This window comes from Odocoileus virginianus, chromosome 13 (genome assembly GCF_023699985.2).
Source record: "Odocoileus virginianus isolate 20LAN1187 ecotype Illinois chromosome 13, Ovbor_1.2, whole genome shotgun sequence".
NCBI classification, from domain to species: Eukaryota; Metazoa; Chordata; class Mammalia; order Artiodactyla; family Cervidae; genus Odocoileus; species Odocoileus virginianus.
This window is the reverse complement of record NC_069686.1, coordinates 27679622-27967979: the sequence shown is the minus strand read 5'-3', so window position 1 is coordinate 27967979 and position 288358 is coordinate 27679622. Positions and strand designations below refer to the sequence as shown.

General features: G+C 40.2%; 2 protein-coding genes and 1 non-coding gene across 4 annotated transcripts; all 3 read right to left on the bottom strand.

Annotated features, from left to right (window-relative positions):
* Nucleotides 1–2698: 2698 nt before the first annotated feature.
* PLA2R1 (phospholipase A2 receptor 1) lies at nucleotides 2699–126292 on the bottom strand. The gene is given in 31 exon segments (XM_020903727.2): nucleotides 2699–6849; nucleotides 6851–7056; nucleotides 7178–7210; nucleotides 9478–9654; nucleotides 10940–11056; nucleotides 11965–12105; nucleotides 13928–14096; nucleotides 16239–16477; nucleotides 19707–19851; nucleotides 20188–20318; nucleotides 20989–21106; nucleotides 29722–29861; nucleotides 31522–31628; nucleotides 31894–31958; nucleotides 39877–40034; nucleotides 40681–40716; nucleotides 41278–41410; nucleotides 43787–43871; nucleotides 48589–48734; nucleotides 50786–50988; nucleotides 62663–62832; nucleotides 71645–71757; nucleotides 75791–75889; nucleotides 78841–78998; nucleotides 80125–80319; nucleotides 84333–84476; nucleotides 84963–85076; nucleotides 89246–89419; nucleotides 104597–104770; nucleotides 109243–109626; nucleotides 125832–126292. Coding segments are annotated over 31 exon segments (4449 nt in total). The 5' UTR covers nucleotides 125920–126292; the 3' UTR covers nucleotides 2699–6762.
* LOC139038108 (small nucleolar RNA SNORA21) lies at nucleotides 11698–11833 on the bottom strand. The gene has a single exon (XR_011491055.1). It is a non-coding gene; the product is annotated as a small nucleolar RNA SNORA21 (small nucleolar RNA).
* A 25017-nt stretch (nucleotides 126293–151309) lies between the features above and the next one.
* Nucleotides 151310–287515, bottom strand: ITGB6 (integrin subunit beta 6). 2 transcript variants are annotated; one of them, XM_020903729.2, is made up of 18 exons: nucleotides 287261–287515; nucleotides 231948–231999; nucleotides 231532–231761; nucleotides 231348–231423; nucleotides 230519–230598; nucleotides 227778–227982; nucleotides 226777–227023; nucleotides 217217–217382; nucleotides 215402–215563; nucleotides 211055–211150; nucleotides 188279–188368; nucleotides 181678–181812; nucleotides 181058–181475; nucleotides 173999–174221; nucleotides 170890–170987; nucleotides 163931–164050; nucleotides 158613–158779; nucleotides 151310–152121 (listed from the first exon to the last, which is right to left on the bottom strand). In XM_020903729.2, exons 3-18 carry the CDS (start codon nucleotides 231574–231576, stop codon nucleotides 152023–152025), a joined length of 2427 nt encoding a protein of 808 aa, XP_020759388.2. In that variant the 5' UTR covers nucleotides 231577–231761; nucleotides 231948–231999; nucleotides 287261–287515; the 3' UTR covers nucleotides 151310–152022. The 2 variants fall into 2 exon arrangements, with proteins under 2 accessions (XP_020759388.2, XP_020759390.2); XM_020903731.2 differs by having other exon boundaries at nucleotides 231604–231761.
* Between the last annotated feature and the right edge of the window lie 843 nt (nucleotides 287516–288358).

Below are 288358 nucleotides of genomic sequence, written 5' to 3'. Positions count from 1 at the left end.
AAAAGAATTTTGGAAAAAAAATCCCTCCCTACATTTCTAATTTGACATTTAAAGTTTTTTATAATTAGGATGCAATTTTCATCATATTATAATGACATTTAAAAGTAAAAACATAATGTCATCCTTTCAACACATCCAGTGGAATATAATATCATAGCCTATTTTTAACTTTTTATTTTGAAATAACTTTAGATTTATAGAAAATTTCCAGCATAGTGTAGTACCAGCATAGTACAGAGAATTTCTATACACCATTCACTCAACTTCTAATGGTACTTATCATATAACCATAGTACAATCACTAAAACTAAGAAATTACTATTGATATAATACTGCTAACTACAAATTTTATTCTAATTTCACGTTTTCCCACAATATCCATTTTCTGTTTCAGGATCCAATTCAGGATTTTACCTTGCATTTAGTTGTCATGGCTCCTTATTCTCCTCCAATCTGTGACATTTCCTCGATCTTTCCTTATCTTTCATGACCAGGACACTTTTGAAGTCATCAATTATTTTGTGTAATGCTCATCAATTTGAATTTGTCTGATGTTTTTTATTGTTAAATTGGGATTATGCATTATTTGAGTAGATACCAAAAAAGTCAAGTGCCCTTCTTAGGGTGTGATACTAGAGGATACCTGATGCTGATGTGGCTTATTACTGCTTATCTTAACCCTGAGGTTTCTCTTATAAAGTTAGTACTTTCCAGTTATAATTAATGACTATTTTGGAGGCAGTATTTTCAGGCTATGAAAATTTCCCATTTCTTCTTAAATGTTCACCCACGAATTTTAGAACCCACTAGTGGATCTTGCTGTAACAATTATTACTGTTGTGTTTTCCTAATGGTGATTTTTGTCTCTCTCATTCCTTCTACATTTTTAATTGGAATTCTTCTGTAGAAAAGAACTGCTGCTTCTCCTTGATTTACTTACTTGTTTATTTATTTATTTACATTAATATGGACTCATAGATAATCTATGCTTAAAATCCAATACTATTATTATTTTGTTACTCAAAGCATTCCAATTTTGACCATTGGGAACTCCTTCAGTGTGGTCCTGTGCCCTTTGGACATGATCTCATCTTTTTTGTGAGCATTTCCTTACTTTCTGGTATCACAAGATATTCTAGTTTCATCTTGTATTTTTCCTGCCCCAGACCTGAAACCAATCACTTCACCAAGAAGCCCTAATTCGTTTGATTGGTAATACCATGACAGTTTGAATTCTATCATAGTCTATTTAAAAATAGAAATACAAACAAACTTTTAGCAGTCAAAGATTCTTGTGTTTAGTCTTGTATTTCCATTTCAATCCCCCTATGAATTTTATCCTAATGTAATATATTTTTATTCTTAAAACTATTTTACTCATTTCCTTGTCATATTTGCCTACAGTAAAAAGATAAGTTAAAATTATTTTTTAAAAATTTCCCTGTGAACATAGGCTGTGTTAAACATTTTCTTCTGTATTGAGTTGCCATTACAATTACTATTATTACAATTATTATCTGACTGATATGAATATATTACAATGGTTGATAAATAGCATATATAAAAATAAAATGTTATATTTCATCTCTTAATGAAATGGATATACCACAGATGAAATTAATTAATATTAATTAAAAATTGCTAGCTTGAATCAAGATTCAGCATGAATTCTATTCCCCCCAGCCCCTTTCTTTTGCAGCTATATGTGCTGAGAAAGCTGGTAGAGGTTGTTGGTGCTCACTATTGTCCATTATCCTCTCCTTCCTGAGCATACTGGGAGACCTCCCAGACTTCCCTGCAGTTAGATTGAACCCTGTGACTAATTCTGGCCAATGGTATATGAGAAGAAGTGCCATGTTGTGGTTCTAGACCCAGAAACTTCAGAGTTCTCTACTCCTTTTAAAAATGACCATCAATTATGCCTATTACTCTTTCACTTATGGACACCTTGTTTTGCCTGGCATACAAAGTAAGGTTGGGAAAAATAAAATATTGCTTATTTTATCATACTTTGGTCAATACTACTTTTCTATTAAAATGTCTTTATTTTATACATGCTTTAATCCAAACACTTGATTTGCACATATAGTCCATCCAATTTAATGAAAATTTTCATCATAAAACTTAATTGGTAAAGCCAATCATTATTGTCAAACAAATGAGCCAAATAAGACAATGTTCAAAAAAATTATGATTTCATTTTTCAGTTCAAATAAGCATGATAATACTCTTCCCCAAAGCTCAGTTAGAAATCTAAGATAAATAAAACACAGAGCCTTGCCATGAGCTTATAAAGTAACATTTTAGGGTCTTATCAACAGTTACACTGTCTTTACTTTGCTTTTCTGAGATATTCTCTGCAGATATAGTCTTTCATAATAGACAGGGGCTGGATGAGATAAAGTCTCAAAGGAAGGCAGTTATCACTCCTGCTGTTTATGTATATGTATATGAAATGCATATTAATTTAGACTGTCCCAACATGGGCAAAATAACACATTTCTAATTCATCACTTCATCCTTAACAGAAAAATGTATGAAAAGAGGGAGAGACATGAGAATATATGTGGGTTTAAGAATTCCCTTATTAAAGAAATTTCACTGACATCATTATTTTGAAATTTTTTTCTGTCTTTGGTCCATGGAAGACTTTACCAAGATAAGGCATCATCATCATATTTTGAGTAAAAGCCATGTCTTCTTCTTTTTTTTTTTTTTTGAGGTAGAGACAGACATTTCTGCTAAAAGAAATGGGAAAGAAGAACTAGCATGACACCTTGATCTCAGGCAAGTAACTTCTAAGAAAGAATATATATAAAGGTTAAAGAATCTGGAAACTGAACTCCCCAGCAATATCCCTGCCCCTGTATCCCTTGGAAGTCTTTATGTACCCACAGGGTACTTGTTCTCAATCTAAAGACTGTTAACGTGGAGAATGTATTTCAATAGCCCATGGAAACTACATAATTAGTCAAGGAGATCTTTAACTTCTGTCAGGCAGAGGTAAGAGACCACTGAGGCAACCAAGGTTTATGGAGATAGAGGCCCTACTATGAATATTTAGGAGGAGCCTGGACCCATGAATAACTGAATAGAGCAAAGTTGGTGTGGATGAGAAATAAACCTTTGTTGTGTTGAGTCAATGAGATTTGGGGGTTGTTTGCTACAGTATTAAGCCTCCCCTGACTAAGAGAGTAGCAGATGATGCTACTGCAGATGTGACGTGGCTTTATCGTCTAGGATTGTAATATCCAGGTAGGGAATTGAATAGGAGTTACAGACAATTCTCTAGGGAGAGGCAGTGCCAGGGAAAGCCAGGATGGGGCCAAACCAAGAGACTAGACTACACATTACACCAATTACAGACTTAACAGAGATGCCAGCAGGATTCCCAGTCAGTTATCACCTACTCCCCCTGTACCACAAGGACACAAGTGGAAGTGAAAGTGAATGTCACTCAGTCATGTCCAACTCTTTGTGACCCCTTGGACTATACAGTCCATGGAATTCTTCAGGCTAGAATACTGGAATATTCAGTATACTAGTATTCTAGTATACTATATACTATACTAGTATACAGTATTCAGTATCCAGTATACTCCAGGGGATCGTCCCAACCCAGGGATCGAACCTAGATCTCCCACATTGCAGGAAGATTCTTCACCACTGAGCCATAAGGAAAGTCCAAGAATACTGGAGTGGGTAGCCTATCCCTTCTCCAGAGGATCTTCCTGACCCAGGAATCGAACCGGGGTCTCCTGCATTGCAGGCAGATTCTTTACCAGCTGAGCTATCAGGGAAGCCCCTACCACAAGGACACCACAAGTTTCATATATCCAATCACCATTTTGAGGTGGGAATGTCAATTCCAGAAGACTGAATGTTCATCTAATGAGACCATGTAATGCACCCTTGATAGGAAGTGGAATTTTCAATAGAAGAAACATTTAAACTGAGACAGTTGAAATTGGAAGAGCCCAAGATATCCTTGGTTGGAAAGATCTAAAATTTTCCATCACTCAGAGCTATAGAGAATAATTGACTCTTTTTGGAGGGGGCATATTAATTATCCAGTCTCATCACTTCATGGCAAATAGATGGGGAAACAATGGAAATAGTCACAGACTTTATTTTTTTGGGCTCCAAAATCACTGCAGATGGTGATTGCAGCCATGAAATTAAAAGACACTTGCTCCTTGGAAGAAAAGCTATGACCAACCTAGACAGCATATTAAAAAGCAGAGACATTACTTAGCCAACAAAGGTCCATCTCATCAAAGCTATGGTTTTTCCAGTAGTCATATATGGATGCTAGAGTTGGACCATAAAGAAAGCTGAGTGCCGAAGAACTGATGCTTTTGAACTGTGGTGTTGGAGAAGACTCTTGAGAGCCCCTTGGACTGCACAGAGATCCAACCAGTCAATCCTAAAAGAAATCAGTCCTGAATATTCATTGGAAGGACTGATGCTGAAGCTGAAACTCCAATTCTTTGGCCACCTGATGCAAAGAACTGACTCATTGGAAAAGACCCTGATAGTGGGAAAGATTGAAGTCAGGAGGAGAAGGGGATGACAGAGGATGAGATGGTTGGATAGCATCACCAACTTGATGGATGTGAGTTTGAGTAAGCTCGGGGAGTTGGTGATGGACATGGAAGCCTGGCGTGCTGCAGTCCATGGGGTCACAAAGGTTTGGACATGACTGAGTGACTGAACTGAACTGAGTTTGCTACATTTTTTCTTTTCTTGTATAGCTATGAAGTCTAGCTCAGATTAAAAATAGTTGTGGAAGAAAGTTTTTTTTTTTTTTTTTTAAGTGCACGTATATGGATAAAGCAGAATATCTCAGTACTTCTTATTTCTGTACTTTCATTAATGGTAAGTAGTGTGTGACCTGTCCATGAGGATGTGGTTTAATACTAAATATCGAAGTACAGAGCACTGACACGCAATACAGTTTTTTCCTGCAAATTGTTTTACTAATGACATACTTTGTCAAATTTTTATGTATGACTGACTATTTGCTTCAATATACCTTGACTAGAAGGATAATTGATTAGCAGTTCTTAGCAAGACAACTGACAAGAACAGAAGTTTAATTTCACTTGACAGATTATTAAATTGAGCTAAACATCTGGTTAGTCCAAACCAGTTTTTCTTTTCAGTCATAAACACACAAACTGCCACATAATGTAATATCTTAAAAAATAAAGTCCCTGAACAAACAAAATTATGGAAGTAGATTGTCTCAGCGTGTAGCAAACAGCTGCTTTTGGACTCTATATTAACTATTTCAGGCCACAAAGACTTCATTCTTAGGACACATTCTTCAAATTGTGTTTCTAATGATGATAGTTTTCCACATAGAGGCTTATTCCTACTTTCTCTAAGCTTCCTCTTGTGACTGTTTGCCACCAGTTTTGAGGCAGCTGGTTGTAATAATGAAAATGCACACTCTAGGGAGACTCTCTCAGTTTCTGTTGTAGGCCCTTACTTAGTCTTCATACCCACCTGATATTTTATTCTTATATGTTTCTTGACTGCTTTACTGTTGGTTTTCCTTCATTAGAAACTAAGTGCTTACCCCAGTACCTCCAGTTTCTAAAATGGCTCTTGGTTCTTAACTTGATAAACATTTATGTAATGAGTAAAGTTTTGAACATTGATTATGAAGTCTTTTTTTGTTTATAAGAAATGAATGAAGGAAGACCAAGTCTGTGATTTTTAATTTATGGATTAGTATCATGCTTTTATTTTTTACTGACCACACTAACTAATCCAATGCAAATGGAGTTGGTTCCCCCAAACCATAATTTACTAAATAAATTCTATATAGCAAAGGTATCTAGATTGCTCTGGAGAGTAATTTTTTAGTACTTCTCATCACATCCTCTAGTCTCATTCTAATGAAACTGTAATTCAGATCTTTAACTTTCCCCTTTAAATTCAAGTTACATTTGATATCGTTTGGTTGTTAGGAGTGGTATACACTTTATATCTTTAGTCTTAAATAAAGCTCATAAATTGTAACAGTATTAAGATTTCAGTGTATTCCTTTGAGCTTATCTATAAGGTTTTTTTTTAAGACTAACTTTGTTATCAGTTAGTAATTGATGATTTAGGTCACATTGCATGATTGCTTGTGAAAGTGTGCTGCTAAAAGATCTTTACTATTTATTTATTTATTTATTTCCAGTAGATCTTTACTATTTAAAAAAAGGTTATTTTTCTTTTCCTTTAGTTTGAGAAGACAGAACTAATAAAAATGAATGTCACCCTAAATATTAGTATAGAGTCCAGAACCTGTGAGTATTAAGCTGAGATATTAGTGTTTTGCAAACCCTGCTGTTAACCTGATTGAATAAAAACCAAACAAGAATCCTCTCAGAAGCCTTTTCTTTTTCCTCTCTTATACTGGTGTAGGACTTTAAAATTTGTTTTGCTTCCCACCCCCACCTCTCTTTTAATGGAATGAGTATTGGTAAACATTTGAATAGATATCAGATTAGCTTAAAAATTCCCCAGAATTTTTGGTAAAAGCATATTAATGGAAAAACTATTATTCATGGTGGTTTGAGGGGTCTCATTTGGGAGTTTCTTTTAATAGTTTTTGTTTTCTGAATAATAAGCACTGTAAAATTTCCCCCTTTTAAGAATAGATCACAGTTTGAGGAAATAAATAAATGAACACCTATCTGATTTGGTTACAATTCAAAACCAGTAGTCATTTTCAGAATAACTAAGATGGTGACACGATTCACATTATAGTGGCATCTGGTCTGTAAAGGAAAATACTCTTCTTTGCTCATCCTCACCGCCGTGACGTTCTCTCACTTCATTATTATTGGTCATTCTTCTCAAGGTCAGAAATGAGAATATTTTCTTCTAAATGTATTGTACTAAAGTTGGCTGAAGGATAGTAAGGATTTCTAAACTGAGCAAGTCTTCTGAAGATAACGTTACTGTGCTTGTATATGCAGAAGGAAAGTGTGGAAATTGCCAGAATTACTATCAGTGTCAGTGCTACTGTAAGAGGTATAATGCTGTGACTCGGTCCTGCAAGGAGATGAGAAAAGAAAACTTCAGTGACAATGAAGTCAGATAGCTACTGTCACATAGTTACTTTCTATTTTACTTCTATGAAAAATCAAAATGTTCTCTACTGTCCCAAACCTACCTTTTCCTGGATGCTTCTTTACTGTGTGAATATCTAAAATCAAATACAAAAATACTGAGATGAAATTTTCCTTTTAATTCAGCAAAGTTATGGCATTACTTCAGAAGATGACAGCCCATGGATCAAATCTGAGCACATGTTTTTATAAATAATGTTTTATTAGAACTCAGCCATGTTTCTGTCATCTTTGGTTGCTTCTTTGCTATGGTTGAAGTGTGACAGAGACCATATGGCTCCTATATCCTGAAATATTTACTATTTAATCCTTTACAAGAAAAAGTTGCTGACCCCTGATTTATATAATCATCATTATTAGTGCTCACAAAGACATATACCACCTTTTTTTAAGCTGAAGAATCCTCATCCAGTCTCAGCACGGTGCTGCCAAAATATGAGTAAAATATAGTCCCTGCCTACAAGGATCTCAGTTTTGTCGGGATCTGATGTGGAGTTGGTCCAGTAATGATAACCTCCCTGGCTTTTTGCAGACTTAAAAAATGAGTACCTTCTCATGTCTCAAGAATCTTGGGAAATGAATAATATCTCTTCCGTTCAAAAAGTTTGAGGGTTCCTGTTTGAGGATCTTCTACTGAAAGAATATATCTTTTCCACGTAGACTCTATATCAGAATTTGAACTCTGGTATTTTTGATCTAGGCAAAGATCCAGAGAAATATACAGGGAATGACCCAGAGAAAGAGCAGTAAAGGACTTGTCCGTGGAGGACTACTTGATGCACTACTTAAGACCCATGAAGAAATGTCAACATTGTTACCAGTAACAAACACACACACACACATATATATAAAACCTTGATTTTGCAATTTAAAAATAATACTGTATGATTTTACATAATATTATTGAAAACATAGTATTGTGTATGGGTAAGGATACTTTTCAAAGAAAGACGGATGAATGGGTATTCATTCTCAGGATGGAGGCAGTAGGCAGGTGTAGAAGGGACACATCGAGTCAGAAAATTTGGAGTCTAGTCCTCCCTGTGGCCTCAGTGTGGACAAGTACTTTTCTCATCTGTAACATGGGAATGTTGTATCTGTTTCACTGCCTTGAAAACTTGTCCTGAAGGATGAAAAGAGGTGTCCTGTGTAGTACAGGAAACCTTAAAGATTTGAACAGACATGAGGTGTTTCTAATCTGCTCTTGATAGCTGAATGCTAGTGACTGCTTGGGCACTCAATTTATTAGGTTAGACATGTTTTCCATACAGAGCTGATACCCACACTTTTAGAACTTCAAACTTTGCTTCCTACACCTACCAGTTTTTGCTTTTTCATTGCCAGTATCTAATCAGTCACTAAAGACTGATGATTCTCTTTTCCCATTTCCTCCCTCCATTTTCATTCTAGATCTAGTGCTCAAATTACAACTGTCTCCCTTACATCCACTGTAGGTGTCTACAGAGCACTTAGAGGTTCCCTGTGTCCTTCACCACGAAGTTCAGCTCTTTAACCCAGCGCTCCCTGTGGATGGAGCCTACAGAAATATGCTTTTACCCCCATCACCACCTCATGTGGGCTAGTCTTAAGTTCATTCTCTATTTCTGTCTTTAGTCTTACTGAAACGTTTGTCCAGTATTCTTTCCCTCCTCTATTCTCTTTATCTTTTACTATTCCAAAGCCTCATCCCCTCTCTAAAGTCTTCTTCAGGACCCCAGGCCACGTCAATCCCCCCTTCTTTATAATACTGGCATCTAGAAACTGTTGTGATTATAATAAACATCTTCCACTGTTAATGATCCTTACTGTCTTAGAAATCTCTATCATTTGCAACTGACTAGAATTTTCTGGCTAATATTTCTAAATTTTTATCACCACAAACTGAGTATATAGCTCAAGATGAAGTTAAAATATGATTTATAATATACTATGCCTTGCAGTAGAAAAACACATCCACAGTAAGGATACCTAGACCTGAATTATATTTCCTGGGACCAAAAATGATACTTTAAAATTTTGAGTAGCAAATCCAAGAATGAGAGTTGCTTGTTTACATTTCCAGCTCTATTTGCTTTAGGTAAACATGCTTTTTTGCCCATTAATATAACAGCTAGATGACACAAGAAAGTCATAGTCTTTTAGTTGATTTATAATGATTTTTCTCTGTATATGAGAGAACGCTGGTATGTTCTGTAAATTATTTGATGTAAAACAAGACAATAATGTCTGAATCTATTTGAATACACTCTGAATATCTGAATTTTAAAAGTTTTAAGTGTAAAGAGGTGGGTCAGCTTTAGTCAGGGTGGAATCAAATGAGGATTTACCTTTGAACTTTACTCACCTGCTTCCATTTTACATATAAATCCTTTTTTGTCTTGACACGAGGATAACTGCCACACTCCTTCAGGAATGCTCAGGGCAACACACAGATGGGGTTTGAAGTGGTCCACCTCTGGCTTCCGAATACCCCAGTTTGATTGATCTGTGGGAGTTCCATCAAACCACTTTATGGTTTCATCTGTGGAAAAAAAACACTAACTTATTATGAATTATGTGCATGGTTATCAAACATACTAAGTGTTGAATAAACCATAGAAAGCAGCCCCTAAATTTAATGAGTCTCTCCTTATCTGATGCATTCATTTCAGTAGGTGCAATCATGAACTCATCATCAAGAGGTAGGTGTTAGTAAAGCTGCCTTATGAACAAATATCTTTATGGTAGATATGAGGTTCTAATTTAGTTCATTTGAGATATCATGTTTCTTAATATAACAGTTTGAATTTTAAAAGTTCTTTATAATTTATTGGTAAATTATAACCAATTTAAAGAAATCATTTGAAGTCCTAACATCTATATCATTACAAAAGAGCTCACTTTTTAAAAGAATTTTACAGTGAGCTTCTTTAAAAAAGCAAGCCAGTGGTGTACCAAAGGGTGAAGATGCTGGTAGAATCCATCTGTGTGTAAGTGATAAGGAGGTGCCTTGTATGAAAAGGATTTAAAACAAGCAGTAAAACTAAGCATACATCTGTCAGCTTATTTATTATCACCCTGTGCTAGAAGTTTTAAGCAGTATCTGTGACTGAAATACTTTTCCTTGTCAGTGTGGACCCATCCTCCACCTTGATATACCCCTGTGACAAGTTCTCCATTCCAGTGTAATTTTCTTTACAAGTACTTCCTTTGTTTAATTTATTTATTTTTAATTGGAGGATAATTGCTTTACAATGTTGTATTGGTTTCTGTCATATATCAACATGAATCAGCCACAGGTATACATACATCCCCTTTCTTCTGATACAACTACTTTCAATAACCATCAATAACATAAGGAAAAAAACATCATACTCTCATCTAATTACAAACTCTGGCTTTTATGAGTAGCAAATAACAATTCTATTAGCACTATTTATCACTGGGACGTTTCCATAACTCTATTGCACTCTTATATGACATTTGGGAACCCAGGATATTTTAAAGTAAATATGGCTTTGATGTCTTATGACTAAGTCTGTGAACACAAAGTTCCAGTCAAATATCTTCATAATGTGAGATTAAATATAAGATAAACTTTTTGTTTGTTTTCATTTTTGGTTTTCTGGGATTATTTCAAAGAACAAGAGGGTATAAAAAAGGGTTAGCAACGTTGTCTTTGGAAGAAATGGCTTTAGGATTTATGATATTTTTTCACAGCAAATGTACCCAAAGAGAGCCTTCTGGTTTGCAGATGTCATTTGCATCAACCTTGACCACTGTGTATTTATTTATGCCCTCTCCTCTTTTCTACCCAAATTACTTACTGTCACCATCAAACTGAGCATTCAGCCAAATCATCTGGACTGAAGAACGGAAAGCTGAAAGCTCTTCTAGGAGAAAAGAGTTTTCAGCTTCATCTTTGATTGTTAAAAGATTAGAGCCTATAAAAGAGACAAAGAGCAAATGAATAAGTATTTGTGTATATATATAAATATAATTAAAATAATAATTCATAAAGCTCAGGCTTTGACAAATATAAATCAATAAGTTAGAGCGCTCCCTCACACACCATACACAAAAGTAAACTCAAAATGTTTTAAAGACTTGCAGGTAAGACGTAACACCACTAAACTCCTAGAGGAGAGCATAGGCAAATTATTTTTTGACATAAATCATAGCAGTATTTTCTTAGGTCAGACTCCTAAAGCAAAAGAGATAAAAGCACTGTATACCATAAACTAACACATTGTTCTATACTATAATGTTAATAACACATTAACTATACTTCAATTTAAAAAAAGCTCAGGCTTTGAAAAGTGAAAATTTCTATGGTAAGCAAGTAATTTTTGATTAAAATTTTAAAGGTAATATGACACATTAAAAGATGCAAACTGGTACTTAAAGCATAGAATGTTTATTTGGGAGAACAGTTAAGATTCATATTCAAATACATTCAAAGGGAACACTTTCTTGGGAACTTGCAGTATCCTGAGACATCACCTTAGGTTTTTCATTGTATTCTGGACATTGAACATATTAGTTGTAAATTCAATAATATTTACTTTTTCAATTTTTTTCCCCACCTTGTCACACCACCAATTGAAGCAAAACAACACAACATGCTTCCACTTCACCCCAAAGCAGTGTTTTCATTCTGCCCTTTCTTGACAGCTCAGCGGGTCATTAGCAAAAGGCCCACTGAGTGCTTTTAAAAGAGGGTACTTTTTCAATTATTTTTGTTTTGCTCCTAAAGTCACTGAATTATCAGACAAATGAAGAAAACAACATTGTTTACTGAAATGTCAAGAAGGAACACATTGAAAGCATTTTACTACCACAAAAGAATTACCTTTCTTTTTGCAAAATTCATGAGCAGACTCAAAACTTGTGCTGTCTAGGACTGTAGAAAAACTGTAGCAATTACTTTTGAATTTTATCCAGGGAATTGATGTTTCTGAGCACAACTCTTGGTGTCCAGACAGTCTTGTTTCTATGAACAAAATCAGTTATGATTTCAGGGTGGTAACTGGGTTCATTTATTGAGATAAACATTGTATTACACTCTACGAAAGACCAAGATAAATATATGTAATGAGATTTTTATGATAATACTCTGAAAGAGTGGGTTTAATGCAAATGATCACAAAACTGAAATGGCTTATAGCATGTCTGGCAGAAATAATCTTTACCTATACATAACAGGGTATATTAATGCATAGCTTCATAGGCTTAGTTTGGGTGCTATCTTTCATATTTACAATTAGTATTGGAAAAAAGATTAGGAAAACCAGGGAATGAGATTCATAGAAATACTAGCAGCTGAATGAAGTTGACAAAAGGTACTTCAAACGAACAAAATGTGTTCCATTCAGTGGTGAAGATATAGTAAATCCTTACCTGCTAGTTAACTTATGAGAGAAAATAAATCATTCAGTAAAGTATCATAACATAGCACAGCATAACACATCACAATATAACATAACATCATAACAAAAATAACATGTCATATCATAACATATCATGATATAACATGACATAATATAACATCACATATAACTAAGTGGAATTTGGGATGGACTTTGCTTCAGAAGGCAAGCATGCGAGTCAGACACATCCACTCTGAGATCCTAGGTGTGTGGCTGTGGGTATGTTATTATCTTCCCCACACTCCCACACATAAAAGAGAATTGACAATAACATCTTTCTTACAACTTAAGAAGTTTAGGTGAGCTAGTGTCTAACAACTTAAGCACTCAATAAATGCAGTGTTATTGAGAAAAGAAGGATAATTTTATAGTGCTTTAGAAGGAGAATTGGCTTTCCCAATATATGACTATCATTTACATTTTTGTCCTGAATTGTTTTGATCTGAAGTTATGTAATATGTGTGCTATTTGACTTACCGTATTCAGAGTGTAAGTAAATACATGCACACTTACTAAATGAGAGATTTAAAAAGAAACCAGTTAGTGTTAAGGAACTTTCTTTTTATATACCAAAGTAATCAAAAGAAAAGGGTCCTGATTTAATGGGATAGATATGACCTCAGAGATCAAGGAAACTTGGCTTCTACTCCAAGAAGCAGTTGTTAGACATCTATGAGATCTTCAGGAAGCTATTTAATGCTCTGAGTTTAAGTTTAATTTTTAAAGTTCACCTGGTTGGACAAGGTGAGCTTTAAGTGTAATGAGATTTATTGTCATTATTACCATGTTTTATATATGCATATAAGTGTAAATATTATTACTATGATGATGGTGGTTCTAGCATCTTATTAGTCTTGGACTTAAACAGATCCTCAGTATTCAAGATCCTCCAGGTATTCAAGATCCTCCACACCTGCTCCTAATCTATGGTTCTAGCTTGATTTCCTACTTCTCTCACCATAAACCTGCCATGCAGGAAAATCCCAACACCAGCTTTCCTTATACACGTCCAATCCTTTCTTCCTTCCTTGTGTGCCCAAGTCTTTCTGCTAAGAGTGCCTCTCCATGTTCCAGAATTTCCTGATTCCACCCACTCATCAAGACCAATCTCCACAGTCATGTCCTTCAAGAAACCTTTTTACTTTTTCCCAAGTGGATCTGATTGTGTCCACTTTCTTGCTAACCCCTACAACGCTTGCTATGGTTCTTGTATCATTTGGTAGCCCTGCCTCCTCTAACGGTTATTTGTCTGTATATCACCTACCAGACCAAATCCTTCTTGAAGGCAGATAATTCTTTCTACTTTCCCTCAAAGCTCCTGCTTAGCACGGTGCCTTGCATAGTACGGGTTCACAGCACATCTTTCTTGAGTTGAATAGAACCTACCAGTGGGCACTTGACAAATGGCTCCTTGCAGATACGACTCGCAGGCTGTGCTCCTCCAGCGTCCACTGGTGTCAGCAAAAACACAGTCACCAAGGAAGGATGCTTCATCGTCTTTCCAAAAAGCGAAGGAGGATTTGGTGCCATCTGACCAGTCAAAACTAAGACCGTTCTGTGGAGAGAAATTGAACCATCATTTCCTTGCTGTGAATGCTGGTGGCATCGGCCCATGCTGTCTGAACAGCCCTCAGTTCACACATGGATTTTTATTTTCACTTCTAGACTTATATTTTAGGAAGCCTAGGACAGCTTGTGAGTATGGCCTGACAAAAAGGACTCTCTGACACAAGCAGTGTCTTTTTTAGTTTTTGGGAATCCTTGGTTCCTGTCTGTCAAATTTCCCAGTAAGCAATCAGAGTGAAGCTGCTCTATATCTTGTTCTTTATTGTTGTTGTTTAGTCGCTAAGTTGTGTCCAACTCTTTTGTGACCCCATGGACTGTAGCCCGCCAGGCTCCTCTGTCCGTAAGATTTCCCAGGCAAGAATACTGAAGTGGGTTGCCATTTCCTTCTTCAGGGGATCTTCCCAACCCAGGGATCAAATACACACCTCTTGAACTGGCAGGTGAATTCTTTAACACTGAGGCACCAGGGGAGCCCATCTCGTCTTTACACCAAAATAAATTTAAGATTGAGCCACAGGTTCAGTCCCTGGGTCAGGAAGATCCCCTGGAGAAGGAAATGACAACCCACTCCAGTATTCTTATATGGGAAATCCCATGGACAGAGGAACTTGGTGGGCCATAGTCCATTGGGTTGTGAAAGAGTCAGATATGACTTAGCAACTAAACAATAACAGCAACAAAGGTTCATACATGTAGTTGAAAACATAACAGTGCCAAAGAAAACTTGGCTAAATAGTTTATGCTCTTAACATGGGAAAAATCTTTCCATGTCTGATAAAAAATCCAGAGACCATAAAGCAAAATTGCCTACAGAAAGTTAAAACAGTCTGTAATACAAAAATACAATAAGGAAAACAACAACAACAATAAATACAACAAACAGCCATGAAATACCATCCTTTCACCTATCCTACTGGCAAGGATTAAAATTTTGACATACCCAGTGTTGACAAGGATGTGAAAAAACTAGATGTTGTCATATACTGTTGTTAGCATGTAAATGGTTGCAAACTTTTGGAGGGCAATTTGGCACCATTGCTTGTTAAAATTTAAAGTGTACTTAGCAACTTCACTTCTGGGGATTTATCCTACTTGTACAAGGATATTTGTTGTGCCTTGTTTGGAACTGTGAGAACTGGGAAGAACCCAAAAGTCCATTCACAGGAGAAGGGTTCAATACATTGTGGCATATCAGTATATGCTGTTGTCTCAAAGACTGTATTAGACTTATGAGCTGACACAGAAAGCTGTACAACTTATATTAATAAAAAGGCAAGGTTAAGGACAGTATATATATAGTATGAGCTCACTTATATTTAAAAAAGTATACCTTTTAATCCATTACATGTGTGTGTGTATATAAATATACACACATACACAGAAAATTTGTAAATGGCACACAAGAAACTGTTTACAGTGATTGACTTTGAGAAGTGGAACTAGAGGTCAGGATTGAATAGGTTTACTTTTCATTATTTGAGTAACCACTTTCATTAAAAAAATGTTATTTTCCAAATCATATCACTAGAGGCAAAAAATAACATACATGTTAAATTACAAGGAGTACTGAATTAATTAATGGCCAAGTTTCTAGGCAGGAGATATGATTAATTTTTCTTGGGGATTCTTTAAATGCAGCAAATTACCCGAATTCAGGTGTTTGAGTTCAGGATGTATTCTAGTGCACATATGAGGCAGTATCCTGAAATTTCTCAGACATCTTCAGAGAACCTTTGAAGGGTATTAATTTCCAGAAATTAGGCAAGTAGTTATTTACTCTAAAAAGGGACACCTTTATTTTGTAGTCATAAGGTTGGTCAATAGTTCTTGTATGCTCATAGAATTAGCAGCTCAGTCATGTCTGACACTTTGTGACCCCATGGACTGTAGCCCGCCAGGCTCCTCTATCCATGGAATTCTCCAGGCAAAAATAATGGAATGGGTTGCCATTTACTTCTCCATTGTTCATAGGGTTGGTCAATAGTTATTGTATAATCCAGTTACTTAAATGTTACATTTACTGTTATTTCGTGACTCTGTTTCTGTGGTAATGTCAGTGGCTATCTCACTAAGGAGGTAGTTGTGAAACTTAATTATGCAAGAATCGGACAAGGGATTTTAGGAAACCTACATCTTCAGTGAACAGTCCAATCCAGTGGGCATATCCTACGCGGTTAAGGATAACAGTGAGGAAAGACTGGTGGTACTGGTCTGTAATGCTGGCCAGTTCTGCTCCATGCATCAGGCAGGTTTTTAGTGCTGTATACCAAGTCATATTTGCATTAATTATTTTGTAAGTTCTGTTTCCATATTCTAAGGTATTAGGGATTGGATACATATCAGATGTATTTATACTGTGTCCAGAAGCATCTAGAACAAGAACAGAAACAAAAATTATTTATATAGCATCTGGATGAGAAAGGAGGAGGCGAAGCTTGGCACGGATCCCAGTACAATGATCCATACTATTGTTAACATCAGAGTTTTTCTTCCCAGAACCGACTATTTCAAAATGAAGACAGTATCTGTAAGTATAGGTGACAGTAAAGGACAAACACACTTAGAAAATTTAATGAGTTTTTAAACATATATAAACATATGCTGAATAATCTCTAGATTTCCTATTTTGATAATCCCTTGTCAAACTGACCACTTTTTGGTGAAACTGATGGTGACCTCGTTAGGCAGGTTTAATTCTAGTAGGTACACTCAGCCTTGTATTAAGTTCTGTTGCCAGCAGAACTTAATATTTACTAAGAGAATACTAACAAATATAACGTAGTCAAATATTCCTTTGCAGACATAATTTACAAATGCATATTCTCAAATATAACACTATTAAACTTTGGAGACTGATAGTTTCTATCCTATTTAATATTAATGTAATTTCTAAAGAGAAGTTAAAAATAAGTTAATAAATGCTTAGAAATACATTACAGTTCTTATAAACCATTATTATTAATACATCACCCCCTGTCAGAGTCAAGATTTATAAATGAAAAGACTAGGTTTTCCCACACATGATAATTGGTTCTTCGTGTTCATGAGTGGCTGTGATCAAGTGAAAACCAAGCTTGTGTGTTATACAAAGATGTTTCCTCTTTGATACACACATTTGCCATTTTGTTCTGTACTGTATTCAGGCTAAATTTAGGAATTCTAGAACACAAAGACAGGGTATTTCTGAACTGTCTGACCTAAAGTAGCTGGGATTTCTCTCTGTATACTGGTTTTATCACATTTGGGGTGAAAAGGAGCATGGGGAGATATAGACAGACCCAAAGACCTGGGACTCAATCGCAGACCTGACCCTCAATGGCGTAGAGACCTCGGCCAAATTAGTCAGTCTCTCTAAACTTCAAATTTCTGGTCTGCGAGAGGTTACTAAAGCCTTTGTTAGAGGTATGAGGGTAAAACTCAAGGAGATGTTTATGTAGAGCACTTACTACAGGATGTGAAATTCAGCAGGCAGCCAATAAAGGCTACTTCTTGCTTTCCTCTCCTGTTCTTGTCGTACTCTCCCAAATAAAAATGGCAGAGTGGGGATTTGACTTTTCCTGACACTGCTACCTCGATGTAGCAGTAACACATATTGTAAAACCATTGTAAAACCAAAGTGAAACGAATCTATTCACCAACTAAAATTTTATTTACCAACTAAATTTTGATGGACCACACTTTCATCATCAGTTTTTATTTGTAGAAGTCTGTTTACCAGCTGATATTACCAAGTCTAAACGTTATTTATACAAAACCAATATAACACTAAAGTAGCTATTTAATAAGTTATTAAAACTAAAGTAACTGAAATTCTTTGTATGTGTGACTTAAATGCCAATTTACTTGACTCCCCACTAAGTCATGCACCTGTATTTTCACATATATGAATTTCTCGCTGTGTTATTGATTTCATCATTTCAAAACATAAGTGATTTTGAACATTACAATTGGCCATCTGCTTCCCTGAGAAATATAGGTCCACTGGAAACCAAATTCAAAATTGGGGGTCATGATTTAGCCCTTGTCTCTCTTTTCATTTAGGTATCTTTATTCTTTTGGGCAAATTAAACTCCTTAGGTTCTAAACCCAAGGCAAACACATATTCATATGACAAATAAAGAAGAGGAGCCAGAATTTGGATAGCCAGAATTTGTAGACCACAAGAACTTAATGTAGTTGAGTAGTAATATAATAAAAACAGTAATAAGGAAAACAATAACTGTTTGTTAAACATGTGCTGGGAACTTGCTAAACATTGTATATATGTAAAGTCCATGAGATAATTATTATTCCATTTTACAGATGCAGAAATCAAGATTCAGAGAAGATGAGAAACTTTACTGACAGTTTATTTACAGAGATGGGGTAGGAACCCATACGGTATTTGAACTCCACCACCACTGCCTCCAAAAAATCATATATATTCTTAGTTCTAGAAATATCAAAGAGAGAAAGTGGTTCAGAGAGTACTGAAAAGATCAACATTATTGTTAAATACAATGATTCTATTCCTACAATAAATATAACAATTCTATTCTTAGAATAGAAGAGAATCAATGTATTTAACCAAGAGACCTTGAATATGTTCCTTATTTTTCCTAAGCCTCAAGGTCCTCATCTGTAAAATGGGGAGGCTTTTACCTACTTCATAGAATTGTTGAGAGGATTTTATGGCATAATACTTATAAAACGAAGGCACAGTTCCAGGTGCATCATAAGTGTGCAAGTAATGATATACTGATGTTATTTTTTTCCTACAAGGCTCTGCTCTTCTCATAATACTCTTCCTATAACTGATCTGATAGCTTCTTTCAGTTTCTAACCACTATTATACTTAGGTGATAACTGTGAACTAGGAAATAGGGTTTTCCTGAAACTGCTTTTATGAGGATGGTTGATACTTAGTAGCATCAAAGAGTTCCTGTGTATGTAACACTGAGAGGTATAATTCATATTCCAAGTAAGCATGTATATCCTCGGCTGCCTAGAATTCCACTCAGCTCTAGACACAGACAATGGCCTTCAGGGAAGCCTGGGACTGGGTAAAAGCATGAGCTCTTGTTAACTGTTATTTTTATTACTCAAGGTCACTTAGAGTGCATCTACACTGTTCTGTGTCCCCACTGGCTACTTATAGCACTATAGCTCTGGTATTTCATAGTCACTAGGGGTTCTGATAATCAGATCTAGAAAAGTGCTGTATGCCATGTTTAGCCACAGATACCATTTTAGGGCTCCTAAAAGGAATTAAGGATTGAATTGGCTTATTTCCTTGACTCTTTTCCAATAATTTTTCAATGCCTTTTTAATAATCTGAACAGACACATAATCCTACAGCAAGCAGCAAAACCTTTTAAAATGACCAGAATAAATACATAAACTTGGTCATCACTCAAGTGGTCTCTGGAGTCCTTAGAACCCCACTAGCGGGCACAACCCTGAGGTAGTAGAGATTAAGTGACCATATGTGTGTAAAGCTCAAAGAATAAGTGCTGGCACTATTAGCTATGAAACTATCATTTATATAGCATGTAAACAAATGTGGAAGAGAAGAATGGGCCATGGAAATGAAAGGAATAGAAAAGCAAATATTTCTTACCCTGCATTTTTTCACAAACAAACCCATAACCTTCTCTACAGTCTTCAAAATACCATTTTCCAGTGAAATGAAAATTAGGATTATTTGACAGCAAGCCACAGAGAGGAATGCGTTTTTGAACTTCAGTGGTGTTGTGATTTGGAATCTTCAAAAAAAATACATGTTTAAAAAAATGGTAACATATAACATTATTATAACATTAACATTTTTATTAAGAACATAATTTAAAAAATTCAAACACTGTTATTCCTTTATTTGCATTTAATAAACCTGTTCACAAATCACTTTATAACCCACAAAATAAATAAATAATTATTGTGATGAGTAATTACATCTATGGAATGCATGAAAATTATATGAAATTACATTATTAAAAATTAATACATTAACAACAAACTAATAAAAATAAAACTTCAGTAAACAAGTCTCAAATAGGATCTCTTGCTAAAATGACTGATAAAAAATAAATCTTAAAACTTACATTTACTGTATCAAATGGAGACCAATTAGAATATGACACAGGCCTTCCATTTAGCCATTTTTCATAATCATCATTTTGTAACCCTATCCACACATTAGTGGTATGGCCAAAAAGATTCATGGTAATGAAAGCTGAAAAATAAGAATACATTAGCAAATTTAATACATATAAACCATTTGGATAATCATCAGATTCTGTTTATAGCTATGATTTTATTTAAATGACAGCAAAACTTAATTACTAATCAATTGTAGGAATTCATTACTTTGTCCTTATTAAGGTAATACAGTCTCTTTCATTTTTGTTCAGCTTAAATTGACAGAAATTAGCTGGCTAAACCTGGAATTTCATCATATCATTAACAAAACAATTTTCAACGTTCATTCAATGTCTTCCTAAGCAAAGGAGGGTTAATCGCTTATGCTTAAACTAAAGTACACGATTATTGCCTAAATAGCAAATAAAAGTATGTAGGGATCTAAAAGGATCTAAAAAATTATACCATGCAATTATAATAGACTTTACCTCAGATTATTTTAGCTATTTTGAAATACTGATCATAAGTATGTCTTTATTCTTTCCATTACTCCTGGTGAGACAAAAGTCTCTGAAAAATCAGCAGTTTCTAAGCAGTGGAGTGTACTAACTTTTACAGATATCATGATATAAACCTTATAGGTCACACTGAAAAGTTAGTGTCACCAGCAACATAATACTTAAAATGTTGGCTTGGAAAGGTTAGTATTTCAGAGAAATATTTTAATAGACACTTCAGTAAATATTGAACATTGAGTACGCTACCTTGTTCCACCTCATTTTCAATGGCAACCAATGTCCCCCCTTCTTCAACACAAAACTCTTGAGCAGATGTCCAGTTCTTCCAGTCACTTGGGCCTTCAGGGATTTTCAGCAAAAGGCACTATAAAAATGTCCCCAAAAAACATTCATTTCCATATTTTTCTAAGTGAATTAAAAGTTTCCTAAACACACCAAGGATCAGCTTTGAAAATTTTTTATGATTTTCTTGGACAGAAGCGACTCTTTTTTTCTTTTTTCCAGCTACTCCAGAGGTGTGAAAGCAAAACCAGGGAGGACTAGCTTTCAGGGTGAGTCAGGCCTTTTGTGCGTTTGCATCAGGCAGCCTCAGAGGCAGCAATGTTTTGTCACGCAGGATGTCAGAACAACGTCTTCTGCTCAGTGAAAAAATAGCATTCCTTCTAAAAAGAAGCCAGCCTCACTGCAGAGTTTACAGGGGAGGATTTCATCTAAAAACATTTCTTTTGGTGGCAGTTAATATGTTCATTTGATTTTATTTACAAATACACTCTCTCACTTTTAAGTGAGAGAGGAATCCTGGGGACTCAGACCACGTCAGGTATTTAAAGTCCCTAAATACTTGGAGTCAGCCATGTGGTCCAATAGTCAGTGAGGAAGAGCGGGAAAAGAAAAGAATGAGCCAAAGGGAAGAGAAGCAAGAGCCGGACCAAGGAAGCCTAGGAAGGAGAAACACGGGCACAACAGTGTCAAGTGGAGCTCTAAAAGAAGGCTGTGGGGTTTGGCAGTGAGAGCTGACTGTTACTCAGGAGAGAATCGCATCTGGGGCATGGCAGGGGTTACTCATTATGGAACAAGAGGTATGGAATGCTAACTGCTGGGCAGAGTAGGCAAGATGAAGAAAGGCACCCCTCACTAAGCTCCGTGATGTTTAACCGTGTTAGTCAGGCTATCTGGAATCGGAGGAGAGGAGACAGAAAGATAGAAGAGAAAGCCTTAGGCAAAGTTCCAGAGAAGTCAGGAAAAGACTTTCTGCAAAAATATTCCGTGTGGATTATTCTCTCATCAACGAACATAGCCATCCCTGGTCAATGACGAGTCTGAGCATGAGATGTGCTACTGAGAAAATCCCAGCTACAAGATTATTCTAGGTTAATGTGGCACCCTGCACTTGAGAGAGCATTCCACCCCATCCTTCTTCTTTAACATCTAAATGTATCAGTCCCTCATCCTTTCCCTACCATCATAAACTCTTTAAAAGCAGAGACTAAATGTTGCTCCTCTTTGAAATCACAACTAAGAAGGTCTTCAATAAATATTTATGGAACAAGATAAAAGCCAATAGACCCTGAAATGATTGTGAAGTGACATTCTGAGGATTCTAGATTTAGTCCAGTGGTTCTCAAACAAGACCATTTTGTTCCTCAGATTATATTTTTATAATGTCTGGAAACATTCTGGTTTTCACGGTTCAGACAGGGTTGGGGTTGGGGGGCAGCGTTGCTATTGACATCTAGTATGGAGTAGAGACCAGGGATGCTGCAATACATTCCATAAAGCACTGGTCAGTGTCCTACATCAAGGAATTAATTATCCAGACCCTACTGTCAATACTGCTCGGGTAATTCTTTTCAGAACTCAGTTCTGAATGTGTCGCCCTTTAAACCCTTCAGGGATTTTCCACTGTTCTTAGGACAAAAACCAGAAACCCTGATCTAGCATGAAGTTGAGTTGCCAACCAAGACAGGAAGTACATTTTCACTTTTTCCGATCCTCTTTACCTGTTTGCTTCACAAAGAAATGGAACTGGCTTTAAAGGATTTTAATTTTATAACAACTATCCTTTTATCTGTTTCCTTTCATTCTGCCTCTTTCCTCTAATTATGAATTCCAAAGAGTGGCACATACTAATTATTAGGAAGTCTTATCATTTAATGCAAATTCACCTTGTGTTCAGATAGTCACACTAATGAACCGTTCATAAATACCAGTGAATCTCACTGGTTCATTTAGCTCAATAAATCTCTCCAGAAAACACACACACATAACCCTCCCTCTTCCCACCCAGCCTCACCAACTGCCCTGTTTGCCTCAGACAACTGAGGCTTGACTAGCTTGACTATGGGAGTGTAGCCTCCCATTACCACAGCTTCATTGTATCTAAAAATATAACATGTTTACTAACACACTTGAAATTGTGTCATTAATAATTAAAGCAAAGTACAAGATGAAGTACAACACCCTTAATTTTAAATTGTTTATTTACTTATTGCTTTGCAAAATGTGATCAAGTTTAATGAGTCTCTGATTATTGCTGTGAAGTAAGGATACCTTACTGTATTCTAAACAAGTTTTGCATATAAAACTCTTTTTTTTGGTCTCCAAGTCATTTCCAGTTCAAAATGTGGAAATGGAATTCATGATCTTTCTCCCCAATTTGGTCCTTTTTCAGTGTTCTTACTGATGTTGGATAGCATAGTCAGTTATGCGTTTACGGAAGTCTGAAACCTGAGATCTTCTGACTCTTCAGTAACCTCCATCACCCCTTCAGTGCTACCACCTGGACATCCCATTTCTGAGTCCTTCACCATCATCCCCAGTGCCCTACCGTGATCTTAGCTGCGGGGACTTACCTCTTGTCTGGACTATTGCAATATGCTCCTAGCGGCTCTTCCTTTCCTCACCCCTGCCTTTCTTGGGTCTAGTTTTGGTTCTGCAGCCTGAACGTGTGTGTGCTCAGTCACTCAGCCAGATGCTTTGGGCACTGCAGACTGAATGACTCTTTTCCCTGATCATGTCCCTCTTTGGTTAAAACGCTTTGGGGTCTCCCACTGCTCTTAGGATAAAACCAGGAACTCGAACACATTATCACCCTTGCCTACTTCTTCTGTCTCACTTTCTACATTCCAGTTCTCTATGCTTCTTTTATTTTCTTCAATATATTACATTCCTTCTCACCACAGGTCTTTAGCACATGTTTCCCTTACTTTTGATGCTTCCTATCCTTCTGACTGCCTCAGGTCTTCCTGTTATATACTTTTATGGAACTGTCTAAATCTCCATCACTTATGCCAAAGTTGTAAATTAGAGTTATTTTCCTGGTTGATTTACTAATGTTTTGTCCCCTCTATCCTATAAGCTGTAAAAGAGAAGGGACTGTATTTGTTTTCCCTCACCACTGAGTTGCATATATGCAACACAGTTAAATGGAATGAATGAAAAAAGTGCTAAGAATTTGAATAATTTAAAAGAGGAGAGCATTTTCTTTAAAGGAAGAACTATGCTATGCATGAAATGAAACACTGGCTAATCTAAAACTAGATGGTCTTGAATATTCACTGGAAGGACTGATGCTGAAACTGAAACTCCAATACTTTAAACCAACTCATTGGAAAAGACCTTGATGTTGTGAAAGATTGAAGGCAGGAGAAGAAGGGGATGACAGAGGATGAGATGGTTGGATGGCATCACCGACTCGATGGACATGAGTTTGAATTAGCTCTGGGAGTTGGTGATGGACAGGGAGGCCTGGCGTGCTGCAGTCCGTGGGGTCGCTGAGCTGGACACGACTGAGCGACTGAATTGAACTGAACTGAACTGAGATGGTACAAAGCAGCCATCACCACTAAATCCAGGTCCTTGAAGAAAACATATAAGTAGAAGCACAATAGTAATCTGATACACACATACACACAAAGAATGTCTTCCTCTTATACACAGATTTGCTGTGCCAAATTTCTTACATGACTCACTCTTCCTGGCATAATCCCTGGTCAAGCCTCTTTTACATCATCAAACATGAAGAAAACAATGTACAAGACATGAGAAAAGCCACAATTTCTACTATCTCAGTTTTGAAACTCTTAATAGTAAATAGTCAACCAGGTAGGATTTTTTTTTTTCCTTAGAAATAATCAGTAAGAATTAGTCCTAGGAACTGACAAGCAAGAAGCAAAGTTTAGTAAAACATATTGATGTTTATTTAGAATTCTGAAGTGAGTAATGTCTGTCATTGCTGTCTCCCAGTTTTCCTTCTGTAGCTTTTTTTGTTAGTCAGAACTATCCCCACTGAGCTTTCCACTCCTCTCAACCATTAATTCTCTTATTTCCAGCTTTTCTAATGATCTTATAAACTCACTTATTCTAAAGTAGAGGTGACAGATGAGGCAACTTCAGAAAGAGTTCCCATAAAAAACGTACAGGAAAGTGTTGAGGCAAAGAAATGAGACTCTAGCGGTGGGATTTTAGCCATTAACATGCAGGGGAGGGCACTGTGGGTGGGAAGGCACACTTGGGGCCCTGAAATCTCGTTCTGTAACGGGTCACTTCTCATGAAGCCTGCTGTGACCGTATCCTTAGTAATCAAATCCTCTGAATGGTTCCAAGACTCAATTGTACAACTGCTGCATTGCTGGGCAAGTTTGACTGCACATTAGAATAACCAAGGGAGCTTTTAAAAAATGGTAATGCCTGGATCCATGCAGATCAATTAAATCAGAATCTTTAGGATGTCACCTGCACCTTAATATTTTTAGAAAGCTTACCCGGTGATTCTAAGTATTTAAACAGAGCAAAACCACTAATCTAGCTATTAGTTATCAATAAAGATTAAAAACAGCCCCTGAACTGTGCAGGGGTGTGTTAATCCTGCTCCACAGTTAGCCTCAGAAAGCCCTTCTTCCCTCATGATTGCGTTCGTGCTTTACGCATGCACCTTCCTACTCTTTCAAAGGAAGCATTCAGCTCCTCTTTTTGCCCTAGGTCTGCGGCACCATTACTGTACCTTGCCTGTGTGTGTATATATTCCTCATGTTTACACTCAAGGAAACATGGAATAGAGCTAATCTGTGTAGATAAGAGAGTTTAGGAAAAGGACAATGGCCAAAAAACTACTATTGTAAGCTTCTAAGACTTATTTCTGTAATACCAAGTATATGACTTGTTATGATTTGCCTTAAAATATTCTTTATTTATACATGGGAGGAATTATGATTAGTAGCTAGAAGAGTTTTGCTCATGCTTTGGGACCGCCCACTCTCTGGATCAAAAATGTGATTTTGAGGCAAGGAAGGCATTCCTTTATGGTAGGTTCCCTTCAGAGCACTCTACGATGTACTTGTTTTAATAGTTGTAAAAAAGTTTCAGGTATAAGAATTAACTAAAAATGGACTAAAACCTAAATATAAAAGCTAAAACTATAAAGCTTTTAGAAGAAAACATAAGTTAAAACTTGTGACCTTAGATTTGGCAACATATCCTTAGATATGACACCAACAGTGTGAGCAACAGAAGAAAAATTAGATAACTTGGACTTCATTAAAATTAAAAACTTGTATACATCAAAGGACATTATCAATAAAGTAAAAAGACAACCTAAATAATGAGAGAAAATATCTATAAAACATATATTGATAAATGTTTTATATCTAGATTATATAAAGACCTCCTACAACTCAATAACAAAAAGACAACCCAAATAAAAAGTGGGCAAAGGAGTTGAACAGACATTTTTCAAAGACAATATACAAATGGTCAATAAGCACATGAGAAGATGCCCAATATCATTAGTCATGAGGGAAATGCAAATCAAAATGACAATGAGATAACACTAGACTAGTATTGGCAGTAATCAAAAACATGGGTAATAAGTATTTTCAAGGATGTGGAAATATTACTAGCATACACTGTTGGCAGGATTATAAAATGGTTCAACCATTGTGAAAAACAGTTTGCTGGTTCTTCAAAAAGTTAAACACAGAATTAGCATATGATATAGCAATTCCACTCCTAGGTATATACCTCAAAGAAGTGAAAACAGGGACTCCAGTAGATCCTTGTGTATGCCAATGTTCATAGCAGATTTATTTATAATAGTTAAAAAGTAGAAATAACTGAAGTCCATCAACAGATGAATAGATAAACAAAATGTGGCATGGAATATTAAAGTCATAAAAGGAATGAAGTTCTAATGCATGCTATAACATGGGTGAACCTTGAAAGCATTATGCTAAGTTATATAAGTCTGCCACAAAAAGTCTGCAAATGTTGTATGAGTTCATTTATCTGAATTATCTAGAATAGGCAAACTCATAGAGATGGAAAATAGATTAGACCTTCCCATGGGCTTCAGGGGACTTCCGTGGTGGCTTAGATGGTAAAGAATCTGCCTGCAATGTGAAAGACTCAGGTTTTATCCCTGGGTCAGGAAGATTGCCTGGAAAAGGGCATGGCAACCCACTCCAGTATTCTTGCCTGGAGAATTCCATAGACAGAGGAGCCTGGTGGGCTACAATCCATGGGGTCGCAAAGAGTTGGACACAACTGAGCGTCTAATGCTTTCTTTCACTTTATGGGCTGGAGGGGATAGGGAATTGGAAGGTATTGATTAGCCAGTTACAGAGTTTCTGTCTGGGAGGATGATAAGCTTTGGAAACAGAAGTAATGGCTGAACAACATTGTGGATGTAATTAATGCCATGAACTGTACACTTAAAATTGGCTTAAATAGCATATTTTATGTTATATATTATACCAAAATAAAGTAACCTAAAAACTAATTGTCAAAGATTGTAGTAAAAAACTTAGTAATACTCAAGTCCTATTGAATACTTGGTATTTTGTCATATTGAAATGTATATGTAATTTACAACTGGTAGAAATATTTTATAGTTTGAAAAATAAGAAGCAGACTTAAAGTTTCAATTATTTTTTAAAGATATTTATTTATTCATATATTTGGCTGCACTGGGTCTTAGTTGCGGCATGTGGGATCTAGTTCCCTGACCAGGGATCAAACCCAAGCCCTCTGCATTGGGAATGTGGAGTCAGCCACTGGACCATCAGGGAAGTCTCTCGACTATCAAAAGCAGTATATTTCAACATTTTAGAGAACGACTATGTTATTTTAGAAAATATTTCAGACTGCCACTGGACCGATTGTGTCACAGAACTAAGGTGATTTGGTACTTCTTAAGAACTTATATGAAGTGGCAGCTGTAGGAAGGAGACAATACTCAGCGTCAGAAGATCTGAGGTTGATTCTCAGCCCGAGACTTATTTGCTGTAAGTTTCAAAAAAAAACTACACAACGTTATAAGCCTCAGTCTTCTCATATGTAAGATGGTATCATTGTTCTGTGTATTTTAAAAATTCAATAAAACAAGATACACACACACACACACACACACATATGTATGTATATATGTAATTGCCAGCAGAAACAGCTACAAGGTGGGAGAAACTCAAATGTCCATTGATGGATAAGTGGAAAAACAAAATGTGTTCTGTACATATAATGGAATATTATTCAGTCTTCAAGAGGAAGGAAATTCTGACACTTGCTACAATATGGGTGAGCCTGGAGAACACTGTTCTAAGTGAAATAAGCCGGTTACAAAAGGACAAGTACTATATGATTCCATTCATGTGTGGTATTTGAAGCTGTCAAATTAATAAAGACAAAGTGAAGTAGTGGTTGCCAGGGGCTGTGAAGAGGGAGAATGACAGGCTGTTGTTTAGTGGGTTTAGAGTTTCAGTTTTACAAGAGCAAAAAAGGTCTGCAGAGTCACTGCCCAGCAGTGTGCGTATGGTGGTGGTTTAAGTAGCGAAGTCGTCTCTGACTCCTGCGACCCCATGGACTGTAGCCCACCAGGCTTCTCTGTCCATGGGATTTTCCAGGCAAGAGTACTGGAGTGGGTTGCCATTTCCTTCTCCAGGGGATCTTCCCGAACCCAGGAATCAAACCCAGGTCTTCTGCATTGCAGGCAGATTCTTTACCGACTGAGCTATGAGGGAAGCATGTACTTAACACTAAAAATGATTAAGATGGTAAATTCTATGTTATGTGAATTTGGCCACAATTAAAAATATCAGTCCCAAATATGTATGTGCTCAGTAAATATGTATTAAATACAAATGACCTCGTAACAATGAGAGGAAGATTGCAAGGGAGAGAATGCCCTGCTAATGTAACTAAACATATAGACTGAAAATTGCCCATGCTGGAGGAGCAATTTCATATTAGTATATGAATTATGACACAGTTTGAGCTTTTTAATTATCAAAGAGTTAAACATTTATAATTTGAGATGCATTTTAATTACTTCCACCTAAGGCCTATAAAGTTATTTTATTTTAAAACAAGGAGTAGAGGGGAAGTTTCAGCCCTAATTGGAGACAGTATCAGAAATAATAAATTTGGCTTACAGTAACCCCACTGGCCACTTAAAAAAATTAAAAAAAAAATTCGATTCTGCATGGAAACACCAGCTTTATGAGGCTCAAGACAAAGTTGACTGAGCTACATTATTAGTTGGTCAATTCACAAGGCGTGTAGAGCTCTATGTGAGCTCCAGGCAGAAAGACACAAAAGAAGAAAACAGTCTGGGCCTTCTGGAGTTGATAGCTCATTTGGGAACATGGCCTACACACACACACACACACACACACACACACACACGTGCATGCACGCACATCACACCTAAATGAAATAGTCATACAGCACAATGAATGACAATGTCAGTAGCAAAAACTGAGTATATAAATGAAGGGTGGTGTCAAAGCTGTTTTTGACAAAACCTTCTTGTTTCAAGAGATCTGTCCCTAAATAGAAAACTTCTCAAATCCCTTGAAAATTGTGACAAAAAATTCCAGGTCCAATGGACAACTCATGGTTTTTTAAAGTCAGGCCCACTTTCGATTACATTCCAAAATTAACATCTACAAAAGAAAAACAAAAGCAACTTTTTGAAAACAAGTTTACCTTATAGTCAAAATATAACCATCCTTTGGGACAGGTTCCATGTTGTTTTGGAATATCTTTCTTTTTTTCTATGACCCAAATCTTTTTTCGCTTACAGATGCTAGGCATAGAAATTGAACACTCTTCACTAGCCCAGAGACCTGGAGGAGAAAATGGTTAGAAGTGATAGGAAATAATGGTGACTCTGTAGGAATTCTGTAATGGTCAATTTTTTTTTATGACTGCTTTGGTCTACCATACTTTTTTAAATCTGGAAATTGAACTATATTTAACTACTAACTATAGAGTTCTCTGTGACAAGAGCTAACTGGGCAAAATGCCAACTCAGTAATTCTAATTTAAGAATGTAGAAATTTTGCAAATACAAGAAAAATGCAAACAAATATTGGAAATGAAATCACAGCACTGTTGAAAGTTTTAAGAACATTTGACTTGTTTAACAAAGGATATTTTTGTAGAGTAATATTTTTGTTTCACTAAGAGTGCAAGCTTTAATCAGTTGTTGTCATGTGAGACTGGGGGCCTGCTATTTCCAGATCTCCTAATTTTTAATAAAAGCCAGAAAATATGAATTTTTGAAAGATTAAGATAAATAAGTATTCTTTGTTTTAAAGTATTCCACTTCAAGGTAAAAAGAGGAAAAATATTCTAAAATAATAGATGATAGTTTCTACTCTAATTCTTAAAAATATAATAATTTTGAAAAAATTTTTAGAAAAAATAACTCAGGAACTTCCAAGGAAGAAGCACTTTTCAACACTGACCCTTGAACAAAACACACACTTTTAGAGACATGCCCTCAGGAAGATGTATCCCAAAGTCCTCAGCCTCTTAGAAAATAATTAGAAAATCTTTATTTTCAGAGTAAAGGTTATAGAATGTATTTCATTAGCATTCAAGTCATGTTCCAGAATAGGACAAGGATGCATGTAAACTGCAAGGGGAGATTCTGTTTTCTAGTGTGAGGGGTATGAGCCAAAAAGATATTGGCATTTTGAAGGAGGGGCTGGAATGCTATTTTCAATTCAGATTAGCTGCTATTCCTCCAGAATCACAAACAGCCTTTCTGTAGGCTGTTGTGACACCTGCTGGCAAAAGTGAGCTGATTAACAACATGGTTTTTCCTCTCCTTTCTCTGCAGTTGCCCTTAAGCCAGAGATCACTTTCCATATTTTTACTTCTCCTGATTTGGGAGGATCTGTTAGGAACATCATTACCTTTTACTGGATAGAAAGAGGAATGGATATGAGTGGACAATCAACCCCAATAACACTGCATTGATGCATAGAATTAAAAAACCCATCTTAGACATACATGTACCTCTAAATCCAACTGATAGAGTTGGTGTTCTAAGGCAAGCCGCAATTAATGCCAAATGTGTGAAAAAAAAAGACAAGGAATTCAAGGAAAATTTTTCTTAAATGGAAAAAAATGTCAGAGGTTAAAGTTCTGGCCAATTATACACTGGATACTACAAAGAGATTTTTTTTTAAATGGGCCCATATTGAAATTTCATAAAGAATAGTATTAGGCAAGTTTTTGACCCATTTCAGTGGGCACATTTTTGGTAGTTTTGGTTCAAGATGAAGGACTTATCTATATGTAAATTATTTTTAAGAACATGAATGCATGGAATAAGCTATACGAAACTTAAGACTGATGAAATTAAAGACATGTGGTTGAAAAGCAAAGTAACCAAACAGAACCTTTTCACTGAATTAATGCAATTAAAAGGAGACTTCAAGTCTTCTGAAAATTATGTTTGCATTATAAACCCCAAAATGGAGTAAATAAAATAACCTGTTATGGATGAAATGAAGCCACACCTCTGGCTCTCATTACGGCCCATAGATCTTTCTTTTCCTCTGTCCCAGTTCTGATATGTTACTGGTGATCCATCTCTCCAACTGCAAGAAAATTACGAAATGAAAGCTCTCTCATTCTGCGCATTCAGTCTCTAACACCATTTCTGGAGTTCTGGGGTATGGACTGGAGGCATAATTATTTTATTAAATTAAAAATAATACTCATGTCTTTAGTTGGGGAAATGAAAATTTATAAGTTAATGTTTGAAAGCCATTCAACAAATTAACCACTAAGATCTAGTCCAATCACTCTGCGAATAAAAAACTTGTCAAATAGGGTTAAATGCAAATTAATCTAGGTCCATACCGAAATTCATCATTGGCTCTTTCTTCCCGAAGTCCAATCCACCAATTTACACCATACTTTGATAGCTATTTAAAAAAGAGAGAGAGAATGTCAGCATTTATTCTACTTGTTTTCCCTTTACACTATTAAGATTAATGGGGTTGCTGTTAATAGCTTTCTATTCTTCAGTATTTTACCCAATTATTTAAAGAAGAGTACAGTAAGGCCTAGCATCTTGAGAAAACCTGAAACTTCATTATTCTAAACTATTCCATCCTCATTATAGAAGAAAATTGGAATCAAATATTTAAAATAATTTTAGTTTCATACATAACTTTGTTACAATGTTTCTTATATATGTGAAAATAAATTTTCTAACTCTCATAGTAGGGATTTATAATGTAATATTGTAAAGTGAAATAGAATGTGAATTCCTTTTTAAACTAAAAGTTTAGTGACTTATTCTCTCAATGATTTATAAAAATTTCCTGCAAAACCACACTACCTGAAAAACAATTCGAGGCATAAAGACCTCAATAGTAAAAAGAACTTGTATTTTAGGCATTAGTCTGGTTGTAAGTATTAGCACTCTCCCACATTCAAAAGGAAACTACAGTATAGGACAAAAGAATACTGCAGTATTTCCAGTGTTTGACAACTAGAAAATTATCCTTCCTATATTTTATTAATTTATGCCATTATTTATCACATAGATCTCAGAACAATAAAGAATAAACTTGAAACATCACAGACATGCATGTGCATATACACATTAGACCAGATGTAATACTGGACTTATGACCCAGGAAATTGAAATTCCCTCTTCAACTATAAAGGAAGAAGAGGCATTAAGGATTTCTCTAAGGCCTCTAAATCAATATTCTTTATTGTGTGTGTGCTGTGTGTGAAATGTAACTTAATTTTTTATGCTAAAAACCTGTTAATCTGAAGGCATTATACATGTAAATTTTCACTTTCATTTCTTCTGTAAAGACTTGGATATGCATTTAAAAATAGATATATATTTTTCCATGTGAATTTCAAGTCATCATACAACAGAACCTAATAGCTCTGTAACATTCTAATTTATACACGAGTATTTTTACTCCTTAACCAGTGTGGCTGTCTGCCACATCAGCAATTTGTGAATAATGCAAGATGGAGCGACTGTAATTTTGGCTCCCTGAGGTGTTGTTTCATGGACATGTTCTTACATGCTGAATTTAGGCTCCTATTGTCAGCCTTTGGAATGGGTCCATGGAGACTGGCTGTGAACTCAGTGGGAGAACCACAACCATTTCATTCAATCTAAAGAGGTCTTGTGTGCAACAATAGTGGAAATCATGGTCTGATTGTTCATTGCCCCAATTAAGGATCTCTAAAGAAAAATTACAACTACCACATCTTAAGTGGCATATTTATTACCACCTCAATTATAGCATGGTAATCCTCCACGTGGTACATCACAACCCGTTGTGACATGGGACAGAACTTCGTAGGTCAAGTTAGAAAATACTCAGAGTGGAAAAATCCAATGTGAAAAACAGATGTTGTGAATTTCAGTTTAGGTGTGAAACCACAACAATAAAAGATACTAGTATTCTTTTGTATAAACAATGGACTTCATAATATCAATTATGTTTTGTTACAAGCATTCATTATAGATAGCATCATATGAAAAGAACACTTACCATAAACAAATAACCCACAGTAATATCCAATATACTAATCTACAAAGCAATATAAGGGAGAACAACCTGTTATCTCTTAAAATGTTTCCATAAAAATAGCAAAACCAAATTATTTTAAGGATTTAAAACACCAGATTTGGGGGGATGACTAATAGATTTGATATATTTTTGTTAGAAATTTTTTGAAATAAAATTGAAAAAATAAGGGTAAATTGCAATTTTGAAATGCAAATTTTTATTGCACAACAGAGCATAACAATATTAGTTCATGTCGAACAACTCATAAAGTGCTCATTGTTTTTATTTTTTTGGCATCGATCAGACCAATAAGATGACTCAAAAAATTTGTTCTCAAAAATTCCCTCTGATCATGCCTTGTGGTCTTCTATTAGTCAAAGAGGAAATTATGCCTCATCACTTTTCCAAGATGGTAACATTCTATTAAAAAAATTCTGCTTCAGCCTTTTAAAAAACTGCATACAGTTTTCTTTCTCAATAATTAGTTCTTCTACTCCCCCAAAGAATGATATTTTTGTCTTTCATATTTCTGAGTTACTGTTCTTTGTAGAGAAGCTATACAATACATATGTAACTTTAAAAATATTTAATTACCTCTATTCTTCCTGCAATTATAGGATGGGTGTGCCACAAAAATGAGTGGTATGACCTCTACATGTTTAGTTCCTCATCCAGAACTTCTGGACTGACCTAAGAAATGTAGGTTACCACAAATACTACCACTGCCTTCAACAAAAATTGCCTAATAGCTACAAATTATGCAGGAGGAAGAACTGCTTTAGAATTATACAGCATTCTTTACTCCACTAAATTTATTATAAAACAATGGCTATTTTTCCCTGTGCTGTATAGTATATCCTTGAAGCTTATTTATTTTATACATAGTAGGTTATACTTCTTAATCCTCTACTGTTATCTTGCCCCTCCCCTTTTCTTCTCCCCAGTGATCATCACTAGTTCATTTTCTGTATCTATGAGTTTGTTTCTATTTTGTTATATTCATCATTTGTTTTATTTTTTAGATTCCACATATAAGTGATACCACACAGTATTTATCTTTCTCTGACTTACTTCCTGAAGCACCATACCCTCTTGGTCCATATATGTTGTTGCAAATGGCAAAGTTTCATTCTTTTTATGACTAATATTCCACTGTATATATATGACACATCTTTATTCACTTATCTGTTGATGGACACTTAGATTATTTTCCTATCTTGGCTATTGACAAAATGTGGTCCACTGGAGAAGGGACTGGCAAACCACTTCAGTATTCTTGCCTTGAGAACCCCATGAACATGCCTTTTTATAAAGGCAAAAAGATATGACACTGAAAGAAGAACTCCCCAGGTTGGTAGGTGCCCAATATGCTACTGGAGAAGGGCTCAGTAAAGAATGAAGAGGCTGAGCCAAAACAAAAACAACACCCAGTTGTGGATGTGATTGATGACAGAAGTAAAGTCTGATGCTGTAAAGAACAATATTGCATAGGAACCTGGAATGTTAGGTCCATGAGTTAAGGTTTAAAGTGGAAGTGGTCAAACAGGAGATGGCAAGAGTGAACATCAACGTTTTAGGAATCAGTGAACTAAAATGGACTGGAACAGGTAAATTTAATACAGATGGCCATTACATTTACTACTGTGGGCATGCATCCCTTGGAAGAATGTAGGAGGCCTCATAGTCAACAAAAGAGTCCAAAATGCAGTACTTGGGTGCAGTCTCAAAAATGACAGAATGATCTCTGTTTGAATCCAAGGCAAACCATTCAATATCACAGTAATCTAAGTCTATGCCCCAATCACTGATGCCAAAGAAGCTGAAGTTGAACGGTTCTATGAGGACCTACAAGACCTTCTAGAACCAACACACAAAAAAGATGTCCTTTTCATCACAGGGGACTGGAATGCAAAAGTACATAGTCAAGAGATACCTGGAATAACAAGCCAGTTTGGCCTTGCAGTACAAAATGAAGCAGGAAAAAGACGAACAGAATTTTGCCAAGAGAATGCACTGGTCATAGCAAATACCCTCTTCCAACAAAACAAGAGAAGACTTTACACATGGACATCACCAGACTGGTCAATACCGAAGTCAGATTGATTATCTGCTTTGCAGCCAAAGATGGAGAGGCTATATATAGTCAGCAAAAACAAGATAGGGAGCTGACTTTGGCTCAGACCATGAACTCCTTATTGCCAAATTCAGACTTAAATTGAAGAAAGTAGGGAAAACCACTAGACAATTCAGGTATGACCTAAATCAAATCCCTTATGTTTATACACTAAAAGTGACAAAGAGATTCAAGGGATTAGATCTGATAGACAGAGTGCCTGAAGAACTACGGATGGAGGTTCAAAACATTGTATAGAAGGCTGTGATCAAAACCACCCCCAAGAAAAAGAAATGCAAGAAGGCAAAATGGTTGTCTGATGAGGTCTTACAAATAGCTGAGAAAAGAAGAAAATTAAAGGGCCAAGGAGAAAAGGAGAGATATGCGCATTTGAATGCAGAGTTCCAAAGAATAGCAAGGAGAGGTAAGAAAGCTTTCCTTAGTGATCAGTGCAAAGAAATAGAGGAAAACAATAGAATGGGAAAGACTAGAGATCTCTTCAAGAAAATTAGAGATACCAGGGAAACATTTCATACAAAGATGGGCACAGTAAAAGACAGAAATTGTATGTACCTAACAGAAGCAGAAGATATTAAGAAGAGGTGGCAAGAATACACAGAAGAACTATACAAAAAAGATCTTAATGACCCAGATAACTATGATGCTGTGATCACTCACTTAGAGTCAGGTATTCTGGAGTGTGAGGTCAAGTGGGCCTTAGGAAGCATCACTATGAACAAAGCTAGTGGAGGTGATGGAATTCCAACTAAGCTATTTCAAATCCTAAAAGACAATGCTGTGAAAGTGCTGCACTCAACACGCCAACAAATTTGGAAAACTCAGCAGTGGCCACAGGACCGGAAAAGTCAGTTTTCATTCCAATCCCAAAGAAAGGCAATGCCAAAGAATGTTCAAGCTCCCGCTCAGTTGCACTCATCTCACACGCTAGCAAAGTAATGCTCAAAGTCCTCCAAGCCAGGCTTCAATAGTACATGAACTGAGAACTTCCAGATATTCAAGCTGGATTTAGAAAAGGCCGAGCAATCAGAAATCAAATTGCCAACATCCAATGGATCATACAAAAAGTAATAGAATTCCAGAAAAACATCTACTTCTGCTTCACTGACTACACTAAAGCTTTTGACTGTGTGAATCATGACAAACTAGAAAATTCTAAAAGAGATGGGAATACCAGACCACCTGACCTGCCTCCTGAGAAATCTGTATGCAGGTCAAGAAGCAACAGTTAGAACCGTACATAGAATAACGGACTGGTTCCACATTGGAAAAGGGTACATCAAGGTTCTATATTGTCACCCTGTTTATTTAACTTATATGCAGAGTACATCATGCAAAATGCCAGGTTGGATGAAGCCCAAGCTGGAATCAAGATTGCTAAGACAAATATCAATAACCTCAGATATGCAGATGACACCACCCTTGTGGTGGAGAGCAAAGAGGAACAAAAGAACTTCTTGATGAAAGTGAAAGAGAGTGAAAAGGCTGGCTTAAAATTCAACATTCACTAACTAGATCATGGCATCCAGTTGCATCACTTCATGGCAAATAGATGGGGAAATAGTGGAAGCAGTGACAGACTTTATTTTCTTAGGCTCCAAAATCACTGCAGATGGTGACTGCAGCCATGAAATTAAAAGACACTTGCTCCTTGGAAGAAAAGCTATGACCAACCTAGATAGCACATTAAAAAGCAGAGACACTTACTTGGCCCCCAAAGGTCCATCTAGTCAAAGCTATGGTTTTTCCAGTAGTCATGTATGGATGTGAGAGTTGGACCATAAAGAAAGCTGAGCACCGAAGAATTGATGCTTTTGAACTGTTTTGGAGAAGACTCTTGAGAGTCCCTTGGACTGCAAGGAGATCCAACCAGTCCATCCTAAAGGAAATCAGTCCTGAATATTCATTGGAAGGACTGATGCTGAAGTTGAAACGCCAATACTTTGGTCACGTGATGTGAAGAACGGTCTCATTTGAAAAGACCCTGATGCTGGGAAAGATTGAAGGCAGGAGGAGAAGGGGACGACAGAGGATGAGATGGTTGGATGGCATCAGTGACTCAATGGACATGAGTTTGAGCAAGCTCCGGGAGTTGGTGATGGACAGGAAAGCCTGGCATGCTGCAGGCCATGGGGTAGCAAAGAGTCGGACAGGACCGAGCAACTGAACTGAACTGACTGATGAACACTGGGGTGCATGTATCTTTCAAAATTAGTGTATTTAGTTTTTTCAGATATATACCTAGGAGTGGAATTGTTGGATTCTTTGAGGAAGCTTTGTGCTGTTTTCCATAGTGGCTGCACCAATTTACATTCCCACCAACAATATACAAGGGCTACCTTTCGGAGGATGGATTGTTTTAATACAAGGCACATGCTATTCTGCTGCCCACAGCGGTTTTTGAAAATGACCTTTTAAGTCAGATGACTTGGGTTCACTTCCAAATTCCAAATAGCTGCTGTGTAACAAAGTTGTTTCACCTCTTTAGAGTCTTAGCTTCCTCATCTGTAAAATCTGCTGATGACAGACTTTCCACAGGGAGTTCTTAGAAAGACTGAATGCCATTAAACATTAGTGCTTCGCAGTGCTTGACACTGTTACAGTAAGTATTGGCCAAATGATCACTTCCTTTTGGGATGTGCCCTTTACGTATTGATAGATTTGTTTTTAGCCATTCACCTGGTCTCTTATTACTGCCACTTGGGGCAAGGAGTCTGCCTCTGCCGTCTAGCTAAAGAAACAAATGTATTTTCTGAGGTCGTGATATATAACTCGTTGATACTTAATGTTCTGGTTTTGACTTGAGTGTTCCATATGTAGGAGATGAAGAGTAGTAATATAATGCATGAACCAATACTAGGGAATATCCTCTTCTCCTGGTTGGTCTGCTACTGTGTCTCTGTGGGGCAGTTCAGTCATCACCTAACCCCTTTGGTTCTTGGCTTTTCCATCAAAACTCAGTAGTGGACCCAACCTGCATCCTCCTCACTGTATGTGTATCAAAGAGAATTACAGAGACAGGAAAGCCCTATGAGATGGGAGGGAAGACATTTCTCTTACAAGTCAAGGATGCTTTAACATAGAACTTCTTTTTAACAGTTAACTTACAAACATATGAAAAGATGATAGATTAATAAAGGATTCCTGGAGACCATGAAATAATATTAAATTATGGAAAAAGAAAAAAGACTCTCACTTACCTTTAACAGTTTCCTAGGGAAAATTAGGAATGAGGTTGTTCCTCCCTGGTGCCCCCTTGGTAGTCTGTATAGACTGATCTTTTTTCTCTTACTACATCGTGTTATTTCCAGCTTTTTAAAGACACTGACTATATCTCATTTTTGTGTCCTTGGCAAATACCACAGTGCCTGAGACAAAGCTAATGCTCAATAAATGCTTGCTGAAGGAATACACTGAAAACCTGACACTATTCCTTGGTAGTCTATTTCATATTTAACAGATTTTTCATGTTCCTTTCTAATTAGCCTAGCTTCTCAAAGGATTAAGTCCAGTCTTTATCTGAAGTTGAAATGTAGAACCACTCCTTATCATTTTCTGTATAGAGTCTAAAAAATATTATACTCTTATGAGTAACATTTGGGATTTTAAAACAGCATGCACCTCCTAGTCTAAAAAATATTATACTCTTATAAGTAAAATTTGGAAATTTAAAACAGCATGCACCTTGTCCATCATCAGTGTTTTATCTTCCTGCATGCCTCTATCCACTTATCTTTTTCTAAAATGCTACGTAGTTCTATTTACTTGTATTGCTTGCAGTCTTCTTTCCTAGACTAGACTATAAGCTCCAGGTGGGTAGAAATTTGATCTGTTGTAAGCCCTGATAAAACGTCAGTCCCTAGAATTGTAGATTCAGAATAAATATGCATTGAATGATGGAATGAACCTCACAAAACAATAAAATGCTACTCACTCATCCTTGTTGCTAAAAAAGCATGAGAAGTGAAATAACTCACGAGCATAGTAAACCTGTGTTTCCATTATTTCCTCTAAATCTTTGTAACAGGAGGAAAAACAATTCTTAAAAATCTAAGACTTTCAATGAAACAAGTCAATGTCTGAAGTCTTTTGAAAACAAAACCCCTCAAGGACTAAAGAAGGAGTTAAACTCTGAGTTTCTTATAGTTAATCGAATTTAAGTACCGCTCTTATTTTGCTGTGGATGAATTCTTGTTCATGTGCAGAATGAATAGTGAGAATATCACTACGCAGCCAGCCACAGACAAACTCAAAGGAGGACCATTCTGAGGCAGAAATATGAAAAAGGTACTCTGCATCCTGATAAAAGAGCCAGGGTGCATCTGAAAGAGAAATAAGCAATGGAAGTGATACAACAGTTATTGAGCAATGTAATGCAAACTTAAACAGGGTGTGCTATGATTGACCTCACATGTGTAATTTAGTCACTCAACATTAAGAAAATGTGTGTGAATACACCGACTCCCACACATACATAAGTATACAGTTTACTTATTTTCACTGGTCTCTTTCATATATGAAACACATATATTCCAAAGTCTGGGCTAGATGCATATTTTAAAATCATGTGCCATAAAAATGGAGTTAAGCTATGATATTAGTCTTTAGTAATATTTAATGACATTTTGATTTAAAAAATATTTATTTATTTATTTGGCTGCACTGGGTCTTAGTTGTGGCACATGGGATCTTCTATCTTTGTTGTGGCATGCGGGATCATTAGTTAGTTGCGTCATGTGGAATCTAGCTCCCTGACCAGGGATGAAACCAGGGTCTCTTGTATTGGGAGTGTCGAGTCTTACTCACCGGACCACAAAAGAAGTCCCTAGTTTGATTACTTATGAATGGTTAATTTGAACAAATTAGTTCCTAATTGACACAAGAAAAGAGTAACTCCATTGGTGCTATGTAATAGCAGAATAATGGTATAAAGTAGCATAAAGTTAGAAATTCAGGAGTAGTTCTTACCATACTGATACCAGGGTGGAACCTTGGGTCTCACATCTGTAAAGTAAAAGCAAGCCAGTGTGAGTGACGTTTATTTTCAGATGTACTATCTCTGAATTACTTCAGGCCTAAACACAATATTTTGGACTTTGCTTTTTAAAAGATTATTGAGAACCAGATGTTGTTTGGAAAGTGATCAGTTCTCCTACTTGAAGAGGAGGCTCAAGAGAGAACTCTGGTTAAGGAAAAAAGGTTGTGAACACTTATTGTTTGTCACACACTGTGCTGGTGCTTTCACTTACTCATCTGGTAAGTCATTTTGTTTGTTTGTAATGTCACAGTGACATTTCTTCCAGGTTGTACTTGCAAAATACGATACTCCACAACATGGCAGTTATCTTCATTTCCCACTAGCTTAGCATACTGCACTGGTGTCATTTTTTCTCATTCCACCATGATATACATATTTTTCTAGAATGGTGCAATCTAGTCCATCATGAAGGTTGTTGGTACTGTGGTCCAGACTGCTTAAATTTTAGACCTCTGTAACTGTTGCCTTGGGAAAATGCTACAGATGATTAGAAAGCAAACAAATAGTAAAGATCTTAATATGTTTACCTCTTGGAATTTTGCATATCCATTCACGTTTGGAACCACAGTATGAGGGTAGCAACGTTTTATTTGCCTTATAAACAGCACAGTTTCTTGCATCTTCTCCAAAATAAGAATTGTCTAAAAATGAAGAGACAACCTGCAGCAGATGAAGTTCATTATTCCTTAATACTGATTCCCTGCAAAAGGTTTAAAATGATCAAAAAGGCAGCCCCACAGAAAATCACAATAGACTTCTGGAGTAAGCAAGTTATGATGCCAGTTAAAGGTGGTTCCACATTTGTGAAAAGCAAGCTAATGAAAACTGCAGCATTTTTTCTTGAAGATTCTTTTTCTGTTTTTTTGTTTGTTTGTTTTTTAAAAAGAGGCATGCTACTCTTTTCTCCAGAAGGAATAAGTCAGATGAACTTGCACTGTTTTCTCACTTAAGGTTAGGCTAGCTCTGGGATCCTGGGTAAACATTTTAGTGGCTCAAGGATCTTTCAGAATTGAATCTCATCTTTGATGTAAATTCTTTTGCTTTTAGTTTCTAATACTAACTTCTAAGTCAACCCTAGCTTTAATCAGTAAACTATCTATTTCTATGAATGACCATACAACAGGAGTATTGACTAGAGATTCAAACTTCTCAATGATTTAATGACTACTTGATAGAAATGTGGACAGACCATGAGTAAGACTCAGGTAAAAATCTGAAAAAAAGAGGGTTTTGAAATGATTTACGCTTCCCTGGTAGCTTAGGGGTAAAGAATCTGCCTGCAATGCAGGAGACACAGGTTCGATCCCTGGGTTGGGAAGATCCCCTGGAGAAGGAAATGGCAAGCTACTCCAGTATTCTTGCCTGGGAAATCCCATGGACAGAGGAGCCTGGCAGGCTATATCATCCATGAGGTCGCAACAGTTGGACACAATTTAGCAACTAAACCACTACCACATACTCGCCTTCAAATATGTACAAAGTCATGCAATAATTCATCTAACTTATATACATATATAAAGCTCAGATTCAGAGAATGGCATGAGTTTGATACTTATTCTATCCAGTGGTAAGTGGTGAGGGACTCAGCCCACTGCTTCATGGCTTTATCTCATTGATTCTGAACCAAATTGTCTATGCCTTTCCTATTGCTAATAAGTTTGTTTGTTTTACTAAAAGACATTGTCGACCTCTATGCACCACATTTTATTTTCCAAGTGCCATATTGATAGTAACCACCCAACTGTGCTATGTGGTGGCTGGTCAACCCTGCGTTATGCCCCTTCCACTCTCTGGGCCTTGGCTTCTTGATCAGCAGAATAGATAGATGAGGCTAGGTCATCTGCAAGATCTCTTCATGACCTCTGGTCCTGGCACCCTTTTCAAAGAAGCAGTACTGGCGTGGTATTGTGTGGAGTTTTTTTTTTCCAACTAGCACACTCATTATTTTTATTCCCACTTAAGCATATAGTTTTTCTGAAAACCATTTTCTAGGTACAGATTTGAACACCATCTATGTATCAGGTCTAAAGATCCCTTTTCCCTATTGATCTTTACTCTGTCAAAGTTTGGCTGCTACTATTTTGCCAATGAGGAGACTTTATGACATTGTGGCTTTGGAGGCAGACAACCTGTATACAAATGCTGTCTCTCTTATGTATTATTTTAGGCAAACTACTTAATCATTTTAATACCCACTATGTCGAATCACTGTAATGATGAAAAGAGATGATGCAGGGTTGCACTCAGCTCAGTGCTCAGAACTTAAACTGGGGCTCAATGAATAGGAGCTGTATTAAATGCTCACTGCAGGCTGCTGCTAACCCCAGTTCACTGGTGAAACTATACAATTTGATTTTTCGTGTGCCTTCAGATGGATCTCATTTTAATCTGGGTTACTGCTTCTGGTTTTTTTTTTCCCTATCATGAGCAAGATCTCAGAAATCCTCCTAGTGCCTGAAAAAAAATGTAATTGTGAGTTCCTTCTTTCCTACATGAGGTTTTTACACATAAGAGGCTGAGTAAGAAACAATTTTTTTTTCCTCCCAAATAATTTTCTTTGACTGAGAAGGAGGTGCAGCTTCTTAAACCTGGCATTTCTGTTCTTTTAAAGTGAGAGAAACTGAAGATATTTCTTTTCACTGTGACATAGACAGAGGTCTCTCCCTCATATGATCAGGAGCTATGCTGGAGAGGGAGGGTGGGGCAAAGGAAGCATGGTATTATTTTAAAGAACAGTTGCTTCTCTGCTGGAGATTCTTCACATGGGAGATGGTTTTCAGGGCTTTTTCAGAGATTTTTATTTCCTTTTAGGATGAGATTTTATAGCTAGCTGTGGAACTATCTGGCTAGCAAAGGTTTCTCAAGACCTTGCTGAAATAACTCTTTTAATGCCAAGGTCTGGGGCAGTTTTTGATTTAGTTCTGAGTCATAGGGGACATGGCTGTTCTTTTCAGGTTCTCTTGGTTGGTTTTCCAAGTTGTTCCAGGGCCACCTGCTTTAAATTCATCTCATTTTCTCCAGCTTGGAAAGACTTACAGGAGTTCCATCAGACCATTCCCAAGAACCAGCATTCAGTGGGTTTCTTTTATTAAATCCAATCCAGAACTGCCTTTCTTCTGTCCTGTGAAGAGAAAAACTAAAACTTGGCCCTTTGCAATGAATGCACAATATTATATAACAGGTTCAAAAATTCTTTGAAGTATTTAGTTATGCAGGAGACAGCTGACATGACTAGCAGAGCTGATCAAGTGAGCAAGCATTTATTGACCATTTCCCGTAAGCAAAACCAGAGCTATAAAATGAATTGAGCAAAGACTAATCTCACTTTCCACCTCTCTTGGTTTGTATGGCATGCTCATTGGGGATGGGCAGTTGGGAGAAAAGTCTGCCCATATTGAGAATATGGCTTTCTCATGGTCATTAGGAATGGCAACACCTTTCAATTAGGGCAAGAATACATGAAAGTGAGTTGGTAAGAAATTTGGGAACATCTTTTCCCTACTTTTCCTTATTTATTTACTACTTTACTGCATATTTATATTACTTTTCTATGTTTGTTGTTTGTCAGATGTTCATGTACTCTCTGAGCATTAATCACCACCACCACCATTTAATAAAAGGTTTACAGCAGGTTTGGTTCCTCCAACCATATCCCTGGGTAAATAATTCCACGATGAATCAGTCTGAGGCATGGTAGATTAACTTCAGCCATCACCACTGGTTAGACTTCATGAAAAGACCCACAGAGAACCATCTTCCCTCCTATTAGGTGGTGGAGCAATATGTTAAACCACAGACTATTCAATACATCAAGCAATAAAGGTTAATAGTACAATGAACCATCTCACTAAGATAATTTTCTGAGGATAATTTTGAAGAATTAAAGATTTAAAGGATTGAGAAGTCATGACAGATGCTTTATTTTCCTTAGTGCAGAGAAACAAGCCTATTGTGAAGTATCTCCTCAGATGTTTGAGCTCTTTTTGCTGAATGATACAAATGAAAGTAAAATGTGACTAGAAAATTCCAGCATCACTGAGACCCACTGGTCACTGCCATGATTATAGCTTACATTTAAGGTTGTGGGAAGGTGAGAATGCTGCCTTAAACTTAAGCTAGGCAGATTCATCTCAGTGACCAGGCTGAAGACCCACATCACTCTCCCTGTGTTGAGAAGTTTTTATTCTTTTTCTCACTGAATTCAGGGTTCTACATTTTTCCTGCCATATACTCACTCCTAGAATATGAACTGGTATTTATTTTCTCTCCAACAATTGCCTAAAGTTGTATAATTTTAACTAGTTAATATATGATAAAAATAAAAATAGAAAAGCAGTGCCATAGGAAGAAGAAGAAGCACTATGCTAATGATGAGCATTATTATTATTAATTTATTATTATTATACTAATTATTAATACTATTAATTGTTGTTAATAAATGATGGTTTATTTGGTATAATTAAGCATGAGATTTGGCTGAACTCCCTGGCAGTCTTGGACAAAGAGTAGAATATACATTATATAGCTTTTGTGATTAGGTGTGATTTTGTGAATATCAATAATTTGATAGATACTTGACACTGAATTCTGTGAGACATTCCAAGTGTGAGAATTTATATAAATAGAAGTGATATAATGAAACTTGATGTTACAGCAAACTTGGAGGCAGTTTGCATGTACTGTTTCATAGGGCAGACCTTACAATACACAAGTATGAAAGGATGCTTTACAAGGGGCTGAGGCTTTGACTGTATAGACCACAACAAACTCTGGAAAATTCTTAAAGAGATGGGAATACCAGACTAACTGACCTGCCTCTTGAGAAATCTGTATGCAGGTCAGGAAGCAACAGTTAGAACTGGACATGAAACAACAGACTGGTTCCAATTAGGGAAAGGGGTATGTCAAGGCTGTATATTGTCACCCTGCTTATTTAACTTATATGCAGAGTACATCATGAGAAACGCTGGGCTGGAAGAAGCACAAGCTGGAATCAAGATTGCCAAGACAAATATCAAATCAGATTTGCAGATGACCCCACCCTTGTGGCAGAGAACAAAGAGGAATTAAAGAGCCTCTTGATGAAAGTGAAAGAGGAGAGTGAAAAAAGTTGGCTTAATACTAAACATTCAGAAAACTAAGATCATGGCATCTGGTCCCATCACTTCATGACAAATAGATGGGGAAACAGTGGCAGACTTTATTTCTTGGGCTCCAAAATCACCGCAGATGGTGACTGCAGCCATGAAATTAAAAGACACTTGCTCCTTGGAAGAAAAGTTGTGACCAACCTAGACAGCATATTAAAAAGCAGAGACATTACTTTGCCAACAAAGGTCCATCTAGTCAAAGCTATGGTTTTTCCAGTAGTCATGTATGGATGTGAGAGTTGGACTATAAGGAAAGCTAAGTGCTGAAGAATTGATGCTTTTGAACTGTGGTGTTGGAGAAGACTCTTGAGAGTTCCTTGGACTGCAAGGAGATCCAACCAGTCCATCCTACAGGAGATCAATCCTGGGTGTTCATTGGAAGGACTGATGCTGAAGCTGAAACTCCAATACTTTGGCCACCTGATGTGAAGAACTGACTCATTTAAAAAGACCCTGATGCTGGGAAAGATTGAAAGCAGGAGGAGAAGGGGATGACAGAGGATGAGATGGTTGGATGGCATCACTGACTCAGTGGACATGAGTTTGAGTAAACCCCGGGAGTTGGTGATGGACAGGGAGGCCTGGCATGCTGCAGTCCATGGGGTCGCAAAAAGTCAGACATGACTGAGCGACTGAACTGAACTGACTGAACTGAGGTCATGAAGCCAAGTTACAACTTATAACAGTGGAGATGATCACATCTCCCTTGGATCTGAGGCCCCATACATGACTAGCAATCCAATAAACCAGGAAGCTTCTTGAACTTTTCCTCAGCCTCAGAGAATCTGTCTGACTCAGCAGCCCTGGCATGAGACTAGAGGGCGCCTTGTTATCAAGTTTCCCAAGTGAGTGTGAGAATCAGCCAAGTTTGGGAACCATGGTCTCAGGCCAGCTTTTCCTGCAGGGCCTAGCAGTTGTACGGCATTTTAGATAAGTGGTATCAAAAAAAAAAAAAAAAAAAAAAGGTTTGTGGTCAAAGAAAGAGCTTCCTTCTAGACGCCTTTACAATACTAATGTATACGGCAACTTTCCAAGATAGCACCTTATTTTGCAAACATATTTGACCACAAAATCCCCCTATTTCCCCTGTTGTACTCCATGAGACACACATTGGGAGATAGTACCACCTTTAAGGTCATTTTTATAGACGCTAGAGGTGAATAATTTGATGGTGTTACACATTAACCTTCTTAGGGGAGGGTTCTAAAGGAAACTTATGGGGTAGGCCAGGATTTTCCTCAAAAAGTAGTTCTGGATTTTCTCAGAGATTCAGATAAGTGTTTCATTGAGACTTCAGACTTCCAGAGCTTGGAACACAGTACTCAGTATTATATTTGTTTGTGTTAAAATAAATGTATGAAAGTGTGCACGCCTCCTCCTTTCAGACCACAACATCCTCAGGGGTAGGATTTTGTGTCACATCTGTTGCATTTTCCAGCCACCCATGCATCGCTGGTGGCTCAGATGGTAAAGAATCCACCTGCAGTGCAAGAGACCTGGGTTCGATCCCTGGGTTGGGAAGATTCCCCTGGAGGAGGGCATGGCAACCCACTCCAATATTCTTGCCTGCAGAATCCCATGGACAGAGGAGCCTGGCAGGCCACAGTCCATGGGGTCACAAAGAGTCAGACACGACTGAGCGGCTATCACTTTCACTTTCATGCATGTAGCAGTGTCCCTTTCACAGAAGACTTTCCCAAAATACATGCTAAGACAAGAACATTCTACAGTAAGAGGCCAAGGAATGAGAAGGCTCGCTAAAAGAGAACATGATGGCTGTTTTCAAATATTTGAAAATTGAGTAGACTTGATCTGTATTGCTCTGGCTTATTACTACAAAGTTGATCTTTGAAACTAGCCTCCAACAATGGAATGGATTATATCCCAAGTAAGGAGCACTCTGAAACTGAAAAGAATTATGTAGACAGTAGATGGCCATAGGCATTTGGTAGAAGAAATTCCCCTAGTGGACTGAGGTAGCACAAGACCTCTTATGTTTCTTCAAATTTAAGTTTGATTGATTTTCTAACTTCACAGAATTGAAGATTCTGTAAACTTGCAAGATGGATGCAAACAAGTGAATGCCTGTTTCCTCATATGTAACATTAGAAGGTTGGATTGAAATTTTTTAAAAAAATTAGTGAGACTTTCTTTTTTTTAAACAAAATCTCACATGGATCCCTTCTGCATACAGAACACCTGGAAGTGAAGTCGGTTGGACCTAGTCTGGTGACTCGAGTCAGTGAACAAGAAGCTGACTGCCCACGTGACCCCTCCTGCTCTGGGGGTTCAGGACGTTCCAGACCCTCAGATAACACTTCTGCTCTGGGGGTTCAGGACCCTTCAGACCTTCACATGACACTTGGAAAATCACTGGGACAGGTAATTTCTGAACTTGGCCGAAAAACTCTAAAATTCTGTTATGAGGCACACAGAAAAGATTTCAAGTATCAAAACAATCATTACTTTGTTCATTGTTTTATGGAATGAGAACTTAGTGCAATATAAATATAAAATTATAAGTATGTATTTTGCTCTCACAACTAGTTGCTTGTTGGTTTTAAACTTAAATACTTGAGGTTTTGAATATCCCAAACACTCCAAATATTTGGAATACTCAACTCTAAGAAGTCATCACTGGGAGACAAAATATTTGACTGTAATTTTTCAAAATTAACAAGTATTTACCGATTAAACTTTGAATATAAAAGCTCATTCACAAAATTCTCTTCCTCAATATGGGCAAAGCTTGCAAGATGAGCTCCAAACTCTTCACAAAATTCTTCAGCTTCTCTCCATGTTCTTTTCATCAGGACTTTTTCACTATGAAATACCTGTATAGAAAAAGGGGAAAAGGTTGACACAGTCATAAATAACATAAGGCTGTTTAATTCTGGACAAAAAGATTACAGTAATATAATTGTTGTCATTATTCTACATTAAAGGCTTGACCGAGAAAGGAGAAATAACATTTATTGAACTAAAATGTACCTACTTGTCTAAAAACTATTATCTCATTCTATTCTCAAAACAAAGATGTGAGGAGGATATGATGAGGACTCTTTTCCTCCATAAGAATTCTTTTTGCCCCACTCCTAAATATCCAATGACTGGTATATGCTTGTCCCTTAGTAAAATGTTTGTCAAGAGATGAGGAGAATCGGTCTAAGAGAAATTTACAATTTCAGGTCAACAAATTTCAGGTTACAAATTCAGGTTACAAATTTCAGGTCAACACAGCCACAGACTAGCAGAGCTAGGATTAGACCCAGTATTCCGTGGCTGAAGGAATCTGGCTGACTCAGGGGAAGAAATGAGAACTGAGACCTGAAACCTAAGGCAGGTATATTTCTAGGGCTTTGAGTCTTGTGTACTCTTTTTATGCTCAGTCGTGTCCAACTCTTTGTGACCCCATGGACCATAGCCCACCAGGCTCCTCTGTCCATGGGATTCTCCAGGCAAGAATACTGGAGTGGGTTGCCATGCTCTCTTTCAGGGTATCTTCCTGACCCAGGGGTCGAGCCTGCATCTCTCATGTCCCTTGCACTGGCAGGCAGGTTCTTTACCACTAGTGCCACCTATATTTCTAGGGCCTTTGGGTCTTAGCTGTACCTAAAGTGTTGTTTCTCAGCTGTCCTCAAAGTGGCATGAAGAAGTCGGTCAAATGGAAAGTATGCTTTTGACTTTATTTAAGGTCAAGTGTGAGGAACCAACGACCCAGGGCTTCAGATCCCAGACCTCTGTACCTTCCTCATTCTTAACTGCCTGATGCTGTGCTTGAGTCTCTGATGCCAGGCGGGCACCCTGCAGCCAGGCTTCCCCACGCTCTAATTTGCTGAGACCAGAATGAATGACCTTCCCAGTCCTATGGACCACAGCAAAGCCTTTCCGTCTTTTAAATTATATGTCAAAACTCACCTCCCCTGGGAACCTTTTTTCAAATCACTTTAAATTCATAAGTCCTACCGCTATGCCTATCAAACACACCATATATTTGTTGATGTATCAGGGTAATGTGTAGTAGAAAAAGCACTGGACAGGTAGTCCCAACACCAGGAATTTATTCTGTCAATAAATAATTGTGATCTTGGGTAAATCACCCCATCTCACTGCATGCTGCAGTATACTCATTTCCAAGGTTTAACTTATTGCTCTGTGAGGTTACTCCTGGGCCCATTATTCCATGAATTTAATGTAGGATTAGACATGTGTACATGTAAATTGAGTGCATTCACAAGCCATTTATGAGACTGCAATATTTCTAGAGACAGAGGCTGTCTCCATTCTGCTCTTCATGTGCCCATGTGCCAGAGAAGAACTTTGTCCCAGCATTTTGGAAATCTCTATTTATATGATGAACCAAAGATAAAGCCAGCAAACAAGAACATCATATTTCAAAAATATATTTCTGAGAAGATAATAGACATTGACTTAAATCTAGGATCTGAAGATGATTTGCAAAAAGACATTTCTTCACACAAAACATATAAACTTTTGATCATCAAAAGCTGCCAAAGCTATTCTTGGCAGCAGAATGGCATTATTCCATAATAAGAACTTTATTCACTGGCTTACAGACAATATGGAATTGTACCATTTCCATACCCAGTGAGTGTCTGCCTTGTCCATTTGTAGGCAATAAGAATAATATTGACTGGAACCTTAATATCAGTCCTCATGAGGAGGCCTCGGTGTCACCAGGATCTGTCAACACTTTCACTTAAAAATTATTTTGGAATATAACTGAAGGGATGGAGACAGCCAACAAATACTAACTGCCTGCTGTCTGCCAGGCACTGTTCTGGAATAAAGGAACTCAGGATACACAGACAAAGTTGAAATAATGTTGGTTCCATTGAGAATGCCCATGTAACTTTCACATTACCTTGAAGCAACTGGCCAGGCCAGGCTCTGACTCCCAATCCAAATAGCAGGGGTGAAAGGGCCATCCTTCTTCTTGCTTGGTTTTCTCCCGATTTTCCACGGGTTGCTTGCACAGGGACATCGCCTTAAAGTGTCTACAGTCCTTCACTTCCCAGCGACCAGGGTGACTCCTCCCTCGCATGACAACACAGCCACCACTGTAGCCTAAAAAGCAGAAAACAACACTGTGCTACCAGACCACTAGAACATTTTGTGCTTGGAATACAGCTCTTTAGAGTGTTGGGTAATTGACATCTTGTAATGAAGCACCCAGACAAGAACAATAAAGATGAAAAAGGATGCTTTAGCGGCATGATCATCTCATTTCTCTTCATCTCTGGAGAAAAGAATAGTAGACCGAAAAGTGAGAGAAGAGAGACTACGCAGTCTGAAATTTGGGCATTTTGAGCTCAGATGGCAAATGATGGGCAATCAGGTGCTGTTCCAATGTGGGACAGCAAATATCCCTCATATCTCATCAAATGCCAACATGCCTCTACTTTGAATTATTGAGCTTTTTAACTGTGCAAAGGAAATCTTAACTCACAATTTATTGAGCAGCTACCCTGTACACTGTGCTTTCAAACACTACTATGAAAAATTAGCAACGAAAAATGCATGGTGCTGATCCTCCGAGAAATTGATTCAACAGGAAAAAATACATCGATGATGGAGTCAGGCAGTGTGTGAGGTACTCAACAGAGAACCTCACCTCACTATGGGAGAATGAAGTATATTCCAAATGGGGTTAAATTCTGGGGGCAGCAGTGGGGGCAGACATCAGGGAAAAACCATCTTGTTATGGGCAGGCCCCATTTTATTCTTTTGTGTATGTTTGAACATACTGGAAAATGAAGTATATTTTCCCAGAAAAACAATTTCTAGGCTAAGATTCTCAAGTTTGTCATCAAATGTATACAACTCACATGGTAGCTGAAAAATAGAACAAAAATTGAGTAAAAATGAGGCTTTTTTTTTTTCTTGAATCTGGAGTGATCATTCAATGAACTAAATCAACATTCAGCAACAACAACAAAATTGTTTATCTACATCTACATACCAGTGGTGGTGGTTTAGTCACTAAGTCACTCTTGTGACCCCATGGACTATAGTCTGCCAGGCTCCTCTGTCCATGGGATTTCTCAGGCAAGAATACTGGAGTGGGTTGCCATTTCCTTCTCCAGAGATCTTCCCAATCCAGCAATTGAGCCCATGTCTCCTGCATCACAGGTGGATTCTTTACTGACTGAGCCACCTGAGAATACCAGACTAGGCTGTATATTATTAGCTGATTGAGATAAAGGGACAAAACAAAACCCAATTCTTATAGTTGAGTGTGAGACACAAATAAAGGATTAATTGTAGCAGAGATACTGTGTGAAGTGCTATAGTAACGGTGTGCATTAACATTTCTGTGGGGAGACCTCAGAAAGGGTGATGGAGTTTGCCTCAGGACATCGGTAAAGTATTTGCAGGTAGAGATTTGAGCTGCATTTTGGAGGATGTTAAAAGGAGAAAAGAGTTTTCAAGGGGTGCTTGTAAAAAAGTAAATGATTATAGATGAAGCATATGAAGACTTGTGATGATTCTTGAACTAAAGGCACTTTAAAAAGTATAGTTACTCGGTACTAGATATTTGTCTTGCTGAATTTCCCTTCAGAAGTAATGGCTTCAATTTCTGTAGATACGGGGTAATTGGCATTATCCTTGCCAGCCATGTTTGTGTTGATTTATGCTGATAGACGGGCTTCTCCAGTGGCTCAGCAATAACGAATCCACTTGCAGTGCCAGAGAAACAGGAGATAAAGGGTTTGATCTCTGGGTTGAGAAGATCCCCTACAGAATGGAATGGCAATCCACTCCAGTATTCTTGCTTGGGAAATCCCATGGACAGAGGAGCCTGATGGGCTATGTAGTCTATGGGGTTGCAGAGTCGGAGACGACTGAAGTGACTTAGCACACGCATGCACACTAATAAAAAGACTAAACAGAGGGATAATGAAAAGTGGAATGAGAAGGAAGAAGACAGAGGAAGATGTAAAAAGAGCCCCTCCTAGAGAAATGGAAAGGTGTTTGTGAAAGAGGAGAAAGAGCAAGGAAGCTAAAGCATGAGTGTTTATGTCTTCAGCCATACCTGGGTGCACACCCTGTGTCAGGCACCTGCAGGAAGCTCATAGTCTTATGTATGTACACACGGTGATGGTCACAGAAACCCACAGAGGTGAAAATGACCAGTCATAAATAAGTAAACATGATTGTATGACAAGTAGAAGAAACAAGTCAAGAGAGAGAGTTGGTCCATATAAAGGTCATCAGTTGACTCCACTGGCCAGAGGAACTAGTTAGGTTCAGGATGGAGGGTGGGGGGACCAGGCAGGGGACAGAGTATAGCATACTGCCCCTGCCATGAAGAGAGCATTGGAGGCCTGTTGAGTGTAATTTGGGAATGAAGCTCACAGTTTAGCTGAGTCATGAACAATAGTGGAGATGCTGCCTGCTCTGTGCAATGAAATTCTAATGAAATTGAACTGTGGAAATCCACGTGGAAGCCAAAAGCCTAATATGTCTATGGAGAGAATTGCTCTGGTTGAAAGAGCAAGAGAAACACACAACTCTCACCTGACTCCTCCATCCTTTCTTCTTAGCAGCCTTTGACTTGGGGCCTAAAGTGTGGGGTTCTAGTCCCAGCACAAATATTTAGTAACTCAAACCTCAAACTGGTTAATTAAACACAAAAGGCTGTGTCTAAAACACGAGGGCAATAATTCCTTTTCTTCTTATGGATTTTCATAAATAAAAATAAAATAATGTATTAAGAAGCCCTGTGAGAGATATAAAGGGCTAGAACCGTTTCTAAGATGTTGCTTCTATTTTTATTTTGACTGTTTTCATTATAAAAGCTGGGATTTTTGTGGCACAAGTTCTGCCTGTGTTCAAAGAATTTTTAAAAGCTCAAATCAGCAAGTTTAAAATGCAATATACTTTTTTGTTGGTCTTGCATTTTGTCTTACTTTCCCACATCAGACAGTGATTAAATAGCTTTGGTTTTAAACCCTAGATATTCAACTTTTCTTCATTAGTGAAGAAGGAGATGTTTGTGAACTGCTATGAAGATAAAAAGTACTGCTGGGGTTTTATTGGTATTCTAAAATGGTTAACTTAATGGAACATTTGACCTAAATTTTAGAGTCTCAGCCCCAAGGAGGCAGTGAAGTGGTATAATAAGGGGAGACTGGGCTAAGAAAGAGATAAACCAAATTTATAACCTCATGTTGTGAGGATGCTTGTAAAGCCAAATAACAAGGGTAGGGTGTGGGAAAGAGCACAGGTGTTTCTTCTCCCAGACTAATTGTTCTCAAATTTGGTAACTCATCTCCCATTGGGCAAGAGCAACATTCCTTCTGTCCCTTGGTGGTGAATCTGACATTTGAGCTGATTCTCCTTACTTGCCTTAGCCTCCCTCTACCTGCTTTTCCTCTCTCCATCAAACATGAATGGGAACACTTTCAGTCAACTGATAAATTCCAATTCACTATTCTAGTTCCTTCAATTTGGCAAGGTTATCTAGCCTTATAGCAAATTGAACCAACCTGGGAAAAGTTCCATCTTTCACCTCTCTGGCCAAATACCTGAAAACAAACAAACCGAATCTATGTGTGGCCTCAGGGCAGGAGGGAATCATAACTGGGCCTTTAGACAGTCATTTTACTTGTGCCTATCTGCTTATTTCCCCTTGCCTGCAGCAACCCTTTAACATCCTTAATCTCAAGTCTTCTGCTCAGGCTTCTTTCATCTCTCTCTTCTCCTTCTCCATGGAGAAAAGTGAAGCTTTTGGGTCAGGAAAGGTGAGCTTTCATGGAGTTCTGCTTATCTGCCTGAGACCACATTAGGCATTTTATATGGTCTTTTCCCTGTTTAACTTGAAAAACCTCTTTGAGGTGGATATTAGTGTCTATAGTTGGCTAATGGAAAAACCAAGGCTCAGAGGTGTAGAATCTTGTCGAGGGCCACATAATAGTTCAATAAGGTTGATCTGGAATTTGAAACCAGATTTAACTGAGTCTACCATGAGATAATGTCAAGGTGCAGAGGAGGTGGACATTCAATAAATAACTGTTGAATGAATAATTTAAACTTGCCCTCCAATTATGCTCCTCCGTTACCATGGAGTCTTCTCTTTCCCCTGGTCACACTTCTCTCCTTTGTGAACCCAAAGTATTTCCTTGAGATCTACTATCACATTTTAGTGTGTATGAGAGTTACTTATATACTTATAAAAAGATATGGAAATACCAAAAGGGTACTCAGAAATTAGGCTGTTCATTCTCATTTAGGTGTTGGTTCATTTCAGGATTCTGATGAGACTTAAAATGGATAATTATCTATCTGTTGGATGGAGAGGGTCCCCCTTGCCATGAATAGGGCACTTTCAAGAAAATAGATCTGACCTGCTCTACAGCAATCCTATTCTCCTTGTCACTGACAGCAGATTTCCATTGACTTGAGACAACTGGGGGCAATACTTTGGAGTTATCCTGTGAGTGAAGCACTTCTTTCTCACAGTGGTATCTAGATAAAGAAACAACTTGTTTCACAGAGCCTGAGTTATGGATGGATGCAAAATTGTGATTTCCGTTTTATTTTTTTCTATAAAACACCTGTGAAGCTCTAATAGTATTTGGAAAGGCTTTTTTGAATACCTTAAAGGATAGATTAACCTGCTTTATTTCATCATTTATAGCAACCTCCATATATATTGAATCCTTAATATAAATACAAGGTACATTTAGGTTCTTAATGCATTAGCTTTTCCCTAAATGAGAAAGGCCCAATTCATCATCTTTCTCTTTAATCAGTAGTACTAGTTAGTATGGATCAAAACTGTTTTTACCTGAATAGTTACTTCTCTTAATATACAGAATGCCATAGTCGCTTTGCTGTTGGTTTAGTAAAGACAGCAAGAAATTATTTCTTAACAGAAATATCCCAGCTATGAAGAAGCCCCTAATGAATCAATTGACTCATTAATGCATCAATCATTAATGGCTTCTAACTTGTGAATAGTGAGAAAATGAAATGGTCTTTCTAAAAAAATAAGAATCTATGATTTGGATCAGGTCTCTGACTCTAACTTTTTAAAAATAAAAATGTTAATTTTATGAGAAATACAAAGAATAGAGTAACACATTTTCAGTGTATTATGGGGATATAATAAAAAAAAGTCCAGACTGCAGGAAACTACAGGACAAACAACACATTTGCATCAACAAATAAAATTTTAAAAAATGACAGGGGCAAGGAAAAGGGAAACCTAGAGAGGAAAACACACTTTAGGAGATCCATCCACTAATTACAATGTATGCACCTTTTTTTAATCTTGATTCAAACAAGCCATAATATACATTATATAATGGTTATGAATCATTTAGAAATTCAAGCATTAACTGAAGATTTATGATACTATGAAATTATAGTTAATTACTTTTAGCTGTGATAATTGTATTATATTCATGTTTCTAAAAACGGAGTCTTTATCTTTTAGAGCTAATACTGAAATATTTATGGGTGAAATGATATGATATCTGGGATTTCTATGAAAAAATATGGGAAATGGGAGGAGTGGGTGAGAAGATAGATGAAACAAGATTGACCGTGGGTTGATAATTGATGACACTGGGTCATGGGTATAGATGGTGGTTCGTTATGCTATTTGGTGGGCATAATACAAGGTTGATAAAATGGCAGAACTATGATTCCACCATAGATCGAATATTTTGATGATATGACATAAGGACAGAGTCTTCATTGAGTTTATAAAAAGCTGCAGGCTTCCTGTTCATTGGTCAATTTATATAGTCAGTCTGGACTGGATTAAGATCTGACACGAGGACCAAGCTAATGGATTCTTTTGTGACAGGAGGAGAAAAAAATGTGATTTAGGATGGTGTTTCTGCAAATAGCAATTTAAAAGAAAGAAAGAAACAGGAGGCTTTTACATTGCTATTTTCCTCAAAAAAAAGATTTACATTTTCATCTTATTCAGAGACAATTTACTCAATGTCAATCAGCCTGAGCAGCCAAACTGAGCATCACGATATTATTTTTGCTTCAGGGAAAAGAAAAAGAGTAGTGCCACTCAAATAAATTACAGCAGAAACTTATGAATGACAAGGAGTTCTGCTTCAGTTCCAAATTTTAGACATCCAAATATGCCCCAAGGAAGATAACATTAAAAACTAAGAATTTTGTCTGCTCAAAATGTATTAATTTATTTTGACAGGTATAGATATTCCTAACAAAATTCTAAGGTATATTAGAAATGATACCTGTTTTTTTTTTCCAGTAATAGTGTGACATGGAACTTTACTATTCTCTGTATTTTAAAAACATTCATAAATTTGTAGAATGAGAAGTTTGTTTATTGAATGAATTGTGATGTTTCTTGTTTAGAGTTATGCAGTCACGAGAGTCTATACAAATTTCCTAAAGTGATGTTATACACAAGAATCTAATTTGTCTTACCTTCACCTCACATGCCTATTTTTACAGTACAGTTTAAAAATCTAAACTCTATTTTTTTAGAGCATTTTAAGGTCACAGAAAATTTTAGTGGAAAGAAAAGATTTCCCTTATACCCCATGCACCATATATCCTACTATTGCCCTCACACACCAGAATGGTACATTTATTAAAATCTACATGGATACATCGTTATCACCCCAAGTCCATGGTTTACATTGGGGTTCACTCTTGTTGTATGTTCTCTGGATTTGGACAAATGTATAACGACATATGTCCACCAGTGTGTTATGATATAGAATGGTTTCACTGACCACCCCCCCCCCCCCAATCACAAATCCTCTGTGCTCTGCCTATAAACTCTTCCTTCCCCAAGGCTCTGGAAACCACTAATCTTTTTACTGTCTCCATAGTTTTGCCTTTTCCAGAATGTCATATGATTGTAATCACACAGTATGCAGCCTTTACAGATTGGCTTCTTTCACTTAGTGATATGCATTTAAGTTTTCTCCATGTCTTTTCATGACTTGACAGCTCCTTTCTTTTTATCACTGAATAATATTCCATTGTCTGCATGTGATACAGTTTATTTATTCACTCATCTACTAAAGGACATCTTGATGGTTCGAAAGCTTTGGCAAGTATGAATAAAGCTTCTATAAAAAAATCTGTATGCAGGTTTTTTGTGTTAACATCAGTTTTCAATTCATTTGGATAAACACCAAGGAGTGCAAAAGTATGTTTACTTTTTAAGAAACTGGCAACCTGTCTTTGAAAGTGGCTATACCATTTTGCATCCCTGCCAGCAATGTATGAGCGCTCCTGTGGCTCCAAATCCCCGCCAGCATTTGGTTTCATCAGTGTTTTGGATTTTGGTCATTCTAGTAAGTGTGAAGGGGCTTCCCAGATAGCTCAGTAGTAAAGAACTCACCTGTCAATGCAGGATACATGGGTTTAATCCCTGGGTGGGGAAGATCCCCTGGAGAAGGAAATGGCAACCCACTCCAGTGTTCTTGCCATGGACAGAGGAGCCTGGTGGGCTGCAGTCCATGGGGTTTCAAAAGCGTTGGATACTACTTAGCGACTAAACAGCAAACAAAAAGTGTGTAGCAGCATCTCATTGTTGTTTTAATTTGCAATTTCCTATTGCCATATAATGTTGAACATATTTTCATTTGCTTACGTTTGATCCATATATCTTCTTTGTTTAAGATCTCTTGTCCCATTTTACACTGGGTTTTTTGTTTATTGTTGAGTTTTAAGAGTACTTTGTATATTTTGTATAACAATCCTTTATCAGATGTGATTATTTTTTAAAAAATATTTTCTTCCAGTCTATGGCTTGTCTTCTCATTCTCTTGACATTATCTTTTTCACAGCACAAGTTTTATTGAAGTTTCAGTTTTAATGAAATCTAGCTCATCAATGATTTATTTCATGGATTTTTGCTTTTGGTGTTGTATCTAAAAAGTCATACCATACCTAAGGTCATGTAGGTTTTCTTTTTTGTTATCATCTGGGGGTGTAAAATTTTATGGTTTACATTTAGATCTATGATCTATTTTGAGTTAATTTTTGTTAAGTGTGTAAGCTTTGTGTCTAGATGTTTTCTTTTTTTGACATGTGGATATCCAAATGCCTAAGCACCATTTGTCAAAAAGTTTTTCCCATTGTATTGTTTTTGCTTCTTTTTCAAAGATCAGTTGACTATTCTGTGTCAGTGTATTTCTGAGTTCTTTATCCTGTTTTATTGATTTCTATTTCTTTTTTTGCCAAACCATATTGTGTTAATTGGGCTTCCCAGGTGGCTTAGATGGTAAAGAATCTGCCCGCAGTGCAGGAGACCTGGATTTGATCTCTGGGTCAGGAAGCTCCCCTAGAGAAGACAATGGCTACCCACTCCAGTATTCTTGCCTGGAGACTCTCATGGACAGAGGAGCAACAGTCAATGGGGTCACAAAGAGTTGGACGTGACTCAGCGACTAAACATACACACACACACACACATTGTCTTAGTTATTGTAGAGTTATAATAACTTTTGAAGTCAAATAGTGTCAATTGTTTGACTATGTTCTCCTTCAATACTGAGTTGGCTATTCTGGGTCTTTTGCCTCTCCACATAAACTTTAGAACCAGTTTGTCAGTATCCGCAAAATAACTTGCTGGTTTTTTGATTGGAATGGCCTTGAGTCTGTAGGTCAATTTGTATAGAACTGACATTGTGACAATATTGAGTCTTTCTGATTATGAACATGAACTCTCTATTTATTAATTTCTTCTTGACTTCTGTCATTAAGTTTGTAATTTTCCTCTATAGATCTTATACATATTGTTAGATTTATACCTAAAAATTTCATTTTGAAGGTTGCTAATGTAATATGTTTGTAATTAAAAATTCCTCTTTTCACTGCTGATATACAGAAAAGCAACTAACTTTTGTACATTAATCCTGTATCCTGCAATCTTGCTATAATTGATTATTAGCTAGAGGAATTTTTTTATTCTAGTTTTCTACATAAACAATCATGTCATCTGTGAACAAAGTTTTATTTCCTTCTTTCCAATCTGTATACTTTTATTTGCTTTTCTTGTCTTATTGCATTAGTCAGAACTTCTAGTACAATGTTTAAAAGAGGGTTTATAAGAGACATCTTTGCCTTATTCCTAATCTTAGTAGGGAAGCTGCTAGTTTTTCACCATTTAGTATGATATCTGGGTTTTCTGTAAATGTTCTTTATCAAGTTGAGGAAGTTCCCATCAATTCCTTGTTTGCTAATAGTTTTTAACATGAATGGGTATTGAATTTTGTCAGATGCTTTTTCTGCATCTATTGATATGATCATGTGATTTTTCTTTCGTTGATGTGATGGAAAACATTAATAGATTTTTAAATGTTGAACCAGCTTTGTATACGTGGAATAAATTCCACTTGATTGAAGTGTATAAATTCTCTTTATACATTTTTAATTCAATTTGTTAAGATTTTTGTGTTTATGTTCATGAGATATATTGGTCTGTAGTTTTCTTGTACTGTCTTTTTCTGACTTTGGTGTAGGATAATGTTGCCCTCATACAATGAGTTACAGAGTAGTCTCTCTGCTCTAACTTCTGGAAGAGGTTGTAGAGAACTGGTATAATTTCTTACTTAAAATGTTTGGTAGAATTCACTAGCTGAACCCATATGAGCCTGCTGCTTTCTGTTTTGGAAGGTTATGAATTACTGATTCAATTTGTTAATAGATATAGTCTTATTCAGATAGTCCATTTTTCCTTTTGTGGGTTTTGGCAGATTATATCTTTAAAAGAATTGGTAACTTTCACCTAAGTTGTCAAACTTAAGGATATAGTTGCTCATAATATTCCTTTTTTAAATCCTTTTAATGTCTGTGGGATCTATACTGATGTCCCTTTTTTCATTTATGATATTAGTAATTTGTGTTTCCTCTCTTAGTGAAACTGGTTAGAGGCTTATTAATTTCATTGCTATTTTCAAAGAATCAGGTTTCTTTGATTTTCTTTATTGATTTTCTGTATTCAATTTCATTGATTTCTGCTCTTTTCTTCTACTTACTTTGGATTCAATATGCTCTTCTCTCTCTAGTTTCCTAAGGTGGAAAATCAGGTTACTGATTTTAAATATTTCTTCTTTTCTGATATATTCATTCAGTTTTATAAATTTCCCTCTAAGCCCTGCTTTCTCTACATCTCACAAATGTATTTTCATTTAATTAAGTGTTGCTTAATCTCCAAGTATTTTGGAATTTTCTCAGATATCTTTCTGTTATTTGTTTCTAGTTCAATTTCATGTGAACTAATAGAAGACATTGTACAACTTCTATTCTTTTAAATTTGTTAAGGTGTGTTTTATGGCCTAGAATGCAGTCTGTTTTAGCAAATGTTCCATGTCAGTTCAAGAAGAATGTGTAATCTGCTGTTGCTGTTGTTGGATGAAGCAGTCTATAGATAATCAGTCATATCCAGGTGATTGATAGTGCTATTGATTTCAACTTTGTTCTTACTGATTTTCTGTCTGTTGGACCCATCCATTTCTGACAGAGGGGTGCTAACATATACAACTATAATAGTAGATTCACCTATTTCTCCTTGCAGTTTTATCAGTTGTTCCCTCATATATTTTGCTATTCTATTGTTAAGTACATACACATTAAGGACTGTTATGTCTTAGCGCTGACTCCTTTATCTTTATGTAATGTCCATTTTTATCCCTGAAAACTTTTCTTGTTCTGAAGTCTGCTCTGTGTTAAATTAATATAGCTATTTTTACTTTCTTTTGATTAATGTTAGCATAATATCTTTATCCCTTTACTTTTAATCTACATGTGTCTTTATATTTAAAGTGGGTTTTCATAGACAACATACTTGGGTCTTAGTTTTTGAACCAGTCTAAAAATATCCTTTAATTGGTATTTAGTCCTCTGACTAATTTTTGTTAAATATTTGATATATAATAGCAATTATTATAATATTATAATAATAGTTATCTTTCCTCAGGGAAGAGCTTGAGGCCTCTAACTCATTTCCTCCAGATACAGATTTGAAGGTAACCTATTGCCTGTTGTCTGGGGTAGGCTTGTTGGAGATCCAAAGGCAAGAAAGGGGCCAAGGCATCCAAACGCTCACACTGAGATAAAGGTGTGTTGGATCTAGGTTGGTGACCTAAGATTAACACAGTGACCTAAAAGTTTGGTCTGCAGGGGTTGGTTCTAGTGTAGATTGTGGCTGAAACCATTAGCTTCTCTGGCACAGTTTCATACTTTGGGATCCAGAGTTGAGCATAAAAAAGTGAAGAATTAATAGACCTGTAACTGAAATCCCAGCTAAGGTACCACAGAAATCCATGGAGGAGATGGACTAGCAAGAATGTTAGCTAACTAACATTTCACAGCAAAGTCACCTGGCATTGACTATGAACATACTAGATGTGCTCAAATGTGCCCATTCACTCTGTTTTGAAGTATAACAGACTTTTCTGGATTGAGTAAGCCCCTAGGATTCTTAGACAATGAGGGTGGATGGGAAAGAGATTTTAGAAGGGAGAAACTGGACTTCTGCTAATAAAGGCATGTGTGATCTTGAGCAATGAATTTATACCTTGAACTTGTCAATGACTCATGGATTATACTTCTAAAAATGATCAGCCATATATCACCCCCTGAGAGCCTGTGGTAATTGTTTTAGTTGACTTATGCCTTAAGAAAACACTGAGGAAGATTCAAAGGAGGTAGACCACAAGGTGGATGGAATCTGGGGGTAAAGAAAACAGGAGGGAGAAGTGGTGTGACAGGGCCCTCTACTCACGGGGTTGACGTGTGTTCCAGTGTGTGTACTTCACCGGCTCCAATTTCTGCCCTGCCGTCTTCCAAGTGTATTCTCCTGTATTATTTTGATCTTGAAGAGCGATCCAAAAATAAGTGTCCTTCGTTTTTACCACACTACTGATCAAACTGGTAATAAAAGCCTGTTCAAACCTTAAAAAGGGAAAAGGAAATGATTATAGTAAGTTTCTGGGCAATAAAAAATGTCATTAAAACATAATGAGGTGCACAGAATGGCACCAGAGTAAGCATTTCTCATGAATTCTTTAGAATATGAGACAGAAAAATACTCAGAGACCCTGAACATTGCTAATAAATGCCAAACATAAATGCAATTCCCAGAAATATACGAGGGAGGAGAATTTGATCCTTCAAAGTTGGTGCTCAGTTCTTTCAAGGAACAGAGTCCAGTTCCAGCTTCAGAGTGTAGCTTGTAAAGGCCGGAATGCTAGCAACGCATTTCTTGGTGCAGCCTGTGCCCTATGGTGTAATTAGGCCACACAGCATACACCACGTGGTAATGTGCATGTGCTGGGCAGCCGGCTCTGGGGGTGGGGAGAGAAGGAAGGATATTCTGCTTTTCTGAATGAGCATCTGCTGATGGAGTTCACTTGCACCCACTCACCACACTTGCCTGGTAAGAATGGAACAGAAATTGGAGTAGCACTTATTTGTCTCCCAAATCAGTTTGTGCACAGGCACATGGAGTCATTGGCTTATTCAAATGTGTTCAGATGTGCTTATTCACTGAAGATAAATTTAAAACACTAGGAACTAATCCAGAGAAGTACACCCACTATATTTCCCCAAACAGCTGAATGAATTAGTGTTCCCTGACTGATGGCACTGCTCCCTCCTCACCATAAAGGCATCAAAAGCAGAATCTAGAAAATTTGTATACATGCTTCCACATGAATACTTGACAGAAACATGGATTAAAATTTAACCAGCATTGAAATTCTAAGCTAAATTGGAAACTATCTTGAAAAATTTACTTTCAATACATATAATGTTTTGAAGAAACACCTTTCCAACAATGGTAACTTTTGGCCAGACCCGTCAAGTCACTGGGAGAAGAAAGGCCTGATGAAATTACCAAGGTAAACCTAAGGAGAGAGCAGATTAGAATTTTTCATCCAATTTTGGATTTTTTTCATTACGGTGCATCTTTAACTTGCTAAGTGAAGTTAATGGGGTCATTCAGGATTAGAGGAGCCACAAGGGAAATAACAGGAGGGAAAGAGAAAAGAACACAGAGGAGCAAACTTTTTAACTGCCTTATAAGCATCACCAGCAACAGTGATATTAAGCATCCATGACACTCATCTTGCAAACCATATCCTTTAGTAAATATTTTCTGCAGCTACTCTATTGATAATCTACAAGGCACACATTTGAAATTATTAAAGTTATTGTTAAAATCAGATTGTAGTGGCAGAAACTTGCATAAAATATGCTTCAAAAAGAAGGTATAGAAAAGTAAATACTATGTAGATGCTGTTGTAATTTTTCCTAGACTTTCAGTAGTTCATGCTCTCACAACATAAGATCTGTTTTTCCTTCTCCCTTCTAAGGGAGAGTAGCATCATTATCATGCCAGATGGTGCCTGAAACTGCAATGCTAGGAGGCAAGCAGAGCTCTGCACCTTGAAGGCTATGGTCAGGACCACTAGTCACTGTGCTGGTTCTAAACCCAGGGAATTGCTGCTTCTTCTATTACCTTGTACTGTGGCATTTATCAGATAATGGAGAGAGAGAGAGAGTGCTGTCTGCCAGCTTGGCCTCTGGTATCATTATTCATGACAACACTTTACGTTTGTCCCCTGTTTTAGATTCATTTAGTCTACTCTGATTCGCTATTTTACAACAATTTATCATTGCTCAAAGCAATACAAACTTGCTTTTTAAGTTGGCAGATATACCATTTAAGCAGTTACATATAATACTCATATATTAAATCCTATGGTAGTGTTATTTGCTCAGTTGTGTCTGGCTCTTCGCGACCCCATGGACTGTGGCCCTCCAGGCTCCTCTAACCATGGAATTCTCCAGTCAAGAATACTGGAGTGGGTAGCCTTTCCCTTCTCCAGGGGATCTTCCCAACCCATGTATTGAACCCAGGTCACCTGCATTGCACTTAGATTCTTCACCATCTGAGCCACCATGAAAATGAAAGTGAAGTTGCTCAGTCATGTCCGACTCTTTGCGACCCCATGGACTGTAGCCTCAGGCTCCTCCATCCATGGGATTTTCCAGGCAAGAGTACTGGAGTGGGTTGCCATTTCCTTCTACAGGGGATCCTCCTGACCCAGGGATCGAACCCGGGTCTCCCACAATGTAGGCAGACGCTTTTACTATCTGAGCCACCAGGGAAGGGCCAAGGTAAAAGGGAGCTGGACTGATACCCTCGACGCAGAGTCCCCAGAACGGAAAGCTCTGGAAGCCAGTGAGTGTGAGAACATTCAAGTCCCGGGGACTGTGGGCCCGTGGCAGCTGTTTTGTCCCTTCTATCTCTGGGATATCCATCTTGGGCGGCTTGAAAGGTGCTGGCTCCTCGACCCTTTGGGTGGCTTGTGCACGTATCACTTCCATCAGAGAAGGCTTCTGGGCTCCTTTGTAGGCTTAGATGGCAAAACCTCCTGAATCAGACTTCTGGAGGGATCTTGGTCCAAAGAGGCTCCATTTATCAGCCGAGCCTCTGTCTTTATTCCTGCTTCCAGAATCCATGGTGCTAAGACTGGGGCCAGGTAAGGCTGTGGAAGAACCAGAAGTGACCTAGGGATCGAAGCCGGGTCTGCTGCATTGCAGGTAGATTCTTCACCATCTGAGCCACCGTAACCTTCAGATAAAAACAGGAATCTAGTTTTCTGGTCCAATTTAGAAAATGGGATTGTTAATAGGGAAATTCAGCAACTATATCTTTTTTCTAAACCATGTACTCTAAGAAATTAACCCTGGAAAATAGCATGCAGTCTCGAGTGTCTGTTTCCAACTGATAAAGAAACAGAGATCATTTTACATTCTTTATCACTCACTATTTGGTTTCAAACACTTACAAGGTTGTGAAAACTCCAGCTTTAGGTAATAGAGCAGATGACCTTTTAAAGTCTTTTCTGGCCCTTTGTTTTAGAATTCTTCATTTGAGAATATTCCAGGAATTCATTATATTTGGACTTTTTATCTGGTTTCACTGAGGTTAACTCAAATATTATGATTTAAGAAAAAAAAACACATGGAAATATTTTTATATTTTTTGAAACTAGTTATCTTTAGAGTATTCAGTAAAGTAAAAATTGTTATTCTTTAGAAAGACAATGATAAAATATTTTGCTTATGTATATACCTAATTATAAAATCAAGTTTTGTAGGCAAATACTTCTTAAAATCAGAATGAAATTTCACCATCAACCCCTTGAGAAGGCAAGAAATCAAATGTTTATTTCTAATGTAAATAAGAAAAAAAAAGGTACATCTTGACTTTCCATCACCTTGAGAAGAATCTGTTGTTCCTGGTGCTAAACATTAAATTTTAATTAAAAAACGCAATGAGGATGTTTCTATTGTGTAATTTTAAAAGTGGTCACCAAAGTGTGTTTTTAGAAAGAAATTTAACTGCATTCTACCAAAAAGAAAACTGTTAGAATTAATCAATGAATTCAGCAAGTTGCAGGATACAAAGTCAACACACAAAAAATCAGTTGCATTTTTATTTATTGATACAAACAGTGAAAAATCTGAAAAGGAGAACAATTCCATTTATAATAGCATCAAAAATAATAAAACACTTGGGAATGAACTTGACTAAGGAGGCAAAAGACTTGTACACTGAAAATGATAAAATTAAAGAAGACACAAATAAATGGAAAGACATTCTATCTTCATGGTTTGGAAGACTTATTGTTAAAATGGCCATCCTACCCAAGGTGACCTATAGATTAAATGCAATCCCTGTCAAAATCCTGATTTATTTTTTATAGAAATAGAAAATCCATCTTATAATTCACACAGAATCTCAAACACAGTCTCTTCAAATAGCAAAAACAAACATGAAAAAGAAGAACAAAGTTGGAGACCTTATACGTCTTGATTTCAAAACTTACTAAAAAGTACAGTAATCAAAACAGTGTGATACTGGCATAAAGACAGACATATAGAGCAATGGAACAGAATAGAGCATCCAGAAATAAACCATTGCATATATGGTCAAATGATTTTTCACAAGGTTGCCAAGACCATTCATTGAGGAAAGGACAGTATTTTAGGAAAAGTAGGTATCCACCTACAAAATAATGTAGTTGGACTCAGCCTACACCATTTACATAGTGGCTCAAAGAACTAAACATATGAGCTAAAACTGTAAAATTCTTAGAAGAAAACATAGGGGACATTTTTTCATGACAGTGAGTATAGCAGTAAGTTTTTGGGTAAAAACACTAAAAAGCACAGGCTGCTAAATAAGAAAGAATAAACTGGACTTAATCAAAATTTAAACTTTTGCACATGAAAGGACAATTCAACAGAGTAAAAGGCAACCCACAAATAGGAGAAAGTATTTTCAAATTATGTATCTGATAAGCAATTAATATCCAGAGTATATAAAGAACTACAAATAAATGACATAAAACAAACACTCTAATTAAAAAATGAATAAAAGACTTGAATAGACATTTCTCCAAAGGAGATATAAACTGTCAATAAGCACATGAAAAGATGCTCAGCATCACTAATCATTAGGAAAATGCAAATCAAAACCACAATGAGATACTACTTCACACTCATTAGGATGACTATTATGTAAAAACAGAAAATAACAAGTTTTTGTTAGGATGTAGAGGAACTGGAATTCTTGTCCATTGCTGGTGGGAATGTAAAATGTAGCTCCCATGGAAAACAGTATGGGTATTCCTCAAAAACTTAAACATAGAATTATTATATGATCCAGAAGTTCCACTTCTGGGTGTATCACCCAAAGTAATTGAAAGCAGAGACTTGCACGATACTTGGACATCCATATTCACAGCAGCGTTTTTGACAGTAGTCAAAAATAGAAGCATCTCTTTTCTATCAGTGGTCAGATGTGCAAACAAAATGTAGAATATACATATTATAGAATGTTTTTCAGCCTTCAAAAAGAAAAAAATTCTGACACATGCTATAATATGGAGCTACCTAGAAGCCATTATGGGTTTCCCTGGTGACTCAGCAGTTAAGAATCTGCCAGCAATGCAGAAGATGTGGGTTCGATCCCTGAGTTGAGAAGATGCCCCGGAGAAGGAAATGTCAACCCACTCCTATCTTTGTCTGGGAAATCCCATGGACAGAGGAGCCTGGTGGGCTACAGTCCATGGGGTTGCTAAGTCAGACACAACTTAGCAACTAAACAACAACAGGGGACATTAGGCTAAATGAAATAAACCAGACACAACCGGACAACTACTGTGTGATTCCAGTTATGAGCTAACTAGAGCAGTCAACTTCATAGAGACAGAAAGTAGAATGGTGTTTGCTAAAGGCTGGGGATAGGGGAGATGGGAAGTTAGTGTCTAGTGAATTCAAAATTTCAGTTTGGGAAGATGAAAAGTATTCTGGAGCTGGATGGTGGTGATGATTGTGTAATAAAATGAATGTACTTAATGCCACTGAACCATACACTTAAAATGGTTAAATTGATAAAGCTTTATATTATGTATATTTTGCCACACACAAAAGGTAACTGTAAAAGTGTTTGGAGGGTGTTGTGGTTGCAAGAATATGGCAGGACTGTGAAAATGCTTGTAAATAATGCATATTTAAATTTAGGAGAAATGAGATATGGCAGCATTTCTCACTTTGGGCAAAATTCTCAAAATTGAATGTGTTTTGGATTATTTTGTACAAATATTCCATGGCTGATGGATTAAAGGTTTAGATATATATGCATTTAGACAATTATCCAAGGTAACTTTGGAACTCAAGTTTTGCATCTGTGGTCTGTCTGAGAGCAAAGTGGCCAGGCCTCAAAAAGTTTTGTAACAGCAACCAAATAAAATTCTGTTATTCAGCAGTAAGGATTCATTTTTCTTCCCCTCTCTATTCTACAAAGTGTTAAAAGTCCTAAGCCAGGAGCAGTTGCCCGATAACAAAAGAAATACGTAATTTGTAGCAGGTGGTTCTAATTGTGCCCATCAAATCTGTCATTCAGTTGTGCAGAAGAGTGGAAAATCAATTAGCAACTACAAGCTTGGGTACCGGTGAGTGACAGGAGTGTCTTAACTCAAACAGGAAATCAGTAATGGAAGAAAATGATTACCCAGGCTGCTAGTGGATACTCTGGGATCGGAGGAGACAGTCCATCTACTGCCCAACCTTCTCAGACAAAACATGCTGTTGGAAAATATTCAAAAGCTTATTGTTATTCAAAGAACAGTATGGTGAACTTCCCTGGTGGTTCAGTGGATAAGAATCTGTGTTCCAGTGCAGGAGACACAAAGTTCGATCCCTGACCGGGGAATATCCCACATGCCGCAGGGAACTAAGCCCGTGCATCACCACTACTGAGCCAGCGCTCCAGAGCCCGAGAGCACACCCCAGCAACTAGAGAGTAACCCCAGCTCTCTGCAGCTAGAGAAAGCCCACTAGCAATGAAGACTCAGTACAACAACACTAGAGAATGGTGCGGTGTGGGTCTTCATTTCTTAATTGATAAGGTCTGAGTGAATAAAAATCAAGAGCACGAGACCCTCCCTTCCTTTCCTCAACTCCCATGTCCCATGTTGGAGTCACTGCTTTGGATATAGACATGTCTGCAGGGCAGGGTACATGCACATACACTACTGGGAGGGCTGGCTCATTGGAATTAACATGTAGTACATCAAGGGGTTGACTGGTGACTGAGCAGCATGCCAGCAAAAGGTCACCGGAGGGGCCTAAGAGGTCAAGAAGGGGATGAAAACAAATGTATCCAAATCTGGATCTGCTCTATGGTTGAACTATAGATTAGCTTTGGCTATTGAATACAGTTTATCAAAGAAAAAATTTATAGTATTCACAGCAAACTCCTGTATCCAGATTTGGAGAACATGAAACAGAGTATGTTTTTTTCCCCAGATACTTTCTGCCATTTGCATGAGGTCCCCAAAGGGTTCAATTCAAAATGAAGTGTTAGAATTCTAACAGATTTCCTGCCTTACTTGGGTTACTTTGGCACTGTGAGTTATCGGTAACGTCACCTTGAGTTTATCCATTTATTGTGTTACTTCACTTTCTTCACTTGTTTCAGGCATCTATGTTCAAACTCTTTAGCTGCTGGCCTGCAAGTGGTGCCTTTTATTTTTGCTTATTTTTTGTATAGCATGCTGGTGTTTAATATGATGCTTCTCACAATATAAATAGTCAATAAGTAATTTCCTAATAAACTCTTGACTGTTGACTTTTTGCATGGTCAGATAACATATGAAAAGTAATTAACACAGTGTCAGGTTGTGTGATAGACACAAGAATGGAAGAATAAGATATAAGAACAGGTGAAATGATTAGACCTTTTTCTTCAGTGAAAAACATATTTAATTATAATTATTGAAAGAGCATAACTTCATTGGTCAAGCTCCTAAATAAAGCCCAGTGCTGACTTACTGGATGGAGGACTTTCAGCCCAAGGCGCTCTCATGAACTTATGGGTGGATTGCACAAGGCTAAGGATAAAGACTTCGTTCTGCCTTGGTAGCTATTCTGGGAAGGAGAAAAGCAGAACTAAAAACAACACTGAGATACATCAGAGGTGATGCTGTACCCCATAAAAGGGTCTCCTGAGTATCAAGTGTTTCATCAGGCAATTTATTTTGCCAAATGCTGTCAATCTACTCGTGTGTGTGTGTGTGTGTGTGTGTGTGTGTGTGTGTGTGTGTGTCTGTACTCTTGTGAGTTGTTTGGAGGGAAGACTGGGAAAGAAGGTAAGAGATGAGAGGAGAAAGGACTTCCCTGGTGGTCCAGTAGCTAAGACTGTGCTGTCAATGCAGGGGGCCTGGGTTTGATCCCTAATCAGGAAACTAGATCCCACATGCTGCAGCTAAGACCCAGTGCAGTCAAATAAATAAATAAATATATAACGAAAGAAAAGAAAAAAATACTGATGGCTTTGAATGTTGACTTCCCATGTGGGGTGAACAGAGAAAGCACCTAGAATTCCTTGTACAGTTTAGACCTGCATATAAAGGATCTCTAGATAAAACCAGAACATCAGTTGTTCTGTTTTCTGGTCTTCAACGGATATTTTTAAAGGCAATGACCTCGGTAGAAAATCAAGTAACTAGCTTGGTGGGTACAGTTTCCCGTGGAACCACTGAAGAGTTCTGCCTTGCTTCTATCTTCTGCCTGGAGGAGTCAGTCTCCCAGCTCTCACTGTCCTCCTGGCATTGATAGTGACACTGAGGTCACTTCTGATGTTGGTACTTTTATCCCCTGCTACTCATCTACAGCATGTTGCAAATTGTATGGAGTGTGAAAAGGGCACAGTGTCTCTGTGTGGAGAAGACATCTGTGCACAGAGAAATCTAAATCTAAACAAACACAGACCAGAGAGGCAAAGGAGAAGCATTTGAAAATCCGCTCTAGTTTTACTTACTTTTGTTATTTAAAAAAAAACCCACATGATAATACATTACGTTAAAAAAAAACTTCATATTTAAATAACATATTTCTTGCCTATTATAGGCACTTAGATAAAATATACATACAACTGAATATATTAACAAAGCTAGATAATAAATCTTCATGGAAAGATTTATTACTATTTGTTCCTCAAAAATCAATTTAAGAATAACATTGTATGGTTTAAATTAATCTAAATCAATAATTTAAATAATTTAATATTCTATTTCATGGTACATTTTAGATTTTCACAAGTTACTGATTATGGTTACATTTTATCATTCCAAGAGCCCTTATGTCAAAAAAGCAGTATGTTTCTGATAGAAAATTTCAATTTTACCTGCTTGTAATGGTTATAAGTGCAGGAGGACAGTAGTAACCACTGGAGGCATGGTCAAAGCTTCGAAGGACGGTGTCGATTTTGTAACAGAATTTACCATGTCTCTCCCATCCCTTAAACAAAGAAAAGGAAAATTAAGGACACAGCTGATTTAGTTGAATAGTAAAATATTTTCCAGTGTATTCTCATTTACCTCTTTTTCCTCTGACCCACTCAAAACTTAAGACTTGAATATTTGTCTTGATGTCTTTGATATTTTTCTAATGGTAATGCCATTAGCTACAGCCACTTCTACATTATTTAATTCTTAAAGCCTAATGAACTGATTAATGAGATGGATGAAACTGGAGCCCATTATACAGAGCGAAGTAAGCCAGAAAGATAAAGACCATTACAGTATACTAACACATATATATGGACTTTAGAAAGATGGTAACGATAACCCTATATGCAAAACAGAAAAAGAGACTCAGATGTATGGAACAGACTTGTGGACTCTGGGAGAAGGCGAGGGTGGGATGTTTCAGGAGAACAGCATTGAAACATGTGTATTATCTAGGGTGAAACGGATAACCAGCTCAGGTTGGGTACATGAGACAAGTGCTCGGGCCTGGTGCACTGGGAAGACCCAGAGGGATCGGGTGGAGAGGGAGGTGGGAGGGGGGACTGGGATGAGGAATACATGTAAATCCATGGCTAATTCATATCAATGTATAACAAAAACTACTGTAATGATGTAAAGTAATTAGCCTCCAACTAATAAAAATTTAAAAAAAAAAAAATAAAAAAAAAAAAAAAAAAAAATAAAATCTTTATGCCCAAAACCTTAAATGGAAATAAAAAGATGTTCACGCGAGATCTCTCTCTCAAACACACACACACACACACACACACACACACACACACGCGCGCGCGCACACACACACACACAGTCTGTTCAGACTTATAGAATTTCATGTGATTATTTCCTGCAGCATGGTAAAAGTCGGAGGTGTTGGCCTTGAGTACAAAAGGCATAGATTTGAATTCTGGTTCCACCACCATGTGGCCTTATTTAATCTCTCCATGTCTCAGTTTTCCCTCTGTAAAGAGGGATAATAATAGTATCCATGGAGTTGTTCTGAGAATCAAAGGAAGACACTGTCAGCAGAAACCCTAGAAAAGAGCCAGGAGCTCAGTATGAGCAAAGAGGACATATGATCCAGCTAAGAGGGTACTGTATTTTTTTTTCCAAGTTTCTTGCATATTGCTTATTTCATGTTATCCTACGGAGATTCACTGAGATTAGGGACTCAAATAAAGTCAGACTAATGGATAAACTGGTTTCAAATCTAATTTTGGTGCGATCCAGGATGGTCTTAACTGAGTCACCAAGCTTCCAAATAGATAGTGGCTAAAATACTTTTTTTGGTGAAGATTATTCCTAAATCAATCATTTACAGAGAAAGCAAAAAAGCTTTGTCACCTAGACAAAAATGATAAATGTGTATGGCTCAGTCCTGGGAGTAAAGAAGGGTGGCTTATTCTTTAAAAGCATATGATACAGGAGACACAGATTCATTAGTCTTCTATATTTAAACCAAGCTATTTTAGTTCTTTTTCTTCCAGTATTATAAAATCACATCCCTTCTATCAATCTATTTTTATGTATTCACCGGTTTAAAAATACACTTCATTTTGTGTCATACTAATGCTTGCCAGATATTAACCATATATAAAATGATTTCTGCTATACTACTCAGTAAAGGTCTCGATCTTGCATTAAATGAGGGAAAAATCTTACTTTAGAAATAAGCTATTTTAGTTCAAAACATTATCAAATGAGGCATGGATCACACAGCAGTGCCACATCCAGCCGGCCAGGATGTGCTCAGAACTCATTCCCTGAACTTCTCAGTCTGATCCGTGTGAGTAATTGACAGCATCAGCCAGGACCCCTCCATGGATCACTCCATGGGGGCAGGGAGGTTAGGCTGCTTTTGTATTTGGAAGGACAGGAGGAGGAGGGCTGACAATTTGACCTTTCTGACAAAGTACTCCTTATTCATTAGTGGTTTTTAGATCATAGGCTGCTTGGCAAAATAAACAAACCAAAACACAACCAAGAACTGAACAGGCTCTAAGAAAAATGGGAGGGGGGGGGGGCGGGAATGTGGCATAATAACCAGAAAAACAAAGACTCTTTGCCACAAGCCTATGTCCACACAGTGAAAGTGGGAAGAATAATTGATTGTATTTGTGAATATCCTTTGTCCATGAGGTGGCATTTCATTTTAAATGGAATGATGATGGTGACAATACTGAAACAATTGCTCTTACTATCAAATCCCCTAAAAGTAACTCAGATGGGAATAAAAATCTTGTTAAAATTCTGCTATGAAATTATCAAGACTTATTTTATGAGTGATTTTTGCATGTGCAGACTGTTGAGAGAATTGCATTAAAGCAATTAGCTAAAAGAAAAGAACTTTCAAAACTATATTTGTAGGTAGGTGCATAAAGAAATTAATTAAATTTTGCCATAAAATTAAAAAACTGGCTCTGAACTCAGAATCCTTAAATATTGGTAATGCTGGTCAGAAAGAGGAAAGCAGTGTATGAAAATTTAAATAGAACATCAATTGTTTCGCTGGGTAAGAAGTTAATTACTCTTTCAACACAAATTAAACAGTTGAATTGCCTTGAAAGCCACTGTAAAACAGATTTTTTTCAATATTTCTAGTCAGATACAGATTAGAGATCAGCTATAACTAATTCAGGAATTATAGTCATTAGGATAAATGTTTGGTCACATGTCAGCCATGGCACATGTGTTGTTCAGCTAATGTATGAAAAGTGATTAATATACTTATACATTGATTAATGAATCAAATGCAGTTTCTAGAGAGATGGGTCATCATTTAATCGGAATTGGATTAGAAGAGAAAATAATTAGAAGAGAACTGCATAAGAAACAGACTTGTGAACATTTTGAGATTCACAGAATAAAAATCTCCAATAGTTAAATTCAGAATTTTTAGGTGTGTGTGCATGTGAGAGAGAGAGAGAGAGATACAGAGACACACACAGAGAGAACACATGTGCTAAGGACACTGATAGGCAAATTTTTGGTACCTTACTACAGAATATTGAATGTACTTTAAGAAATTTAAAATAGAACATTTATTTTCTGTCTTTAAAGTTTAAACCTAAAGCATTAAGTATGTTTTTATTTTGTAAGTACTGAAAATAGTTCAAATACCAAAAATAGTTTATTACTTAAAATAATAAAGTATTTTTATCTTTTTTCTAAATAATGTATGGGGTGCTTCCCAAGTGGCACGTGTTAAAGAACACACCTGCCAATACAGGACACACAAGAGACATGGGTTTGATCCCTGGGTTGGGAAGATCCCCTTGAGTAGGAAACTCACTCCGGTATTCTTGCCTGGAGAATCTCATGGACAGAGGAGGCTGGCGAGCATGGGATTGCAAAAAGTTGGACACGACTGAGCACACACATAAATAATAATAAATGTATTCTATTATATATTAATAACTATGTTAATATTTATTAATAAATATATTTGTGATATTTATGAATATTATATTTTTATAGTAAATAATATATTTTAATAATATGTGATGTATAATATTGTGATAATATATTGCAAACATACATTTCTCTTTGTTATTGTATTTTATTCAATTATTCAAATTTAAGAAAAGTGAAAAAGAAGGCGGGACTCTGAGTGCAGAAGGTCATTCTGACTTAAAGGAATGCTTTTGCTTTCACTCTGATAGTCTTCATTGGGAGACAATGAAAGCCACGTGTGAGACAGGGCATCGCGTGACAGCATTGTTTGTAAACATGGTATGACAAGATCATCTCCATTTCTTATCTCAAAAGAAAACTTGTTTTGGTTGGAAGAGGATGCTAAGACAATCCTTCATAGAGCTGTAAATCTTTTGAGTGGTTCTAGCTGATAATTGTCTGATTTGTTGCAATAACCCATTCAGAAAAAACGGAGGGAAGGAAAGCAGGAAGGAAGGGAGAGAGGGCAAAGAAGAAAAAGGGAGCCAAGGCAGGAAAAAGAGATTCACTTTAATGTGATGGTGGATAAATCATTCTAGTTATGAAGTCCCTGCAGTGTTCACAGCTCTTACCTTTTGACAGCCTGATTCACTGTCAGCAAGGACATGGCCTGCTTTCTTACAAAGGTAAAAAAGTGTTTCTTCGCAATTTTTGACTTTCCAGTGTCCCTCCTAGGGGGAAAATGATACAGCATGAATGAATGCACTCCATTACTGATGATGATAGTCAGCGTTAATTATTTTGGATTAAAATATGATTAATAATGTGTGTTTCAGAATGGCATGATGTGTTAGGATCTCGGGTTGATTCCTGACATATGAGAGGGAGGTTTGGCTTTTACATTAAGCTGATCTCAGTTTTTTGTTTTTTTTTTTAAAGATGGGATAGGTAGCGATTCTCAGTCTTTTGTGTTCACCAAAATTACCTGGGTTATTAAAACACAGATGATTGGGATCCATGTGTCTCATTCAGTAAGTTAGGTGAGACCTGAGAATTTGCATTTCTAACAAGTTTTTAGGTGATATTGATGCTGCTGGTCTGGGGGCCACACTTTGAGAACCACTTGGATGAAACTATCTCCCTGACCAAGTGATAATGCTGCTGCTTCTCTTCAGTCACTTCTAGGTGTTAAACTGAATGCTCTGGGGCTTCCCTGATGCTGGGGAAATGCCTGGAAGGCACCATGAATCACTTTAGATAACATTATCATAGCTGAACTTGATGTTCAACCCCCAACACTCTTCACAAATTTTCCAAAGCCCCACTCCATTTCCTCTTTTAATAATAGGCTGCTGCCTGCATGTCTTTTCTTAGTTCTACTGAAGGCTGTTCTCATATCCTTCATTAATAATGAAATACAATAACTGTTAACTGATTAAAATTTTATCCTATCAAGAGATTTTTTATTTTAACACCAATCAGACCTTTAGACTAAAACCACAGAGTTGAAATTTTAGTGTCTCAGGCATGCAAGGATTTAGGTGAATAGACAGCTCTTCCATGACCCTCAGAAACATACCATGTAGGAGGGTGACACCTTAACCCATAAGAGCAGCTTTGTAGCTCATTCCCACCGAATCTCCAGCAAACCATTCAGTTCTAAGATGGTGTCAGGCACACTGGAATTGCTTAATAACTACTGCATGGACAGATGAATGGATTGTTTCCTAGGCTCTCAGATTCAAATTGAGCTATCAACCATGTTTAGGTAACTAGTTAATTATAATAATTACATTCATACTGAGCTCAACTTCAAAGAAATGAATGTTACTTTTTATCTGTCTATATTTTAGCAGCTACTGAGTTGCTAAGAGGGGGCCACAAAATACCACACTTACTGCAGCATGGTCCTGACACATCCAGTGATGTTAGTACCTATCTTTTCTCTCTTAAGAATAATTTCTCTGTCCAAATTGGCTCCTGTTCTGTGAATATGCTAAGTGGAATACTCACGTCTGTCAAATGAAAAAGGAGAATGTCAACAGGAAATTAAGGTCACCTTTAATTATATCAAAACTAATAAACCAATAAAACCTCAGATACTATAGTGGCTTTCAGGAGAGTTAGACCCAAGACAAACATTTAGAGAGGTCATTGCCTCCACCAAGTGTGACCTTGAAACACTGCCTGAGCACTGTCATTGTAACTGCATGTATTTGTGACAGCCTTGAAAGCTACAACAATGGAATGTGTCATAAGAATAAGTGCTTAGGCATTTCCCAAGTTTGGCTGGCACAGTCACTTTGTCAAGCTACTTAAGTAACATTTAATAAACTGCTCAGATCCCAGTTACCTCCTAAAACTCCACCAGTGAGTTCAGCAGCCTTCTGTTCAAAGAGATTAAGTCTATTCTAAACATACTTTGAAAAACACCTTCAAATAGCTTGAGATTAAATGAATTCTGTATAATCAGAGGTTTTAGATAAATGAGACTAGAGTAAAGGTAAGTGTGATGTTAAGGTTACTGGGACCATTTCATTCATGTTGAGGAAAAGAGCAAGATTTTCCATCAATTCACAATTTTCAAAGAGGTTACACACATTGTTGAAGTCCTTTTATGTTAAGAAGATAATGGAGATTAAAAACAATCAGAGTAATTTCCTGGCTCCCAGGTTCCTCCCTTCATCTTCACCTGGGTGGTCAATGGTGGTACCATCCACCGAAACAGTGGGTGCTCAAGCCAAAAACCTACCTCTCTCTCACCTCTGCATCTATTTTAGCAACAATTCCTGTCTTACAGAGGATCCCTGAATCTGTCTTCTTGTCTCCACATTCACTACCCTAATTCAATCACAGGAAGAACCTCCAAACCAGTCTTTTTTCTTCTATTTTATCTTTCTCTGATCATTTCTCTGGGGCTTCCCTGGTAGCTCAGTCGGTATAGAAACTGCAGTGCAGGAGACCTGGGTTCAATCCCTGGGTCAGGAAGATCTCTTGGAGAAGGAAATGGAAACCCACTCTAATATTCTTGCCTGGAGAACCCCATGGACAGAGGAATCTGGCAGGCTACAGTCCAGGGGGTTGCAAGAATCGGACATGACTTAGCGACTAAACCACCAATCAGTTCTCTGTGGAGCAGCCACAGTTACTCTTAAAATGTAAATCAGATCATGCCTTCATCTCCATGAAGCCCTTTAGTTGTTCCTATCCCAGGCCTATAAGCCTCACATTCTCTCCTTCTTCCTGCTCCATCTCCTACCCCTTTTCACCATTCATACCGCCGTACTACCCAGGTCTCTGTTTCGATTATCAGACAAGGCAAGCCTTGGTCTGCCTTTGGGGTCCTCTGCCTGAAATGTTCTCCTGCTCTTCAAGAGACTTTTTTGTTCTTCAGGTCCTGTGTTAAATGTCACCTCTTCAGAGAACTTTCATTGACTGTCCTGTCTGAAGAAGCTGTCCCAACCCAAACTTCTCATTATCTTGAACCTATGTCCTCAGAGCGACCACCACAACTATAACCACCACGTGTTTGCACTGCGTTTGTGATCTACTGCCTAGTGTGGAAGCCCCATGCGGAGGAGGCGTTGTGTCTGTCTTAGTCTCTGCCACAGCCCACGTCCTGGCCCAGGTGGCTCTCAATACAAGTTCAGCGAAGCGAGCATTGAACAACGAATCAACTTACAGATTGCTCTGCTGAGACACACAACTGGCTTCTATTTGGAAAAATGTGGGGCTCAAGTGTGTGCCAATTAGTAAAGGTGACCGAGGAGCCATTAGACCATTCAAAGGAAACGGGAATTTTATGGCTGCTCAAACCAATCCATGTTTCTGATGCATTTTCTGCAAGAGATTAACATAAATTACTTACAAGAATCCTAGTATCTGCAAAGGCAGTAATACAGAGGGGCAGTTACCAATATATACCACTTTGCATGTGATTGCTCCTTTGTTTCTTCATGGAATGAAACCTGTTTAAAGCTTTGGTATAAAACACCTGCTTAAACTTTTCTCCCCTGAATCTATCCAGATCTGCTCAGTATAGGTTTATGAGTGAGGCAGAGTCACAGCAAAAGTCAGTGCAAAGACAAAGCTTAAGCTAGTCAGATTCCTGGGACACTAGTTAGTTTGTGCTACAGTGTGAAAGTAAGTCTGAAAAGTCTGGTTTTTCTTCTACCTCTAAAAAGAGAAAATGGGAAGGTTGATTAAGAAAAGACACTTAAAAAAAAACAAAACTTTTAATAATGTCTAGCTTTAGTTTTTTTTTCCTTTTGACCAGGAAAAAAAAAAAAAAAACGAGCAGAAATTCTTAAAAGCATTAAATGGGAGAAATGGGGTGTCTGGAAAAGTAAATAAAATAAAGCTTTCCAGTCTAGGTGGGTTGAAAAGACCATTGGTGGCTGGGAGAGTGTCCCGGTGATTTGTTGAGATGGAGGCAGCCACAGGATTCTTTCAATCCCAGTGCAAAGAGTAAGCAACAATGACAGAAGGAGTTTGGTTTTCACTCCAAACTAAAACCTAACATTAAAAGGGCCATACAGTAGATGCTGAGGATTCTTTCCACTAAAAAAATTTACTTGAAGTCAATGATTTCAATGATTTTGTTAGGAACTTCCTTTATTGCTTGGATTACATGGCCACAGCACATTACTGCTGTCTAGTACCCATTATACTAAGTTACAGGTTCAAGTTTTTTTAATTAGAAGTTTCAGGAAATTACCTTTTCTCTTTAAAGAACACCCAAAACCCCCAATCATCAAATTTATCTGGCATATATGAGATATTACAAAGTTTATTAATATGTATTTTGTAAAAATTCAATGAATTTGCATGCCTGGATATTATTCAGGAATTTCAGATGTATGTGCCATAAAGAATCACTTTAAAATAGTTTAATTTCTTGTCAACTTTACTCATAAAGAGAGTTACTATGTATATACCTCTTAAACCAAAGACACTTGGCACTCACCATCTCCAAGGAGGGTTACAAGAAACTCCAATTCTGCTAACGAAGTTATGTCTATTAATGCACTGTTGTTGGACTGGCAAGACTGCAAAGCCTCATTCCAGGTCTTTTTTTCTTTCTCAAGCTTATAGCAATTACGATTGTGGGGATTCCAGCCAGGCTCACAGTGTGTAGCATAATATTTCCAAGCATCATTTTCTTTTTGAACCAACAAAAAACAATGTCACTTTCCACAATTATTTTAACATTACTTATTGCCCACAATATAAATCACCATCAATATGGGATTATTTTTTAAACTTGAAAAACAGAAGCATATGATACAATGACATATAAACTATATCATTCTAGGTCTTCAGACTTGAGAGGGATCCCACTGTGATCTAGAACTAGGGTCTAATGGATCTCAGTGCTTTATTTTCCAGATGAGCTAAGGCACAAAGGGATCCCAACTGTGATCTAGAACTAGGGTCTAATGGATCTCAGTGCTTTATTTTCCAGATGAGCTAAGGCCCAAAGAGCTTAAGGAGACTTCGTAAGATCATACAACCTAAGCGAGAGTCAAAATACCCTGACTCTCGCTTAGGTTGTATGATAAATATCATATTCTAATGCATGTATCCTAAAGGAGATCAGTCCTGGGTATTCATTGGGAGGACTGATGCTGAAGCTAAAACTCCATTGCTTTGGCCACATCATGCAAAGAGTTGACTCATTGGAAAAGACCCTGATGCTGGGAGGGATTGGGGGCAGGAGGAGAAGGGGACGACAGAGGATAAGATGGCTGGATGGCATCACCGACTCAATGGACATGAGTTTGGGTAAACTCTGGGAGTTGGTGATGGACAGGGAGGCCTGGTATGCTGTGATTCATGGGGTCATGAAGAGTCGGACACGACTGAGCAACTGAACTGAACTGAACTGAATGCACGTATATGCAATCTAGAAAAACGGTACTGAAGAATTTATTTATAGGGCAGCAATGGAGAAACAGACATAGAGAACAGGCTTATGGACATGGGGAGAGGGGAAGAGAGGGTGAGATGTATAGAAGGAGTAACATGGAAACTTCTATTACCATATGTAAAATAGAAAGCCAAGGAGAATTTGCTGTCTGGCTCAGGAAACTCACGCGGGGGCTCTGTACCAACCTAGCAGGGTGGGGTGGGGAGGGAGATGGGAGGGAGGTTCAAAAGGGAGTGGATATATGTATATCTATGGCTGATTCATGCTGAGGTTTGACAGAAATCAACAAACTTCTGTAAAGCAATTATCCTTCAATAAAAAATAAATTAACTAAATTTAAAAATATATAAAATTTAGCAGTTGGAGCTGCCATTTAAGTCTTTTTACACTGAAAGAGGAGTATTATGAAACACAACTTAAATTGTTTTTAAAGGATTTTATACACAGTATTAGGTGCGGGGATAGATATTTATTCTCAGCTGAAAAGAATTCAAAATTCTCTGGCCATTTTCTCTAGAGCGGAGATAATAGCTTTCATTTTGAGGGTCAGTCTGAGGGCCTCTGGGGTCTCTCTGGGCTCAGATGGACTCTGGGTTCGACTTACAGGAGAACAATGCCACGATGCTTTGACACTGGCAGGGAAGGCAGCTATGTATGTGCGCATTTTGACTGTCTTGTTCCAGGAGCTTGCCCCAGGCTGATGACAGCATTTTTACTTTATTTTATTACCTACAACTGCTTCCTTTGCGGCTCAGCAGGTAAAGAATCTGCCTGCAATGCGGGAGACCTGGATTCGATCCCTGGGTTGGGAAGACACCCTGGAGAAAAGGAAGGCTATGCACTGCAGTAGTCTGGCCTGGAGAATTCCATGGACTGTATAGTCCATGGGGTTGCAAAGAGTTGGACACGACTGAATGACTTTCACTTCACATTACCTACAACTGGGTGCCTCCCTTCAGCACTAACTTAGAAACAACTGCACTACTAATTTAGGAAACAAGACATTCTTTGAAAATTGCTTCTAGGTCTCTAACAGAGATTAGAATCACAGTGGAAGAATGTTAGAACATTTAGGTAGATCAGTATCAACCTAAAAACATAATCACAGAACCCCTTTAAAAAATGAACCTAAATTTCACTCTAAAACTAAGATAAAAAGATAACATGGGAACTTCTCTGATTGATGCAAAGGTGGAGACAAGTAAGGAACCTGGGGACCTTGGATACACAGTCTGAAGATACTGGATGTGATCATCAAAAGTATTTGTTGGACCTGAAACAGCACCAAATAATCCAAACAAACTTAGCCTAACTGTCATTATTTCTGGTCTTCTGACCTCAATTAATAGATCAGGACAGCAAATAAAATAGAAGAAAAGAAGGATAGCAGGAGGATGTGCAGGAGGGCATAAGAAAAAAAAAAATCAAGGTAGAAGAAATTGAGGCAAGAAAATGAAAGGAAAAAAGGGAGGGACAGGATGATAATAGCCAGAGCAATGTCAACACATTTTTGACATAATGAAAAAAATCTAGAGAAAAAAATGATGAAGTGCTTCTTCTACCCACCCCCATATTCCATAATATCTTTTTTTTTTTCCATTTATTTTTATTAGTTGGAGGCTAATTACTTTACATCATTACAGTAGTTTTTGTTATACATTGAAATGAATTAGCCATGGATATACATGTATTCCCCATCCCGGTCCCCCCTCCCACCTCCCTCTCCACCCGATCCCTCTGGGTCTTCCCAGTGCACCAGGCCTGAGCACTTGTCTCATGCATCCAACCTGGGCTGGTGAACCATAATATCTTTAGATTTAGCTACTTAAAGGAAAATAAAAGTTAAAGCTTAATTGTAAGGAGGTGCAGAGAAGAGGGAACCCTTCTACACTGTTGGTGGGAATGTAAATGGTGCAGCCACTATGGAGAACATTGTGGAGATTCCTTACAAAACTAAAAATAGAACTACTGTCAGGAAGCATTTAACAGGAGGCTTCCTGTGTGCTGTTTTGGATCTGTCAGGAATCCTCTGGTCCTTATTAATTCCTGAATATTCCCAATGTTCATAGCAGCACTATTTACAATAGCCAGGACATGGAAGAAACCTAAATGTCCATCAACAGATGAGTGGATAAAGAAGACGTGGTATGTGTGTATATATATATATATATATATGATGATGGAATATATATATATATATATATATATAATGGAATACTATTCAGCCATAAAAATGAATGAAATAATGCCATTTGTGGCAACATGGATGGACCTAGAAATTTCATACTAAGTGAGGTAAGTCAGGCACAGACAAATATCATGTGATATCACTTATATGTGGAACCTAAAAAAATGGTACAAATGAACTTATTGACAATAGATTCACAGACATTGTAAACAAACTTATGATTACTAAAGGGGAAAGATGGGATAAATTAGAAATTTGGGATTAACAGATACATACTACTATATATAAAATAGATAAAGAACAAGGACCTACTATATAAAACAGGGAACTATATTCAGTATTTTGTCATGACCTATAATGGAAAAGAATCTGAAAAAGAACTGTTGTTTCTAAATACAAAAAAAAATTTTTTTTAAAGAATTGTTTCTAATTATGCTGGTAATGATTCTTTTAAAAATGGCTATATTTTTATCTCTACTTACTGAGTTAAGACATTAATTCCATAAAATTAAAAAGAAGTAATAGATCTCAAGAGTGGAAGTAATTGGGGTTCAGGTACTAGATTGTAATTATGTGGTATTTAAGTCTTAGGTACACCTAAAAGTTTTGTTTGTTATTTTGAGGAGAAAATATTACTAATAAGAGATACAGAGTATGATAGGACACCAATGAAGTAAAGAATTTTATAAAACTATTTTGTAATTTATAAGTTTAATTTCTAGGGTAATCATAAATAAAACTCAACTAGAATAGAAAAGGAAGCATATCTTGTTTTTCTAAGCAGAATGAGTAAGAATGCCAATTTTTTAAAAAGAGAGGGAGAAGATATTTTCTATACTTAGGTTAGAATGCTTTAGTTTTTAGTAAAAACCTAAATGCATTTGTTAAATTCATGGTGCCTTGGGAATAACAGATCTTATCTCATTACACATTTTTATTTGTATAAAGACTAGTTTTAGCTAAGTTTAAATTATAAATTATTAGCAAAAAATAGAGGAGTTTGAATATATTGAGAGGACAAGCAAACAACTCATAAAAACAACATAGAAACACTTACCAGCTAGTCCATGATCAGTGGGATTTAGATATTTTTTACACACGTAGGGCAAGGTAGACTCACAATCCCGACTTTTCCAGGCCTTTGGCATAAATGCATTAAATGTTCCACAGTGATATTCAACAAATGGCTCAAAATTTATTTCTGAAACACAATGTTTGTGTACTTACTGTTAGAAGCAAAAGCAGTTTAATATATACTGAAATGTAGTTTTAGCATCAAGGAGACAAACTTTCTCTTTGGCATATGTAGTAATTCTGTAAGATAGTATATTTATGATTTTGCAGTTGAAGTCTAGGCATGACAATGAGATGATTTCCCAAAGATAGAAACAGCTGATTTTATTGTTTTAGGGTAGAGAGAGATTTTTCAATCTGTTGCTATTTTTAAAACAACTGACTAGAATCTTGGCTTTGACCCAAATCCTTCTGAAACCTTGGCTAAATGGCTTACCTTCTTGGCCTCCATTTCTTGTTCAGAAAAGCATGCCTTATAGAAATTCAATCAGGCTTTAAAAAACACTTATAAGCCACTTTCACAATAACGTGTTGTATATGTACATGGGAAATATTGCTATTTAGGCTGTGGGGTGAGTCCCTCAGTCAGAGGTATGCAAAACGCTGCAGGTACCTGGGTTCCAGTTCAGATAGTTGAGTGGTGTTCTATCAGACCACTGCCAGCCAGCATCTTCATCCAGCTGATTCAGACCCATCCATACTTCCACTGCTTCACTGCCCAAGTGCTCTGAAATAAGAGAAATACGGAGTTTCAAAAACAAAATTAACATTACACTTATTTCTTGTTTTCCTATTCCTGGAGCATGGATTCATAAATTAACTCCATCAGTGTTAGAAAGGGGTTTGAGTGCTACTAAACCCCACCCTGGTGTTTCAGAGTAAAAAAAGCCAGCCTAAGAAACACGGCGGTTTCCTAAAGGCTCACTGAAGCAGCTGTGAAGTGCTTAATCTAGGCACCCAGGAATGCTGCCTCTCAGCGGTCATCAATCCATCGAGTTCATGGTTACAAATTTGAGACCATCCGACTTGTGTGAACTCAGGCACTTGAGGGTTCTACAGCGTGAAGGAGAAAGTGCCCAGGGCCAGTCCTAGAAAGTGCCCCTCTGTCTTCCTTCTTTTGCCATGTGTGTCTGGGGCCCTCAGTCTGGAGGCTCAGGACTCTAGTACGCTGAGGCCGCCTCAGGCCTGAACAAAAGGAATAGGAAGAAATGCTGTTATATCTGTATAATGGGTATGTGTGCACAGAGACATAATTTTTCCACTCTTGAAACATTTCACAGTTAAAAAATTGAACAATTTAGGGGACCTTTTTTGTCTTTTAGGAATCTGGCAAGGGAGAGGAAAGCAGATTAAGTATTACTAGTGTTGGGAGGCAAGTCTTCAAATTTAAGGTATGCTGAAGCAAGCAGGGAGGTGGCTCCCCCGTTAAGGAGTGGGAGCTGTCTGGCCAAGAGGAGAGCATCGTCCTAGGGGCCAGGGTATCCAGAGCAATCAACAGGTCGGGCCATGAGCTGTGCAAATGCTTCTTCAGCTGGAGGTGGGAGAGCGTCTCCTGGCAGGCTGACCCTGTGGCCTCTGCTCCTAACTACTGTGCCACAGTTCCTCCTTTTTAATTCAATGCCATTTTTGTTGTAAATGCTACATAGAAACATGTGCATTGACATGCTTGTGTAGAAAAATATGGTTATCAAAATTATAGAATTAGAGGAAAGTTTTCTTTGATTTTTCTGTGTATGTGAACTTTAAAAATTATTCTAGAATAAATACGTGCTACTTGTGCTATAAAATCTGGGGTAAAAAAACTAGTGTCAAAGGCTTTAGTGAAAGTAACTAATTGTGCAACATTTTTAAATGTTGCCATTTAATCTTTTCATCTATAAAGGAGGGCATTGATCCCTTATGATTCATCTGCTTCAGAACTCAATTTCTTCTGAGCCAGATGCAGGGACCCTGCCTGAGACTGAGACCCTGACAGATAAGAGTTATAAATAGGGTGACTGTCCCAGTTTGCCTGGAAAATTCATGGCTTATGCTGGTAGTTCCAGAATAAGTATTAATGGCAGCCCCTTTTACTCTCAAAAGAGTCTCAGTTGGGATGATCAATTGCATGGTCACCCAGGTTGCAAAAGATAGTGCATTCACATCACAAGGCTCCAGAGCCTTCTGTGATAGGGCATCTCAACACAACAGTGGAAAACTAGAAGAACCTAAACCTTTAAGGAAAGAGAAAACGGTGTTTTATAATTTGGGGATCCCCTAAATCACTGAACAGCATAACATTCATGGGCCCTGCCCTTCCAAGATTATGTGGCATAAACATGAGTCTCTTCATAATGTCTATTTGGTCAGTCCTTCCAAAAGCTTTGTTGTTGCTGTTGTTTAGTTGCTAAGTCATGTCTGACTCTTTGCTACCCCGTGGACAATAGCCCGCCAGGCTCCTCTGTTCATGGGATTTCCTAGGCAAAAATACTGGAGTGGGTTGCCATTTTCTTCTCCAAGGGATCATCCCAACTCAAGGATTAAACCTGAGTCTCCTGCTTTGCAGGCGGATTCTTTACCACTGAGCCACCTGGGAAGACTACCATTTGATTAAATCATCTATCTGGTGTCATCATAACAAGAGGGAAAATGGAAGATGGATTGATAAGATGGAGAAATGTCCACATTTCATATTGGGGCAAGTGCCAAGTGATGCTTTCAAGTAACCTACTTAAAATATTTAAGTATTAATTATTCTTATCTTAGAGTTATTTTGAATAACCTCTCTGTTCTAACAATACATAGAAAATCATTGTGTAACTTATAAGCTGTGTTTAAAAGTAAAAAAATAGTCTATTTAGCTTCACAAGTAAATGGGCTCACAATTCTATAATAATAAATTCAAATTTAAATTTCTTTGGCTATTTCTTGGCGTTTGTGGCAGCATGGATAATTCCTTGTAACATGGCTAATGTTCATCAGCAATTAACAACAGTAGACTATTTTGTAGTTTGCAGACTACAGTCTACAAACAGTAGACTATTCTCATCATTAAAAAAATACCTTAGTCAAAACAAGTTTCCATCTTTATGAAAAGATTTCTGTTTTTCCAAACAATCTCCAAAATCTAATCATAAAATTGTGGTATTTAAATCAAAGTCTCTGACATATTTATTTCATCTGTATTCAAGTCTGATGAGTAAATCCAAACCCTCTTATTAGATATTCCAGTAATTGAAATAGATAACAATTACAATTCATAAATAGTACATAGCGTTTTCTATGAATACCATTAAAGGCTAACATTGATATTGGAAATGGGTGTTTTCCTGCAATATGACTCACTCAAATTGAGTTTCAATGATAATTTCCCACTTCTGCATGACTGTGGGGAAAGCGGCTGATACATACTGTTCACGCATCTGTTACCATTCTTCTGGAAGGTAATAATGACTTTCAAAAGCCTTAAAATGTTCTTCCCCTTCCACCTAGTGAATCCACTACTAAAAACTTACAGAGAAATAATTGGGGATCTATGCCAAAGGTATGTGCATGGATGGTTTTCAATAGTGATAAAAAAATAAATAAAAACAAAGAATTTTATCCACCTATCCCTATCTAATATTGGAGATTAGCTAAATATATTATCACTAACCTGTATCGCTATGTAACCACTGAAACTTATAATGAAGATCTTTATTTCTAGACATGGACAGATGTTCATTATACACGTAAATTACATAAGCATTTGTACCCGTAGTTGCTGTTAAGTGGTCAATACACACTGCGTGTTTGTTATGTGTCCCAGACACTTTTTAAAAATTTCACCTGCACTATGACATGTACTCCACGCTGCCAAAAAAGTAGGCATTGTTGTTATTTTCATTTGATAGAGGGGAGAAGTTGAGGCACAGAGAGGTTAAATTATCTTTTTAGCCCTGCTAGTAGGTGATGGAGGTGGGATTCAAACCCACACAGGGGGCTCTTTGGTTCCAGCTCCTAGCCTCTGCCTCATGTTTTTATTCAATATCATTCTTCACAGATACTGTGGATGTATGCATACATGCATTTATGTGAGATTTTGCAGGGAAAAAAATGGCTATCTTTGGATTGTGGAACTATGAGAGATTTTTCTTTTGTTTTTCTTTCTGTATACTTAAACTTTTAAAATTATCCTAGAATAATTTTATTATTGTTATTCTAGAATAAATATGTGCAATATAATTTGAAAAAAAGTCAGAAACTTTTCATGAAAGTGGCTAATTTTGTGACACTTTCAAATGTTTCCAAAAAAATTGAAATTGCTCTATGTAAATATCTACAAACATTTAATCTATAAAAGAGAAGTAAGAAGAGAGTTTAGGTGAGAGGTTAAAAAAAACAAGACCCAGCTCATTAGCACTCTTTTGTCAGTTTATGTTATTATTTTATAGTGTTAGTTAACATGTGTGTACCTTTGCTTTTGCAATCAAATTTTAAGTTCTTTGGCATCCAGCGGAAAGCCTACTACATACTGCATGTAGTGACAGACAGGTAAGATTTTGTTTAATTAGTAAACAGCTTATATTTATTAATGGAAACAGAATGACTAAGATCTCCACCAAAGGAGGAATTCGGACTTAACTTCAGAACTCTCCCATATTCACTTGTTAGAGCTGCAGATTCTCCTAGGTCCCTTGCTGTGACCTCAACATGTCTTTTCCAAGGTGGAGAAAACAAGAGAGACATGGCCAGGTGTCAAATGGAATGGCCCAGGGTTCAGGTTAAAATTCTGGGTGTGACTTTGGACCATGTTAATAAAAGAGTATTTTCCAAGGGAATTTTTTTTCCAGGAGACATCTTGGCATACATGGACATAATTGTAAACAACATCATTTTAATTTTACCAACATCAATGTGCATTATACACCTACTTACTCCTTACGAAATTTTCTTCAGTCTCATCTGCAATACTTAATAAAGCACCTCCTTGCATTTGGCATGAAGAATGAGCCTCACTCCAGGAGAGGGAGGAAAGCATGTTGAATTGGTAGCAAATGCGTGATTGGAGATCCTTCTCCCAGACTGCATCACAGCCCACCTCTGTGGATGCTGAAAACAAAATCCATTAGAACATTATAACCTTATTATAGCTATACAGTGATATACTTCTGAGATTAATTTGAATGGCATGAATTCAACTTGTAATTCCTAAAACTTCAGTGCTCTTATCTATTCTTGATTAGGTCTTTATGACAAAAATCTGTATTGTTTTCCCATTGGCACTTTATGGTAAAACTTGTTCAAGATTTAAAGGAAATTCAAGAAATTATCAATGAAGAAGCTCTAACCTTTTCTGGGAAAATGATAGTAGCCATTTAAGAGAAGTAAATATGTGAAGTATTTGTGAAAATAATATCTGAATTCTTTAAAAAGCAGACAGAACTTTATACTGAAAACTGTATGAATTGAAATATTTATTTAAGATAGATGCAAATGCTGTTTCAGAAGGCATTTCCCTGCAAATACCAAAACACTAGACAGACTAAAAGGGATAAAGTAGAAATAGGAGTCTCTAATGAACAGAAGTTTTCAAATGAACACTGATAACAGGAACATTGATATTTAGTTTAAGAAAGTTCTTTCACCATAAATCAACTTCTGTTGTTGTTCAGTCACAAGTGGTGTCCGAATCTTTGTGACACTGTGGACTGCCAGGCTCCTCTGTTCTCCACTGATAATTCAATTTTAAAAAATGTTTTAAAATTCTTTCAACCAAAAGGAGGAGAAACAAAATCCACTTGCAAAACATTGGCCAAGTGTTGAGGATAAATTTAATAAAGTATGAAAAATGGATCTGAAATCTGAAGTTTCTTAAAATGACAGAAAATGAAAGCAAAAGCACTTTTGATGAAATTTTAAATCAAACCCCAAGGTGAACCTAAGCAGTCATAGTAATTACCTGAAATCAAACTCAGCCAAAAATTTTCAGAATGTAGATGGTGTGAACTATGCAACAGCAAAAGTGTAATTTATGGTCAGGCAATCTGCTAAAATCTAGAGCCATCTTTCCCAAAGTGCAATCCACATAGTATTATAATTTCAAGAGCTCCCCAAGAGAAGCTGGGATGCAGGGCATATATAATCTCCTCAGGGGAATTCATAATGTACACTAGCATATTAAAGGCTCTGAGTTCTCTGGTAAAGAAAAGGCTCGATCCTAATTCACTATACTTCAAACTTATTTGACAATATGAAATCTTTTGTGTTTGCTTTCTTTTTGACACAATGCTTAGTTAGATGGTTCCCTTGGGAATGCAAAAGTTTATTTTCATGTCTGGTTGCAACGTGCCTTCCCCAGTACTGAGTTAGTTAACGAGAAGTTATTAAACATAAATATATTAAATCTGAGATTGTCTACCGAGTTCCCTGACCAACACATGTATTTACAGAGGATCCAAGACTGAAGAAGGGCAGAAGACAAGTCTATATCACCAAAGAAAATATGTAGGAAAGGAGGAGAAGGGAAGGAGGATGCTTCTAGTAATCATCTTGCTCTGATGTTTGAAATTTCCACATTGAGTCTGAGTCCTTAGAGACCATTTCCAGTTTTTTAACTGAGCCATCTGTGAGATGGACAACATGCTAAGCATTATCAGACTTCATTTTAGCCCTATTCATCCTGTGTGAGAGCTGAGTCCATGAGACAGGAGCAGGGGGGTGCTTCATTGTGCATAAAAATCATTTGGCAGACTTCTGAAAAAACCACAGATTCCTGGTTCTCCTTCTCAGAGATTCTGAATTGATAGGTCTGGGGTGGGATTCAGAAACCTGACTTTCAAACATATTCCTGATGCAGATGGTCCACATTCTAATGCAGATGGTTCACAATGCAAATACTGGGAAACACAGGCTTGAAAGAAAACATTTGAAGCACTTCCTAAGAAGAGCAGGTACAAATAGCCCCTGGCTACTAGAAGATGATAAGAGGTCAGAAGAGGAGACTGGAGAGAGTGTCAAAGGAGAGATCTGGGTGCAGGGTACCTGCCTCAACCTGCCTTGGGGAAAGATTCAATAATGAGTCCTAACTATAAGCCTCCAGGATAAGCCATGTCAGGATAAGAAAAGGCCTGGATGACACTTCAGTCGATCTTGTTCCCATTTTTGCCAAGAATTGGCAAGGGAAGGTCCTGCCCTTTCAACAGCACATGGATTGAGCTACATAAACACAGCCTTTTGCAGAAACTCGAATTCTGTACATCAAAGTGTGACTTTGATACATGAAACAGTTAAGATGAAAGACTTGCAGCTGATCTGTCTGTGCTACAAATTGCCCAGCTCAGCTTTGTTAGCTTTTCCTTGCCTTGGTATTATCTGTGCTAATTCTCAAGGTTAATCAAAAGGAATGTCTCAAATGTTTGCAACAGATGCCCCTGATCTTCTAACAAGTAAGTCCATTTGTCATTGAAATTTGGTTTGAACTAAATATAAGAATGTATACTTCTATGCAGTCAGTCCCATCTTTGCTCCTCTGGATGGCTTGCGTATCAGTCCACCGATCTTATTTGAGGATCTTATGGTAACAAATGGAATGAAAGTGCCACCCCGGGCCTGGGCACTGTGACGTGCTCTTCTGATCTCCCTTAAGGACCAAACTTTATTTCCCCACCTGCCATCAGTCACCTCTCCTTCAACAGTTGCCTTGGCTGATGAGGCTCATTGCCCAATGTCACTCTCCCTTCTCGAGAGCTGCTTGCAAATCATGATGGTCACCACAGAGCTATAAGACCCCTCCTTTCACCCCAACCAGGGCCAAATACAGTTTGAGAACTCCTCGTGGGTCAATGTGGGGGTCGCCAGTCCTGCATCACAGTCCTGAGCAATCCTGCTTTCTTCCTTTCCTTTCCATATGTATCCAGCCCGAGACTGGATACAAGAGACCTCCTGCAGGTTCATCTTGGCCTCTAAGACTACTCCCTGGAACTCCTCCTGCCAGAGGTTCCCATCTTGGCATGAGACATCTGCATGTGTTTACTCTTAATCCTCTTGCTTTCTTCACAACTAACTTTTATTTTCAAGCCACTGAAAACACAAGATTGAAGGCTGGTACTCTTACTTTTTCTCAAAAAATTCTAATGTAAAATATTTCTTTGCATCTTTTGTTGTCTTTATATCATCTCTTCTGTCACTAAATTATAAGCTCCTTGACAGAAACAACTATGTCATATATATCTTTGTATCTCCTATTATTTGAAGAAAGATTGTCAAAAGTCTTTTGCAAGATGCTATAAATAGGTGATTTTTTTTTCCCCTTTCAAAACACACCTCTCTTCTAATGAACTGAAGTGTAGTCAAGTCAACACTGATTTTATTACAGATTGTGACTGAGATGCAGCCACTTCTTCTTCTCTACTAGTATGGCTTTTTTTGTCTTCCCTGAGGATATAACTTTTGTCATTGTCCCAGGTGTACTCTTTCTGCCACTTAAAAAATGGTTGAATTCTTACAAAGCAAACAAGCAAACAAACAAACAAAAAAACAAAAAAAAAACACATACTATTAGAGCAACTCCAAGCTACAAAGTTACTATTTTCTCTCTCTTTGGTCTTTCATATACTCAGCACATAGTTACTGAATATCTGTTCCCTGCAAAGTGTGTTGTTAGTAAATCTCCTATAAAAGGGACACCAAACCAAGTCAGGACTTCCTGCTCCCAATGCCTTACATCTCCTTGGTACCCCTGATCACAGTTGAAATGAAATGATGCATTATGTGATTGCTTACTAGTTGTCTGTTTTTCCTAATAAAATTAAGTATCAGGAAAGCAGGTACCATGTTCCATCTTTTTCATGTTATTCCCCATCAGTGCCTAAAGATAGCTGGGTAAGGAGACTATGATATCAAAGGAAGATGAGAAGTGGTGGCCACAAAAGAAAGAAGAAAACTAGTAGGTGTGGGCCCCAGAAACCCAAAGAAAGAGATGATGCCAGTTTTGTTACTTATTTTCGAATCTTGGAGTACAATGAGGACTGAGTCATTAGTGACTTTCTGGAGCCTGTTTCAGCAGATTAACCCAATTATTTGCCTGCTCTGTGCCTGCACCCAACTGATGAGCACTGCCAAGAAAAGTCATCTGATTGATTCATTATCAACCACCCCTGATACTTCCTGGAAACTTGACCAGTTTTCTCTAGTAAGCTTGCTCTCCCAGCAGCCACCGTGTTCATTTCACACCTTTCCTGTTGTCCGAACTTCTCATGCCTTCTTCCCCTCTTCCAAGTCCACAGCTCTGGACTGGTTACTCCTCATATTCCCCATCACTTAATCCATCAACCTTCTTGGACCTGTACTATGCTCTCTTTCTTCTCTCCTACAGAAAAGCTGTTTTTACATCCATAAAAGGCCAGTCCATCCATCTAGGATCTGGACCCTACTTCCTTCTGCCTTCTGAGAGACCATGTTTATTTCACCAATTGTTTCACTTTCCTGCATCTTCAACCTCTTTCTCTTTGTTCATTTCCAGATGCTCTCAAAGATGACTTAGTGTCTCTCACCCTTAAAAAACAAGAAACAAAAAAACTCCTTCCCTTGGCTTCCCCATCCCAGTCTCTGCCTTTTCTCTACCCCTGTTAATCACATAGTTTCATACATATGCTGTCTCCAATTTCTCACTCACATTTACTCTTTAAAACAAAATAGTTTTGCTGAGATACAATTAACATGATATATAACATGCCATTTAAATTATATAGTTCAATGGTTTTTAGTATATTCAAAGCATTGTGCAGCCATCACCACAATCAAGTTTAGAACATTTTTGTAGAAACCCAATATCCATTAGCAATCACTTCCCACTTTTCCCTCAGTCCTCACCCCTACTTCCAGCCTGAGACAACCACTAAACTAGTTTCTGTCTCTATAGATTGGCTTATGCTAAAAATTTCACATAAATGGAATTATACTGTGTGGTCTTTTTGTGACTGGGCTCTTAGCATAATGTGTCCAAGGGTCATCCATGTTGTAGCATATACCAGTACTTCATTTCTTTATATAGCCCAATAATATCCCATTGTATGGGTACACTATGTGTTATTAATGTATTCATCAGTAGACAGACATTGGGTTGTTTCTATTTTTTGACTATTATAAATAATGTTGTTATAAGCATTTGTGTGCAAATTTTTGTGTGGGCATGTGTTTTCATTTCTCCTGGATAATTAGCTAGGAGAATTGCAGGTCATATGGTAACCCAATATTTACCCTTTTAAGGAACTGACAGACTGTTTTCCAAAGCAGCTGTATCTTTTTACAATCCTTCTAGCAGTGTATGAGAGTTCCAATTTCTCTATACCTTATCAGCATTTGTTATTTTAGTCTGTCTTTTCGCTTGTAGCCATCCTCTGAGATGTAAAGTGGTATCTCACTGTGGTTTTTGTTTTAATTTCCCTAATGGCTCATGATACTGAGTGCTTTTCATTGGTTACTGGCCATTTGTCAAGAATTTTTTTTTTTGAGAAATGTCTATTCAGATATTTTACCCATTTTTAAATTGGGACTTTTGTCTTTTTTATTGAGTTATAAGCTTTCTTTGACCAACCAAGACATATTAAAAAGCAGAGACATTACTTTGCCAGCAAAGCTCTGTCTAGTCAAGGCTATGGTTTTTCCAGTTTTCATGTATGGATGTGACAGTTGGACTATAAAAGAAAGCTAAGCACTGAAGAATTGATACTTTTGAACTGTGATGTTGGAGAAGACTCTTGAGAATCCCTTGGACAGCAAGGAGACCCAACCAGTCCGTCCTAAAGGAGATTAGTCTTGAGTGTTCATTGGAAGGACTGATGTGGAGGCTGAAACTCCAATACTTTGGCCACCTGATGCAAAGAGCTGACTCATTTGAAAAAACCCTGATGCTGGGAAAGATTGAGGGCAGGAGGAGAAGGGGACAACAGAGGATGAGATAGTTGGATGGCATCACTGACTCGATGGACATGGGTTTGGGTGGACTCTGGGAGTTGGTGATGGACAGGGAGGCCTGGTGTGCTGTGGTTCATGGGGTCACAAAGAGTCAGACACGACTGAGTGACTGAACTGAACTGAAGCTTTCTTTATATATTCCAGATATAGGTCCTTTATTAGATATCTGATTTGCAAATATTTTATCCTATTTTTGAGTTGTCTTTTCATGTTCTTGATTTTGTCTTTTGAAACACAGAATTTTTAATTTTGATGAAGTTCAATTTATCTATTTTTTTGTTGTTGTTGCTTTCATTTTGATGCCATATCTAAGAATTCATGAAACTTTACCCCTGTGTATTCCTCCAAGAAGAATGAGTTTGAGTAAGCTCCAGTAGTTGGTGGACAGGAAAGCCTGGCATGCTGCAGTCCATGGGGTTGCAAAGAGTCAGACATGACTGAACTGACTGATTCTTCTAACAGTTTTATGGTCTTATCTCTTCCATATAAGTTTTCAAAATCTATCTTGAGTTAATTTTTTATATGGTGATAGGCAGAAGTTCAATTTTATTCTTTTGAATGTGAATATCCAGTTTCCCTGTACCATTTTTTGAAAAGACTATTCTTTCCCCATTGAATTGTCTTGGCATCCTTGTCAGAAATCAATTAATCATAAGTGTCGGTCTCTGAGTTTTATTCCATTTTGACAATTGTCTTGATTGTCTTGATTAGTGTTGCTTTCCATAAGTTTTGACATTGAGAAATCTAAGTCCTCCAACTTTTTTCTTCTTTTTCTTTATTATTTTGGCTCTTCTGGGTCCTTTGAATTTCCATATGAATTTTAGGAAGAGCCTGTCAAGTTCTGCAAAGGAGTCAGCTAGGATTTGATAGAGATTGCTGTAGTAGTGCCATCTTACCAATAAAAAGCCTTCTGATCACATGAACATGGGATGTCTTTCCATTTATTTAATTTTCTTTAATTTCTTTCAATGTTTTGTAGTTTTTAGATGTAAGTTTTTCATTTCATTTGTTAAATTTTTCCTAAGTATTTTATTCTTTTGGATGTTATGATAAATGGACTTCTCTCTCTTTTTTTTTGATTTGCTTTCTTAATCTAGTTTATGGATTGTTCATTGATACTGTATTAAAGTATAATTGATTTTTGTATATGGATCTTGTATCCTGTGAATGAGTTTATTAGTTATAGTAGTTTTTTAGTGGATTCTTTAGAATTTTATATACCTAAGATCATGACATCTGCAAAGAGAGATAGTTTTACATCTCCCTTTCCAATCTGGAACAGGGCTTTGAGAAACACTGAGATAAAGCTGGAGAAGACTGGATGGGAGGCTGCAGAGTCCAGGTGGGGAGATTCGCCCTAGGTAGGAGGAGGACCACTATTGCTTGGGAGGGAGAAAATAGAGATGGATCCAAACCACGGTAGGCTTAAAGAGCAGGCCTGTGAGCAGGAAGTTGTCAAAACTTCCCCTCTGAGGGATCCTATTTTCTTTGAAGTCGGTTCTTCAGAGTTTGGAAGGAGAATGTAGGGCAAGGTTAGAAAGTCAGGGGAGAAGAAAGGTTTACATGGCCCGGTGGGGAGTGAGAGAGAAGCTTGAGAAGAGAGATATAATAATACTGCTGATGAAGCAGAGGTTGGCAGTCATACATCTAAACTGGAACCAATCTGCTCTATCATTCAAATTACTGATAAAAACTGTATCAGGTGAATGAGGCTCCAGAGCAATGAGCCTGCCAGGCTCCTCTATCATGGGATTCTCCAGGCAGGAATACTGGAGTAGGTTGCCATTTCCTTCTCCAGGGGATCTTCCCGACCCAGGGATCAAACTCGTGTGTCCTGTGTCTCCTGCATTGCAGGCAGATTCTTTAATGCTGATCCACTGGGGAAGGCTTCACCCAAAGGCTGGTATCCTAAAAATATCTCAAACCAACTAAGCCTGACTCTCCGGCTGGGTAAGACATACAACCAGGACAGACATAGTATGACTCAGAATCACCTCTAAATAAAACCAGAGAGATTCCTTTATGTCATCCTTGTTCCTGAAGATCTATAGCCACAGAAGTTTTATCACATCCCTCCCTGATAGTGTGTTTTAGTATGTGTTTATTAGGACTAAATTTACACTGTGTTCACTTACAATCAACTTTTTTAAAATAAAGGGATCATTCTACATTGAGATAAAAAAAATTTCTGAATAAGAAAGATGGGATACAGTAGTATGAATCTTTGCTTTAATCTCTCTGTCCCGTCCACTTCCTGACCCCATGGAAAAAACAATTGGTGTGCTCAGATTCCAGTCTCTGGCACATCATTTTGAGTTATGTTGGCCATCAGGAACCAAGAGTAAAAAAAACGAAGAAAATGGGAACTGTAATTTAGCACTGTACAAATAAACATTCTCTCTGCTGGTTTTATAAAGGGCAAGAGAGTTGGAATCTGGCAGTCTGTCAAGTGGAGGATGCTTCAGAACTGTAGGAAGCTGAACAAATAGATAGTCCAGGGATCTAAAAGCCCTGGGCACCACTAAACCCAGGCTTCCACCTGGGAAACCATAATTGGCTAAAAGTGACAGAGGATGGTGACAGTGCTCTTTGAAGAATCTCAAGGAGAATGCTGCTGCTGCTAAGTCACATCAGTCATGTCTGACTCTGTGCAACCCCATAGGTGGCAGCCCACCAGGCTCCCCCGTCCTTGGGATTCTCCAGGCAAGAACACTGGAGTGGGTTGCCATGTCCTTTTCCAATGCATGAAAGTGAAAAGTGAAAGTGAAGTCGCTCAGTCGTGTCCGACTCTTAGCGACCCCATGGACTGCAGCCTACCAGGCTCCTCCGTCCATGGGATTTTCCAGGCAAGAGTACTGGAGTGGGGTGCCAGTGCCTTCTCCTCAAGGAGAATAGTATAGTGTAAAAAATAGTATTAGGGTTATGTGAAATACATGTTACTTTTATTAATATTTGTTTATTTACTTTCCTAAAAAATTTTCATTGTAAGATGTTTGAGTCACAATCTGTGCTGGTTTCTGCCATACATCAACATAGATCAGTCATACATATGCGTATGTTCCCTCCCTCTTGAGCCTTCTTCTCACTAATGGAGAGAGTAGCATGGAAACAGATACACTAATGTATTTAGACTAGATAGCCAGTGGGAATTAGCTGTATGACTCAGGGAACTCAAACCAGCGCTCTGTTTATTTACTTTTAATAATGACATCTATTGGAGATGGAAATGGAAAGAGAAGACGATGTAAAAAATGTGACATCAGATTCAAGGATCTAAGGAGTGTGGGGATTACATGCACATATTCCTCCACACTGACATTCAGATTCAGATAGAGAAGGCTAATGATCGGACAGTTAATAAATAATGAAATACTTTCAGGCTGATTGGTGAAGAGCTGCTCTCTTGAGCTCATCAAGTGCCTCTTGCTGCCTCAGCATCCCCTCACATTACAGCAGATAAAGGGCTAATAGCAGAAGCGGTTGTCCAGGACTCCAAGCCTTCACATTAAGGTCTCCACTTGAGTTGGCCAATAGCCCATACTAAACTGGTTGCTAAATGTCTTAATATCGCCCCTGTATATAGATGTTATGTGGAATTACTTGCATGTTATGAATTGTCTGATGAATTACCGGCCACAGGATCACCTGGGCCACTTGTCAAAAACGCAAATGCTCATTGCATCTCCAGGACTGGGCAAGGATCTACATTTTAAACTATATGATTCTAGAGCATCCTATCAAATGTAGTCTGCATTTCCAGGCATGGAGCAAATCTGTCTGTCCTGTATTCCATCTGGGCCAAATTCTTTGGAGAGAGGGATCTAAGTCCTAACACTATGCTTAATTTAGTGCTGGTGACAAAGACGATAAAGAGAAAGGATCATTGTTTCAGAAGCACATGTTGAAAGGATGTTAGACCTAATGGTGACATGATAGTGGTGGTAATCCTGGTGAGTACCAGGTACTGTGATAAGTGGCTTAGATGCATTATCTAATCAAACTGATCACATGGACCACAGCCTTGTCTAACTCAATGAAACTATGAGCCATGCCGTGCAGGGCCACCCAAAACGGACAGGTCATGGTGGAGAATTCTGACAAAACGTGGTCCACTGGAGAAGGAAATGGCAAACCACTTCAGTATTCCTGTTGTGAGAACACCATGAACAGTTATGAAAAGGCAAAAAGAAGGACACTGAAAGATGAACTCCCCAGGTTGGAGGGGGCCAATATGCTACTGGAGAACAGTGGAGAAATAACTCCAGAAAGAATGAAGAGATGGAGCCAAAGCAAAAACAACACCCAGTTGTGGATGTGACTGGTGATGGAAGTAAAGTCCAATGCTGTAAAGAACAATATTGCATAGGAACCTGGAATATTAGGTCCATCAGTTCAGTTCAGTTCAGCCACTCAGTTGTGTTCCACTCTTTGTGACCCCATGAACCGCAGCATGCTGGACCTCCCTGTCCATCACCAACCCCCAGAGTCCACCCCAACCCATGTCCGTCGAGTTGATGATGCCAGCCAACCATCTCATCCTCTGTCATCCCCTTCTCCTCCTGCCCTCAATCTTTCCCAGCATCAGGGTCTTTTCAAATGAGTCAGATCTTCACATCAGGTGGCCAAAGTATTGAAGTTTCAGCTTCAACATCAGTCCTTCCAATGAACACCCAGGACTGATTTCCCTTAGGATGGACTGGTTGGATCTCCTTGCAGCACAGGGACTCTCAAGAGTCTTCTCAGACACCATGAATCAAGGTAAATTGGAAGTGGTCAAACAGGAGATGGCAAGAGTGAATGTCGACATGTTAGGAATCAGTGAACTAAAATGGACTGGAATGGGTGAATTTAACTCAGATGACCATTATATCTACTACTGTGGGAAAGAATCCCTTAGAAGAAATGGAGTAGCCCTCATAGTCAACAAGAGTCCGAAATGCAGTACTTGGATGCAATTTCAAAAACAATGAATGATCTGTTTGTTTCCAAGGCAAACCATTCAATATCACAGTAATCAAAGTCTATGCCCCAACCAGCAATGCTGAAGAAGCTGAAGTTGAATGGTTCTATGAAGACCTTCTAGAACTAACACCCAAAAAAGATGTTCTTTTCATTATAGGGGACTGGAATGCAAAAGTACAAAGTCAAGAAATACCTGGAATAACAGGGAAATTTGACCTTGGGGTACAAAATGAAGCAGGGCAAAGGCTAACAGAGTTTTGCCAAGAGAACACACTGGTCATAGCAAGCACCCTCTTCCAACAACGTAAGAGAAAACTCTGTACATGGACATCACCAGATGATCAATACCAAAATCAGATTGATTATATTCTTTGCAGCCAAAGATGGAGAAGCTCTATACAGTCAGCAAAAACAAGACTGGGAGCTGACTGTGGCTCAGATCATGAACTCCTTATTGCAAAATTCAGACTTAAATTGAAGAAAGTAGGGAAAACCACTGGACCATTCAGGTATGACCTAAATCAAATTCCTTATGATTATACAGTGGAAGTGATAAATAGATTCAAGGGATTAGATCTGATAGACAGAGTGCCTGAAGAACTATGGGCAGAGGTTTGTAACATTGTATAGGAGACAGTGATCAACAACATCCCCAAGAAAAAGAAATGCAAAAAGGCAAAATGGCTGTCTGAGAGGGCCTTACAGATAGCTGAGAAGAGAAGAGAAGCTAAAGGCAAAGGAGAAAAGAAAAGATATACCCATTTGGATACAGAGTTCCAAAGAATAGCAAGGAGATATAAGAAAGCCTTCCTCAGCGATCAATGCAAAGAAATAAAAGAAAACAATAGAATGGGAAAGACTAGAAATCTCTTCAAGAAAATTAGAGATACCAAGGGAATATTTCATGCAAAGATGGGCACAATAAAGGAAAGAAAGGGTATGGACCTAACAGAAGCAGAAGACATTAAGAAGAGGTGGCAAGAATACACAGAAGAACTAAACAAAAAAGACCTTCATGACCCAGATAACCATGATGGTGTGATCACTCACCTTGAGCTGGACATCCTGGAATGTGAAGTCAAGTGGGCCTTAGGAAGCATCACCATGAACAAAGCTAGTGGAGGTGATGGAATTCCAGCTAAGCTACTTCAAATCCTAAAAGATGATGCTGTGAAAGTGTTGCACTCAATATGCCAGCAAATTTGGAAAACTCAGCAGTGGCCCCAGGACTAGAAAAGGTCAGTTTTCATTTCAATCCCAAAGAAAGGCAATGCCAAAGAATGTTCAAAATACCACTCAATTGCACTCACCTCACTTTTTTGAGAAAAGTAATGCTCAAAATTCTCCAAGCCAGGCTTCAACAGAACGTGAACCGTAAACTTCCAGCTGTTCAAGCTGGATTTAGAAAGGCAGAGGAACCAGAGATCAAATTGTCAACATCCGTTGGATAGTCGAAAAAGCAAGAGAGTTCCAGAAAAACATCTACTTCTGCTTTATTAACTACACCACAGCCTTTGGCTGTGTGGATCACAATGAACTGTGGAAAATTCTTCAAGAGATGGGAATACCAGACCACCTTGCCTGCCTCCAGAGAAATCTGTATGCAGGTCAACAAGCAACAGAACTGGACACGGAACAACATACTGGTTCTAAATCGGGAAAGGAGTGTGTCAAGGCTTTATATTGTCACCCTGCTTATTTATATGCAGAGAACATCATGCAAAATGCTGGGCAGGATGAAGCATAAGCTGGAATCAAGATTGCCAGGAGAAGTATCAATAACCTCAGATATGCAGATGACACCGCCCTTATGGCAGAAAGCAAAGAAAAACTAAAGAGCTTTTTGATGAAAGTGAGAGTGAAAAAATTGGCTTAAAACTCAACATTCAGGAAACTAAGATAATGGCATCCAGTCTCATCACTTCATGGCAAACAGATGGGGAAACAATGGAGACAGTGACAGACTTTATTTTTTGGGGCTCCAAATTCACTGCAGATGGTGATTGCAGCCACAAAATTAAAAGATGCTTGCTCTTTGGAAGAAAAATTATGACCAACCTAGACAGCATATTAAAAAGCAGAGACATTACTTTGCCAACACAGGTCTATCTAGTCAAAGCCATGGTTTTTCCAGTAGTCATGTATGGATGTGAGAGTTGGACTATAAAGAAAGCTGAGCACCGAAGAATTGATGCTTTTGAACTGTGATGTTTGAGGACTCTTGTGAGTCCCTTGGACTGCAAGGAGATCCAACCAGTCAATCCTAAAGGAAATCAGTCCTGAATATTCATTGGAAGGACTGATGCTGAAGCTGAAACTCCAATACTTTGGGCACCTGATTCGAAGAACCGACTCATTGGAACAAACTCTGATGCTGGGAAAGATTGAAGGCGGGAGGAAAAGGGGACAACAGAGGATGAGATGGTTGGATGGGATCACTGACTCAATGGACATGATTTTGAGTAAGCTCTGGGAGTTGGTGATGGACGGGGAAGCCTGGTGTGCTGCAATCCATGGAGTCACAAAGAGTCGGACACAACTAAGTGACTGAACTGACTGACCAGGTACTATAAGTGGCTTAGACGCATCATCTAATTGGATCTACTCGTTAACCTAATAGGTATTGTTATTATCTCCATTTTTATGATGAGGAAACTGAGACTCAGTATCTCCTTGTTGGGAGAAAGCAAGGCTACAACCTTGGTCTTTCTGATTTCAAAGTCTACTTTCTTTCTTATTCACCAGGCTCTTAGGTTAGAAAACAGTTCTACAGGCAACTTATTAACCAGATTGTTTGAAGTTAATTTCTTCAATTTCTTTTTGTTTTAATTTTTTTCTGGCATTTTGTTAACTTTGTGGAGGGAAAGTAGGCATGGAAGATGAATATATGGAATTTAGAAAGATGGTAATGATAACCCTATATGCAAGACAGAAAAAGAGACACAGATGTACAGAACAGACTTTTGGACTCTATGGGAGAAGGCAAGGGTGGGATGATCTGAGAGAACAGCATCGAAACATGTATATTATCAAGTGTGAAACAGATCGCCAGTCCAAGTTAGATGCATGAGACAGGTGCTCAGGGCTGGTGCACTGGGATGGGGAGGGAGGTGGGAGGGGGGTTCGGGATGGGGAGCGCATGTAGATCCATAGCTGATTTATGTCTTGTATGGCAAAAACCACTACAATATTGTAAAGTAATTAGCCTCCAACTAATAAAAATAAATGGAAAAAAAAGGAAGATGAGATTGTAAAAGATAAATTCTCTGCCTTGCAGAAACCCAGGTGAAGGAAATAAATATAGAAAGTAGAAGAGGGCTTCCCTGGTGGCTTGGTGGTAAAGAATCTGCCTGACAATGAAGGAGACACGGGTTTGATCTCTGGTCCAGGAAGATTCCGCATACTGCTGCACCACAACTATTTGTCCGAGCTCTAGAACTTGGGACCTGCAACTGTTGATCCTATGTGCTGCAACTACTAAAGCCCATGTGCCCGAGAGCTGGTGCTCTGTAACAAGAGAAGCCACTGCAATGCAAAGCCCACACCACAACTAGAGAGTAGCCTCTGCTTGCTGCAACTAGAGAAAGGTCCTTGCAGCAACGAAGACTCAGCAGAGCCAAAAATAAATAAATAAGAAAGAAAATAGAAGATATATGTAAACATTCCCCAGTACTTAAGAACCATTGGCAACTTTTAAGCTAAACGAAAATACAATAAAATAATAACTTACTAACTGACAAAATATTTAGAGCATTGAAGCTATTACTGGACCTTGAAAATCAGGTTAAGTAGAGAAAAAGAGTTTAAAGTTATAGCTAGAAACTGAGTAATCAAGAAAGGGAATTAAGACAACTCACTGTTGAGAAATACTGGGAGGGCAACTGTGATTTTAAAAAGATCATCAAGGGCCAGCTGATGCCTGGACTTGACAATGAGCAGGACAAGCAGTCAGGACATGGATAGGTGAAGGAGCTCATAAGAAGGAGTGGACTGGAAGGATAACAAAACTTTATATGCATTCAGTTTTGTTTTGAAGTATCCTGCCTGGAAGCTGGGATTAATGAGATCACAGAGTATTAAAATTTGATTCCAGTTAAAGCATATTTATGCACTGAACTTAGTGAGGAATGACTAATTAATATCTTTGAACTTAGGGGGAGAAAAAGCAATATACATCAGAATTGTCTTTTCAAGGCAAAAACAAACAAAATCAAAATCTGGTTAAATGGATTCAGCAAGCTTATTCAGACTTCAGTAGATCAATCTCAGTGCTTTTCTTTGCATATAATAACTTTCTAATCATCCTTGATTCATTCATGACATATAGGGAAGACTAGATTTTATTCTTACTAGGATCTGGGCAAAATCCCCACTTCTCGTCTCTTTCGTATCGGCTGGTCGTGGCACACCACAGTAAGCTGTCTTCCCGCCCTTCCCGGGTACATTCGTGATGCCACTGCTGATTGTACTGGAAGGGAAACATGCATGGAGTCCCGTGGGCATTCCCTTTGATTGTGTACAAATCTAAGAGAAAAAAGAGGGCAAAGTCAATAAGTAGCATGGCAACTTTATCTTTGGAAACTGTCAATTTTTTTTTTTAATTTTTTTTTTTTTTTTTAGTTGGAGGCTAATTACTTTACATCATTACAGTAGTTTTTGTTATACATTGAAATGAATTAGCCATGGATTTACATGTATTCCCCATCCCAGTCCCCCCTCCCACCTCCCTCTCCACCCGATCCCTCTGGGTCTTCCCAGTGCACCATGCCCGAGCACTTGTCTCATGTATCCAACCTGGGCTGGTTATCTGTTTCACCCTAGATATTATACATGTTTTAATGCTGTTCTCTTGAAACATCCCACCCTCGCCTTCTCCCAGAGTCCACAAGTCTGTTCTATACATCTGAGTCTCTTTTTCTGTTTTGCATATAGGGTTATCGTTACCATCTTTCTAAAGTCCATATATATGTGTTAGTATACTGTAACTTTATCTTTGGAAACTGTCATTTTTTATTGACCGAAAATCTACACTGGGCAAGGCCCTCACTTCACCATGGTTAACCCTTAAGACCTCAGCGTCTAACTGGGAAGACCCAGAGGAATCGGGTGGAGAGGGAGGTGGGAGGGGGGATTGGGATGGGGAATACATGTAACTCCATGGCTGATTCATGTCAATGTATGACAAAACCCACTACAATATTGTAAAGTAATTAGCCTCCAACTAATAAAAAAAAATGAAAAAAAAAAAAGACCTCAGTGTCTAGTGTATGGAAAAGTACAAGGCTGAGTGCTGTGTTCAGGGAAATGCTGATAAGTAGTTCGTTTCATATGTTTATCTCCTTGTTTGTTTAGTACGGTGCACTGCTTCAGTGTTTCCGTGGTGGTTCAGACAGTAAAGAATCCTCCTGTAAGGCAGGAGACCCGGGTTTGATCCGTGGGTCAGGAAGATCCCTTCTGAAGAAGGGAATGGCAACCCACTCCAGTATCTTTGCCTGGAGAATCCCATGGACAGAGGAGCCTGGCGGGCTACAATCCATGGGGTTGCAGAGTCAGACATGACTGATTGACCAACACTGCTTCAGTAGCATACATATTTGTAAATGGCTAAGAAGAAAAAAATTATTTATTATTATTATTTGTATTTAAGTATAGTTGCTTTTTAGTATTGTCTTAGTTTCAGGTATATAGCTTCAGATCTTTTTCCAGTATAGGCTATTACAAGATACTGAATATAGTTGAAGATTTCACTTCAAAATATCTTCCAGTCCCCAAGTATATTAGTCAGCAGCACCTGAATCTTGAGTTTCATAAATATTTATAATTTATTCACTTAACAGATATCTGTTGAGCATTTAATGTGTTTAGCACTGGGTATTATGACGCCATAGTGACCAAATGAGTAAATTTCTCTTTCATATGGAGCATCTGTTTGAGTGGAGAGAAAAAAAAGAGAGAAAGCAAATATATAGATAAACTTGTAATTTCAAGTAGTGATAAGTAACCATGAAGAAAAATAAAATAGGATAAGAACAGAATGACTGGGTGCATGGTTTAGTCACCAAGTCATGTCTGACTCTTTGCAACCCCATGGACTGTGGACTGCCAGGCTCCTCTGTCCATGGAATTCTCCAGGCAAGAATACAGGAGTGGGTTGCCATTCCCTTCTCCAAGTGGGGGTTGAATGGGCACTATTTTTGATAAAATGGTCAGTGAAGGCCTCTCTGAATAAGAATTTGGGAAAGTGAGGTTCAGGCCTCTGGACAAGAGTTGTTTTGGCAGAAGGAACAGCAGGAATGCGGGACTTGCATCAAGAACCATGTGGGGTCAGGGGAGAGCAGGGAAGCCCAGTGGGCAGGAACCAGGGAGGCACTGGTGTGTCAGCTCAGAGAGGGCCAGCTCTGCCACGACGTGGACTTTGGCTTTTACTCTGAAGGCAGTGGGCAGTCATCAGAGGGTATGGAATGGGAAATCACACCATCAGATTTCCATTTTTAAAGACACACATGGTGCAGTGTGGCAAACAGATGGTACACAGACAGAGGGCAAAGCGGATGCCCGGCTATTGGCCCCCGGAGAGGGGGTCTAGGAGAGAGATGGCCATGCTGAGTGGCCTGCTGGCTGCTTTCTCAGAGTATTCCAATCGTTGGTCATCCTTGGCCTTACGCAGGAGGCGACAACTTTTCATGAATCAACTGGGACTTTCTATGGTGAAGGGGATCAGTGTGAGTGCGCTTAGTCGCTTCAGTCATGTCCGGCTCTTTGTGACTCATAGACTACAGCCCTCCAGGGTCCTCTGTCCATGGGAGTCTCCAGCCGAGAGTACTGGAGCGGGTTGCTGTGCCGCCCTCCAGGGGATCTTCCCAACCCAGGGATTCAACTCACGCCTCTTATGTCCCCTGCGTTGGCAGGCAGGTTCTTTCTTTTTTTTTGGCATTTGACCTGTTTCCCTTTATTTTTATTTTTTTAATATTTGTTTTCTTAAAAATTAATTTATTTATTTTAACTGGAGGCTAATTACTTTACAATATTGTGGTGGTTTCTGCCATACATTGACACAAATCAGCCATGGGTGTACATGTGTCCCCCATCCTGAACCCATCCCATCCCTCAGCGTTGTCCCAATGCATCGGCTTTGCGTGCTGTTTCATGCATCAGACTTGGGCTGGTTATCTGTTTCACAAGTGGTAATAGACATGTTTCAATGCTATTCTCTCCAATCATCACCCCCTTGCCTTTTCCTAGAGTCCAAAAGTCTGTTCTTTATTTATGTCTCTTTTATTGTCTCAGTCATCGTTACCATCTTTCTAAATTCCATATATCTGAGTGAGTATACTGTATTGGTGTTTTTCTTTCTGACTTACTTCACTCTATATAAAAGGCTCTAGTTTCATCCACCTCATTAGAACTGATTCAAAGGAGGTTTTTTACCATGAGAAGGGGATCAGGGCCACCATCAATTAAGTCAGTGGGTCCTGGAGTGAAAGGACTGACTGTAGAGATTCCCACCCTCTCTCACAATTGGGAGGGGTGAGGGTGGGTGACAGGGGTGGGGGGATACAGTTTGCGGCATGGCGCTAGCCTGAGTTCACCCCATATCGCCAGCCCTAGAGGTCTGCGCTGTTTGGAAACTACTGCTATTCCAGGACACATCTTCTGTCTTCTACCTAGCCTTCCCCTGCATGTATTGTGAGTGTGGGTATATGGCTGAAATGTTCACATGAAACAAAAAGCCAAATTCTTCCTTAAAACTGGAGATTATTCAGAGTGCTGGTTTGCAGCACGTGCTTTATTTTAGTGAGTCCTGAAATGGCTTACTCTTGTCTCTGTGTCTCTTTACTCATTTCCTGTAGGTACAGGAGGAAGTCTTGCTTTAGGTTTTAGAAGCTCCTTCCTCTGCTTCCTACAGTTTTTAGAAATCGAAGCTCTTATTGAGGCATTATTCTATAGAGTACCAGAAGGACAGGAACCACTTCTGTCTCGCTGGCCTCTGTAAGTCAGACGCCAGCCCAGAAGCAGTCCGCTTCCATGAGTGTGTGAAGGCCGGTGAATGGATGGATGAGTGACTGAACAGAGTTACATGACAAAACCTGACAAACAGGTTTGAGGCTTCAGAATTTCAGAACTAAGCTGCTTTCTTTGTCTGTTTTAAAATCCCAGATATCATAGAACTATGGAAAATGAAAACACCTCCACTTACCTGCCATTAAAACCATGCTTTCTTACTCCCTGTTTGTTTTTTATGTTCTTTAGTCACTCAGTGGGGTCAGACTCTTTGCGACCCCATGGACTGTAGCCTGCCAGGCTCCTCTGTCCATGGGATTTCCAGGCAAGAATACTGGAGTGAGTGGCCATTTCCTTCTCCAGAGGATCTTCCCAACCCAGGGATCAAACCTGTGTCTCTTGCGTCTCCTGTGTTAACATGTGGATTCTTTACCACTGAGCCACCCAGGAAACCGCTCCCACTCCCTGACACATGCCAAATAACATCTGACAACAGTCTGCCTTTAATGCCTTGTAACATGCCCACCACACAGATGCCAGCCTGGTCTTAGGAGACAGAGGTGCCCTGCACACATGCTTCATACATGGAACTGACTTTCTACAATAAAAGAAATGTTGGCCTAAGAGGCTCTTATTATATTTATCCTGACAAGGCTTTTAACTTCAAAAATCTTTTCCTTCTACTTTAATTTTCTCTCTCCCTCATCTTTCTGTTCTTTCTCCTTTCCACTGATTCCCAAAGTTATTTAAGTGTTTTCTCCCCTAATACCTTTAAATTCAAAGTTCTGCTTCTTTAGCAGAATTTAGCAAATCTGTTCTAAGACTCTGGCAATCTTTTTACAATAAGCAAGTAAGCAACTAAAACCTATTTAGCAGAAGTCCCTTGAGGTCCCAGGTGCTGTGCACCTCTTTCATATATTTTCCAAATCTTTATTTATGGGCAACCTTTCTGAATATATCATTTCATGTGTACTTTGGTCGAAATTATTTTTTACCTCTGTGCAGATAGTCACAAATGCCTCCACCACCGGACATATAGGAAACCCACTTATGGAGATATTTCCTTGAGGCCACAAGCGTGTTGTCCTGCTTCACCTGGACCATGTACTGGAGTGGGCCTGTGATCGTCTTCTTGTTACAGCGCCACTTCAAGGAAACGTGGGTGGAATCACACTCGTATATGCTCAGCGGCTGCTCTGGACTAGACACATTCAGGCCCAGGCAGCCACTGCCTCCGATGTTAAATAGGCGGTGGTTTGAAACCCACTTCCACAGCATGTTCTTGTTGGGTGGTTTGCAGTTCTCCAGGGTCAGTGTAGATTTGCTGGCTTGAATACATTTCTCGAGGTTCTCACTTTGGATAATGAAGATTCCTTTATCTGAAACAGCAAAGTAGAAGATATAGTAGAGAATCTCCATATATAATTAACTAGTGTCAGGGGGATCCCAAAGTGCATGTCTGAGCCGTGACATGTCACACCAACAGCTACTGCATCTCAAACAGGTCTGAAGCTGATGGGCAGGGTCCACAACAAGGGCTTGATTTGTACAAATCAAAGGAATTTCTTGGGAGGCATACATGGACTTGCTGCAGCTCATGGCAAACCTCTACTCTAAGACTGGATTGGCCCCCCCAGTAACAAGGTCTGCTTGTGGATCCACTCGGGAACAGCACTGATAGAAAAGGAGCTCTCCACAACTGGGGAGACAGGACTGCTAACAATACTCAGGGCTACAGGAGAGACACATCAGGTGCCCAGGGGTGTGGTGACTTTTTTTTTCCCCCAGACAAGTGCCTGAATGTTAGGAATATGGCAGCTCAATCAAGAGCCACTGAAATGAACATTTTTCCCATCAAATTTCTGCAGGACACCCAAAGGACAGAATTCAAGGGCTTCTTTGTGTCTTAATAGGAGACCCAGCGCTTATGAGAAAAAAATACTTCCCCACACTTGTTTTCTGTGCTGGGCCCATCAGAAGTAGAAAGACAGGGACATTTGCTCTGGGGTCAGCCTCCTCCTGAGAGAGTCCTTGTTGGGTGGGACTGGCAGCAGCACACAGATGCCCAGGACACTCGCTGAGATCCCTCACCTAGATACGTGAGAAGATACAAGGGCACCATGGCAGGACTGAGACCACACGGGCCACCTAGGATGGGGAGGGAGTAGGCATTTCGTGATACACCCCTGAGCCTCCAACCCCAGGGAGCCAGAAGAAAGGATCTAGATGAGCTTCCTGTGGATAAGCTGCCTGGGCCCAGCCAGGGCTTACGTGGTATCTCTCCACTCACTATGTGATTTGACTTCAAGATGTCAGCCTGGAAGGCACCTATCATGCAATAACTATGAACACATCTTCCCACAGGTTTTTTGAAGGTGGAAATCACATCTGATTTCTTCAGTGTAAGTTCAGAGTGTCCTGAGCACATCGTCGAAGTTCAGTAAATGTTTGTTGATTAAACACACTGGCGGGTGCTGCTTACCCAGGCTCGTGGTTGCTGGGTTACTTAGCTCCGACCGTCTGGGCAGGTCCAAGAGTTCTTTTGTTCTCCTGTTCACTAAGCTCTGCTCTTAAAACATCTTACTTCCTGTCCATTCTTCAAAAATCTAAAGGAATATTATCAGGTTCCCTTAAAACAAGTGTGGTTTAGGGCCAGGTATGTCCTGTGGCAGCGGCATAGGAAACACAGGCAGAGCTTTCTAGAGATTTCAAACAGTGCAGAATGAAGCTTCTTATGTATTGGTACGTGAGGACAATGCTTCATTTTGATAAAAGTTTTTTTGGCTTTTCTAAAGTTGCTCAGGTCAAGAAGAACTGATTTACAGTAACCAAAATCACTTAAGAAACTTAAAAAAAGATTGTCAATGTATTAATGGAAGCTATACTTCATTTAATAATTGATAGCATTATTTATAACCATACATTTGAGGAGTTGAATTAGTTGTCAGAAAATTGCTTTGATCACCATACATCAGAGCAAAAGAGAAGGGGGTGGAGGCAGAGAATGAATGGTTTTAGGGAGATTTCATTTAGATCAGGAAATTTGTTTTCCTAATGAAGCCCATGTCTGTGTGGTTATTAGTGATAGTCATTCAAGATCAAATCTACCTCTCACCGATTTGATGTGGACTCTGATAATTATTAACATTCTCTCCAACTCTCCTATTCACCTTTTCATGCCTGGGTAAAATGTTAACCTTAATTTCTGTTATAATCTACTAACTAGCATGCCCAGAGTTCCATTAATTTTTCACAAAAGGGTAATTATTTTACTATAATTGTTCTATAGTTTACCTTCTATCTAATATATATGTTCAAATATATCCAGCTCTGCAATTTACTGGCTGTACCATAGCCCTCTGGGCCTCAGTTCACGCTCCTAAGATGGGTGGGCAGACTACCTGACTGGGCTGTGGAATCAGGTAGAACCACCACAGACCAGCTTTGTAACTCTGGGAAAATTTCTTGATCTCTGTAAGTCTTGCCTTTCCTCTTTGAACTGGGAATATGTATGACACTGACCTCATAGGGATGTTAAGAATATTTCATTAAATAGCTCATGCAGAGTACACCACACACTACCTTGGCATGGGAAGTCCTTAGTAAATGTAGGTTGTTATTATTGTCATTATTATCCTTCTGGCTTCCTGATTCTTGGTCTGCAGATCCAGTTGTAGGTTTGGTTGAACACTTGTTGAATACTAATTTAAGCATGCCGCCCAAGATGTCTAACATTAGCACAAAAGTCCAACTTAGTTTGCTTCTGCAGCACATAGTGGGTGCAGAGCTTTTAAACAATCCTGAAATACCATGTTATTAACTTTTATGAAGGAAAAATGCTCTTAAAGCAACTAGATGACAAAATCGTTGTCTCATTTGTTTAAATGCATGTGTCATTATAAACTGAGTCTTCATCTGTTCATCTTCCACACTAACTGTAAAGTCTATATTGCAACTCTGTTATAAGAAAGACAAAAATACTGATGTTGACCAGCAGCGTATGGATGGGTCAGTGAGTGGTCTGTAAGTAAATGGACATGGGAATTATATATCACTAAAATTTTAGAGGAATAATGTTTTAAAATATCCAAATTATGAAGTGTTAAGAGAAAACGAGAGATAGAATTAGAACTCAGTCCCACCAGTGATCATAAAAATACCTTTCCAAAGCAGAAGATATTAGACAAACTTAACTCCATGCTGCTCAGTTTTAGGGTGCTATCACATTTCTACACCCAGCTGCCTTTAGGATGTGGCTTTGGAAAAGTTCTTCAGAATGTATCATAAACAAGTAGCTCTGGCTTACTAATAACAATAAACATGCCATCTCCAAAAGAATAGTATGTCACACTAAGCTAAAAAATGGCCCAATCCCATTTTCCCATTTTCCCATTAAGCTATAATAGAATCTGGTGCTAGCACCATTAATCTCCATAAATTCACTGAAGAGAAGCAACTGTTTTCAAATAGACTACTAGGAGACCCAATATAGGTAGCAATATCCTGATTATTATCATATGTGCATATGAGTCATCTCTAACAAAAACATGATGTGAAAATAAGCCACAGTCCTTAGTGTCTGTAGACAGATTTCAAAAAGGATGAAGATCAAATGTGGGAGGAATCAAGATTGATTATAGATGTCAAGGACATCAGTTCTGCTTGAACACTGATTAAGTGATTAATGGAGTACTGCCAGAATTACTAAATCTCTTTGCAGTAAAATGTTATTGTACATCCCTTCATAATTATAAGTTTAGGAAGAGAAAAAGGATTGATTTACTAGAAGTAACTTATAAACTAATTTTCATCCTTAAAAAAAAATCCATTGAAACTAGTGTTTCTACTTTCTACTTCTGAATTCCTCTGAAAAGGAGATCATTTTAGATCCACCCTTTGGTCCCACAGGATGACATGTGAATGGAAGAAGAATTTCTTTATTCATTCATTTCTTCATTCATTCATCGAACAAGCATTCCCTGGGTGTTGACTATGTGGAAGGCACTGTGTAGGGTACCAGAGATACACAGAAGAATTATTTGCTTGGATATTTGCTTTTCAAAACTATATCTATTTGTTCTGGAATCATGCAAATTCTCCCAGTTAATGGAAAAAAGGGAGTTTCATCAGTTCCAAAGAAAACATCGTAAAGTAAACCTTTAAAAACAAATGATGGAAAAATAAGAAAAAGAAAAGGACTAGAATTTAAAACACTTGACTAGATCTTCAAGTAATGACATGAGTGAGGTGGACATGTCCTCTCAGTGCATCAGACCTTTATAGATGGAGAGTATGTGTGTGTATACATGAACTGGCTCATTTTCCGGGGTGGAGACAGCAGAACAGCACTGGAAGGGACATAGACATGGCAGAAACTAACTACCCATAAACCCAGAACCATGAACTTTAGCACTGGATGAGACCATAAAGCTCATTTAGTTGAGTCATCCTTATACTTTTTTTTTTCCAAATGTTATTTTTTTTTCTTAGAAGTTCTATATTCATATACTTAGTGAGAACCATGTAGGTCTAGCTCTATTTATTTACATGCATTAATTTGTAACCTAGAAAGAAAAAATGAACTGCTGTAGATTGTTGCCAAATAACTTGAAGTGATGTCGTCTGCATATCTGAGGTTATTGGTATTTCTTCTGGCAATCATGATTCTAGCTTGTGCTTCATCCAGCCCAGCATTTTGCATGATGTACTCTGCATATAAGTTAAATAAGCACGGTGACAGTATACAGCCTTAAACAGATGACACCACCCTTATGGCAGAAAACAAAGAGGAGCTACAGAGCCTCTTGATGAAGGTGAAAGAAGAGAGTGAAAAAGCTGACTTAAAACTCAACATTCAAAGAACAAAGATGATGGCATCCAGTCCCATCACTTCATGGCAAATAGATGGGAAAACAATGGAAACAGTGACAGACTTTATTTTCTTGGACTCCAAAATCACTGCAGATGGTGACTGTAGCCATGAAATTGAAAGATGCTTACTCTTTGGAAGAAAAGCTATGACCAACCTAGACAGCATGCTAAAAAGCAAAGACATTACTTTGCCGACAAAGGTCCGTCTTGTCAAAGCTATGGTTTTTCCAGTAGTCATGTATGGATGTGAGAGCTGGACCATAAAAAAGGCTGAACACCGAAGAATTGAAGCTTTTGAGTTGTGGTGTTGGAGAAGACTCTTGAGAGTCCCTTGGACAGCAAGGAGATCAAATCAGTAAATCCTAAAGGAAATCAATACTGAATATTCATTAGAAGGACTGATGTTGAAGCTGAAGCTCCAGTACTTTGGCCAACTGATGGGAAGAGCTGACTTGTTAGAAAAGACCCTGATGCTGGAGAAGGGGACGACAGAGGACAAGATGGTTGGATGGCATCACTGTCTCAGTGGACATGAATTGAGCAAGCTCTGGGAGACGGTGAAGGACAGGGAAACCTAGCATAATGCAGGTCCATGGGGTTGCAAAGAGTCGGACACAAATGAGTGGCTGAACAACAACAACTGGAAGTGGGAGACTTGAGATTTCAAACAGACATTAATGGAGGATCTGATATGGCATGTGTTAGGAGCCCTGCAGATAGGATACATATACCAGTGTTTGCACTCAAGAAACTGATGTTCTTCTTGGGAGTGCATCATGAAATGTACAGGAAGAACTACAAGTTAATGACAAAATATATTTTGACATAAGAGGTATAATCATAATAGGAGGAAACCAGGATCTAGAAGGTGTCAGTTTGGTCTAGAAGATCAGAAAAATCAATCACTCTCACAAGAACACACACACTCACACACAAGAGGCACTTTCACTCAACATTTATTAGGGACGTAATATTTGTTGCATTTGGGGGTACACTGGTGAATTAGACCAGCATGGGTGCCTATCCTCATTACAGAGACAGAATTCAGGTAGTGGAGAAAGTATAGATGGAGAGGTGAAGGGTCACACCAGGGAAACTGTGGACAGAGCAAAAGTTACTAGAGCTCAGAGGTGATGAAAATAATCAGCTCTAAGGGTGATGAGAGCCTCACTACTATAAAAGTGTTTGGTGGTTGTAGAATATGAAGTTGGAAAGAGGTGGTTTGGGACCGTTTTATGAGGAACTTTTAATTTTATTAAAAAATCTGTATATTATTCAGATGAAAAGGAGCTTTTGGAACAAGAGAAGCCATGACTGAGGCTATGGTGTGGATTGTGAATCATTTGATAAAAACATTTATTGAGCACTTTTCGTGTGCTCAGAATTGTTTTAGGAGAGTGTAGGTGTGAGACAAATGTCCAAGTTCCTGCCCTGGAATTCTCACTTAGCTGGGGTGAGACAGCCCATGTGCAGGATGGAGCACATTCTGAAGACTTCTGCTTTGATCCGACAAGAGAGACAGAGCTATCAGTTCAACTGGTGGTGATGAGAAAGAAAGGGACTGATTAGACTCTAGTCTCTTGAGAGAGAATTCAAGGAGGGAAGAAATGACAGGATATGGTGATTGATAGAACTGGAGAAGCCTGGAAAAGGTAGTTGCAATGACTTGTTTTCTGGCTTCAGATACATGTTAGGCTGTCAGTTGCCTGCCGATTCCTACCACACCATGAGGTTGGGGTCTAAAGCCTCACGCGGTAATTAGTGTTGGAAAAGTGCCAGCTGGGGGTCCCTGCAGGAAGTTCCTCTTGAGGCCAGTCCACTTCATGCTCAGCATCCCTTCTGCCCACCTCCACCTGCCTTTTAGTGTCCCCTTCTACTTTAAGCAGCTCCTCTTAGAACAGGCTGAGGTATGAAGTGTTATATAAATATGATTTGAAATGGTAAGCCTTGGTGAGATGTATGTTCTTTCAATTAAAAAAAAGAACACCTTAAAACAATTAAACAATTCATTGAAAAAAAATCCTCTTTTTATGGTGGATTTTAGGCAAGCAAAGGGTTTTCTGGTGTTTAATAAATAACACCATGACAGTGGCACCTAAGCCAATTGATGTATAAGCTGGCCACGTCAAGGGAAGTGGAAGGAAAAGTTCAGATGCACGGTTCACATCAAGTGCTATGTTTAAGACAAGCTATTAGGAAGCCACTGCTTGCCAACTGCAATCCATTTTCAATTTCCTACCCCATTCCCCTGGGTTTAACCCTTTTCTACTCCATCTGCCCACACAGCTCATTCACTTTCTGCCCCAGGATCAGCTCTTGAATCTGTCCAGTTCTTTGCTGTTGTGATACTATCTCAATTTTAGCATGAAAAGGGTCTGTGAGGTATGCAGGGCAGAGAGATCACTGCCCTGAAACTAATCTAAAGGTGAGCAATTTCTCTCTTGAGATGTGTCGACATTTCCCAGCTGCACAAATTCAGGTTTGTTCTGTCCAGTGAGTCAGATTCAGATGTGACCGTTTCCCTTACTCAGATGAGTCTGCAGCAGGAAGGGATGCTGTGTGAGGCTGAATCAAGTCTTGTTCATGGCTGAATGATGCAGGGAAGCTGAATTCTTAATATGTGTTTCCAGACCAGTAGGCAAGGAATTTCTGATGTTTGCAGCATGTGCATTGTACTTGAAAGACAAAATCAAGGGAAAATGTGTCTGTCCTTCCTGGCCCTCTCTTTATGAATATTTGCATTTTATCCCAGATCATCTGAGATGTGGTGTTTATCTCTTGACAATCTGATAGCGCTTAACAAAGCACGTAACATCAACTGGTTTCTGTTGGGTTGGCCAAAAAGTTCATTTGGATTTTTCCATAACATGTAACAGAAAAACCCGAACAAACTTTTGGGCCAACCTAATAAAATGAACTAAAAAGCTGAGCACGTTTTAAAATATCCCCTTGTCCTGTCTCAGAACTTCCTTCTCTTTTCCTGCCCTAGTATCGTCCTTGATGTTGAGCCTTCTTTATTCTCCTGAAGCTTCTGAACCTGGATGATCATCACCTCCACAGGCCTGTGGGACCCCTCTTGCTAAACCTTTTTATGTGTTCTTTTCCCCTTTCTTTCTAATTTCCCCAAATTGTCACTCAGTTGCACAAGGCATACAATACTCTTTCTCACATGCGAGAAAAATGAAACCTGGCTTCATCAGCTCTGCCGTGCTCCACTTTGGTCAGGACTCAAGTTGCCTTTCACCAACCTCTACGTGAAGTGCATTAACCCTTCCAGACTGTCCCTGCCACGTGGCCACTCTCATTCCCTCCTTCCCCCTCCCTTTCCATCCATCTCATCTTTAGCAGTAGCTGACCCTCACAGAAAATCTTCTCTCCTTCAAAGTTCTTCACTGTATCTGTGTGTCTTACAGGCAAATTTTTAAACTGAGTTGAAAACATTTCTTTTTAGCTTTTCATCTATTCCTCCATTATTTCTGTCTTTATTTAACTCTGAAGTCTCTAATAGACATTGCTTATGTAAAAATCATTATTCACAGCAGCTCTGTTATCATCTTATAGACTGTGTTGAAAATATACCATCTCAGTCACCAGGGAACCTTGTTACAAAAAAAGCATGTTATGGCAAGAACCAGTAAGACAGGACATTAAGACAGGACAAGTAAGACATAAACTTCCCTCATCAATGTCTTTGTGTTGAAACACTGGGAGGACGCAATTCAAAGACTGGGTCACCAAAACAAAGGAAAAAAGAAAACTCTGCCAACAACCGAACAGCCCTGGGAATGATGTGACGCTACTGAAAGCAAAAGTGTTTACGCTGAGCTCCCCTGGTGCCTCAGACAGTAAACAATCTGCCTGCAATGTGGGAGACCTGGGTTTGATCCCTGGGTCCAGAAGATCCCCTGGGGAAGGCAATGGCTACCCACTCCAGTATTCTAGCCTGGAGAATCCCAGGGACAGAGGAGCCTAGTGGGCTACAGTCCATGGGGTCAAAAAGAGTCAGACATGACTGAGCAACTAACATGTTCACTTTCTCCATTTTATCTGCTTTGCTTTGAGAATTTACCCACTGAAGAAAAATATAGATTTCCTTCAGGGAAAGATAGAAATGAAGACAAAACCAAATCCAAACTTCGAATGGTAGACACAATGTTAGTCCCTGTATTTCTTTGCTAAGGCTACTGTCACAAAGTGTCACCGATTAAGTGACTTAAACAGGAATAGGTTGTGTCATAGATTTGGAGATTATGTGTCGAAAATCAAGGTGTCAGCTGGTTGGCACCTTGGAGGCCTGTGAGTGAAAGGTCTGTTTCAGGCCTCCTTCCTCACTTGAAGGTGTCTGTCTTCTCCCGGTGTCTCTTCCTATCATCTACTCTTTATTCATATTTCTGTGTCCAAATCTCCTCTTCTTATGAAGATGTCAGTCAAACTAGGTCTCACCCTAAGCACCTCATTATAACTTGATTACATCTGTAATGACCTTGTCTCCAAACAAGGTCTCATTCTGAGGTATTTGGGGGTTAGAACTTAAACATAATTTTGAGAGGGACACAATTCACCCCAAAACAGTCCCCATGCTTCTTACTCAGCTACCTAATTTGCAGACCCCAGAGTAAAATGAAAAGGTGGGGCCCTGACGGGGACAGGGAGCTTCAGTCAGTCTCTACTTCCTGTAGGCCCATGAGGGGCTGCAACCTCTGAGGTGGAAATCACTGGGAACGTACTCAGTCCCTGGACTGTGGAAAGACGATAGGTCCCCACTCAGTCCCCATGGAACATGCAGTGGTGCTGCCACTCAGAGGGGACAGCAGGCTTGTCCTGTCCCTGGAGAACACTGGCCGCCACTCCCAGGCCCTGGGCCTCCAGTTCCCCAGCCCCAGTGCAACCCGGTTGCCATGGCAGGTAGAGCACAGAAGCATGGATGAGGAGGCTGAAAACCACTCCAGTTTGGTGAGGAGTATGGAGTCCTATCCCAACAGGTGCAAAGCTTTGTACTAAGGCCACAGATATGGAGGCCAGCACCAAGGTCATCTGCGGGAACTGGCCGAGCCCCATTGTAATTGTTGCTCAAAGCCCCCTGATCCTTACCAGCTGTGTGAGTTAAGGATCCTTACCAGCCGTGTGCGTGCCCTAAACACTCTAGAGTGCCCTAAACAATAACCTAATGACACCCTTCTAGCAGGAATTTTCTTTGAGGCTACAAAAATTGGCTACTAATCCACAAAAAGCACTGGCTCTCCCTTGAGGTGATCCACTGTTCTAACAGGGTCCTGGGGGCTCTCGCTGGTCTGCTGCGTTTGCAGCGCCCTCATTCTCTCTCCTTCATGCTCTTTGTAAACCTCCCTTCTGAAATACTCTGTGTCTGGGAATGCTCTTCCAACTCCAGCACAGACCACAACAAGGAGGTGACATGAAATGGGGCTCAGCTTGGTGACTCAGACGGTATAGAATCTGTCTGCAATGTGGGAGACCCAGGTTCAAACCTTGGATCAGGTAGATCCCCTGGAGAAGGTAATGGTAACCCACTCAAATATTCTTGCCTGGAGAATCCCATGGACAGAGGAGCCTGGTGGGCTACAGTCCATGGAGTCACAAAGAGTCGGACATGACTGAGTGACTAACACTTTCATTTTAAACTCCTGGCTTGTGCTCAAAGAACAAATTTCAGAAATAAAAGTTACTAAGAATTCCAAGACCCCAAACCAGAGAGAATTAAACTGCAAGGACAATGCCTTGCTGAGCATGGAGTCCTATGAGACTGTTCTGGTCACATGCCTATATGCCGTGTTTACTGACCAAGGCTAAACACTGTGGGAAAAACACCCTGGCAAACCACTGAGCACTTCTTTTAGGGTAGAAATTCTTGAACTTAGAGTATCTGCCTTGGTTTCTCCATCTGCACAAAGGTCTTAATAATCATGCTGTCTTCATAGGGTTCTGGTAAGTCACTACGGCCCCTTTATAAATGATAATAAGAGAAAAACGAATACTAACTTTGGACATGGATAGTGAAAAAGAGCAGCAAAATAAGACAACGATGTTTATACTTAAATAATTACTTTGATTTTTTCTGTTTATATTTTTCATAATTGAAAGGCAAAGTTCTGAAGACAAGATGTGAAGAGCCAGAAATAATGAAAACTGTTATTAGCCTATTTCTTTGGGACTGTAGTCATCTGGGAAGTATTGTAAATTAAAAAGTCATGTGGCCACATGTGAAAACTCTTGTCTGTTTTGTTTAGCTCTGTATCACAGAACCCAACTTACAGAAATTCTAATGTTACTCCTCCAGTCTTTCTTCAGTGACTTTATAAAATATTCTATCCTAACCAGCTTACTATAGAGTTTATAAGGTGTTCTTGTGTTTGTTTCTTTTATGAGCTATTTCTTTTCACACTGATCAATTAAAAAATATAATTTATGTTCCTAGCTTTGTTTTGGAACACCTCATAAAAGGATTTAAAGGATAATTTCTAAAAGAAAATGGAGACAAGAGTCTATAAATGTTTCTGATAACATTACTTTGATGGATCATATGAAGATTCATCACATAGGGATGGATTCAGAAGAGGCAGAACAAAGGGACTGTTTTCTTCAGAAACCCTGGTATAAATAAGCAAATTGTTAGCTTAAAGAAGGGAAGCCGAGGGCACCACCAAGCTCTGTGTGACTCAGTCTTCCTCGTAATTGGCTTGAAATCCATGCTATGTAGTGTTGGTTACTGCGACAACCAACAATAAGGAAAGAGGTTAGGAACTTAATCAGAAAGAGTAAAAAGGACCAGAAAAAACTGGAAGTCTCTGCTGACTCTCAAAGACATGTGAGGAAAGGAGCCAGTCAGAGAAAATGGGATGAGAAAAGTATAAAATGGAAGAGATTCTGAAAGATGACAGATGGAGATGGAAGAGACAGAGCCTGAGGGCTGGAGTGGCTGATGACCAGGCAGGGCAGCTAAACCATAATTTTGCTTAAATTCCAGATCTCCATATTAGCAGAATGGCTCATTACTCAGGGCTATAAAAATTGCCTAGAGAAAAAAAAAATCAATGGCTTTGCACATTTCTGCTTTGTGAAAATATTCACTCCTACATGTGTTCATACAGGTTAGAAAAGGGGGAGTTGAAGAGAGCAAGAGGCTGGCCACCTGGTCTTCCAGTCACAAAATCAAGTTGCATCTCCCAGCAAATAGCAGGATACAGAATGGCTATTTTATCAGGTTGCAAAACTATCCAGGGGTCTTTTGCATTTAGTGCTTAAGGGACTGGTTCGAATCTCTACAAGTTCCTGTAAGTGCAAGTTATTTAATCCTTCTTCTTCTGTAAAAGGAGAGTGTGTATTAACAGAACCTACCTGATTAGCGTGAGGGACATTTTGACCTTTGTATTAGAAATGAAAGCTAAGGGGAAAATCTCAAGGTCCTGACTTCTCCCCACTGCTGCCTCCAGGTGGTGGTTCCTATCACCCTCTTTCAAAACCCTCTCCTGTGTGGCATCCTCTCTTCATTCCTGATATCACGGTGCATCACCTGGAACTTCTTCCTCACACGCACTGTGTGACTCCACCAGCCTCCCCACCTCAAGGCCTTTACCTTCCATACAGATGACCTAACACTCTGGCCCGGCATTTCCTCTAACTTAAGTTGTGGCCCATTAAAGTGACAAACTAAATTTAGTGTGTCCTGACCAGCACTACAAAGCAACATAGAATGAAACAGAGGAGGAAAGCAGCAGCGCAGCATACTAGGTAAGGGGGCTTTGTAATGATAAAAAGTTGCAGGTGTATCAGTATATGTCTGCCCTGCTCCAGATGCTCAGTTCCTTGATCTCCTCTGCCCTGAGAACCTTCTTTCACCTGTTCTCACTTTAGTGACCACTCCTGCAACCATATCTTGGACCTGGTCACTACTGAGAACAGATCTACCTCCAAAATTTATCATTTCCTTGTATGATCACTACCCTTCCTATTCTGCCATTTCTCTCATCTTACTTTCACTGTCTGTTACTTTTTTTTTTTTTCCTTTTTAACTCCTATTTCTTGAATCTACATTTTCTGCTCCTTAATATTCCTATTAAAACTGACTTAGCTCAGGTCATCAGCCTCTCCCTTTATGGGCAATTGTTTGAATCTTCTAGTTGGTTTCTTGGGATTTAAAGAGAGAATTCCTCTCTTCAAATCCCAAACTGACTATGGCAGTCCTAAACTTAGAAGTGTGATCTGGTTCTGGTTCCCCTTTTCCAAACTCACAAGACCCTTCTCAGCAATACCCAATTTATTCAACCAGGGTTTTTTTTTTTTTTTTCCTTGAGCAGAGTGCCTGCAAACAAACTCATTTCCTCATCTTTCGTATGCTTCCAAATACAGACATGCCAGTGTCTTGTCCTGCCACGACTCTATTCTGGGGATCTACTCCATCCACAGCCCCCAATGAGACTACATCCCTGTGTGTACCTCCCACCCCTACCTTGGCCTACTAGCCATGGGAAGCCCTCTGATTCACGGGCCAGAGCACAGGGACCAGCCAGTCTGCTATGACCAGTGTGGCCAGATTCCTCTCTTAGGAAATTAAGAGAGGAGGATCTTCTGAGGATCCTGTGGGAGCTATCTATGAAAGATCCTACAAGTAGAAGCAGAAGAAACCGGTCCATAGAAACAGGGACCACCCACCAGTCCCTGAGAAACAGAGAAGTTGCTTCATCTCAGTGACCAGTTCTCTGTTTCCAGGAGGCCCGGGGGCACAGGAGGGCCTGTCCATGGGGCCCCTTGAGATCCTGCTACCCTTACCTCCAGGCCCCCATTTGCCTGTGACCTTCAGTGGCTCCCTTTCCTCCATCCAAAAGAGCCCAGATCAGAACTCTCAGCCCACTGAACTCTGTTGCCCAATATGTGACTCTGCCTTTGCACACATTCTGTGTTTTTCCCAAATATTCTTGCTTCTATGGGGCAACTGCCTACTTTTCCTTCAGGAAAACAGTATGGTTCCAGGGTGCATTAATGTAGCTACTATATGACACTGTATCTACTAATTTTTTAATACAAATTCATTGATAAATGGGGCTTCCTAGGTGGCTCAGTGGTAAAAAATCCGCCTGCCAATGCAAGAGACACAGGAGATGTGGGTTTGATCCCTGGGTTGAGAAGATCCCCTGGAGTAGGAAATGACAACCCATTCAGTCTGCCTGGGAAATCCCATGGACAAAGGAGCCTGGGGGGCTACATACTATAGGGTCGCAAAGAGCTGGACATGACTGAGCATCTGAGCATACACGCATGCATTGATAAATGACTGAAAAGTCACCACAATACCATCCATCATCTCTCTCTCAAGGCTGGGATGCTTACAATAAATAAGAAATCAATCAGTAATACATATCAAATAAATTTTCAATTAAAAATAGAACATGTATAACCTGCCTTATATTATTGTGCATGCTAAGTCACTTCAGTTGTGTCCGACTCTGTGTGACCCTGTGAACTGCAGCCTGCCAGGCTTCTCTGTCTGTGGGATTCTCCAGGCAAGAGTACTGCAGTGGGTTGCTGTGCCTTCCTCCGGGGGATCTTCCTGACCTAGGAATTGAACCTGCATCTCTTAGGTCTAACCTGCACTGGCAGGTGGTTTCTTTACCACTAGTACACACCTGGGAAGCCCCACTTTGTATTATTACATATTCCTTATTAGCGGATATGAAACTAACACAGGAGCATATTTTCTCCTGGTTGCTCTGGGGATGTCAATCATGGCTAAAAGTAAGTCAGTATACTACAGTGAACACAGTGGTAAACCTTAGCCCCCAAACAACTAAAAAAAAAAAAAAAAAAAAAACCAGCTATATTTCAGCTTCTATGTCTGAAAAACAGATGGCTGGAGTAGAGAATGTCTCAGGTCCCTTCCAACATGAAGATTTTGTTTCTCCATCTTTGGACAAACAGGAAAAACTTGATTTAAACCCATAGATTATACTTGAAATTCCACTGATATGAGTGCTTAAAGTCAAGAAGAGGAGCCTGGGTGGCGACTGGAGCATTAAGTGGCACACAATCTCTGTGCTTTTAGAAATCAGTAGCAGCATTTTCATATTTGAAGACTCTCTGTGCCAACTATGAGTATACAAGAGGTAGTGAACAATTGTAACTTCATAGTGTCCTTGACTGTTAAAAAGAAGGCACTGATTAGAAACAATCTCAGCTGGGATTTGGATCTGCTACATATAGAAGGGATTAGCCCATCTGTGCTAACCCTGGCTCAGGGGATCACCAAAGCATTCTCTCTGTGTTGTTACGTTCCAACTTCTCTGGGCTGCTGCCCTGTTCTAGTTAGACATTAGTGCTCAGGCAAGATCCACATTTTAAAATGTAAAGGAGTAAGCTCGGCACAGTCACTGCTGGTGGAGATGGGTCACCCACCAGATCACATGCCCATCTGCAGGAACATTTTCACTGAACGTTTCACTGAAGAGGTGAGAGGTTTCTGACCTTCGGCAGCTTTAGGATAAGAATTGCTCAATCAGTCCCTGGGAAAGCCTCCTAGGAATGCGGGAGGATACAGTCCAGACGCAGAAAATACAGAGAAGGGAAACAGACACTGGTGACGCCTTGTTTTACCCCTTCTGTTCAAGCTTCTCCCCAAAGGCTGAGAGGATGGAGGCTGCCTGGAGGCTCCTCCTGGTTTATTTAGTTTTTCCCCTACCACCTTCCTCCCCTCACACCCAGGCTTGCGCATCTGGATGCTGGCTACTTTGCCTCTGAGGCAGCCCATATAGTTAATTATGAATGCAGGCTTGCATTCTCTTTCTGTCTCTGTTTGTGTCTGTGCTCAGTGGCTTCAGTCGTGTCCAACTCTTTGCCACCCCACGGACTCTACCCCGCCAGGCTCCTCTGTCCATGGGATTCTCCAGGCAAGAATACTGGAGTGGGTTGTCATGTCCTCCTCCAGGGGATTTTCCTGACCCAGGGATTCAAACCAGCCTCTTGTGTCTCCTGCATAGGCAGGCTGGTTCTTTACCACGAGCGCCACCTGGGAAGCCCTTCTATCTCTGTAGCTGTCTCTTTATGAATCTTAGGTATAGTAGGTGCTCAATAAATATTTGATGAACTGAGCTGTGAGTACAGGTGTATACTGTGGCGGTAACCCCCCCAAAACTCCCCACTCACTGTCATGTTGTGTGCTTTGCAGGAGGTCACATTTTGTGATCAGTAGTCCTATGGATGTCACAGCCCCTATATTTTAAAGTGTTAAGAAACTGAAGAGCAAAGAGCGAATTTGCTCCAGCTCACAAATTCATTAGGGCCACAGAGTCTCCTCTTCTCCATCTGGCCGGAGAGGCTTTAATAGAGAAGATTGTTTTATTTTCCGACGGCGCAGAACGGAGAAAAGCCCGGCTTGGAGACACTCCACGGGTGGCAGCGTGCACCAAGAGCGCTTGCTTTGGGGGAGAACAAGATGGGACATCTTTTTGCCATCATTTTCCCCCAGAGATGGTCGTCCCAAATACACCACTCTCAAAAAGTTTACGTTTTGAAATATCTACCCTCCTACGCTCGGCGCGTCCCCGGCCACAGTTGAGTCAAACGGCCCTCGAGCCCAGGTACCAACCCCTCCCCGCGCTCCCCACGCGGACCACGGTCTGATCCCGGCTGCTTCGCCCCTTCCTCCTCTGGATCACCTCCGCCCCCGACGTGCCCGCTGGGCTCTCTGGCCCTGGGGAACACTCACCTTGCCACTCGCGGAGCCACTCCGGGGTGGCGGAGCCCGCCGGTACCTGCAGCAGCAGCAGGAGCAGGGACAGCGACAGCAGCGGCATCGCTAACCACTTGGCCTGCCGGTCTCCGGGTGTAGCGCCCGCGGGTGCCAGCGCCGCAGCCCCCGCGCCCAGCCCTGCGGTGGGTGGGGTGGGGGAGGGCAGGACCGCAGCCTCCTCCGCGCTCCACCCTTCCCCCGGGGCCTCGCCACCCCTGCGTCCCCGAGACCCACTTCGTCAGTCACCCCTGTCGCCACGGTGGGGGGACACTCTGGTTGGGAGACGGAAAAGTCGCGGAGGTTCTCCCTTTGCGGCTTGGAGCAGCAGGAGGAAGAGGGGGTGGACCATCTGCCCGTCCCAGAAATTCCTGCCTTTGGGGTGGAGAGGGAGGAGGGAGGCTGCCCCGGGCTAGCTCCTCCTGCTTCCAGCCTTCTCTCTCCTTCCTGGGGGAGGCCGAATAGGAGTTGGGGGTGAGAGAGTTGAAAATCTCTGGGACAGGAAGTGTGACATCTGTGTTTGCAAACCACCCGGGTTCTGGTAAACACTGCGGGTTTGGCGGCAGGCAGCTTGGAGGAAACCGAGCTGCTCCGAGGACCCGGGCGCACTGGGAACGCTCTGGACCCCCTCTCCCCTGGAATGTGCAGCCCAGAGGTACCTGGGGGTGCGCCAGGGTCCCCGCCCTACTCACGCCAGAGAACCCCGAAGCTTCTACCCTTGTTCAGCTCCTTTTCCCTTTACAAACTACCTCCCCCTTCCATCTCCTCAGATCCTCCTAACCCAGCAGAATAGCTGGGTTATCCTGTGTCACAGCTGTTACCTTGTTGTCCCACTTTATACTTAAAAAACCGGTCCAGAAAAGCAAAGTGATTTGCTCTAAGAGGTTACACTTTAAGTTGGCAAAATTCCTCCCTAAACTAGGGAAACTGTGACTAGAATGTAGTCTTTCCAGTAACTAGCAGAAGTGTGTGTGTGTGTGTGTGTGTGTGTGTGTGTGTGTGTGTGTGTGTGTTTATGTCTTTTAGTTGCTCAGTTGTGTCCAACTCTTTGCAGCCCCATGGACTGTAGCCCGCCAGGCTCATCTGTCCATGGAATTCTCCAGGCAAGAACACTGGAGTGGGTTGCCATTTCTTTCTCCAGGGGATCTTCCTCACCCAGGGACTGAACCTGGGTCTCCTGCATTGCAGGCAGATCGACAGATTCTTTACCATCTGAGCCCACCAGGGAAGCCCACTAGAAATGTTTAAGATTCATGAGAACAGGCTAGTATAGTATCTTTCCTAAATAGTCGTTAACTAAAACATTGTTTATGATGCTAGTCATTAAAACATAGAAGGAGGGAAGAGAGCAAACTGGAGCTTTAAAAAATAAAATGAAGGTGGTGGAATCTTGGAGAACCTTGCTTTCCTTAGCTGCCTTTTGACCAAAACCAATTATTTTTTGTAGGGGAGGTGAGGGGAGGTGGGGGGGAGGGGGGTGGGGGTTAGGACAAGGATCCCACATGGGGGTGGGGTGGCAGTAGGGGCCCCCCACCCCCCACCTCCCAGGGCCCCCCACTGCCACCCCACCTCCATGTGGTATCCTTGTTCCTCCACCAGGGATTGAACCCATGCCCCCTGCATTAGCAGCCTGGAGTCTTAACTACTGGACTGCCAGGGAAGCTCCCTCAAACCAATAGTTTTGAATGATACTGTCGGCTATAGACTGAATTGTGTCCCCAGTACCCCAGTCATTTGTTACAATCCTAACTGCTCCCCCCTTCCCTAGTTGTATTTGGATATAGGGATTTTAGGAGTTAATTAAATTTAACTGAAGCCTAAAGGCTTTGGCCACCTCATTCGAAGAGTTGACTCTTTGGAAAAGACCCTGATGCTGGGAGGGATTGGGGGCAGGAGGAGAAGGGGATGACAGAGGATGAGATGGCTGGATGGCATCACCGACTCGAGGGGCATGAGTCTGAGTAAACTCCGGGAGTTGGTGATGGACAGGGAGGCCTGGCGTGCTGCGATTCATGGGGTCGCAAAGAGTCGGACACGACTGAGTGACTGAACTGAACTGAACTGAAAGGCTGGGGTCCTAGATAAGGTCGACCTTATAAGGAGAGGAAGAGAGATATCTTTCCACCCAGGCACCAAGGAGAGGACATGTGAGGTAGAAGGTAGCCATCTACGAAACAGACAGAGACCTCATCAAACCCCAAAATCTTCAGGAACTTGATTTTGGACTCTCCAGCCTCCAAAAATGAGAAATATGTTTCCATTGTTTAAACCACCCAGCCTCTGATATTTTATTGAGTCAGCCCAAGTGGATTCATACTGTCTTAGCCCAGATCTCCTGGAAGCAGAGCCTGGAATGAGATCCCTGGCAGGGAGTGGAATTGAAGATCAGAGTGAAATAGGGAAGCCGGGATAGCCCAGGGGCAGGCAGCAGCAGGTGCATGGCATGGGCAGGGGTGAGGTGGTGTCACCTTTGCCCCAGAGGGAAGCTGTGTAGGGCTGGCTATTGCTGGAGTTTAATAAAAAAAAAAAAAAAAGGTGGGTCTGAGAAAGTGGGAACATTTCCAATAACTGAGCCAATAAATATTCTTTTATGTAGAAGTCAGCATCTCTGCCTGGAACATGTAGAAAAGGGATGTTTTCAGCATACAGGAGTATATAGACCTCAGTCGTAATGTATTTATCAGTCTCTTCTGTGGCCTCAGAACTACATTGCATACTATGGGAAAACCCCAAAGTAGATGATTCAGCCCTGTCTGAGTGGGCTGGCATCTATTGCGATAGCTGAGTGTCATCCAAGTGGCACAGTTACGTAGGAAAGTGCAATCCTGATGTTAAGCCTTGGTGAGGTGCAGTACAGTGGGAGTAAACGTGGGAGAGGCCAGGAGGTGCTGGAGTGACTGACTGTGCAGGGTTAGCTGTGCTGTGATGGAGTGCAGAATATTTGGGAGAAAGAAGCTGTTTTAGGATGGGAAGAAGCTGTGCCAAAAAATACAAAAGTTGGCGTGAGCAGTGCTTGTATTGGAGAGAGGGAGTGGGCAGAGCTGCTGGAGCGAAGGGCAGCTACTGGGGCAGCCTGACAAGCAAGGTCAGTCCCTGGGACACTCGGCGTCCTCCCACTGGCTGTGGGATCTGGCTGATATGCACCTGCTGTGGCTTCAGTTTTATCCTCTGTATAATGAGGGGAAAAAGCCTTCCCTGACCCACAGCAGATAATATTCCAAAGGAGCAGAGCTATGAATATGAGCAGGGTAAAGAGGGAAACAAGCCATATTTCATCTTCAAAGCAATTAGTGTAACGAAGAATGGTGATGACAGCTTCCTGGCCTCCTGACATCAAATTTCCTATTCAATGATTAGAAGACTCCTAGAGAGCTAGTTTTCATCTCTTCCTAAAGTATGGCATGTGTCTTTGAGGTGGAAAATGTGGCAAAGAGCTTTTAAGCCTTTGAGAAAATGATCCTTCCCCATCTCCCGGTCTTGCCTGTGTTTCAGATTCGTGAAGCAGGGTAGTGTGATGGTTAGAGTAGGTGCTTTGCCACTTATCAGCTGGTTGTTTAGTCTCCTTAGCCCCAGTTTCCTCCCCCACCCCACCCTTTTAAAAATTTATATATTTGGCTATACCAGGTATTGGTTACGGTACGAGGGATCTAGTTCTCTGACCAGGGAGGGAACCCTGGCCCCCTGCATTGGAAGCATGGAGTCTTAGCCACTAGACCACCAGGGAAGTCTCTGGAAGTTCCTTCTGTATAAAATGCAGGTAGGTGGTACTATTTGCTTCATAGTGCTGCTGTATTAAATGAAATAGTGCTTGAAAAAAAAATAGTGCTTGGCACAGAGACTGGCATATTTTCAGTGTCGTTTTATGGGAGCTGTGGATATGGGAGGAGGGAGTGGGGCTGCAAAAAGAAGAGCAAAGGGAGGCTCCAGAGGGAACCCTGAAGAGCTCTGTTCTGCTGAACTGCTGTCTCCTCCTCACCCCTGCACCCCACACACCGGGAACATCTGCACCTGCATGCCTTGTACATCTTCCATCTCAGTTTATAACTTTGAATTAGAATTATTGCTTTATTTATATCTTTCACCTGAATATAAATTTCTTGAAGAGCCCACTACCTTTTCCTTCTCTTAGACTCTCTAGGGTGGCGTCGTTCTGACACTTAGTAAATTCTCAGAATGTCCCTGCTGAATGCGTGAATGAAGGAGGGAAGGAAGTAGAAAGGGATACAGTGTTTGGAGTCATTTGAAACTGGAAAAACAATTGGAAACATGAACTATGTTGGGTGAAAATGGTGAAGAAAATTCATTATATCCTTGCAGTCTCTTCCCACATCATCACATGGATTTCTTCCCTATATATCTCTCTTATAAAAATATCAGTATTGCATTTAGGAACCACTGTGATCCAATATGACCTGATTTTAATAGTCATCTATTTCCAAATAAAGTCTTATTCTGAGGTTCCATGTGGATGTGATTTAAGGGGGACACTTTTCAATATAGTATAACAACCATATGATCCAGACATTCCACTCTTAAGTATTTACCCAAGAATGTCCATGTAAGGTTTGTTCATGAATATTCATAGCAGCTTTATTGTTATAGCTCCAAACTGGAAACTCAGATACCCAAGGAATGAATAGATAGATAGATTTAGGTCTTATCTATGCAATGGAATACTACTCAGCAATTAAAAGGAATGAATGACTGATGCATGGAACAGCATGGTTGCATCTTGAAGCAATTATGCTGAGTGAAAGAAGCTAGACAAAAAAGAGTATATACTTTGTGATACAATTTCTATAAAATTCTAGAAAATCTAACTTAAGCTGTGGTGTAAAAAACGAGTGAGTTGTTGCTTGGAAATGTGAATGGGAATGCAGGGCTGATGGGATAGGAGAGACTTAACTGAGCTAACAGGGAGTGTAAAAATGTACCAGACAGAGGGAATAGAGGCAAGGGTGGACATCAAATGCTTGAGAAGTTCTTTGAGTAGGGAGACTAGAAATTGAGGTGAGAGGTTTTGGGAACATGAAGCCTGAATAGGAAAGGCTTAAGCTAGGCCCAAAATCATGTTAAAAATCTTTGTGCTAAAGCCAAGGGGAAGCCATTAAGAGGTTTCACTGTGACCAGACTTATGTGCTATGTTTTAAAAAGAACTTTCCTGCCATATTTTGCAGAACGGATTGGAGGTAAGCAGTTCCTAAGGGTTAGGACGCTGTAGCAGGATCCTGAATAAAGAGATGGCTCTTGTCTGGACTAGAAAGGAGTTGAGGAGAGGAGATGAGACTGGCTCTGATGTCCTCAGAGCTGCTGGGGAAATGTGGCCAGACATCTGGGGATCACAAAGGGCTCAGAAGTGGTCAGGGACCATGATTTCATAGTAGATGGTCTTTTCTTAATGATACGTAATAGCCCAGGTAGATGCAGGGAGAAGGTGGACACTAGGCTTCATCCAGATTGATGTCACCCAGTCAGATGACAGCAAACTGAAGACAGTGGCAAGAAAGAACTTGATGATTGATAGTGATGGAATCTCACAGAACTCAACTGCATTATCACAGGTTGGCAAGTGGAGACAACCAGAGGAGGCCCTGGGGCCAAACTGTTCCAGACCCTGGGTTTGTCATTCACTAGTTCTGTGACTGGAGCGGATTGCTTTACCTCCACTGCCTTAGTTTTTCATCTGCAAAATTGCAATAATAATAATAATAGTGCCGTTTCACTGGCCTGTTGTTAAGATTTAAGGAGTTTATACCTGAAAGGTGCTTCGAACAGTGACTGACACAGAGTAAACACTTGGCCAAGGTGGTTTTATTACTAATTGTTATTACTTAAGTAAAGAAAATATTTGGGGGGCAAGTAAAGAATGGGGGTGATTTGGTTTCTTGCTGGGTGGAGAGAAAAGCCGTATAATGGTCCTGGTTTCTTCTCAGGAGCTGCCATTCCCAGATAGCTTGCTGTATTAACACCGTGGTGGCGAAGAGGTAAGGCAGCCTGGGTGCCAATCTGCTCTGTGACCTATGCCAAGTCACTGCACCTCACCCAGCCTCAGCTTCCTTTCTGTAAAATGGAACACTACAAGTGTGCACCGCATGTTGGAGCACGTGAAAAACACCCATAACCGGGCAAGGAGTGAGCGCTCATGAGATGTGACCACAATTATTAGATAATACCCACATTGGTTCTGCTGTGAAGAAGGTCTCATTACAGTCATTAGATGCTGATGAGGACACTGAGAGCTTACATGACGTATTGTTAAAGCCCTGCCCTGAGCTACCCATTAGCTTCATGTAATAAGCTATCTCATTAAGAGGAAATCGTACCTTAGATAAAAGAGAATATTGGTTTATGTAAGACAGGAATTTTCTAACCTATTTAATATGTATTTTCAGCAGCTTTCCCCAAGCCATTTATTAAACACTCCTGAGTGTGTTCAGAATATTGCTTTATGTTGGGCTCTAGCTGCAGTGTGGTATTTTAACTAATAACACCCACAGTAGCTGGAGTACTAAGGGGTGAAAACAACTGAAAGTTCATTGGGCTAAAGACTTATTTCAGTAGTGAGTTAATGAACTAGTATTTCACCTTTGTCTAGGCAGCGATTTATATCAATTTAATCCAATTAATGGCTCTCCCAGTATGCAGTATTTAGCCAGAAATTTCCACTTACATGGGAGTTTCAGCTGAGCCTCTGTCTTGACTGGTCTTCATGCTGCGGCTGCTGCTAAGTCACTTTAGTCGTGGTCGACTCTGTGTGACCCCTCAGACAGCAGCCCACCAGGCTCCTCTGTCCACGGAATTCTCCAGGCAAGAATTCCTGGAGAGTTCCCAACTGGAGTGGGTTGCCATTTCCTTCTCCTGACTGGTCTTCATAGGGTATCTTAAGTCTCCCCTATCAGCGCGTGATCTCATTTCTGCACACTCATGTTCTCCTTCCGTTTTCCACATGTAGCCTTGCAGAGGATACGCAGACGAAGTAGGCAAAAGGGCACACATCTGAAGAAGAAACAGGAACCCCTCTGGGGAGCATGACCACCAGCAACACGTGTTGTCTGAAACCTAGCTGGTCCAGCGGCGCTCAGCCCTCACCATGGTCAAAGTCCCCGGAACAGCTTTTAAAAACCACCAACGCAGAGGCCCCAACTCCCAGTGATTCCGGTTCAAATGAGCAGGAGTGGGACCCAGGTGTCAGTACGTTTGTTTTTTTTTTTAATGTTCCTAAAGTGATTGTAATGTGCAGCTGGGGTGGAGAATTTCTGGCTTCTCCCATGAACCTCTCTTCGATTCTGAGTAGGTAGGGGCAGAAGGTAATGTCTGGCACTTGAAAAGGAAAGGAAGCCTACAAGAAACCTCTTAGTTCAGGGAGAGAGGCTGGTTTTAGAAGTAAAATTTCCCACTGGCTGTGTTAACACAGGGAGGGAGGAGCCAGGTGTGGGTAGCCACAGCAGGCCTGGAAGCCTGGCGTGGCTGTCACGGGCGAACGGCACTGCCTGACTCGAGGGGTCCCATTTGGGAACTTGGACTGCGAGAGAGCCTTCTCTAGCCCTGCATCTCATTGTTACCCTGCAGGCTATAACTTTCCAGAACTTAATGGGAACCCTGGGGAACAATATTTATTTTAACATTTGTCATTTTCTAGTAATTTAAATATTCTATTCCACTTAGTATTCAGAAAAGTGTATAAGGCAGTTTTCTTTTTTAATCACCAATGCTGTTTTTAAAATTAAAACAATGACAAAATAGAGGGGTGGTTGCACCTTTTGCTTTCACCTAAAGAAATTCTGATAAATCAAAACAGGTTCTATGGGCATGTTCTTGAAGAGATTAAGTAAAAGGAGGAGGAGGAGGGAGAGGGCAGGGTAGAGTTGATGGGTTAAAAATCCTTCTTCCTCTATTTCTTAGCTGTGTTACTTTGGTCAAATTACATCATCTTGCTGTTTCCTCTCTGTATGTAGAACAACAAAAACCTACCATGCAGGTTGTTATAAAATGAGAAATAACATTGAGTCAAATGCCATGTTCTAGCAGGGCCTCCCCCATGCTCTGGGACCCACAGGCATTCTGTGGGAGGGAAAATGATCCTAATGGACCAGGGACAGAGAGCCTGTGCTGTGTTCATACTTGTCTTCTCACATGTGCCCAGAGGGTTGGAGACTTGTCAAGTCTCATTTCTAAGACAATTCAAAATGTTGAAGCTCAGGGTGGAAGATAAAAAGAGGATTAGACATGAGCTAGTCATGGGGCTATGAAAAAAAACTTGCTGACAAAGAGCTTCATCTGCCCTTCTCAGGTTAAGTGGGTTAAGTGTTAAAGTTCAGTGTAGCTTTCTGAGAAGAAGGTGTGCAAAGCTAAGTGAATAGAGCCCTAATAAGTTGGCAAGCCTGTTTTATTTTTCTTGGTCTTCTAGAATCTTCCAAGGAAGGCTACTTAGTTTTTCCACACCTTAACAACTTTTCTAAGCTAAAACAGAAATTATAGTGTTATTGAAAGTATGGATTTTGTAAAAGGAGAAGATATTGGTAGCCAAATGACCAGGACTTCATCAATTTAACTTAATTTTTCCTGTATTATGTTTATAAATCGACATGTAGTTTTGTTCCTGAATAATGGCTTCATTTTCATTTTATTACTAGAAAAAAGCAATTTGTTGACCAGAAACCTCAGCCTTTAAGAATGATGAGTGAAATAACATTCTTAATACATTCCTAGTGAATCTAGTGGATTAGAAAATTATAGAAGACCTTTGCTGTATATTTAAAAAATTTTTACTTTCTTGGGCTCAGAGCATGCAGGATAGTGGTAGTTCCTCAGCTAGGGATCAAACCTACATCCCCTGTGGTGGAAGCACAGTGTCTTAGCCACTGGACCATCAGGGAAGTCCCCCTGGTATTGTAGCTTAATTGAGATGAAACTGACAAAGAGTAAACTACATCAGTGTAAAATATACAGTTAAAAAAATTTGACATATCTATACACCCTTGAAACTGTTATCATAATCAAAAGAGTGAACGTATCTATCATTCTTATTAACTCCACTGTGTTCCTTGAAAAGCCCCCTCTTCCATTATTCCCTATCCTAGACCCCAGTCAACTACTGATCTGCTTTCTGTCATTATAGATTAGTTTGAGATTTCCAGAATTTCATGTAAGTGAAATTATATAGCATATGCTTTTGGGGGGTTTTGGGGGTTTCTTTTGTTCAGTATTGTTATTTGGAAATACAGCCATGTCATTGCATACATTAAAATTTCAATTATTTTTATTTCTGAGTAATTTTTCCATTGTATGGATATACCACAATCTCTTTATCCATTTACCTACTGATAAATATTTGGGTTGTTTCTAGTATTGTGCTTGGAAAAGGCAATGGCACCCCACTCCAGTACTCTTGCGGAAAATCCCATGGATGGAGGAGCCTGGTAGGCTGTAGTCCATGGGGTCACTAAGAGTTGGACACGACTAAGCGACTCCACTGTCATGCATTGGAGAAGGAAATGGCAACCCACTCCAGTGTTCTTGCCTGGAGAATCCCAGGGACGGGGGAACCTGGTGGGCTGACGTCTATGGGGTTGCACATAGTTGGACATGACTGAAGTGACTTAGCAGTATTGTGATATTATAAATAAAGTTGCAAAGAACATTCATGTATAAATCCTTAAGTGGACACATATCCTTTCATTTTTCTTGAGTGAATAACTATAAGAAGAATAACTGGATAAAAGAGTAGTTATGCATTTAATTTTTTCAGAGGCTACCAAATTGTTTTCCAAAGTGGTTGTACCATTTTACCCTCCCACCAGTAGTATGTAAATTCCAGTTCCTCCATATCCTAGCTGTTGTGGGTTGATTCTATCCTCCCTAAAGATGTTAAAGTCCTGACCCTCAGTACTTGTGACCTAATTTGGAAATGAAGTCATTACATGTGATGAAGTTAAGACGAGGTCAACATGACATTTGGACACAGAGACAGGCATGCATATAGGGAAAACACCATATGAAGAAGAAGACAGAGATTTCAGTGATACATCTACAAGCTAAGAAATGCCAAAGAATGTCAGCAAATCCCCAGAAGCTAGGAATAGGGCATGGAACAGATCTTTCTTTCACAGCCTTCAGAAGGAACCAACCTTCTGACGCTCTTTTTGGCTGCTAGCCTTCAGAAACGTGAGACAATAAATCCTGTTTCTTAAACCACCTTCTTTGTAGTACTTTTGTTATGGGAGCCCTTGGAATCTAATATTCTTATCAATATTGAGTATGGTCAGTTTTTAAAATTTTAGCTATTCTTATAGGAGGACAGCGGTATTTCATTGTGGTTTAAATTTACTTTTCTCACACAGCATGATGCTGTATGTAGTTAATAAGTTTATGTATTGCTATGTATTGAAATTTTCTGAGAGTAGATCTTATGTCCTCACCAAAAAAATGGTAACTATGAGAGATGATGGATATGATAATCAGCTAGATCATGGTAATCATTTCACATTGTATATGTATATTGTATACTTTAAATGGATGTAGTTTTATTTTTCAATTCTACCTCATTTAAAAATAAATAAATTTGCATTTCTCTAATGACTAATGTTGAAAATATTTTCATATACTTATTTGATATCCATATATCTTCTTTGGTGGAGTGTCTGCTGAAATATTTTGCTCATTTTTTGTTTTCTTATTACTGAGGTTTGAGAGTTTTTATAATTTGTAGATACAAGTTCTTTATCAATGTATACTGTAATTTGCAAATATTTTTATTTACAAGCTGTATTTTTTTTTTATTAGTTGGAGGCTAATTACTTTACATCATTACAGTAGTTTTTGTTATACATTGAAATGAATTAGCCATGGATTTACATGTATTCCCCATCCCAGTCCCCCCTCCCACCTCCCTCTCCACCCGATCCCTCTGGGTCTTCCCAGTGCACTAGGCCCGAGCACTTGTCTCATGTACCCAACCTGGGCTGTTGATCTGTTTCACCCTAGATAATATACATGTTTCAATGCTGTTCTCTTGAAACATCCCACCCTCGCCTTCTCCCAGAGTCCACAAGTCTGTTCTATACATCTGAGTCACTTTTTCTGTTTTGCATATAGGGTTATCGTTACCATCTTTCTAAAGTCCATATATATGTGTTAGTATACTGTAATGGTCTTTATCTTTCTGGCTTACTTCGCTCTGTATAATGGGCTCCAGTTTCATCCATCTCATCAGAACTGATTCAAATGAATTCTTTTTAATGGCTGAGTAATATTCCATGGTGTATATGTACCACAGCTTCCTCATCCATTCGTCTGCTGATGGGCATCTGGGTTGCTTCCATGTCCTGGCTATTATAAACAGTGCTGTGATGAACATTGGGGTGCACTTGTCTCTTTCAGGTCTGGTTTCCTTGGTGTGTATGCCCAGAAGTGGGATTGCTGGGTCGTATGGCAGTTCTATTTCCATACAAGCTGTATTTTTATATATTTATATATATTATTATATATAATATATTTATATATTTTGATATTATATATAATATGTTTATATTTAAAATATATTTTATATTTATGTATTATTTATATATATTATTTTTATATATTTATAAGCTGTCTGTAGCTTATTTCTTTTTCTCTTAATATTGTCTTTTGAAGAGCAGAAATTTTAGATTTTGGTAAAGTTCACTTTGGCAATTCATTCTTTTATGGATCACACTTTTGAAATCTAGGTGTCTTTGCCTAATCCAAGGTCACAATGATGTTCTGTACTTCCTTCTAAATGCTTTATATTTTAAGACTTTAATTTTAGATCTCTGGTCCATTTTGAGTTACTATTTTCTTGTGCAGAGAAGTTCATTTGTTTACATGAATAAGCCCTGTTTAATTTTGAATATTGTTGGATTCAGTTTGCTAACATTATGTTTAGAATTTTTTCCATCTGTGTTCATGAGGGATATTGGTCTTTAGTTCTCTTTTCTTGTAATGTTTTGTCTGGGTTGGTATCAGATTAATGCTGGCCTCAAAGAATGTGTTGGTAAGTATTCACTTCAGTTTTCTGGAAGAGTTTGTATAGAATTGGTAGGTATTTTTTTCTTCTTTAAGCATTTGGTAGAAGTCATCTGTAATGCTATCTGGGCCTGGTGTTTCCTTTGTGAGGAGATTTTTAATTGTAATTTCAATTTCATTTGGAGATATAGGAAAGTCAGATTACCTAATTTTTTTCTTGAACAAACTTTGGTAGTTCTTGTCTTTCAAGGAATTCTTCCATTTTATATAAACTTTCAAATTTATGAAGTTTGTTCATAATGTGTGCATTCTAAGTTGCTTCAGTCATGTCTGACTCTTTGTGACCCTTTGGACTGTAGCCTGCCAGGCTCCTCTGTCCATGGGATTCTCCAGGCAAGAATACTGGAGTGGGTCGCCATGACCTCCTCCAGGGGATCTTCCTGACCCAGGGATCCATCCCACTTCTCTCAGATCTCTTAGGTGGGCTCTTTACCACTAGCACCACCTTGAAGCCCTCGTTTATAATAGTTCCTTATTTATTCATTTAATATCTGTGGAATCTAAAGTGATGTCACCAGTCTCTTTTCTGATATTGGTACCTTGTGTTTTCTCTTTTTCTTTTCCTCATTAATCTGGCTAAAGATTTTCCCATTTTATTTATCTTAAAGAAACTTGGTGTCATTGATTTTCTGTATTGCTTTCCTGTTTTCTATTTCGGTTTGATCTTTATTATTTCTTTTCTTCTGCTTACTTGTATTTTATTTTTTTCTTCTTTTTCAGTTTCTTGAAGTGGAAGGGTGAGGTTGAGATCTTTCTTGTTTTCTAATATAAGCACTTATTGCTACATACTCCCTTCACTACTCTGATGGCATCTTATACAGTCTAGTATATTGTACTTTCATTCAGTTCAAAATGTTTTCTAACTTTTGTTCTGAATTCTTCTTTGACCCATGGGTTACTTAGTAGTGTTATTTACTTTCCAAATATGTGAGGATTGTCCAGATATCTTTTTGCTATTGATTTCTAATGAATTTCTTTGGTCGAAGAACACATTTTGTATGACTTAAGTCCTTTTAAATTTATTGAGATTTGTTTTATGGCCAGAAGGAGTATGGTCTACTATGCTAAATATTTTTTTTTGAAGGTCATAGTATCTTGTTTATTTATATCATACCTGTTGTAAGCATCTGTGCTGAGTGCTTAGTCATCAGTCATGTCTGACTCTTTGGGACCCCATGAACTATGTAGCCCCTCTACGCTTCTCTGTCCATGCAATTTTCCAGGCAAGAATACTAGAGTTGGTTGCCATTTCCTACTCCAGGGGAGTGCTTCCCAGGTGTCACTAGTGGTAAAGAACCCATCTGCCAATGCAGGAGACATAAGAGACACAGATTCAATCCCTGGGTTGGGAAGATCCCCTGGAGGAGGGCATGGCAACCCACTCCAGTATTCTTGCCTGGAGAATTCCATGGACAGAGGAGACTGGTGAGCTACAGTCCACAGGTGTGCAAAGAGTCAGACACAACTGAAGTGACAGCACACACACTCCAGGGGATCTTCCTGACCCAGGAATCAAACCTGTGTCTCCCGTGTCTCATGCATTGCAGGTGGATTCTTCACTGGCTGAGCCACTGGGGAAGTCCCTTACTTTAAAATTATTTATAAAGTAATTTTTATTGGAGTATAGCTGATTTATAATGTTATGTTCATTTCTACTGTACAGCAAAGTGAATCAGTTACACACATATAGATATCTACTCTTATAGGGTCTTTTCCCTTATAGGTCGTCACAGAGTATTGAATAGAGCTTCCTGTGCCCTGCGGTAGGTTCTTCTCAGCTCTCTGTATAGCAGTGTGTATATGTCAATCCCAATCTCCCAACCCCCTTTCCCTCTTGGTAACCATAAGTTTGTTTTCTAGTGTATGACTCTATTTCCATTTTGTAAATAAGTTCATTTGTCCTTTTTTTTTTAGATTCCACATATAAAGGATATGATATGATATTTGTCTTTCTCTGTCTGACTTCACTCAGTATGACAATCTCCAAGTCCATACGTGTAGCTGCCAATTATGCTAAATATTTCATATGTGCTTAAAAAGATCACATTTTCTTCTGTTTGGGGTAGAGTGTTCTACAAATGCCCATTAGGTAAGTTGGGACAACTGCAGGACTGTACCTTCAGGCCACCCAAGATGCTCTTCACACATCCCCTGCCTCACCTACACCCTCCTCACCTGACTGCCCGTTTCTATTTAATCTTAGAGTCTCATCAGTAACTGCCTGCATACTTGAGAGCTCTCTATACTATGATAGTTTATCAAAGGGTTGTGAGAGGTGTGTTCCCCTGTTGGTTTCTCTGAGCCAACCTGATGTCAATTTCCCTGTCCCCCTGGTAGCTGCTGCCTTGTCTTGTCCACCTTCTGATGCACTTGGTGGGGGTGCTGCTCCAAGACCTTGCTTCAGACATGTCAGACTCCTCCCACCAGTTAAACCACTGATGTCTCTGTCATTGACCCAGGCTCTTCCTTTGGTCTGGAGGCTAGGCAGAAACAGAGGTTGCAAACTCAACAATGACTCACCTTGTTTGTTTCCTATCTCTCGGGGATAACCATCCTTTAATGCCTGGTGTCCATTGCCTTGAAAACCAGGTTTCATATATATATATATATATACACATACATGTATGTGTGTATGTATATATATGTATATATATGTATATATATGATACTTGGTTTTCATATATATATATTTATTATATAAAACTTGGTTATATATAATAAATATATATATTATTTATAAATCAATATATATTTAAATATATATATCTTTATATATATTTATAAATATTTAAATATGTTTATATTTATTTATATGAAATATATATACTTTTTTTTTGGAAGGAGGGAAGGTAAATCTGCTTTGTCCCTGTTAGTCCATCTTTTTTGAAAGTTAAAAAAAAATTTAAGGGATATTTTTCCTCACATTTACATCTTGACTTCAAAATTGGCTTTAAATGAGGAGAAAGAGGAGACAGGAAAAGAAGACTAGCATAAGGAAGTCTAGAAATCTGTACTGTAACATTTTTTTTCATTGGTTCATAACTCTGCTTTGCTTTTTCCCAAGGAGTATTGATTGTGTATGTGTGCTTGTGATTAGTATATAATGCATTTCACACTTAGCTAAAATGAGTAGATTTCAGAACCAATAAGTAAACTTAGAAAAAACCAACCAATCAAATCTGAGCAGCCAAGTTAGATGTAAAATCTTAGAAGCATGTGACTATGTCTGGGCTAAAATGTCTGTTTTTAAGGGTACAAATGAACTTATTTACAAAACAGAAGTAGAGTCACAAATGTGGAGGACAGGGTTTTGATTACCAGTGGATGAATTTGGAGACTGGGGTTGACATCTACGCATTACCATATATAAAACAGATAATTGATAAGAACTTGCTGCATAGCACAGGGAACCCTACTCAATACTCTGTAATAGACTTTATGGGTAAAGAATCTCTTGAAAAAGAGTGAATACATATACATATGTATCACTGATTCATTTTGCTGTATACCTGAGGCTAACACAACAGTGTAAATCAACTACACTCCAATAAAAAATTTTTAAAAAACATCAATGTCTGTGTTTTATTTAAGAAGAATACTTCAGACTCACAGTCTTATCTTATGAATGATTCTAACATTGGGATATCAGGTTTTCATCCAGTTTCACAGTAATGATATTTGAAGGACAAGGGGCTGCGCTAGGCATTCATCCTGAGAAGCCCAGTGAGTGGTCCCTGCACTCCTGCAGTCACCCCTTTTCAGGCCAGGGCATGCCCGTGCCCACCACTTCTGGTCCATCCATCCATCTTAGGCACTACAGAAAACCACCTCCAGAGCTACCCTTCACCTTCTTTCCTAGTCTTCATGAAGACTATTTGCCTTCCGTTGGCATTGCTGAGACCATAGAATAGAAAATACCATCACTGTCTTGGATCAGTTACTAATTTATCTGTGAATGTCTACATTTTCTTGAGTCACTTACTCAAATATGGTCTCTTGGGTGATTTCTACAGGAGGTTAATCATCTCCATTTGTGCAGATTTTTGCTAGTTTCACTTCCAGAGTAATTTAATTTCCACCTCTGGGGATGGCACAGTTGCCCTCTGCTGTGTTAAAGGATATCAGTTGCCAGATAAAGGGATGCTGTGCGTAAACCAAATCAGCCAGGTAGCTTGACTGTACTTTCTATACAGTTCCACTCCCTCCAGTGTGATGAAATACTCTGCCTTCTGGTTTTTCTCTGGTCCTCTGCCTGTAATTGTACTCCCTGAGGGGGTTGTGTGACTCACCTAGGTGAACCATAGAAAATTTGCATCTCTTTTCACCTCATCTTTCTTTCTATGTTTTGACTTGTGCTTTCTATTCAGGCAAATTCCTGTTTATTAATAAGAGCAATTATTTTTCAAGAAAGGTTAAACCCAGATCTGAACTGGTCCTGGCTTGTTAGCTTGAGTTTCTTAAAAAGAAAATAAAATCTGAAAATCTGTCACTTGTATTCATTGTTTATCATAAATAGTTGTGACCTTGTTACTTCCATTAGCATTCTTAATTTTGCCTGCAAGTCCTCACGACCTAGATTATTCCTCTTCTCCCGACCCCCTCCATCTTCCCCACTGCCTCCTTATTTCTCAGAAAAGGCTGCAATTTGTTTTCTGGGCTGTCGTTCTTTGGGGACTGGCTAGGGAAAGGACTAAGTGAGATACATCACTGTGAAATTATTTGTAGAACTGAGTGATGACCTCTAAGGGTGTGCAATGTTAATCTGAGAAATGTTGCTTGAAATTGTTTTTCATTCGTTTTCCTTCATAGCAGATATGTCAGTCCTTTGAGTCCCAAACCTTCCAAGTGTCAGCACCCAGTGGGTTATTAGTAAAGTCTTCTTAACATTCAGACCTGAGTTTCATTGGTACTATTCTTCACCATGGTGCCTGGAAGACTAACGGTACCTCTTCCGAGGCTCATATTCACTTCTAGCATCTGGGGATCCCCAGGGGAGGGGGGCACCGTGCATGCCCCATGGCAGCTTGGTGGGACTCCTTCTGGCAATTGCCTCCAGGGTACCACACCCAGGCCTGGAACACTGCCCCAGCTCCAACCCCTGAGCTGAGTATGTGCCTCCAGGCCCCCCTGAGGCTCCCATCACCCCCTGAACTCCCCTCCTGCTGCCCTTCTCCAGGCTCTGCTCGCTGCCCCAGCCCTGATCGAGACCTGCTCCACTGCATCCACTCACCTCTGCACCACAGCTGGATGCTCTGCCTTCCCAACCAACAGGGCCCATTTTTCTTTTGGCATTTGGAGGCAGCTCTCCTTTCAAAGGGGCCCCCCTCAGTAGACCTCAGGGTTTAGCAGGTCAGACTTCAGTTTACACAGAATTCTTTGAAGCACAGGCTTAAGAAGCTGCCCCCTCATGTACCTAGAACCAGCATTCTCCAGTTACAATTTGATACTTGTTTTATATTATCTAGCTCATGGTATCAGAGACTTTTCTATGTTATTCTTTTTCATGTTTTTTTCTTGAAATTTGCTGTCTGTTTTACCTCCTCCTTTCCTCAGTTCTCTAAGTATACCTGGACTTCAGCCTTGGCTCTTCTATTCTTTTTGACAGAAAGTGATTATTGGAGGCAATAATATTCAGTGACTGAATACAGCTATCATTTACTGCACATTTACTGAGTGTCTATGTCAACTACTCTAATATATTGTTTCAGTTAATTCTCACAACAACTCCAGGAAACAGGTGAGAATACATGCAGTGGTGGTAAGCAGACTCGGGCTGAGGACAGGAGCCTCTGTCAGATCGTGTCTCTTCCCTGTGGACTCAGTGTGTGAGGTTCAGTTCAGTTCAGTCGCTCAGTCATGTCCCACTCTTTGAGACCCCAGGAATCGCAGCACACCAGGCCTCCCTGTCCATCACCAACTCCCGGGGTTTACTCAAACTCATGTCCATTGAGTCGGTGATGCCATCCAGCCATCTCATCCTCTGTCATCCCCTTCTCCCCCTGCCCCCAATCCCTCCCAGCATCAGGGTCTTTTCCAATGAGTCAACTCTTCGCATGAGGTGGCAAAGTACTGGAGTTTCAGCTTCAGCATCAGTCCTCCCAATGAACACCCAGGACTGATCTCCTTTAGGATGGACTGGTTGGATCTCCTTGCAGTCCCAGGGACTCTCAAGAGTCTTCTCCAACACCACAGTTCCAAAAGCATCAATTCTTCGGCGCTCAGCTTTCTTCACAGTCCAACTCTCACATCCATACATGACCACTGGAAAAACCATAGCCTTGACTGGACAGACCTTTGTTGGCAAAGTAATGTCTCTGCTTTTAAATATGCTATCTAGGTTGGTCATAACTTTCCTTCCAGGGAGTAAGCGTCTTTTAATTTCATGGCTGCAATCACCATCTGCAGTGATTTTGGAGCCCCAAAAAATAAAGTCTGACACTGTTTCCACTGTTTCCCTATCTATTTGCCATGAAGTGATGGGACCAGATGCCATGATCTTAGTTTTCTGAATGTTGAGCTTTAAGCCAACTTTTCACTCTCCTCTTTCACTTTTCATCAAAAGGCGTTTTAGTTCCTCTTCACTTTCTGCCGTAAGTGTGGTGTCATCTGCGCATGTGAGGTTAAACACAATTAAATGTTCACATCCCATTACTGCCTACATCTAAGTATAGGCTAGTAAATGGTAACACTGAGTGCCGAGAAAGTTGTTTTGCAGTTGCAAGATAAAAATTACTGTGTATCCTTTCATGTGTCCATCTGGAACTGAAATCATTTTCAAGTTTTTTAATGAATCATGGAATTTTATTAAGGCATAAGTTATCTCTTAAAATGAATACTAGATTTGGATAAGCCAAACAATGAATGTGACCAAGAAAGCTTCAGGAAGAAAAGCATTGTGTCTTTTTCTTGCCTCTGTGACAAATTCATATCTTTTATTATGCCCAGTGTTTTTAATCTTCTTTTATTTCTACTTTTCTTCTCCAATTCTATCTTCTTAGTAGAAGAGTTTCCAAAATCTGACAAACTTCTTGAAATCAATGAGGTAGATGTTTAATATACCAAAACTATGCAAGATACATTTAATAGCTAGTCTGCTTAATTTACATTTTCATTTTCCCACTGCAGTGTTTATAAAACTAGTAATATTCTGTAGAGCACGTGGGAGAATCCCATGGAGCCTGGAGGATAACAGTCCATGGGGTCCTAAAGAGTTAGACACGATTATGAAGTGACTTAGCATGCACGCACAGAGAACATAGAATATTGTCATTTATTATGGAAGGAGATAAATAAATTAAAAAAGACATAGTTCTTATTTTTAAAAAGTATGAAACAAACTAGTGATTAATCAAAGGGTAGAATTATGAAATCACTGTTAAGTTTATTAGTAGCATTAAAGTTTTTTTGTAAGACATTTCATAAAGGTGATTACAACTTGAATTCTAGCACTTTAAACAGTGTAACCTAAGAAGAACTCTTAAAATACATTTTAAGCAAATGGTAATTATAATTTTTAATATTTAGAAGACTAATCACAACACATATCACCACTCACTTCTTTAGGAAAATAAAACAAAACAAACAAAAGCCAAGAGCTTCAGAATTACCCATACTGGAGAGTCGCAGTCATTATCATTTTCTGGCTACTTCTGCCGCCTCCATCACCCCATCTCCAGCTCTGCCGCTCCTTTCGAACGAATTAGCTAGCAAAGGGAGGCACTGGGCCACTTCCCCCTCCAAGCTCCCCGTCTCCTCCAGGAGGCAGGCCCCTTGGGGATGCTGGACAAGGGCTTGCAAGGTGCCGACTTCTTCCAGTGCAGCCCCAGGGGCAGCAGGGTCGGTGAGGACAGCAGTGTGTGCACCCAGCGAGGATTTGGAGGAAGATGCGGCTCTTCCATCAGATAACCAGGTCCACCTACTTCACATGAAACACCAGCATTCTCAGAAAACACCCCTATGGATGTGGAAGTCTTATCTGCTGACAGACGTTTCCTTGATATGCCAAGACCCCTCCTCCAGGACCTAAACTTTCCCTCCAGACCTCCTGATGTGGATGCCACCTCTGTGTGCATAGCAGCAGACCTCTGAGGCATCTGACTTAAAAAGTGGCAGGCAGGGCTCTGGAAGGAGAACTGAGCTCTATGTGCTTCACATTGACACTCAGGCTTGCTAACTTTCCTGGTTAGAGTCCCACACCCAAGAAGGCGCTTTACTTTGCAGCTAGGTTTATCATCACCCTGCAGGTAAGCCTACATAGATCAGTGAAAATCCATGATTACATCTGGGAAAGCAACTCTAAGACCTATCCTACCAGGCTCGGATTAGTAGCAGTGACTTACTGGGAGGACAGAGGAGTGGGCAGAGCCCAAGGTGAGCACTGTCAGTGACCTTCAGGATTGTATGGTGTGTTAAGACTGAAGCATTGGAGTGAGATAGCCTCAGGTCCAAACCCTGCCCTGAGCATTTATAAATTTAGTAACCCTGGGCAATCCCTCAGTTTTCTGAACAGCTGTTTCCCTCTTAGTAAAATGGGGAAAACAATACAACCTCTCAGGAACTAAATACAGTAAGATGTATAATATGCTTTACATAATGCTGGGTGTAGTAAATAATCAATGAATGATGACTTTTATTGTCATTATGTCCTTACCGGATTTATAAGACAGGAGAGCATGGTGGTTAATAGCATGATTCCAAATCCAGAGTTCAAATTCTGCTAAGTTCAAAGCTTGCTGAGTTCATGACCTGGGCAAGTTACTTACTATCTGTAAAACAGGAGTACAGTAATACCATTCCATAGGATGGTTATGGGCTCTGTATGTGTTTTGGAACAGTAGGTGTTACCTGTTTTTAATAACAATACAAGTTATGTAATGCTAGTAAGTTACATCTATTAAAATAAGAAATATACAATAAATACCTCAACTAAAATAATATGTTTCTGGTAAGATGTGCCTGCATGTATGTGCTCAGTTGCTTCAGTCGTGTCTGATTCTTTGCAACCCTGTGGACGGTAGCCCACCCGGCTCCTCCATCCATGTGATTCTCCAGGCAAGAATACTGGAGTGGGTTGCCATGCCTTCCTCCAGGGGATTTTCCCACCCCAGGAATCGAACCCAGGTCTCCTGCGTCTCCTGCACTGTAAGTGGGTTCTTTACTGCTGAGCCACCAGGGAAGCCTTCTAGTGAGATACATGTATTAAAATAAAGAAGAAATATATATGTATGTATGTATATGTACACACAAACATGCAGCAGTAGTAGGTCTGGTGAAGCCAGCTGAAAAAGAAGAAATACATAGTGACTTTTCCCCCAGTCAGTTATTGACAAACAATGGAATTTCATGATGCACTGTCTTTTGTTGTTGACTTGGAACTAGGTTGGCTACCACACTAGGACCATGAATGTAAACACACTTCAGGCTGAGAAAGCATATCCTTTTTGAGCAGTAAGTCTCCCCATTAAATGTGTACCTAGAAATCACAAGGAACAGATTGAAATTTCAAACTGACTTCTGTGAGATTTGTAAAGCCTTGAAGTTGTTCATGACACCAAAGAGTGTGTGTGAGTTAAATTTGTGCCTCCCGGGGTCTAGCTCCAGGACAAGCTAAAGAGAGGAAAAATTTCCGAGTTGCCTATTCTGCTCTCTCATTGCTGGTTATGCAGCCAAGTGGGAGAGAACTGAAGATCGGATATTTGACCTTCACTCAGCCTAGGGCAATTCACGTTTGAATGCCTCTGAAGCACAAGAAAGGCAGCATTTGACAGCCCACAGTCCACAGCTCAGAAGAATTTATGTCTTGATCCAGGTAGTAGGACTATCAACCACTGCCCACTATTCTGGCTAATAAAGCCTCATGCAAAACTTCACTCATTTAGTACCAGGGCATCCCAGCCCAGCTGACCTAGTAAAGGAGGTCCCGGCCACTTAAGTTTCCTTGCTTTTTAGCTGTGTTGAATCTGCTGCTGTGTAGTGAAATTTAATAAAAGACTTTCTATTTATCATGTTTCATTCAGTTCCTATTTCTTATTCCCTCTGAATAAGGAGTTTTAGATTTCCATAAAATGAGGATGATATGAAATCATTATGAATGAGCAACATTTAAATACACTTACCCTTTGGAGAGATCAACTTACTCCCTCAGTTAAAGATGACTATTGGCGGGATTGCTTCTCTCGTATCTTGTCCCTTCAAGAAGTTCTGCAAGAAATGGATATGGAGAGGTGAAGAGAGCAACTCAGAAGACTCTTGGTTGCTTCAGGGGATTCAGAGTCTTCCATTTGGTGGGTTTCACAGGAGTATTTTGGGGCATGATTGTTTCTGGTGTTGACAAGGGGAAACCTGAACCAGAGTAACATACCATGCGGACTCTGCTGAGATTCTCATGGAGCTAGGTCTTCTTGCTCCTGCCTTGGAGACCTGCAGGCTGCCTTTGTCAAGAGAGCAGCAGACCCAAAAGGACGGATACGTTTAAAGGTTGTTGCATGGCAGAAACCGACACAACTGTATAAAGCAATTTTCCTCCAATTAAAAAAGAATATCCAACTGCTCCTACCCCCATGTACCTCATTCTCAATATTGCCCAGACATAGTCGCATTCCACAAAGACTCTTGTCTCTCTTTCCCAAAATTTCCTGCCTCTTCCTCAAACCCAGCTGGGAAAGCATGCTCTCTCCCTTCCCCTTAACAGCTCAGTTCAGTTCAACCAATTATTGCATTCTTCTTTTAATGTTTCTGTTTTCTCTCCCAGGTCCAGCTGCCACTCTGGACTCGGGCATAAGACTTGCTGTGGCCCTTGACCGCTGGTGAGTTATTGGGAAGCTGTGGCTCTGCCTCCAAGAAGACTGTGTGGATTGGTGCTGGGGCAACTCTCAGCTTAGACTTGGGGGGCCAGGTAGAGCCAAGTGGATCTGGGATGTGCATAAACTGGATCCAGCACCCTGATAGTGTGTATTTATTTGTTTGTTTTTTTCTTCTTGACTTGGGAGCATAGAAACTGGTTATTTTGTTCATTGCTGAATCCATAATCATAAGAAACATGTCTGGCATACATTAGGTACTCAACAATACTGATTGAATGAGTTCATTGAGCCCCTACTATGTATCAGAGATTGTTATAGGTGATAGAAGAGACAGGCACTGCTACCATTTTACAGATGGAAAAACTAAGCAGAAAAGTGACTTTCTCAGGACTATGCAAGATGGGAACAGTTTCCAGATTTCCCGACATCTGGCCTTTAGTCTATAAGAAGCATTTTGTTTCTGAATATTAGCATGCTTAACTTGAGTTCCCCTGTCTTTTTGTAAAGAAAAGTTCTTATTTTCTGAGGGAAAGGACTTTTTCTAAGCTGATGTCCTTTGTGAGCATTTGGTCCCTCTCTGCTTAATTTTTCTGATTTGGAAAATGGCATCACACCGCAAAGTCTACAGATGGATGCTAAGGAAGACAGCACTACCTGACTGTTGGTTTGCTGGGTTGCCATAGCAAAGTACCACAGACTGGGGAGCCTAAAGAGAAGAAATTTATTTTCTCACAATTCTGGAGGTTAGAAGTTCAAGACCAAGCTGTTGGCAGGTTCTTCCAAGCCCTCTCTCCTGATTGCCATCTTCTCCTCTTGTTTGGTCTTCTCTTTGTGCATCTCTGTGACCTAATCTCTTCTTATAAGGACACCAATCATATCAGATTAGAGTGACCTCATTTTAACTCACCTCTTTAAATGTCTTAGCTCCAAAGGCAGCCATATTCTGATTTAGACTTCAGATTGTGAATTTTGGGGCAAGAATCACAATTCAGCACGAACACTTACCCTAAAAAACTTGATTTTACACAGTGTGGGATAATGTCCAGACCTGCTTAAAAACCTCATGATGTCAGTATTGTAAACTTGCAGCAAATTACAGCTGACAACCTGCTGTCTCCTGCCTTTAGTGGCTGCCTCTTTCTGCTCTTCTTGGCTGAGACCAGCAAACCGGTCAGAACAGGTCACCCAGGGATACAGAAATCCAAGAAGAGGGTTTTGTGCCAGGTAAATAAAAGGAATTATCATTCACTTAAGGTTCATTGTTTAAATTATGATGTTTATTTATGTCAATGCAAAATACAATAAAGCAACTTACAAAAAAAACCCCATTGTATCTTCATGTAACAAAACTCTTCAGTGAACAGAAGTACTACTGTTAATATTTTGACCTTTTCAAGGTCCAGCCTTGGGTCAAAACAGGATGCAGAGAAATAGCAGATTTTTTTCTACTTTCCCCAATATACACACAAAGGAAATTTATATATACTAAAATCCCATTCTAGTAGTAATACAAAAATATCACACGTAGAGATGAATACCACTGTTGTGTCATTGGAATTGCAACTTCCTTATTGCTTGAGACTTTCCACCAACTCTGGGCTTCAGTCAGGAACGCACATCAACCCTTCAGGTTTCCCAAGTGACTGTTTAGTAATTCTTTTAGTATAACTGTATACTCCCCAAGTATCTAATTTACCTGAGTTATTTAGAAACCTGAAAAAAAAAGTCTCTAAGTGATCAAATTTTGTACCAAGCTCTCTGACAGAATTGAAGAGACTTATCATAAATTATTCTGTGCCAGTTCAGTGGATAAACAGGAAGCCTCAATTACCTAATGAACTACTCACCTAGTAAAAGGCTTCACATTACAATTTTCTCAAAGGTAATAAACATTGCACAAAAGTAGAAGACCTCATCTATATTCCAGTAGTTTAAGTGCTATTTATCTAGCCACTACGTTTTCAAACAAATGGCAATTATCACTTAACTAACAAAATCTTTCTATTATTTCACTGATAAGAGTCAGTCTAACACTGCAGAAAGCAGCAGCAGCTTGGAGTTAGAAGATCTCAATTCGGGAAGCTTGGAGCTAGACGATCTCGATTCGGGACCAGTTCCACCCACTCTCTGAGGCTTAGTTTCCTTATGGGGATCAATGAGATGAAAGTGCTTTGTGAAGCAGTATTAACTATAAGGAATAATATTCTATGGAGTTCATCTCTTCAATTAATGTGTGGATCCCTAATTACCCACATGTATTTTGCAAGTAAAATCCAACTTTTTCAAGTAGCATATTCACCATATGCGACTGAAATATGCAAGCTGGGTTATGCAAATGGAAAAAAGAATACAGAATTAAGTAAGCCTATTACTCACAGGAGACTTGTGTATTCTTGATGTGTTTGGTTTAAAACCATTAAAAATTTTATTCTGTTTAACACATGGTCCTTTTGTGTTATTGAAGCTCATTTTGAATAAGCTATCTCACTATTTAAAGTTTTTGACAAGAAATTAAAACTTTCATATGAAATTTACGGGGTTTACCTGACTGTGAAACTGAGTTAAATGGGTTGAGAAATACAGAAGGAGTAATAGTCTGAAAACTCAAGGTCAATAAGGAAACTGAATATAGAAGTTTATTTTTCAGGTCATTAAACATAACCTAATGATAGGCCTGTTATTTTTGTTTTTTACTGGTGAATTCCTAATCTATAAATTACTTTTTCTTCATCTGTAAAACAAAAAATATTTGACTTTTAAGGACATTCAAATCTGTAGAAATTATTAATACTTCGTTTTCATTCTTACATGAGGAGCATCTTTAGGAGAATTACATCCTATAGCTTAAGTAAAAGTTAGTATCTCATTTTTTTCATTGGTTAAGAAAAAATCTTCCTTTAGGAAAGGGCAGATTTACTAAAATTTTAGAATTCATTGGCAAGTTTGACTATATAATGTGGATATGGACTTTGTGACTTTGCTGAGACAAAGACTTCAGGTAGCTACATTTCTGTAACAAATGAGATTCTAATTTCAAACATTTTTCAAATGCAAATCAGGCCTTCATGAATCATTTTGATGATTTTTTGAGGCATTAATGCAACAGAGTATTTTTGAAATGATCCCCAAAGTCACCCCTTTGCTAAGGATATTTCTCTTCTTGATTATTTTGAAACTGTTAACATCATCTCTAACCTTCACACAGAAAATGACTGATCTCCAAATGACCTATTATTATCTTAAACCAACAAAGAGAGAAAAATTAAATAGTGCAATAACATTTCATATCAGTGAAACAAAATTTGTCTGTGCGTAAAGTAGTTCTATCCATCCGTGAAAAGATCGACCTTTTGTTTTTCCTTGTGTTTATAGGTTACATTTTTAAAGGTACTGGTGGAGCCTCTGTACAGTGGGTTGGTTCCCTAAAAAAAGAAAAAAAAAGTCCAAATGAAAGTATGTATATTTTGTTACTACACAGTTTTAATATATCAAAATAATTTTAGTGTACATTACAGACTGGAAGAAGAAAGTTAGGCTTAATCTTGGAAGATATTTGAATAATTTTGATTAATTTGATATGTCATACTTTTAGTGTTTAAAAATATATACATCTTTACTTTATTGTTTTTTATTATGAAAAAATAATTCTGTATTCTAAAAATCTTGTCCTTTTCGGAAATGCACTAAATCATGGATTTTTGGAAATGCATATGGAACAAAAAATGGCTGCTTTGTTCGCTGCTGTTTTTCCAGAGCTGAAAACAGTTCAACTAGCCCACAGCAGGCACTCAGAATTTATCAAATGAACAGAATGAACCAACAGGTGACCCAGAAGTAAAATGTGAAAGATAAAAATGGGAAAAGTGAACTGGTAGAAGCATACAAAGATGAATGTCATACACAGCGAGTGAAGTCAGACAGAGAAACAGAAATATCGTGCGATGTCCCTTATAGGATGAATTTAAGAAGAAATGACACAAATGAACTTATTTGCAAAACAGAAACAGACTCACAGACAGAGAACCGATTTATGGTTACCGGGGGGAGGGTTGGGGTGAGGGATAGTCTGGAGCTCGGGTGGGGTATGCATACACTGCCATGTTTAAAATGGATAACCAACAAGGACCTACTGTATAGCACAGGCAACTCTGCTGAAGGTTATATAACAGCCTGAATGGGAGGGGGGTTTGAGGGAGAATGGACAGATGTATATGCATGGCTGAGTTCCTTTGCTATGCACCTGAAACTATCCTAACATTGTTAATCGGATACAAAATAAAAAGGTAAAAAGAAAGAAAAGATGAATGACATAGTATCCACCTTTAAGAAATGCATTGATTGAGATGGTGAGAAACATCAAACTAGGGCACAAATAATCTTGTTAAAATAAGACCAAAATTCAGAAGGGGTTACAACTAGCTTCCTGGGACAGCAAACACCTGCTAGTAATAGTAAAAAGAATTTGGTGGCTTTCTCTTGCTAGAGAATAACAGTGTGGGAAGGAGAGAGTCACAAGAGATGGGCATGTGGGACGGGCTAATGACAGAGTACTGGTCCCCAGGAGGATTGGGCATAACAGCTTTGCCCCTGGGGCAGTAGAAAGGTTGTGTGCAAAGCCTGGATAATTCAATTGCTCTGTCTGGACTGTAGATGTGTTTCCAGGTGCCATCACCAGGACCAGACAGCCCAAAGCTCTCTAGGTTTTTTAATAAATGCTCAATCTGAGCCTCCAATTTCTCTCCTTCAGTTTCATTGTTCCATGCAGGCATGAGATGTCTGGATAAGGAACATTTCCTTTCCTCCCATTTCTCAAGGTTGGGCATGCAGACTTTGGCTTCAGAGAGCCTGGGTTCTAACCCAGCTCTACCATGTAACCTTACTTAAGCAGCTCTGAACCTTGGCATTCTCATCCATAAGAGGGATTACCAAAGTGCCCACCTGGTCCATGAGGACCATACTGCAGCAGGTACCTGGAACATAGTAAGTGCTCAAAAAATGCTGCTTCTTCTCATCAGTTCAATTCAGTCACTCAGTCATGTCTGACTCTTTGTAACCCCATGGACTGCAGCATGCCAGGCTTCCCTGTCCATCACCAACTCCCAGAGCTTGCTCAAACTCATGTCTGTCAAGTCGCTGATGCCATCCAACCATCCTCTGTCATCCCCTTCTTCCCTTGCCTTCAGTCTTTCCCAGCACCAGGGTCTTTTCCAATGAGTCAATTCTTTACATCAGGTGGCCAAAGTATTGGAGTTTCAGCTTCAGCATCAGTCCTACCTACATATAACTTCTTTGCATTGGAATTATCTTTTTTTAAGGTCCTGGATAGGGTGCTAAAGATATGCCCCACTTCTGGGCTTTGGGATTCAGCACAGCATTTCCAAGCCCATTTTTGTGTATGTATGGAGTCTGGGTGGCACCTCTGACCCTCTAAATTATCATACTTTGATCTCCTTATCCCACAAATGGCAGAGATGGTAGCATTTTCTAGGGATAGATTTGAAAGAAAAAAAAAAACACACAACGCAATTGTATTTGCTTTCTCAGTACATTTCTCTCAGCTCTCAGAAGAACTGAATAAAATTGAAAACTATTCTCTGGCCTCTCCCTCTTGTTTCCCTTGGATGCACTGCAGTATCTTCATTTTGAAGAGGAATTACATCTGCACCTGTTTCTGTGTTGCCCAGAGCCAGTGGCCTACCTCTGACTGAGCAACGTATTACCTTTGTCCATGTGCCTTTGCCAAGAGATGCTATCTCAGTAATGAGGGCAAATAAAAAAGAGGTTCCCGGGTTGTGGAAACGAGTGAAGGCCAAGTCACTATATTGCTTCTACTCCTGAGGTCAGCTTGGATAATCATGAGGACTCTCCAGTCCTTACTTGGCCCTACTGCAATAAGATCTTGAGATTTGGAGGGTATATGGCAGATGGATGTAGTCTGAGATGCAAGCAGAGTGTTGTTCACAAACAAAATTCATGTGTGGAATTCTACTAAATTTAAGAGATTAATTTAATTGCAAACTAGTAAGTTTAAGTTGGGTACCGAAGAACAAGGGACTCGACTGAAGAGGAAAGATGGGAAAAAATGAGATGTGAAGGCTGGGAGTAATGGGTAGGGCACTGTCCTGGAGGAATTGAGGGACTCAGGAAACCAGACACTGTGTAAGAGGAAAGCTGTGTGTAGGGCCAGGGCAGAGCTTTGTAGGACTAGGAGCTCTTTTGTGGACCCCATCCCAGATCATGTCAGTCATCCCACATCTCACACTAAACACAGTTGATATGCACAACAAAGGAGGTGACTTGAGTTGCAGTTGACTGGATACACAATGCTATTTGGCAGATATTTTGTTGAATGTTTCATTTTGATTGTGCAGTTTTCTTTCTGTGTTTTGAAGCAATGTTGTTTATTAAAGTTTACAATATTTGGTGGGGGTGGGGGTGTCTCTTGCGAAGGTAGTCATAGGGTCTGGGCATGCTAATGGGGGTGGTGGATGAAGCAGACCCCAACATAGTAGGAGGGTAAGGTGGAAGCTTAAAGCTAGGGTAAAAGCAAGTACATTTGAGGCTGGCCAGTAGTTTTTCCTGGCCTCAGCCGATGATCAGAACTCAGAAGAATGAACTCAAATGAAATGTTGTTGGCAGGAGAAAGTGGGGTGATGTCCAGCATTGCCTCCTTCAGTGCCATGCCAGTGGCAGCGTATCTGTCTAGGATTTCCAGCTGAGACACAGGCTTGTGTCTGGCTCCATTTCTGGTGGATCTGCCCTTCTGTGCTGTTTAAACAAGGTCAGGTTTCCTCCAACCCTCTGGAGTCACTAGGCTGACTCCCTCAGGAGTTCTGGGCGGTGCTAATTTAAGCTGTGGATTTTACAAATGCAATGGCACATTTTTTGAGCTTGAAAAAGTGGTAATAAGAAAGCTCTCTGTCATGACCTGCAGCTGCCTTAATGACTGCCTAACTGCCAAGTGTAGACCTGATTTGCTTAGCACAGTGCAAAATCAATCCGTGACTGTAACGAATGTCAGACTGGACGTTTTTCGCCTTTAGTTAATGACCTGTCATCCTAGAAAAAAATGTCTACTCAAAACTGGATTTAAATATCTTCCCTTTATGTTTTCATAAAGACTATGGATGGGGGTTGTATTTCTAAAAGTGTAATAAGAGGTAACTTTTCTTTATAGTTGATGAATGAAATATTTTAGGAGGCAAGAACAAAGCTCTTTCTTATCCAGAACTCTATCACCTTTAGAGTCTAATAGGGGCCTAGGGGTCAGAAGATCCCACTGTTGTCCTTTGAGATCCCCTGGGTTTGAAGACTAAATTCAGTTCTTTGAGAGGAAAAAGGTTTTAGATAAAAACAAAATCAAATCAAAAGACCCTAAAATGGATGCACTGAGCAGCATTCTTTTTTTTTTTCCAATAGGTCATATTAGTGAAATTTGAATTGAATAATTTGAATTAAACCTCTTTTGCATCCAAGTGAATAATTATGACCCAGTCATTATCTAGTCAAGAACATCAAACATTTGTTATTCAAAGAAACTCAATTTAACAGGGAATAATATTTTTCATTTATGCTTTTATCTGTTTAATGCATATTTTAATTCCACTTTAGGTGAGAGACAACAAAAATTCAGCATTTGAATTTCAGTCATGTTCTACATCCTGAGGGAAAACAATTCATGTTTTGGGGAAAATTAACCGTTAATTAAAATGTTATTTTAAAGATATTAATCATTTGTCAGGATTCATGCCTTTGTAGGAGAACATGAAAAAGTGCTGGTTAGTAGATACACATCAATTGCCCAAGTGCTTGTTTTCAGAACACCTGCCTATTATTTCTAGGAGGGTCAAGGCTGTGCTTGGAAGAAAAGGCTGCAATTAGGATTTCAGCTCCATCATAAAGCAACAATTTGGGAAATCTCTTATCCTCTCTGAGCCTCAATTTTCTTACATTCAAAAATGGGAGTATCAAGACTATTGCACAGGGTTCGTGGTCTTTCAACTAACTACTGCTATTGCATTTTGTACTAAATCACATTCTTGTTTGCTTCTTTTCCAAAAATTTTTCCAATTTAGGTTATTACAGAATACTGAATCGAGTTCTGTGCTATATGCAGTGGGTCCTTGTTGGTTACCTGTTTTACAATAGTAGTGTGTATGAACCTATGGTTACCGGGGAAATGGGTTGGGTGGGTAAGAGATGGATTGGGGGTTTGAGATGGACATGAACACACTAATCACATTGTTTAACCTGGTTGCCTTCTGACCCCTTCCAGGCATTTTCCTGACAGTTGGTGAGAGTTAAAAACAACATTAACAGCCAGGGAGTCAGGTGAAGTTAATTGCTCCAATACTTTGGCTTCATAGCACTGGGTTCTAAGTCACCAAACTAACTTGTCAGGTTACATTTTTACCTCATTAGAGATAGAAATTTTATGTCTTCATTGCAAATCCTCACTTTACATTACTAAGGATTTTGTTTAATTAGGAAAAGTCCACACATACACAAAAGAAGAGGAAAGTCATATCTCGAACCTCTGTAGACCCATCACCCAGATTCAGGGGTTATCAAGATTTTGCCACAGTTACTTCAACTATTCCTCTCTCTTTTGGCTGAATTATTTGAGGGCAAACCCAGCTTTCACTTCCTTTTTACTGTAAACCTTAATTATTTTCTATCAAAGCCTCATGCCATTATCCTATCTAATTGAATTAACCATAATTTCTTGCTATCAGTCTAATACCCAGGTCTACCCAACTTTTTTCCAGTTGTCAAAAAATATATATTAGTTAGAGTGCTTAAATCAAGATCAAAACAAGATCTATAGATTGCATTTGGTTATTGTGTCTAAAGGTATTTTTAATGGGAAGATAAAGTAGATAAAAATTTTCATGGTCTATTGCCCTGCACCATATATTATATTTATTTCAAAATAACTGCATAAGATATAACATCTGTTATTAAGATAAATGTACCTAAAACAGAAAATTCCATTTGCTTTAGGTACGGAAGATATCATTATAGAACTAGAGAAAAAAGTGTTAACATCAATTATTTGGGGAGATGAACCCAAAGGAACATTGCATTTGCCTGTATTCTCTCCAGTGATATCATGGTTTTAAGAATCAGCAATGTAAGATAATTGCTATCAGATAGCTGGACACACCATTAGAGAGAGAGAGATGAAATTAAAACCATGAAATTGTTTCTATGGGCCTCTAGAAATGTAATTATCTCTCCTGTGGAAAAGAAACACAGAAAATTGGAGTCCTGTTTTGTGTTTGCCCACTGTGAAGAGAAGACACATAAATTATATCTATTGAGTACATATATTTAAAAGTCGATACTTTGGAGGGTTTTTGTTCTTTTTTTTTTCAGGTAGCTGTTTAAAATTGATGCTATTCAGAAAAGCTAACTGGATGGTATTTTAAAAGTCTTCTTGCCGTGCTTTTTTAACCTATTATGAGTAATGAGTATTTCCATGGAAATTGGCATGAACTGTCATACTACTCCTGAACATTATTCCATTAGCTCTAACAGCCGATATATGGAAATGTTTAGATGTAGCATGTATGCTTGTCAAATGGGGCCTGCAGGAACCTTCTGGTGGTAAAGAATAAAATGTATCGCCTTGATGTTCCTAAGTAGCTAACAGTATAAGGAGTTTCATGTGACTCTTCAGAGTAGGGGAAATCTTCATTGCAATGAGACAAATGAAGGCTGTGAGGACTATCTGAGTTCCAGATAATGGACAGAGGTCCCTTTGTCCCCAAAGCAGAACAGAAACCAGCTGTTGGGGATGTGGGGAGAGGAGCAGAGAAAGAATGTGACAGTTTAACTCAGTGCAGAAGAAATCCAACACCCCATCTTTTCCTCAGGACAAGGAGTAGCTAGCCCCTAGGTGTGCGCATACCGTTTGCCACTTGGCCTTTGACCTTTCTGCTTCAAATTTGGCAACTTCTTTCCTATCATGAAAAGACACCAGGAGCTTCCAAATGCACAGTAGGACGACTCCAATAAGAAGAATAGCCAGCGAAACCCCCAACATGATCATGGGAATATTTGGAGGTTTTGGACAATCTGTGGAAACAAAATTATATTAAGGAGATTGTTCAATTAATGTTCTGATGTAGAGAAAACACTTCTCATTAAATTTTCAAACCATACTTTTTCTCCAGTAGAGGAAAGATAATAATCTCTTTTGTTTTGCTGAATTTTAAAAAATGACTTACTTGTTGAAGGATAGCCCTATTTCTTTAAAGGAAACAAAAGATAAAGTAAGAACTTGATTCTTCAAAGCAAATGGATATATACTTGAATGACTGACTCAAAAAGAATTAGAATTCTGAAGAGTGACAATTAATACACATGGAGTATTTAAAGCATCAGTGAAAAGACTGTAGTTTACTAAAGATGACCTCTTTTGAGTATAAGACAAAGTAGAAATGGAGTGTGTACACACACATACACTTTTTCATGGATTTTCTTGAATCATATAGATTACACTCAAAGTTAAATACAACCTACCCCCGAGAAGTATACTACTTGCTCTTCCTTTTAAAATATATAGACAGAAAATAATCATGGTTTTCAGTTTTATTTTCACTCTAATGCAGTGCCCTGGTGTCTTGGAAAATTCCTGAATTGGGTTCAGGAGAGGTGGGTTCCATTCCCATCTGATGGACAGTAGCTGTCTGAAATCCATTAAGTCTCTCCATCTCTCTGAGACCCAGTGTCTTCGTCTGTAAAACCAAGGTGTGGGGCTTCAGTGTTCCCTTAACTTCCTGATAAGATTAAACCCAGGTGCTCATGCTTATTAAACCCACCTCTGAAAGACCCATCCCCTGAGATTCTAATTCAGTTGGTGTGGATGGAGCCACAGACTCTTTATTATTAAAAGTATCCCAAGTGATTCTTATCTCTAGGGAAGTTTGAGAAATTAGGTGTTCTGTATAGTCCTTTCTACTCGAACATTCTATGAAATGTTATTTTGACTCTATTGACGATATTAATACAATTTTGTAATTATACAGTACTTTCTCTCATTGACAGCAGAATGACTAATAATACTTGCAATATGCCTGGGAGATGATACATTTCTTAATGAAGCATTATAATTAAGCTCTCCCTTTGCTATCAGGGAAAAAAAATCCCCCGTAAAAATTATCATTAAATATCTGCCTCCCTCTGCAAGAAGTGAGGCAAATACGTTATATCTGGGGAGGAAATGAATCATGCTTAGTTTATCCTAACTCTTATTGCTTTTAGATATTTAATAAGGAGAGTTATACACACAGGACGAGTCATGCTGCTTTCAAGGTAAGATCTATAGCTGATCTGAATTTGAGCGGGACTAATGACCCCCTCATAGCATGACGCCTGGCCTCACACAGTTTTGTTCTTTAGCCAAAAAGCCATGTAAGGTGATTAGGCAGAAATAAGTAGAGGAGTTAATGAAATAGTTACTACACTATGAAGATCTAAAGACCGTTTCTAGAATAGCAAATGAACCATGGCTGCTTCTAATAGGTTAGCAACACTCCTGCAAAGAAAGTGGCAGGCCTGTGTCCATGAGAATATATACTGGCTATATCTTTGACTATGAAATGTCTGGGGTGGGGCATAGAATGTTCTTGTTCGAAGCAAAATGAAGCTTGCTGAGACCCTGTGGCCAGAACATGAATTAGGAGGGCTCTCTGATAGGCAATAAATATAGGAGGAATGGGCATGGCCTGGTGGAGATAATCATTTGAAGAATTTAGAGTCACTGGGAATTAAACATTTGTCAAGCAAGGATTTTGGCCCAGGCTCCATAACAGGTATTACACAGAAGAAATTTCCACTTTCCATACTCTCTTCAGTATCTCTTGAGATGCTCATACTGAAGACACGTTGTAGGTAGGAGGAAAGGCTTTTTCTATCACTGTGCACCATCCAGGCTTGTCTGTTGAGTCCAGGTCAGTGTGGCACCTAATTCAAAGGTGCTGAATTTCTAATGCTGCCAATCTGGTAGCCCAGTCACGTGTGGTTATAGCTCAATAGTTACTAGAAATGTGATTTTTCAGAATTAGGCTTAGTGTTAAGTGTGAAATACACTCTGATTTTGAAAACTTGATAAGAAAAAAAGTACAATATCTCATTAACAATTTTATATTGACTGTACATTGACATAAGATTTTGGATGTAATGGATTAAATAAAACATACTATTAAAATTAATTTATTTTATACTTTTTATGGGAGGCGGGAGGATGGCTCCAAGAGGGAGGGGTTATAGATATAATTATAGCTGATTCATGTTGTTGTATCGCAGAAAGTAACACAACATTGTAAAGCAATTACCCTCTAGTTAAAAACTACATAAAGGGTGACTAGAATATTTAACAATACAGTGTGATTTGCATAACATTTCTATGGGAGATTGCTCGCTGACAGAATCTGGGAATTCAGATTTCTTTATGCCCATTCAGCCAGTGGGAGGCAGTATAGCACAGTAGTTAAGAGCACGAGCGCCTGGCCAGACTGCCAGAGATCCCAACCAGCGCTAGTGTTTAATTGCTGCAGGACCTAGCAAATTATCAACGTCTCAATTTCCTTACCCATAAGATGGAAATAATAGCAACACCTGCTTTATATGGTTGTTGAGAATGTTAGATTAAAACATGTAAAATCTATAGAATAACACCTGACATGGTATTAATAAGGGCTCAGTAAATGACAGCTGCCATTACTGTTAGTAGCAGTAATAGTAGTAGAATTGCACAAAGACACCCTTCTCCCTTTCTATCCTCAAGACCTCAAGGGCTTGGAATCTCCAAGGTGGAACCTGCGGGTGTCAGATCCACACTCACATCCGTGCCAGGAAGCCTCCCCAACTGTCATTCATCGTGGTTCTCATGAATGCGGCTCTTGTCTGCTGAAAGTTTCTCTGGAAAACAGATGAGTGAAGACATGCCTACATTCACACACACACTGATGGTGACTCTTCACTTGGTTATCTTTTTCTATTTGGTAGGAGAACCCTGGGGCTCCTTAACTTTCACATTCTCCTTTCTCATTTTGCCTCTTTTCTCCGGGTGCCTCCAACCAGCTGCCCTGGGCTCTCTGGCCTTAAGGCTGTGAGAGGGGACAACAGACTCCAGGGTCAGGCTCTGTCCAGGGCCACCGGAAGCTCTGATCTATCCGGGAACATTTACCAGGAAAGGAGCATCCTTCAAGCTGTCAGGGGACTCCTGTTAAACCTTGGGGAGGTCATTTCCCCCTCACTTTTTCCTGCTACAAAAGCAGAGAGGGAATAAAAAGCCTTAATAAAAAGACATCAGGGCAGCCGAGGGCTTCTCAGAAAGATGGCATGTTGATACGCCACTCATACTGTGTGGACAAAAGAAGAAAAACCCAACAGTTCAGTAATGAGGAAGCATTTAGCAACCAAAGGCATGTTTCACAAGAAAAGAAAAAAAAAAAATCAACTAGACACAAAAGTCCTTGAATTAAAGACAGAGCCTATTCTGGAAAGTTTCATTTTTGTTTGAAACTTGCTTTTCCAGTGAAGTTAATAGTATAAGGAATGGCTTTGAATCCAGGAGAACTAGTTAAAGCCATTACCATGGTCACAGAGGGCGGGGGGTGTAGGTAAAGAATTTGTCTGTAGAAAACAGATAATGAGGAGGCAGGTGTTTGTACTATAAAGTATTTCTTCTTGGCACAGCAGGAATCACCTTAAATTTCCTTAACTAATGGCCTCTACAGTGCCCTTTATGTATGCATTTCAGATGAGATCTGGTGTGTTCAGGGTGGTATGGCCCTAGACAATACGTATGCATTTCAAAGAAGCTGATTTACAGGAGCTATTCAAGAGCAAGTCTCCAGGAGTACTCTGCCCATCTGAGCAACAAGGTCACCATCAGACACTTGTATCTTGCATTGTGCTGACCTCTACCTCTCCCTGACCCTTAGCACTACAATGTGGTACTTTTCTAATCTTGTTTTCTTGGTAAGTTCATAGTGCTTTGAACTTACTTCTTGATAATGGTGTCATTGCTTTTCACACTCTTAAGTGATGGCAGTCTGGTGCTCTCAGGTTCACATTCAGGACTGGATGCTTTGTCAGCCCATTGGTAGACCAGCTCACACGACAAAACACCTCGGCCTTCTAGCCTGCCTTGCTGCTATTGTCTGGGCCAGAAGTTGGGCTCCAGGTTTTTGGGGGAAAGAGGAGGAGGCTGATGACAAGAGCCAGAGAGGTCTGATTTCATGCAACTGTCGTTTCTACCGCAAAGGTTTAGGGGCACATCATTAACTGAAGACAGAAAAGGTGAGGCACCTGTGAGTATCTAAGCAGGCCGACAGGCCTGTGAGGGTTAGAGTCACCCAGAAGAGGTCTAGAAGCCAGCTCTATCAGAGTCACCTGGAGAAATGTTAAAATGCAGAGCCCTGGGCCATGTCTGGCCTGCTGACTCAGGACACAGGCAGTCTAACAAGTTCCCCAGGTGAAACTCACTAAAACTTAAGAATGTCTCAACAAAAGTGCTTTTCTCACTATTTTCTTCTCTCCTGGCTATAAGCTTCTCTCTCACCCCTTCACTGAAAATGAAGCTGACTCCATGAATTGCTATGGAGGAAAACTCACAAGAAGTGACAGACTCTGACTTCCTTTAGAGATTCCTTCCTTCCTTCCTTGTCACTCATGCCTTTTCTGACTCAGCCATCATTTAACGACCCATTGGGTAAGTTATTAACTAGTACATGTTTTACATGCATTTTTTCACTTAATCCTTGACTCAACCCTTAGAAGGAAGTACTGTTGTTTTCCCCATTTTACAGATGAGGAAATAGAGACATGCAGAGCAAGTATCTTCCAAAACATCAATGAAGTGGTGGAGCAGGATCTGAGCCCAAGGTCTGCCTGATTCAAAGCTTGTTCTCTTAGACTGTTGTACTCCTCTTCCCTGTTAGTCTTTCCTAAAACCATACCTTTCATTGACATTTAATTGGTCCATCTTTCTATAATTCATCAGCCACCTTTTTGGATTGTAACACTCTTCTCTTGTATTTGGTCTTAATAAGAGACATTGGAACATACCAAACCTTTCAATAGGTATCTTTCAGTCATTGGGAAATCAAAAATTTGGAAATGTCTTTCCTGGAAAGCTACCCAGAGTAACTATCTGATTGGTTTCTCCTTTCCCGTGTAGTATCTTTTATCACTGACAAGGGAAGGCAAGCCACCCACCTTTCTCGTTGATGCTGTGAATGATGGTTTTCCCTTCATTATCTGTAGTTAGTAGGAATGTAATAAGGCATTCATTTTCTCCTTGCAGAGAACAGGAAACAGAGCTATCCTCTGAGAAATCTGTAGATAAAGAAGTCATTCATTAGGTTAAATGAGTTTCCAAAAGGTTTTTTTTTTTTGAAGCAAAGTAGTATTGAGTTTTATTATGCAAATAGAAATTTCCAACATTGCAGAATAGAAATAGAAAAGACATAGGATTTTCCTCCACCCACTGAGGGTTTAATTTCTACTCCTGTTCCAGAAGAACAGTTCCAGGTGTGGTCAATCAGGACTGACCATCAAATGCACCTATCAGTCTGATAGGTGCACAATTTCAATGGATTGAAGTGCTTCAAGGCAGGTACTGTAATGGGAATAGAATGGCTCAGATTATGGCAGTGAGGAAGCCATATGGTTTCTTTGGCTCAGAGTATCTGGGAAGAAGCCTAGATTACATTTCAGAAAGAGACTACACAGTTCAAACATAGTGGTATTTCTAAAGGGGCCTTTTCCACAATGTCCTAGTCAGATTGCTGGCCATGTATGCTCACAACAGTAAATATAAATCAATACGAGTTAACAGAGGCTGAAGTGTTCTATAGCATAGGGACCAGCAGGATAAAGATAAATCCCAGAATAAAAGGAGACTAGGATGCCCTGGTGACACTAGTGGTAAAGAACTTGCCTGCCAGTGCAGGAGACTTAAGAAATGTGGGTTTGATCCCTGAGTTGGGAACATCCCCTGGAGAAGGAAATGACAACCTACTCCAGTATTCTTGCCTGGAGAATCCCGTGACAGAGGAGACTGGCTAGCTACAGTCCATTCGGTTGCAAAGAATTGGACATGACTGAAACAAATTAGTGCAAATACACACAGAGGACGCCCATTGGCCTACCACTCATACAGCCCTTTCCTCAATTAAAAAAAAATTTCAATTTTCCTCAAATCTTTTCCAAATAAATTTGAGGTTATTCAAGAACCAGAGAATGAATGTCATGACAGAAATTGATGATACAGTAAAATGGTCAATAATGTTAATACTATGTATCAGACATTTTAGTGGTCTGATACCTATGCCAAAATTATGTAAGGTTTTTCTAATTAAAAAAAAAATTTACTTAAAGTTCTCCTCTAAGTTAGAGACTTTTTAATGATACTGTTACACTTTTTTGTGTGTGTAAACCTGTAAATAGAATGACTGTTTGCTCTTATCTTAAAATTTTAAGACATATGATCCAAGTGAAAGTCGTTCAGTTGTGTCTGACTCTTTGCGACCCCACAGACTATACAGTTCATGGAATTCTCAGGGACAGAGTACTGGAGTGGGTAGCCTTTCTCTTCTCCAGGGGGTCTTCCCAACCCAGGTCTCCCACATTGCAGAGGGATTCTTTACCAAGTGAGCCACAAGGGAAGCCCAAGAATACTGTAGTAGGTAGTCTATCCCTTCTCCAGTGGATCTTCCCCATCCAGGGATTGAACTAGGGGTCTCCTGCATTGCAGGTGATTTCTTTACCAGCTGAGCTATCAGGGGAGTCCATACGATCCAAAGCAAGTGTCTTATGATACAATTGGTCAGAATATAAAACTGGGATTGTCTCTGATAATCTTGGACATAGTCTTTTTAGATCTGTAATTTTTCTCATTAGTTTCAACATAAAATTTTTTTCAATTAAACAGAATCTAGCTATGTTCCTCTGACTCTAATGAAGAAAAATTAAGCAATAATCTATTTTTGATTTCACAATGCCATAGCCATAGAAAGATAGCAAATTTTTTTTTTGCCTTTAATTTATAAAATTAAACACCCCATGCCGAAGTCATAAGAAGCACGCCTGTATTATCCACAATAACTGAGACTAGTAAAACATTTGAAAGTGAAAGTCGCTCATTAGTGTCCAACTCTTTGCAACCCCGAGGACTATACAGTTCATGGAATTCTCCAGGCCAGAATATTAGAGTGGGTAGCCTTTCCCTTTCCCAGGGGAATCTTCCCAACCCAGGGGTCAAACCCAGGTCTCCCACATTGCAGGTGGATTCTTTACCAGCTGAGTCACAAGGGAAGCCCAAGAATACTGGAGTGGGTAGCCTATCCCTTTTCCAGTGGATCTTCCCCACCCAGAAATCAAACTGGGATCTCTTGCATTGCAGGCAGATTCTTTACCAACTGAGTTATCAGGGAAGCCTTTAGCATTATTAATAAGATTTCAGAGGATGAATTTAAGTGAACAAACTGTTTCTGAATCCATTTGTTGGTGTTGTTTAATCACCAAGTTGTGTCTGTTTTGCAACCCCATGGACTGTAACCCTCTAGGCTCCTCTGTCCATGGGATTTTCCAGGCAAGAATACTGGAGTGGGTGGCTATTTCCTTCTCTAGGGGATCTTCCCCACCTAGAGATCCAACCTGCATATCCTACATTGGCAGGTAGATTCTTTACCACTAAGCCACCTGGAAAGCCTCTTCAAATCTTTTACAAGCATCTTATTTACATAGGAATATTAGGAAATCTAATTACAAACTATTCTCATCTGGTCATTCCCAACTGTTTACCATCATCTGCCTGGGAGGCTTCCCAGGCAGCATTAGTGGTAAAGAACCCGCCTGCCAAGGCAGGAGACATAGGAGATACAGGTTCAGTCCCTGGACCCAGAAGATCCTTTGGAGGAGGGCATGGCAACCCACTCTAGTATTTTTGCCTGGAGAATCAGATACAACTCAAGCGACTTAACACGCCCACACGGAAATCACCTAGGAGTTTTGAAATGATGGATTCCAGGGACTCACCCTGGCTACTCTGATTTGAGAAGTCTATGGACAGGAGCTTGCATATTCGTGAATTGTTAAAAGTATCTTTAAAGAGGTGATTCTGATGAAGAGGTTTGGGCACCTCCAGGCAGCACTTGATTAGTGAAATTTGTGCTATTTCATGTGTTTGACAGCAACAACACTACATATATAATTCATACTTTGGTCATTTCCAGGTGACCTCCACCACACATTCTCCTACCAAACCATTCCAGTTAGCTAGGACTCATGGAATCTTATGGCATATGCTTTTACTTGTTGGAGAGTTTTTTCCTTCCCTTCCTGCTTTGCCATGACAGTGCACACCCGCCCTGCTCTTCTAAAACTTACTTAATGGAACACTTCATTCTCAGGTAGAAAATATGTGGACAGCTTATAATACTGCTTTCAGTAATATTAATCCTGCTTTTTTATTTCCTCTTAAATAGCTACACCAAAGCACAGGGAGGCTTAATTTACTTGGCCGGGATTTTTTAAGTTTTAATGGAACTGCTAACATGACCTTTGAGTCATGACTCCCTTCTTGCTTTAATTACTTCACCACTCCTTTTCATGACTGTTATGACTCTAGATTTTGCCTGTTTTGTAGTGTTTGGGTATTAAAATGGCATTATTGAATGTGTAGTGAAAAGGTCCAGCTTGGGCTGGAGATTTGCATAATTAGCTGCTAAGCTTTTCTTTTGTTATTCATTAGAAATGGACCTTTCTGTTTTACCCACTTGTATGAGTGCTAGCAGCACTGTTTTAGAATAATAGAATGAAAATAAGATCTCAGGCAGTCCATGAAATCGTACATAGAAAAGGAAGAAATGTGAGAATGGAGGTTAAGAGGCCGGGGTCTGGGAAGGTCTAGGAAGGATGTGGAAAATATAAACTGTCTGCACCATTGACTCAAGATAACCATGTATTTGAGACCTTCCCTTTGGAGCAGAGACAGTACTTCTCAGAGAAAACAGTTTCCCAGGAAAGAAAAAAATAGCGTTCTGGGGTCAAATAAGTTTGGGAATCACTCCTTACTCTAATTTTTCCTTTTGCCTCACCTGAAGATTCACAATGCACATTTAATTTAATGTACATGACAGCTCTCAGTCTTGCAAAGCAAACAAAAAGCTTAACTTCCCATTTGCAAAATTCATATGACCATTGGTGCTTTTGTCCGTGTGACATTTTCAGAACTAGGGTTCCATGGAACATACTTTGAGTAACAATGCTCTGAGTACACGAATGTTGGGGTAAATTCAAGACTTTTATTTCAGTAAAAAGGAATATAAAAGTTAAGCCACATGGCCTTAGAAATGCTCACACAAGTCATCATAGCACATTTGAGGAATAATTTATTTAGATTATGAAGTTTATGCTTACTTTACTCTTCATGTCCTTGTGAGGGGAAGGATGAGCTGATAAAAGATCCCATGGAAGAGCAAATATGCAGTGATAATTTTAAGATGATACGATCAATAACATGACTGAGTGAGTAATTTGGAACAGGACTTATTAAAAAGGCCCATTAGAAGATACATACACTTGCGGCACTCATGGTAAAAGAATCTGCCTGCCAGTACAGGAGACACAAGAGGCATAGTTTTGATCCCTGGGTCAGGAAGATCCTTTGGAGTAGAAAATGGCAACCCACTCCTGTCCTCTTGCTTGGAAAATCTCATGGACAGAGGAACCTGGCAGGCTACAGTCCATGGGGCCGCAGAGTTGGATAGGACTTAGCGACTTAATAACAACAAGAAGAACAACAACCCATTAGAAGAGTGACTTTTAGATTCTCAGGCTGACAAAGATATTTTTTCTTTCAAATTCATCACAATTACTGCTTTAAATGGTATTAGTAAACCAATCACTTTGATTTCTGAATTAGAAATAGTTGTAGTCCCCTATTTTGAAGATAATTTGGTCAATTACACCATAAGAATAATGAAACAATTTGTAGGCTACTTGAGAATATAATCTTTCTTTCAAATCCAAGCACTTATGATCATCTATACTCAGAAAGGCATTTCCATGGTGGTTCAGATGGTAAAGAATCTGCCCATGATGCGGGAGACCCAGGTTTGATCTCTGGGTCAGGAAGATTCCCTGGAGAAGGAAATGGCAACCCACTCCAGTATTCTTGCCTGGAAAATCCCATGGACAGAGGAGTTTGGCAGGCTACCATCCATGGGGTCTCAAAGAGTCAGACATGGTTGAGCAACTAACACTAACTAACTAACTATACTCAGAAAACTGTATATGTACATTCCCTATTTGTGATTTACATGTTTCCAAGGTTGATTTCTTTTTCCCCTCAGCACATTAGATGTCCCATGCTGTTAGTTACTTTGGTTCCAGTCATTTGCAGGGCATTTTCTGCAACTTTTAGTCATTTCTTTGAAACATATGGTAGATATACCAACTGTTTGCTGTGAAATGAAGCCAGAGGATATGCTGAGATTGTGGACTTGTTACTAATGTGGACAGGCCACAAATGCCATCTTACCCTGTGCTCAGTGTGTATTAGTGTAAGGTATTAGTGTATTAGTGTAAGGTACATACCATCTTGTCCAATTTATGGCTATTTGGCCTATTTATCTTAAGGCACCAGAAACGCACAGGCAAGGGGTTTCATGAGCACTAAACCCACCCCTCCATATAGGGTCATTTAACTGTGCATAGTCAGAAACCTCAATTTTAAAACAATGTTGGTAATTTTCAAAACAATAGAAATATCACTAACTTATATCACTTTGGAAATGGATTGATTTCTGTATTCTAGTTTCATTATTCAAGACACATATGCTAGATTGTCATAAATTATCATCTTGGTTATTTCACTCCACCCAAAATACATCGGAGTTGCATCTCTAAGGTGTGCAGAGCAAGGTTCCTACCCGAGCAGCGGTTTCTACCTCATGGCGGGTTTGTGATGATGGAAAAACAAATCCCCCCAGACAGTCCCTTTAGGAGGGGCAGTCATCAGTTTTGTGGTTTTTTTTTTTTTTAAATTAGTTTTATTTTAAAGATCACAAATTAATTTTTAAATGCCTTCCCAGCTAAAATACCACCTATTTACATATCTGAGATAACCTTTTGCCATTAGAAGGAATCTGATTTTAAGTAAGTCACTTCAAAAATGGCAGACAGAAGCAAGAGCAGAGTTCGCTTAGCAGTTAAAGGTAACAAGGCTTCCCAGGTGGCACAGTGGTAAAGAATCTGCCTGCCAATGCAGGAGACACAAGAGACGCAGGTTCAGCTCCTGGGTTGGGAAGTTTTCCTGGAGGAGGAAATGGCAACCCACTCCAGTATTCTCGCCTAGGAAATCCCGTGGCAAGAGGAGCCTGACGGACTGCAGTCCACGGGGTCACAAAGCGTGGGACATAACTGAGGTACTGAGCAAGCACCTCCTAAAGGGAACAGGCCTTTGCTGGGGTTTGGGACTGAGGGCACAGAGGGTTAATGATGACCATGTGAGGGGGCAGGATGGGAGGGCGGTCTACGACACGGGGGGTATATGTTTACACAGGGCTGACTCACTTCATTATACAGCAGAAACTAACACAATATTGTAGAGCAACTGTACTTCAATTAAAAAAAAAAAAAGATGACGATGTAATATCCATGTCTGGGAAGTTGGGAGTAAAAACATGGAGGGAAGGGGAGAAAAAGTGGCCACTAACCAGAAACTGCCCGATGCCTGAGGGCTGCTATCAGAAAACCCATACTACACCTCACTTCTTCCTATCGTGAAACAAGGCAGGCAGACGACAGAGGATGATTTCAAGTTAGGGGGCTAATATTTAGCTCTTTCTTCAATTTTCCTCTTTTCTAATTAAAAACAAAAATTACAGCATTCTGGAACTCTCTCCAGCTGCATGTGTTAAGCAGAGATGAATCTGCCAACAGAGCTGAAGCCAAACAGAAAAGCTGGGACTTTAAATTGCTTGTATCCCAAACCATCAAGTCTTTAGCCTTCTGGAATGCATTTACTCTTAAAAATGAATGCGAGTGAACTAACCCCCCCCCCCCCCCCCCCGTACAAATGAGGCTGAGCTACTGAAAAGCCTTCCACAGAGTTTCTGCCTCTCTAAAACTGTGCAAAGGAAAGGAAAGCAATTTAAGACAAGTAGAACCTTCTTCTTCATTGATGGTCGCACCAGCTAGTTTGCATTTGTCAACACATTCTTCTTGGGCCTGGCCATCTGCAGACAGGTAGCATTCAATGCAGCTCCTGTGAACATTATTCAATAGAGTTAATCAGTTTTGTGGTGGTGTAAAAATGGATATGCAATTGGGATTTTGCTTTCATGCTGTTACTGTAATTCCAGCTATAGAAATGTCTCAGAGAGGACGTTGTGTTTTGTTACTTTCAGAAAGATGGTTGGGTGATATCCAAGAGGAAACTGCTTTAGTCTGAATTCCACTCAGTAATCGTTGCTCCCTAAGGCAGCCTTGATAAGAACTACTATCCTCATTATCTTTAATGATTGCTTCTGATTGGTCAGATTAAAAAAAAAAAAATTTCCCCAACCAAAAAAATCCCAATTATTTTGGTATTTAATTTAGCTATATTTTCATTATACATTTTCCTGGGAAGGGTTTATGCTGCTAAAATAAGATTAGAGACTAAAGTGTGAATTTCTTAACAGAAATAGTCTATATTTTAACAAGAATTCCAAAAATTCTCATATGTCATGAATGACTATTTCAAAGATTCACTTTTCTGTAACTCTTTTGAATGAGTTCAAACCTTGATAAGAGTATTTTCAAAAGCTGAGGATTACAGCCTGGATCCTCATTAATGCAGATTTTTAAGTAAAGGATTGCTACTTATTTAAAAGTGTATTTCCAAGAACATAACCCAGGAATTAAGCCACTCTAGTGATGGCTATACAGCAAAAGTAAAACTTAGATTCTGAATTAATCTTGTGCTGAAAATCACTTTACAAACAGATAGTGTTTGGGGTAATCCAAAGCTGCAAAACTTTTCTTACTGTGGGCACGCATCATACCGCCTCTCTCTTAACTCTGGCCCAGGAAAGGTACGCTCTTCTAAGCGCTGGAAACACTCCGCATTCCCACTCATGCCTTATCACATCTCAGCTGAAACCGCACTTCCTTAGGCAAGCTTTCCCTAGCCCTTATCAGTTCCCTTGCAGTGGAAGAATCTGAATTCCTCTGCTGGAAGGGTTTAGGAGCAGCACGCTGTGGAGTGGGGATAGGAATCTTATCTGGAAGTTGCCTTTGCACCGCAAGCACACTGCACTCATCGAGGTTATGTATTTACTTGGGGTGGTTTTGTAGGGGGCTGCTGAAGACTGTGAAAGCCTTAAAACCTCTATCTCTTTGTGTACCCTATTGACGGCTGCCCAAGTTAGCCTAGTAGCTTTATCTCCTGCCAGAGAATTCTATTGTTCCCTCTTTATCCCCTATTATAACTGTCAGCCCAGATATCATTATAATTACTTTTTAAATGTTCTGTCTTTGCCAGTAGATGCTTAGCACCTGTGACAGCAGGAACTATAGCTGTTTCACTATCACTGTATGTCTAAGACTTAACATGATTCTGGCCTGTAAGTAGGTATTTAACACCTATTTGATAAATAAGTACATGAAAGAATAAATGGAAGAATCAATTCACCTCAAAACTAACAAATAACAAATGGATCACTCTACTCAATTCCTCAACTTCAAACTACTTTGACCATTAATTTCATACCTTATAAACCAGATCTAAGACTGAAACATGTCTGATGAAACAAACAAACAAACTTCTGGTTACCAAAGGGGAAAGGGGAGAGGGAGAGGATAAATGAGGAAGTTGGAATTAACATGCACCTAGTACTATATATAAAATAAACAAGAATTTACTGTATAGCACATGGAACTATATTCAATATCTTATAATAACCTACAATGGAAAAGAATCTAAAGCTGAACACCTAAAACTAACACAATATTGTAAATCAATCATAGTTAAATAAAATTTTTTTCAAAAGAGATTAAATCAGGTTTACAGAGAAGATAAAATAGAAAAATAATGGAATTTAATATTAAATTGTATTCAAGTAAGCCTAACGTTGGGCTTCCCAGGTGGTGCGCTAGTGGTAAAGAACCCACCTGTTAAAGCAGGTTAGACATAAGAGACACAGGTTCGATCCCTGGTTTGGGAAGATCCCCTAGATCCTCTAGTGGGCAAGGCAACCCACTCCAGTATTCTTGCCTGAAAAATTCCATGGACAGAGGAGTCTGACAGGCTGAAATCCTTAGGGCCTCACAAAGTCGGACACGATTGAAGCAACTTAGCACACACATACACAAGCCTAACTTTGTGCCCATGCTTCTCTTGGCATCTGTTCAGGCACAGTGACAGAGAAATTTTGACACTTGAATGGTGTGTAAACACTGAGTGAAAATTGGTAATATTGATTTTCTTACTTTGTTCACATTGGATATGCACATGTCCCCATTGTGGGTACCAAGTTTTTTTTAAAGAAAATATGAACTGCTGAAGCATGTTTGCTGTATAATACATTAAACCTGCAATGTCATAACACAGCCAGTTTGGAGATTTGCTTTTCTTGACCTCAATTTTTCATTAAGAAGTTAGCTGCCAAGCTAAGAAGAATTTTTTTTTTTTTTACTGGAAAAAAAAATATGATTGCTTTTTGTTGTTGCTCTTTGATGATAAAAAGAAAGTGTAATTTGCTCTGTAGAATGGCAACCAACGAAAGTTGCCAAAGAGCATGAATGGTAAGAAAGAGGGGAGGAATTGAGAGCCAAGATCATCTTTCTGCTTCTTTGCCTTTTTGAGTCTGTAGACAGGAATGAATCAGTAAGGTCAGGCTATAAACTGGACAAGAAACTCCTCTGTTTCCCTGTAAAAAGTACTAAAAGTGAGTGTCAGTCTCCCCCCAGGGCACTCCTGATGTGTGGCTGGTATTGTAAGGGAGAGGCCATCTGATGTTATCAGTGTGGGACCTCAGCTTAGCTTCCTTGAGAGGCTCTCATAGAAATGTGACTTTGTGGACCTGGAAAATCAGCATTGGGAGGTAATGGAGAGGCTGATGTTCCAGGCTGTTGATCACAAGGGCCCTTCGGGTTTGTGTGTTTTGATGGATGCTTGGAGCCCAAAGCCAGCAAGAACAGTCTGAGGTCTGAGTTTATAAAATGTCGTTACAACTTTGATCATCATGAAACCTAGGGACAAAGAGAGATTTTTGTAGATGGTAGATACGTTACCGTTTAGAGTTGCAGAGATCGCCGCAGGTGGGACAGCGTTCACAGGTGGGCCCCGAGGCCCCAGGATTCGTGCAGATGCACTTGCCGCACACACAGTCCCCTCGGCCGCTACAGAGGATCCCGTCCTCGGAGACACAGGGGTCCGTGCTGGTGGTGCAGTTACAGTACTCGCCTGTCCAGCCGCTCCTGCACACGCACTCACCGCAGTCGCAGTCGCCATTATCTGCAAAACAAAATTCCGGGTTTCTTAGGGCTAAAACCACTTCCGGATTTTGTGGACCATCTTTTTTCTTTGCCTTTAAACACCATCAAAAAGACTGAAGAAAAAAAGAGGGGGAAAAGTGAGTGCTGTGCAGGGGTGGGAAGGAGTGTAGATAGGAGTGGAGTTTGCTAACGGTGTGTATTTATTGACTCCGTCTCTTAACTGAAGATCAACTAGGTTGCCTGATGTTATATCCAATAGAATGTATGTGCTGGTTTCCTAGGTGGCACAGTGGTAAAGAATCGCCTGCCAATGCAGGAGACTCAAGAGATGACGATTCAATCCCTCAGTTGAGAAGATCCCCTGGAGAAGAAAACTGCAACCCACTCTAGTATTCTTCCTTTGGAATCCCATGGACAGAGGAGCCTGGTGGGCTATAGTCCATTGGGTCACAAAGAGTCCAACACAACTGAACACATATGCATGAAATGAGATAATCTAGAAGCCTATAGTTAGCTACTTGGTGTGTGTGTGTACGATTATGTGTATGTATATATCCAGTTGGCCCTTGATCAACCCATGGCTTGGGGCACCGCCCCCTACTCTTGGGTCTCCCCTCAGTCCAAAGGCTGAGAATAACTTTTAACTCCCCCCAAACTTAACTGCTAACAGCTTCTTGTTGACTGGAAACCTTACTGATAACATAAACAGTTGATCAACACATATTTTGTATGTTACATATATTATATGGGGCTTCCCTGGTAGCTCAGCTGGTAGAGAATCCGCATGCAATACAGGAGACTCCGGTTTGATTCTTGAGTCAGGAAGATACCCTGGAGAAGGGATAGGCTACCCACTCCAGTATTCTTGGGCTTCCCTAGTAGCTCAGATGGTAAAGAATCTTCATGCTATGCGGGAAACCTGGGTTCTATCTCTGGATTGGGAAGATCCCCTGGAGGAGGGCATGGCAAACCACTCCAGTATTTTTGCCTGGAAAATCCCCATGGACAGAGGAGCCTGGCAGGCTACAGTCCATGGGGTCGCAAAGAGTTAGACATGACTGAGTGACTAACTGTATCTATCGATACTGTAAGTTTACTAGATGAATCATCTGGCAGTACCTACATCAAAATCATCTTATAATACTGTAGATATTAGGCAAATTACTAACACTAGATATCAAAAATGAAATGATAATGTGAAAAAGAAATTCATGTTTATTTACAGATATAGCTATTTATGTATTGATAATGAAGAAACAATGTTATGATTACTTTATGGCAGCCTAGTGTAATTAGTATCATTGCTTCAGAGTAGCCTAGCCTATACACCAATGAAGGAATTGTTAAAATGTTTATGGCTATAGTATTATGTACATATTCATATTGCAAACATGATTCCCTTTTCTTAAAAACCACTTACCTTTAATACTAGGCTGATATGCAGTTTCTCCAATTATGAGAGAGGTATACTAGACAATAATATAATGCTTTGAAAGCAAAGTTATCAAACAGTAAGAAAACTAACACATTATTAATTTTACATTAAATATCACTCACTTTATGCCTATGTAAGAATAGAGCAATATCTATATATACTTTATGCATTCATAACATACATAAATTTTCTTTTTTGGTATCTCTGTCTGGCTACATAGTTCATCTGTTAATATTTTCAAATCATTGCAAATCTCCAAAAATATTTCCAATATATTTATTGAAAAAATCTGCATATAAGTGGACCCATGCACGTCAAACCTGTGTTGTTCAAGGATCAACTGTGTACATGTGTTTATATATTATTTTTCTCCCAGCAATATAGATAAGAAGCTATGGGTCCTGAGAAGCGTCTGTGGGCTGCGATAGGAAAGGGGATGAAATTTAAGGCATGAGATGCCCAGGGAAGAGGGTGAGGGAGAGAGAGGATGGAATTCTTCAGATGACCAGACTGGGCTGCTAGCTGGATGGGGCATCTTTTTACTGCCCTCGAATGGAAGTAACACATGTGGTGCCTTATCCCCAATGCCTGGCATAGAAAGTTTTTAATTTTTAAGTGAATAGATTGTTTTGAGGGAGAGGAGGAAGAACAGCATAGGACAGGGAAGACAATGAGTTCATTTTTGGTTCTGTGGAGTTTGAAAGACACATGGCTGGTTGGATACGAATATACAGCCCTGCAGTTTGGGTTTTGTAATCCACCAGGGATAAATGGTGGTTGAAACTGATGGGGATGAGATTATCTGGAGCAAGCAGATAGAGTGAGTAAGTCCCTGGAGAGTTAACATTTATAATGTAACCAGAGATCCTCACAGAAGAGCCAGAGAGGTAAGAAGTTCTCCTGAAGAGCTGGCCAGAGGAGTGTATGAACTACTACAAAATGGTAAATAAAGTGTTTCAGACAATGGGTCTGTGTGTTCTTGTATAGTAGTTTTTGGTTGCCTACCATGCCCAAAATCCTAAATTGGCATTTGATGATTCAAACAAACAACACTTACTTGCAAATTTTGTAACATACTTTTCTTCAGAAAAAGAAGTGTGCACCAGATATTGCCTCTCAAGTTTTGCTCCTTGGCAACATTCCAAAGACACATGGGCATGGAGGTGGTGCCTGAGTACATAGTGTGTGAGTGCACAGACATAGCCGCGGATAGCTCAGGTTTGCATCCTGCTCTGGTACTTCTGGGCTGGGCAAAGTTGGGGAAATTACTCAACCCCTCTATGCCTCAGTTTCCTCACTGGTAAGGAGGGATTATTAAGAGCACTACTTCATAGGACTGTTATGAAGATTACCTGAGATAATACATAATAGTGTTTAGAACAGTGCCTGGCCCATAAATAAGCAGTGTGTGCCATGCTGTGCTGTGCCAGGTCACTTCAGTTGTGTCTGACTCTTTGTGACCCACTGGACTACAGCCTGGCAGGCTCCTCTGTTCATGGGATTCTCCAGGCAAGAATAATGGAGTGGGTTGCCATACTCTCCTTCAGGGGATCTTCCCAACCCAGGGATCAAATCCACATCTCTTACATTTGCTGCACTGGCAGTTTGGTTCTTTACCACTAGTGCCACCTGGGAAACACAAGCAGTGTATAAATGTAAGTTATTGTCATGATTCCTAAATACTATCCAGTAGGAAGAATTTGATAGCAAAATTATCCAGCAGTATTAAAACTCCTGTAATTATACTGAAAACCAAGCAGATGTGAAAGAAATCCCAAGTGAGACAGGTTTCCATTTTTTGGAGATGCTACCATATTCATTGCAGAAAGAAGGATTCTGAGTTTTCTCTTGTAAACTTTGGTCCAGTAGGTGGTTAGTTTTCTATCTACATGACCTGGCCTTAAGAGACGTGTAGTAAGTAATCCCAGCACAAATGATAGACCACAAAGATTTTGAAGCTAGATTCTGACTGCTCCTGGGGTGTGTGTGTGTGTGTGTGTGTGTGTGTGTGTGTACACACATATGTAGGGAGAGAGACAAAATATGACCTACACTTTTCTAATGAAAGATGAGTTGAAATTTATCTGGATCCATGACATTGATACTGTATTTAAAAATCTATTTAATTCATAATCGAACTAATTAAAGCTAGAGAATAGTTAGGTGATTTAGGCCAAAACCATTCATTTACTTTTTATACAGAAACTGTCATCTAAACTTCAATGGCTTTTTGTTTATTCTTTATCAAAGGGAGAAACTTACTTTCATGATAGGGAGAGATTTCTATATTAAAGTTTATTCTGAAAAATGCATGTAGTATGTAAATATTGGCAAATGAAATAAGCATTTTGAAAGGCTTTGAGAATGTCCAAGTATATCGCTCCATATAAAAATTACTTGGCAGAAATTTTAGAAAACCTTTCTAAGAGCTCCTTGCAGAATTTAGAAACTCCTTTCTTTGGGACTTCAGAAGCATTAACTGGGTCACAAAAATTGTTAATTGATATCCTCAAACAACTACTTATCTAAGGTACCTGTTCATACAACAGTTGCTTTATAATGACTTCATGTAGAAACAACATAATAATCAAAGATCAAGGAAAAATTATTAGGCTCTTTTGATAGGGATAGATCTTTCTGGAATGCCACTGACTGATAACTAAGAAGACAATGGTAAGAAGTTTTTTCTATAATGCTGTTTGCTGGAGTTTCCAGTTTCTTAGAATCAAAATTTAAAAGACTAATGGAATTTGGGCAAGGGAAAAAAAATCAGTGGAGCCCTGTATCTTATAGATAGATGGAAGAAGCTGCATGAAAAGAACATCATGATAATAGCTCTTTGGAAAAGCGACACATTGCAGAGTCTATTTGTTGTAAAATAAGTAGATTTACTTGAGGAGTGGGGGCTTCCCAGCTGACTCTAGTGGTAAAGAACCCAGCTGCTAATGCAGAAGACAAAGAGATGTAGATTCAACCCCTGGATTGGGAAGATCCCCTAGAGGAGGAAATGGCAACTCACTCCAGCATTCTTATCTGGAGAATCCCATGGACAGAGGAGTCTGCTGGGCTACAGTCCATGGGATTGCAAAGAGTCAGACAAGACTGAAGCAACTTAGCATGCACACACGCACATGAGAAGTGAGGCTGTAATATAGTCAGGCTGCTGCTGGAAACAACTGCATCAAGAGCATGTGTGTCCACAGGCCACAATCAGTTTTACCCCCACACTAAGCACAATGCCAGGCACATAGTACGTATTCCATTACTCTTCGAATTTAAAGCTGAGAATAGTTAGGTGATTTAGGCCAAAGCCATTCATTTACTTTTGTACTTTTTTGCACTTGATTGTGCTTCTAAAAGAGAAAGTTACAGAGTGACATCTTTTGAGATGTTACTAAATACAAAATTGCTTTTGAGAAACAGTCATGGTGAGGATGGGGAGTAGATGAATACTCCAATAGATGAAGGAAAAGGGCATTGGTAAAGTTTTCTGAGTCCAATTGCAGAAATAATTGTATTTTCTATATAGAATTTCTTTAGTGATCACTGTATCTGATACAAAAAGAGGCAGTATTGTCAGACTGTTTGAACTACAAATGGACAGATCAAATTGACTCTTTGAATATATATCTGTCTGCACGCATGACATAAAATAAAATGAAAGACCATCAAACAATGGGACGAACTGTGTTGTTGAACACAACCCAGGATTTCTACAGCCTTACATCTCTTTGACTTCAGGTTTAAAGTGTGAAATATAGGTGGGGTCAGTATTGCTGTTATACTGTATTTTATTACATTTCGGATTTTTTTTAAAGGCAATTTCAAATGTCTTGAGCACATATTTTATTAAAGATTGCTATTAGAACTGCAATCTAAGGTTCTGCTGAATAGATTCTTTCTGAGACGTGGTGATGGTCTCTGGCTTCAGGCTGTGTTCTGTCTGCATCTTGTGAAAAAGGACTGATGTGGGTTTGGAAACACACCCATTAGATAAGGGAAAACACCTTTAAATGAAAGGGGCGAGAAATGTGTCTCAGTCTGAACAGACCCTAAACTTTTCACTCTCCAAGGGGAAGGAACGAAAGCAGCCTCAGAGAAATCTGTTGCAGTAGCAGAAGCCAAGAAATGAAACGGAGGCGCACTTCTAAGGGTATCAAATGGTTTTCAAAGAGCTTCGGATTCTCTGAGGCTTCTTTTCTTGGGCCTTTTCTTCTGAAAATCAGTCTCTTTTATATGTTCCTGACACTGTGGTTGGAAAACATAACTTGCTTGGTTTTCTCTGAAGGTAAGGGCTTTCTGTTTTGAAAAGCTATCTGCTCACACACTGTGGAAAAAAAAAAAAAGATGTGAGAGCTTAAATTCAGCAGTCAGTTACTCTTTCAATTGTAACACAAATCTGTATCATTTAAAAGTATATGAACACATTTGTAATTCTTGTCTGACTAGACTGTACTTAAATATATATGTGTATCTCTCAGAATGATTTTATCATAGTCATGTAATAGGTAACATATTCTTATACTACAGTGATTTTACATCTAGAAGGGATATTAGAAAGTAAATTTTTCTGCTATTTATAGTTTTTCTCAATCTCAAAAAATCCAAGCAATTTTGCATTTTTACCCTTTCCATAGCCTTCTTCACATATGTCCTTATTCATCTTATTATGCATGCCTGCATGCCAAGTTGCTTCAGTCGTGTCCGATTCTTTGCTACCCTATGGACTGTATCCCACCAGGCTTCTCTGTTCATGGGATTTTCCAGGCAAGAATATTGGAGTGGGTTGCCATACCTTCCTCCAGGGGCTGTCCCAGCCCAGGGATTTGACCTGTGTCTCTTATGTCTCCTGCATTGGCAGGCAGGCTCTTACCACTAGCACCACCTGGGAAGTCCTATTGAGCTTACCGTTGAGTCCCAGTGTCTAACTTAGTATATCACATAACGTGTGTGTGGTGTGAACAAAGTTCCCGAAAGACCATTTAGTATTTTTGTGTCCTTTGCCGTGTGTCCCATAAGCAGCTTAGCTTCTTATCTTCCCAAAGTAATAGGCATTTAAGAGTTGGTTCACATACAAGGAGCCTGATCTAGAATAGTCTGGAAGATAATGGAATTTGATTACATGCAGTTTTGTGGCATCTGAGTAATAACCAAAAAGGAGCCATCTTTTATCCCCAGGGAAATAATAATAGAGATGTAAGTTCAGTTGGCAGAGATCTTACCCCTAGGGAATGTCAGAGCCAGAAAAAATATAAGTGAAGATCGGTTACCTTAGTCTAAAGGTGAACACGTTCAGTTGATCAGCAAACATTTATTGAGCACCTATTATGTCCAGGCGGCTGTGGCAGGGGTCAAGGATGCAACGCTCCTCCTTGACCCCTGCACAGCCTCCCAGGAAGGTGGATTTGGACATAGCCTACCTCCGCAGAGCAGCCCCTTGTGTCTCACGCAGGAGAAGTTGTCACACTGGCAGTAAGGCCCGTAAATGTTTCCATAGGAGGACAGGTGGCAGACACACTGCCCGCAGTAGCAGTCGCCTCTCCCGCTGCACGAGGGGAGCTCTGGGGCCTCTTTGCAGGACTCGGTGCTCAGCGTGTCCTCCCCGCACTCGCAGTGGTGACCCATGTGGCCAGGGTTGCAGGCACACACCCCACACTGGAAGGAGCCGTTGCCGTTGTTGCACTTGGGGCTGTTCACCTCCACTTCTTTCTGGCAGTCACAGCTGCATTCCGGGCTGACGAGTATTTCCAGAGCATCCCCCAGCCCCACGGGCTTGAGGATAATGTGCCTGCTCCTTCTCTCACAGTTTGGTAAACTCACAGTCACGTTGAATGAAACCTGGAAAAGAAAATACAAGCCATCAAAATGTGCTGGAGTATACAGAGCTCATGGGGACCAGCTTTCCCAAAAGCATTTATTAGGAAATCTTTGAAAATCGCTTTTGAAATTCTTGAAAGGAAAAGTCCAGCTTTCGTGCACTAAGATAGCTTCTGACAGATCACCTGAATGACTTTCAGATGTTCTATTGGTCTGTACTTACAATGTCTCCCACCTTCATGTGAGAGCATTTCTTTTGGTGTGGAAAGGGGATCCCGGTGTTACAGATGGCTGTGAATGACAGGTTGAGTCCTTCTGTGTCTCCTAACACTTCCAGCTCCACCTCAGACCGCAGTTCCTTTAGATAAGACATTAAGAGTTGAACAAGATCACAACCAAAAAATAGAGCCAGAAGAGAAGAATCTGTGGTCATGTTCGTTAAACAACAAATGAATAAAATTAAATTTGGTCTAAAAGAAATTCACCAGATGACCAATCAAGCAAGAAAGCAAGTAATACACACACACACACACACAGCATATTTTATCAAATTTAAGATGGCATCCATTACAAGATTAACCATTATTTTATGACAATTAAACTGTGACAAAATACTTGGAGATTGTTCAGCACTATATATGAATTAAACCTGTCAGTTCATCATTGATTTAAAAATTATTTTATTCATCTTGAGGATTTGGCAAATCTCTCTAGCCCTGAATTGCAAGGACTGGATTACAGTTCAGTCTTATGAATTATAGTCCAAGCATGTCATATAAAAGGCAAATCTTTTGTTTCTATCTCAGTAGCAAAATATAACAATTGCTTTCTTTACTGGTCTTCTAAGTATCATCATTTTTTAGGTCCCATAAAGCAGCTGGTTATTACTCTGAAAGGAATACAGATCATTCCTCCAACAATGAATACTTGCTTTGCTGATATCAGTATTTGCTTCCCCGTTACTCTGTTCTGGTACATTTCCGCATATATAATAACTTTTCAATATCAAATCATAGTGAAAACTTGGAAGATATTTTAAAATTGTGATTGTCCTCAACACTTATAGTACCAACAGTGCACATAATGAATGAATTGAACTGACGACAACACATTCAATTACTGCCAAGTTATACATATGCAGGCAATGAAATCTACATTGTGACTTTCACTCTACTGAAAGCACTGGTAAGATGTGACTAATCAAAATGTATCCTAATGTTAGAGATGCTAAAATGTGAAAGAAAATGTGCCTTGAGATCAATACTGGAATTTATAGAGTCCCTTTTGTACTTTTAGTATAGAGCCAAGTCTGGGGGAATGAGTATAAGATAGGATTTCTGCCATCAAGATGATCATCTTGCTGAAAAAAATAAGATGCAGTCAAGTGAAGCAGTTAGCATACAGTGTCAGTCAGTGTACCATTAAATTAGAAAAAAAAATGTGTAAGACATAAGGGTCTGGGAGAATTCAGAAAAGAGGGTAGTCAGTGAAGGCTGAAGTATTAGAAGACCAGATCTTAATGGCTCTGTTGGATTTAGATTGCTGGAGGGGATGACAGTGGTATTTCAGGTGAGGGGACCAGAAAAGAGAAAAGTCTGTGCCAGGAGTGGTTCAGAATGGAGACAAGAGGGGCTCAGCCCAAGCCTGCACCCCAACTGTCTGGGAAGATATCCAACCACAGAAAGCCCTGTAGTTTAGAGAGATGAGTTAAGACCTGTGGGAAGCATTTCCTGAAGCTTTTAAACAGCGGCCTGATTTACTGAAAATATCACTGCAGGGAGGCTGTCTGGAAGGTGTGTGCAGGACAGGCTAGAGGAGAGGATAGGAAAACTTGAGTCAAAGAAGCTGGCATGTGATTGCATTCACCCCTGCCTGAGGTGTGATGAGGAATGAGATGGTTGATTACAAACGTAAAGAAAGGAGGGCACTAGATATGGGATGTGTGGGTTATTTCAGGAGGGACATAAAAGCAACATTTTCCAGGAGAAAGACTGTCAAGAAAAGGGGAAAGGAAAGCTATTAGTTTGGGGGAAAGCTAGTGTTGTTATTATTCAGAGCTTCTTTATTCCTCTTTCTTTTGTAAAAGAGAAGTCTGTATTTGGGGGATAAAACTAAATTATTTTTTAAAAACAGAATGAAAACAAATTGTAAAATACTACGAATTAAGTCATACCTCCTCTAAAAGGATCTGACTTCCTAGGCACATTCCATTGATAGAATTTTAAAAGCATATTCGGATTCAAACTTTCCTGAAGTATAATTTGTCAACTGTATGTTAAGAGGACCCCACCTTCCTTATAATTCTAAGTTGCTTACTGTAAATTCTGAGTCACTCCTCTTCCCTGTTTTGTTATTTGTTCCACATGATCACTCCTCCCACCGACAGACACAGGCTGACTTTTTAGAATGTAGTCTTTGTCAGAGGTTAAAGTGTCATTTCTCAGTCCTAAAGATTATTCACATCATGTCTTAAGATTTCAAATTCTGCCAATTTAGCATTAAAATGAACCCTGCAAATCTGTTTTATCTTAGCTAGTTACATTTCCAGTTTATTCACTCAGAAAATATTTATTGAGTGGCCACTATGTACTGGACCCTGTTCTATAAAACCTCTAAAATAGTTGATCTCTTGACTGAGTTTATACTCCAGTGTGGGAGGACAGAAAGCAAACCACACAATACATAAGAAAATTATGTAGCGCCAGAAGGTGATAAATGCTACAGGAAAAAGCTAAGGTGGGATAATGACGATTAAGAGAGTGTGGGCAGGGGGTATAGGCTGTGATCTTTTAAAAGTGGTCAGGGTGGGATTTGTTAAGAAGGTGATGTTTCAAGAAAGTGAGAGAAAATTAGCCATGCATGTTTATGTGAAAAAATGTGTTTCAGGAAGAGGGTGCAGCCAATGTGAAGACCCAAAGATAGGCTGATGTCTGGAAGCAGAACAGCAAGGAGGGCAGAGTTACTGTAGTGGGGCAGAGAGTTAGAGTTAACAGAAGGTGAGTTCAGAGGTAATGGGGTGGAGGGGACCCTGGTAGGGTACTCATGGAATGTTACTCTACATAAATGAGAAAACAATTAGGGTTACCTAGAGAAGGGTGATGGTAATCCGCCTGCCAGTGCAGGAGATGTAAGAGAGGCGAGTTTGATCCCTGAGTCAGGAAGATCCCCTGGAGAAGGGCATGGCAACCCACTCCAGTATTCTTGCCTGGAGAATCCCATGGACAGAGGAACCTGGTGGGCTATGGTCCATGGGGTCACAAAGTGTCAGACAAAACTGAAGCGGTTTGGCACGCATGTAGGCATGCACATAGAAAAGTGATAGGAGTTAATATTTTTAATGAAAATTCTAGCCGTTTTGTTGAAAGCAGGATGCAGGAAAACAGAAGTAGAAACAGGAAATAGCATTTAGGAAATTTTGCAATAATTCAAGTGAATGAGGAGGATGGCTCCAACTAAGACAACAGTGATTGGATCAAATTCTAAATGAATCTGAGCATAGAGTCCACAAGATTTCCTGATGGATTAAGTGTAAAGTGTAAGAGAAACAGAACAGTCAGGATCACTTCAAGCATTTTGTTTCTAGCAATGTGAAGAATGGAATTACCATTGGTTGAGGAGGAAAAACTATTGGTGAAGTGTGTTTGGGAAAGTCCAGCTTATTCTGCTGAATAACCTGGACTAACATATCAACTGACTCCTAGATATCTCCATTTGGATGTTTAATAGAAACATATATCCTGGTTGCCAGGCAGCATAGAGGGCCTGCTTGAGGTCCATGATCCTGAATTTAAAGTGAGACCAGGTAGCATGATTGTATGTTTTTCCCACTTTCATTCAGCCGTGCAGAGTGGCTGGATTTGACCAGGACTACAGCTGGCCAAAAACCTCAAAGAAGCAACAAGGTTCAGGGAAGTTGAGAGTGTATCTAAGGAGTGGCCAGAATGATTGAATTTAAACTGGAGAACCAGGTAGAGAAGACATCAGAGGGATGAGGAACTGTACAGAGAAGATATGGTCAATTAATTAGAGATCCTAGTGGGGCTGGAAACAATATTAGGGGAATTAGCAAGAAGAAGGTGAAAAGATTAGAAATGATGAGTGGACAATTGATTGCACACAATCGATACTATGGAGGTGTTTATTGGCAAGGATAAGGCTTAACATATGACAAGAGAGTGAAGATATGAAGAAGTAATTAAGTGGGAAGGGAACAACATCATTTCAGAATCAGAGTTCAAGAAACTGAGAGCCCAGGATATGGGAAGGACCATGTATATATGGGCTGAAGTCATCAAAAAATCAGATAGGAGTAGCACTGGAGATAGAGGCACAGTGAACTAAATGAGAAATGAGGGATATAACCTGAAAGTCTGTAGATTACAGCAGTTAGGGGTAGTGAGTATCATAATCTAACCAAAAGGAAGGAAATCTCAGCATTGATATAATATACCCTATTGGAGATTTCAACAGGAATATTTTAATATGATTTTGCCAAAGCAAGGACATAAATGTATGTCTGTATGTTTCATCTTTTCATTCACTCATTTATTGAGCATCTACTATGAGCTAGACAAAACAAAACAAGTCATTTCTTTTTCTTTTTTTTTTAACAAGTCGTTTCTCTTCCAGGACTTCAATGCCAACCGAGGAGCTTACCCTTGGGAGCATTAATATTTCAACAGTTTTATTATGTGATTAGAGAAGGAAAGAGAGTAATAAATGATGGCCAGATGACTACACATCTGGTATTTAAGGTTTTTTTTTTTTTTTTAATGTCAGTGTAAAATACTGAGCTGAGGTTTGTAGTCACTAATTATAAACACAGATTGTTTGCCTCTGCCCCACTACAAGTCAGAAGTCTTCTATGTTTTTTCTCAGTGTAGTCTCTTTGCTTCTCTCTCTTTTTCTAGGTTGGGAAGAAATCCAGTCCATGGGTCCCCACGTTTTAAAGTCCTTTTCAGTTCAGTTCGGTTCAGTAGCTCAGTCATGTCCTTTTTGGATACATTTAAAAATTACACAATAGAAAAACAAGTTGAACTAGTGCCAAGATTTGCTGCATACTTCATAGTGACTTATCGAGTTTCAACCATAACTCCAGATCAAGATTGTTTGATTTAAGAATAATAGACACTTCATAATTTTGAGACAGTAAAATATAGACACAAGATTCACTTCAAATGTTTGATGTCTTAATTTCAACTACTCTGTAAATTATGTGAGTGACTGGGAACATAAAGTGAGACATAAACTCTGACAAAGCAAGCAGAGGCCTGGACAGGGCTGGTCAGATGGGATGGGAAATATTTTTGACAATTCACTGTTTTATAATTTGCTTACCTCCTGTGAAGATGCTAGTAGCCAGCATTTTTGAGAGTCTTGAATTAAAGAAAATTGAGCATGTTCTAACACAGTGAAGGTTTGCCACGTGATTTTATTTGATTCTACACATTAAAACTTTACTGCTTGAGAGGGAGGAAGGTTTTTATAGTATTTTGTTGACAAGCTTTCCTGTCTGGAAGAATTTCAAGCATGAACTAACATGGTGATTAATTTTTGATGTGAGCTAAGAAAAGTGAAGTTTCTGAGGATATGAATTAAAAACACCCTCATCTCTTAGCTTTAATGAACCATCTGTGTTTTATTCTTTGAGAAAATGTCTTTGAGAAAAAAAATACGTTGCATTTCCCTGTTAGAGTTTCAAAATTGGTGGGGTGATGTAAAAAAAAAACTGGGGTGGGGAGTTTCTTAAAATATGTCACTCTTCCTCCACTTAAAGTTCCCCTAAGACATTTGTGAAAGGAATCTAGACACACCTATTTTAAAAAAACCTTCCAGATGATTCTGAAATGTCAGGGAACACTGGTTCTGTATATGCTAAGTATTGTTATACAGTGCATATGTATCACTTATTTGTAATTTTAAAACATCAAAAATTAGCATTTTATTCATTTGTTATTATACAACTGACATTTGGAGCAAATATTAGAGCTTTACTGCTTTATAAAATGTTATTTTTTTCATTCCTGTCCTAATGTAGGACTTAATCTTTGTGTGTGTATGTGTGCTTGCTTCTTTGTAAGGAAAAGCAAAAGAGGGGCTGACAGTGATATTTAGGAACCAAAATAAAAAGAGTTGGCAACAGGCCACCCACTGTTGATTGGGTTATGAAATGGAGACAAAGAGAGAAAACATAGCAACCCTGTAGGTATGTATCTTATTTTAAGGGAAGAATTCTGTCCTCAGGCACTAATTTACAAAGACAAGGCAAAAAAAGAAAAAAAGTTAAAACTATATTTATATGATATAACACTAATAGAAAATTTCCCTGATTCCTCAAAGCAGAGAATCTCCAAAGTGGTGTTCCTGATGTGCTTTGCTGTGTTTTCCCTTGAGTTATGATGTAGTCTCATTAAGCCTGTGGAGTTAGTTCTCATGGCTGTTATTCATTGGCAATCTAAACAGTTTTTTTTTTTTTTAATTTTTTAGGCAGAGAAGAGGAAAGCTTAATTGTATGACTCATGAAGCCTTTTCAGTAGAATTAAAATTCTGCAGGTGACAATGCCGCTATTGGTTATTACTATAAAAACAACCTTAACTTTATGATCAGGTTTATGAGTTTTCTACCTTCTGCCCCAACTTCTGGGAAAAATATCTGCAAATAAAGTGAGCAAAATTTACATTTTGGCTGCATTAACGCAGAGAGATTTTCTTTGGATAAGCACTATCTCTACCAACAAAGGAGAGTGCATTTAACCACCTAAAACATATCTTAGTTTTTAAACATCAAATAAATGCAGAAAGACCCCAACAGTAAAATGTCATACTTCATAAGCTGAGATGATCAGCTGGAGAATGTTTCCAGAGTCCTTCTGAAGTACCCCTACTGTAGCTCCAGGAATGAGTTTTGCATAATTCTGTAAACAAACAAACAAACAAACAAATAAGTCAGTCTTTGCTCACTGTAACTGAGAAGCATTAAGTGTGGGGTTCAACCTACTGGTTGAGATCACCTCTATTTAACTGGCTGGGAGAAACAGGTTCCTGATAATAAACGGTGTTTGTCCTGAAACTGTAGTTGTGCCTCATGCTGCTTCCTGAGCTCAAGCAGGAAATGAAATGGCCAGAGTGGCTGCTGGGGAAATCTAATGTCTGTGGTGGCCTTAGTCTAGGGCCTTAATTGACATCACAACAAGAGTTAAGTCTCAAATAGAAATAACATGTATATAACATTTTTGATTTGGGGAACATCCTTTTTCTAAAAAGTTCTGAGCTTACCAGGAACTGTCTTCTTCTTTTTTTTTTGTAGCATTGCAGAAACTAAGGCTTGGGTCTCCAAGTCCCTCAAGTCCCTCACAGTCATTATCAGTTGCTTGGTAGAGCAAAGGAGTGAATTGCTTGAATGCTTGCTGTTAACTCCTCCTTTCCTAGCAATAATGAGTACTCTCTTAGGGATGTCAGCACCATACTGGAGTTGGTTGGAATTGCTCCTCACTCATCAGGATTGTGTGAATCAGCACTTAGCTCTAAACCCTCTGCATTCTCCATGTACATTTCTTCTCCTGAGATGTCATTCCCACCAGAAGTGAATTCACTTTCATCTTCATCCCTTCAGGTATCAAACATGGCTAAGGAATGAAGCATTGCAAAGAAAGCAATTTTCTAGACTGCTCAAAATTATCCCTTCCTTAAGTTTATTCTTTAAAACTATTGTCAAACAAAAATTTTCCTAAAATATATAGGACAGATTTCTGTCTTCTTAAATTAAGACATTCAAGCATACCTTAATGTTTTTCTTGACTAGTCATACTTATCAATATTAACTATAACTCTATAATAATCAAAGACTTCTAAAATTTAGAGATATATCACACCCTTACCAAATGGACCCCACCCTCTATGCTTTTGTTTCTTTTGTTTCTTTTATTTGTTTTTAAATAGTTTCTGTCTTCTTGTTAAGCTGTAAGGTATCACTCTCCTACTAAGTCATTAATTCATTTACTATTGAGTGGCCATCTATTAAGTAGGCCTAATATGTTGTGCTATTTCAAGAAGAAACAATCACTCATTTTGTCAGCTGTTCTCTTCTAAAGTATTTGTGTGCTGCGAAATTAAATGACTGAATTTATTATAATTGTAGGGAAAAAAGAGAAATAAGCTTTGAGTGAAGAATTTAGGGCAGTTCCTAAGGTTCAAACATAGTAACACCCTATCTCATTTAAGTAGTTAAAAAAAATGCACAAAACTAAATTGGAATTGGGGCTTCCCCAGTGGCTCAGCAGTAAAGAATCTGGTGCAATGCAGAAGACACAGAAGACATGCACTTGATTCCTGGATTAAGAAGATCCCGTGGAGGAGGGCATAGCAACCCAGTCTAGTATTCTTGCCTGGAAAATCCCATGGATGGAGAAGCCTGGTGGGCTATAGTCCTCAGGGTCGCAAAGAGTCAGACACAACTGAAGTAACTGAGCACAAATTACATTAATTTTTATTATTAATTATAATCATGATGCTAAATAAATAAATCAAGATGAAGGAAATCGAAGAGAGGAACAAATGAAGCCTAGCTGATGTTGGCACACCAAGGGGTGGTGGGAGGTCCCCCACTAGAGGTGGGCACCCAGGATAAATCCAAACCTTCTACTCCTTGTACATGGGAAAGCGAGCTTTGGTTTTAATTTGTGGGTTTTGTTTTACTTATTTTACCATTTGTGATTGTGTTTAAATTTGAAGAGGATGGAAATCTGAACTCTTAAGAGTATCAGCTGTCTATCTGCTTTGATCTGCATTTTATTATTGAAGGGGCTGTGGGTAATCATCCAGGTAACATCCCTTGAGTTACTTTGGGTCTCCCGATCACTGCTTGTTGAATGGGGCCCCCTTTGGTTTCCCCAAGTCAGGTAAAACTTGTCAAACATGAGGAAGGCACCGGTTCATCAACTTACCTTTTCAAATAAACACATGTCAAAAGGGCCATGAAGCATGAGAACTGTGGTTAGCAGCAAATACCTAAATGGGAACTTGGATTTCACTCAAGTGGAGCTGGAATGTGTGTAAATTTGACTGGTCCCAGAAGAGAAGGTGGAGGAAATCTTTAGAGCTTGACAAAGAAAGGTTTAGAGCCATTTGACAAAGAATTCCAAGGCCCTTAGCTCTGCATGAAGCTGTTATCCTTGAAAAATGTCCTGGGATCCCCAAGGCCAATATATAATGAATATTTTCTAGAAGCACTAGTTCAAGTGGCCTCCAGATTTGGAGTTAATTCTTGGTTAACAAAGCCAAATCCATCCACTTCCTAAAGTATAATTATGATCATGCCTGTGTATGACATCTGACTTTCGGCTATTAGGACAAGTGATATAACGTTAATAGCATTTGCTGATTGCCACTAGAGCAAGGGTACAAAGGAGTTGGCAGCTAGCAGTTCCCAGGGATGACACTGATCATTGTGGAGAGGAAGACTATTAATTAATTTCTGGATGCTGATTCCCTGTAACAGCAGTGCAAATAACTAACTAAGGACGTGGGCAATTTGGCTTTCTGATCTAACACTGTAAAAAAAAATTACACTTTAAATCTTGCAGTATTATGATTACTGTAAATATCATGTATCAAATGCCTCTCTTTTACTAAAACTCTAAAGTGCTATTATAAATTGTCCTGATTAAACATGTTTAATGTTAGAAAAAGGGTGATTTTGCATGCCTGGATGTGAAAAATTATAGCAGTGTGATTGGGAAAGAGAATTCTTGGATATTAGAAATGGTGAACTCTGAAAACACAAGGTTGTATGAGCTGATTAGATATGCAGACTTCTCTGTTTGGGCTTGAATTTCCTGGGCTTGTGATCCCTGTTATCTGTCCATAGATTTTCCTAATTATGGATTTGCTCCCCTTCCTCACCACCATGCCACCCAGGAGTTCCTGAGGTTGCTTTTCTCATTCGTATTTGCAAGGTTGGCTTTTTCTGCTCACCTTCATTTTCTTGACTTCCTTCATCAAGCCCTATTTTTTTCCTTTTGGCTCACTTTGCCCCCATCTCAGAAAAAATTTATTTGTCCAACAGTCTCCACTTGCTCCCTGGAAATCTCCTGTCTGTCAAGGGTAGAGGATAAGACCAGGACAAAGGGTGATTTAGCCGGCAGGCATCAAAGCCTTCAGAGGACCGTGCCTGAGTTCACACCCGCACATACCAGGGTCCTCTCAGAGAGTGTCTAAGTTCAGGGCCTCTGGGTGTCTGACTGCCAGAACCGGCCATCAGCTGTGCTCTGGTGCTTGCCTAAGGGCAGAGGAACTGCAGATCCACACACCTGCCACCCCAGGTCACCATGGGTAGGCTTTCGGGTTGTTACTCTCCTCAGAGACTTGGGCTGAGGACCGTGGCTGCCCCTTGGCTGCTTCTGATGCTCTCCTGCTGTCCTCTCCTTGGGAGAGACGGCTCCCGAAGGGACTGCCGCTACCGCTTTGATGGCACTTCCTGTTGGGTTAACGCTCACCTTCAGGTTCAGAGCCTGGCTCTGTTCTGCGACATGGTTTACTATTAGCTATATCCTTGCTGGACATCGTGATTGGGTTTTTGGTGACTCTCCTGGACCCTTATATCCTTCTCTTGTGACATTTCTACTGTTGTGTCGTGGGTTGCTCACCACCTCAGGCTCATTGGCCACCATTTTGTACAGACCACACTATAATGTTCCTTAGCGGAGGAAGGGGGCTTCCCCACTGGCGCTAGTGAACCCTCTGCCAGTGTAGGAGGCAGAAGAGATGCAGGTTCGACCCCTGGGTCGGGAAGATCCCCTGGAGGAAGTCATGGCAACCCACTCCAGTATTCTTGCCTGCAGAATCCCATGGACAGAGGAGCCTGGCAGTCTACAGTCCATGGGGTCGCAAAGAATTGGACATGACTGAAGTGACCTATCATGCACACAGCAGAGGATGAGAAGTCAGAAGTCAACTTGCCATCTATCTGCTAGTAGCATTTTAATAAAGAATTTGTAAAACCAAATATTTAGAGCAACCTGCTGCTTCTCTTCAGGCTCTGTGCTTGCTCAACTCTTTCTGTGGAGCCTCATTAATATGGAGGGATTTTACACTCAGCCCTGTTTATTTTCAACATTATATGATTAACCAATGCCACTGTTCTTATTCTTTAACTATACCTACTAAATGTTTTCCTGCTAAAATATATTTATTACAAGGTTGACTTATAAGATTAAGAATCTATGAACTTACATATACTGCTTACAAATATTTTCTCTAGTATTTCACAGTATTTTTTTTGGTCATTATCTTAAAATCTCTTTCATTAGTGGCTCCTGTTTGTGCATTGTCTCTCTCCCTCTCTCACAACTTTAGTAGCAATATAACACATATACACAATATACAAGGAATAAGTATATAGTTCACTGAATAGTTAAAAAGTAAACAAGCAAGTGTAACTATCAAGATCAAGAAATAGAACACAATCAGCCCCTAGAATCCTCCCTTGTACTAACTACCTCCCAGTCATTGTGAAAAAAAAAAAAAAAAAAGAAAGCAAAAGTGTTAGTCACTCTTTGTGACCCTATGGACTGTGGCCCACCAGGCTCTTCTCTCCACGGGATTTTCCAGGCAAGAATACTGGAGTGGGTTGCCAATCCCTTCTCTAAGAGATCTTCCTGATCCAGGAATCAAACCCACATCTCTTGCATTGCAGGCAGATTCTTTACCATTTGAACCACCAGGTCATTACACCTCCTCTAAAAGCCCACCCACTGTTTTGACTTTCCTCACTATAGATAGAAGTCAGGGGAGATAACTTCATGCCCTACACCAAAGCCTGACCTATAAAGGAAAAGACAGATAAATAAATCTAAGAATTTCTGCTCTGAAAAGATGCCTTTAAGGGAGTGAGAAGAAACCACTGAGTGGGAGAAAGTATCTATAACACACGAATCTGATTCAGTACCAGAATGTCCAAACAACTCCTATACACCATCAAGGAAAAGACTTCTTTTAGTTTAAACAAACAACAACAACAAAAATATGTATATATAGTATATATATATGTGTGTGTGTGTGTGTGTAAGAGGCAAAAGAATATGTGAGAAGTGTTCAGCATCATTAATCATTAGATAAATACAAATGGAAACCACCATGAGATGCCAGGGTGCACCAGTACAATGGCTACAATGGAAAACACTGACGGCGCCCGCACGTACTTCCCACAGGAGTCTAGATTGGTACCATCACTTTGGAAAACTGGCAGTCGTTACTATGGCTGAACTTGACCTAGCAGTTCTGCTCTTAGGTACATCCACACAGCAGAAACAAACCCACAGTATATGGGTGTTCTGAGATGAGAAAATGCACAGAGAGGCAAAAATTCTGTTGTCGTCAAGACAATGCTTCTCGGTGGTAATCAACGCATGCATGCTAAGTCGCTTCAGTCGCATCCGACTCTTTGTGACCCTATGAACCATAGCCCTCCAGGCTCCTCTGTCCATGGGATTTCTCACACAAGAACACTGGAGTGGGTTGCCATGCTCCCCTCCAAGTGATCTTCCCAACCCAGGGATCAGATTTGGCATCTTTCTTGTCTCCTGCATTGGCCCGCAGGTTCTATACCACCAGCGCCACCTGGGAAGCAAGATGTCACCTAAATGGGAGAAAGTGCCAGTAATTCTGAAGTAGTCTCAGACCTTTTGGGTGTTGGCCACAGGGAATAATTCACTCCCACCAGGATTCCTTCTACCTGGGGGGTGGGCCTAAGGGAGGTGTACACTGGGCAAACTCCTCGGCATTCGTAGAACAGTCTGACTTGCTTGTTAATCTCACACCTTTCACAGGAGTTGGTTTCAGGTCTGAGTCCACCTAAGCTGCAGTTACTAATTCAGGGGGCCTGGTGAAAGGATGGGGAGGTCCTAGCTAGCTTCCTGACATGTCTAAGCACCTCCTGCATCTGGCGCCTGCATCCTCAGAAACTCAAGACTCCTGGAGAATCTGTTGTTTTGAGGACTCTGGCTGGGCCTCAGGGGAGTTGCAGGAGTGCTGAGGAGGGGGGCCTATTGCTCTTTGTCGCCTCGGTTCCACGTGGCTCACTGGTCTGGAGTGATGAGCGTACAATGCTGCGGGGGATAAAGGCACCAGGATTTGCCTGAGCCACTGAACTACTATGATCTGCGAGAGAATCAGTGGCACTGATGTTCCTACCTGACAGTGTCATCTATTTAGTTTTCCACAGAAGCTCTATTACTGTACTTAGGTACCATTATTATCTGTAATACAATCCATTATTATACCAAGATAGTGAGGCCCAGAGAGTAGTTAACTCGCTCAAGGCCAACCAGCCAGGAAGTAGTTGAGTTAGACCCACCTGTCATGCTCTGCCCTGAAGTTAGCTCTCTTGACCAGACCACTGACAGTATGTGCCTGGAAATGGTTCTTCTGGTCTAGTGACATCACTGGTGAGCCAAAGAGAAGTTAGTGAATAAGCCTAAATTAGCTGGATGCATTTGCTTTCTGGGGCTGCTGGTACCAAGTACCACAAACTCGGTGGCTTACAACAAACAAAAATTGTTTCACAGTTCTAGGGGCCAGATGTCTGAGAGTAAGTGTCTCATGCTCCCTCTGTAACCAGTTGGGGAGAATCTTATCCTTGCCTCTTTCTAGCTCTTGGTGGTTGTTGATTGTTCGTGGCTTTCCTTGACTTGTAGATTATTACTCCAAATCTGCCTCTATTGTCTCTTGGTGCTTGCTCTTCTGCGTCTCTCTAAGACCACCAGTCTTACTGGATCCATCCTGCTCAGGTATAGCCTCATCTTAACTAACTATACCCGCAAGGCCCTATTTCCAAACAAGGTCACATTGAGGTACTAGATATTAGGACTTTAACATATTTTTGGGGTTGGGGGTAGGGCATAATTCAACCCATAACATTCTCCTAGGGCCCTTTTGATTTCTTTAAACTTTAAAGATTTTAAGCCTTCATTTTAGCTGGAGAAGTGAGTACCTTACCTGGTCACAGAACTAATACATGGTAGAAACAGATCTTGACTTCAAAGCCGGTGCTCGCTCAGCTCCCCTTGCTCACTGTGCAAATGCCAACAGCCATCAAGGGGGAGTCTCATTAGAAAGTTAAGAAAATAATGGCTGATACTTATATATGCAGGAGCTTAGAGATTATAGAACACTTTCCTACTCAAAGTAGAAAGAAAGGAAGAGAAAGGGTTGTGGCTGTAATCGCTTTCAAATTGAAGGCTACATCTTGAAAGAAATGTAGGAAATCATGAAACCATTGAGACAAAAAACATGTTTTTTCCCTGTAGACTGTATTGCACTATTCATCTGGCCAAAGGAAAACAGCTCTTTGTGGATGGAGGCTTGTTTTTGTCAATCAGTGTGCTTCTTCCAGAGAGAGAGGCCAGTTGGTTTGACTGAAATAAGGCCTTCTGAAGGTAATCAGAAGGATTTCTTCCCAAGAGGTCTTTCATTCTTGTGAGATTTTATTCTCCTGTTCATTATGGTAAAGCAGAGCTCCCAGTATTATGCAAAAGTTTACCCCAAGGCTCGACTGTGTTACTAGGACACTGAAGATTCCAAAAAGAATACGTAATTGTTTCTGGCACAAGGTAGCGTGAATGTCTCTCTCTCAGTTGCGTGATACCTGTTTTGCCTTCAGGCTTTTAATTGTCAGCTTTCCACAATCTGGCGGGCAGGGATGGGGGTGTGCTAATTAGATCAGGTGCTTGATCTTGAAGTCTGCACCAGCAATGACTAGGTAGTCGGCTTCGGAACTTTTGAGCACTCCCACTGTTTCTCCCTGTCTGCCCAGGAATGTAATTATCTCGTCAGCCGAGAAGCCGCAGTGCACAGCTGAACGAGTGCTAGGCAGCAGTCACAGAGCGATAAGGGGAGACGAATGGGCCCACCGTGCGTGACTGTTCTGAGACAAACAAATGCACAGAGAGCCACTGGAGAATGGAGGCAGGGAGAACAAAGGGGTGACACTGAGTATTTGTTCCTGAGGATACTTCAGACCTTCTCTTAATAAGGTTAGCCTGCATTTTTGGAGGGATTGTGGATGCAAGTCCCAAAGCTTTGGAAAGCTTCTTTTAAAGCTGGAAGACACGTTGGGTTCAGTAGCTAGCAGCCTATGTGCTTTGCAGACCAAAAAGCAGGTAATAGAACTTGAAGGATGACTGGTAGGAACACAATGAAGGGACCTAAAAATAGAAAGCAGGTGTCTCGGTAGATGAGGACTGCTAAAGACCTAATGGCCCGCTCTCCTCAAAGAGGGGGCTTGGGGTAGACCAGTAGCATTGGAACCTTCTGAAAGATGCAAAATCTCATTGGCTTTTTTTAACTTTTTGGCAAAACTCTATACTCTTTTCCATAGTGGCTGCACCAGTTTACGTTCTCCCCAACAATGCACAGGGGTTCCCTTTTCTCCACCACTGTGCCAATACTTATTTCTTGTCTTTTTAATGATAGCTATTTCTAACAGGTGTGAGGTAATATTATTGTTTAGATTTGCATTTTCCTGATAATCTGCATTTCCTGATGTTGAGTATCTTATCATGTGCCTATTGGTCATGTCTTCTTTGGAAATATATCTATTCAAGCCCCCTGTCCATTTTAAAATCAGCTTTAAAAAAAAAACCTATTGAATTGTATGAGTTTTTAAAATATATTTCAGATATTAACCCTTTATCAGGAATATGGTTTGCAAATACTTTTCTTCAATTCTTTGGTTGCCTTTTCATTTTGCTAATGGTTTCCATTGCTACGTAGACGCTTTTTAGTTGGATATAGTCCCACTTGTTCACTTTTGCTTTTGTTGCCTTTGCTTTGGAAGTCAGGTCCAAATGACAACTGCCAAGACTGATGTCAAGAGTAGCTTACTACTTATGTTTTCTTCTAGGAGTTTTACAGTTTTAGGTCTTCACATTCAACTCTTTCATCCATTTTGAGTTAATTTTTGTGTATAGTAGAAGATAGTGGTCTACTTTAATTCTTTCATATGTGGACATCCTGTTTTCCCAGAACCATTTATTGAAGAGACTGTCCTTTTCCCATTGTATATGCTTGCCTCCTTCATCATAGATTGATTGACCACACATATATGGAATTATTTCTACCATACGACCACTTATGGGTATTTATCCAAAGAAAATAAAAACACTAATTTGAAAAGATACATGCACCTCATGTTCACTGCAGCATTATTACAATAATTAAGATATGGAAGCAATTCCATGGACTGTGTAGTTCATGGGGTTGCAAAGAGTCAGACATGACTGAATGACTTTCATTTCCTATTGCGTATTTGAAAGTTGCTAAGAAAATAAATTGATGCTTTTGAACTGTGGTGTTGGCGAAGACTCTTGAGAGTCCCTTGGACTGCAAGGAGATCCAACCAGTCCATCCTAAAGCAGATCAGTCCTGGGTGAAGAACTGAAGAGAATAAATCTTAAAAGTTCCCGTCATGGGAGTGGAGTTTAGAGAATAGATACGTATATATGTATGGCTGAGTCCATTCACTGTTCACCTGAAACTATCACATCATTGTTAATTGGCTATCAGTTCAGTTCAGTCACTCAGTTGTGTCTGATTCTTTGCAACCCCATGGACTGCAGCACACCAGGCCTCCCTGTCCATCACCCACTCCCAGAGTTTACTCAAACTCAAGTCCATTGAGTCGGTGATGCCATCCAACCATCTCATCATCTGTCATCCTCTTCTCCTCCTGCCCTCAATCTTTCCCAGCATCAGGGTGTTTTCAAATGAGTCAGTTCTTGGCATCAGGAGGCCAAAGTATTGGAGCTTCAGCCTCAACATCAGTCTTTAGAATGAATATTCAGGAATGATTTCCTTTAGGATGGACTGGTTGGATCTCCTTGCAGTCCAAGGGACTCTCAAGAGTCTTCTCCAACACCACAGTTCAAAAGCATCAATTCTTCAGCGCTCAGCTTTCTTTATAGTCCAACTCTCACATCCACGCATGACTACTGGAAAAACCATAGCTTTGACTAGTCAGACCTTTGTTGGCAAAGTAATGTCTCTACTTTTCAATATGCTGTCTAGGTTGGTCATAACTTTCCTTTCAAGGAGTAAGCATCTTTCAATTTCATGGCTACAGTCACCATCTGTGGTGATTTTGGAGCCCCCAAAAATGAAGTCTGTCACTGTTTCCACTGTTGCCCATCTATTTGCCATGAAGTGATGGGACCGGGTTCCATGATCTTAGTTTTCTGAATGTTGAGCTTTAAGCCAACTTTTCACTCTCCTCTTTCACTTTCATCAAGAGGCTCTTTAGTTCTTCTTCGCTTTCAGCCATAAGGGTGGGGTCATCTGCATATCTGAGGTTATTGATATTTCTCCCAGCAATCGTGATTCCAGCTTGTGCTTCTTCCAGCCCAGCATTTCTCATGATGTACTCCGCATATAAGTTAAATAAGCAGGGTGACAATATACAGCCTTGACGTACTCCTTTTCCTATTTGGAACCAGCCTGTTATTCCATGTCGAGTTATAGCTGTTGCTTCCTGACCTGCATACAGATTTCTCAAGAGGCAGGTCAGGTGGTCTGGTGTTCCTATCTCTTTCAGAATTTTCCACAGTTTATTGTGATCTACACAGTCAAAGGCTTTGGCGTAGTCAATAAAGCAGAAGTAGATGTTTTTCTGGAACTCTCTTGCTTTTTCAATGATCCAAAGGATGTTGACAATTTGATCTCTGGTTCCTCTGCCTTTTCTAAATCCAGCTTGAACATCTGGAAGTTCACAGTTCACATATTGTTGAAGCCTGGCTTGGAGAATTTTGAGCATTACTTTGCTACCGTGTGAGATGAGTGTAATTGTGCTGTAGTTTAAGCATTCTTTGGCACTGCCTTTCTTTGGGACTGGAATGAAAACTGATCTTTTTAGTTCTGTGGCCACTACTGCATTTTCCAAATTTGCTGGCATATTGAGTGCAGTACTTTCACAGCATTATCTTTTAGGATTTGAAATAACTCAACTGGAATTCCATCACCTCCACTAGCTTTGCTCATGGTGATGCTTCCTAAGGCCCACTTGACTTCACATTTCAGGATGTCTGGCTCTAGGTGAGTGATCACACCAACGTGATTATGTGGGTCATGAAGATCTTTTTTATATAGTTCTTCTGTGTATTCTTGCCACCTCTTCTTAATATCTTCTGCTTCTGTTAGGTCCATACCATTTCTGTCATTTATTGAGCCCAGACTTGCATGAAATGTTCCCTTGGTATCTCTAATTTTCTTGAAGAGATCTCTAGTCTTTCCCATTCTCTTGTTTTCCTCTATTTCTTTGCTTTGTTCACTGAGGAAGGCTTTCTTATCTCTCCTTGTTATTCTTTAGAACTCTGCATTCAAATGGGTATATTTTCCCTTTTCTCCTTTGCTTTTTGCTTCCCTTCTTTTCACAGCTATTTGTAAGGCCTCCTCAGACAGCCATTTTGTTTTTTTGCATTTCTTTTTCTTGGGGATGGTCTTGATCCCTGTCTCCTGTACAACGTCACAAACCTCTGTTCATAGCTCATCAGACATTCTGTCTATCAGATCTAACCCCTTGAATCTATTTCTCACTTCCACTGTATAATCGTAAGGGATTTGATTTAGATCATACCTGAATGTTCTAGTGGTTTTCCCTACTTTCTTCAATTTCAGTCTGAATTTGGCAATAAGGAGTTCATGATCTGAGCCACAGTCAGCTCCTGGTCTTGTTTTTGCTGACTGTATAGAGCTTCTCCACCTTTGGCTGCAAAGAATATAATCAATCTGATTTTGGTGTTGACCATCTGGTGATGTCCATGTACAGAGTCTTCTCTTGTGTTGTTGGAAGAGGGTGTTTGCTATGATCAGTGCGTTCCCTTGGCAAAACTCTATTAGCCTTTGCCCTGCTTCATTCTGTACTCCACGGCTAAATTTGCCTGTTACTCCAGGTGTTTCTTAACTTTGTACTTTTGCATTCCAGTCCCCTATAATGAAAAGGACATCTTTTTTGGACGTTAGTTCTAAAAGGTCTTGTAGGTCTTCATAGAACAGTTCAACTTCAGCTTCTTCAGCATTACTGGTTGGGGCATAGACTTGGAGTACTGTGATATTGAATGGTTTGCTTGGAAATGAACAGAGATCATTTTGTCATTTTTGACAGAATTGGCCATACCCCAATACAAAATAAAAAGTTTAAAAAACAAAAAAGTTTCCATCATAAGAAAAAAAAACCTGGCAACTATATATGGTGACAGGTGTTAACTACACTTATTGTGGTGAACACCATGGGCAGTGTATAGAAATGCTGAATTATGTCACACATCTGAAACTAATATAATGTTATATGTCAGTTACATGCCAACTTTTTTTTAAAGGAAACAAAAGAATGTAAAATCTTAGGTCCCAGCCCAGATTTCCTAAATCAAATTCTATATTTCAACAGACTCTTTGGGTGACTGGAGATACCAAGGGAGGCTTAAAAATATTGATGCTTGGGTCTCCTGAGATACTAATTTAATTGGATCACAGTGTGGCCCAGGCCTTGGGTTTTTGAGAGAGTTTTTAGGTGATTCTAATGAGAGCTAAAGGTTAAGAATGCCTGGTATAGAATGGCCTGTCCACATCATCCTTGTTGTCTGGAGGAGGTTTCCAGGAAGAGCTTTGGCAATTTGGAAAATAAAGGCGCCATGATTTTAAAACTGTACACACCCAATCCATATGGGATCCTCAATCTATCATACACCTGTGACATCTGTTTTCTGCTCAACAACGAAAGTGGTGTTTTCTAATGCCTCCTACCCATGGAATAACACTATGCTTACTTTCCTTGGCTTTCAAGACTGAGGAGTTTGCTTTTAGCCTACCTTTCCCACTCCATCCCCTTCTACCCCAGCTCACTTCAGGTTGTGAACTTGTATACACAACCCTTCAGGTTGCTGCTTTATTTGTAATCATTTCTTGAAAGGGATAGTCCCTGAAGATCCTATAGAAGTAATGTCCCACACTCTCCTCTTCCATTATTCTCCAATGCTGTACATGATTCTCCATTTTTCTTTTAGTAATTCTTCAAAACTTTTAGTATGTGGCCCAGATATTGCACAGAACATACTAAAACATAAAAAATTATTTGTTGTTTATTTGAAATTCAAATTTGATTGGACAGACTGTATTTTTATGTGTGAAATCTGGCAACCCTAGAGAAAAAGTATGCCAACTCCTGAATTAGTAAATAAAATGCATCCAAACTGTTCAAGCTCAACAAAATTTTCCGTTTTAAAAATTTTCTGTTTACATTTTGAAGATTCAAGTCTGTAAGAGCAACAAAATACTGAACTATGTTGTAACAAATAGTGGCCACTTTGTAGCATAGTTTGGGCTCTTTCAGGTAATTAGCCATAATGTTAAAAATATATAATACTATCAAACTTTTCTTATGCCTGGGAGCTATCAGTTTAATTTGTCCCTTGTGCCTTAAAGTCCTCTATAATTGTGTAAAAGGCTATGGCATGAGAGTATACATAGGTACAATTAAAATCTGCATGGTGATGCAAGCCAGGGTGAGCTTCCTTTCAGCGTAACGATAGTTTGGGCCAGCCCCGCATACACAGTACAGAATCCACCTGCAATGCAGGAGATGCAGAAGACATGGGTTTGATCCCTGGGTCAGGAAAATCCCCTGGAGGAGGGCATGGATTCAATATTCTTGCCTGGAAAATTCCATGGACAGAGGAGCCTGGCGGTCTACAGTCCATAGAATCACAAAGAGGTGGACACATCTGAAGCAACTGAGCACACGAGCACAGACAGAGTGGCCACCTGCAGTTGTAGAAAAGGCTACAGGAGATAGACAGGTAACTGAGTCCCTGCACGCTGGGGGCCTTCCTAGAAATGGAAGGGTCGTCACATGGCTTTGAGCACTTGGCAGTCTGGAGATGAGCCTCTGAAGAAACTGAATTTATTCACAGATGTCCTCATTGATAGGGAACTTTCAGGGATAAGAAAACAGGTACTAAAAATAATTTGCTGTTCCTATTAAAGATGTTGCATGAATGTTCAATGAAGTAAACACGTATCATTTGAATTCAAAGTAGAAGAGGAGGGCAGAGGATGAGATGGTTAGATAGCATCACAGACTCAATGGACATGAGTTTAAGCATACTCTGGGAAATGATGAAGGACAGAAAAGCCTGGCATGCTGTAGTCCATGGGGTCACAAAGAATCACACATGACTTAGCAACTGAACAACAATTATTTGAATATGTAAAAACATAACCTGTAGGTAAAAGTGTAGTAAACATGGATCTTCTGGAGCTGCTGGGGGTGGGGGGCAAGTTTGTTTTTATTTGAAAACATACACCCTTTAAATCTGGCAGTCACTGATTCAGAATCTTGTAGAATCACCTCAATTTCATCTAATGTTATTCTTATTAATAAAAGCAGTTATTTGACATATAACTAAGTGCAACCTGATTTTTATGCCTTTATAAGTCTGTAAATATATAAATGCATTCTAAAAATTTGAACATAATATATACAGTCTGATGCCAATTATGTTAAAGCATGTGAATGTATGTAAAGACAAAAGAGAGAACTTATTCTAAAATGTCAAGAATGGTTAGCTGTGTCCAAGTGGCAAGTTTATGGGTGATCTTTAGTTTCTTCATTGTGCTTTTCTCTATCCCCTTCTTTAAGAAAAATAACATGTTAATTTTATCATTAAAAAAACAGTAATTTAATGTGTCTTTTTCTTTTTTCTGTTTCTTTCCCCCCTACTCTCCCACATTGTTAGGCCTTCCCTGGTGGCTTAGATAGTAAAGAATCTGCCTGCAATGCAGGAGACCCAAGTTCCATCCTTCGGTTAGGATGATCCCCTGGGGAAGGGAATGGCAACCCACTCCAGTATTCTTGCCTGGAGAATCCCATGGACAGAGGGGCCTGGTGGGCTATAGTCCATGGGGTTACAAAGAGTCAGACAGGACTGAGCAACTAACAGTTCTACTTCCCATATTGTTGGCAGGAGAGTAGCTGATAAACCACTCAGAATACAACTTGGATACACCCAGGAGGGTTGAGGATGCCCCTCCCTTGGGACCCAGGGGCTTCACTTTCAGAGGCTCATCCTCAGCAGAGAACATGCCTGCAAGGGTGTCTGTGGCTGCAACAACTGTAACACTGTAAAGCTGCAGGACTAGAAATGAGCTGAAGCCCTCAGTTGCAAATGAACATGTTGCAGTAAATACACGTAGTGGAAAACGTAAAGTGGTGGAACAGAGTAAGCAAGAACTTCTAGTGTCTCCATGGATAAGCCTCAAAAAGTAACATTGAGCATCACTGTAAATGTCCTTAATGCCATAGAACTATATACTCAATCCATAAAAAGGTAAATTTTATGTTGTGTATATTTTATCATAATTAAAAAAAAACACACATAACACTGAATCAAAAAGCAACCTGTAGAAATAATATATACAGGATGAAATTTAACTTGTGAGCCCAAACTATATAATTAGTTATGGGTAGACATATGTTTTTAATAGTACTCAAAATAAACACGGGAATGATAAACACTAAGTTTAGGATACTGGCGACTTCTATGGAAGGAAAGAGGGAGGTGGCGTCAGAGTTAGTAATTACACAGCAGGCAACTGGGTCTGGAACGTTTTGTGTGTGTGCACTCAGTGGTCCAGTCTTGTCCAATTCTTCGCGACCCCGTGGACTATAGCCCACCACTATATCCCATGGACAGAGGATTTCCCAGGCAAGCATACTGGAGTGGGTTGCTGTTTCCTCCTTCAGGGGATCTTCCTGACCCAGGGATCAAACCTGCATCTCCTGTGTCTCCTGCATTGGCAAGCAGATTCTTTACCCCTGTGTAACCTGGGAAGCCCCCTGAAATGTTTTATTTCTGTAAGATATCTGAAGCAAATAGAGTGGCAAAATGTCAAGACTGAAGAAGGCTGGCCAGTAGTTATGGGGGTGTTCATTGTGTTACTCTATTTTTCCACATACTTGAAGGGTATCATCATAACAGACCATGTGTCCGCTTTTCCCCACCTGGCCAGGACCTTGATAGTGGTCAACTTAGGGACCAGGTGTTTTTGGTGGGGTGGCCAATGGCATAAACTCTCTAGCTGTGGGATCCATTCTTATTGCTCAGAGCTTAAATAACACCCAAGGCAGAATCCAAATGTGTCTCTCTTTTTAAGCCCACACATTTTCAGATTGTGCTACTTGTCTAAGTTAGCAGCAGCGGTAAGTAAAATCCAGTGTTCACTGGCCTTGAAGATCTCTGCCGTTTGCAGGAAATGCTCTGCTGTATCCTTGTGCTCTGTGTTCAGCGACTTTGAAAGCTGTTTACTCTGTGAAACAGCTGCTCCTCTCCTGGCCCGACAGCTAGGAATGGGTGTGCTCTTTCGCTGCAAAAACCCAGGTTCAGTTGTGACTTACCTCAGTGGTTGGGGCTGACTCAGATTCTCTGGGTTCAAATCCTGGCTCTCACATGCAACTTGCCTTTGGATTATTTTGGGTACTACAGCAGTAAAAAGGGATTTCCCAGGTAGCTCAGCTGGTAAAGAATCCGCCTGCAATTCAGGAGACCCCAGGTTGATTCCTGGGTTGGGAATTTCCCCTGAAGAAGGGATAGGCTACCCACTCTAGTATTATGGGGTTTCGCTGGTGGCTCAGACAGTAAAGAATCCGCCCACAATTTGGGAGACCTGGGTTTGATCCCTGGATTGGGAAGATACCCTGGAGGGGGAATGGCAACCCACTTCAGTATTCTTGCCTGGAGAATCCCCATGGACAGAGGAGCCTGGTGGGCTACAGTCCACAGGGTTGCAAAGAGTCAGATGTGACTGAGTGACAAGGCACAGCACATAGAACATAGCAATAAAAAGGAGATTAAATAATAAAGTGAGTTAAAATACTTAACCACAGCAGCTGCCTACTAAGCCCTCAGCAAACCTTCTCATTTATTCCTATGGTCATAGTTACTGATCCTCTCTGGCCCTCAGTTCCAATGGTACCCTTAGCATCAAAGGTAGTTTTATGATTGTCAATCAATTTGCTGTCCCTCCTAACGAAAATGATTAGGAAAGAGTTAAAAACATTGACTGATTTGAACCTCTGCCCCCTCAGAAAAACTCTCCCTTGGGGGTCTCTAAAATGTTGTGTTCTTTAGGTAAATCATTGGCTTATGAGTTTGTTAATGCTCTATGGGGCTTTTTGAGGCAGGCATTGTGTCTTCTTCTTTCTAGTCACCAACCCTGGCCTGGCTCCTGGATGTTTGATGAATGAATGAATGACTGTGGTCAATAGCATGTTGGTTCTCTTAATGTTAGACATTCTGGGTATTGCGTACTTTTGATATATCTAGATTTGTATTGAGGAAATCCCATATTTCTACATGGATGGGCCTATCTTTTTTTATGTGTGTTTCTTTCTGGATTATGAGTCTTTGAGTTATTCAGAAGAAAATTACTCTATGTATTCTAGGGGGTAACTACTGATGATTTTTCATGTTTCTGTCTTATTAATCTGGAAAGTACTTCTATCCAATTTACCCTGATGATCCAAGGACATGAGTTTTTATTTCCAAATATTCCCTCTCTGAGGGGGTGTTAATTAATGAGGAAAGTGTGGGCAACTGGCTCTCCTTTGTCTTTATTCCCTGGTACCTTCAAACAAGGGCTAGTGGTGCTAGTGATGAAGAACCCAACTGCCAATGCAGGAGACCTGGGTTAGATCTCTGGGTCAGGAAGATCCCCTGGAGAAGGGCATGGTAACCCACTCCAGTAATCTTGCTTGGAGAATCCCATGGACAGAGGAGCCAGGAAGGCTATAGTCCACAGGGTCACAAGGAGTCAGACACAACTGAAGCGACTGAGCATGCACGCACGCACCGTTAAACAAAGAGAAATCAAGATCCTTTTCTATTACCCTTGAATTAAGAGCAATTTGTCAACTCATAATCCAGAAAGTTATCTTTTTAATTCCTAGATGATTATATTTTCACTAAAAGCATAAACTTGGAATTCCCCATTACAGGATGGGGTTGATAGATAAAGAACAATGTGTTAGGCCATTCACTGAAATTAGCCATGTTACAACTAGCTGTACTTTATCTGAGTGTAAATCATTGGAATTTGTGGTGATCCCCCACCTCCAGGTGCAGAGTCATTGACTGCCAAAGCTGGAGGTCATCTGGTCCAGTCCTTTTATTTAATTAAAAACTGAGGCTAGTGATAAAGGGATTTTCATTGGAGCAAATTTGTGTTGGTCCTTTTCAGCAGAGGATATTATAAAACCAAACAATTATAGAACTGGCTAACAATGGCAAATGGTCCAATTTTTGTTTTATTTCCCTCCCTAATTTCTCTGCCTCCTTTCAACTGCCTTACTGTGGTGAAACACTCAAAAGATGAGGAAAAAGAAGAAAGAAAGAGTGAAATTAAAACTGGGTTTTTGGTTCCTGAAAAACTGAAGCTTGTATATATTTCAAAAGCCACACTTCTGAAATATCAGGCTCATAGCACACTGCAGCACCTTTCATGCTTGTTTTTAGATTAATGACTATTAAGTGGTTAATCATTTAGGGGGTTTCCTTTCACAGACTAGTGAGAAAGCTGGGGGGATGAGGGTGGGGCTTCCCAGGTGGTACTAATGGTAAAGAACCCACCCGCAAATGCAAGATATATAAGAGACTCGAGTTCAATTCTTGGGTCAGGAAGAACCTCTGGAGAAGAAAATGGCAACCCACTCCACTGTTCTTGGCTGGAGAACCTCATGGACAGAGGAGCCTGGTGGGCTACAGTTCATAGAATCACAAAGCGTCAGACACGACTGAAGTGACTTAGCACACACACAAAAAGACTCTGGAGCTTATTCTACAAGGTGGTCCCAAGACTGACAGCAGAGTGTTCCTTCCCCTCTCTGGTACCATCTGGGTCCAAAGTGGAAGGATGGAGAAACAATAGCCAGAGATGCAGATGACCATAGTGATGGGTCAGGTACCCCTACCTACCCTTGTACGTGGATTCCCTTGACCTTGACAGACGTTTATCACACAAACCTCCATGTCCCTATTTAGAAATCTTGACCCTATTTGAGAGAAGATGAAATGCTTGTATTGCAGTTTTTTTGGAAAAGAAATTCGTTCAACAAATATTTACTGAGAATCTACTTTGTATTGAGAATTGGCCTAAACAGAAAGATGAGTAAGATCCACTCTGCTCTTTACAGAGTTAATTATAGAAGGCTTTTTTACCTGCAGAGAGAAGGGACTTTTGGTGGTAAAACAACCTGTTTGGGTCCCTGTCCTCATGCATTAGACACACCATGTGTGCTTAGCCATTCAGTCGTGTCCAGCTCTTTTTGACTCCATGGACTGTAGCCTGCCAGACTCTTCTGTCCATGGGATTTTCCAAGCAAGAATACTGGAGTGGGTTGCCATTTTCTTCTCCAGGGAATATTCCTGACCCAGGGATCGAACCCACATCTCCTGCATTGCAGGTAGATTGCTTACTGCTGAGCCGTTGCGAAGGCCCTTTAAACACATCACTCTGTGCTAATAACCAAAAGGACATGAATTACTGGCCTCAGATATTAGTGAGTAAATTGGAAGTGTCTTTTACCAATATATCTTGTTTACTTTCTAAGTGCTTTTTCAACATTACATCACAAATACCAGGTCATATAGTTATAAATAATAACAATCAGCACCAAAAAACTCATCTTCTCCAGCCAGAGGTAGATGTTTTGAAAGATAATGGGACATGTTAAAGTCTTGCAAATAATTCCATGTGATTAATAACAGGATTTGACAATGTAGTCAAAAATGCTAATTTAATTGCTTTTCTCTCAATATCTCATTAGGAAGGAAAGACTAGTCAAACTGGGTAGTTGAAGTTTAGTAGCCTGATGCTAAATTGATGTAAATTAACAGTAAATATTTGAAAACAACAGAGAAAATTAAAAAAAAAAATTTTTTTTAAAGCTTGAGTAATTGAATCCTGATTCAAAATGGTATTTAGCAGTAAAATGTAATATACTACCTACAGCTCAGTATATTATCTATCATTATCTTTGAACCCTGTAATTGGACAAACAGGAAACTATTCATAATAATAAGTTTGTTCAAAATCATCTGTTTGCCGGAGTCTGGGTGCACACTGCAGTCATACTGATCTGAAGACAAAACTGCTTACTTTGGCCTTCCCACTGTGTGTTCATCACTGTTCCCACAAACTACAGCAGAACTACACACCTGGGGAGTCCAAAGTGTCTTACGTAAACCATCGAAAAATAGTCATTTTCCCCCCTGCAGCCCATGTATATAGGCAACACAAATCTTTATTTTCTGCAAGACGGGTGCCACTGAACCTGACCCAGCCCCTTCCTGGGGTGTATGTGCACAGAGCTATACTGAACCCAGAACAAGGGCAAACAGATTGCCTCCTGGAATTTTCATTAGATCCAAACACTTAGCTGTTTTATTTATCCTGTCTCTGGTTTTATTTTTCCGTGATTCTTTGGTAGTTATGTTGCCTCTATCACAGCTATCCAAACATCAGGTCACGAAGGGCTCCTGCCCACGTAGGGCTCCTTCTAAGAGATTTAAATGGAAAGGCAACCCAAGTCATTATTGGTCTATTTTCAGTATTCGTTATCAATAAAACAAAAGATCAGCATTTTCATGCTGTGTGAAGCCTTCAGGGAAGTGCAGTGTTGCAGTGATTATCTTTAGATCAGGCTGCAGCCTACTACCTGAAGAGGAAATGATGAGTCCATCAAAATAAAAATAAAATAATGAAAGGGTTAGAGTCACAGAAAGGGCTGCTGACTGCCTGCTGCATGGCTCCCTGAAAATGTCCCTCTGAATTTAGTGGAGCCTAGATGGTAAAAATCACAGATCACAATGGAACATAAATTCACCTCGTAATGAGATTAGTAGGCAGGCGAAATAAACGTCCTGCTGTTACATTGGAGGCAGGCTCTAATCTGGTGTTTTCCTTGGAAGTGATCATTTCCTTTGCAACAGGGGAACGTTGGATGCAACCCATTTAAATCCGACAGATTCTGTTTTGCCACTGTTATTTTTCATCTTGCTGTGTCTTTTTAATGGCAATCTTGAGGAGGCATTTAAATGAGTTGTGAGTCTTAAAGGCTATTACCAAAGTAAGTTATGGGGGTCTGTGCTCATGATTATCAACCGTGTTTCCCAGATCCCCCTTTTAAGAACATAGTGTAGCTCCCGTTCCTCTTTCTAAACAGAAGCTCAACTTTGGAAAAGGTGTGGTGACCCCCAGAGTCCTCTCACTCTAGCTTTAGAAATCAAAGGTAGAATAGACTCACTATTGTATTTGGAGTTTAAAAAAAAAAACAAAAAAAAACTTTTACCACAGTTCTACTACTTGAAACCACTGGAAACAAGTATCACATACTAAAAAGCCTTAAGAAAATGCCCGGATCAGGTGAACCCACACAGTCTTTGAGTAGAACAAAGCCCTCGAGTATGTAGCTTGATTGCAAGGGACTTCCTTGGTTTTCAGCAGAAGGCAATCTCACCTGGTGTACAATGCCCTCCTCTCATTAAAAATGCAAGATAGGATCTCCTCGTGGATCCTTTCTGCAGAACCTGGTGGAAGTTGGCTCCATTGTCCTTAGCAGTGAGTGGCATTTAATCAAAGCCTCTGTGGAACAATCTCAGCATTTCCTGAGCTCTGTGAAGGCATCAAGCGAGTTAAGAGGTCCTTTCAAAGGAATGGGAGACCAGACTTTGAATTTAGGAGTATTTGAAGCTTCTGCATAGAAGGTACAAGCAATGTAATGGACACCTATTTTTTCTACTTTTTCTTGGTCTCAGGCTAAAGACGTTCCTACTTCTCTGTGAAACTGTGTGTTAGGAATAAACCTTTTGCTAGTACTCCAATGCATGGCATTTTGGCATAATGTTTTTCTAAGGCTGGAAAAGAGACCACAGAAAACATTTGCATTTTGTAGTATGTGTTTTACTGTGGATGTGGTGGTTTATGAACATTTTTTTCACCTAGTGAAATAATTCCTTTTCTGCTGTTGATGTTTCCATTCAAAAACTTGAACTGCAAATTCAGATACTTTGAAGGAAAAATTACTTGGGGGCCCAGTTTAACAAGCTTTTTCATGTCTCAAAAGTTTAAATTATATCTCTCCACTTGTGTATTTTCTATACATTGAATTTGCAAATATCAGAGAGTTTAAGTCAATTCTCCTCCCATTCTCATAATTTCCTCTGCTTTCTGTTAACTCTTTCCTCATCAGATGAAAAATTGAAGGAAAGATAGACTGATCTTCCATTAGATAGGTGATCCTATTTAACTATGCTAATTGGTACTGTCTTCCAACTTTTCATTTCCATAACTCTTCCTCTTCATATCATATCTGTCCCCCACTCCTTGCTGTACCTCTGTGTTTATAATTTAAATTGCAAACAGTATCTGAATCCACTTTGCCAGTGTCCAGTATATCTGGTATGTGTTAATAATTATCTAATGGTCTCCCATGTATTAAACTCAGTTAAAGTTTCATGTCAAATAATCTCCCTGAAGGAATTTCCCGAATTATGTTTGCTTACCTCATACAAGTGAACTTGTTCTTGGGTTACAGCAAAGATCAGTAACACGTTATTTTGCACCAGTTTATCAATGAGTTGTCCAATTGTTGGATATTCCTAAAATTTAACACATAGATTTTAAGTATCTTCTTAACAAAACTATATAAAATAAGGGAATATTTCTTTCAGAAATATCTTACTGAGTTTGGCATTTCAGTTCTCACAGGCATTATTGTGTCTATCATGCCAAGTAAACAGATCCACAATTAGCATTATTTTCGTAATTGGTTTAGTAATTGTTTCCAAGATCTTGTAAGTCCATTTAATTCCTTAGAGTCAGTGCCTATCAGTGTGGGGTATTGTGCTCTGTAGCCTCCAAAAAGATCACTAAATTTATTTAAAGACTTACAATGTGTCATCTTTTCAACGGTAGAGGCGCATGTCTTCTTCTAAGCGCCACTTGCCAGCAGGCTTATATTGTCGGGGAGGTTAGAACTGAGGGAGGAGCTGTTAGACTGTGATGAATGTGACCCAGGTGACCCTTGCACCTCTGACTGGAATTGGATGGGGCGGGGTGAGGGTTGAGCAGGAGCGAGCCTGCTGAGGAAGGACACTGCAATTCCTAAATTCCTCTGACTTGAGATGTCCCTGTGCAGTTCTCTGGTTTGCTCCTACTGCCTTTTTGATGTCATGAACTGGTTTTATGGGATGCTGCAATTTTTACAGGGCAATTGAAAACACGTTGTACTCAGTTTCTTTCTATTTCATTGAGGCATTCATTCCTGAGTGATATGAGCATTTTAAAAAATAAAGTCATTAATTATCATATTGGCAGATGACCTTTACTTTCCAAGACTAGAAAACATGAAGCCCATTTGCCTGGCCTGACTGCAAAGGTGGATAATATACAAGAGGGAAACTCACATTAGGGAGTGGTCTGCAAACAAGTCAACTAAGACAAGTTAACTATGTTTGTTATGACTGCAGACAGCTCAAGTACAGGAACACTGACAAGCAGGCCTTCTTGTACGTGAACGTGCTCCCTGCATATATTCTCAGCACTTCAGGAATATTTTTCTAATGTGTTCTTCATTCAAGTTGAGAGGAAAGTATAATTTTGTCTAAGATACTCAGGTCAGTTACCTAACTGCAGATCTGGCTGTGTAATGCATGCTTTCTATCCCATTTGGATTTTTTTTATTACAGGATATCAGTAGAATCCAGATGGTATAAAGCTTCCTGAGTCTGACATTCTCAGCCTCCTCTGAGTTTCAATTGCCCAAACATTAAGTATCCTTCACCCTTAAGCCTGAATTCTTCTGGTGCTGCTTTCTCCTCTCCATATGTTTTTCAACCATCCAACCGCTGTGCCTGTCTAGCCAGGATGGCACCATGGAGCCCTCCATAGGCAGGTGAATATGACTTTCTATTTGGTCCAGATATGCTGGTTTAACTCCCACAAATACATTGTAAGTTCCTCAAGGCCTGGGATCATGTCCTGTTATTTTGCGGCCCCAGGAGGCTGGCCCAGTGTTGACTGCATAGGAGGTGCTCAAAGGCCCTGGGGACTATGTTACAGGCAAGGAACTAGCCCACAACTCTGTGCATTGTAGCAGCTTGCTCAGCAAGAATGATTCTAACGGATATTAGAGGAGAAGGTCATATTAGGTAACAGGCACTATTTGCTTCTGTTTTCCTGTGTTTTCTGAGATGTCTATTATGGGGCATTTGAATATTTGCAAGAAAAAGTAACAAGAAAAGTATACATTTCTCAGTTTCTTATCCCTCATTGGCCAAAATGCAAAAATGTGGCTACCCTCACTGACCTTATAATATGGAAGGACAACCTACATGATTAAAACATATATAAATTTGATGAACACTACTGATCAAAAGTTGGGTTTTCCTGGTGACTCAGATGGTAAAGAAACTGCCTCAAATGTGGGAGACCTGGGTTCAATCCCTGGGTTGGGAAAATCCCCTGGAGGGAGGGCATGGCAACCCACTCCAGTATTCTTGCCTGGAGAATCCCCATGGACAGAGGAGCTTGGTGGACTACAGTCCATGCTGTCGCAAAGAGCTGGACATGACCGAGACACTAAGCACATTGATCAAAAGTTAGGTAGAAACATCCATGTTGAAGTTTAGAGATTTAGGTCAAGAAATGGTAGCAGGTAATTTACAAACCATTCAGTTCAGTTCAGTTCAGTCTCTCAGTCATGTTTGACTCTTAGAGACCCCATGAACTGCAGCATGCCAGGCCTCCCTGTCCATCATCAACTCCCGGAATTTACACAGGCTCATGTCCATTGAGTCAGTGATGACATCCAACCACCTCATCCTCTGTCATCACCTTCTCCTCCTGCCCTCAGTCTTTCCCAGCATCAGGATCTTTTTAAATGAATCAGCTCTTCGTATCATGTGGCCAAAGTATTAGAGTTTCAGCCTCAGCATCAGTCCTTCCAATGAACACTCAGGACTGATCTCCTTTAGGATGGACTGGTTGGATCTCCTTGCAGTCCAAGGGACTCTCAAGAGTCTTCTCTAACACCACAGTTCAAAAGCATCAATTCTTCAGCACTCAGCTTTATAGTTCAACTCTCACATCCATACATGACCACTGGAAAAACCATAGCCTTGACTAGATGGACCTTTGTTGACAAAGTAATGTCTCTGCTGTCTGCTGGTGCTGCTGCTGCTATGTCACTTCAGTCATGTCCGACTCTGTGCGACCCCATAGACAGCAGCCCACCAGGCTCCCTGTCCCTGGGATTCTCCAGGCAAGAACACTGGAGTGGGTTGCCATTTCCTTCTCCAATGCATGAAAGTGAAAAGTGACAGTGAAGTCCCTCAGTCGTGTCCGACTCTTAGTGACCCCATGGACTGCAGCCTACCAGGCTCCTCTGTCCATGGGATTTTCCAGGCAAGAGTACTGGAGTGGGGTGCCATTGCCTTCTCCGAATATGCTGTCTAGGTTGGTCATAACTTTCCTTCCAAGGAGTAAGCGTCTTTTCATGGCTGCAATCACCATCTGCAGTGATTTTGGAGCTCCCAAAAATAAAGTCAGCCACTGTTTCCACTGTTTCCCATCTACTTGCCATGAAGTGATGGGACCAGATACCATGATCTTAGTTTTCTGAATGTTGAGCTTTAAGCCAAATGAACCATTAGATTTTTAAAAACTAATTGCCAATACTATAGTAAACATTTCTATACATTATCTCACTTAAATTTTTTTAGAGAATGGTTTTTCCAACCTGATATTAAAATTCTGCATTCTCTTTCCTTTTTCTTTCTCTATCCTACATACACCTCTGTAGCATTGTCATTTTAAGAAGTCACTTAAATTCTCTGTACCATATTTTCCCAAGGATTAAATGGGAATAATATGACCTTTTCCAGGTTACTACTCAATAATTCAATTGTATGTTAGCATGTTCCAAGCACTGTGCTGTCAGGAAATAGGGATAATAAACCAGTTCTGGCACTGAGGATGCATGTTAAAGGCAGACAGATACCAGCAAACACATTTCCATCTAGTGATGGTCAAGAAGCCCTCTATGTACAAGAGCTTGGGAGAGATGATTGCTTTAGGGCACAGTGGACATCAAACAAGGACCTCCCCCTTCCCCAGAGAAGTCATGATGGAGCTGGGTTTTAAAAGATCAGTAAGAGCTTCTCAGCAGCCTCGGGGGAAAGGGCATTTCAGACAGAGGGAATAACATATGCAGCAACGTGGCAGCCTCATGGTCTGTTCAAGGGAAGCGATTAGACACACAGGGTTCTGGTGAGGATCAAATCAGATCATATACATCAAAAGAGCTCTGAAAGTTTTACCTTGTTTTAAAAAGTCAAGTTTTTTTTTTTCTTTGAATGTCACCAGCATTTTTTAAGTGATAAAAATAAGTCAAATGTAATAAGCACTGGTCGAGCAGCACCTGATTAGTGGTTTCCCAAGAGCCCCAGGGTCCATGAAAACATGGAATTATTGAGGGAACATGACTCTGGGACCATCACTCCTAGGGTTAGCCTGAGCCTTCCTTTCTAGGGCTGTGGTTCAAACAGAATGAACTGACTATATTGCATTTTGCTGCCCTCTGGCTCTTTGAAAAATTGGGGAGGTTCTGGGATCATTCGTGTTATAGCAAATCCAAACTTATCACATATCCCCACTGCCCCCCTGTGCTCCTATGGGAACCTCCAAGGGCGAGGAGAATTGAGAAAGGCCAATCTGTTAACCTCAAATCAGAAACCTCAAATCACATTTCTACTAAGTGTGGGTCACTCTGCTGTGTGGTACAGCAACTGTTGCTTCATTTGCCTACTTGTAGCCCTGAAAACAGTGTATGTAGAGTATAGGTTACACACCAAGACTGTTGACATGGAGTATTCATTCTTGCTGTCCAAGTGACAGAGCCCATCGTTAGGAATGACAATGCCTGCCAGTTTGCTGTCCATTCCAAAATGAGAGTCGGCATCACTCACAAAGACCAGGAGATGGAGGGAATCATTCCGCCAGCCAATTTTTTCCTACAATGATAAAGAAGCATTTGGCTTGTATGGAAGAGAGACAGGCATTTATTGAGAGTGAATCACTTATGCTTGGACACATTCAGATGATCAGAAAATATATTGCTAGTCAGTCTATTTTAGACTTTTTCATCTATTGTGAGTTGGTAATATTAATGTATTAAAAATTAAATTATGAGACATTTGTTTTATCCTGGATTACATTTTCAGATGATTTATGCTTCAGAAAAAATAGTTCCACTACAATCAGTATCCAGTTGATCTTGACTTTTACATAGTTAATTATTTTTACTGTCCAGCTTTTAATTTACCAGAAAAATGAGAGAAGGGAGTGAGGGAGGTTGTAGATTATCCCAAATCTAAGTTAAAGCAAAACTAGTTAAGAATGCAATACAGAATGGACTTGAAGTAAGCCTATTAAGATTTCACCCCACCTGTAGGCATATTTCTAGGAAAAAGAAATATTTCTCTTTTTGAGTGAAAAAGACATATTTCTCTTTTTACTGTTACCATCCAAAAATTATCAACATAATACAAGGATAAGAATTGCTTATCAAAGTATGAATGCAGAGTACTGCTAACTGCTAGTTAAGATGGTCTGTTGTCTGTTTCTTCATACAGCTCTCCCCTTTAATTAAGATTTGTCCAAGAACTAGTCAGCTTCTCTGGTCGCTCAACAGTAAAGAATAAGCCTGCAATGCAGGAGATGCAGGTTCGATTCCTGGGTCGGAAAGATCCCCTGGAGAAGGAAGTGGCAACCCACTCCAGTATTCTTGCCTGGAGAATCTCATGGACAGAGGAGCCTGGTGGGCTACAGTCCATGGGGGTCACAAGAGTCAGACATGACTTAGTGACTAAACCTCACCACCACCATTGCACCAGAAACTAGCAGGACAAAGTTCATTGCAGTTATCCCCTTGTACCTTATCTTTTTCCTTCCTTCCCTAATTCCTTGGCCCTCCCATGTTCTAGGACCCTCAGTCTTATCATTTCCTGATATTTTCCATGAAAGTCACCTGAAAACAGGAGAACTGTTCCCGTGGATATGTGTCTGATTGTCAAGGAGGAGAGGTATTCAAGCATTATTGTAGAGACACTGTGGCTTTTGATGTTTATTTTGTTGGTTTAAAACAACAGCTAGCTCATCGTATATACAATTTTATTCTGAATCAGAGCATTTTTACTTTTTTCATTAATTGCTACATTTGATTTTTTTTCCACCATGGTTAGCTCAAAAACTAATGAATACAACCTACATCTCTGTTATTTTTTTGTCTGCACCACACAGCATGTGGGATCTTAGTTCCATAATCAGGGATCAAACACACACCCCCTGCAGTAGGAACGAAGAGTCTTAATTACTGGAATGCCAGGGAAATTCCTGATCTCGATCTTTGAGAATTATTTATATATGACTTCTTTTAACCAATTTTTCCCAACAGTATTACAATTTTATTAGATGATTTGAACATGAGGCATAAAAATTGTCCTCATTTCAACAAGATGGAATAAATGGTGTGTTTTAAGAAAAGTATCTGTTGTAGAAATATGGTCACTAAAGGAAAGATAAAGTTAGCTAAGCTTTTCAAAGATTTGTTCACAAGAGATGGAATCTGGGTTAACAGAATGAAGCACCACTCAACCTCAGCATACCTTACACACAGCAGCTTGCATAATTGCATCAAATCCACCTTCTGGAGTGTCAATATTAGCAGAAATTTTCTGATTCTTCACAATTTCATTGAATCTTTCAGTATCATTTGTCAATGGCAAAATGTGCTTGAATCCAAATGTAGGCAAACAAAAGTATGGAATACTACTGCAAAAGGAAGATGTAAAATATTCTTGATGAAATATGGTAAAACACACAATGAATGGGTTTAATAGCCTAACAGCATTTCCTTCCATGAAGATGCATTTCCTAAAGTGCCTGACTCTATAACTTGGCTCTGGGTCTCACTGTTAAGGTTGTTTTATCATCTCCTACCCACCCCTTCCAAATGGGTCACATTAGCTAACACAAAGAGATTGCTGTGTGTCTTGGATTGGTTCACAGAAAACAGATAATCTGGTGATCAGATGCTCCGTGTATGTAGTCACTACCTTCTATTGTCTCTCAACCAAAGCCCACCATTAAGTTTACATGATGACAACAATTCTTTTGTATTCTGATAGCTTAAATTGTCATCAAGGATGTCGTCCTATAGCAAGACTAAGAGAGGAATCTGTCTTCTTCCTTTGCTCAGTCCTGCCTGCCCAGGGCCTGAAAATCAGACTAAGTCTCTTGATTCTAGAGCCCAACTTTATTGTGATAGAACAGACCATGTGGGCCAACCTGGGGTAAAACCACTACTAAAGACAGTTTACATTTGGGGGAAATTCCATGTTTGGATGAGATCTGCCCTAAAGACATCACAGTAGAACAGAAATTGTTGATCCTGAATTCAGTCACATTTTATTCTGAAAGCCAGCTAGTAGTTGTACATGAGATTTTGAGCAAGTACTCAACCCTTCTGAGCTTCGGGTTTTCCTTTGTGAAGTGGAGCTAATAATGTACAGCAGTTTCTCAGTGTGGTCCTTGGACCAACAGCATAAGCGTCACATGGGAACTTGCTATAAATGCAAAATCTGAGATGTGACTATAGACCTTCTAAGTCAGAACTGGTAGGAATGGGTTGAGAGACCTGTGTTGAGCCAAGTCTTCCTGATGCATTCCAAAGTTTGAGAAACACTGGTGGAGAAGCACAGAGACAAAAAGAAATAGCCACGAATGAGGTTGCGATGTGCTGCCTGGGAAGAGCTGGTTGACTTACATGAGCAGCTTGGCAAGTTCAAGAGCCTGCCTTGTCAGCATACAAAGAGCTGATGCAGCTTTCAGGATTTGGCTCTATTTCACCAAATTCATCTACCTAAGCTATATAGTCAATTCTCATTATTCACAGATTCCATATCTTTGAAAATTCATATTGCTAAAATGTATTTATGACTCCCAAATCAATCCTTTCAGAACTTCTTCAATCATTCATGTACATGAATGAGTGTACAAAAAAGTTGAGTCGCTTGATATGCATGTTTCCAGGGGAGGTCAAATAAGACTCTGACTTCTTGCTTCATCTCCCATACTGTAAAGAAATATTCTTTTCAGGGTCTATTTGGTGACATGTGTGTTTGCATTTTTGTGCTTTTGGATGATTTTGTTGTTTAGAGTTGCCCCCCAGTGTGGTGCTCAAATGCTGTCTGGTATTTCTAAGTGCAGGAAGACTGTGATGTGTCTTATGGGGAAAATACATGTGTGAGCCAAACTTTGTTCTAACCTGAGTTACAGTGCTCTTGGTTGTGATTTCAATGCTAACAAATCAACAGTATATATTAAATAAGACATCTTTAAACAGGAACATGGAGAAAACAAAAGTTATTGCTCCCTGGGTGAAAAAGTGACCAGAGATTCGCAGGAACCTAGCCCTGTGTTTCCCCTTAGAGCAATATTCAGCATTCTCTAATGCAGGATTTGAGGAGACTTTACAGAACAAGACTTCCGTAAATGTTGAGAATCAACTAGATATACAAGTCGAAATGATTACGGATTTATTTACACTGAGAAATGGAGCTCTGCCAGAACCAGAATGCTGGTGTCTGCAAGGATAATCATTTACTCCCTGTCAGTAGACTTTCACAAAAAGTGGGCCATAAGCTGATGTATTCTCAGGCTTCAGTACAAGGGGAGTTTGAGCTCCGTAGCATTGAATGGTACAGTCTGAGATGTCCCATTTCCTTAATGAGGTATTTTTTTAGTTTTCTAATGATTTTAAGAACTCTATCAAAAATATGAAACTTTTTTCTTGGTAATTTTTAAATTCAGTTTACAATGTTCTTGGGTATATATACCTTAAAACTTTTTATGTAGTCAAGTTTTTCCCACCTTCAAATATGAAATGTATTTTAAACATGAAATGAAGAATTTTTAAAAAGTCAACCTACAAAATGATAATAATTTAGCATTTTTCTGAATTGCCTCTGTAATATTTAAAGTAGAAGAAAGTTGTGTTAGATTTAAAATAAAAAGACTGAATAGTTGTCTATCCTTGGACCTCAGTGTCCTCATCTATAAAATGAGGGTGCTAATAATAGCTACTTCTAAAGTTGCTGCGAAAATTACATAAAAAGTATTTTATAAAAAGTATATAACTGTGTTTTGAGGTTTACATAGTCCCTGGAGCCCAACTAGTCTTGAAAGTGAAAGTGTTAGTTGCTCAGTTATGTCCTACTCTTTGTGACCCTATGGACTGTAGCCCTCCAGGCTCCTCTGTCTATGGAATTCTCCAGGCAAGAATGCAGTAGTGGGTAGTCATTCCCTTCTCCAGGGGATCTTCTTAACCCAGGGATTAAATCCTGGCCTCCTGCATTACAGATAGATTCTTTACCGTCTGAGCCAACCAGAGAAGCTAGTCTTGGAAATTGTTTAATATTTTATTGGGGGCTGTTGGTTCATACTGTATCAAAATGCCTTTAGAGCCTCTTCTGGAGCCAGAGAACTAGAATTCCTATCGTCTGGTCAGAAATTTGTATCTTTGTTGGTTAGAATTATTTGCTATGTAATTCTTGCTGCTGCTGCTGCTAAGTTGCTTCAGTCGTGTCCGACTCTGTGCAACCCCATAGAAAGCAGCCCAGCAGGCTCCTCCGTCCCTGGGATTCTCCAGGCAAGAACACTGGAGTGGGTTTCCATTTCCTTCTCCAGTGCATGAAAGTGAAAAGTGAAAGTGAAGATGCTCAGTCGTGTCTGACTCCTAGTGACCCCATGGACTGCAGCCTACCAGGCTCCTCTGTCCATGGGATTTTCCAGGCAAGAGTACTGGAGTGGGTTGCCATTGCCTTCTCCGATGTAGTTCTTACTAGAACTCTAATCTTTTGGAAATGAGAATACATTTTTTATTAATTCAATAAACATATTCATGTGCTGGGATATGAATGTAGCTTAAGTAAAGTATAATGTCAGAGCTGGGTCACATCAAGAAATTTTGAGTGGAGACTGTCCGTTTTGGTCAGAGTTCTTCCTATAAAGAATGCTTATATTTAGTTGTTATTTTCTTAGATAGCAATTGAAGGAATTATTTATTGCTGACTATAAGGATATACAACAAAAGGTTAACACTATCATTTTTAGTAGAATTAGAAATTATTTCCATTTTTTATGTCTGTATTTTTGCATAGTCTTATTACCTTTGCAATTTAAAATTATATACTCATTTTTTGTATGTACCTATAGGAAATCTAAACATTCATGGTTGAGTTTTCTTCTTCGCAAAACTACAATGAATTCCTCTTGGTTCAAGTCTTCAAAAACAAAATAAAACCCCAAATTAAATGTGAAATATTGTTTATAAAAATCCCTCAAAATATTTGATGGAGAAAATTTTCTTTGTCCTGTTAAATATTTTTAAATATATATATATATATTACAATTCATTACAAATATGGAAAATATGGAAAATTTTTATTGCTGTGTCTTAGACAATAACGTAAGGGAAACTTCTTTCAAAAATGTAAACTATTCAGGCTTCCTACATGGTGAAATTTTTAGTGACCTTCCATCTAATGAAGGTAGAGAAAACAAACTACTTCAAAAAGCACTAGAGATTAGATTAAAACAAGATTTTAAAAGTGCGGTGTGCAGACCCACAGAGGTCCCTGAGACCATTTAAGAGTTTTTCAGGTCAAATGATCTTCATAATAATAAGAGATAATATTTGTCTTTTTCACTGTTGACATTTTCACTGATGATGCAAAGTAAGAGTTAGTAAAACTGCTGGTGCCTTAGCACAGGTCAAGGCAATGGCTCCAAACTGCCTAGAGTTCCTTATATTTTTTACCCTCAAACATGCATGATAACAACAACAAAAAAAAGTGCTACTTTCACTTGATTGCCCTTGATGAAGCTGTGTGTGTTAGTCACTCAGTTGTGTCCAACTCTTTGCAACCCATGGACTGTACACCACCAGGCTCCTCTGTCCATGGGATTTTCCAGGCAAGAATATTGGAGTGGGTTGGGTTCTGGAGTGGGACACAGGTTCAATTTTATTAAGTGTATGCTCTTGGATACATGCTTTTTGCAAATTATTTCCGTGTGACCACATAGGAAACATGCATACAGTGTTACTGCTGTATACTGAAGTACATGTTTACAATGGAAAAGCACTTTCATGGTTGTTTGAACTGTTGCTTATGGAACAACAATTTTACCTGAAAAAATGCTTGACAGCCAAACCATCATTTCAACTTAAGTTTTTGGCAGACATCTTCATTAAAATGAAGAAAGTAAGTCTTTTACTTTCAGGAAAACAACTATCAGTATTTGTTGCCAATGATGAAATTTGACATAACTAGAAAGTTAGAATTTCACAAAACTTTCATCTGCTACCCATTAACAGCTTCTAAGTACTTCAAGACTTATCTGATGGGATTAATGATAATATTAACAAATACAATTTTTTAGATATTCTATCATGAAATTTTAAGATCTACGTAACTCACTGAAACTTCATTTTCCAAATGACCAAAGCATTATGTTACAAAACCACATGCACACACACACCAATGAGAGAGCCATTCAGGCTCTTCCCTGGTGGTCCAGTGGTTAAAGAATCTGCCTGCCAAAGCAGGGGACACAGGTTCAAGCCCTGCTCCAGGAAGATCCCATATGCCACAGTGCAACTAAACCTGTGCACCACAGCTACTTGAGTCTGCACCCCAGATAGAGCCTGTGCTCTACAATAAAGGAAGCCACAGCAACAAGAAGCCCACACACCTCAGCTAGAGAGTAACCCCCGCTCTCTGCAACTAGAGAAAGCCTGCATGCAGCAGCAAAGACCCAACAGAGCCAAAAAAAATAATAATAAAAAGAAATTTTTTAAGCCATTCAAAGTTCAAAACAGATCAATGGTTTTTAATGTAACAAAATAGGAAGTTCATTGACATGTTTTTCAGATTCTACACTGAAACGTAATTTACCTCTTGTCCAGTTTGAATGTAATATCAAAGAAGAAAGGTCTACGGTCATTGGAGAAATCTATTAACTGCTTTCCCCTTTTTCAACTATATATCTACATAAGGTTTGACTTCCTTCATGGAATTCAACCAAAATAAAATATTACCAGAGATTAAATGAAGAAGCAGATGTGAAAATTCAGTTGGCTTCTTTTAAATTAGATATTTTAAGAGATTTGTAAAAATTAAAATAGTGCCATTTTTCTTGTTAACTGTTGTTCTATTTTGGAAAATGTAGTTATTTTTTCTAAAGTTATGCTATTATAGTAACATGCAGTGTGTTTTTCACTGTAATTATCAAATAAATTAATTGCTAATTATTTTTATATTTTCTTAGTTTTACACTCTAAGACACTGAATATTGATATTTTGAGGATCTTAATTTTTAGGAGTGTAAGAAAGTTCTGAGATCTAAAAGTTTCAGGACCATTAGATTAAAATAACTAGAGAAAATTAGCATTAATGAGAGGAAGGAAATTAAAACTGGATTTGAATGTCTATTATGTTCCAGCCTACTCAGTTCTCATGATAGCCCAGGAAGTGAATATTATTATCCCCATTTATAAATGAAGAGACTGGCATTCCAAGGTTATGATTTAAGCCCAGGTCTGGAAAACTCCATGTTTTTTCCTTTTACTTCTCTTAGCCTTTGTACTAAAGAACATTTTATTTCTTAATTAGAGGGTTTCGATTGATCAAAGAATCGACTTTTGTGTTGGTGTTTGAATTTTTGGTGTGTAAGTGTGTGGGGAATAGAATCTGGACAGAGAAACTTGGAGAATTAAGGACATGATTAAAAAAGAAAAAATATAATATTGCAGCAAAAAATTTTCATTATTTATAACTTTAGCTAATGGTAAATTTTGCCAATAAGAATAAGAGAAACACCTCTTGAAAACAGGAAAACATTGACCTTTCAAGTGCTCAAATATGTGGTCCTCATTAAGGTTCCTATTCACTGTAATTTGTGCAGGGCTCTGGCCTCCCTTCCAGTAGTCATGTGTGGATGTGGGATTTGGATCATGAAGAAGGCCAAGTGCTGAAGAATTGACATTTTTGAACTGTGGTGTTGGAGAAGACTCTTGACAGTCCCTTGTACTGCAAGACCAAACCAGTCAATCCTAAAGGAAAGCAACCCTGAGTATTCATTGGAAGGACTGATGCTGAAGCTGAAACTCCAATACTTTGGCCACCTGATGCGAAGAACTGACTCATTGGAGAAAACCCTGATGCTGGGAAAGATTGAGGGCAGGAGGAGAAGGGGACGACAGAGGATGAGATGGTTGGATTGCATTACCAACTCAATGGACATGAGTTTGAGCAAGCTCCGGGAGATGGTCAAGGACAGGGAAGCCTGGCGTGCTGCAGTTCACGGGGTTGCAAAGAGTCGTACATGACGGGGCGGCTGAACAACAACAACTAGGCCTCCCTTTACCCCACTCTATTGGTATTGATAGTAGCTACCACCTAGTGAGAGCTTCATGGACAAGCTCAGTATCAAATATTTCCTTTCATTATCTTACACACTCCTTACAACCCCCTCCGTGTGATCGGTATCGTTATTCCAAACTAAAGTTTGCAGAAGTGAAGTGGTTCCCCTAAGGTGACATTATGAGTGAGTAGATGAGTAGGTACATGATTACATGAGTATATTTAATGAATCAGCAGTTTAGAACAGAATGTCCAGAATTAGACACACATACAGTTAATCGCTTTCTAAGAAAAGCATCAAGATATTTCAATGGGGAAAGGAGAAACTTGCTTAACAAATAGTGCTGAAACAATTGGATAGTTGCATGTAAACAAAAGATAAACCTAGACTTTTCCTCATTCTAAACAGAAACACTAATTTGAGATCAAAGACCTGAATGCAAGTGCTTCAACCACAAAGCTTTTAGAAGAAAGCATAGGAGGAATCTTTGAGACATTAGGGTAAACAAAGATGCCTTAGGACAAAAATATACACTAATCATAAAATTAAAAATTGGGCTTCATCAAAATAAAAAATAATCATACAATTTAGCAATTCTAATTCTAGATATCTATCCAAGAAAAATAAAAACATACATCCACACAGAGACATATATGCAAGTGATCATAGCAATATTTTTTCATAATGGCCAGAAATTGGGAAACAACCCAAATGTTCATCAATGGACAGATAAAGTATAATAAATTTGTACAAGGGACTATTACTTAAGACAAAAGGGAAGAAACTGCTGATAAACATGAAATCAGGGATGAATCTCAAAAATATGATGTTGAGCAAAAGAAGCTAGATACAAAGGCTGTATAGCATATTTTCCATTCATGTGAAATCCAAGAGTAGGCAAAACCAATCTAACTTATAGAAATCAGAAAATGGTTGCCTCTGAGAAAGCAGAACTGACTATAAAGGGGCATAAGGAAACTTTCTGAGGTGATGGAATTGGTCTATGTCATGTTTTAAGTGGTGATCACATCGGTGTATTCAACTGTCAAAACTCATGAAATTGAACATTTCTGCTGTGTGTATTTTAGTTCATGTCAATTATACCTTGAGAAGTGGGGGCCTGGGGACAAATATTATCTCTGATATTTGCAATCAAACACAATTCCTAGGAGTTGCAATCAGTGATGAATTCTTTTCAAGGTCAAAACACTTTTGGCCATCAGATTCTAGTTTGGAACCACATCGAAATGTCTTAAAATGATACTGCAAAAACTGTTTTATAGAGATTAACTTGTTGGTGTAAACTAGTGTTAAAAGTCAATACATGTTTGGAAAGCCATTTCATCTATACTAGATTCAGAGTAGTAAAAGGCTTGGTTTTGGACCAACCCAGATCTTGGTATAGATCACTGATTAGTCATGCTACTACAGGTAAATTACTAACTTCTCACAGACTTTGTTACTTCCTCTCAATATAGAGATGATGGAACCTGCTTTGACCTGAAGTTATTATGAAGACTGAATGAGGTCATGTACATAAAATCTTCAGCATAGGATCTGGCACAGAGCAAATGGAAGTTCTTTTTCAAAAGAAGGATATCAAATACTTTTATTTTGACCATGTCATTGACAGATAGAGGTAAGCTATCACAAAACAACTTACCTTTGACCATCACCCATATAATACATGGTTTTAGTAACAGATTAGAGCATATTATAATGGAGCCACTGCTTCATTTCCTACTGAATTTGATAGCAGTAAAGGCTACAAAGGCATTCTCCAAGTAATAAGAGAAAGTCACATTTCCCAAAGTACATTAGAAATTACTCCGAATGCTGCTATTTTGGCAGCAGTCATTGTAGTGGAGACAGATACCCTGAGAAAATGTGACTTACTGTCAGTAGCCTCAGAGAGTGGTGGTCATTGAGGATAAAAAGCCTCTGAGGGGCTGAAGATGGGCTCAGGCCAGTGGAACCTACCGTAAAAGATTCTGTCCCTGTGTCTGCAGAATGCAAATCCAAATTTGTCACAGCCTGCCTTCCAAAGGGAGGCAAATATGGCAAATGCTATGAAGACCCAAGCTAGAACTGGATACAGTAAATCCTGTACATACAAACCTCAAGTTGTGAACTTTCAAAGATGCAAACATGCCCCTGTATGCCCAATTTTTACTGTACTACTGTACTTTTCAAGGTACTTTACTATAAGATTAAAAATGTTTATTTTTTGTGTTTGTTAATTTTTAGGTGTTATTTGTGTGAGAAGTTTTATATACGTATTACAGTACAGTACTAGATAGCTGATTGTGTTAGTTGGGTACCTAGACTGACTTTGTTGGACTTAGAAAGTGAACTTAACGAATGAGCTCTCAAAACAGAACTCATTTGTCTGCAGGGGACTTATGCATTACAGTGATGTCTGCTTGAGAATGGAAACGTGTATATGTATGGTTGAGTCCCTTTGCTGTCCATCCACCTGAAGCTATCACAGCATTGTTAACTGGCTTTAATCCAGTACAAAATAAATGAACTTTTAAGTAAACATAATAGTTTACTTAAAAAAAGAAAAGGATGACATCCCTTTAGTTCTGAACAACCTGGGCAACTGAGAGCTGCTGACATCCAATCAGATGGGAGGGAACTGCCAGGGAACCAGCAAACTCCTGCCAAGCTCAGCTCAGAGCAAGACTTTCTCTATAGGAAATCAGTGTTTGAAGATCACAGAAAATCATTTACTTACCTGCAAGGGTTGGCCATTTCTTCTGGTGTTGTTTTCACAAAAGGGGAGACGGGTTTCTCCACAAAAGAACCAAAGCCCAATCTAAAGTTGCTGGTTAATTTAGACATTTCCTTGGAGAGCAGGGAGCCCAGCTCTTTGATGGTGTTGAGGTCATCATCCATGGAGGCCGAGAGGTCCATGAGATAATACAAATCCACAGGGTAATCCTCGGTCTGGCGAACTTGAACTTGCAGGGTCTGTTCAAGGCCTGCAACACCCTCGCAAGAAAAGATGATCCATAAAAACCCATGGAACTTAGCTGTGACTAGAACTGTCACTAGCTATTTCATTTCAATAAGAACTTACCAGAGATACTTGCAATTCATACACTATGTGGCCAAGCTTATAAAGGAACCAACCCATGGATATCTTTCACCCATGAATTTAGAGCAACTGAAGGAGGTGAAAGTTGGGATATTTTATATCTCCTTGGGAGAACTAGCATCCATTTAGATGAAAGATAAGCTGATTTTTTTTTTGTATGTGGGTTTAGAAAAGAAGAAAATAAAGAGGTGCTTAAAGCTACATTACAACCCTTGAAGAAATGTGAGGTAAGCCTTAACAACATTTGAGTAATTCAAACGGTTGCTATTAGATAAGGCTATTTTTGGTAACACATTTGGAGTCCAAAGTGACCAATGTGAATAAAGAAGAGTGTTAGCCTCGCGATTCTTTATTTCCTTAAGAATGGGAAATCTGAGTCATAATAAACAATGACATGTAATATGGTACAAGGCGTATTAATGGAATAGCTGTATTATTATATGTGATGTTCCTGGAGGAGGGCATGGTGACCCACTCCAGTATTCTTGCCTGGAGAATCCCCATGAACAGAGACCGGCGGGCTACAGTCCATGGGGCCACAAGGAGTTGGACACGACTGAGCGACTAAGCACAACGCAGCATATATATGACATTAGATTTATTTACATGAGCAGGTGATTGTGCAAATCATAACATACCTGGTCTCAGTTTAAGAGCCAACCTTTGAGGTGAAATCTGAACGATGTTGGAGCTATTTTTCTGTCTGCCTACGCTGAGAGGCTTATTTGTAAGTATTTCAACTTGGGAGACAGGGTTTTCGATGAAGGTTAGTTGACATCCTTTAGCTAAAAGATTTGCCGGGGTATCACACCTTTCTCCAACTCCAGATAAGTGGGTAAAATTCTAAAAGAGAAAAAACAATAAAGAAAGAAAGACAACAATAAAGAAGAAAAAGAAGACATCATTTATAAGATTGTTTTTTGCATGCTGTGCTAGTTAGGTATCCTGCCTTGATATATTACACCCCCATATGCCTAACATTGATTGTAGGTCTAAAGTTAAGCAAAATAACAAGAGAATTCTGCCAGTAAAATTTTGAATAAAAGTGGAGTTTCCCTTTAATTGTATTCAAGTGAATTCACTTGACTTATTTTTTCCTTTTTTCCCTTTTTTTTTCCATTCTTCTTTTTAATGCTCACTTTTTAAAAGCTTCTCCTGTACTGTGACCAGATCTTTGAAATAACTGGGTCACAGAGCTGACATCATCATGTGAATTATCGTGGAGGACAACCTGCAGATGTATGCGATCCTGGGACTGTTCAAATTCTCAGCGTGTCTATTGCTAAATCCGGTGACAAAGAGTCTTTTCCGTGGCTTCCGAAAGGTCAAAGATTGTGATATCTCCCTATCTACTCCCTGTCCTGGTTTAATTTGTGGATGTATTACCCTTATATTACAGTATTACTTCACCAAAGTTGACCTCTTGGGGACGTTATTCTAGTTTAAGATCTTTTAGAAATTCCTCCAACACTGGCATGTGGGGAAGGAAAATGAAAGAGAAATGGTGTAAGAGACTGCTTTTCTGCTTTGAACTCAGGAGTTTCCCAGTTCCCCTCTGATCCATCTCAGTTTCCAGAGGCAGTGAGATGAGTGTTCCCAGGCAGAGATGCAGCCATTCAACCCTGGAACACTCAGAACAGAAAGATGTAGTCAAGATATAAACACCTATCTTACCCAGCAGCCAAGACTGCTCTTGAGTTGGTGAGGCTCTAGGCCAGGTTGAAGTTCAGGCCTGTTGTCTCTCAGGCTTGGAGAGACACAAATCAAGTTCATACTGTTTTCCTTCATTCACTGGAATTCTAAGCCACTCCTGCTGTTTCACCAACTAAGAAAGCTACATTTCTCCCAAAGTTGACTTTTGAGAATATAATTTGTTATCTTTCAGCCAGGCCTGTGTATATTTGAGGCCCTAGTGAGGGGTAACAAATTCTGTAATTTCCCATGATTTATCCAAAGCACAAGGTGGCTTAACAAGCCCTCAGAATCCTTCTTAACACTGTGTCACTGATACAACCTATTATCACTATGCTTGCCACAAGATCAGAGGTGGCATTAACCCTGGAACCTTTTTTCTATCTGCTCTAAGCAGAAGCCTAATTTACTTTTTGCTCCAACTGTCTCTATTGGTAATAATACTTCTACTATTAGTTATATCAGTGAGTGATCTCTCAGAATAATCTGGCCTTTTGATTAGATTTGACTACAGAGTATTAGCCACAAGAAAAGCTACCAGGTGTAACTTAAGAGGCTCTCTTCAATGGGTGCAAAAAAAAAATTTTTTTTTTATATGAAAATTCTAGAGGTGGGCACTTTGTTAGACTGATCTGTTGTTTTATGTCTCTGGCATTAAACTAACATTGGCTTCTTCAGGGAGTCAATGTCAAAAAATGTGGGCTTTTCCCTCTTTGTATATTCCCAAACCTGCTTTGATACATGAGCCCCAAACCACTGCCCTTCTGCTTGACCCTCTTTGTAGAGGTCAGGGAGTGAATTGGGTTTGTGCCCTGCTCTGCAAGCCCTCCCTCCATGGACACAGGTAACAAATGTAGGGTTTTAACAGCCACAAGCTGGTTTTGAATTGGGCAACCAGGTTCTTTACCCTTGAACATTCTACTCAGTTCTTGCTAAATTTGGCAAGAATCTGATGGTTTGATTTGTGTTGAGATTCTTTTTATAAGATTTAGTAAAGAACTGTTTTCAATCCAGAAGGAGCTAATACAGATCTTTCTTACTAGGAATCATTTACAGATTCCTCTGTAGTGTCACCGGAAGCATGATTCAGGATGGCTTGTTACACATTCCCCACTCCCTCCTGCCACTTTCACGTAGCTTTCGGTTTGATCAGATAGGGATGTCTACTTCAGGTTTCATCATCATTGTGGTACAGAGTCACACAGCAGATGTAATTTTTAAAAGAATTGGATAATGTTTGAACAGTGAAGTTTACCCCGAGCCTTCTCTTGGATCCTGTCAGTGATTCAGAAAGGATGCTTGTCCCCAGATGAAACAGAACTATGATACTGAAATTAAACGTATGCTGAACTTGAGAAAAGATTGCCTTCATGAGCTCTGGTTCCCCAGAGCCTCAACATTTTACTTGTGAGCAGGAAGAAATGGCCTTAAAATAAGAGGAGGCATCAGGTCAAAGAATCTTGAGTTCATATATTTCAGAATAATTTGACACTCACTCCCTTCTCAAATTGCTTTTGAACGTAATCATACAAAGCACACTTGGCATCACTAATGTTTACATTTTCCCCTCCAGATTTGTGTCACTTCTATAACACCACGGAAAGCGGGACACTGAGAGCAGTCACAGATGCAATTGCCGTAAATCTAAGTGCACTTTTTACAAACACGCTGAGGTCGTTTGCTTTACCTCCTGAGAACACCAGGCGCAGTGAGGTCCAATGAGTAAGCAGTCCTCACAGGTCTCCGCACCCCCCACAGCACAGCCACCTGTGTTCAAACCCAGCAAGACACAAGGGATTCAGCACACTCTCAGCCACTCCACTCGTGAGACCGACAGCTCTTAAAGCACTTGAACAAAACAGTATCAAAGTTCATTTTTCAGGCTTTGAAGATCAGTCCTCAAAATGTTAGCAATCCACAGTGAAGTTCATATTTTACATTTATGGCATTGAAAATATGCATGTCTTAGCAGCCAAAAATAATCAGTCTCTTTTTTTTCCCTTAAAATGTGAAAGTATCTCAGCGTTCACAAATATAGGATCATCATACTTATCACCCTCATTCAGCATCATCCCCCTTTAATTTTTCACAATTATTCACAGCCACTAAAGAATCCTTCTCTTTCAAATGTACTATAGGTTTATTTTAAAAGATAGATCCCTTTTCTGTCTCAAGGTTATCACTCTCAAGTGGAAGGCCTTGTTGTACAATAAGATAGCTAGAAAAGTTACCAAAATGGTTGTCACAAGGGTATTAAGAAATCCTCTTGTGCGTAGTGCTGTTTAATTCTCTCATTAAGGTGCCCATGCAACCTTTGTATTTATTTACCTAAAGCCCGGAGCATTCGCTGTGGGAACAGTCCTGCGTCTGCCTGTAATTTGTTAAAGTGTTCGTTCAATGGCAAAGAGCAATTGAACAGCTCAAGTAAAAAATGACTTAAGATCTAGTTTCTGAGCCACATGACAGGTTTGTCAAGCGTACCACAAAAGCAATATATCGGAGAACTAAAGTCTTACCTTGTACGTGATCATTCCTTCCTAGAAATAGAAAGAACAGGCAAAGCAGTTCAATCCCCATCCGTTTCAGTTCTCGCTGTGCAGACAGATTAAAAAATGAATTGCCTTCAACATTACAAGACCAAAGCTGAACACTGTTAAAAGTCTTTCTTTCTTGAAGTGTAAAATTGTAAATACTACTTACGCTGCTTTGAAAAGAAACTTGAGATGTAAATAAAAAAGTTTTCATTAAGACTGAAATGAAAACAGAAGCTACCTGGACAGGTAAAGAAGAAAAGCTGTGTTTAAGAGCAACTCCAACATGATTTACTTCCTTGTTCTCCTTATAAGGAAGGCAGGTGTACAATCACCAAGAAGGTGGGGAAATTCATTCAGGAGAAATTTTTCTGTAGGTTCTATCAGTCTCTCTGCATCCTAGAGAAAGTTTATACCTTTAGTAAAATAATGACTGATGAAATGTCAAAAGAATAATTGAAATATGATCTAAAGTTGTTTCTAAAATAGTTATAATTTAATGTAAACAGTAAAGGTGATAAATAAAAACACAAATATGTCAGTTATGTAGCAGGAGGGTTTAAAAAATGAGCTAAAGGAAAATACCTGAGATTTTTATGTTCCATTGTTAAATCCGTTCAGAGAATTGAGATGAACTCTGAAAAATAAAAATCACAATTTTACAATTTATAATAGAAGGCAGGCTAGGGAAAGCAAAATACTGTGTTCCATTGTTTTTTAAATTGGATGAAAGATATTTTTTCCCCATAAGTATAAAATTCTTCTTTAAATCCATTATTAGAAAAAATAATATATTAAAATTAAGTTAGAACAAAATTAGTCTCAAACAACAATGGAAACAGAAAACAGTGGTTCCTAAGATTTTGAACCCCTCCCTTCCAGATGGTGACTAAGTTCTCTTTCTTGTGTACCATCCCTGCTTCCAACTTACTACTTGGCACACAGAAGATGTTTATTTGTTGAACAAAAGAGAGATTTAAAATATATATATTCTACGACTAATTTCATGAGTCTGATTATGAATGTTTCTGCATGTATTCAAGATAGTGTTTGGGGTGTGTAGATACTGCAAACAAATATTTATTTTGTAACTCTCCAAACTGCTTAATCTTAGACAGGCTTCTTTGTTGCCGGGGTTATGTCCTGGGAGACTACCTTTTAAAAGTGTATTTCTAGGCAAGTGTGTAAAACCTGTGTGAAGAGGGGAAAACTAATTATGGACTGCTCAGGTTCTTCTCAGAAGGCTTTGTTCAATTTTGAACTCTGTCACACACAGGAATCTGGAAAGAACATGGCAAGAAGCCTGCAGAAAGCCAGGTTCCTCTGTCCTCCACTGTCTCCCAGAGTTCGCTCAAATTCATGTCCATTGAGTGGGTGATACTATCTAACCATCTCATCCTCTATTGCCCCCTTCTTCTTTTGCGCATCAGGGTCTTTTCCAGTGAGTTGGCTCTTGGCATCAGTTGGCCAAAGTATTGGAGCTTCAGCTTCAGGATCAGTCCTTCCAATGAATATTCAGTGTTGCTTTCCTTTAGGATTGACTGGTTTGATCTTGCAGTACAAGGGACTCTCAAGAGTCTTCTCCAGCACCACAATTTGAAAGCATCAAATCTTCGGCCCTCAGCTTGCTCTGTGGTCCAACTCTCACATTTGTTGGAAAAACTATAGCTTTGATGATAAAGTGATGATAAAGCTTTGTTGGCAAAGTGATGTCTCTACTTTTTAATACACTCTATCTCTAGATAATACTTGTATCCTATATTAGTCATCATTCATTCATTTATTTATCCATTTAGTCAATAAATATTTATTGAGCATCTACTTTGTGCTAAGCATTGTTCTACAAGCAGAAGATAATATCAGTGAACAAAGCCAAGCTCTTGGTCTGTGAGGTGTATATTCCAGCCTGGGGAACAGAGTGGGGAGACAGACTCTTAGAATCAGGCTGTCCTAAGGGGCTATGAAACATGATAAATCAGGGTAGGAGGAAAGAGGAGTAGGAAGGGTGTGCTATTTCACTATCCTCCGTGCAGACCTCCACCCTGCCCTGAAAGTCCTGATTGCACAGCTTTGTTTAATATCTGTCCTAAGTCACAGCCTCTCTGGTCTTCAGTCCTCCTCCACCGCCAAGCATCTGCACATGCCATTTGTGCTGCTGGGAGGCATGGGCCTCCTCCTCATTCCTCTCATTTGGCTGATTCAGCTCACTATCCACGTCTCCCACAGACATCAGTGCTCATAGGGAGGCATTTTGAGTCTCGCCAGGCCTCCCTTCCTGGGATCTTCCCCAGGATGGCCCTTTCCAATCTTCTTGTAATTGCTGAAATCCTTGCATCTCTCCCCCAATAGACTGTGAAGCTCTTTAAGGCATTGATCTATTCAACAAGTATTTATTGAATTCTCTACTGTGTATCAGGCAGTGACTGTGTCTCAGTGATCTTTATATTCCCAGCAAGTAGCATAAAGCCAGATACTTGGTAATTAGTCAATATTTATCAATAAATGGATAAATTTTAGCTTGTTGTTATCTAGTATTTTACCTGTGACAAAGCTGGTACTCCACGAATAGTGAGTAAATAAATGAATAAATGGTTTTAGAAGACACAGCATGCTGTTAGAAGTGGGGAAAGATGTTCCCTGCTTGGGCTGTGAAAGGGCTTAAAATACAGGGTGGAGAAAAGGGGCAGAATTTAAGAGAAAATATAAAGAACAATGCTACAAGAAAACCTCCATCCACTCTGGATGATTCATCACAGGGAAAATATTCTTGCTTCCTGAAGGTCTGGTGCCTGGAGGCCTCACCTGGAAAGTACCTGGCCATGGCTGTGGGGATGGAAGGAGTTCTAGCTGCTCCCTAAACTTGCTTCCCTGGCGGCTCAGTGGTAAAGAATCGGCCTGCCCATGCAGGAGACAGGGGTTTGACCCCTGGGTCGGAAAATCCCCTGTAGAAGGAAATGGCAACTCACTCCAGTACTCTTGCCTGGAAAATTCCATGGGCAGTGGAGCCTGGAGGGCTACAGTCCTCGGGGTCACAAAGAGTCGGACACAATGTAGCAACTGGACTACAACAAAAACTGGTCAGCACTGAGTAAAGTCTCCCGAGTGAAAACTGTGTCCCCTCAGACAAGGCAACTGTCCCCTCAGACAAGGCAACCAGACGAATTACCTCTGTTTCTGTGTACACATAGAACTTAAACTGGGAAATACAGACTAAAAAAATCATCGCTTCGATAATGGAAGCTGAAACTGGCAGAGAGAGAGGACGTCAGGTTGCAGGAAAAGTGATGCTTCAGGAGTGTTGGGAGGAATCGGCAGCTCTGAGGAGACAGATGAGTGAGGCAGAAGAGAACTCCAATGAGTCAACATGTTGCAGGACATGTTGCAAATGTCACTGGTAAAAACAGCCGAGGAGGGTGCCTGAGCCGTGGGAATGGAAAACACCAGAGTTAGACCCCCACACTCACTTTATCAAGGGGAAGGAACTTGGCCCAGGCCATGATCCCTAATGCCTTTTCAGATTAGATCTTTCTCAGGCACAGCTCTTCCTGAGTTTCCCCAGGATCTTATCTCTTTTAGCACAATGTGTATCCATTCAGTAAATTCCCATTGCTTAGAGGTAGTTCAGGGTGTCTCCATATTCCTTAAGATCCAGAGATCCTAAGTCACACCATCTAGATTTTTAGACACACTGCTTGGCCCATCGGATAGAAGCCTACCATCCCAACGGCTCAGACTCCCAGCCTAGGACTCTGGGGGTCTGACCCTCTTCAAGAGGTCTGAGCCCAGGTGTGGCTAGACTCGCAGAGCATCACACAGCCCGAGGAAGCAATGACCCCTGCACCCCACTCCTTCACTGGCCTTTGCTGCTGAGACTCTTCAGTGGAATCCTGACCTCAGGAAGTCACGTGAGCTCATCTGACTCACTCTGTTTGGCTTGGATCTTGCCTGGACCCAGCCCCTCATTCACATCAGACAATAACAATCTGGGGCCGGCTAGGCCAGCCCCAGGGCACCTCAAAACACTCCTGGGAGAATAAACACTGAGTAACCCTGGCTGGGAGCCAAACTGAGCTCTAAGGACCTAGTAATGACTGCCACCTCTTGGGATGGGATGGCCTCTCTCTGCTACCAGCTTTATTTCAAGTACAAGAAATAGATCTCCCTCCAGTAGGCTTCCTATGAAAGTGTTTCATAGTGAACAGCTGAAAGGAGACAGTGGAAGTGGAGACTTTGCTCTTGGGTCTAGCGTGGGTGTACCTATGGGTGTGACGCACTGCCCGGTGGGCTGTTGGCAGAAGGCTGTGGCCGACCTGCAAATGTGTGTAACCTGGGAAGCACAGAATCTGGAAGCGCTGGTTGCTCAGTCACTCTGCCATGTCCCACTCTCTGTGACCCCACGGACTGTAGCCCGCCAGGCTCCTCTGTCCATGGATTCTCCCGGCAAGCATACTGGAGTAGGTTGCCATGCTCTCCTCCAGGGGATCTTTCCGACCAGGGATCAAACCTGCATCTCTTGCACTGGTAGGCAGCTTCTCTACCACTGAGCCACCAGGGAAGCCTGAATTTGGGAGAGGAAACCTTCATTTCAAATTTCAAGACCTTCAGAAAAATTATTTTAAAGGAGGATGTGTAACAGTTTCCTGTCACCTTTGTGTACAATGCTCAAAATATGCTAAGTGCTAGAGAAAATTTTGTGGCCTAGGTCTTACCTTCTAGTCCAGTTTCCTTTTTTAATTTGGTAAAATATACATAACACAAAATTTACCATTATACCTGTTTTCAAGTGTGGCTTTCATTGGCATCAAGTATATTTATACTGCCATGCAACTTTTATGACTATCCATCTCCAGAAAATTTTCACCATTCCAAACCAAAGCTCTGTACCCATTAAGCAATAATTCATATTTTCCCCTCCCTTTAGCCCCTAGAAGCTACCATTCCTCTATGAATTTGAGTGTTCTAGGTACCTTGTATAAGTGGAATCATACAATAAAGCCTTTTGTGTCTGGCTTATTTCACTTAGCAAAATGTTTTCCAGGTTCATCTACTTTATAGTGTATATCTGAATTCCATTCCTTTGTAAAAGTTTAAACAATATTCCATTGTGTGTGTAGACCACATTTTATGTATCCATTCATTTGTCCCTGGACATTTGGGGTGTTTCCACCTTTTGGCTATCGTGGATAATGCTGTTATGAATATTGGTGTACAAGTATCTGAGTCTGGTCCTACTCTATGTCCTTGGGGATAGCATTTATCTCTCAGGATTTTAGTTTCCAGACTGTGAGATAGTGGCAATACCCACTTTTCAAGATTATGGTAAATATTTAATTATATTATTCTGGGATGAATCTAGATTTTGTGGGGCCTAAAGATTATATAATATAGGGGGCACTTTTTAAGAAAAGGAATGTAAATGAGAAATAAATTGGAAATGAATGTACATTAATTTAAAAATGAGAAAGAGAGAAAAACACGACAACAAATTACTAAAGCCTTAAAGATTCCAAGCCCTTTCTTCTTGAAACTACATTAGACCATCAACTGGAAATGTTTACCTAGAAATGCTTCCTGATGGTCATCTGGTTTCCCATTCCCCTGGAGTCACCTGCAGCTCTCAGCCCTTCTGCCTGGGTGAGCCAGGGGCTGGGCCAGAAGCTTCATCTGTCTATGGTAAATCTCCATCTGACTTCTTTCAGGATATTTGTTTATTGTAGACAGCTTTATTGGGCACTTCCTATGTGTCACATACTGTTCAATATTTTATTAGTATTGTCCTATTTCATTCTCACAGTTCCCCTTTGAAGTAGGAACTATTTTATCTCCATTTACAAGATGAGGAAACTGAGGCAGGAGTAGCTATGTAACTTGCCCACTGTTTCAACGCACTCAGGCAGCAAGCCCTGGAGACAGATTTCTTCCCCCAGCCTGAACTCTGCATCTCCGTGCAAACTGCTTCCTGGTAGGTATGAGATGTTCAGAGAATCCTAAAGCAGCTGTCAGCAAAAAATGAGATTCTCCAGGGGACCTTTCAAAAAGTCTGTCTCTCCGTCTCTAGACCCCTTGTTCCAGCTCTAGCTGTCTTTTCAGGTGTCTCCTTTCTGGTTTGTTTGTTGATCAGTTGCCACCAGAACTGAGACAGAAAGGTGGTCCTGGATTATACAACCTTTTCTTTATTCCTCCGTAGACTTAAATCTCATAGGATCACTTAAAAACAAAGGGAACAGAACACATTGCCCTTCAGGGGGAGGTGACAGCTGAGCCTGACACCCCGTCCAGGAGAGGGCGGTCACTGGCATTTCCTGTGGGCTGGAGGTGACTCAGGATTAATTAACTCCTGGGGCTCCGTCACAGCCACGCTGAGCCTTACTCAGGAGCTCAGAAGTCAGTCCCCTACTGGTTAAAGGAAGACAGTTCTCACTTGGCAAGTCTGATGCCAGTCTTGTATGTTAGACCTGCTTGAGAAAACCACTTTCCTTGGGTTAGGGAAATTATTTGAAGGCATAAAAGAACTGAGCTCCTTCTGTTTCCTACTTGTAGAATAAATCCAAAGATGGGATTTTCCATGAGATATCAGTGAATATGAATTTAATCTAATTTGACTCTCAGAATGATTCTTTTCTTTAAATTAATTTTTTTTGATGTGGACCATTTTTTTTAAAAGCCTTTACATTTGAATTTGTTATACTTTTGTTTCTGTTCTTCTTCTTTTTTTTTTTTTTTTTTTTGCCATGAGACATGAGGGATCTTAGCTCACTGACCAGAGATGGAACCCACACCCCCTGCATTGAAAGGCAAAGCCTTGGCCACTGGACCACCATGAAAGTCCCTCAGAACAACTCTCTCTTCACGCCCTATTTCCCATCTGTGAAGCAGATGGTATGCAGGGCAAGAAGTCCATGTGAAAAGGCAGAAACATTGACTGCAGAGTAATTCACTCATTCATGTCTTGCAAAACTGCTGAGCATTCTTTTTTTCTTTTTAAAAGATAACTCAAGCAGTCTAACCCAAGGTTAGGATTCCTTGGTTTCAAACAATTTTTTTCTCTTTCCCTGATGAGCTCCATCTCTTACTTCTGAGGCTGCAATGGGCTGGGCATTACTAGTAAAAATAAACTCTGATTCATTCACTCGCTCATTCAGGAATTATCTACTGAGATCCTATGTGCCAGGTACTGCTTTAGAAACACTGTGTTGATTAAAACTAACAAAGTTTCTGCCTCATGGAGCTTGTGTTCTTGTGGTGGAGACAGGCAATAAACACTCAAACAAATAAAGATGTGAGATGGTGATAAATGCTGAAACTGAAGAAAGAATGGTAAGAGGTCAGAGAGTGAGCAGGGTGGGGTGGCCAAGGAAACCTCTGATAAGGTGGCGTTAGTACAACCCTCTCCCCCGCCGGCAGGAGTGTCTGGGGACAGGCAATGACACTGGATTGGAGCGTAGGGCAGGCGAGGGGAGCACACGGAGTTACTGGGGGACGGGCCAGAGAGGCAGGGGGACTATGGAGAGCGGGCAGGGGAGCCCTGAAAGCCACAGTTCAGAACGCTGGGTTTATATCTTGAGTGTGAAGGGAGTTTCTATGGAGTTCTAGTGGATTACGATGTAGCTTCTGTTTTAAAAGGATCACTCTGAGCAGACTGCAAAGGTGGCAGAGGAAGCAGGGAGACCTATCGGAGGCCATAGCTGCTTTGGAGGCCAAAGGTGAAAGTTTGGATAAGGAAGATTCTGCGAAGTGGCTGAATTCTGGATATACTTATAGAAGAAGACAGGTGCTACAAATGGATTGCTTGTAGCAGAGGAGAGATCAAGGGCTCCGGGATGACTCCAAGAGTAATGGAGACGCCTACGTGGTAACCCCACCATCACCACCAACAGGTTTCTCCAGAACGTATTATCTAGCACGCACCCATGGTGAGAGTCACAGTGAGCTGTAGGTGACTCTCGTAACCTGGGAAGTCAAAACTGTGCAAAAGGTGTTCCGTGGCTGAATAGGAAAGGCCAGAACTATGCAGGCAATGCTCTGTGGTGAGACTGTCTACGTGCTTACGTGGTCAGCATTCTTTCGGCCCAGTGAAAGTACGATGAGCTGGCATCTTCTGTTCTGGAATTCACCATGACTTGGTTTGGGGGAGCAAACAAAAACCTGCAATATCCCCATGGTTCTGCAGTCCTCTCTAGCAACAGGGGCAAACAATTGGGGTCAGCTTCAGTATCAAAAGAGTCTGCCCCAACAAATTTTTAAAAAACATATTCTTTATTAGGCCACTATAGGAAGACAGGTGAGATGAACATATTTTACTTAAAAAAAATCTTTCAAAGTAAGATTTCAGACTCCTTTTCATCTTAAAGATGCAATTTATGCAGCTGCAACATCAAAGAAGGTGGTTATTCTTTAAAAAGCTGGTGAAAATGGTGACCAATGATTATGTTGATGAACATCCTTAAGGAGGTCTACGGAGGATTTATTTCAACTGCCACTTTAGGAACCTCCCTGGTGGTTGCTGATGCCCACTCACTGAATCAGGTCAGTATGTTTACACATGCTGCCAGCACCCCTTGGATCATAGAAAAAGCAAGGAAATTCCAGAAAAACATCTACATCTGTTTCATTGACTACCCTAAGCCTTTGTATGGATCACAACAAACTGTGGAAAATCCTTAAAGAGATGGGAATACCAGACCACCTTACCTATCTCCTGAAAAAACATGTGTGCAGGTCAAGAAGCTACAGTTAGAACTGGACATGGAACAATGGACTGGTTCAAAATTAGGAAAGGTGTGTGTCAAGGCTATTTATTGTCATCCTGCTTATTTAACTTCTATGCAGAGTACATCATGCAAAATGCTTGACTGTATGAAGCACAAGCTGGGATCCAGATTCCCAGGAGAAATATCAACAGCCTCAGATATGCAGACAATACCACCCTAATGGCAGAAAGCAAAGAGGAACTAAAGAGCCTCTTGATGAGGGTGAAAGAGGAGAGTGAAAAAGCTGGCTTAAAGCTCAACATTAAAAAAAAAAAAAAAAAAAAAAAACGGCAAATGGCATCATTCAAATGGCATCCAGTCCCATCACTTCATGGCAAATATATAGGGAAAAAGTGGAAAACAGTGGCAGAGCTTATTTTCTTGGGCTCCAAAATCACTGAAGATGGTGACTGTAGCCATGAAATTAAAAGACACTTGCACCTTGGAAGGAAACCTATGACAAACCTAAACAGTATAGTAAAAAGCAGAGACTTGACTTTGCTGACAAAGGTCCACGTAGTCAAAGCTATGGTTTTTCCAGTAGTCATGTATGGATGTGAGAGTTGGACCATAAAGAAAGCTGATCACTGAAGAACTGATGCTTTTGAATTGTGGTGGAGAGGACTCTTGAGAGTCCATTGGACTGCAAGGAGATCAAACCAGTCAATCCTCAAGGAAATAAACCCTGAATATTTATTGGAAGGGCTGATGCTGAAGTTGAAGCTCTAATATTTTGACCACCTGATGCCAAGAGCCTACTCATTGGAAAAGACCCTGATGCTGGGAAAGACTGAGGGTAGGAGAAGAATAGGGCGAGAGAGCATGAGATGGTTGAATGGAATTACTGACTTGATGGACATGAATTTGAGCAAACTCCAGGAGATAGTAAAGGGCAGGGAAGTCTGGCATGCTGCAGTCCATGGAGTCACAAAGAGTCGGACAGGACTTAGTAACTGAACAATAGAAGCATTTACACAAAGCCAAATAGGGAAAAGGACTGAGTGTGATGCAAACAACCTAATAATTAAAAAGACTAAACAATAAGTCATTCTAAAAAAGCTGTTCGAAATTAACTGGGTGATGTCTCAAGGATTAGAAAAGGAGAAAGAAGAAAATCCTTTAAAAGCAAATTTTGCAGGTATCTAATTAAAAGTATGTTGGGTTTTTAAACAACAGAAGTGGTGAATCTATATATTATTGGGCCTAATTACTTTCAGACAAAAAGTGGCTTCAGTGAGCTGTCAGGTGTGAGAAGTTTGTTTGAGGGGGTGTGATAGCCACCTGTTTGTCCTGCAGCTTGTCTCAGCATCACTCTGGGTGAAGCTGTGCTTGCAGAGGTCCCTTCCCAAATCCAGGTAGCTGATGGCAAAGTGACAGGATGTCAAGCCATGCCTGGTACAGTGAGACACTCAAGCAGAATTTCAACATTTGTTAATAATTTTCTTCATATCAAGTTCAAAATTTTGAAGTTCCAGCCCAAACATATATAGTGAAAAAATTTTTGATAGAAGAAAACTGCTGTTAGTTGCAAATATTTGGGGAGGTTTTAAGGGGCAAATATTCCTTACACATATATTTAACTATAATATCCTGGACATCCATAACTGTGCTGTGCTTAGTCACCCAGTCGTGTCTGACTCTTTGCGACCCCTGTGACTGTAGCCCGCCAGGCTCCTCTGTCCATGGAGATTCTCCAGGCAAGAATACTGGAGTGGGTTGCCATGCCCTCCTCCAGGCGATCTTCCCAACCTGGGGATTGAACCCAGCTCTCCACTGCAGACGGATTCTTTACCGTCTGAGCCACCAGGGAAGTCTGGATATCAATAGAGTTGTGCCCAAGAGCATGGAAAATGCAGTTGTCAGCCCTGATCTCCGTCCAGACCTTGGTGGATTACTGGTCAGTTGTTGCATGGTGTAATCTATTGAAATGGTTTGGAGACTAAACTTTAGGTAATCAAGGGTTAGGAAGACAGGATCGAAATGTTGACTGACAGAATGTTTTGTTTTTATGTGTGTCTCTGAAAGTAGAACACTGAATAAAGTATGGACAATGTATGTGTGTGTGCTCATTCATGTCTGACTCTTTGAGACCCACAGACTGTAGCCTGCCAGGCTCCTCTGTCCATGGAATTTTCCAGGCAAGAATACTGGAGTGGGTTGCCATTTCCTCCTCCAGCGGGTCTTTCCAGTCCAGGGATTGAATTCACATCTCTTGCATCTCCTGCACTAGCAGATGGATTCTTTACCACTAGCACCACCTGGGAAGCCTTAAAGTATGGACTTTAGATAATAATCATGTATCAGTATTATTTCACAAACTGTATTCTGAAGAAAGCTGTTAATCTTTGCCCTGAAAATAAAATGTTCCTAGAGTTCAGTTAATATAGACTATTAGATCTCCCCTATTAGAAATTGCCAATACTCACTACACTATTAAACACCCTAAGAAGCCCCAAAGTGAAGAACATTGCTTACCTTTGTTTAACAATTAAACAAAAAGTGTTTGCTTAGAAAAAGCCTTTTTTCCCCCCTCCATGTACTTATTAACATTTCCACCCAATATAGTTTCAGAGCTGCTTGAAGAGAGTACATATGTAATGAAAGTTTTATGATATTTTACCTCTCCTGCTGTCAAGGAGACCCAGAAGCAAATTTAAAGATTGTTGCCAGATTTCTGAAGAAAACTCTGATGTGAATTCATTTTTTTTTTTTCTGCTGCACTTTGAATGCATTATCCAATTCAAAGACTTTTCAAGATGGATTTTCTTGAAGATAATTCTCTTTGCTGAGGGAAGTCTAGAGGGCAGGTCCATTTAGATGATAGTTCAGATAAAGTACTTGGAATAATAATGACTCATTCCTACACTGAGACCTAGGCCTTGACCTTGGTTACTTAAAATGGCCAAATGTTACAGTCAAGCTAGGCTAGTTTTCCTTGTGAAATGGATTCCAAGCACTGCTGTATGCTGCTCTCTTCTGATGAGTCTTGAAACCATGTCCTTCAGATTGAGACATGAACTCACAGTCTTTTAACTGAGATCATGCACCTGGTTTCAGGACTTCATGATGCTCAGATTCTTGATATCTAATTGCAGGAAGAATTAAATGAGAGCCAAAGTGATAGAAAAGAAGTGGATTTATTTAGAGGGAAATACACTCCACAGACAGAGCGTGAGCCATCTCAGAAGGTGAAAGAGTGGCCTTGGACTATGGCATGGTTAATTTTAATGGGCTGAGTAATTTCATAGACTAATGTGGGGGAGGATTATTCAAACTATTTGGGGGAAGGGGTGGGGATTTCCCAGAACTGGGCCCCTACCCACATTTTGCCCTTTGATGGTCAGTCTTGGAGTTGTCATGAAGCCTGTGGGTGTGTCATTTAGCTCACTGATGTGTTCCGACAAGCATATACTGAGAGGTTTAAGATCTAGTGGAAGTCAGCTCATCCACCAGCTCAGACCAGCATGGTGCTAATCAGTTTATGCCGTGCCCTTTGGTTAGGCCATTCTTTCAAAGGTTGTCCCCTGCCCCTTTTTCCTGTTTCATCCTCACCTGGGCACAGGACTCCCACTGCTGCTCGAGTCTGCCCTGTGCCTGTTTCTTTTTGGTCCAACAGCCCATCTTCAAGCTCTCTGTCTTTCAATCAACCCAACTTGCTTGTAGAAGAGTACTTTCTTTAATACAACAGCATTCTCTTTTTGGTAGGAAGCATCTCTTTAGGTAAACCTATGGTTTTTCCAATATTCATGTACAGAAGTGAGAGTTGGACCAAAAGGAAGGCTGGGTGCCAAAGAATTGATGCTTTTGAATTGTGGTGCTGAAGGCTTTTGAGAATCCCTTAGACAGCAAGGAGATCAAATCTGTCAATCCTAAAGGAAATCAACTCCGAAACTCATTGGAAGGACTGATGCTGAAGCTGAGGTTCCAAAACTTTGGCCACCTGAGGCCAAGAGCTGATTCGTTGGAAAGGACCCTGATGCTGAGAAAGATTGAGGGCAAGAAGAGAAGAAATTGAATAGGATGAGATGGTTGGATGCCATCATTGACTCAGCAGACATGAGTTTGAGCAAGCTCTGGGTGACAGTGAAGGACAGGGAAGCCTGGAGTGCTGCAGTCCATGGAGTTGCAAAGAGTTGGACACAACTTAGCAACTGAACAACAAATCTCTTTACTTGATAAAATGCAATAGTTTGTTATAAATGTGTTTCTGTTTCTGCTTTCTCAAGCCCTTAGGACAGGCTCAAAGAGGGGACAATCAGTTGCATCTGGATCTCTGCTCCTGACAGCATCACCCTCCTGAAAATCCTTGCTTCTTACAATGGTTAGCTTTATGTCGTTCTTTAGCAGTAAAAGCGTTATTCTTTCACTGAGATGGGAACCTAAGTGAATATATAAGAAACACTTAATTTGTCTACCTTGTGAGTTGTCAAAAATAGTGGCCACTGTAACCCATTTTTCTTAATTTTCCAAAAAAAAAAAAAAAAGAAGGTGAAATGCAGTGTAGGTGTTTTAAAAAAATTGAATCTAGTAGCAGAGTTTGGAAAACTTTACACTAAAAATAATAGCATCATCTTACTTAAAAAAAAATTATTTCGCTTATTTCATGGAAAACTTCAAATACTATTGATAATTCCTTGACCTTGATACTAGCTGTAAAATAATAATTGTTAACATTGGCTCTTACCATGTGCCAGGCACTGTTTCAAATTTTTATCACACTGTGAGATGAGATACTAAAATTTTCCCTGTTTAAAAATATTTAATCTAATTTAATATTTTAGAACAGATTTAGATTAGTAGAGAGAGTTCCCATATGTCTTGCACTTAGCCTTGACTAATTTTCTCTATTAGTAACATCTTACACTAGTATAGCACATTTCTTACAGTTAATAAACCAATATTGATACATTACTATTATCCAGTCTAGACTTTATCCAAATTTCCTTAGTTTTTACTTAACGTCCTTTTTTGATTCAAAAATTCCATCCAGGCATAAACAACAGGGACCTACTATGTTTATCATATGGCACCAGGAACTATATTCAATATCTTGTAATAATCTATAATGGAAAAGATTCTGAAAAAAAAGAATCCCATCCAGGAAACCACAATACATCTGTGGTCACGTCTCCTCAGGCTCCTCTTGGGTTCTCTCCATCACACAAAAGGAAAAAATGTGGCCCAGAGAGAGGCTGAAAAACCTGCCCACAGTCTCATTGTTACTAAGTGGAAAAATGGGCCTCAAATCCCGGCAGTCTGATTCCAGGCATGTGGTTAACCTTTGTCTGTTGTTACCCTAGTAGTAGTATTTCAACCTGAATTTCTTAAGTTATTTGTCAGTTCAGGCAGCAGAGAGATGAGCAAACCTGACCCAAATGACCCTTTTCAGGGATCGGCCATGGTCAGGTGGACATTTTCCATAATAGAACCACAGCTCCCCTGATTCTCTGTGGCTTGAGTAGATAGACCTCAGAGGAAGCCAGTAGATAGACCTCGGAGCATCCAACTGAAATGGATGCTCTCACAGTTCAAAAGGCCAGAAGTCCAAAGTCAAGGTGTTAGCAGGGTTAGTTTACCCTAGAGGCTCTGAGGTTCTCTAGGAAGAGAACCTTTTCCATGCCCCTCTCCTCGCTGCTGGTGGCTGCTGGCATCCCTTGGCTTTCCTTGACTTGTAGACTCACCACTCCAATGCCTTGTCTCCACGTGGCCTTCTCCTCTGTGAGTTCTCCTTCCCTGCCTGTTTCTTTTCTCCTTTGTTGAAGACGCTTGTCATTAGATTTAGATCCCACCCAAATAATCCAAGACAATCTCATCTCAAGATCCTTCACTTAATTATATCTGCAAAGGCCCTTTTCTGAATAAGATCACATTCACAGATTCTGGGTGGACATGTCTTTTGATGGGACCACCATTCAACCTATTATAGAAGTTGGTAATACACCACCAGTTTGTTGTGAGGATGAAATGAGACAAAATTACATTAAGTATACCTGATGCTGGCTTAGACGTGTTTTAAAAAATGACTACCATTTTTATTATTACTCTTTTATACAATATGAGGCCCCCCAATACAGAAGTGTTAACTTGGGTAATAAATTCATTCATCAATGTCTAGTTATATGACTATTATTATCCTTATTAATTGCTTCATATTATGGGCTTCTTAATGGGATTCCCTGGTGACTCAGTGGTTAAGAATCCACCTCTTGATGCAGAAGACTCAGGTTCAATCCCTGGGTAAGGAAGACCCTCTGGAGAAGGAAATGGCAACCCACTCCAGTATTCTTGGGTAGAGAACTACATGGACAGAGGAGCCTGGTGGGCTACAATCTATGAGATCGCAAAGGGGTTGGACATGACTGAGTGACTTAACAGCAACAAATCAACAACAATGGTCTTCTTAGTTGGTAGCATATAGTCCTGCCAGGAACATCACAGGGTTGAATTCAGCCTTTCTTATTCCTTTTCTGGGTGTTAAGGGCTGAAGGGAATCCTCAGTCAACACTTTCAGCTATGACACTTGTCAGAAACACAAAAGGACTTCAACTGTATAAATGATCTCCTCTTAAAGAGAGTTATGAGCCAGGCACCAGATGAATGAACGTCCTGTCTGTTGCCCAGGCTGATAGACATGCAGCAGAAAAAGCAGCTGGGCAGCCTCAGCTGTTTCTCTGATCTTTGGTTGCCCTCTGTGGTCACTGGATGCAGCAACCCCACTTTCTGATCTGGATCTTTATCTCTTTGGGGACAGAGTTAGGACTCAGTGCTGAGCTTTCAACCCCCACCCTCCTCCACCCCCGCCTCAGTGCATTGCCCCCTCCCCTGCCATCCCCGCCAGCACTGTCTCCTGTGGTCACCTCCTGGCAGCCACAGGATTCCATGAGCTGGCTTCACTGAATTCCTTCTGCATTTGTCAGACAGACATAGAGTCTCAGAATGTTAGGGCAGCAGGAAGGGCCTTTAGAGAGCCAAGCCTAACCCACTGCATTGTCTCTCCAACATTTTCTTCAGTCAATGCATTTGCACTGAGCATCTATCCTGAGTAAGGCAAGATGCTAGGGGTTAGTTACAGAGCAGCTTCCCAGAATGACAGTGGGTCACCTCTACGTTCCTGAGTAGGTGTCTAAACGATCTCCCATGAGCACCGATAGCTTATGTTTCATGTGCTTGTGTGCTTAGCCGCTCAGTTGTGTCTGAATCTTCGCAATCCCAAGGACTGCAGCCTGCCAGTCTCCTCTGTCTATGAGAGTCTCCAGGCAAGAATACTGGAGTGGGTAGCCATGCCCTTCTCCAAGGGATCTTCCCAACCCAGGGACTGAACCTGGTCTCCTACATGGCAGGCAGATTGTTTACTATCTGAGCTACCAGGAAAACTTATGTTTTACTTAGAAATAATTCTTTAAAGTATGTGTTTTCCACCTGAGCTCTATCAACAGCACCCGTGGGCGGGGAAGGCTGTCCATGTCCTCGGAAGGGGAAATAAATTGTATGTTCATTTGCACTCTTCCAGACTGAAATTGACTTTTCCTTTCATTATAAATGTAGACAACAAACCAGGACTAGCAGTACCTGTAATCCTCACCAAGAGGAATTACACATACACTTTATAGTTTTTGCCAAGACCTCAAAATGTTGTCAACACTGACAATTGTGTCCAAATCACAGTAGTCATTAGACTCACTGCTGGACTTTGATAAAGTGTTAAAGATGTCTGTGCATGCGTGCTCAGTAGCTCAGTTGTGTCCAACTCATCTGAGACCACATGGACTGTAGCCCACCAGGCTCCTCTGTCTGTGGGATTTCCCAGGCAAGAATACTGGAGTGGGTTGCCCCTTCTCTCTCCAGGGGATCTTCCCGACCCAGGGATCAAACCCGCATCTCCTGCGTTGGCAGGCAGGTTCTGTACCTCTGAGCCACCAGGGAAGCCCTTACTTCTCTTTACATTGTCTTTAAGTAATCTCTCATTTCCCAGTCCTTTTTTCCTCCCTTCATATATTACACAACTACCTGAAACACTACATTTATAGGTCAACTATTTTGCTTTCAAAGCCTTCCATAACTTTGCTCCAATCTATTCTTAGAACTTATTGTCCAAGTCTCTTCTATGAAAACGATAGTTTCTGCCAAATAGGTTTTCCCCTATTTCTGAGCAAGCCATTTCTACTGATTTCTGCTTAATCCCTTATCCTTTTGTAAATGCCTGCACTCACCCACCATATCTGCTTAGATCACATGTATCCTGTGCACCCATAATTGCCAAGCTCAAGTGCAATCTCTTTCTCAGTACCTTGGCCACAATGCCTGCTTGACAGGAATTTTGCATAGTCTTGAATATATTACTCATTTGGGATTTGTTAACCTCAACTATATTGAGATTGTGGTATTTATTTTTTAAGTAAATTGTGTTTTTTTTTTTTTTTTTTGAAGTGAGAGCTGGACAATATGAAGATACTAGAGGCAGGAAGATCCAAAAAGATCTGTGGGAATACTTTATTTTTATTTTTTAATGTTTTCTTATTGTGTTAAAAGTCACATAATATAAAGCATACTATTTTAACCATATTTTAACTGTACAGTTCAGTGGCAGTAAGTACATTTACATTGTTATGCAATGCTCACCATTATCAACCTCCTGAATTTTTCAGCTCCCTAAACTGAAACTCTATCTCCATTAAACATTAAGTCCCTGTTCTCTCTACCCACCACCCACCCACCCCCAGCCGCTGGCATCTACCAATGTACTTTCTGTCTCTATGAATTTGACTCTTCTAGGTGTCTCTTTCTCTAAGTGGAGTCAAGCAGTGCTTGTCCGCATCTACTGTATATCGGAATGCATTGCAGCAATAGAAACAGAGATGTAGAGAACAAATGTATGGACACCAAGGGGGTGGGTGGGATAAAAGGGGAGTTTGGGATTGACATATAAACACTACTATGCATAAAACAGATAACTAATGAGAACCTACTAAATAGCACAGGGGGAAAAAAGAGAAAGAACTGCCTCTTTGTAGGACATCTATTAAGTCAACCTTAAAAATTTCATCCCCTTGGATTTAATAATTCAGGTGTGAGGTGACAGGATCCTTGACTAGGATGGTGTGGTAGATTTAAATATATATATAGTTATTTATTTATTGTTGACTGAGCTGGATCTCTGTTGCTTTGAGCACTTCTCTCTAGTTGCGGTGTGCTAGCTTCTCGTTGTGGCGGCTTCTCTTGTCGCAGAGCATGGGCTCCGGGGCCTGTGTGCTTTAGTCGCCGTATAAGGAGGGCTCAGTAATCGGGGCTCCCGGGCTCTGAGGTGCAGGTTCAACAGTTGTGGCTACAGGCTTCGTTGCTCTGCAGCATGTGGGATCTTCCTGCACCAGGGATCGAACCCATGTCTACTGCACTGGCAGGCAGATTCTTTACCACTGAGCCACCAGGGAAGCCCCAGATGTTTTTAAATCAGAATATCCATTTTATGCACGCATGACCACTGATGTCAAGCTTGGCCATACGCTTTGCTTTGCAGCTTATTTAATGAGTGCCATACATCTCGTTGTATTGAACTCAGGAGAAGCCGTGTGGCTTTCTTTGGCTAATAAAATATGAGTGGAAGTGATAAATGTCACTTCCAAGCAGAAGCTTTAAGATCTCAGTATGAGGTCCCACTACCCTCACTTTTCCCTCTTCTATGAAACTAGTAACATTCCTCATAGGACCTGCTCCATCGGCCGAGACTGCTGCTGTTACCGCAGCTTATTTTAGCCTCAGCTGAGGATGTAGGCTACAGAGAAGGCTCCATTAAAGAGAATACAGGGAGAGGGAGTTTTGAATTTAATGAGGGAGAGGAGAGCAGCACCTCACGAGCTCTGGGAGTTAAGATGTCAGCTCAGCCATGACAAGGAGCTTACTAAAATTGTCCTGCTCTGCCATTCTGAATTAGGGCACCCAGAGGGAGAGTCTTCAGGTGTCAGGCCTAACCCGACTCTCTTCCCGCTCCTTACTTCTCTAATTTGACCCTGAAATGGGGAGGGCAGCGCTAGATCCAATGAAAAGGAGCATTTCTGGGGCTCCTACACTGGATCACTGAGTGTGTTACATGTCAACAGAGGAATCTGGCCTTCCATCTACTGGCAATGGGACTCCAATGAGGTAACAATAGTGCAATAGGAAGGACTAATCGACCCATAGCCACGATTGAGATGGACTGAGGTGGGAGAAGGGCATTAATGAATCTGAGCAAGAAGCTTAGGAAATACGATCTAGTTCAGAGAACTGTGAGTGAAGAGGGATGGACATTTTAGAGATCTAAAGATCTAAGTCTAATTTTCAGACTTCCTACAATTTGATATCATTTGTGTCCTTATACTTCACCTGAAATCAGTGAACCTTTTAAAAAGGAATCCAAAATTATCTCCACTCTCACAATCAACCTCTCACAAGTGTCTGCCTTATCTTCTATCTAATTGCCAAGACCACTTATCCATCATCGTCACAATAATGATAATAGTAGTGATTTAGCATCTACTATGCCTGGTCTTGTGCTCAACATCTTGTATACAGTAGACCTCCTTATCCACAGCGGATATGTTTCAAGACTGCCAGTGGATGCCTGCAACCACGGACAGTACTGAACCCTATATATACACTGGTTTTTTTGTAGACATACGTACCTGTGATAAAGTTTTATTTATAAATTAGACACAGTAAGAGTTAACAACAATAACTAACAATAAGATAGAACAATTATAACAACATACTGTAGTAAAAGTTGTGTGAATATGGTCTCTCTCTCTCTCAAAATATCTTATAGAAATATAATGCCTTTTCTGACTTGACTAAGCACTGTGGCCATAACTTTTGCAGTTCAAAGTGAGACAATAAAACAAGCAGGGTTTTTTTCTTCTTCTTCAGAAATTCATGGATAGAAGATTCCTTTTTATCATAGATCTTAGCTACCTCGGCCTATGACTTTTTTTAATCTCCTTATTAAGTTGGGAACTTTTACCTTTTCACTTAAAGGAAGCATTTTACAGTTCCTCTTTCGTTTCTGTGAATTTCCAGCATCACTAGTCCTGAGTTTTGGGGACCATTAGTAAGTAAAATAAGGGTTACTTGAACCCAAGCACTGGGATACCTCAAGAGCTGATCTGGTCTGATAACCAAGATGACTACAAAAACACCACCAGGTGGGATGCCCTGGACAAAGGGGTGATTGGCATCCCACATAGGACAGAGAGGAACAGAGTGAGATTTGATCACACTTCTCAGAACAGCGCACAATTTAAAACTTAGGAATTGCTTAATCCTGAAATTTTCATTTAATATTTTGGACTGAGGTTGACAGCAGGTAACGAAAGCTGCGGAAAACAAAACTGAGGGGGGTGACTGTACATACTTTAAAATGTAATCCTAACTGTGAATGGGCCATTTGGTAGAATGTCTCAGAGTTCCAGACTTAGCCCTCTAGACCCTGCTCTGCAATGCTGAATCCGGGACTCTGCAAACCACAGTTCTGCTTTGCCAGCTGCTTCATGTTAGGCTCTGTCAACAGGGGCTGTGCAGGCAGGCGGCAAGGCAGAGGGAGGGAGCAGGGACCTGCCGGTTCTTGTCTGATTCCTGTTCCAGAGTCTCCCCAACCGCTCTGGCCATGGAGTTCACTGGCGTCATGGCAGTCTAATCCAGTTTGCTATTTTTTTCCCAGCACTCATAGAGCCAACCTCCTCATGCTCATTCAGAGACCCCAGTGCCAGCCCAGCAACACCCCTCCTCAGATCTCTGAGTCCTGGCCCTGTGAGAATCCTCCTTAAATTTCTAAATTAATAATTCCAGATCCCTCCCCACCTTTTCCCCAATCCTAAGGGTGGTAGCCACTTCCTGCAGTTGCTACCTCAGTGACACTGGAGGATCTTTTTACCCTTTCTAATGTCTGGGTAGAAATTTTGTACACAGTCAACAATTTCTTATAGTGAATTCTTTCTGTTGAAATAACTGGTGTAGTTTCTGTCTCCTATTGGGACCCCTACTGGTACAGTGAGGTGAATAGTCTTCTTTCCATTTCATGAGTAAAGTAACTGAGGCTTGGCCAAGAGCCATTAAGTAACTTGCCCAATGTCAAGCTGATAATAATTGAATTTATGTAAGGATTCAGACCCCCCTTTTAGCTCCAGAGCCCAGGTCGCAACTGCTCCCATCTCTGCTTCATCTTGGGTCTCACTCGCTTTTTGAGCACTTCTCTCCTTCGTGTCCCGATATGCCATCACGAGGCAGGCTGCTCTTTCCTTATTCCCCGGCCACTCTGGGTCAGGGTGGCAGGCCCAGGGAGCGGGTGGTGCAGCCCAGTCTGGGACCAGAGAGATGGTCCGTCCAGCTGCTGCTGGTGCCCACACCTGCCATGTCGAGGGCTCAGGAGCTGGCGTCCCAGGAGGCACTCTGCAGCCTTGCCTGAGAGTTCTCTCGGGCTTCGTGTGACAAGAAGTAGAGTGCCAGGGTGTGCTGTCAGGACAGCCGGGGGCCCTGAGGGAAGACGGGGTGCACACCTATGGGAGCGAGCAGGCAATGGGATCCGCTAGGGGCTCCCCAGTGTTTGGCCTGTGTGTTTGAGAAGGAAGCTGAGACTTTAAACCTTGGTCCTCCATGAATTAAGCCAGCCCAGGGTGATGTGGTTTGGCTTAGTTTCATAGCTGGAATGCCCTTCTACAAACCAAATGAGCAGAACAATGAGAATAGTCCATCCTCCTAGCCACCAGCTTCCAGGCCTGGGGTCTGACATAGAGGCCTGTGCTGTGGGTGAGGCTGGGCCTAGTGGGATGGGGGGACTTGGGGGGAGAGCCTCAGTCCCGTGGCTCCCTCCCGGAGCCTGGAGGAGAGGGAGACACCAGTCTTAGCGCCTGGCCAAACCCAGCCTACCCTGCACCTTGAGCCTCTACCTCCTGCTCTGTCTGTATGGCCAGGTTAACATCTGGAAGGTAGCTGCAGGTGGTCTGGGAGGCAGGCAGGGCTCTCAAGCCCCTCACAATGTCCTTGCTCCCATTTCACAGTTGGAGGGAGGGAGGCTGGGAGGATCAGTCATCTACAGATGACCGGGAACTGCGGGAAGGGCCAGGTTGTTGACTCTGCTCCCGATGTCAATGGACATGATTAATTGAAGACTCCAAAGGTTGCCTACAGTGTTTCAGGCACTAGATGAAGGTGCCTGCTTAATTCAGATAACCTGAACAGTGGGGCAGTGGGTAAGCACATTTCAGTTGTTGACATTGTAGATTTGTCTATTTAATATGATAATTTTCTAAGAGATAGACACAAGGTGTCTTGAGGAAGGGTTATCTTATTTTCTAACTTGAATAAAGGCACCACATGGGTGTTATTTGTCTCCTCCAATCTACCCCATCTTGACACACATGTCCCGTTATTGATTTCTGTTTGTATCGATTGGTTGCTATAAACAGCAGATGCACAGACCTCTTTTCTTCCCTCTTGGGGAAGGAAATTGGGGAAAAAGCTGGTGGAGGTGGGAAATGGTTCATTCCTTACCCTTATCCTGGTTGGAGGATTCTGAACTCTGGTCATGGGGTAGATGGCCCAAGTAGATAAAGCCTGCTCAGGAAGCCTTAGGAGGTGAGGTGTGGTTAGTGAATGGCCTCAGGTCCAGTGACAGCAGCTGGTGTCCTCTTTGCCTGGTGCCCAGGACTCTCCTGGCCCCTAAGGTCTGCAGGACTGGGTGGTGGCCCTACCCTTGACAGGAACCCTGCCCACCCCAGGACAGCTGGTGGCAGAAAGGTTGCCCATTGCTTGTGAGCAAGGAACAATGACAGGGGAAAAGAGGTGCTCTCTTTGTGGCCATAACTACACACCTCACAGATTTAGAAGTCACTCCCCCTGGCCATAGCTGGGAGACATTTGGGCGATGGTGAGATGCTTTTTTTCATTCATCAAATATTCAGGGAGTATTGGCAGTTTCATTGGTTATTTTATCCAGCATGGTCAGGATAGTCCTCTCTAGGAAAGTGACATTGTATCTTTGTATTTGTTTGTTTATTTTAAAAAATGTTTTTTGTTTTTGGCTGCACACACAGCTTGTGGGATCTTAGTTCCCTGACTGGGGATCAAACCTGCACCCCCTGAATTGGAAGCACAGGATCGTAACCACTGGATCGCCAGGGAAGTCCTGATATTGTATCTTAAGTGACTAGAGGAGGAGTGTACAGGGGGCAAGGGGCATTTCAGGAGCAAAGTTCCTGAGACTGGAGCATGTGTGTTGGTCTGTATGCCAGGGCCATAGGGTGGTCTGGGGCCATGGGTCTGGGGAGAGTGATGGAGGCGGAGGCAGAGAGCTAGCAGCGGGCTGACCTTGAAGGTCCTAGAGCGCACTTGGGTTTTCCTCTCAATGAGCTGGAAAGCATTAGAGGGTTTTGAGCAGAAGAGTGATGTGTAGTTTGATGTACGCAGATGAGGCTTTTAGATCAGCAGCCCTTTGAGGTTTGCTTACAGCGACCATTGATGGAAGTATTTGGGGTCTGAATCCAAGCAGAGTGAGCCATGCTTTTCATCACCAATGGCTTCTTCTTCTCCACTGCTGAAAAGCTCGTTAGGCTGCAAGAACCTTCTCCTTCTAGCCTGGTAGTAGTTGTGACAGCACCTTCCATGCCTGCCAAATTCTTTCTGACCTCCCAGGAATTTATTTCACTGCAATCATCCTTCCCACTTACTGGAACGCCCACCTGTCTGTCTTCTCTAGGGGCCGCAAATGCCTCTGGGTTAAGGATCTTATCTCAGTTTATTGCAAGACCCTCTAGGATGCCAGAGATCTAGTCCTATTAAAGCCTGCACGTTTAAAACAAGTCCAAATGCTGAGGCTTGGGAGATTGCCTGCCTGGTAATACAAATCTATAAATCCCAGTTCCTGCTGCTTCCAGGCTGACTGTAAATACCCTGAAAATTCAGCTTCAGTGGAAATGTTTTGACCATTCTGCTTCTGGCTCAATGGGTCATAAGAAATAAAAATGAAAAGTGGTGGGGAAAACACTGGATTACATTTATTTAAATCTTAACATGGCTCGGCTTGGGGAGAGGGTGGCTAAGGACAGCAGGCTTGTTCCTGTTGTGACAGACTTGCTCTTCTTGTTCCTAAACCCAGGCCCTCAGGGTCTGGACAGCCACCTCCAGCCTCTGTAATGATTCACCTTCAGTTCTGGAGGCGATGGAGACAGATGAGTCACCGTTATTTCAGAAAGAACAGTTGATGGAAAGAACCTCCGTTTTCCTCTCTGACTAGGACAGCTATACATTCCCGACCCGTGGGAGGCACCAGCATTCACAAGGGCTACCCAGCCTGCAAAGAAGCAGGATATCAGAGGCTGGGGGTATTCTAGGAAGCCTGGATGTTTGGCTGAACTATGTCATATGAATTTGAAGTTAGGGTCTGGGCGCAGCCTGAATTCTCTAAAATAGGGGGCTACCCTATAGGACTGATATGTTTCCTAAAGCAAACCTTGCCCTTCTGGTAACAGCAGGGGTAGTGATGCAACACTGGTGATGCAACACAACCATAGTAATGTCCAACTCTTTGCATACCCCAGACTGTAGCCTACCAGGATCCACTGCCCATGGAATTCTCCAGGCAAGACTGTTGGAACCGGTTGCCATTTTCTCTTCCAGGAGATCTTCCCGACCCAGGGATTGAACCCATGTCTCTTGCATCTCCTGCATTGGCAGGCGGATTCTTGACCACTGTGCCCCCTGGGAAGCCAACAGTAACGGCTGCAGTACACCAAGTATCCCTGAGATGCTGCAGTCCCAAGGCCTCCACCCGACAGTCCCAGGGAGATCCGTTTGTGAAGTCAACCCTGACATAGGCATGGATAGTTCCCAGAGCTGGTGGCAACGCTGCCTGGGTTCCACGTGGGGCCGCGTGATCAGCTGGTCTATGGGGCACCCCCAGGGGGGCCCAACTAAGGAGGGTAAATGAGATGCAGCTGTGCATGCCTTACTCTATGACGTGGTCACTCTCTTTGGTCACAATGACCAGCCCTCCCCTCTACCCCATCCTGACCCAGAGCTTTCTTTTCTGACCATTCAAAGGTCCCTGGGCTACTCAAGCACAGTAACAACCCATTGCTTTTAGGTCAGCTCTTCAGAAAAAGAATACTTGTATTTATTTATTTATTTTTGGCTGTGTTGGATCTTCAGTGCTACACGGGCTTTTCGTTCGTTGTGGTGAGCAGGGGCTTCTCTCTCGGTATGGAATGGGCTTCTCATTGTGGCGGCTTCTCTTGGGGCAGAGCATGGCTCTAGGGCGCGAGGGCTCAGTTATTGTGCTCCCAGGCTCTGGAGCATAGGCTCCGTCGTTGTGGTGCGTGGGTTTAGCTGCTCCATGGCATGTGGGGTCTTCCCTGACCAGGAATCAAATCCATGTCCTGCATTGGCAGGCGGGTTCTTTACCACTGAGCCCTTAGCCTCAGGGAAGCCCTTAGCCTAGCTTTTAAGTCTCCATTCTGCCCACTGATGGTCTCAGTGGCACTGTGGCTGTGGACTGTGTTGACTTCTGGCTTCTGTTAACACACAAACGCGCAGAGGTGCATTCTCCCCACAGACCATATCCACAGTGCACCCTCAGAGGTTCCCCATCAGTGGTGTGAAACCAAAATGTGGGAGTCTCTTCTAGAGTGGGGGCGTCTAGATCACCACAGAAGGTAGAGTTCTTGCCCTAACTTCTTGTTTTACTTACAGTTCAGCTCTGTTTAAGTAGCACTGTTTCCTTTTTCCCGGGGTGTTGATGGGAAAGGACCTAGTTCTGTCTGTGTCATTAGGAACATGCCTCCTCATAGGACACTCCAGGGCTTTATCTCTGGAGGTGAGCTTCCAATTCCATTCTTATTGGCACTTGCTTCTTTCATGTGACAGATGCTCAGATAACTAACACGGACTTACTGTATAGCACAGGGAATTCTGCTCCATATTCCATAATAAACTAAAAGGAAAAAGAATATATATATATGTGTGTGTATATATATATATTCTGACTCACTTTGCTGTGCAGCTTAAACTAACACGTTGTTCATCTATACTTCATTATGAAATTAAAATCTAAATAATTAAGTAAAAAGGCACATGTTCCCATCTCTGCCCCCCAAAGAAGAAAACTGAGTTTCTTTGTTAGCGAGGTAGAAAACAGTCACATAATTTATAGTTAACCCCTTAATAGATAACTTCGCAGACCCAACCCGAATGGAATTCTTGGACAATCTGGGGCACTTCCCGTGGGAGTCACAGTGCCCTGGCAGGGCAGGAAACTCTTTCCCAGAGTTTGGAAACTTAGAATGTGGCCCTAGGACAGGATGATTACAATTAGCTCCTGTTAATTAATTATGCTATTTAGGTGCCGAAGCAGAGCCACCCACAGAGGGCCGGGTGCCACAACAGGACTGTTGTTCAGCCCATCCTTGCTTCTGGCTCCCCCTGGGCCCTGGTACTTAATTGCCTCCCAACTGAGTGGATCTGAACCTGTTTACTGAGCCTCCCTGGCAGGGATGTAACCAAATGTCCTCAGGCCTCATCAACCTGTGGGAGCCAATTAAATCACATTTTCACTCCAATTTTGCTAGCTGAATGCTCCGCCTCCAGAACTCCAGCCCTCCATGCCTCCCCTTTCTCAAAATCTCTGCTTGTTTGGAGAGAGTCCACAGGATGTATCAAGTATGCTTAAAAGCAGGTTACAGCTTGTGGATGATCCCAGCTTTTTGGTCATTGGAAACTGCCACTCTGCTACTGCCCTCTGTGCCAACCCCTCTGCCAGGGGTCCAAGTCTCCCTTCGGCCTAACCTGTCCCAGGGGCTGAGTTGCTGGGGCAGGGAGGGCTCCCTGAGCTTTGGGGCTGAGGCTGTGCAGAACTTATTGGTGTCTTGGTGATGTGTTTAGTGGACTTAGGACTCCAGTGATGCCCAGAGTGGAGTGCCAGTGATATTACCCAAGGAGATGCTCCTGGGGTGCTGTCCTCCCCCAGCTCGTCTTCCAGCACTGCAAAGATGCAGCTTGGCCTTTGCCCACCTGCAAAGCATCCCCGGGTCTGTGTTTCCTGTGAGCCCTCTTCAAGAAATGCCACACTTCTTGCAGAGGTAGGGAAAACAGCCTCACCTCGTCCCATGTGGCTTTTCACATTTTGAGTCCCAGAGCCACTTTGAGCATCCAAACTGCCTGGCTTCCCTGGTGGTTCAGATGAAAAAAATCCACCTGCAACGCAGGACACTTGGGTCCCATCCCTGGCTCCGGAAGATCCCCTGGAGAAGGGCATGGCAACCCACTCCAGTATTCTTGCCTGGGAAATCCCATGGCCAGAGGAGCCTGGCGGGCATCCAAATCTCTCCTGCAAACAGCTCCCAAGCTTCTGGCTCTGGCCTTACCCTCCCTCGGGGATCAAACCCTGCTAAACCTCCTTCCTTCCCTCCTCTCGGCTTGTGTACCCTCCCTCTTCCTTCCGCTTCTCCCTCAGCATCCATCCCTCATTCATTAAAATCTTCCCTGCTCCCTAAGCTAAAAAACAAGATGATACAGTTCAACCATGCAAATAAATGTTTGGAAACCATTCGTGGGTCCTGTCTATGTGCCTGATCTCCACTTAGGCTCAGCCAGCCCTGATAAGCCTCTAACAAGCCAAGCACTGGCGCCTAACATACCTATTCCTTTTTCTGGCATTAGAAAGCAGCTTATAGCTCCTTGGCACCAAGGTCCTGTGATTCCTTTTCATTAATTTCCTCACAGTTTCCCACAAGGATCAAATGAGATAATGTGGCGAAGTGAAGTGTAAGTCACGCAGTCGTTTCTGACTCTTTGCGACCCCATGGACTATACAGTCCATGAACTTCTCCAGGCCAGAATACTGGAGTGGGTAGCCTATCCTTTCTCCAGAGGATCGTCCCAACCCAGGAATCAAATTGGGGTCTCCTGCATTGCAGGAAGATTCTTTACCAACTGAGCTATCAGGAAAGCCAGGCAGTAGAAAAAGTTATCCCTAAATTGCAACTGGCCACAGCAGTGTAATTTAAGGTTACAACCTTGCCTGCTGGAGATGCTGAATAGATACCAGTACGGAGTGGCTACTGGGGCCATGACACTAGCTATTTATCTAGTCATTCATTAAAAAAAAAAAATGTATTTTAAGCACCTGCTGTGTGACAGGCTCTTTTCTAGACACTGGAGATCTAAAGGCAAGTAAGAGAAAATATCCTAATGGAGAAAGATAAATAAATAGCAAATAACAATAAATAAATAACAGTAAATAAATTTGAGATAATAAATAAGAAGATATCAGATTGTGATAAGTGCTCTGCAGAGCATTGCTTTAGGATGATATGGTAGAGGGTGACTAGACGCTTCTGTTACAGTGGACACCAGATCTCGGTGAGGAGGCGACAGCAAGTTGAGATGAAAGTGAAGGATGTCAGTGTGGAGATCAGTGGAAGGAGGATTCCAGGCAGAGAAACAGCAAAGGCAAGTGGTGGAGGCGGGCTCAGTGGGCTCTGGTGATGGAAAGAATCTAGGGAGTGGACAGCACTACCAGAAGAGGCTAGTCCTATGGGCACTAGAGGATCCAGATGGCAGATGGCTCTGCAAGGCAGGAGAGACATCCGTATTTTGCTTTAAGCAAAATGGGAACAATTACAGTTTGAAACAGGGGAGCCACATAATCTGCTTATGTTCTAAAGGGATCACATAGGCTGCTGGGGGAAGAATGTATTTTAGGGGAGCAAGAGGGGTCTGATGTGGAGGGCAGACAAGCAGTGATCCGGTGACTGACCCAGAGTCAGAGAGCAGTCAACTTTGGGGTCTTTGGAGGCAGAGCTGACAGGACTAGCTGATGGTCTGGATGGAGAGAGTGAGGAAAAGAGGAATACAAGAAGGATCCCTGACTGAGAAGGGAAGCCCCTCACCAGCATGTAGTGTGGAGAGATAGGACTAGGGTGGTTGTTAAAGGGTCTGGAGGGTGGCTGATGCTATTAGAGGACAAAGGGGTACCAGCAAACCCCACCCTCTCTCTCTCCCACTTTCTCTGACATGTACATGTACAGGTTCTGAAGAAACATGAAGAAAACCTGCTAGAAGAAATCATTTTGTGTGTGTGGTTTTGTTTGTTTTTTGAAAGGAAACCAAAGCCCCAATTCCACCAGCTGGAAAGTCAAATAACTTTAACATAGCCCAAGGCTGGTAGAGTGCATTCAAGTAGTCAATGGTTTTGTTTACCATTGAAATCCATGGTGGCAAGAGGGAGAGTTCAGGAGCTGGGCTGGGCCTAGGGACTGCTGATAACAGTCTTAGCTTTGGAATTTAATTTGTGTTACTCAAAGGTAAACCCGAGTGCCTGTTCTCATGAAGGCTGCCAACTTGGTCTATTCTCCAAGGACCTGAAAACCCAGACCTAAAAGGAACTTTCAGCTTTACTCTGTGTATATTTGCTGACTTCACAACACAACTCAATGAAAATGTGAAAAGTCCCATGAAAGGGTAAATGAAATAAGGACCCCCTCTACCTCAAGGAACTGACAGAATCCTGAATTTCATCACTGTACTTATTTTTCACTTAGAGACAAGAAGTCTTCCTTACAGGCTTTTATTGACAAATAAGAACACTGATGTCACTAAAGCCTCTAATATAATCCTTTTTCCCAGAACCGGAAGAACCCAGTTATCTAGCTAGTCAGGGGAACTTTGTTTCTTTCCCAAGTTCTGAGACTTTCTCCCTAATTCTGTCTTAGTCACACACAGTTACTCATTACCTGGAAAAGCATTAAGAGTTTATTCATGGCCACTGTACATTCTGTGCTGCTTTGTAAAACCAGGGAAAAGGCAGACGGTTGAGTCATAGTTTTCAATTAGTTTTTCCACTTCACCTGGAGCAAAGTTTTTCTGTGTCCATAACCAGTTTTATTGCTTTCCGTGTTACTCTGATCATACACTTCACTAGATAATTCAGATTTCCTGGAGGATATTACTAACACATACTGTAAGTGGGGAGTAGCATTATCAAAATACACTTAAATAGATGTGAAAAATGGAAATATGGCAAGGTTTAGTAACTCACATTCAAGAGATGGGCAGAGAGGGAAGGAGAATGAGACAATTAAGAACCTTGAAAGCATGGCAGAGCTTTGCAACCACCGGAAGAACTCATTATTCTACATGGTTTTCAAATCTAAAATTTATGTAATTAAACAGATTTTACATATCTTTTTATAAATCCAGCACCATTATACAGAATAAATATATTCGGGGGGGTCAGTAAATAAAATATTTCAGGTGCGGCTGAAGTGTAAAACACCATAAACACGAAGGGCCTGTCTTCAAAGAATCTTTATTTCATCGGGTAAAAACATACACACGAACTAGTTCAATAACAAAGCACAGTGGAGCATGAGATGGGCTAAAATGAGAGGTGCAGACAATCTGTGCTTGGAAGCGAAAGACACGGAAACGATGCAGCCAGAAATCCTCAGCTTGCTGACCTCAGCTGAGTGCACCTTGAAGGACAAAGCTGATTTGGATGGGAGAAACCGAAGGACAAGGCACAGCAGGCAGTGGGTGCAGTGTATCAGGGGGACCGTGCTGGGAGAGATTAGCGTGTGGGAGCAGGAGCGGGGGGCCCATCTGGTGAGAAGGTTTGGTGGGGACACAATGAAAAAAAAAGTCATGCCATTTGCTGTGTCAACACCAGCCGTGTCATTTGCTGTGATGAAACCAGCATCATTCTGGAGGTAATAATGCCTCAGTTGGGCTTCCCTGGTGCCTCAGACAGTAGTGTCTGCCTGCAATGTGGGAGACCCGGGTTTGATCACTGGGTCAGGAAGAACCCCTGGAGAAGGAAATGGCAACCCACTCCAGTACTCTTGCCTGGAAAATCCTATGGACAGAGGAGCCTGGTAGGTTATGGTCCATGGGGGTCGCAAAGAGTCGGACACGACTGAGCGACTTCACTTTCACTCAGCAGTGAACGCGTGGACTCCTAAGCACTGGACTGCCAGAAATGCCCCAGTTCACACTGAGTCTGTGCAATTGTGGAGAAAGTTCATCCCAAGTGATCCTTCTTATCAGTGTTTGCATGAGTCAGGCTGCAGCTGGAAATGTCGATGATGAGTCACTTCATTACAGAAGTGATAAGTCACCTCCCCAGAAGTAGGAAGGATTGCGATGGATGGATACTGTTGAAGTTTCTTGAGCAAAGAAGGAGCAGAATCATCAGAAGGAAATGAATTTACCTGCTGGGCCTGTGCATTCATTTCCTCCAGTGAAGAGGTTCTACCTCAAAGGGTTAGCTGTTCACTTAAACATAATCTCAATAATCAGGAGAGTCCTTTGGCTCAGAGAATTCAGTGTACTTAAAAACCAGAATGACAGCTCCAGAGATTGCCCAGTTCTAAATTACCAGGGATATTAATTTGCTCTGTGTGTCATCTGAATATAAAGTCCCAGTTTCTTCACCTTTAAAACACTTAGCAAAGTTCTCAGAAAGTGATAGGAAGATTCATTCTTTCACCACTCGCTCTTTAACTAGACTAAAGCCACGAGTATAATCCAGCATATTTTCAAAGCCACAGTTGGTTCTGCCACTCACTACATGTGTGACTTTGCACAGGCACTTAATTTCTACAAACTTTAGTTTCTTCCTTTTAAACTAAGCATAATAGTATCATTTGATAAAGGTATTATAAAGATTAAGATATTGTGCAAAGTATTAGCACAGAGGCTAGCATTCAATAAAATACAGGTATTTTTCTTATTAAACCTATACACTTTAGTGAAGCATTATGTGAAATTTTATATAATCTTTTAAGGTAAATACAATTATAACCAACTTTAGAGATGAGAAAACTGAAGCTAGAAAATACTAAGTCTGGGGACATGCAATGGTAGGAGATGTTAGGTAGATGTTAGGTTAGATGTTAGGTAGGAGTACCAGTTATAATATCACTTCGATGATATTTGCCCTGGGGTCTGGACTATAGCCTGCCAGGCTTCTCTGTCCATGGGATTCTCCAGGCAAGAATACTGGAGTGGGTTGTCATTTCCTTCTCCAGGGGTTCTTCCCAACCCAGGAATCAAACCCAGGTCTCCTGCATTGCAGGCAGATTCTTTACCAACTGAGCTACAAGGGGAGCCCCCAAATGATATTTGCCCTGGGTCTAGCTATCATTTTTTAGTAAGACAAACAAACCAAAGGAAAGCAAACTGTCTTAGTATTTTGTACACTGCATAGTGCGCCCTGAATAAATGAGGTTCCTTTTTGAATCCCATTTGGTAGCTAGCAGGAGCGCTGGGCAGCACTGGAAAGGGGATTCCTTGCCTCAGGCTGTCCCCTTCGGTGGCCACTCCCACATGTGGCTAGACTGAACTGAGAAGCGATGCAAGTATAAAATATGCACTGGACTTCATAGACTTAGTGTGAAAAATATTGAAGTATAGCTAATTTACAGTGTTGCATTAGTTTTAAGTATACAGAAAAGTGATTCAGTTATACACACACACACACACACATATATATATATTCTTTTCAAGATTCTTTCCCAATATAGGTTATTACAAGATATTGAGTATAGTTCCCTGTGCTATACAGTAAGTTCTTCTTATTAATAATTTTAAAATTGATTACATGATGCAGTGGAAGTACTTTGGATATATTCAGTAGAATGTTTCACCTATTTCTTCTTACTTTCTTCTAATGTGGCTACTAGAAACTTTTCAGTTCAGTTGAATATCTGGCTTGCATTTGTGGCTTGCATGATACTTCTGCTGTACAGAGCTGCTCTACCTAATGCCCTGCCCTTTCCAAGATTTGCCTCCAACAAAAGATCTTGATGAGCTGAAACACTCTCCTAGGTGTGTAAGTGAGTCTTCGAGGTTTTGTTCAAAGATGACATAACTATACTGGTCTCTGGCTGGCTAGGGAATGGTTCAAATGGCTCATGTCCCAGTGATGTGCTCTCATAAGTCATAGCACTTATTCTGCAAGGACACGCACTGACCATTTACCCAGAGTGAACTGAAATCCCCAAACAACCCAGTGGACAAAATAATCACTATGCTGAATAATCCTGTTATGTATGAGCAAGTATACATTCTAAACACCTGAGTCAGGCCCCAGGGGGGAGAAAGACTCCTTAATCTGCAGTTGACACAGAAAGATTTCCAGCTAGAGCATATTTTAAATGCTTGTGCCCTCTTCCCAATTCTGAAGTGGGAATGGCCCAACCCAGTTAGTAGAAAAAATTCAGGTGTGAAATTTAGCATTCATTCAACACAGCATTTGTTCTTCTCCGCCTCTCCTTTTGCAAATACATTTTTTGGCATTAAGACTTAAACTGCTTGTTTGTATTATTGATAATGGTTCCAAAACAAAGATCAGATCCCGGGTAATTTCAACCCTTCTTACTTAAAACCTGGGACTTTCTTGGGTGAGGTAAAAAGAGACTTTCCAAATTTCCCAGCTTATCTTATCATTGCAGATATGGCCAGAGTTAACTTTTTGATAATTTATAGTGCCATGACTTCTAGGGTCTTTAAGTCTTAAGAGAAACTTCATTTCTACCGGGTTATTTGTTCCTGTTAACAGTCTAATGAGATCAGAAGCACAGATTTACTGTCCACATTTTAAAGATGAGGAAACAGAATCCTAGGAAACTGACTCAATGACTCACCAAGATAATGACAGGACTAGCTGCCTCCTGGTTCCCATATAAGTTTCTTTGTATGAGAGCAAAACCACTGAGGACCTAAGACATCTTTAGCTTTCCTACCTGAGAAGAGCCATCACAATTCAGTACGTTATTATATTGCCTTGGACATTCTGCAGACGATGTGTAGACCTTCATACTCATACTGATTCTATCCCCTGATCTAAGGCATGAAGATTATTTGTAATATTGATTAATTAATATAAAAATTGGTATCAATTTTTCATTTTTTGAAGTGGATCATTTTTAAAGTCTTTTATTGAATTTGTTACAATACTGCTTCTGGTTTTTTTATGTTTTTTTGTTTTTTGGCCGCAACACACCTGGGGTCTTATCTCACCAACCAGGGGTCAAACCTGCACTCCCTGCACTGGAAGGCAAAGTCTTAGCCACTGGACCACCAGGAAAGTCCCCTATGATATTAATTTAGAAAGCAAATCAAAGAAGCAAAAAACAACGAAAGACTGCCAACGTATTGAATTTGCTACAGTTCTTGAAGAACATGGGACAATTTTGTTTGTTTTCTCTCTAGGAATCCAGATGAAAGTCCATATCTTTCCAAACAGGTGGTCTTGATAGGCTTTCTTCCTGTGGCCCTTTTTCTATTGCAGGGGGGAAAAAGGAGGTGATTTTGCAAGGTTATATGCTCAATAAAGTAGGGGGAGAAGTATCAACCATCAGAGAGAGAAGACAGGGTAGATAAAGATGTACATAACCAGCACAAGGGAAAGGGAAAGAAAAGACCGAGGAAAAGTCAAGAGAAGGGTGGAATAGGGTGAAAAGGGGCACTGGCTCAGGATGAGACATTAAATGTGAGGTCACCAAATTAAAATCCTGAGTTCAGCTTCCCTTGAGGAAGCCAAAGTTGTTTTATTTTTTAACATCTTTGAATACTTTTCTTAAGTGTGGCCACCTAATATACCTAACAACACACTTTCTAACTCCATTTATAGTTTGTTCTGTTATCCAACAATATTCTTTTCTACAGTTTTTCATCTTGAATTTATGGTTTGTTAAATGCATTATTCTTTTAAAAAAAATTATTTACTTTTGGCTGCACAGGCCCAGTTACCCTGCAGCCTGTGGGATCTTAGTTCTCCAACCAGGGATCGAACACAAATCTCTTGCATTGGCAGGCAGATTTTTAGCCATTGGACCGCCAGGCAAGTCCAGCATTATTCTTTAATGTGCCTTGTAGCCCAGCCCAGCCTGAGAAACTCTTGCCATGTTCCCCATGGGAACAGAAGACGGTGTGTTCCAAGTTCCATCAGCTGAATTTAAAATGAGTCTTCAGAACACAACCTGTTTGTCAGTTGGAAGCTGTAAGTACAGTGATTCTGTGGGAGAATTGCAGACTTAGGTTATGCATTTTAGAACTGCTTTAAGAAACTGCATTTTTAACCAAATTCACTCATTACTGCACCCCAGTGCCTAGCACGGTACTGGCCACTGGGAATTTCTGGGCAAGTATTTGTCAAAAGAGGTCTCACATCCTTATGTGGACTAACGTACCCCTTGTTTAGCATAGGTTTCATATTTTTAGCAAATCAGGGAATAAAATAATCATTTTCAGATCACCACATGACTTACAATAAATGTGCTTTGCTGCTTTGAATATATATATGTGTATATATATATATATATATATATATTTACACACATATACATGCACACATATTTATATGTAACAAATCCTTTGTATTAAATTACTTAACTGGCCCTAGACCCTGTGATAGTTACTCATGCAAGGAAAATATCCTTTGTCCACTCCATAAGTCTCTATGAAACCTCTATTATGGCGAACACCACTGCTGGCCTTGGGGACATGAAATAGGCAGAGGCCCCTGCTCTCATAAAGCTTGTATCCTAAATAAGAGGAAACAGACAATAACTGATTTTGAGAAATTGAAATATAGAGTTCATTAGATAGTAACAAGTGCAAAGAAATAAAGAAAACAAAGCAGGAAGGGAACTAGGAAGTGTCAAGGAGGTAGAGTAGACATGAAAGTCCTCATTGAGAGATGTTTGAGTGAAACCTGGAGGCAGTGAAGGCTCAGCCATGCAGGTATCTGATGTGGAGCATCCAAGGCAGAAAGAACAATAGGTGCATTTGTCTTATGTGGGGAGAGGGAAGAAGAGTTCATTCCAAACATCTGATAGTATCCTGCCATCAGTTAGAAATTACTCAGAAGTTTTTCTCATCTCTATGCAGACCACTTGTCCAGAAAAAAAAAACCATCTCTGCTGAATCCTAAGGATGGTTATCTGGGAACTTCCCTGGTGGTCCAGTGGTTAAGAATCTGCCTTCCATTGCAAAAGATGCAGGTTCGATCTTGGTTGGGGAACTATTAATGAGCTCTCACATACCATGGAGCGAGTAAGCCTATGTGCACTAGAGCCCATATACCACAACAGTGAGCCTGAGCTCACAACTAAGACCTGACGCAGCCAACTAAATAAATCAGCATTAAAGAAAGATGGCTACCTCTTTGGCATGTGTGAAAGAGAGTCTCTCTTGGCATATCTCTGAAATATGCTTATTTCTTTCTGGCGCACAGCATAGGCAGCTCCTTAGCTGAGAGGGGTAAGCTGAATAGACCAGGTTTGCTTCTTCAACTCTGCTTCATTTCCACTCCCCTTACCCCAGCCTAAGCTCCCAGCCTCTCTCCTCTGGGTTATATGCCTGGCCCAGCCACCTCACTGATGCTGAGTCCTGAGGGTCTCTCAGGGTCCCTGAGGAAGGCAAGGGAAGCGACACCCTGAGACAAAGCAGGCTGTTGCTCAGAACAAGCGGAATATTAAAGTAAGGAGGAACAAGAAGCCTATGTTAGCTACCATTTCATTCTTCTCCTGATCCTGAAGTATCTACTATACCCCTCACACACTGCCCTGGACAGGAATGCCCCACGTGCCCAGGAGGGCAGTGCACCCACTAATGGGGCCAGCAGGCAGGAAGAAGGGGCTCTGTGGAAAAAGCAGACGATGAAGAGTTTCAGGGGCTTGGCAGGGGAACATGCTCCAGGCAGGGGCTGGAGAAAGGCCTCCAAGAGCATGTTCTTTGAGCTGAGTCTTTAAAAATGCTTATTATGTTAGATGGAAGTGATTAGAGGGGTGTTTTGGGTACAAGAGGTCCCTTGAGCAAAAATGAAACAATGCTGGTTAGAGCTGGGGACAGATGAACCACAAACTTGGTTAGGGCGCATGGGGACAGGGCAGGGACAGCCACGAGTCCAGACAAGACCGTGGAGAGCCAAGGAGGCCATGCCTACATGCGTCATTCTTTCATTCAACAAATATTTATTGAGCACTTCCTGTGCGCCAGGCATCATACCAAGTGCTTAGGGATAGGACAGTGACAGAACAAAGCTCCTGTTCTCATAAAGCTTATAATCCTGGCGTAGAAAAAAGCAGTAAACAAATGAATGTATATCACAATATCAGGTAGCAATAGGTGCTATAAAGCGAAGTAAAGCAGGGCTGGGAAATAGAGACTGAATGGGGTGCTATTTTAGATGGGGTGGCCAGGGGTGACCGAAAAGAGATAACACTTGAACAGAAACCTCACTCAGTTCCTGAATAAAATGAGGGGGTCAGCCAAGCAAAGGAGCAGAGAAATTATGTTCCCAGTGGAGGGGACAGTCAGTGTGGAGGTCTGAGGTGGTGTGTACATGGAGGGTCCTAGAGTGGGCTGTGGGAGGGGACAGGAGGGAAGGACGTCTCTGAGGCCGGATGGGTAGCTGCAAGAACCCTGCATTTTATTTGAGGTGTAATGGGATCTGGGGGCTTATTTTGCTGGCAGTCGGGGTATTGAAGGTCTTGGAGCAAAAGGGTACCTGAGCAATACGATGTGAGCTGTTGTGTCAGGTCAATGGCATTCCAGTTTGAGGGGCAAGAAGCAATCTGACACAGAGATGTCATGCTACAGTCTGAAGTCAAGGGACAGTCTGGCTGAAGTGGACATGGAGTCCACAGCCCCAGCCCTTCCCTTGCCTCTACGTACACACCACCTCAGACCTCCACACTGACTGTCCCCTCCGCTGGGAACATAATTTCTCTGCTCCTTTGCATGGCTGACCCCCTCATTTTATTCAGGAACTGAGTGAGGTTTCTGTTCAAGTGTTATCTCTTTTTAGTCGCCCCTGGCCACCCCATCTAAAATAGCACCCCATTCAGTCTCTATTTCCCAGCCCTGCTTTACTTCGCTTTATAGCACCTATTGCTACCTGATATTGTGATATACATTCATTTGTTTACTGCTTTTCTCTACGCCAGGATTATAAGCTTTATGAGAACAGGAGCTTTGTTCTGTCACTGTCCTATCCGTAAGCACTTGGTATGATGCCTGGCGCACAGGAAGTGCTCAATAAATATTTGTTGAATGAAAGAATGACGCATGTAGGCACGGCCTCCTTGGCTCTCCACGGTCTTGTCTGGACTCGTGGCTGTCCCTGCCCTGTCCCCATGCGCCCTAACCAAGTTTGCGGTTCATCTGTCCCCAGCTCTAACCAGCATTGTTTCATTTTTGCTCAAGGGACCTCTTGTACCCAAAACACCCCTCTAATCACTTCCATCTAACATAATAAGCATTTTTAAAGACTCAGCTCAAAGAACATGCTCTTGGAGGCCTTTCTCCAGCCCCTGCCTGGAGCATGTTCCCCTGCCAAGCCCCTGAAACTCTTCATCGTCTGCTTTTTCCACAGAGCCCCGTCTTCCTGCCTGCTGACTTTTCAACTCTCTGCTCTTCCTGCCAGCACTGCTCATATGCTTCTCTCTGCAATGCTGATAGCCAGAGAGGCTTAATGACTTATTTTTTACTTGATTCTAGGCCAGCACTTCCCAGACCTGGGAGGGACTATAGGGGGAAAAGGCTTCTGCCTGCAGTGTGTTCAGCATGTTAAATGTCCTGTGAAATCCTGCAGTAAAAATACCTGTTTAGCATCATTAAGTCAAAGAATCACATATTTCTTTGCTGAACCATTCTTTCCCCACAAAGCACCTATTAATACCCTGAAAAATTAAATCCTGCAGTGCAGAATTTTACGATGTTACCCTGGATGCATGCGAGAATATTTGTGAAATAAATTAAGGAATGAACTGCGATGGCATGGCAACTCGCCCACATGCAGAAATGGAATAATCAACAGTAGCATAGTAACAGGGCTTCCCTGGTGGTGCTAGGGAAGAACACATCTGCCAGTGCAGGAGATGTAAGAGACATGGGTTCGATCCATGGGTCGGGAAGATCTCCTGGAGGAGGAAATGGCAACCCACTCCAGTATTCTTGCCTGGGAAATCCTATGGATGGAGGAGCCTGGTGGGCTACAGTCCATGGGGTCACAAAGAGTCAGACAGAAATGAAGCGAGTTAGCATAGGCATAGCATAATAGCATAGCATAAAAACCATCAACATATGTGTGTATACTCCTTCCATACCTGGCACTGCTCTAGGATTCACTTAATCCTCAGAAAAAGTCCTATGAGAAAAGTTTTGCTAGCAACAGCCCCGTTTCACAGGTAGGGGAACAGAGGTGGAGAGATCTATTGAATGCACACAACAATGAAGTGGCAGATAAGGGCGTCAAGCCCAGGGTCCTGTTCCCAGGGTTTCTGCGTTTAGCCCTCACTCTAGTGATGGATGTCGCACGGGCCTCTCTGTCGCTCACCTTTGCATGAAATGTTTCTAAGAGTGAAATCAGTGCTCATTTTGTACTCACTGTGCACCAAGCACTTCATGTGCCTTATCTCATAAAGTTCTCAAGAAACTTTATGAAGTAGGAATTGATCAACATCTCAAATTATCTCCAATCACCCAGTTAGGGAGCCATTCATATCCCTGTCGCCTTCCCGTGTGTGAGGATGTTCAAAAATGGTACCGGTACCTGTGAGCTCTGTCCCAGCCACTTGTGAAGGCTTCTATATGGCTTACTCCTTTGCAGTGATTCCTTCAGAAGCCTGGGGGGGCAAGGCCCCTCCTGGGAATGAGTTATAAGCACAGAGAACAGCCTTGTATATTCGGAGAGAGAAGGCGGCAGAATTTTGCCCAGGGCACACACAAGCATCCAGGTAGTTTTTCTTTTTCTTTTACTCACAAGCCTGTCAGGCCAGGAATAGAAGATGGAAAGTGTCTGTCAGACAATATGAGCGAGAACTGTGGTACCCAGAGACTCAGCAGGAAAGAGGAAAGGGTTTGGTGCCTGACCAGCCTGCAGGACCCCAGAAAGGGACCCTTTAACCCGGAGTCAAGTCCTCCTCAAGCTGCACTAGGCCTCCTCCTGCAGCCCAAACCACAAAAGTGGGCATTGTTCTGGAGTGTGGGATCAGAAGCAGGTGAGCACACTGCTTCTCTCTCAAAATGATAATGGTGACAGAGTCTAGGCTGATCGAGTCAAGGCTGAGAGGAGGGTATCTGTGGGCCTGTGTGCCCTCAGCACTGAGGCCACTGGAGGCCAGAGGAGTCTGAGCGGCCTGCCCACAGCCAGAGCCGTGTCAGGAGTGTGACTCACCCACCACTTGCAACCCTGGGATGAACCCAGGAGAGAGGAGAGAGTGGGGACACCCGGTCTGCCCCTTACCCTTTTAGGCTTCACTCTGGACTGATGTGCCATCAAAATTAGCGGCATCTTTTTCAGCTACTGCTACTAAGGGAGTGTTAAATTTCTTGAGAGTCTTAGATGAATAACTATCCTGGGAAGATAGAAGAAGCACTTGCAAACAAGAGTCAGACGATTGTGGGAACCTAGAAAATTCTACCACAGGTTGCCAGGCGGGTAGCCCTGCCAGCCTCAGGGAAAGCCAGGAGGATTAAGTTTGCTTTAGGGAGAGATCTGGGCTCGCAGAGGCCTCCCTGTTAAATTGGGCAAGACCGCAAGGCAGCAGCTCCCTGAGATAAAGGAAACCGCAACAGCTTGAGGCTGGAGCTCCCGAGAGGAAGCCCAGATAGTCCCAGGGCCACGAGAAGGGTTGCGTCTTGCAGAACTGCAAGGATGACCTTTCAGTCCTCTTCATCTTGCTGTGTGCTTAGTCGCTCAGATGTGTCTGACTCTTCGTGACCCCATGGACTGTAGCACACTAGGTTCCTCTGTCCATGGGGATTCTCCCGGCAAGAACAGTGGAGTGGGTTGCCATGCTCTCCTCTAGGGGATCTTTCCAACCCAGGGATCGAACCCAGGTCTACAGCATTGCAGGCAAATTCTTTACCGCCTGAGCCACCAGGGGCACCCATAGCTTCATCGTAGAGATGTGTATTGATGAAGACCATTTTATGGCAGACAGCAGTCAAGTGTCTTGAGGAAGGTGACATTTTTTTTCTCATCTATAAACAATGCTATGTGGGCTTACCAGTACTGCCTGAACCCTGAACTGCTCACAGGGGCAGGGACACATAATCCAAGGTTTGCCTTCACTTCTTGCTACTACCCTCTAGGAAGAGGAAGGAAAATGTGCCATATTCTCTCTGCTGAGAAAGCCCTGGGGCTGGCAGGGTATATACCTGGTCAGGGCAGGACCTGGCTTTGCAAAATGCTATTATACCCCTGATGACCTTCTCTTTGGACCTTCTGGCTGGTGCTCACACTGCCTTCTCCTACATCTTCGCACTGAGACTTACAAACATCATCATTTTCTTGTCATGTTCATTGAAACGGTGCCACTCTTGGAGAAACTGCAAAGAGCTAAGGCTCTCCCTGCTCTTCTCCCTGCCCCCACCACCCAGCTGCTTCTCTGGGCCAAAGGTGTGATGACAGAGCTTGCAGCCAGCCCTTCTGGAAGCTTCTGGGCTGATGAGAAATCCTCAGGGCTCCTGGAGAGGAAGTGAGGTCATGGTGAGGTCATCTTATGACACCAGGAAAGGAAATTCTTGGCAATTGGTGTCTGTGAGAAGGAAAGTTTTTCTAGCCTCAAGATTGCCTGTGGCAAGAAAATCCACCCTGAACATCTCTCTGCCTCCCAAGCTTGGTGTCTTTTCTTTTCTTCCTTTCTGGCCCTGGATGCCTGGGAAAAAGTGTTTTGTTCCTTCTTGGTTCTTTGCCAGCCCAGGCTGGCCCTGCAGGTGACTCACCGTCTGAGTCTAGTTCCTGAAGATTCTAGACTGGCTGTGTTTCTTTAGGAAACCTCCAGTATGACCCTGGACTTGCCTTAAAGGAAGCCATTCTTTGAGATTTAGGGCCAGGACTGAGCACAACACCTGGCGTGTGGCAGGCACTCAAAAATGATTTGTTGAGTGACCCAAATTAAAAAGCAGATAAATAAATAAGTAGATAGAAGAATCAGTAGATAGATAAATGGTGTGTTTTACATACATATTTGTATATTATATCAGTCAGGGTTCTCTGGAGATTTTCAACAGATTTCAAGACTTTCAATCTTCTCAACGGAAGATTTTATTTATTTATATAAAGGTATTCATTTTAAGAAATGGACTCACACAGTTGTTGTTCAGTTGTTCAGTTGTGTCCAACTCTTTGTGACCCCATGGACCGAAGCACACCAGGCTTCCTGTCCTTTACTAGCTACTGGAGTTTGCTCAAACTCATGTCCATTGAGTTGGTGATGTCATTCAACTACCTCATCCTTTCTTGCCCTCTTCTCCTCCTGCCCTCAGTCCTTTCCGGCAGCAGGGTCTTTTCCAAAGAGTCAGCTCTTCCCATATAGTGGTCAATGTATTGGAGCTTCAGCTTCAACATCATCCTTCCAATGACTATTCAGGGTTGATTTCTTTTAAGATTGGTTTGATCTCCTTGCAGTCCAAGGGACTCTCAAGAGTCTTCTCCAGCACCATACAGTTGTGGCAGCTGGCAAATCCAAATGCATAGGGCAGGCTGCAGCCTGGAAAATCAGGCAGACCTGGATGCTTGAGTCAGTTTTTCTTCTCCAGAAAATCTCAGTTTTACTCTTAAGGCTGGCTGGTCAGGCCTACCCACATTATTGGAAGTAATTTCTTTTATTTAAAATCAATGGTTGTTTTCAAAATACATGGGGTTTTAAAAGTATATTTGATATTAATTTCTCATTTTGAAACTAATTTCTCATTTAAATGCTTTCTTCTCTGCAATAACTCATTGTCTTTCCTCAGTCTTCTAACTTTATTGAGACTTTCAATGGCTAAGTCAAAGATCTCAGTAAATGTCACATTGCACTTGAAAATATGTGGGTTATTTTCAAATATCTTTTGATGTTGATTTCTAACATAATTCCACAGTGGTAAGAGAACAGACTCTGTATGATTTCAATTTCTTCAGGTCATGACATTTTTGTACCTTGTTTTATGTCCCTGGATATGTTCCAGTGTCTTCTAGTTTATAGTTAATGGGAACTTGAATAGAATTTGTATCCTACTGTTGTGTGAAAATTGTATATATCTTAATTATGTTGAATTGGTTCACAGTGCTTTTCAGGTCTACTATATCCTTCTAATTCTCTGTATATTCATTCCATTAATTTTTGAGAGCTTGATATTGAAACACCAACTAAAAATCTTAATTTATCTACTTAAAAATATTTGTAATATATAGCAAAACTATATGTAACTTTTTTCTGTATTTTCCAAGTCTCCTGTAAATGTGTTATCAAGTGTGTGTTAGTAGCTCAGTCATGTCCAACTCTTTGCAATCACATAGACTGTAGCCCACCATGCATACTTTCATAATTTAAAAAATAAAAGAGAATAAAAAAGTCAACTGGTTGTAAAGGATAATCCCACCTACCAAATATCTTTATAGAAATACTCTGATTAGTGTCTAATTAAACCACGGGGTACTGTAGTGTAGCAAGTTGATATACAAAACTGACCTATGTCAAGTTATGTACATTGAAACAAACAACCACCGCCATCACCAAAAAACCTGCCAACAAACAAACAAATACTGTATAATAAAAGCCCAGTAAAACAGGGTTGGCCTGAAACCTGTATCCCATGTCCAGCTAGGAGGTGGCAGCACCAAGATGCTTAAAACACATTCATTGCCCTAAGGAGGTAACTCTCTAGTGGGGGAGCCCGTCGAATAGCCAAATAATTACAAAGGAGTATAATAAATGCTGTAATCAAGATATGGACAAAACTTGCTACTGCTATTTAAAGTTGGGTAACCTCTAAGTGTTCAGAATAATCTTGGTAACTCAAGAGAGGGTCTGATGTCAGCCAGGCTAATATTATAACCTTAACTGTTCTGCAGAGAGAGTTTCAAATACCTTAAATAAATGGACTGTGAAACAGCCAAAGGATCTTAATGCCAGTAAATGTCAAACCACCCAAGGCAAACTGGGTATTTGGGGAAAGGCCTGCCAGGCAGCCACTCTCATCTCACCACTCATGGCGCTTCCTGAATGCCAATCAGACACTCAAGGCTCTGTGCAGTTTGAGATCTGAAGTCCTCTGGATAAACCTCCCCCAAGAAATTGATGCCTGAAAGGGCAGATTAGAGATGAGGCTCTGTCTTCTGCTACTGAGGGAACAGGACGCCCTGGGCTAACTATAGCTGCATTTCTATTTCTGGAAGAGCAGTACTGGGTCCTGTTTCCCCTCCCCCAGGGCATGGCAACCCACTCCAGTATTCTTGCCTGGAGAATCCCATGGACAGAGGAGCCTGGAGGGCTATAGTCCATAGGGTTGCCAAGAGTCAGACACGACTGAAGCGACTTAGCATTCACACACACAGTTCTACATAGCTTGAATTTCATATGAAGAATGTATATTACTCTTGTAAATAAAAAATTAAGAACAATTCAAGTTGTTTTTTAAAAGAGAATTGATTACTCAACTCTGTAACAACAATAGTAACAACAGCAACAACCCAAGTGCACCAACTGACCTTGATGCAAATTGCTCTCAACCCACCCCTCCAACATGTGCTTTGTAGGAACAGGTTGTAGGTAACTTTGATCTTATGTTTCTGGATGTGGATTTAAAAGTACTACCTCTCCAGGGTAATCCATTTAGAACAGTGTCAGCCTCCTGTGGTCCCTGTGTCAGGAAGTCACATGACCCCATCTAAACCTGAGGGGTGGAGGATGGTAGTGGCCAACGGAGGGTTTATTTATCCACCCAGATTGAGGTTAGGACTGACATGCAGTTTAATTATCATGCAGAGCTGCAGCTGGAGGCGGCTGGAGTGAGTTGGCATCTGCTTTTGCAGAGCACAATTTCTGCAAATAATTAACCACCAGAACTCTTGATTCTCTCTAATTAATGAAGAGGAAGCCTAGAATCTTCAAAGTCCACGAATGTCATGCTGCCATTGTGTCAGGATTGATCTCCTTTGTTCTAAACCGAAGAGCATGCCTCTCCTGCCTCTCCTAATTCTTTATAAATTGAATTTTTCTATTACTAGTTGTGACAGCTAAGTAACATGACTTCAGAAATTCACCCGCAGTTCATGCCGGTATTAGAAGCCTGAATAATAATAATTTTTTAAAAAGAACTATAATGGAACAAGCTTTCTGTCTTTGACCCGGAATTAATCATCGTGAGGAGACACCTCCTGAAAACAGGGTCGTTAATTAGCTCTAATAGATCTTGCTAGGTGGAGTTGGAATTATTGAGAAGTTGGCAAACAGAGGGGGAAGAGAAGATTCCTCCCTTTCTTTGTCCATCTCCACGTGATGCTGGGATGGAAGAGGCTGAGACTAAGCTTCCTGGTGGGTGGGGACTCATGTTGGAGGATGTGGGAAAGTTCAGTTCAGTGGGGGTTGCTTTTGTGTGTCAGCATGGAAATCCACCAACTTGGAACATCTTTGAGGAAAACAAGTAAAAGTGTACAAGGCCCTATCCCTGAGGCCTTAACTGAGCATTTAACAAAGACACCACACAGCAGTCGGAGTGGGATCCTATAAAAACCGGAGGCAGGTGGTGTTTCACCCCTGCTCCAAAGGCACCAGTGGTTTCATTTCTCTAAAGGAAAGCAAAGCTTGTATATGAGCCTATAGAGTTCCACTTGGGCTTCCCTGGTAGCTCCGATGGTAAACAGTCCATCTGCCAATGCAGGAGAACCAAGTTCGATCCCTGGGTTGGGAAAATCCCTTGGAGAAGGAAATACTTCTCCAAGGCAGCCCACTCCAGTGTTCTTGCCTGGGAAATCCCATGAGCAGAGGAGCCCAGCAGGCTAGTCCATGAGGTCACAAAGAGTTGGACATGAGTGACTAACACACATCGAGTTCCACTCATCTGTCCATTGTTCCCTCTGTGACCTCACTTCCTCTATTTTATTTCACACCTGCTTCATTCCAGACATAGCAGCTTCTTCAATGTTCCACCAACATTCTAGCTCCTACCTCAGGATCTTTGCACTGGCTGCTCTGTGTATAGCCCTGCTTTCCAGATAATCCACTTGGCTACATTCTTCTTTTCCTTTAGGTCTCTGTTAAAAGTTTACCCTCTTATTAATGTCAACATTGACTGCCATTTAGGTTGTTTCCATGTCTTGACTATTGTAAATAGTGCTGGTATGAATATTGGGGTGCATGTGTCCTTTCAAATTAGAATTTCACTTTCACTTTAACATACTATATAATTTCCTTATTTATTGTGTTGTTACATGTTTGCCTCCTCTCCAGCATTTATTATTTGTAGACTTTTTGCTGACGGCCATTCTGATCAATGTGAGGTAATACCTTATTGTAGTTTTGATTTGCATTTCTCTAATCATTAGCAATGTTGAGAATCTTTTCACCTGCCTATTGACCACCTGTATGTCTACAAATAATAAACACTAGAGAGGGTGAAGAGAAAAAAGAACCTTCCTACACTGTTGGTGGGAATGTAAGTTGGTGCAACCAATATGGGAAACAATATGGCAGTTCCTTAAGAAAGTGAAAATAGAGCTACTATTTCATCCAGCAATCCCACTCCTGGGCACATATCCAGAAAAAATAAAAATTCTAATTTAAAAAGATACATGCAGCCCAATATTCATACCAGCAATATTTACAATAGCTAAGACATGGAAACAACCTAAATGTCCATCAAAAGATGAATGGATAGAGAAGATATGGTATAAACATACAATAGAATATTTGTTGTTATTTAATCATTAAGTCATGTCCAACTCTTTGGGACCCCATGACCGCCAGGTTCCACTGTCCCTGAGATTTCCCAGGCAAGAATAGTGGAGTGGCTTGCCATTTCCTTTTCCAGGGGATCTTCCTGACACATGGATCGAACCCACATCTCCTGTGTCTCCTCCACTGGCAGGCAGATTCTTTACTACTGAGCCACCTGGGAAGCCCCCACAATAGAATATTACCCAGCCATAAAAAAGAATAAAATAATGCCATTTCCAGCAATGTGGATGGACCTAGAGATTATCAAACTAAATGAAGTTAGACCGAGAAAGACATCTATCCTATGATATCAGTTTTACGTGGAATCTAAAAAAATAATACAAATGAACTTATTTACAAAACAGAAACAGATTCACAGACTTAGAAAACAAACATGATTACCAAAAGGGAAAGGTAGAGGGTGAGGGATTAATTTGGGATAAGCTCTAATACTTTGGCCACCTGATACAAAGAGCTGGCTCATTAGAAAAGACTCTGATGCTGGGAAAGGAGGAGAAGGGGATGACAGAGGATGAAATGGTTGGATGGCATCACTGACTCAATAGACGTGAGTTTGAGCAAGTTCTAGAAGATGATGAAGGACAGGGAAGCCTGGCATGCTGCAGTTCATGGGGTTGCAAAGAGTTGGACACAACTGAGTGACTGAACAACAACAATGGGATTGATAGATAGACATTATTGTATATAAAGTAGATAAACAATAAGAATTTATAGCACAAGGAACTATATTCAATATCTTGTAATATCTTGTATATTTTGTAATAACTTTAATGGAAAAGAATCTGAAAAGGAATATATGTATATATACATACACATACATGGGCTTCCCAGTGGCTCAGTGGTAAAGAATCCTCCTGCCAACGCAGAAGACACAAGTTTGATCCCTGGGTTGGGAAGATCCCCTGTAGAAGGAAATGGCAACCCACTCCAGTATTCTTGCCTGGGAAATTCCATGGACATGGGAGCCTGGCAGGCTATAGTCCATGGGGTTGCAAAGACTCAGACATGACTTAGCGACTAAACACAGCAATATACATATGAATATATATGTGTGTGCGTGTCTGTGTGTATACATAAATATATATGTGTATATATCACTTTGCTATATACCTGAGACTAATACAATATTGTAAACAATTATAATTTTAAAAAAAAGTGCCTCCTCTACCTCTCACTAGATTATAAGCTCCACAAGAACAGGAATTCTTGTCTGTTTGTTCTCTGGTATATTCCTAGCACCTGGAAGTGTGTGGAGTTCAATAAATATTTGCAGAGTGAATGAACCCATCATCCCACTTTGGAGGATTTGCTGGTATGTGTGAAGGCTGCATGTACTCGTTCAAAGTGATTGCTCAAGCAGCTTATAAAGACCAGGGTATGAGAAGTTCTTTTTTCCTTCTTCAGTGTCTGGATGAAGTGCTATTGTTTGCTTCCTTTGGCTGCCAAATGTTAATAATTAAAACAGTGGGCTCAGAGTTAAGTATTACTCGAGTTGTTCTTACTTTCTCAGTGGTTTCTATAAGAAGCTAGAGAGGGTCTGGCCAAGAATGATGCTTTTATGGGAGGGGGCTGTGTTTTGTCTCCGGGGATCTCAGTTTTCCTTCTATCTCCACAGAGAGTGGGGGTCTTTAGAGAAACAGTGCGGCAGGAGAGAGATGTGCAGTAGGGGAGAGATGTGTTTTGTGTAGTTTGGTAGTGATCTGGCTGAGGCGGGGCAGTTGTAGGCACCCAAGGAAAAGGCAAATCTGCTGAGGATACAGGGTCCCGGCCAGAACAGGAGGTTTAGGCAGAGAGTTGCAATGGAGTCCAAATCTATGGGTTGTAGCTCTTTGTATGGAGGGTTTTCAAGTCCCCTCCTCAATTATGCTTCCCAACCATGGGACCATCATAGATATTCCTGAATTAAATTCTTTCCAGTAAGGAATGTCTACTGAGTCCTTTGTGTGTCTGTGACTTGCCAGGGTTAGGTAAACCTGGCAGGAGTTGTAGTCTACATGGATGAGGGTCCCCAGAATTGGATAAATCTGATCTTTTATGCTCTACTTAATTTGTGTCTCATATCAACCCTTTCCTAGCTCAGAGGGACTGACTTCAGAGGGAAACATGTCTGCATTCAGTTAACAAAGCAGCTGCTGCCAGGCTGAGTTCTGGGTCACGAAGCAGACTCCAGTCTTGATTCTGCAGCTGCTAGTTGAGTGATTTGAGCCATTCATTTCCCTGCACTACAGTTTCTAACTCCACTTTCTTAATACTTAAAAAAAAATAAAAAACTAGACTTGCTGGTGGCTCAGTGGTAAAGAATCCACCTGTCAATGCAGGAGATGTGGGTTCAATTCTTAGCCCGGGAAGATCCCACATGTGGAACAACTAAGCCCATGTACCAGAACTACTGTGCCTGTGCTCTAGAACCTGGGAGCTGCAACTACTGAAGCCCGAGGGTCCTAGAGCCCATGCTCCACATCAAGAGAAGCCGCTGCCATGAGAAGCTCATGCACTGCAGCTAGAGAGTGGCCCCCACTCACTGCAACGACAGAAAAGCCCACGCAGCAATGAAGACCCAGCCCAGCCAAAAACAATACATAAAATTAATTGTAAAAAATGCTTTCTCATTTACTCCTTGAATAACTTTGTCTCTTAATTTTAGACATAAAGAAGGAAAGGCCCAGAGAGGTCAAGGTACTTGCCTAAGATCACACTGTTATTGATAAATAAGACCAAAAAATTAAAAATCAAATTACCATACAATGCAGCAATCCCACTTCTGAACATTTATCCAAAGGAAAAGAAAACTGCATGTAAAAAAGATATTTGCGCATGAGCATTATCCACAATAGCTAGTATGTGGAAACCACCCAAGTGTCTATCAATAGGTAAACAGACAAAGAACATGTGCTCCATGTAAACACTATAATATTATTCAGCCATGAGAAAGGAAGAACCGCTCCCACTGGCCACACCATGGATGGACCTTGAGGGTGTTACGCTAAGTGAAATAAGCCAGACAGAAAGACAAGTTCTGCAAGGTATCTTTTATCTATGGAATCTTAAAAAAAAAAAAAAAAGAAAAAAAAAACCTCACAGAAACAGAGAGTAGAAATGTGTCTGCCAGGGGACTTTGGGTGGAGGAGGAGGAAAATAGAGTCTGGAGAGAGAGGGCCAGGACCTGAATTCTCTCTACAAATTCAGTTTCTGTTCATAATGCCCTTCAGATCACAAAAACACCCACCCTGTTGTCCTCTTGGAGCTGTGAATAAAACTGTTCTTATGACTAAAAAGGGACTTTACCAATGCAAAATGGATTATTATTAAAGTGGCCTCCCAAATTTAGAGGATGGCTCAGAGGTCAGAACTGAGAACCTGATCTAAGTCACATGGGGGTAAAAGCATGAACTGCTGTGTTTTATTAGATATTCTAAATTCAGATTCCAAGACCGACATTTAGAACATCCCTTCAAAGCCAAGTTTGGCATAGTGCTCTGATTCTAAATAGCAAAACTGACCTTCCCTCTTAGACTCGTATTCTAAATTATTCTGAAGATTCCACTCCCTAGATTGCTTACAACAACCAACCTGAAGCAGCCTCCAGGACACTCTGGCTGATTTACAACTGCAATCTTGCTAAAAGGAATGGGAAAAAGCCAAGATGAGTTTCTGTTAGACAGAATTACTGGTATGAAATACTAACATCGCTACAACGTGGCATAGAACTGACTGGCTGACTGCATGGCTGCCCTCCTTCTCTTATTTCACTGAAATAGGTCATTTGTTATAAAATGGAAGGAGCCTTGTTCTTCATTCCCCCCAAAGGATGGCGGGAGAAGACTGCTTACAGCGCTCCTCAGTGTGTGCCTGCATGTGGCTCCCCAAAGCCAACACTGGGCCAGCGAGCCTATTCTTATTAAGTGCCCATGTCAGTGGCTTGTCTTTGACGAGCCTGCTATATGCAGAGTCCTGCTGTTTCCTGCCTTTAGTGAAGGAATAAAGACTGGGCAGGCTGCAGGCAGTGAGCTCCAGCTGTCCTCTGCTTAAAATACAACGATGAGATAGGAGTTGGCCACTGGGGTTTAACAAAATATTCTCTAAATGAGGAAGGGGGGACCTTTCCTTCACATTTATTTTTCGTTCAGAAACTTGACCTTGTCAATTAGTCAATCAAATATTTGCTGGCAGCACTCACCAGTCCCCATCTTTTACAAAGGGCAGGGTGCAACAAGAAGTAAAACCTTACACGCTAAAGACAGCTTGGAAGAGTGGAAAATTCAAATGAGAACAGATCCAGGTGGGCAACATGAATGAATGAATGAATGAAGCTGCATAGTAATAGCATCTTAAGATCCTTAAAAATACAATCCCACTCCTGGGCATACACACCGAGGAAACTAGATCTGAAAGAGACACGTGCACCCCAATGTTCTGTTTACAATTTCCAGGACATGGAAGCAACCTAGATGCCCATCAGCAGACGAATGGATAAGGAAGCTATGGTACATATACACCATGGAATATTACTCAGCCATTAAAAAGAATTCATTTGAATCAGTTCTAATGAGATGGATGAAACTGGAACCCATTATACAGAGTGAAGTAAGCCAGAAAGATAAAGACCAATACAGTATACTAACGCATATATATGGAATTTGAAAAGATGGTAATGATAACCCTATATGCAAAACAGAAAAAGAGACACAGATGTACAGAACAGACTTTTGGACTCTGTGGGAGAAGGCGAGGGTGGGATGTTCAGAAAGAACAGCATTGAAACAAGTATACTGTCAAGGGTGAAACAGATCACCAGCCCAGCTGGGATGCCTGAGACAAGTGCTCAGGGCTGGTGCACTCGGAAGACCCAGAGGGATGGGATGGGGAGGGAGGGGCCGGGGGGGGGGATCGGGATGGGGAACACATGTAAATCCATTGCTGATTCATGTCAATGTATGGCAAAAACCACTACAATATTGTAAAGTAATTAGCCTCCAACTAATAACAATAAATGAAAATAATAATAATAATAAAAAACAAACAAACAAACAAAAATATATATATAACTGTTTTCCTTGTGTATGTAATACACAAAAATATTCTCTCCTCCACAAAGTCAGAGCCTTGTTGGTCTACCTTCAATTTTCACATTTTTGATTGAGACAGGGGTATCTTTCTCAACCCTTCTATAAGACTTAGGGACTTTAGTCCCTAAGTCATGTTTGACTCTTGTGACCCCATGGACTGTAGTCTGCCAGGCTCCTCTGACCATGGGATTTCCCAGGCAAGAATACTGGAGTGGATTGCCATTTCCTTCTCCAGGCCATCTTCCTGACCCTGGGATTGAACCCATGTCACCAGCATTGCAGGCGTATTCTTTACCACTGATTCACCAGGAAAGCCCTCTAAGATGACAATAGGGTAAATGCCAATTTGCACGCTACAAGGCAGTGTCAGGACTGTGTTCAGTTGGAGCTTGTGGCTTATCACAAGGGAGCAGCTGCTTACTAAGGGCCTTGTTATCTTATTGCTAAGTGAAAATGGGAGCCCAGGATATATCTTTAAATTCTTCTAAAGTGCTGTTCTTCCCTATACCTATCATAGAGTATGTTGCCATTTCTTTCCCGTGGATTTCTTCAGACTTGTCTTGTCCTTCCATTTCCCTCAAGCAGATTGGAGTTTCCCCAGTGAAGACTGAGCGTTTTCCCTGTCTGCTCACAGGGATAGTCTGAGTTCTCTGCACTAGAGAAACTGTGAGATAATATTAATAAATGTTTGTTGTTTTAAGCCCCTCACTTTGGTATGATTTGCTGTGTGGCAAGAGATAATCAATACATCTTGATTCTGTGATTGGATATCATTCTTAACCATCTTCACTTTGTTCACATAAGGAATAAGCATGTGCTTTCTATGTATATCAAAACCTCCAATTGACACAAAATATAGGTATGACAGAGGCCTTGGTGGTACTTCTAGAAGCCTCCTTACGATCAGCATTGGTTCTATACACAGCATCCTTAAATATAGTCCTTTAACCAATTCATAATCCACTTCACTGTAAGAGAAAGGCAAGGCAAGAAGACTTGAATGAAGCCACGATGAATTACAAGGACTCACACAAACCCAGAGGGATGGCAGGTAGGAGCATACTCAATGCAGATAGACAGAATCCTTTATAAAGATTGGATTCAAGGGACAATGGAGAGATGGTTGAACAGCAGGCTTTGTGGAGAGAGTGATTATGTTTGTCTTGTTGACTGTCTCCACCCCTGGTCTGGCAAATAACATCTAGGAACACAAAAATTAATAATATAAGTTTCCTACATTAAAAGCCTCATAGTCTAACTGGAGAGTCCAAGGTGTGTGTGTGTGTGTGTGTGTGTGTGTGTGTGTGTGTAGTGATACAAGAAGAAAGAGTAAACAGTGGCCTACAGAGAATCAAGTGACTAACTACATACGTTTGTGTGTGTGAGCTGTGTAAGGAGTTTTGGAAGCATGTCAGGGGAAGCTCCATCCAAAAGGTGATGGTCAAACTGAATCCTAATGGGAGAAAACTAGAAATTCACTAGGTAGATAAGATCACTAGGCAGCTCTGGAGACATGAAAGCATGGTGGGCTTAGGGGAGAGTAAGTAATTAATTTGGTCAAACCATAGATTATATTTATGTGATGAAAGCAGAGATGGAAAGATGGCATAAAAGAAGTGATAAGGGATGAGCTGGGAAAGTAGGCAAGACTCTCTGGATCTTGAAGGATGCTGGTGTAATGAGGTCAAAATTTATCTCATCGGTGATGGAGAAACATGGAAGGATTTTAAAAGAAGAGTTATACATTCTGATTTATAGTTTTGAAAGATAACTTATGGTATAATATTGGTGATTGGAGGAAGGAAGATTGACTGGGAGGCTCCTGCAGAAGTCTAAGCAAACGTGGGTGAACTGTAATGACAGGAAACATGGAAGGGGATAGGATCAACGACAGATCTTTGGGAAACTGAATGGACTAGGCCTGCAAGTGATGGGGGGTGATGGATGGCTGTAGAAATGAAAGAGGCTAAATTCGTCTGAAGTTTCTCGCTCAGGCACTTGGTTGAAATAATTTTATATGTAGTAGAGCTATATATGTTTCCCCGATGGCTCAGCAGTAAAGAATCTGTCTGCAGTGCAAGAGACATGGGAGACATTTGATCCCTGGGTCAGGAAGATTCCCCTGGAGGAGGAAATGGCAACTTGCTCCAGTATCCTCGCCTGGTGAATAAATTCCGTGGACAGAGCAGCCTGGTGGGCTATAGTCCATGGGGTCACAAAGAGACACAACCGAGTGAGCATAGCAGCAGAGCCGTATGTGTGATGAGCCTTGTGCTGTTTAAGCAGAAGATCAGTGTTAATATTAAGTTTAGATGTATCTATCAAGCTGTTACATAGGTCTCAAAAGAGATTGTGAAGAAGAGAAGAGATCAGGTTATGGTTGAGAATACGGTTGAGTATGGAACTGGATGCTGGTGGCATGAAGGACAGTCCAGGGTCTTCTCGTGGGAAGGCCAACTGAAAATAGCTCTCTGGGCTGTTCTGCCTGAGCTGGCAGGCCACATGCCCTGGCGATGTGTGGGTGCCGTCCCTGTGAACAGGGTGGATCCCCAGATGACCTTGGCCTATAGTTAGCTCACACAATCAGCTGTGGCTGGCTTCCAAAGTAGCAGGGACAGCAGCTGACAGGTTTGGAAATATATTTTCTTCTCTGTCAAGAAAAAGTGCTCATAAGGAATACATTTCCCAAATGGCTACTCTTTCTGGTTTGACCTAAGGGCTTCTATGGTGGAAGATATGCCCATGGTTTCTGTAAAGCCATTTAAAAAATTAATCACTTTTCTCTTGAGTCAAAAATACTTCGAAACTCTTGAGTAACTTAGGAGAATTCAGTGTAAGTTCTACCCATGGAAAATAGGTCTAAGGAATGCTTGCTGGCATGCTTTAGTTCTTACTGAACATCTCCCAGCTCTGCATAGCACAATAAACGTCAATTAGAATATAAGAATTCTGAGGGAAGGAATCTAAACAGAGTAGAAGTCAGTGTCCTCTTTGGGGATCTGAAGTTGGAATACAAGAATCTAGCTTTGAGACTCTCAGCTGAAAAAGTTTTGACAATCACTTAAAGCTCATGTCAAAACATCTGGTGGTAAGTTTGCTTTAGTGTATGGTAACTGGGGATAATATTTCAAGACTGCAATGATGTTTTTTGTGTGTAAATTGAGCTTTAGTTTCTGTATTTCATCCAGGAAACACTAGAGGGTGTACATCAGATAGAGGAAAACGGCTGCCCTGGGAAGGAACAGGAATGAAGAGGAGAGATGGCTTGGGAAGGAAGGTATTTCTACATTTCACTGAGGCACAGAATTTTACTTCGGTAGACACTAATCTTTATACTGTCAAAAAAGCAACTTGATGTTTGAAACCCAGACTTGAGAACTTTAATGATGACCGGCTGAGCCTGTTCAGAATCCGAAACTGTAAGGAACCACCACTACTCTCTGACCAGAATGTATATTCTGTTCATTTTTGACATCTTGAAAGCCGATATGATACAGCTCTATCTGTGAGTCTTTAATTTTAGAGGACACGTTATTTGGATTTTCACAGATACTGGATTTTTTTTTTTTACAGCACTGATACTCATATCCCCAAGTGCTTGAAGTGCATAGTAATGATACAAAAGTGAATAGTAATGACACCAGGCATTTTCAGGCACTTGTGGGAATAAAATGTGCTCTTTGAAGATATGCTAGATTGGAGGCTTTGCCCGCTTCATTCCATCCGTAGTTTTCATGAATTAGCTCTACACGTAAACACCATTTACAATGCTGAAACACTGAAGTTAACTGGCCGCCACAATGCGGTGCACCTATCAATAAGAATTGCTATTTCTCTTGCTTAAATGTCCAGTTCCATAGTTCCTTTGTGCCTCTTGCAGATGCCAGAAGAGCTAGTGAGGGCTGGAGTCAAATCACCTATTTTAAAACCAATGTTAACAACTAATTACTCTAATCAGAAACAAATATCTTAAGCTTCTGAAGAGATAAATCAACTGAAAGTTAAAAATATTTTAATGATTGATGAACTGATAATTCTATGAAATATCATCCTTAAACCATAGCAGATTCCTGAAGCACAACTGTTAAAAAGCGTATGTGAATTCCAACATAAGAAACACCACAATAAAGCATGCTAAGTTAAGAAGGACCTGCCCTTTAACAAACCATGGGGTCAGCCTTACCTGGACATTAATATCAAGAGAATATAAATAACATTATGAACTTTCTAAGGCAGCGTATGCTCGAAACGATCAAGTACACTGACAAGGACAGTTTAGCTCCGGACTCTGGGATTTGCTTTTGTTAGTCATGCATTATCCTACTTACCTCTGAGGACAGACCTTTAAATTTCAGAAAGTGTTGAGATGCATTACTGTACCCGTTATCAAAAGTCTTTGGCAGAAATATCATTTATCCTTGTGGTAATGAACAGATTATAACATTCTGGTATCACCATTCCTGAAAAAGCACATTGATTTGAATGCTTCTTCCACAAACATAGTGAATAGTTCACGAAGGCACGTGGGTGTGGAACACCATGGAGAGATATTGCTGGTGAATGACAGAACGTCTGGTTGATTTACAGGAAACCCCAAGTGCGCGTATGAATAGGTTAGGTTTAGATTGACGAGCAAATGTGTAACCAGACTTCTGGCTGACAAATGGTAGAACTATGCCAGCACATTAGCCTCTCTGGAGAGAGACCAAAAGTAAGGGAGGAGGATCAAGTTCATTCCATAAAGGATGAACTTTATTGAAACCTCATGGATGGCAGGGTGGCTGGGATATTAAGCACATATAGATTTTAATGCCCCAAAATAGAACTGGACAAATTTAGAGTTGAACTGGCACCCAAGCTAAAGACCAAACTCCTATCAAATTTTCCTGTATTGACTCACAGACATAGAGAACAGACTTTTGGTTGTCAAGGGGTAGGCAGATGGAGGAGGAAAGGATTGGAAGTTTGGGGTTGGCAGATGAAATCCACTATATATTGAAGAGATAAACAATAAGGTTCTACTATTAGCACAGGGAACTATATTCAACATCCTGTAATAAACCATAATGGAAAATGAAAAAGAATATATAAATCACTTTTCTGTACACCAGAATGTAACACAACATTGTAAATCCACTATGCTTCAATAAAAAATTAACTAATAAATTTTTTTCTATATTGTGTATATTTATATTTACACTCCTTCAGAAAGATTGTGGTATTTTTCAAGATGAGTCATATTTTATTGGCAGGCTTAGTTTAAAGTTGCTAGCCTCTAGAAATGGCTGGTTTGGGTAAACTAGAAAATGAAAATGAAAACTGATGAATTGGTATCACAGATAGTGCCAAGCACTAAATGGTTTAGATTGGATTTGATTTATTCTGATTGGGCACAAAAGAGTTCAGACATAGCCATACAGCTCTTG

Excerpts from the sequence above, each read along its gene's own strand:
- ITGB6 (XM_020903729.2), bottom strand. The coding sequence starts at position 231,576 with ATGAAAACTTTTTTATTTACATCTCAAGTTTCTTTTCAAAGCAGC. Across the intron at positions 227,024-227,777 it reads GGCTCTTAAACTGAGACCAG|GCCTTGAACAGACCCTGCAA; the intron begins GTATGTTATGAT and ends AGGGTGTTGCAG. Across the intron at positions 211,151-215,401 it reads ACTCCATGTCAACAGTCTTG|GAATATCCAACAATTGGACA; the intron begins GTGTGTAACCTA and ends GTTAAATTTTAG.